The 243,793-nt window shown below is 40.5% G+C and overlaps 2 protein-coding genes across 9 annotated transcripts; one reads left to right on the top strand and one right to left on the bottom strand.

Annotated features, from left to right (window-relative positions):
- Window positions 1–2,455: 2,455 nt before the first annotated feature.
- SEPTIN11 (septin 11) lies at window positions 2,456–143,370 on the top strand. Of its 7 annotated transcripts, none has more exons than XM_043969859.1 (11): window positions 2,456–2,474; window positions 81,737–81,851; window positions 94,895–95,090; window positions 112,229–112,415; window positions 117,436–117,597; window positions 123,495–123,591; window positions 127,834–128,002; window positions 131,984–132,116; window positions 134,286–134,473; window positions 140,673–140,740; window positions 142,505–143,370. In XM_043969859.1, the coding sequence occupies exons 3-10, from the start codon at window positions 94,924–94,926 to the stop codon at window positions 140,695–140,697; spliced, it is 1,128 nt and encodes a 375-aa protein (XP_043825794.1). In that variant the 5' UTR covers window positions 2,456–2,474; window positions 81,737–81,851; window positions 94,895–94,923; the 3' UTR covers window positions 140,698–140,740; window positions 142,505–143,370. The 7 variants fall into 7 exon arrangements, 6 of the variants coding, with proteins under 6 accessions (XP_043825794.1, XP_043825790.1, XP_043825789.1 ...); XR_006353524.1 differs by lacking the exon at window positions 2,456–2,474 and adding an exon at window positions 3,210–3,402 and having other exon boundaries at window positions 138,385–140,740; XM_043969855.1 differs by lacking the exon at window positions 2,456–2,474 and adding an exon at window positions 3,210–3,402 and having other exon boundaries at window positions 140,676–140,740.
- Window positions 143,371–153,366: 9,996 nt separating this feature from the next.
- On the bottom strand, window positions 153,367–209,971 carry CCNI (cyclin I). 2 transcript variants are annotated; one of them, XM_043969860.1, is made up of 8 exons: window positions 209,633–209,971; window positions 182,420–182,576; window positions 164,911–165,039; window positions 163,929–164,042; window positions 161,190–161,264; window positions 160,907–161,047; window positions 160,429–160,659; window positions 153,367–154,916 (listed from the first exon to the last, which is right to left on the bottom strand). In XM_043969860.1, the coding sequence occupies exons 2-8, from the start codon at window positions 182,531–182,533 to the stop codon at window positions 154,494–154,496; spliced, it is 1,227 nt and encodes a 408-aa protein (XP_043825795.1). In that variant the 5' UTR covers window positions 182,534–182,576; window positions 209,633–209,971; the 3' UTR covers window positions 153,367–154,493. The 2 variants fall into 2 exon arrangements, with proteins under 2 accessions (XP_043825795.1, XP_043825796.1); XM_043969861.1 differs by lacking the exon at window positions 163,929–164,042.
- Window positions 209,972–243,793: the final 33,822 nt, after the last annotated feature.

Raw genomic sequence — 243,793 nt, 5'->3', positions numbered from 1 at the left:
TATCAAATTTTCAGAAGACTCAAATCTGGGCAGCATAGCTAATCCACTAGAGAGAATCAAGATTCAAAATAGTCTCAGCAGAGTGGAATTGTGGACAGAAATTAACATCTAGGTTTTTAAAAGTCAATTATATAAGTAGAGGATGAGAGATTTGCTTGACAGCAGTTCAAGTAAAAAAGACCTGAGGGTTTTAAAATGTCCATAAATTCAATATTAACCAGCAGGGAGATGTGGCTTTCAAAAGTTTTTGTCCTTAGTTTGCTTTATTGAAACTATTGTGTCCATGGATAGAGCACTGACCCTGAAGTTGGGAGGACCTGAATTCAAATCCTGCCTCAGACACAAGCTGTGTGACTCTGGGCAAGTCCCTTAACCCCAATTGCCTACAAAAAACATTAAAAATAAAATGTTGGGTTCAGATCAAGGGAGGCAGTACTGATGTACTGCCTACAGTATCAAGTCCCCCCCAGGTACATTCTATGGGAGACATTCACAAACTATAGAGCATTCAGCAGGTGACCAAAATGATGAGAGATATGGACTTTGTCATGTCCTCACTGGTTAAGGAAAATTGATTATGCTTAGGTTGAGACAGAAGAGATTTGGGGTGGATAGGACACAAACCAAATATTTCAAGGGCTGTCATAGGAAAGTTGGAATAGACTAGCTTTGTGTTTCTCCAAAAGGTAGAAAGAAGTAGGGATAAATGTGTAGAGGTTACAGGAAGACAGATTTCAGCTTAACAAAAGAAAGAACTTCTGAATAATTAGAATTGTCCAGAAATGGAAAAGCTGTTTGTGGTAGTAATTAGTAAGCTTCCTGTTACAGGAAGTATTCAATCATCAGCTAGATGCCCATGATAATAGCTGTGGTTTGCAAAGCACTTCATATATATATATATATATATAATGTAAAATATAACATATTGTAAGTATATAAATGTATATTGCCCAGGGCCATGTGGCTGTTCAGGAACTGAGGGAAGGTTTAAACTTTGGTTTTCCAGACTCTAAGTTCTATACTCTATACTGCTCCCCTGTCTCTGAGGGAGGGTGGATTAGAGGTCCTGTAAATTCCTAATATTCTATGGATCAGACATCTAGAACCAAAAGGGACCTTAAAGTCCATTTAATTTAACCCTACTATTTTTCAAATGAAGACATTGACTTACTCAGAGTCACATTGGTAATGAAAGTCAGTGTTAAGACCTGAATCTAGGTCCTATAACTTCAGGGCAGCTAGGTGGTGCAGTGGATAAAGCACAGGACCTTGAGTCAGGAAGATTCATCCTCCTGAGTTCAAATCTGGCCTCTAGACACTTATTAAGCTATGTTGCCCCGGGGAAATCCCTTAACCCTGTTTGCCTCAGTTTCCTCATTTGTAAAATAAACTGGAAAAGGAAGTGTCAAACCACTCCAGTATCTCTGCCAAGAAAATGAACACAAATGGACTAAAAATGACTAAATAACAACCTATGATTTCAGAGCCAGTGAGGGCTCTTTCCACTCTACTCAAGGGGGTCCAAGACCTTGACCATTGGCAGAATACTCTAACCAAATGGGCTATTCCACTTCTGACAATAGATAATGCTTTTACTTTCAAATGTCAGTCATTTTCAAGTGTCTCTTTAAATGTCAATAAGGAATGGACCTGAGTCCAGGGTAGAGACCACTCTTTTGAACTCAACTCCAGTTGTGGAGTTTTGAGAGATGGAGGCCTTTGGTTTGGAAGAGGAGGCCCAAAGGACAGAACGAAAGAAACCAGTCCCATGAGGAAATTCCACTTCTCAGTCACTACCTGGACATCCAGGCCACCCAATTTAGCTGCTAAGGAGGATCAATCTATATGATACCCTAACAGCTATGCATTTCTTATAATCCTTCCCAGGCTACCTCCCCAATCCCTGATCCCCTTCCCCAATGGCACAATTGGAGCTCAACCTCCAGCCAGTCTCTCTTCCCGGGCCTCAGGATGCCCTCTTTCTGCATTCAATCGGTATGGCCATGTGCAGAGTCTAAATCAATAAAGATTTATTTCCCTGGAGGTGTCTCCCAATCCCAAATTCCCAGATAGCCAGACCTCATAATCACTCACTTCTACATGCTCTCCCCCCCACCCAACACACGCACATTTATGCACCCATGCCATAGACACATGCACACACATACAGACACTCACAGACCATCTGCCCTCAGGAGCAACCCCATAGAATATCCCAAGCTCCCACGGTGCTCTAAGCAGGTTCTCTTTTGTTAAAACACCGAGGGTTCTTCTCTACTCCCTTCCCTCCCTCCCCACCTTTTCTTCCTCTCCAGCCACCTTCAAATCAATCCTCCAGTGTCGCGTTCTCCCCCCCCACCCCCCCGCCCTCCCTCCCCGGTCAGGCAGGGAGGTTGAATGGTCCGCAGCGATCTCGTCCTATACTCCTCCGTCCCCACGCTGCGTTCCTGGGAGATGTAGGACAGCTTCCAGCGGTGAGTGGAGAGAGCCTGCTCTGGCACTCTCCATGGCCCTAGCCTAGGGGATGGGGGGAGACGAGAGAGGAGGAGAGAGGAGCGCTGCCTGGGCTCTTCAGCTTCCCCTGCTCCTGCTGGGGGTGAGCCTGCCACCTGTGCCCAAACATCACTCCGTTTCCCCTTCTCCGTGGATCCAGGGGCACCCATGGGACCAGGCATTTCTGCACCGGCCCTAGCTTTGTGAAGCACGCACGCTCCCCCTGGGCATCTTTGCCCCCTCCAGCCCGGCATCTTCTCTCCCCCCTCCCCCTTTTCGTTAATCCCCGGAGAGGCGCGCGCGGCAGCACCCGGGTCTAGGAGCCCCACGCGGGAGGGCTGGCTTCTCCCGGACTCGAGCATCTGACGGAGCCCGGGGGAGGGCGAGCAGCGAGCGCGCGCAAGCTTGCAGGCGTCCTGTTGCACCGGGGCGGGGAGCTGCCGGCCGGTGGCCGGCTCCGGAGGGAGATGGTAGCGGCGAGAGCGGGGGCGGCGGCTGGGATGGCACGAGATGGCCGGGGTGGGCGAGGAGAGCGAGCCCCGGGCCCGCAGCTGGCTGGCCAGATGCTGCGAGCCTCCTCCCCAGCCCCCCGCTCCCCCGCCTTCAGCCTCGCCTCCCAGAGCCTCTGCCCAGACGCACACCGACCCCCCTTCCCAGGTAGCGAAATGGGGTCCCTTCCAGTCGGGTGGCCATGTTGCTCTAATAAAGCGGGCGGGGCGGCGGCGTGGGGGGAGTAGAAGCTTCTGAATGTGAGCGGGAGCTAGAGCCGGAGCTGGAGCCGACCAGTGCCGAGAAAGCCCGGAGCCGGGGCGGCGAGCGTCGCGAGGAGAGCCCGGGAGCCCGTGGTCGAGGGCAGCCGCAGCCCAGAACGCTGCCGCGGCGATGGCCGTGGCCGTGGGGAGACCCAACGTGAGTGCCGCGCCCCTGATCGCGCCCCCCGGCCCCAGCCCCATCCCCCACCCGCCCAGCCCTGAGCCCCCAGCTTTTAGATCTGCTGGAGGAGGAGGAGGGTGCTTGATTCTGGGCTGGGGGCATTGGAGCTTAGGTGTGTGTGTGTGTGTGTGTGTGTGTGTGTGAGAGAGAGAGAGAGAGAGAGAGAGAGAGAGAGAGAGAGAGAGAGAGAGAGAGAGAGAGAGAGAGAGAGAGAGAGAGAGAGATATGAATTTAGGCTGGTATCAAGTGTGGAGGTGCATGTAAGGGATCCTGATGGCTTAACTAGCATGCCGTGCAACAGTGTCTCGGTTCCAAAGCTCACCTTTCACGTGTGTGTGCGCGTGTGCGTGTGCGTGCGCGCGCGTGTGTGTGTGTGTGTGTGTGTGAGATGTGGGGGCAGAGATGGTGTTTCGGTGAGACTATTTTTTTTTAGCAGCAGCAGCAGTGTCTCTGTGCCACCCCCCCTCCCCATGACAGTCTGAAGAAAGCTTGGATGGTATATGTGTGTGTGTGTGTGCGTGTGTGTCTTTTCCCCTACCCTAATCCCCGCCAACACACACGCACACACACACACACAGACAGACACACACCCCTCTTCCCTTCACGCTCAGAGAGATCTCGCTGTGGGGAACGGGCTCGGTGGTAGGAAGAGAAATAGCTGTATTTATTTAAATACATTTCTAACTGAGAAGGATCCGGACGTGGTTTTCGCCTGCGGGTGGCGAGATCGATCGATCCGGCCGACCCGAGCCCACCGCACTCTGCTGTGGCTGGGCCGGACCCGGAAAGCCTCAGCTCCCAGCCACTCCCCGCCCCCGCTCTGCTCCCCTCCCCTCCCCTCCCCAAAGTTTGAAAATGATCCCTTCCCCGCCTGGGTGCTAGCTTCTCAATGTAGGGAGGATTACATTTGGGGGCAGGAGGGGGTGGGTGTGGGACTGGAGAGGAAGAGGAAGGGAGGGGAAGGCAGGAGGAGAGGAGTGGGGAGGAGAGAGGGAAGGGAGGCCTCCCGGTGGTTTGTGCTCGCGAAGAAGCCCGATAGCCTGTTAGCTCGCGGGCGGCCAGGAGGCTCCTGCCAGTGTCCGCCCCGAGGGGTCGGTGGGTTTTCCCAGCCCGGCCTGGGAGGCTTGCATTCCGCGGCTCGTGGGTTGGAGAGAATTCCTTCTGGCAAGGCATCCTCCGTGTAAATGACTCATTAGTGCCCAGGACAATACCGGGCTATTTTTAAGGGTGAGGTTTTCTCTTTCCCTGGGAGCCCAGCTCCTCTTTCTTGGACTCTGTTGAGGCTGCGTTTTCTTTTTATGGGAGGAAATGGGAAGGGGAAGGAGGAGTTCTTGTCTTTTCATTCAATTCAACAGACATCATTAAGTGCCCTGTGTGAGAAAGGCGCTGTGCTCGGCGCCCTGTCTTTGATCAGATTCAGCGGTTGTGGAGCTGGCACAGATGTGGAGGAAAAGATGGGGCCAACTTGGCCTGGTATCCTTGCATCCTCCTCCTCCCTCCTCCCTCCTCTTATTTCTAACCCGAGGGTAGACTCACCAGGCACATTTGATTCAGGAGGCCCAGGCCCTGAGTAGTGAGCAAGTGCTTCAGTAAGGGAGGAAGAGGATAGCTTTTCCTCACCGATTTCTAACGCCACAAAACCGTGTTCCCAGAAGAAAGAAACGCGACTGTCCAGATGGTTGCGATTCGGCTTGAGAGGGGGAGGGAAGGCTTGGCAGCCATGGTGTCTTTAGTGCAGGTCCATGCTGACAAAATTGTGTGCTTACTTACTAGTTAAGTGAAACTCTAGACCTATATATTGGGCTAAGTGCCACCCTTCAAACTGACTAGCCATCCTCATTTAGTTTCCTCAACCGTAAGATGTGGATAATTGCACCTCCGTCCCAGGGCTGCTTTGAAGATCCAATGAAATGATATTTGTAAAGCAGAAAGCACTATATAAATGCTGACTGTCGTTGTTTTTATAATCCTTGGTAATTCAAGTTCATCGTGGTGTTGATTTTTAATGTAAAATTTATAATTAATTTTAATTTTTTGCCTACTGTCCCTTTAATTCTCACCTTTCTCCTTCCCCACCACCCCCCCTTATTTCTTGGACGCAAAATTCCTGATTAAAACTAGATCTGCTTCATATGAAAAAGAAAGTTTATGAGTCTTTTTGTCCTCTTTACAATTATATTTTGATCCTACCCCCACATATGGAAAACAGGGGCAGGGGGACTGGGAAGAATTTCTAGATTGCACATTTTCTAAAAATGTATCAGTTTCATTGGAACTGTGTGCAAAACCCAAGTTCTAGGGATGTGGCCAATTACAATATGCACATCCTGTCTGCCATCCAGATGTGAGTTGCACATTTTTTTTTCTTTTTAATAGTAGCCTTTTTTTCCCCTGTGTCAGTCAATGAATAGTGGGGTATTTAAAGGTTTTGCATTATGGGGTGAAGTTGAAACTAGTGCAAAGTCTGAGTTGTCTTTTTTGAAGTAAAATTATAATTACTCCAACCTAAGGAGATTTAAGAAACAAAATACTTGATTATACTGGAAGAGCTTAGGTGTTCAGTGATTGCTTCACTGTAGTAAAGTGCAACATACTAGGTTCACGTTTGCAGTGTTTCTGGGTTGGTGTTTATAGTGTGAAATGTGTTCTAATGAGGTGTGATAGCATCAGAATGCTAGTCCCCCAATTCCAGGGAATGATAATTGTCCTGAATTTTAAGCACCATCAGTCCTGTTTCTACTTTTCTTGGGTGGGGATCGCATAATGCAATGGAGAAAATTCTTGGGCCAAAAATTAGTTTTCAGTAAAGTTTGCCTGCATGTGATAATAGTTTTCAGAATGTTGCTCTCTAATATTTTGCTCTTGGTTAGGTTAGAACAAAGGAAAAAATCAGAAAAAAACACTATACCCTCCAAAAAAAATCAAATAAAGAAAAATGAATTCTAATTGATTTATCAGAAATGCTCAGATTTAAGAATTTCTCTTCTTGATATTGCACACAAATAAAACATTTTACTTACCGCCCCCAAGTTGTTTATATGTTTATAGACAGATACAATAAGTCAAAATTTCATAATATCAAATTGCAATTTATTCCTTTCTCTTTTGTTTCTGAGAAACAAACACTTCAGGAAGACCATATATTCTTACCGTATTCTCCAGGCCAGATTTTTTTCTTTCCATATGGCAGGGTCTAGACAAAAAGAAAGGAAGAAAGAGGATTGTGGAATAGTTGGTTCATTGATTAGCTTGTTGATTTCAACCATCTTCGTGCTCCAGTTTTGATTCATTGAATTCCTATTTAGCATTAATACCCTGTGCTTGGTAATATGGAAGATACAAAGAAGAATATGGGGGTGGGCAGCAGAGAGGCAGCTAAGTGAAGCAGTGAATAGAGGTCAGGAGCACCTGAGGTCAAATATGACAACAGACACTTAGTACCTGTGTGACCCTGAGGAAGTCACTTAACCCTGACTGCCTCCATATATGTGTGTGTGTGTGTGTGTGTGTGTGTATGTATATATATAGATATGTATGTGTGTGTGTGTATGTATGTATATGGGTCCCAGCTCATATAAAGCTTAGCTAGTCCAGTGATAGCCATGTGTCTGACTTTATACCAAATTACCGAGTTGTGATTATGCCACAATCAATTTGGTTGTATCTGCAGTTTGTGGTGAAAAGAAACCTTGATTTGGAGCCCAAAACCCTGGTTTCAAATCCAGACTCTGCTCCTTAAAACCAACCTTAAGTCTCTGATCCATTACTGAGTGAGATTGAGGTTTCTTCCCTAGAGAAATCTTTCCTTCCTTTGACCTCAAACCTATTTTTACATATTTACTTTGCGTTATTGGTACAGTGCCACTGCGATCCCACCCCACCCCACCCCCATTAGATTGTAAGCTCTAGGAGGGAAGGGAAGATAGTCATCTAAAGCATACTTTAAAACTTTCCCTTTTATTAATAGAACTATTAGGTTGAGGTCAGAAAAATGCTGTGCACTGTGGGTATTTTAGCGAGCTATTTGACAGAGATCTCATGATTTCTTAGTGGCTAAGATAGAATTGCAACAGGACTAGTTGAGTGTCTGGGACCAAAGAGAAGTCATTAATAAACTGATGTCAGCCTGAGAAAAAATGGCGTGCCCCCAGGGATGTGTGCTTGTCCTTATTCTACTCAATTATTATATCATTGTCTTTAATGAAGGCACAGATGACCTGTTTATCAAATTTACAGGTGACATAAAGCTGAGGGGAATAGCTAGCAAATTAGACAATGGAATTGGGATCCAAAAAGATCTTAGCAGACTAGAACTATGGGTTAGATCTAATAAGATAGCATTTGATGTATAAGTAACTAGGTTAATTTTTTTTTTAAATCAACTTTGCAGGATACATACAAGATATGGAAGGTTAAAAGATCTGGGGAATAATAAATAATTGCTGTTAGAAACCAAGGAAAATGATTAAGATTGAAGACTGAAATAAGAAGACCTTGGGATTTGAGTGGCTAGGTGTATGCTTTTAATGCTTGGCTCTTCCCCCAGTACATAGTGCAGTGACTTGCATATAGTCCCCTAAAAACATTTGCTGAATTGACATGAGTTGAATTGATTTGCAGAACTACCCTTGGATCATAGATCAAGAATTGGGAGGGACTTGGTAGGGCTTCTAGGCCAATGCTTTCATTTTCCATCAGAGTGAACTGAGGCCTAGGGAGTGATTTGTCCAAGGTCATTCAAGTAACAAGTAGCAGAGGGCAGATTTGAACTGGAGTCCTCTTTTGGGATTTAGAACTTTAGAGGCAGCTAGTAGTGCAGTGGGTAGAGCACTGAGCTTGAAGTTAGGAAGATCTGAATTCAAATCCAGCCTTAGACACTTACTAACTGTGTGACCCTGGTCAAGTTACTTAACTTCTCTTTGTCTCAGTTTCCTCAAATATAAAATGGAATGATAGGGGCAGCTAGGTGATACAGCGGATAAAGCACCGGCCCTGGATTCAGGAGGACCTGAGTTCAAATTCAGCCTCAGACACTTGACACTAGCTGTGTGACCCTGGGCAAGTCACTTAACCCTCATTGCCCTGCCAAAAAATAAAAACAAAAAACAAACAAAAAAAATGGAATGATAATAGCATCTGTCTCCCAGGGCTATTGTGAGGATTAAATGAGAAAATTTTTGTAAAAGCACTTAGCATAATAGAGCTTGTATAAATGCTTATTCCTTCCCTTGCCACCTATTGCTTCTGGTGTTGCATATGTTTAGTCACGTCAGACTCTGTGATCTCATTTGGAGGGTTTTGGGGGGTTTTTTGGGCAAAGATACTAGTTTGCCATTTCCTTCTCCAGCTTGTTTTACAGATGAGGAAACTGAGGCAAACAGGGTTAAGTGACTTGCTCAGGGTCAACACAGCTAAGCAAGTGTCTGAGGCCGGATTTGAACTCAGGAAGCTGAGCCTTCCTGATTCCAGGGCTGACACTCTATCCAATGAGCAGCCTGTGAGCCCATGCTTGCTCTTTGATATCTAGTTTATTGCACAATCCCTTTTGCTTTGCTTCTGATCAGGAGTTACATTATTCTCTTTCTTGGTTGTTTTGGAAGAGGACATTTTCAGCCTCTGCTCAGAAATCTCTTCCATGGGTGGTCTCTTAACCTAAGCTATTCTCTTTTTTTTTTTGGTTTTGTTTTGTTTTGAGGGGCAATGAGGGTTAAGTGACTTGCCCAGGGTCACACAGCTAGTAAGTGTCAGGCGTCTGAGGTCAGATTTGAACTCAGGTCCTCCTGAATCCAGGGCTGGAACTTTATCTACTGCACCACCTAGCTGCTCCAGCTATTCTCTTACAAATACCCTACAGACCCCCAATTTCTAGCTTTTCCAAAAGTACTATATGATTACTATCTCTTTGTTTCTTTATTCAAAATCAACAGAAAATTCCCTTCCTGCCAAACAATACCCCCAAGCAGCCTACTTATTCCTGTGTGACATCCTATCGGTGCTGATTGGGGCAAATTCCTGAAACAATATTTGAGTTGAGATGAAGTGTGAAAAAGCAAAGGTAGCCACCCTTCCAAAAGGAGGATCACTAGAGAGGTAAAAGGTCATGTAATCCAATCCATAGCATCTGAAGCTTGATCAGGATAGGAAGGCAAGTTCTTCCAACCAGAACTAACATTTGGTGCTGATATTAGCGAGCTTTCATTATCTATGTTAATGAAAGAGACTTGCCATTTAAGACTCAAATCCAAAGGCAAGAGAGAGCGTTTTATGCCAGCATGAATAGCTTATTGTCATGCTAGAAGTGCCTGTAGCTGAGTTTATTAAACTAGCACAGGTTGAGGGCCACTGAATTGCCTTGGTGTGGTGTGTTCTAGTGTCTTTCCTGTGAGATTACTTTCCATTTTCTTGGAATATATCTTGTATGTACATAATTATTCATGTGTTAGTTCTCCCATTAGAATGTAGGCTTTTTGAAGGCAGGGATTGTGTGTTTTTTGTCTGTCTTTGTATCCCCATTGCTTAGCACAATGTCTGGCACATAGTAGATACTTAGGAAATGCTTATTGACTGACTGACAGAAAGAGAAGGCTATTTTCACCTGATTGAATACTTGAAATTCCCCATAACTTTGCAACTTTGAGGGAGTCATCAACATCACTAATTATCATTAGGCTGGTGGCTTTATGTTTTACATAATTAACAGTGTCTGCTGTTTTTCTCACTTTGTAATATGGTTATTTATTATTTTCCTTTTGTATACAGCTTTCCCACATTTCCATCTATATCAAACAATCATAAAAAAGAATTCAGATATAGTCCTTAACTTGGAAGATTCTTCTGCCCCTGTGGGCTCATCTTCCAATGGGTGATTTCCTCCCAGAAATTCTATTTTGAGAGAGTCCAGACCAGTCTTGCTCACTTCTTTTAGTCTCTTCTGGGTTTTTCTCCTGAGTGACTAGATTTCTTCATGCTTCCCTCCTCCCTCTAGATCCATTTTCTGTGCTGTTTTCCCCGTTGTTGTTCAGTTGTATCTGACTCTTTGTGATCCCCCTTTGGGGTTTTCTTGGCAAAGCTCCTGGAGTGGTTTGCCATTTCCTCCTCCAACTCACTTTACAGATGAGGCAAAAAGGGTTAAATGACTTGCCCAGGGGCACACAGCTACTAAATGTCTGAGACCAGATTTGAATTCAGGAAGATGAGTCTTCCTGACTCCATGCCTGGCATTCTATCCACTGCAACATTTAAGTGTCCATGTTTTCCCCCATAAAAATGTAGACTCCTTGAGGGCAGGAACTGCCTTTTTTTATTGTATTCCCAACTTGTCACAGTGCACAGTAAGTGCTTAATAAATGCTTGTTGGCCTTTTTCTTGCCCTAAAAATAAGCACCATCTTTCAAAACCTATAGTCTTGCCACAGCTGAACTTAGACTCATCAGCCTCCCTTCCACATGGATCTCCCAAGAAGAAATAATCAATGCAGGATTTAGAAAAAACAAAAAACCAAACCCTTATACTGTATACGAAATAGCTTGTTTAATGAAGGCAATTTTTTTCCTTTATTTTTTATGATTTTTTTCTTGGTCAGGTGTTGAATGTAGCCATTTCCTCAATTCACATTTGAACCGGTAGCTTGGGAGTCCAGAAGGCAGCTGACTACTACTAATTCTTTTTGTTTGTTTGTTTGTTTGTTTTTGGGGCAGTGGGGGTTAAGTGACTTGCCCAGGGTCACACAGCTAGTAAATGTCAAGTGTCTGAGGCCAGATTTGAACTCGGGTCCTCCTGAATCCAAGGCCAGTGCTGTATCCACTGCGCCACCTAGCTGCCCCACTACTAGTTCTTAATAGGGAAACCCCTATGCATTGAGAGTCATATTATGGTATCTCTTAAGCCCTCATTGGCACGCTCCCCATCATTGACCAATGGATTAAACTTTCTTAGCTTTCACAAAAGAAATGTGCTGAGAAGTTAAAGCAAGAAGAGTTTGGTATGAGACATTCTCCCTAAACTAGGGTATATACCACCTTTCTACATGCAAGGTCCTTGGGCTCAACCTTCAAAGTACAAAGGTTATAAGGCACATGTATAGAGAACACATGTGGTAAAGGGGTTGCTCTTGACTAAGAGGTCCATTTTCCTTTTGTGGAGTCTTTCCCATAATCCATGTCATTCCTTGTTGGGATCCAAGTGTCTGTGACTTTCTAGAGGCTATAGCTCACACTTCTTTCTCATAAAGGATCACAATTCCTGAAGCTGTCTCTATCCTTGGGCTCCTTTCCCCCCCGAGAGCTGTCTGTAGGCACTTATTCTGTTCTGGAAGCCACTGCTCCCGAGTGACTTTTGAATCTATTGACCTCATAAGGTTACCTCTAGGCCCTTCCATCTTGTAATATTCATTCACCTAAAATCAGGAAAGAATACACTTAAAAGAAATGAAGGTATTTTGTGCCTAAGGAGACATGGCAGCCAGGTGAGATGTAAGGTGGCTACCCTTCCCCCACCTAGCAACTTCAAACAGTCTTCCTCATGTGAAGTTGGTTAGAAAAAGAGAATGAGAGATGGGCAGGTTGTTACTTTTTGGTATGTACGCTCAGTACTAGTTTGGCACCTCCTGAGTCACTGAATCTTCCAGTTCTGCAGCCAATTGGGAGACTTTCTTTGTCACACAGTACCAACCCCTGACTTGATCGTGGCTGTAAACTGGCTCCCTAATATTTCCATGTGGTTGTTGGATTCAAACCAACCAAATACTTTGAGGATGGGACCCCTCTTTAGTCAGTCCCTCCTCCCATTAAATGAGTGTTTGAGGGAGTAGCCAATATAACTGATAGAAAGTATCTTGAGCAGAATAGGAATCTCTTCACTACATCAAAAACTTACCCTGGTTATCACTGTTAGACAGGAATTTCCCACGGGCAGATTTCAGCAGAGGAAAGATACATATGGGAAAAGAAAGGAGGCAGACCCAGGAATGAAACTTAACTCATTTTGGTTTTAAGGGAGCTTAATAACATACTTATTATTCACAGTTGGAAGTTTAAAACCCGAGGAGGAAATTCTGGTTTTGCATCTTAGGGGTCTATTGAACATGTATAACATTTTAACAATTGAGGGTGTATAGTTCACCTTTTCAAAGAACTTTTAGACATCTTAACTCTGTTATAACATTCTCTGTTCAGTGGGCAGGAGGTGAGAAGTTTGTTATGATTTCATTTTATAGATTGTAATTTAAATTTGGCAAATATTTTATTAAGAAGCATGTGCAGGGCTAGGGGATAGGGACGCAAAAATGAAATTAAAAAAAAAAAAGATGTCCCTGCCTTCAAGGAGCTTGAAGTCTAGTGGAGGCATGAGCCATATAAAAAAAAATTAACTAATAAGACACATGCATAGGAAAGTTAAAAGAGGGATAAAAGATTTAGAAAGAGAGGGATCACTTTTAGCTTGATGCAAATAACAGAAGGGTTCTTGGAGGACAGAGGACCTCATTTGGGACATGAACAACTAGAGATGTGATTGGAGTTAACCAGTGATTGAAGTTAACCAATCCACAAAAGAAGTTGTCACTTGGACTCATGTCCAAGGGTGGGGGTGGGGTCGAGGGAGGGGTTGTCCTGCAGAATCATGGCAAATGTCCACCTAGAATCCCCAAGTCTCCCTGCTGTTCTACCCTGGCCTCTCTGCTGTAACCATCCTAGCTGAGCTAGACAGTCATATGAGATAGAAGGTGCCTTCATCTCTGTTTATCGACCTCCTAGAACTAGCATTTTAAAATAGACTTCCTTTCAAGGACCTACCTGATGACATCCTTCCTCGAGCAAGTCATCTGAACAAAAATTCATTTGGTATATCCTTTGCGTTTGAAATTTCAGTCCTCTTCCTAGTAGAACTTCAGTGGGAAATTTACTAAAAAGTCCTATTTAACAATGACCTTCATTGCTGAGTGCGTCCAAGGCACCAGGTCATGGATATTGGAAGGTGAATCTAGAAGGGGAAGCGACTTCTGCTACTGGTTACTTAGGGAGGAAAGCTCTGGGCCTAGGAATGGGGCCATGGGAAAGCGCTTGGAAAGAAACTCTTTGGGAAACGGTTCCCTGTGTGTGTGTCTCTGTGGACGTGGCAGTGTATTAGGGCTCTCCAGCTGCTGGAAAGAATTATTTCCCTTGGGAAGCCTCCAAGGCTGATCTTTCCCAGCATGTGTTATTTGCCTAAGCTAGATGGACCCACTCATTTTTTTCCCCTTTTTGCTGCTCTGCTCTTTGTTCCCAGGATGGGTTTAAGACTAACTCTGGCCAGCATCAAACTAGGTTGATCTTTCTAGCCCTTACCCCAGGAAGAAACTGAGGGGTCTGTTATGAAGAGGCTGTCTTTGAATTTTTGTTTATGCTACTTCCTCCTGTAACTCCCACATACCCCTTCTTCTCTACCAATTCAAAACCCAGCCAAATCAACTCTCATTGTCAGTGAAGTCCTTCACTGACAATCCAGCCCACAGTGAGAGATCTCCTTCCTTGTAACTTAAATAGCATTTATTTAATTTAACTGTTAATCACAGCTGGTCCATCCAGATCCATTTGTGTACCTTAAGCAAGGTCTAAAGATGCATCTGCTCTGCATTTAAAATTTTGTTCTCATGTTGAAGTATGAGTTCAGTGGAAATTTTGTTAAAAAGTCATACCTAGGGAGCAGCTAGGTGGTGCAGTGGATAAAGCACCGGCCCTGAATTTAGGAGGACCTGAGTTCAAATTTGGCCTCAGACACTTGACACTTACTAGCTGTGGGACCCTGAGCAAGTCCCTTTTTTTTTTTTCAAAAACAAGATTATTATGTTTATTAGCTGCTGAAAATTGTTTTTTTTAATAAAGTATTTTATTTTTTTCCTGTTACCTGTAAAGATAGTTCTCAACTTTTGTTTATACAAGCTTTCCAATTTCAGATTTTTCTCCCTCCCTCCCCTCCCTCCCCCCTCCCCTAGACAGCAGGTAATCTGATATAGGTTTTATATATATATACATACATATATATATACACATACATATATATGTATATATATACATAATAACATTAAACATATTTCTGAATTAGTCATGTTATAAGAGAAAAATCAGAGCAATGATGAAAAACCTCAAAATAGAAAAAACAACAGCACCAAAAACAAAAGGAATAGTATGGTTCATTCAGCATCTATACTCCACAGTTCTTTTTTTTTTCCCCCTGGATTTGGAGATCCTCTTCTATCATGAGTTCCCTAGAACTCTTCTGTACCATTGCATTGGTGAGAAGAATATAGTCCATCACAGTAGATCAACACACAATGTTGATGATACTGTGTACAATGTTCTTCTGGTTCTCCTGGGAAAGTCTCTTAACCCTCATTGTCCCACCAACAAAAAAAAATCATACCTAAAAGTGACCCTCCTTGTAGTTCCTGCCCTGCCCTAGGGCAACTTGCATGGCTTCTGCCAGTCTTGACTCTGCTGTCCAGTAGAATTTTTTATTTATCTTATTTCCTTGCTAAGTTGTAAACTTCTGAAGGACCATGTGTTACAATGTGGGACCACATGTTATACTGTGGATCCTGAGTGGATTATTTGCACAGTAAGTAGATGAATGACTTTGTTGGTAGATTATACCTTGCTCATTGGTCCCTTTTTGTGGGTACTTTACTCACTGGCTGATGAAGACGGTGCATCATTTGTCATGACGCAGAAGTTATTTTTGATGGTAACTTTCTAAATAAATTTTTTTAAAAACCAAGAATTTTTTTCCCAAATTACATGTGAAAACAAATTTTGACATCAATTTTTTAAGACTTTGTGTTCCAATTTCTCTTCCTCCCTCCCCATCCCCCCCCCAACTCAAGCAATTCAATATAAATTACACATGAGTAGTCATGCAAAACATCTCCACATTAGCCAGGTTGTGAAAGAAAACAGACAAAACCAAAACTTCAGATGAAGGAACTATCAAAAACAATTATGCTTCAATCTGTTTTCAGATATGATGGTAACTTTCAAAGAGCCTCTCTGTACCAAGTCATTTTGTACCCTCTCCTACCTCAATCATGTCAATGGGGTAGGGAGGTGGTGATATCTTTTTGTTCAGTTTGCAAATATCATCTTCTGGCATTCAGAGTTGTCATACTCATTGAATTTATTATTATTATGAACTTAGTATACAAAGAACAACAAAAGAGAATGTCAAAAAAAACCATAATTCTCATTACAAACAGCTTAGTTTTTCATGATTTTTTAAAGTATATATTAAATTCACCACATTCATTGAAAACCTGTTCTGTTCATTTGTTTCCCACTAAACTTCCTTCTTTTATCTTCTGTTAAAGTTTCTTGACTTTTTTCTTTCACATCATTATTATTCTCCATAAATTCTCCCCTTCCTCAAAAATCCCTCCCTTGTGAAAGATAATAAAATCATGTAAAATACATCTTAATTGGCCACAATAGCACCTCTAGCCCCTTACTTCCTTGTGAGAGGTGAGTAGAATATTTCTTTTTTTTTTTTAAGTGAGGCAATTGGGGTTAAGTGACTTGCCCAGGGTCACACAGCTAGTAAGTGTTAAGTGTCTGAGGCCGGATTTGAACTCAGGTCCTCCTGACTCCAGGGCCAGTGCTCTATCCACTGCGCCATCTAGCTGCCCCAGAATATTTCATTATTGGAGGTTATTTTCTTGATCAGAGTTCTTAAGTACATCAATCTTGATTTTCTTTACAATGTTGTAGTGATTGTATAAGCTATTCTCCTGACTCTGTTCCTTTCACCCTACATCAGTTCATACAAGTCTCCTCAGGTTTCTCTAACTCTGTCTCTTTCTTCGTTACTTACAGTTCAATAATAAATATATTTCAATACCTTAATATGCTGTAATTTGTTAAGCCATCCCCTAATGAATGGATAACCACTCCTACCGCCCTTAGTTTCCTCTTCATTACTATAACAACAAAACGTTGCTATGAGTATTTTGGTGTATATTGGCCCTTTCTGTCTTTTCTTTCTTTAATAGTGTTATTACTAGGAAAACTGGGTTGTGTACATTAGTGACTTTGGGGTTGTAGTTCCAAATTGTTTTCCAAAAAATCTGGGTCAATCCTCAGTTCTAACAAGTTTGCTACTGTGCTTGTACTTCCATATGCCCTCCAACATTTATCATTTTCCCTTTTTTTTTTCGGGGGGTGTCATCTCTGCCAGTTGGGGGGGGGGTTGGGATTTTTGGTTTGTTTTTTTTTTGCAGGGTAGTGAGGGTTAAGTGACTTGCCCAGGGTCACACAGCTAGTAAGTGTCAAGTATCTGAGTCCGGATTTCAACCCAGTTCCTTCTAAATCCAGGGCTGGTGCTTTAGCCACTGCACCACCTAGCTGCCCCTCAGAGTTCATTTTTTTTTTTTTTGGTGAGGCAATTGGGGTTAAGTGACTTGCCCAGAGTCACACAGCTAGGAATTTCTCTTATTTGAAGAATTTTTCATACTACTGATAATTTGCTTTTTTCCTATGACCAGAGAGTTTCCTGTTCATATCTTTTTGGAAACTGATCCACTGAGAAATTGCTCCTATATATTTACATCCATTCTCTAGGTATTATTTTGGATATCAGGCTTTTGCCAGAGCACCTTGCTGCAAAATATTTTCCTAGTTAACAGTTTCCTTTCTAATTTTGGCTATATTGTTTTTGTTTGTGGAAAAACTTTTCAATTTTTATGTAATCAAAGTGCCCCATTTTGTCTTTCTCTGTTTCCTCTTTATCCGTTGTTTGGCCAAGAACTCTTCTCCTTTCCAAGGTTGTGAAAGTTAACTTCTTCTCTGCTCCTACAATTTATTTATGTCACCTGTATCTAATTCTTGTATAGGTCTGGAGCTTATTGTGGTATGTAGTATGCGATCTTAGTCTAAACTTCATTTCTGCCAGCTTGCTTTCCACATTATTCAGCAGTTTTTGCCAACCAAACAGTGAATCCTTCACCCAGTAGTTGTATCTTTGTGTTTATAAAACATTCTGCTGTTGTCCTCTGCCTCTTGCATCCCTTATCTGTCCCACTGATCTACTTCTCTATTTTTTAACCAGTTTCACATAGTTTTAATGATTACTGCTAGAGTTTAGGATGTAGCACTGCTAGGCTCCTTTCCTTCCTACTTCTTTTTATTATTTCCCTTGAAATTCTTCCTCTTTTGTTCCTCAAGGTGAATGTTATTGTTTATTCTAGCTCTTTAAAATAACCCTTTGGTAGTTGGGTATGGCACTAAATAGTAAATTTAGGTGGTGGCGTCATTATTATTTTGTTGGCAAGGCCTAACTAAAAGGAATTCATATTGCTCAAATTCTTTAGGTATGTCTTTTTCTACAAAAAGTGTTTTGTAGTTGTATTCATACAGTTATACAGTGACTGTCTGGGTACGTTGACTCCCAATTACTTTATACATTCTTTGGTATTTTAAATGGAATAGCTCTGTCTCTATCTTCCTATTGGCTTCTCTTAGTAATCTATAAAAAGGCTGATGATTTGCATGGACTCAGTTTATATCCTACTACTTTGCTTAAGTTATTGTTTTGGTTAATTTTTTATTTGACTCTCAAGACCATTCCACATGCAAATATTGATCATTTTGTTTTTTCTTTGCCTGCATTTAACTTCAGTTTATTTTTCTTGACTTTTACTGCTCTAGTTAGCAATTCTAGTACTATATAAAATAATAGTTATGATAAAGATAATCTTTCTTTTACCCATGATCTTATTGGGAAAGCCTTAATTTAGGGTTTCTCCAATTACAAATAATTCTGGCTCTTGATTTTAGATAAACAGGTAATAATTATGATATTAAGGAGAGGTCTCTTTATTCTACTGCTTTTTTATATTTTTAAGCAGAAATTAGCATTGGATTTTGTTAAAAGATTTTTCTTCATCTATTGATATAATCGTATGATTTAATTTTGCTATTAATATAGCCTATTATGTTCATATTTTTCCTAATATCAAACTGACTCTGCATACTATCATGTCCATTTTTTTTTTAGTGAGGCAATTGGGGTTAAGTGACTTGCCCAGGGTCACACAGCTAGTAAGTGTTAAGTTTCTGAGACCGGATTTAAACTCAGGTACTCCTGACTCCAGGGCCGGAGTTCTATCCACTGTGCCACCTAGCTGCCCCTATCATGTCCATTTTTAAAAAATCTAGCTTTATTGGGGCAGCTAGGTAGCTAAAGCACCAGCCCTGGATTCAGGGGGACCTGAGTTCAAACCCCACCTCAGACACTTGACACTTACTAGTTGTGTGACCCTTGGCAAGTCACTTAACCCTCATTGCCCTGCAAAAAAAAAATGTAGCTTTATTGTTTACACTACTGTACCTTTTCCTTTTGATCACTGCTTTCTAGAATGAAGATATTTTGTTTCCGAATTTGGTTCCTGATCTCTAGTATATTGTAGATTTCTATTGAAAATATATGAGGGGGAGCCATTAAATACAGGGACCTTTTATCATAGTCATGAATACCTTTAATATTGATATTTCTACATGCTTTCTTTAGGTTTGAATGTCTGGTAGGGTAGCAATCTTTTTTGGGGGAGTGGGGCAATGAGGGTTAAGTGACTTGTCCAGGGTCACACAGCTAGTGTCAAGTGTCTGAGGCCAGATTTGAACTCAGGTCTTTCTGAGTTCAGGGCCAGTGCTTTATCCACTGCATCACCTAGCTGCCCCCAATCTTTCTCTATATAGTTTTGAAAATATTTTGAAGATAGGCTTCAAGTCATCTTAAATCTCGACTCACTCATAACAAAATAATTCATATATGAAGTAGAGAGAGCATAAGAAAAATGATTTTGTGCATGAAAAATGACTTTGGGGACATAATCACAGAATTCCAAAATTTGAGAATTTGGATGTAGTCATTCAGTCCAACTGATAAATAAAATGAATCTTTAAGATATCCAACAGGTGTATGGAAGGCTTCCAAAGACAGGAAGCCTGCCCCCTGTGGGGCATTTTTCTTTTTTGCTGGGGCAATGAGGGTTAAGTGACTTGCCCAGGGTCACAAAGCTAGTAAGTGTCAGTGTCTGAGGCCAGATTTGCACTCAGGTCCTCCTGAATTCAGGGCTGGTGCTTTATCCACTGCGCCACCTAGCTGCTCCCCTTCCCCCCACACCTATCCATTCATTTTTGGCAATGCCATTCACTAGGAATTTCTTTCTGAATGCTAACCCTAAACTAGTCTCCACAACTTGCCCCCATTATTCCAGCTTTCTCCATCCTCTTTGGCCAGAATAAGCCCTCCTCCATGTGACAGCCCTTTAGGAACTTGAAAACATCTTTCTTGTTTCTGCACCCTTGCTCCAGTTTCCAGTCTTTCTTCTCCAGGCTAAACATGCCCCATTCCTTTACTCCTCATGTGTCATAGAATACGTCTACCATCCTACTTAGTTGTCTTCCTCTGGACAGTCCACTTAATCTTTTTTTGAACTATAGTTCTCAGCGCTGAGCGTAATATTCTATATGAGGTCTGAAGAGGGAGAATGCATTGGGATTAGCACCTCCAAGTTCCAGAAAGCTGTGTCCTTCTTAATGAAGCCCCAAATCACATTAATTTTTTTTAATCTACCATACCACATTGCTAATTCATTGAGCCTGAAGTTCATTAAAATTCCCAGATACTTTTTTAGAACAATTGTTGTCTACCCATTCCTCTCTTGTCTTATTCTTATGAACTTGTTTTTTTTAAAATACCTGACTGCAAATCTTTACATTTATGCTTATTGTATTTATTAGCCAGTCAAGGTCCATTTGGATTCTGTCCTTCACTGTATTATCTGTCCCCACCTTTGTGTCATCTCTAAATTTGATGAGCATACCATCTATACTGCTAAGTCATTGATGAAAATGTTAAATAGCCCAGAGGCAAGCTCTGATCTCAGAGGGACTCCATTAGAGACCTCCTCCTATGTTGATATTGAACCATTAGCAGCTACTCTGTGAGTACAGCTCATGTGAATCAACCAATTCTTCATCAGTCTGATTGTATTGTATTGTCTAATTTTTACCTCTTCATCTTCTCCATAAGAATAGCATAGGGGCAGCTAGGTGGCTCAGTGGATAGAGCACCAGCCCTGGAGTCAGGAGTACCTGAGTTCAAATCCAGCCTCAGACACTTAACACTTACTAGCTGTGTGACCCTGGGCAAGTCACTTAACCCCAATTGCCTCACTAAAAAAAAAAAAAAGAATAGCATAGGGGCAGCTAGGTGGCACAGTGGATAGAACACCAGCCCTGGATTCAAGAGGAACTAAGTTCAAGTCCGGCCTCAGACACTTGACACTTACTAGCTGTGTGACCCTAGGCAAGTCACTTAACCCTAATTGGTCCACACAAAAAAGAGAATAGCATGAGAGACTTTCTTAGAAGCTTTGCTAAAATCTAGGCTGTCTTCAGCCATCCCTCATCTACTAGCTTAATAATTCTGTCAAAAAAAGGAATTGAAGCTAATCTGGCATGACCTATTTTTGATAGCAATTAGGATTCTTTGTAATCATCATTTCCCTTTCTAGACATTTGTTAACCATTGCTTTATTGACCCCCTTCTAGAATTTCCCAGTATTCAACATCAAGCTCCCTGACCTCAGGTAACAGAACAACAAGACATTTGCTCCTTTCCAATCTTGTGTTACCTTTCTTGTTTTCCCTGATTTTTCAAACATTATGGACAGTGTCACAGCAGTCATACCTGTCAGTATTTTCAGGAGCTGAGAATGTAATAATTCATCCAGGCCAGGTGACTTGAATTCATCAAGAACAGGTAGATTCTCTCTTACTGTCTCCTTGCTTATCTCAGGTAATAGCTAGTCTTTTTTTGTTGTATCATTTCCAGTGGAAAGGTCATTCTTTGCAGAGAAAGCAGAAGCCAAATAGAAAATAAACTCTGCCTTCTTCTTGTTGGCAGTTCTCATCATCTTATCTCCTTCCTTCCTCAAACAAAAGTTTTATCACATTTTCCTCATTGGAATCATTGCCCTTTGTGTGTTCAGTAATTCCTTCTTCTTCTTCTTCTTTATTTGGTGGGGCAATGAGGGTTAAGTGACTTGCCCAGGGTCACACAGCTAGTAAGTGTTAAGCGTCTGAGGCCAGATTTGAACTCAGGTCCTCCTGAATCCAGGGCCGGTGCTCTATCCACTTAGCTGCCCCTCCCCCATTCTTCTTTCACAACATGACTAACTCAGAAGTATGTTTAATGTGATTGTCCATATATAACCTATATCAGATTGCTTTCTGTCTGGGGGAGGGAAGGGAGGGAGAAAAAACTAGGAACTAAAAATCTTATGGAAACAAATGTTGAAAACTATCTTTACATGTAACTGGAAAATAATAAAATACTTTTATGATGAAAAAAAAAGTAGTTGAACAAGGTAAGAAGAGAGACAGAATGTTATCAGAGCTTCAGAGTTGGGAGGGGAAGATCAAATATCACAGATCCATTTGGGAGACAAATCAGCTTCATACAGGAAATAGAATGTGAACTGGATCTTGAAAGACTGCTAAGTTTTCCACAACAGAGGGGGAGGTCAGGAATAGGACATTGGCCCTCTGGGCAGGTGAAAGGAAGAAGGAAGAGGAGGAAGGAGACAGCAGGAAAGGACAGGGAAAGGGGGGAATAGGGGTTTCTAATACTACCTGGGAGTAAGACGATTTAATAAGTTTGTCTAAGGCGTCTCCTGGGTGGAAGAATAGGAGACCAAGTTTTGTAAGTGAGCTGGTATCAGCCTAGAAATCTTTACCCTATCTCAGTAGTTTAAATGTATTCCTGATCTTCTCAGTAGCTTAAAAAACTGGGAAACAGAAACTGGCCCTAAATGCATGCAGAGGTTTGGTATCAATCCAAGCTTCTTCTTGTTGTTTGTTACCAATCTCTTTCCGAGTTTCTGCATCCCCAGTGTACTTTTTTTTTTGGGGGGGGGGGCAGGGATGTTAGGCCCATGGGGCCTCTCTTCAGTCATTTTTTGGAGAACATTTTTTTTACCACTACTGACATTTCATTTTTAATCTCGACTTTGTCAAAAGGAAGTGACAAAAATGCAAATAAAAAAGTTGTTTCCCATCCTGAAAGAAAGGGAGTGGGTGGGAGCCATTAATAAATTAGAAGCAGAGAAGTGCAGTTTCTCCATTCCTCACTCTACAACTGGAGCCATTTTAGTTTTTCTTGGTCCTCAAATATATTTTTTGGACAGGTTATTGCTGACTTGCCCATTGGATTCGTGTGACCCTTTCACTTGCCCCATGGGTGTTCTCATGGAAATTTTGAACTGCTGCATTTTTTTTTAACAAGGGTCATATTTCAGGAGGTAAAAAGTTGGTTTATGGGATAAGGTTTCTAAAAATGTGACCACTGGTGTTATACCCATCTGAGTGAATGGCTCTTTAAGAAGTGAGCTGTAGCCCCAAGATGGAATGGGAATTGTGTCAGGCTTCTTTTGGGCATTGAACTCCATTTATGCATAATTTAAAGTTAATAAATATTAATACAATACATAGTTTAGTCTTTATTGAATGCCAACAGTACTGTAGATATTGAACAGACTTAGTCATATAATTTTAGATCTGGAAAAGATGTTGGAAATCATTTATTCCAACTCCATCATTTTACAGATAATGAACTGGAGGCCCAGAGAGATGCCTCAGAGCCACAAGGCTAATTAATGAAAGAGCCAGGCAGGACTGGAAGCCTTTCCTTACTGCTCCTATACAGGGTGGGATCACCACTGGGATATTAAGACTGGTACTGGTGTTAAAGCTTTCAGCTCCAAGTTGTTCCCAAGAGTGTCTATTTGTGGGGGGTGGGGAGGGGGGAGAAAAAGAAGGATTGGGGGGGGGGCGGCTAGGTGGCGCAGTGGATAAAGCACCGGCCCTGGATTCAGGAGTACCTGAGTTCAAATCAGGCCTCAGACACTTGACACTTACCAGCTGTGTGACCCTGGGCAAGTCACTTAACCCCCATTGACCTGCAAAAAAAAAAACAAAACAACAAAAAACGAAAAAGAAGGATTGTTTATTTGACCAAAGAGTGTAAAAGATCTCTTCGTGAATCTCCTCCAAAATTCCAGTTGTTTTTTGGAACTGGCTCAGTGGACTCCTTGGCTCCAAAGTTTTTGAGGTAGTGTGGAACACTGGAAAGGATGCCACTCTTTTGAGATCCCAAGGAAACCTTATATCCCTAGAAAAAGGGAGAGATTCATGAAGTTGGATAGAATGGTTTTAGAAAGTCTAGGTACCATACAGAGATTGGATAGTTTTCTTTTTCTTTTTTTGGAGGGGCAATGGGGGTTAAGTGACTTTCCCAAGGTCACACAGCTAGTAAGGGTCAAGTGTCTGTAAGAGAAGAAAGTTCCAGGCATATAGGTTTTTTGTGGTTTTTTGCTTGTTTTTTTTTTGAAGTCTTTTTTTTTTCAGGGCAATGAGGGTTAAGTGACTTGCCCAGGGTCACACAGCTAGTGTCAAGTGTTTGAGGCTAGATTTGAACTCAGGTGCTCCTGAATCCAGGGCTGATGCTTATCTACTGCGCCACCTAGCTGCCCCTCTTCTTCCATAAACTTTCACACCTGACCATGTTCAATATCTCTCAACATTGGCAAATTGAGCTTCTCAGAATTCCTCCCTCCCCCACCACATATGTTCCCTCCAAATAAACTGTTTTAACCATTTTAGTTCCCCCATCCACTCAGTGTTTCCTGTTTAAAACTTTGCTGTTATCTTTGATTCTATTCTTTCAGCTGTTATATGCAATATCTCTTGGCATGCATTTTCTCCTCTCCCCATTGACACCACCCAAATAGGCCCAAACTCTAATGTGAGCCCACACCCTTTTATGAGGGGTCTTAGTTCAATGGAAAAAACAATAGATTTGAAGTCAGAGCACTGGCTCTGCTATGGCTCAATTAATTGGATGACCTTTGGAAGTCACTGGAATGGGCCGACCTTTCCCCGTCTGTATCACAAAGAGGTTAGAGATCACATCAGCCCTGAATCTCATGCCTCATCCGTACCCTTTGAATGGAGGGCAGAGTAGAGAGCTTCTCCCAGAGCCTCTATGGAAGAACAGCACCAGACCAGTCCCACCCAGCTTTAGAATTATCCATCATGCTTGTGCTAGATACCTTCTCCTTCAGTCTTAGCTTCCTTTAATGTTTTGTCTTCCCCCATTAGTTTGGAAGCTCCTTGAGAACAGAGACTGTTTTTCTCTTTCATATTTTTATCCCCTGTACTTAGCACACTGCCTGACACACAGTAGGTACTTGATAAATGTTTATTTCTTTTTTTTGGTGAGGCAATTGGGGTTAAGTGACTTGTCCAGGGTCACACAGCTAGTATGTGTCAAGGGTCTGAAGCCAGATTTGAACTCAGGTCCTCCTGAATCCAGGGCCAGTGCTCTATCCACTGCGTCAGCTAGCTGCCCCTTGATAAATGTTTATTGACTGCCTAACTTGACTAGAGATGACCCCATGACTTCCATGGTCTCTGAACCTCTACTTGGTTTTCTCAGCTCAGAGATCTGCTGTCCCCAGTGTCTGCTAATCTTCCCCACCAGCAGCTGCCACTGTAACTGCATACTCTTCCTGCCACCTGTTATCTCTTTCCTTTTTTAGCCCCTGCTACCACATATCTCCAGACCACAAGGGTACATGTTCTTGAGACTATGTATAAGGGAAAAAAATAATAGACAAATTCAGAAAACTGTTTCCCCAAGGGCAGCTAATTTGAAGTGTATATAAAAGAAGCAGTGTGGCAACTAAACTTTTTTTTAAATTTATTTTGTCTCCACTTTCATGTAAAAAATAATTTTTAACATTCCTTTCTTAAAACTGTGAATTCCAAAGTCCCTCCCTTCTCCCCTCCCTGAAAAGGCAAGCAATTTGACATAGTAGCTAAGCTTTCCATAGGAATCCTGTTACACTTGGCCTATGGCTTTGGACAGTATGAAGCAGGTGGCAGAGGATGCAGTTGCTGTTTGGAGGAGAGGTCCCTGACCCAGCCCAAGATCAAGTTCTTAAACATCATCCCGGTATCTGCTCCTGAACCGTTCACCCCACCATGGTGGCTCTGGCCCCAGTGTGGTAGCCAAGTTGATTGCCTGGGAAATGGCCCAGGAAGCAGAACTGTTGGATGGATGAGGCTTCCTCACTCATCCTCTTCCTGTGTGAGTTTTCTGCAAAGGTCCCTTGTTTCTGTCCCCTTTGCTTTTTAAAACTCTCTCTGTTTATGGAGGTCCATGTAGCACCCTCTAAACTGGGGATTCTTAAACTTTTTGAGTGTCATGGACCTCTTGGGAAGTCTGGCGGAAGTCATGGACCCCTCAGAATGATATTTTTAAATGAATGAAATAAAATACATAGAATTATTAAGGGAACCAGTCACGCTGAAATAGTTTTCAAATTTTCTTTTAAAAATTCACAGACCTCTCTCTACCCAAAACCTATCCACAAGCCATTTGGGGTTCCATGAACCCCAGTCTTATGACTTCTAGTCTTATGAATAAATTAGATAAAGTAGTGCTAAGATCATTGATTGTACTCCTCACAATTTGAGGTTACCCTTAACACAGGGTTATTGTTGCACATTTCAAATTAATTTGGTGACAAGTTTTTTACCCTCTTCCAGCACACTATAGGGCATATTAATGCAGATCAGTCAATAAAGATTAATTAAGCTCCTCCTGTGTGCACGGTAGTAGGCTAAGCTCTGGGTATACAAGTACAAAGAAACAATCTCTACTCCAAAAAGCTTATATTCTGGAGGGGGAGACAACAAACCATTACCCAGCATCTTGAGCATTTAGGGACAATGTATTTATGAGTGCAACATTGTAATAGCATCCGAAATGTGGACACTCTCCTAGCTCAGCTGTTCTGTGCCTGAAAAAGACCTCGTGCTTTAGAACAGCAGCTGAAATAGGTCCTATTAGTCTTGACAAATGGAATCTTAGAGTTATTAACATACTTATTTCTTTTAACATATATGAGGAGAAATTTCCATTGTGGCTTAGTCTCATTTATTATTTTTGTTGCTTTCTTTGGTAAACAGATTGATAGGGATGTGCATGGTTATATTATTTATGAAAAGCCATTTTCATTGGGGGGGGTGGCTATAAAGGACACATGGAAACAGTGTCATCTTTATATTTGAACCTAGTCTGTTTCCTCAGGGGCAGCTAGGTGGTGCAGTGAATAGAGTGCTGGGCCTCTGGAGTCCGGGGGATCACTCCAGTATGTTTGCCAAGAAAACCCCAAATAGGCCAATAGAGTCATGAAGAGTCAGACATGACTGAAAACAAGATGACTCTCATTTCAAAGCTTAATGCCATCTATCCTTTTGCTGTCTTCAATGGCAATGGAAAGTGGATGGCAGTATCTGCTCACATCTTCATAAAGTAAGATTTTCAGAATTTCAGCAAATCCTCCCTCTCCCTTCATATAATGACTGAGTTTACATAGTTTATCAGAGTTGGCAGAGTACTTTGTGAATTATCTCAGTTGAGTCATATCTCATTACCATCTCATTGGTCAACTAAGAAGTCTTATATGAAGTTAATGTTCCCCCAGATTACTGGGTTGTCTCTTCCCAAGAGGTAGTAGTGAGAAAATGGAAGATTTCAGTGGGCAAACATGGAGCAGAGTAAGCAACAAGAACACCCTAGGACTCTATCACTCATTTCATTTCCTGTTCTTTCATAACCTTGTAGAGATATAGTCTCAGCCATAAAACCCCTCATAGAAAGCATAAGAAATGTCTTCCCTCTTTTTTTTTTTTGGTGGGGCAATGAGGGTTAAGTGATTTGCCCAGGGTCACACAGCTAGTAAGTGTCAAGTGTCTGACGCCATATTTGAACTCAGGTCCTCCTGAATCCAGGGCCGGTGCTTTATCCACTGTGCCATCTAGCTGCCCCCTGTCTTCCCTCTTTGAAGAGCTTTGATATTTGACTATATTGAAATGTAGCAAAGCTTTTCATATACTTTGATCCTCAAGCAGGTGAACTATCAGCATAATCTCCTATTTGAATGAGTGCTTGCAACTGATGGTTAAGAAAAGCATTACAAATCAACCAAAGCTGCTCACTATAGAAAGGGCTATCACTAGGGCAGCTAGGTGGTGCAGTGGATAGAGCACCGGTCTTGGATTCAGGAGGACCTAAGTTCAAATCCAGCCTCAGACACTTGAAACTTACTAGCTGTGTGACCCTGGGCAAGTCACTTAACCCCAATTGCCTCACCAAAAAAAAGGGGGGGGCTATCACTTACTTACCCAGGTTTCTTTCATATGTAACAAATGATTGGGGGAAAGGCATTTTAAAATTTGTTATTTGCTTTGTAGAAATATTTAAAGACATGGAAGATGGCATTTTCCAGTATATTATATCCAGTCCTCTAGGGAGGATTTGAGAGGACAGTGAGAAGAATCACGTGGTGTAAAAAGGAGTGGCTAAATTGTGATCTGTATTAGTGGAGAGTAACTGACAATAATGACATCACTGATGGTTTGTTGGTTGGAACTGTAGCTTTTTCTTTTAGACCAATGAGTCATAAAATCATAGACCATTAGAGCAAAAAGAATCTTAAGAGTTCAACTAATCCAACCTCCACATTTTACAGATGAGTAAACTGAGGCCCAGAGAGATGAAGTCTCCTTTGAGGTTTCTTGGTTGAAGAGACTTAACTGAGGAGGATTTCTAAGACTCTTGGACTAGAAAAGGAGTTCATGATTTGACTTGTAACAGGTTACAAAATAGGATAGACTGATTTCAGGCACTATAGCATTTAGATGGGACCTTTTATGTTGTTTGAACTAATGCACTCAGTTTTTCTTTATTTGAATAAAGAAAGCATTAAAATGGAGTTTTTACATGTATTGAAAAATATTTTTCATACTTTTACATTCCATAAATTTAAGGCAGATTGAGTGGAAAATGTACATGGAAGGACAGGAAATGTTGCTGCAGTGTTAGGAATGCAGTATAAAGGTTGATAATTCCATTCCTCTTTCTCTAAGGCTTCGCTGGATATCCTTCTTTAATGCTTATTGAAGCTTCATATATTTTGTGTGGCCCAGACTCTAGTTGCCAAGGCTGTGCATGGGATTGAAAGAACTTACTAGCCTTGACTTAATAAGTAGAAAGGAAGGTTAAGGAAATACCTGTTGGGGGTAGGTGAGGGAGATTTGTTTTGAATGGTTTGGCAGCCACCTGGAGGATCCTTTTGTGTGCCAGGCAGGCACTGTAGGACTGATTTATGAAATAGCTCAAAATGTGTTGGTTAGCCCAGGCATGTTGGCCTGGGATCAAACTCAGAAAAGTTGTTGGGGTCTGACTGAAGACACTTAATATCTCTTCCCTCAGATGGTGCAGTTATTTATAATTTTTGGAAGAATAGAAGTTAATGTGATATAGGGTAATATTCTTTTCAAATTCTTAGTTGTTTTTTGTCCTTTATTCATTTTTTGGGGGGGAGGGTGAGGCAATTGGGGTTAAGTGACTTGCCCAGGGTCACACAGCTAGTAAGTGTCTGAGGCCAGATTTGAACTCAGATCCTCCTGACTCCAAGGCCATTGCTCTATCCACTGCACCACCTAGCTGCCCCCCTTTATTTATTTTTCCCCTTTATTCATTTTTGAAGAGGACCATGACATAGGGGTGATGTCATGACTTGTAGTGAATTGGATTTAAGTGAGGGAGAGCTGTGTAAGGTCACTAATCTCACTCTTTCCTCCAGAGCCATCTGGGTCCAGTGGCATGATATACACCAGGATGACTGGAGATGGCCTTGGATGTTTAAGGCAATTGGGGTTAAGTGACTTGCCTAGGGTCACACAGCTAATAAGTGTCTGAAGTGAGATTTTAACTCAGATCCTCCAAATTTAGTGTCAGTGCTCTATTCACTGCACCACTTAGCTGCCCCTAATTCTTAGTAAATTATACTGAAAGAAAATGGCAGTGATTTGAATCAAGAAAACTTTAAACCAATTAATAACCCTTCAATGGTCTTTAAATGTTCAAGTGAAATGAAGAGTCAATAGATTCAGCAAATTTTATTGTCTTATTTTAAGAAATTGCCGCAGCCACCCCAACCTTTAGCAACCACCACCTTGGTCAATCAGCAGCCATGGATATTAACAGGAGACCATCCAGCAGCAACAAAGATCACAACTTGCTGAAGGTTCAGATGAGGGCTAGCGTTTTTTAGCAATAAAATATTTTAAAATTAAAGAATGTACATTGTTGTTGGGTTTTTTTTTAGACATGATACTGTTGCTCAATTGACTACAGTACAATGTAAACATTAATTTTATTTGGGAATTATGTGGAACCAATCAATTAGTTAATTTTGTTTATTATTCCTTATTTATCAGGAATTTATTTATCTATCCACCTATCTGTTCATTGATTTGTTCATTCATTCATTTGTTTATTTGTTTGGCAAAGCAAAAAATTAATGTGACTCACTTTATTGCAATATTTGCTTTATTGTGATGGTCTGGAAGTGAACCTGCAACATCTCCAGGGTAAACTTGTAATGGCCAATTTTGCTTACATTATCCCATTTGCTCAAGGGTCATTTAAGGTAAAAGACATACAAATTATTGTTCCCATTTTATAGATGTGGAAACTGAGAAATTAAGTGATTTATTCAGAGTCCTATGAGTTGACACAGTTTGGGATCTTCTTACTACAACGCCCAGACCTTTTTCATTGTGTTTAACTTGCTTCTACTGGAGTGTATTTTGTGAGGAACTGATGCAGTCAGGTGTCCATCTAAAGCCCAAATTGATTTTATGAAGCAAGTGATAGAAAAAGAAACCCAGGGTGGGAAAAAAAGTATATTTTGATCTTTGTTCTGCTCTGAACAAGGTCAACGTTTTCTTTCTTTTCTTCTTCATGTCAGCAGCAGCAGGAAACATTCATTCAGCTCCTGTTTGCCCTGGGGCACAAAATGGGAACATCTCTACAAATCCTTTCAATCAATTGACCAATCAGGTTTGCCCAGTCACAAATAAAACACTAAATAATGGTGTGTGGTGGCCAACATTAGTAATAAAGTTTCTGGTGCTTCTGGAGGGAATTCTGGGAATTTGCGGAAAGCCCATCTGAGCCTGGGAGTAAAATCAGAAGGTGACCAGGTAGAGCAGACAAGCTTGGTGGGTGCTGAACATTCTGCTCGTTTGTTAATATAATGTAGTTGTCGTGATAATAAATAAGGAGCCTTCATATGGCATGCTGATCTACATGTTGCCCTGTTTGATCTTCGTGTCAACCTTGTGATATAGGTGTGGTTCTTATCCCTACTTTACAGATAAGGAAACAGAGGCAGAAAGGTTGACTTGCCAAACAAAGGTCACACAAGTCATAAGTGTCTGAGGTTTCTTTTGCCCCAACACCACAAGAATATGCAACAAGGATACAGTGGCACTTGGCTTCTCTAGATGTGTCCCTTGTCTCTGTCTGAAAATGTGTCTGCCTGGTCAGTGAGTCATCAGCTCATGGCACCCAGTAAGTCTGAGAGGCCTAGATTTCTCATGCCTGGGACTTTTTATGCCTCTCACCTGGGGAAACTGGGGCTGACAAAAGCTGCCTCAGGAAAACTCTGGTCCTGTCATAGAGGGAAAAGATAAGACAACCTGAGACAGAGCCTCAGGAGACACCCAGAGTCAGTGGGCATGACGTGGATGAAGATGAACAAGATGGAAAGGTTAGATTGAGGCAGGAGGAGAACAAGGAGAGAGCCATGTCATGAAAACTGATGGTCAAAGGAAAGTTCAAGAAGGGTGAGGACTGAGAAGAAGCCATTAGATTTGGCAATTAAGAGGTCCCTAATGGCTCTGGAGAGTGCATGTTGATTTCAGAAGCCAGATGACAGAGGATGCAGTGGAAAGGAGGAGAAGAGGAAGTGGAGGCGTCTAGAGTAAGTGACTTTTTCTAGGAGTTTAGCTAAGGAAATGACAGCTGTAGATAGGATATGATGGCCTGCAGGATGGCAGGATCAAGTGAGAGGTTTTCCAAGCTTCCTCAAATAAGAATTTTGTTATGAGCCCACAACGTTCCCTTTTTCTGTTTTCCTTTGCTTTGTTGGGTAAGATGAAGGTATGACCTCATTGTTTCTAGTGGAAAGGAAGGCGGGGCATCTTGGGGTGGGGGGGTGGGGAGGCGGCAGAACTAGACTCCCATCAATTTCCCAAGTCATTTCTTGGTAACCTTACCTCACCTATTGGTAACGTTTTGTTTATATTTTATTCTTATGGTTACCATTTCTTTCTCCAGGAAAAAAAAAAGACCTTTCAATGATGCCTTTTGTTTTTATATCATCATTTATGACTGTAGCTCTCCCCACTCTTACAACCCATCCAAAAATCCTTTGTAACAAAAATTTTAATAAGAAAGCAATTCAAAAGCATATCGACCATACCTGCTATGCTATTTCATGCCCTTAGTTACCTACCTCTGCAAAGAGGGTCATTTTATTTTTAATTGTTTTTAATAAATCTTTTTTTCCCTTGCCAACATTTCCTATATTCTTCCCTCTCCCCCAACTGCCATTCCATATGAAAAATAATTTTAAAAGAAAAAAAAAGGAAGAGGGGGAAAAAATGAGCCATATTCTACCATCATGTACTTTTCACCTCCAATCTCACCTCAGACACTTACTAGCTGTGTTACCCTGGGCAAGTCACTTAACCCCCATTGCCTTAAACATCTGGGGCCATCACCAGTCCTACTGATCTACATCTTGCCACTGGACCCAGATGGCTGTGGAGGAGAGAGTGAGGTTGGTGACCTTGCATAGCCCTGCCTCACTTAAATCCAATTCGGTGCAAGTCATGACATCACCCCAACGTCATGATCCTCTTCGAGAATGAAGGACAAACAACAACTTCCCACCTCCACAAATGGGTGGAAGTGTCTTCTCATCCATACTCTGGGGCCAAACTTGTTCCTTATGATTTTGCAGCATGTACTTTCCATTGCTTTGGGGCGGTTCTTTCCACAGCTTTGCATATATTGTTTCCTTGGCTCTGCTTACTTCCCTTTGCCTCAGTTCATGTCTACCCTTCCCGTGCTTCTTGGTATTCTCTATATTCATCATCGTTTCTCACAGAACAGTAATATTCTGTTATTTTCAGATACCATAATTTGTTTAACTGTGCCCCAATCGATGGACATCTATTTACTTTGTTTCCAGTTTTTTGCTACTATAAAAAGTGGCACCAAAAATATTTAGATCTATGTGGGAACTTTCTTTTTTATCAATGAAAGAGGGTCATTATAATAATTACAATGTTCAGATTTTTCTTTCCATTTTATATTTTTTCTTCACCCTATCAATTTATGTCATCCCACATGCATCATATTCCTCATTTCATATAGTGTGATAACATTCAATTGCATTCATGTAGCGCATTTTAGTCATTACCAGATGAATGAGTTGTGTAGCGAATTTTAACATATTAACAAATTCCACATTTCATGTGTCTACAGTGTGCAAAGGCTGGGGAGAGATATAACACAGATTCTGCTCTCAGAATCTTGGGGGCGCGTGGGAAAGGGAATGCTGAGGGCCTTCTTAATACTGAGAGGGTTAGTTTTTCATAGGAGTTTGTGAACTTGAGGGTTACCATGCCCTTCATTTATATTTACTGCATGGGGTGTGTGTATGTGTGTGTGTGTGTGTGTTGATTTGAGCTTTGTTAGGAGAATTCACACAAGGCAGAGGGGCTCACACAGAGATCAGAAGTGACACAAGGGGGCAGCTAGGTGGTGCAGTGGATAAAGCACCAGCCCTGGATTCAGGAGGACCTGAGTTCAAATGTGATCTCTGTCACTTGATACTTACTAGCTGTGTGACCTGGGGCAAGTCACTTAACCCTCATTGCCCCTCAAAAAAAAAAGAAGTTGACACAAGGACATTCTCAAAGTCTCTCCCAAGAATTTTGGTATCGATTGTGAGACATGGGAGATACTGGCATAGGATTTGTCCAGCATGGTGTGCCCACACCCAAGAAGGCAGAAGGTGCTGTGCTCTATGAACAAAGCAGAATTGCAGTAGCTCAAAAGAAACATGAGATGTGCAAATGGAGACACATCTCCCTCCCAAATGGTCACAGAGACTGTTTGTGCCTGACCTGTGGTAGAGCCTTCTGGTCTCATATCAGTATGATCAGCCACTGCTGGATAGACTATACATTGACCCTAACATCATCTTCAAGCACAAAGGGCAAACAACAGTACAACTCTAGCATGGGGGACTCCAAACTGGAGCTGCACATTTACCTTATCACATTGATCTGAAAGCTCTCCATACATAAGCTGCAGAGAAATACAAGAACTTCCCTCCAAAATACTGTTTGTGATATTTTTCACCTAGCCCTGAATTTAAAAAAAAATATTCTGTTCTTTTAAGGAAGCAAATTGGTTTGTTTGTTTTTTTAAATTCTCATCAGTGGAACTTGACAATTTAAAGAGATAGACTGGATTGTGACCTTTTTGCATGTAATTCTCCCAAATCTGCTGTCTCTGTAAATAATAAAGAATATTAATAAGCCATAGAAGAAAATTCCAGTTATATCCTCTCTGATCCCTCTGCCCCTCCCATGCCAATCCTTTCCAGCTGTGCCCAACTGAGAGATGTGGTGCTGACAGTTAGGAAGTTGAGAGTGACAGAGAGAGCAAGAGCACGAGAGAGAGCACTATTTCCCTAGTATTGTTTGGCTAGCAAAACCTTCCTGGCCAATGAAACATCATTGCATCTAGCTCCTCAGTTGGAGTTAAAAACCAGTTTCCATTTGAAGCCAGATGTTCAATTAACAAAGGTTATTAAAGACTGCTATGTACCTGGCACTGTTCTAGGCAAATACAGTAGTACCTACCATTACAAGGTTTGGGGGAGGATTAAGTGAAATAACATGTATAAAGCACTTCAGAGGCCTTAAAGCACTATATAAATTCTTGTGCTATTATTATTGTAATAAATGAAACAATCCTTTCTCCCAAGAAGTTTATATTCTAATGGAGATGCAATGAGGACATGTAAGTATGTGATACATAATATCTATATGCACACACAGGCACAATTCAATACAAGTTTTCTTGAGGGAGGGCACAAGTGGTTAAGGAGATCCAAAGATACTTTGTGTAAAGGGCAATGATTGAGCATGCTCTAAGAAGAGAAGATTCTGTGTAGTAAAGGTGAGGAGGCAGTGCCTTTGGGAAATGGACTTGGAGATTGGAGACTGAGTTTTGTGTCTGCCAAGCAAAGATATGGTCAATTTGGCTGGACGGCAGAGTTCTGGTGGAGCAAGGTTGTGAATTCCCAAGATGAAAGAAAGGTGCGAGAATCTATTGAATAGGGGAATGATATGGTCAGATCTGCTCTTGAGGAAATTCTCTTTGGCTTGAGTGTGGAGGATGAAATGAAGTAAAGAGAGACTTGAGGCAGGGAGGCCCTTGATGAGTGTCTGACTGAACTAAGGTCCTTGGCTGTGTGAGTAGAGAGAATCGGTTGGATGCCAGAGATGTTGTGAAGTTAAAAAAGACAAGATTTGGCAACCAATTGCATATGTTGGCTGATGATGAGTGAGTGAGGAGTCAAGAATAAATCTTTCCTAATTTTCAGGTTGAAATTAGCAAGTTTGAAGGGAGAGGCTTCTTATGCTTACCCTCAATCAAGAGTATGGGTTGGATTTTGTGTTGTTTTTTAAATAGCCACTATGTTCTTTTAAATAAATCATTCCATTAAATTCAACAAAATTTTATTGATGGGATATGTTCTCAAGAACACATTAAGGGGCAGCTAGGTGGCGCAGTGGATAGAGCACCAGCCCTGGAGTCAGGAGGACCTGAGTTCAAATCCGGCCTCAGACACTTAACACTTACTAGCTGTGTGACCCTGGGCAAGTCACTTAACCCCAATTGCCTGCCCCCCCCCCAAAAAAAAAAGAACACATTAAGTCTAGACCTTCCCTCTGACAAACCTTAAAATACTTGAAGACAACTAAGTTAGATGGCACAGTGGATAGAGTTATGGGTCAGGAGGACTCATCTTCTAGCCTCAGACACTTACTAGCTGTGTGACGGTTGAGCCAGTCACTTAACCCTGTTTGCTTCAGTTTCCTCATTCAGATCTCTTCTTATTGTAGGATAGTTTTACCTTTGTCTGTCTTGTGACACTGTTGACTCATTGATGTTCATTTGTGATCCACTAAAACTCCCTGATGGTAGCAGGTAGGTAGCACAGTGGATTGATCCCTAGGCTTGCAATCAGGAAGACTTATCTCTCCGGAGTTCAAATCTGCCCTGAGACACTTACTAGCTGTGTGATCCTAGGCAAGTTACTTAAGACCATTTGCCTCAGTTTCCTCCTCTGTAAAGTGAGCTGGAGAAGGAAATGGCAAAGCACTCCAGCATCTCTGCCAAGAAAATCCCAAAGTGGGGTCACACAGTCAGACATGACTGAAACAATCCAATAATAATCCAACAGACCTCCTCGATCTTTGTCTTTGAACCAATGAAAACTTTGAAAAATCCCGCACTTCTGGAATTTTTCCCCATCAGAAATGACCATGAAGCACTAAGCTTTTGGCATATCTGCAATTACTTCCTATATTATGGGGCTCTAGGAAGAAAATGACTAATCTTATAGAAAGCCTAAAAGAAGAGTTAATTGCTAAGTTTTCCCCAGCCATTCCCATAATTGGCAGTACCATCATGGTGGAGCATTAAGTAATAGGGAGCCTCCTTTGTCTAAAATGGGGCTCAAGATTTCGCTTTCATTTTTATTAAGCTAATTTCTTGTTCTTAAGGCTTCTTTCTTTCCCAACTTTGGTTTTCTATCCTGTTCTAATCTGGGTTGACATAGTTCAATGAAATCTATGTCTGTCAATCAAAAAATATTGCAGTGGCTTCTGATAAAAGACAACCCCAGGGAAATCTGTAGGAATTTCTCCCTGGAACAATTTGCTACAATAAGGGCCTACCCAATGTGCTGATCACCCCCCCCCCCTCCGGTAATTGAACTTATTAATTATATCGTGCCCCCTAAAGCTGCCTTTAGGAGAAAGCTGTGGGCCAGAAGCCTTGATTTTCTCTGACTTGTGACTTTCCAGGTAGTAGGTCTTTAGAGTTTAGAAAAGCTTTCATTATACAACCTTGGGAAAAGTGGTTTTTTAAAAAATGTGTTTACTTCTTGGAGGTGGGAATGAAGGACTCCCAGGGGTAACTAGCATTAAATATGCTGCTTGGTTTTACTATTGGAAGGCTGGCCAAGAGAGCGCTGGATTGAGAGTCTAGAGACCTGAGCTTTTTTCTACATTCTGTGGCTAACCCCTGACATTCCCACCTGAAAGCTGTCCTTGCTGTTGCCATAGCCCTCAGCTCTTCTCCAGGGCCAAATTTCTTAGTCATTATTACCACTGAGAGGCACCATGGCATAATGAATAGTGAGCAGACTTCTGGGCCAGAAAGACCTGGATTCAAATCACTCCTCTGACGTGAAATGAATTATTATACAGTGTGAAACTTATTTTCTTAAATAGATCCTTTTCCCTTCTGAATATTTTCTGCTTTTATTTTATTATTTCTTTATAAATTTAAATTTAATTTTTGTTACATTTTCATTCTAAAATGTTTCCCTCTCCACCCTGCACTAAAGAAGGCCACCATTTCCTTCTATCTCTCTCTGTCTCTTTGAGTCTCAATCCCTCTGTGTGTGTGTGTGTCCCTTTATCTCTTTCTCTCTGTGTGTCTCTATCTCTTACTCTGTCTCTGTGTGTGTGTCTCTATCTGTGTGTGTGACACACACACACACACACACACACATACCTCCATATTATGCGTACTTCTCTATCAATTCTTTATCTGGAGGTAGATAGCACCTTCCATCATAGGTCCTTTGTAGTTGATTGGAGTTTTCATAATACTCAAAATAACTTAGTCATTCACAGTTGAATATTTTTACATTACCCATCAAAACAAAATATTTTATTCCTTTAAATGGTATTTAATTTTTTTCCAGTTACATGTAAAGTCAATTTCTAACATTTCTTTCTAAGATTTGGAATTCCAAATTTTTCTCCCTCTCTCCCTTCCCTTCCCCAAGATAGCAAGCAACTTGATATAGGTTACATATGTGCAATCATACAAAACCCATCTCCACATTAGTCATAAAACAAGATATTTTCAATAAAATTAATGAAGAGTTCATCAGGATTCTACCAGCAGATGAGAGGGGTGGGGGAAAGCTCCGGGGTGTGTATGGTGTTATATTTGATTTTTTTCTACCATACTTCCTGGGCTTTGTCAATCAGTCAGTAAGCATTTACTAAGTGCCTGTTATGTTCCAGGTACTTTGTTAGATTAAGGGAATCCAAAGACAAAAAAGAAACTGTTCCTGTACTCGAGGGATTTACTTTTTCTTGGGGGAGAAAACTTGTACATATGTGAGTGTTGGCCAAGTAAACCCAGGGTAGTTTGGCAGTCAGGCAGGGCACTAGCAGCTGGGGTGCTGAAGACAGGCAGGTTTCACGGAGAAGGGAGGAATGTGTTGCCGGAGTGCTTTCTGGGCATTATTTTATCACAAAAGTGGGGCTTGAAAGGAGGAGAATGTCCAACACCAAAACCACACCAAGTTTTCTTGTCCTATGAGGCCGTTTCTCACCCTCAGAATGAGTCCAGATGGGCTGCTTTTATTTCCTGAGTGTTCAAGTATGACAGACCGAGGCACCACGATAGTCACTTGGCATTCCACCCTCCCAGACCCCAGCCTGCCTTGACTGGAGTGATTCATTATTCCTCTTCCTGAATAGGATATCATTGAATAGCCCCCAAGTCATGAATGCTTTTGTGGAGAGTGATTCTTTTCTTCTTTTCCTTTTCCCAAGTGAACCCTGCCCTTCCAATCAGTTCATTGTTCCATGTATGATTCTTGGCACATTCTTAAAAGTTGGTGCTAACCCAGACTCTAACAATGGAGCCAGATTTAGCCAAGCAGACCTCATGAATAAGGCTCTAGAACCAGTATATTTTAAACATTAGTTACGTATACATATGTTTGATTTCAGTACTTTTATGTATACTAAATTGGGGGGGGGGAATGTCTGTCAGATTTTGTCAGATGAACCAGTCTTTGTCAGCTAAATCAGTCACCTGATCTGAGGACCCTCTCAATGAAGCTTTTATTAAGGACATCAAAGGCTTGAATCTATGCTGTGAAAGTTGGTATTTTTAATGATTTCTATAAACTAGTATCTGACGGCTTTTTTGGCTAATTCTTAGCTATGCTCGGTTGACCTGGGGGATGCCATACATAGTAATAACTAACATTTATATAAAGCTTTAAAGTTTGCAAAGCACCATACATGTATTATCTCATTTGACCCTCATAACCATCCTGTGAGGTAGGGGCTTTTATTTTCCCTTTTTATGGATGGGGAAACTGAGGCTTCCTGACCCCAATTTCACTGTTACTCTTCTTCTTTACATGGGTTGTGAACATGCAAATTCTTTTTTTTTTTTAGTGTGTGTGTGTGTGTGTGTGGGGGCAATTGGGGTTAAATGACTTGCCCAGGGTCACACAGCTAGTAAATGTCAAGTGTCTAAGGTCGAATTTGAACTCAGGTCCTCTTGACTCCAGGACCATTGCTCATTCCACTTCACCACCTAGCTGCCCCTGCATGCAAATTCTTTAGAAAGGCCTCCTTTAAATTTTGAACCATTCAACAAATGTTAATTAAGGAAAACTTGAGTCTGAATCCAACCTCAGACACTTAATTGGCTGTGTAACCCTGCGCAAATCATTCAATCTCCCTCATCCTTTTTTTCCTCTGTAAAATAAAGAGGTTGGACTCATTGACTTCTGAGGTCTCTTTCAGCATTAAGTTTATGATGCTAAGCATCTAGTAGGGGCTAAGGGCACAAAAATGAAAAACAGCAGAGTCCCTCCTTCTAGTTACTCTATTATGGTTTTTTTGCAGGGCAATGAGGGTTAAGTGACTTGCCTAGGGTCACACAGCTAGTAAGTGTCAAGTATCTGAGGCTGGATTTGAACTCAGGCCCTCCTGAATCCAGGGCTGGTGCTTTTATTCACTGCTGCCCCCTGTACTTTAGCTTCTGACCTCATCATTTAACTAAAATTGCCAATAATCTCTTAATGGCCAAGTCTAGTGGGATTTCCTTACTTCCCTGCAGCAGTTGACCCTGCCTTTCCTCCTCCCCCCACCTTAGACTAATTTCCATCTTCTTTGTATGTATCTTGTTTGTATCCATTTATGTGTAAGTTGTCTTCTCTATTAGAGAGCTGAAATTTTCTTGCTTTTGTTTGTTTTGTATCCCCAGTTAAGCACAATGCATAGTATATAGTAAGTGTTTAATAAATGCTTGTAGATCGATCAATTGATTGAAGTTGCTAATGCTCATAAGTTTGTGTTATATAGAGATGAACGGAGCCTTGGAGGTATGAGACCCTGAGAAGTTTAGTAACTTTCCCACGGAATAAAGTCCAAATTCCTCTCTCTGACTTTTCTTTTCTAGGACATTGGTCCATGTGGAATCTACTGGTGGAAAATTTAGCAGGCTGTTAGAGGTTTTGAACTGGTCCATAAGATATGAGTAAGGTTTAATTTGGGGCCTTGACACATTTAGTTACTGTGGTGAGCCACAGGAATTCTTCATAAAAATTCAGATTGGAAAGGCTTGGATAATATAGCTCCAGTTCCTGTTCCTAGGGCTTTTAATTTTTTAATCTGCAAGTGGACATATGGCACATAGGGAATAAAATGGCAGGACATGACAGGATTGTATATCATAGAACATTTAATCTATTCCCCACCCTGGTCAGATGCCTGTTGTCACTTATTTGCCGCAATCTTGTGACTACTTGGGATAGATTTTCTCTCTCTCTCTCTCTCTCTCTCTCTCTCTCTCTCTCTCTCTCTCTCTCTTTCTTTCTTTCCCTCCCTTCCTCCCTCTCTTTCCCTCTCTCCCACCCACCCACACACACATATGCAGTTGCTTAACATTTTTTATAGGGAAGGTGAGCCCCTCCTAGGTGAGCCTCGCGGAGTTAGAAATTACCTTTACGTTGTCAGTATTTTGGGGTGGTTATGATTTTGTTTTGATTTTTTTGATTTGTAATTTTACATTTGTATTGACATTTTATTTTAATGTCATCTTAATATACACATGTGCATGTATGTATGTTGTTGTTTGTCCTTCATTTTTGGAGAAGACCAATGACGTTATGGATTATGGATGTCTTGACTTGAATGTGAATTAGATTTAAGCGAGGCAGAGTTGCACAAAGTCATCAGGCTGACTCTCCCAGAGTCATTGAAGTCAACTGGCAAGACAAGAGGTAGTTAGGGTGATGACTGATCATGGCCTGGGATGCAGTGGACGACCTTGGCATCTTTGAGGTCTGACCAAACTCTAAGCACTCCATAGCACTGGCTTCAGCCACTTTCATGGCTATTGGAACAAATTTCTCATCTACCCATTCCACCTGGGGAGAAGTCTTCACATGCTTGAGGTAGACATCCCCCTAACTCACCAATGGGTTTGACACCCCTCAGTTACCTTCAGCCTGGTTTAGCTCTTCTGCTGAGGAGGTTTACCAGGGTGTGACCACTGCACATGCTACAGCTTCTTGGAGCCACAGGGGAGAGTTGGGTGATTGGTTGGACACCAAAGGGATGAGCACCCCTGAAAAGGGCTCAGCAAACCCTCACACCAGGGGTGTGAGTTCTCTCTTAAAACACCATATGCTCCACATATGTATATGTTTATAATATACACAGTATATAAGGCTTCAATAGATTAAAGCAGCACTAAAGCTTTTGGAACACATAATTTGGGAGGGGTGTGTGTGTGTGTGTGTGTGTGTGTGTGTGTAATGCTTCTCTCACCTTCCCCTTACTCACACTGAGCCATATCTTTTTTTTTTTTTGGCAGTTGAATGAGGGTTAAGTGACTTGTCCAGGGTCACACAGTAAGTGTCAAATGTCTGAGGTCTGATTTGAACTCTGGTCTTCCTGAATCCAGGGCCAGTGCTCTATCCACTGTGTCACCTAGCTGCCCCCTGAGCCATATCTTTTAACAAAGAAGAAAAAGAGAGAAAAGGGAAAGTTCAGCCAAACTAACCCATTAATTGAAGCTGCCAGCACATTCAGTGTCCCACACCTCTAGTCCCCTGTCCCTCCAATTAGAAGGGTATTCTTATAATAACTCTTCAACTGCAGGCATTATAATTACAAAGCTTCACTTTGGTCATCCTTCCCATTTACAGGGTCTGTTTTTCAAGACAACCTCTACAGCTTCTGCCTATACATTGATCAAAAAGGAATATGTGAGATTCCTTCCCTTCATAGTGTAAAAACTTAACTTTTTATGCATTTATTGCCCTTGAAAGACACTATTGTGAAAGTCAGTTGCTGGAACCACTCCAACAACTTAAAGGAAATGTATGAATATTTACAAAACCATAAAATGAAATAATAAAAGGAGCTTTGAAGAAGAATTAGGTGAGCTGCCATGCTTTGAAGGGAAAGCCCTTCCTATTAGCTAGACACATTCAAGCCTGGGAGCACAGCCTGGAAGCATGGGCAATGAGGGAAGGCTAACAGGATATCAACCATTTCCACTCCTCTACCCCAAACTGAGATAGCAGCTGACATCTCCACAGCGGGACAAGGACTGGCAGGGAAGGAATACAACAAGGATGCTGCCAGAAATATTTAGGCACCATGGTCTTCAGGCCAAAGCAGGAGCAAGGGAGTCTATGAGGGTCCTACCAAGGACTATGTATTCTTGGCACTTGGAGCATCCCAACAACAAGCTGGAGAGGGACTGGGGGGAGTGTTAAGATCTTTATCCCCTTCAAAGTATAGCTCCCTGAAGCCAAAAAAGGAATTTTTTTGTTTTGTTTTTTTGGGTTTTTTTTGGTGAGGCAGTTGGGGTTAAGTGACTTTCCCAGGGTCACATAGCTAGTAAGTCTGAGGCCAGATTTGAACTCAGGTCCTCCTGACTCCAGGACTGGTGCTTTATCCACCGCGCCACCTAGCTGCCCCAGGACAATTATTTTTTATTGAGGGGTAGGGTCTTGGACAGAATCGTCAAATTGATTTTCCTTCTCTGATGTGATAAGTAGAGGGAAACTTATTTGTGAAGCAATGAAGAGGTAATGGAAATTCTGAACATGGAAGGTTCCCAGCAGATTCCAGAGAGGTGGAATGGGACAGACCAGAGAAGGAGATGTGCCTAGGGCAGAGACAGTCAGAAAGAGTCCAGGCCCCAAGGAACCAGAGGGTTTTCTGGCTTCAGTGCATAGGATTATGGATTTTAGGGCTGGAAGGGACTTTAGAGTATACTGGTTTTTCTAGTCATATAAATAATAAATTTGAATTTGAACCCAGATCTTCCTGACTCTACATCATCTTTTTCACTGCCAGCATTTAAATTCTCAATATGACTCACACTCAGCCAATTGGCCAAAAACAACTGAATGGGAATAGTCGATACTTCAAGTGTTCTGGGGGGAGGGGAGGAACCATTACTGTGTAGTTGATGGAGCCATGAATTGGTACAATTATTCAAGAAAATAAGCTGGAATTCTGCAAAGAAAGAGATGAAAGTGCTCTTTGACCCAGAACACATCCTGCTGGGCCTACAATAAAAAGAAATACGTGTGCCTCTATTGATACAATCTAAATTTGCCTTAACTTTTTTTGGCCACCACATCATGTTACTCACTCCGAGTTTTTCAGTCCACTAACCCTCCCAGATCCCTTTTAGAACTTCTGTTTCAACCACCTAGCATGCAATGTTGACATGGCAAGAAACTGCAGCATAGTGCTCCCATCTGATGCTTGTGAAATTGGACACCCATCAAGTGTGACTATGTAACCAGGAATCCCCATCAATGTCCTGAGCCTCAATCCCCTGAAGAGACCTGCTAGATATTTCCCATATCACACCTCTCAAAACTTTCCCCCTCTTTCCTTTCCCCCTTAAATAAATACTCTCCCTTGTAACAAAAAGGTAGAATCAGATAAGACAAAGCCACACACACACACACACACACACACACACACACACACACACACACACACACACACACACACACACGTTGTCCTGTCTGAAGGGGTCTCTCTCTTTCTACACCTCTAGTCCATCATCTCTCTCCCAAAAAGAGGGAACCATGATCTACCATTGATCTTGGTGGAGTTATGATTGGTCATTACATTGATTGACATTGTCTTTCACAGTTGCTGTTTTTCCCTGTATAATATTGTAGTCATTATATAGGTTTTTCTCCTGGTTTCCAACACTGTCCCCTGGAATTTTCTCTGGTTTCACACTCCCCTGAAGCCTCTTTTGTATAATATCTATAGGCTTCAGGTCTTTTTTTTTTTTAGGGCATTGAGTGTTGTGACTTGCCCAGGGTCACACAGCTAGTAAGTGTCAAGTGTCTGAGGCTGGATTTGAACTCAGGTCCTCCTGAATACAGGGCCGGTGCACCCAGTGAATCCACTGCACCACCTAGCTGCCTCCTAGGCTTCAGGTCTTTAAAAAAAAAAAACAAAACAGAATTCAAGCTAGCTTCCCTGGTGCAACTTGTTTCCCAGTGCCCACTTAATATAGTTCTAGAGTAGGCAGAAGGGCTTATTTCTGTTTTTCTTTTCTTTTTTGGGGGAGGGGGATCATTGCTCTATTTGATATCCTTTTTATTTTTTTAATTTATTATTTTTTTTTGTGAGGCAATTGGGGTTAAGTGACTTGCCCAGAGTCACACAGCTAGTAAGTGTCAAGTGTCTGAGGCTGTATTTGAACTCAGGTCCTCCTGAATCCAGGGCTGGTGCTCTACCCCCTGCACCACCTAGCTACCCCTGATATCCTTTTAAAATATTTTCTGGGGTATATGTGTTCTAACTCAACTCTTCCACAAATTTTCATATCATCATCTTAACCAGAAATGCCTTTCTATCCTATTATTTAGTCATTCTCCAATCAATGGCCACCCACTTTGTTTCCAGTTCATTGCTGCTCCAAGTACTATTTTGAATATTTTGGTCCATATATGAGGCTGATTTTAAATGATGCACTTTAAAAATAATTATGATTATAAGCTTAACCATGAATAAAAGCATTTAGATAAAAATACATTAACCACAAATTATAAATTATTTAGTTTCATGCTATAAACATTCTTACTTGTTTTAGATAAGTTCTCTACAGCTGCAGCTACTTTGTTTTTTTTAGAAATTACATAACTTTAACTAAACAATAGCAACATCCTTATTTGCTTCTAAATCTTATCTGACTTCTTTTGCTTCTATGTCCATTTTAAGATTTTGTTTAAAAAATAAAATAAAATAAAAGGGGGGGCAGCTAGGTGGCACAGTGGATAAAGTACCAGTCCTGGATTCAGGAGAACCTGAGTTCAAATTTGGCCTCAGACACTTGACACTTACTAACTGTGTGACCCTGGGCAAGTCACTTAACCCTCATTACCCTGCAACAAACAAACGAATGAATGAATCAATCAATAAATAAATTTGTTTAAAGTCAATCTTGTTCAAACCCAAAACTCAATTTTCAGCATTCAGGCCAGTTTGTCAGTGCCATTATATGCAGAACTTATTTCCCCTTCTCCCTATAAAGAATCACAACTTGAATTTTCAGGGAAGTGTGGGGGTGGGCTTGGGATGAGCCACTGAACACAGGATCTTGGATGGGACTAGTTCATTCTTCTTCTGCTCAGTTAACCTCCTGGGCTACCACTTAGCAATTATTCCCTCTAACCTGGGGATTCTTATAGTTTGTTTAAAAAAAATTAATATTTTATTTTTTCCTAATTACATGTAAAAACAATTTATGACATTTATTTTTCAAATATATTGAATTCCAAATTCTCTTGCCCTTCCCCCCTCATTGAGAAAACAAGCAATTTGACATAGGTTATATACATGTGCAGTCATGCAAAACAGATTTCCATATTAATCATGTTTTTGTAACCCTTTAGCAATCCAGTGAAGCCTGTAGACTCCCCAGGAAAATGTTGTCTTAAAAGAAATTCTTTTTTTTAATCATAAAAGTATTTTATTATTTTCTAGTTACATGTAAGGATAGTTTTCAACATTTCTTTTCATAAGATTTTTAGTTCCAAATTTTTCTCCCTCTTTCCTTGCCTTCCCCCCTCCCCAAGACAGAAAGCAATCTGATATGGGTTAGGTTATATATGTACAATCACATTAAACATTTCTGCATTAGCCATGTTGTGAAAGAAGAATCAGAGCAAAAGGGAAAAAACCAAAACAAAACAAAAAGTAGAAACAGTATGGTTCAATCTGCATTCAGAATCCACAGTTCTTTTTTCTGGCTGTGGAGAATACCTTCCATCATGAGTACTTTGGAGTTGTAAAAAAAATTCTTGACAGAAGGAAATTCTACATTTCAGTAAGAGATTTGTGAAAATAAGGATATAATTTTTTTTTCCTCATTCAAGTTCCTTCAACACCCCCCCCCCCCGCCCCTTAAATTTCCCCATGGACCTTCCAGGTAAAGAGCCCTTGTTTTAGATTCTTCGTTTGTTTGTTTTTTGGGGGCAATGGGGGTAAGTGACTTGCCCAGGGTCACACAGCTAGTGAGTGTCACGTGTCTGAGGCCAGATTTGAACTCAGGTACTCCTGAATCCAGGGCCAGTGCTTTATCTGCTGTGCCACCTAGCTGCCCTGAAGAGCCCTTGTTTTGGTAAAATCTAGTCTTTATTAGCTTCAGTAAGATTTAGATTTGGGTTGGAAAAGAATTATTGGACCAATAGTCTAAGGAAATGTCTGTGAATAGTTATACAAATTAAACTTACGGGCCGCAGCATAACTAGCCACATAAATGTGTTCTCTTTTGCTCCAAAGGAAGGAAGTAAGAGCCTAGAGATAGCTGTGTTGGAGGATGTGATCAAAGGGTGACCTTTTCTATCACTGGCATCTCACAATAAGGACGCCTTATCTGAAAAACCTTTTGTGGAACTGGAGGTGCAAGTTCTGGCCACGTTTTGGCATTTGCTCCTTCTTGGAGCCATGTTGCAAAAGCAGGGGTAGGGAGCTCACACACAGCTTCACTTGTGGCCCTTGGGAGTTGCGTGTTCTCACAACATACCATTGTTGGTAACAGGCCTGCACGTGGGCTTACTGTTTAGTAAAGGAGACTGATTTTTTATCTACCAGCCACTGTCATGCATGGTGGCAGTGGTGGTGTACATGTTGCCACACCAGCACAAAACAAGACCCTAAAACTCAACCCAGCAACTTCATTGTTGGGAGTGGGTCCCATGAAATATAAGGGCCTTTCTGTGAAGAGACATTTTCATATAGCTATGCCTCCTATCAAAAAGCAGAGTAAGAAGCCAAAAGGCAGCTTGATTATTTCCTTTTTTAAATGTTTAAAACTCGTGGCGACACAGATGTGTTCCTTTTCTCAGATTGGCATAGGGGGAATAAGGAATTGCTTTTCCACTCCCTGTGAACTTCCTACAGTCTATGGCCTCGTGGGGATGCCTGGAAGTTAGTTTTGGTTTTTTCATCAAAAATTGGTCTCTTGCCTCTATGATGAATTGCATGGTACGAGCAGAGAGGGAGGTTCTTTAAAGGTTGGGGCAGTCAGAGAAGATAGGATTGAACAGGTATGATTTGATTTGGGTGTCAGGGTAGTCGCTGAAGGCATGAACTTGAAAATACACATGGTGGATTTTAGGGACGTTACTAGAGCAGGGATACTGAAGCATACATAGAAGGGGAATGAAGTAGTGTGACTGTGTCTTGAAAGTCAAACACAAAAGGTTAGTCTTTTTCTTTTTGCAGGGCAATGAGGGTCAAGTGACTTGCCCAGGGTTACATAGCTAGTAAGTGTCAAGTGACTGAGGCCAGATTTGAACTCAGGTCCTCCTGAATCTAGGGCTAGTGCTTTATCCACTGTGCCACTTAGCTGCCCCTAAAAGGTTAGTCTTGATGCCAGAAAGTCATTTGATTATTTTCTTCTTTTAAACTTTAAATGTTGTGGCATCACAGATTTGTTCCTTTTTTTTTTTTTAAGTGGCAGGAGGGAGCTTCTGGAGCTTTGTGATTTAGGTGGTGACATAACACAATTAGTATTTAGGAATAAGAGTCTGACAACCTCAGGATGCATGAGAGAGAGAGAAAGAGCTGGGGTTTTTTTGGAACTTTTTTTTTTTGGTGGGGCAATGAGGGTTAAGTGACTTGCCCAGGGTCACACAGCTAGTGTCAAGTGTCTGAGGTCAGATTTGAACTCAGGTCCTCCTGAATTCAGGGCTGGTTTTGTGCTGGTGTGGCAACATGTACACCACCACTGCGCCACCTAGCTGCCCCGCTGGTTTTTAATATATGAAAGAACGCATATGTATATATATGGACAACAGCATGGTATCATCCCTAGAGCCAGCTAGTCAGCAGTGCCTTTGGCTCTCAGTACTCAGCAAGGAATGGCTTTGAACTCGAGCTAAGCAAAGAATTATTCGAATGATGGAAATGCAGAAAGAGCCAATGGAATCTCTGAAATTCAAAATTATTTTTTTAAATTGGAATTTAAAATAAAATTAAAGTAGAATTTTAAATTTTGAATAATCTCCAAGTGTATTGTATTTGTCTAAAGGGAGTGCAGTCCCTGGAACAAGACAGAAATATCTAATAATCCTCTGTGTATTCAAGTAGGTTAATGGGACAGGTAATTTTGAGCTAGCTGGCAAAGTAACTCATGGATTGCATTTTTATTCTGACTTATGAATAAGTGAAGCAGCATGGTATTCAAAGCAGATGATCTGGGTTTAAGTCCTAGCTCTGACACACACTTCCTATGTGATCCTGGGCAAGTCACTTTAACATCTCTAACGCTGTAAATTTTAGAATAGTAGACCAGTTGTTGGTCTAAATTGGTAGTCTGCATTGGGACACAAATTGGAGGTCTGCAATTGGTAGAAGGAATCTCCTCATTAGAGAGCTTGAGGAACTAATGAAAAGTACAAGGTCTAGATCAAAAAATTAATAGAATCACAGAATTGTTAAGTTATAAAACAAACAAACTTGGTGTCCATCCAGTCCAACCTACACTAGAATGAGTCTCCATGGGGTGGAGCCAAGATGGCAGCATAAAGGCAGGGGCTCACCGAAAGTCCCCTCCAATCAACTTTAAAATATCACCTGAAAACAAATTCTGGGGCAAACCAACAAAAGGAAGGGATGAAACAGTCTTCTAACCAAAGGCAACTTAAAAGGTCAGCAGGAAAGGTCTTTCACTAGAATAAGGAGGGAGCATAGTCCAATGCATGCTGTGCCTAGCAGCCCAGCAGCATAGGCCCTGATTACTGGTGCCAGTCAGCAAGTGAGGTTCATGCCTTAGTGAGGCCAGAGCTTGGTGCAAGCCAGTAGCAGCTTTAGGGGCAACTGAATCTGTGGCTACAATTTTCAGAGCTCTCAGCCCACAGATGATAAAGAGGGTTGGATAACTGGCCAGAAGGAGATTACAATGCACCCTTTGTCAGCATTGGGTACAGGACTCTGTTGCATTGCCCATATTTGGTTCCAGGTTGCAGTCCCAGGGTGAAAAGAAGTATTAGCACCCTAGAGCTCTTGGCTGCAGAGGAGTGGGGACTCTGATCACAGTTCCAGGGCAGAAAATTATACTTGTGGTCATTCACAAACCAGAGTATAGGCCAGGAGAGCAGTGACCACACCTTTCCTTAGATGATACCACTTTGGAAGGAGTGAAAACCTACAAGCCCAGAAGTAGCCCTGAATGGTAGATATCACCCCTTCCTCCCTGGGAACAGAGCCCAATTTTAACATTAAGATAAATTAATAATATTAAAAGTTAAGAAATAGGCTGGAAAAATGAGCAAACAATGAAAAAGAACTTGACTGTAGAAAGTTACTATGGTGACAAGGAAGATCAAAAAACAAAGTCAACAACTATATACAGAGCCTCAAAGAAAAATGTGCATTGCTCACAAACCCAAAAAGAACTTATGGAAGAGCTCAAATAAGAGTGGGTAGCTAGGTGGCGCAGTGGATAAAGCACCAGCCCTGGATTCAGGAGGACCTGAGTTCAAAGCTGCCCTCAGACACTTGATACTAGCTGTGTGACCCTGGTCAAGTCACGTAACCCTCATTGCCCTGCAAAAAAAAAAAAAATCAAATAAGAGAGGTAGAGGAAAACTGGGAAATGAAATGAAAGTGATGCAAGAAGAAACTAGCACCTTAAAAAAAAGAATAGGCCAAATGGTAAAAAACACAAAAATCCACTAAAGAGAAGAATTCTTTAAAAAGCAGAATTGACTGTGTTTTTAAAAATTAATAGAGCTAAAATTGTGTTTTCTTAAAAATTAATTGCTATTGTACCAGTTTTGGCAGTAAGTATTTGTTATTAATTAATTATACACACACACACACACACACACACACACACCAATAAAGGATTGACTGCATGTCTCCTTAAATTTTCTTGGTCTCAGGTCATCAGACCTATGTTGTCTTAAGAGGAAGGGCCAAGCCAAGGAAGTGCACCTAACACCAAGTCAAGAGAGAGCAAGCCAAGAGAATGACCCTCTAGTGGCCAAGGGTTTCTCCATTTTTGATAGAGGCGGGTCATAAGGTGAATCTGGGGACAAGCTTGGCCTTTTCTGTGCATGTCACCTTTTCATTTCCATGCCTAGTTTCAAAATATTTTCATTTATCAAGTAGAATTTCTGTCTGTGTATTATTGTTATAGTTAAGGTCTCTAAGACCTGCCTCTTTATGTTCTTGTTATGAGTGCTGATTAATGTGGGTAATGAGAACCTAGGCCCTGACTTGTATTAATGAAGGCTTAAGTCTGAAGTTATCCATTAACTGGGGTCTGTATCCCTTTTAGAGCTCAGATCTAAATTAGAGCTTGGGTCTTAGTTTTTCTGTTAACCCCTTTTTTGCCTTCTACATCAATATCCAAGAATGAGAGGGTAAAATAGAAGTCAAAAGAATCTACCACTCATGTTCTAAGAGAGATCCCCCAAATTCCTCAGAATATTATAGCCAAATCCTAATATTCTCAGGTCAAGGAGAAAACATTGCAAGCACCCAGAAAGAAACAAATCAAATATTGTGGAGCCACAGTCAGGCTAACACAAGATTTAGCAGCTTCTACATTAGTCATATATTTTTAAAAATGTGCTAAATCACTATTGATTTGAGAAATGCAAATTAAAATAATTCTGAGCATCACCTTGCACCTGTCAGATTGGTTGACATTATAGAAAAGGGAAATGAAAAATGTTGGAAGGGATGTGGGACAATTGGAACAACTAATATACTGTTTAAAAAATTGTGAACTTATCTAACCATTTTAGAGAGCAATTTAGAACTATGTCCAAAGAACTGAAAACTGTGCATACCCTTTGACCCAGAAATACCATTACTAGGTCTATATTCCAAAGAGATTTTAAAAAAGAAAAGAAAAAGGCATTTATGTACAAAAATATAGCAGCTCTTTTTGTGGTGGCAAAGCATTGAACATAGAGGGGATGCCCATCAATTAGGGAATAACTAAACAAGTTGTGGTATATAATTGTAGACTTAATCTTTTTTTTTTTTTGGTGAGGCAATTGGGGTTAAGTGACTTGCCCAGGGTCACACAGCCAGTAAGTGTTAAGTGTCTTAAGGCCGGATTTGAACTCAGGTCCTCCTGACTCCAGGGCGGGTGCTCTATCCACTGTGCCACCCAGCTGCCCCGTGTGGTATATAATTGTAATGAAATGTTGTTGTGCTACAAGAAATGATGATTAGGATGCCTTCAGAAAAACCTGGAAAGACTTACATGAACTGATGGAAAGCAAAGTTAACAGAACGAGGAGATCATACAAAGTAACAGCAATATTATACACAGATCAGCTGTGAATGACTTAGCTATTCCCAGAAATATAAAGGTCATAGACAATTCTGAAGGACTTGTGAGGAAAAATACTCAGAATTGAGTAACTTTGCTCTCTCTGTCATTAGTTATAATTGTCTCATCAACCCTATGTAACAGTCCTTTCTTTTGCTTTTCCCTACATAACTTTAAAAAATGCTTTTTTGTTTTCCTTCACCAGCTTTACCTCAATCGAAGCATTTGCACCCCGGTCCATTTTTTTATAGCACCTTAGATATTCTTTTTTTGGGGGGTGGGGGTGGGCAATGAGGGTTAAGTGACTTGCCCAGGGTCACACAGCTAATAAGTGTCAAGTGTCTAAAGCTGGATTTGAACTCAGGTCCTCCTAAATCCAGGGCTGGTGCTTTATCCACTGCACCACCTAGTTGCCCCCTACACCTTAGATATGCTTATATTCATCCCGTTACGTGGCCTAACTTTTATCTTGTACACATTTTTTAAAAATTTAAATTGCTTGGAGAGTTTCCTATGTGTTCACATTGATGTTTTAAGACAAATTCCATTTTTTCTCCTTGTTAAAATTATTTTCCTTTACATCTTTAGAATTTTGTTCTTTAAGAGTTTCTCATGCTTTCTGGGATGGTTTTCCTTATATATCCTTCTTCTAAATCTTTTGAAATTGACTTTCCCTCACTTTGCATTAGTTCATAGCCTTCCCTATGCTTCTCTGCATTTTTCCTATTCATCATTTCCTACAGTAGAGCAAGACATATTCAATTACATCTATGTACAACAGTTTGTTTAGTCATTCCCCAATCCATGAACATCTACTTTGTTTCCAGTTCTTTGCTAACACAGAATGTGCTGCTATTAATGTTTTGGTGTGAATGAGGCCTTTTTGTCATCGACCTCCTAGGAGTATGTGCCTAGCAGGGGAATCTAAAGGTCATAGGATATGGACAGTTAAGTCACTTTGTAAGCAAAACTCCAAGTTATTTTGCAGAATAGTTGGACCAGTTCATGGTTCCACAATTATAGAGCTTCTCTTTTCACAAACTCTCCACCTTTGAGTGTTCTCATAATCTTTTGTCATCTTTGCCAATTTGCTAGTTTGTGAAGCCAAACCTTGGAGATACTTTGGTTTGAACTTTTCTCATAACAGTACAGCTAGCTCTTGTATAATACTTTGTATTATTTGGAACAATATTTCTTTTGATTATTTGCAAGTCCTTTGAGGACTCTTTGCTCATATCCTTTGACCACCTATTATTAGGGAATGGCTTTTGGTTTTATCTGTGTGTTAATTGACTACATTTCTTGAATGTAAGATTTGATGCCACGTTCCCTCTTCTCCTAAATGTGTTGATTTTATTTTGTGCAAAAGATTTAAATTTCATGCAACCAAAATTTAAATTTTTTTTAATAACCTGTCTTTTTGATTAAGAAATCAAACCCCTAGAATAGCTAAACAAGTTTTGATACATGATGTCAGACTTTTTTCCCCATGTGTTGGCTAGTGTTTCAGAAGAACTGATATTTTTCTTTTTCTTAGCTTTGTGATAGGGGGTGACTCCCTGAAAGGTAAGGGAAGGTACAGATATAGTAAAGATGATATAAAAGCAAAAGATTAACAATAAAAAATAGATTAAATTTTACAGACATAGTTGTGAAAGCTAACTGATTTGGTTCTCTTCCAATTTTTCAAAATGGTATGACGTTTAATATTCAGATTACATATCTATTCTTGGAGATGCTGCCATTTTACTAATTTCTGCCATTTTGCTTTCTAGTTTTCTCAGCAACTAAATAGGGATTTCTTCCCCAGTTAATTTTTGTTTTTAGGTTTCTCAAACATGGGCTTATTGAGTCCAGTTGTTTCAGATTCTTCCTTGTCTAGTTGTTCCACTGATTTACTTTCCTACTTTTTAACTCATATCAGTTCTGAGAATTTCTGCTCTATAACATAATTTGAAGTCTAAAGATGCTATTCTCCATTTATTCTTTTTTTCATTGTTGCCCTTGAATTTTAGATCTGTTAATTTTCCAAATGAATTGTTATATTATTTTGCTATTTTTATTATATGACATGACCTATTCCTAAGCAGTGAATATCCTTCCAGTTGTTTTAGTCATTCTTCAATTGTATACTGGTCTTGAGTGTGCTAGGTTGACTCAGATATTTTTTCATTTTGTAGTTATTTTGAATGGGACTTCTTTTCCTGTTATTCACTCCTGGATTTTGTTAGTATTATTTATTTTTGTTATATAGAACAGATGTTGATTTCTTTGGATTTATTTTTAATCTACTTTAATGAAGTTATCCATTTTTGTTCATTTTCTAAATAGCTTATCATATTATTAGTGAATACAGATAGTTTTGTCTCCTCTTTGAATGAAGAAACATTCTTTGTCTATCTTTATGGTTTTGATATCTTTCTTTCTTTCTTTTTTTTTTTTGTTTTTTTTTGTGGGGCAATGAGGGTTAAGTGACTTGCCCAGGGTCACACAGCTAGTAGGTGTCAAGTGTCTGAGGTCGGATTTGAACTCAGGTACTCCTGAATCCAGGGCCTGTGCTTTATCCACTGTGCCACCTAGCTGCCCCAATATCTTTCTTTTGTTTCACAAAAACTAGAACACCAATAGTTTTGAAATTATATCAAATAATAGTGCTTTACCTCTGTACTTATTGGGAAAGCTTTTAGTGTTTATCCATTGCATTTGAGCCTAGATTTTGGTTTTTTATTTTTTTTAAAGAAAAGGTCTTCCTATGACTGCTTCATAGAGGTATGTTTTGTTTTTAGTGTCAGTGACTTGTATTTTCATCAAGGGTTTTTTCTGTACTGATCTCATCATATATATATATATATTTTAAAACCTATGATTATGCTATTTAGTTTTCTGATGTTGAACCATCCATGCATCGATGGTATACATCCAATTTAACTAATTTTTAGATAAATTCCTGTAATATTTTTATTCAGGACTTTACTTAAAATAATTATGAATAATTAATATTCATTAATGACATTCATATATCGTTCTCTTTCCTTTTTTCTTCTTTGGCTTAAGTTATCAGTTTTATCTCTTTCTTTAAAAATTTTTTTTTTTTTTTTTAGTGAGGCAATTGGGGTTAAGTGACTTGCCCAGGGTCACACAGCTAGTAAGTGTTAAGTGTCTGAGGCCGGATTTGAACTCAGGGAGTCCTGAATCCAGGGCCGGTGCTCTATCCACTGCGCCACCTAGCTGCCCCTATTATCTCTTTCTTGTAAAAAAAAAAGTTTGGGGGGCAGCTAGGTGGTGCAGTGGATAAAGCACCAGCCCTGGATTCAGGAGGACCTGAGTTCAAATCTAAAGATCTAAGAATGATTTAGTTGTAAAAACAAAAGAGCTCAATTAAACTTTTTTGAAAAAATTTTTTTTTTTTTAGTGAGGCAGTTGGGGTTAAGTGACTTGCCCAGGGTCACACAGCTAGTGAGTGTCAAGTGTCTGCGGCTGGATTTGAACTCAGGTCCTCCTGAATCCAGGGCCGGTGCTCTATCCACTGTGCCACCTAGCTGCCCCGAAAATATTTTTGATAGAATTTTCCAGTAAATCCATCTGGATCAGAAGGTGTTGTTTCCCCCTTTGGATAGTCAGACATGTTTTAGATTGGCATTTAGTTTTTATATCTTGTCATCCTTCTCCTAGTTTCTGTTAAGGCATCCTCTTTCTTCCTACTGTGAAAGTTTGCATTCCGCTCCCTTCTCTCCCTTGTATTATATAGAATGAATCAGGGATTGAAGCTGGATAACCGACCCAGGCATATTCAACTCTAATCCCTAAGTGCTAGGATGATCAGGTGGTTATGTTGTTGTTTTTCCTCCATAGGGGGAATAAAGATACTCAGTAGCATGTAAAAATGTTATCTCCTTGTTTTTCTCCTCTCCCTCTTAGCCTCCCTCTGCCTCCTACTCATTTTACCTTCCTAGTATGCTTTTTGAGCTTCATAATTGCAAGAGTAAAAACAGTTAACCTTTAGCTAGATGGAGCTTTTTTCACAACAACCCAGTATTCGAGATACCACATGCTTTCATTTTAAAGTGAGAACAGTCTCAAAGAAAGGAAGTCCCCAAATGATTTCAAGGTCTCAGGGTTTAATGTTTTCTGTTGCTCCCAGGCTGATAGATATTACTGTGAGCTTAGAGATAAGGGCCTGGAGAGCTTAGAAAAGAAAGTGGATGAGGGTGTCTGATGCCAGTCACTACTTCAATGCTGAAAGCAAAACTAATAAAATGTTCTCAGCAATACTTCCTTATGCTAATCGCAACCCTACTAATGACAACACCTTAATGTACTCATTAAGGCTGGAAACATATGTGCATTTCTTAGAAGAGTAATCACCTACCAGCTCATGAAGCTGAGTTGGTTTTTGATACTACAGACTGGTGAAGAGTGGATAAGGTCAAAGTAGCTGCTATCTCACCCATCTTTCAAGATGGAAGCAACACAGTATCCTCCATAGAACTTTCTCTGACCCCTCCATCCCACAATAATCTCTTCTCTTAACTACCCTAGAGCTTACCACATCACTCACTTGACATTGCTTAGATGCTGCTTTGTATTGTTAGTTTCCATTTTTTACATACATACATACTACATATATACACACATATATACTACACATATACATATATATGTATATTAAAGTCTCTGAGAGCAGAAACTCCATTTTAATATTAGTTTGTATTTTCCATTGAATCCACCAGTTTCCTGTATGTAGAAGTACTTTTAATTGCTTTTATTTATCTCTCTCTCTCTCTCTCTCTCTCTCTTTTTTGGTGAGGCAATGGGGGTTAAGTGACTTGCCCTGGGTCACACAGCTAGTAAGTGTCTAGTGTCTGAGGCTGGATTGGAACTCAGGTCCTCCTGACTCCAGGGCTGGTGCTCTATCCACTGTGCCATCTAGCTGCCCCGCTTTTATTTATCTTTTTTTTTTTTAGTGAGGCAATTGGGGTTAAGTGACTTGCCCAAGGTCACACAGCTAGTAATTGTTAAGTGTCTGAGGCTGGATTTGAACTCAGGTACTCCTGACTCCAGGGCCAGTGCTCTATCCACTGCACCCCCTAGCTGCCCCTTATTTATCTTTTACAAATGTTTTTGACAGTTTGATATCTCACTTGTAACAAAGAAAAGCAACAATGAAAATCCCCAAATATAGTGATCACATTGGACACATAAGCATTCTACCCCAGGTCATCCCTTAGTCTGCTGTGAGGAGGGACATATCTTTTATTATGTGTTTATAAGGACTGACATTGGCTGTTGACATCTATTTGGAAGTCAGCTTTCTTTTAGCAATCTTTTCATTTATATTGTTGTAATTGTATGTTGCTCTTTGGTTCTGCTCACTGTAATCAGCATCAGTTCATATAAATCTTCCCTTGTTACTCTATATTGTTCACAGTCATAATTTCTTATTTCACAATAATATTCTATAACATTAATATACCAATGTTTTTTCAGCTCTTCCCCAGTTAATGAAAACCCTATTGTTTCTAGTGCTTTGCTACCATGAAGAATTGTCATTATAATGCTTTGGTGTTTATTGTTTCTGTCTTTGACTTCCCTGGGGATAAATGCCCAAGGGAGGGATCACTGGGTCAAAAAATTCACTCCTTCTAAAGACATTTATGGCAATTCTTAAGCTTTTTTAAAAAAAATTATTGGGGGCAGCTAGGTGGCTCAGTGGATAAAGCACCAGCCTTGGATTCAGAAGTACCCCCGAGTTCAAATCCAGCCTCAGACACTTGACACTAGCTGTATGACCCTGGGCAAGTCACTTAACCTTCATTGCCCTGCCAAAAAAAATTCTTTAAGAACTTATGTTTTATCAGTGTAGAGATTCTCACCACTGATTCTACTTGGCAACCTCTCCATGTCTTAGTAGACAGTTTAATGAGTTGTTATAGTTTAGATTTTTAAAAAATACTTCATGACCAATTCTCTGGTTGTGAGGGGTTTTTTTGAGAATTCATTAGGCTTGTCCTTGGAGGATAAAGATGCTAACATAAAATTCTTATTTGAAGCTTGGCAGAGGACTGGCCTGGCCCTTGAGCTCCCAGGCTCACTGCCAAACTAGGATGAGGCATTTGGATTGGACTTCAGTAGGGGTGAGATTGTGAACCCACATCTTGAAACAGTGTCCCACTTCTTCCCCATCTGAGAAGATGAATGGCATAAAGAAAATTGTGTTGAAATTAGACTTAGAGAACCCCATGGTAACTCAGGTTTAATAGGCTTATCTGCTTGCTCAAATATACTTGGTTTTGGGCATTACTGTATGTGTATGTACTCAAAGGTAACATGCCTACAAACTCTACCTCTGAGACTTCAAAAAGATTAATATCTAACCTAGGAAATGGGTAGTTAGTGGTCTAACCTAGGTAATGCATAGTTAGGGGTCTAGGGGAACAGCTGCCAAACTAACATTGTCATTGGAAAAAAGAAAAACCCATTGCTGAGAATTACCAACCTGGTTATTTGTTACAAATTGTGTCTAACAACACTGAATGAACCCCATGATTACTGAAAGCTATGTAGTCTGATCTCTCTGTCTTAGGGCAGGGGGCCTTGGATTTTCCTCAAATAGAAATCACAAAATAGGCTTTTTTCCTTTTCCTAGCAGAATTACTTCTTGCCTCTCATTTCCACCTCATGAATCATTGTTATGCTAATGAACCATTAGATGCTGGAACAGTTTGAGTAGGTACTCCATGGGTGCCTGAATAGCTTTTGCTAATATTTTTTATTTCTCCCTGTGTTTCATTTGAAGACTCTCTTAGCTTTCTTATTTCTGTTGAATAGTTGAGCTTCAGGGAAGGTTTTTAAGCCAAGTTTATACACACCCATATGTATACACACATATATAAGCTTGAGTTTAATTTGTTTCTTACCTTATAATTTGAAATTCTTTTGTTATCATATTACCCAAGACAATTAAAAACATATGAAAGTCACATTCCAAGCATCCCATGACTCTTTAATGGGGAACCTAGGAATTTAAAGGAAATATTTTTGTGGTAAACCAAAACCATTGACCTAAACCCTTTTGAATTTCTCAATCACATTCATGGCAAAGGCCAAGAAAGAGACGTCATCAGCATCTTATTCTAAGAGCTTACCCACTAGTCTGGGATATGACTTAGAAAATATCCATGGGATAAGGATGAAGTGACTGCAAATGAGACTTGACGAACAATGAAAAAATAATGGGTATGGGGGGAATGGGGGAGGGACTGTGGGAATATTCCTGTGTCTGTCATCCATGTGAAAAGGTTGTGTCAAGAATCTCCAGCCATCTAAAGTCATCTATCAGCAAGGTGGAACGTGAGAGAGAGGTGAAAACTGAAACGTCTGCGGAAAGGTCTGTGATGATGTGTCTTTGGGGGAATGCATGAGTATGGATGAGAAATTGCTTCAAATCTGCTGTCTCCCATAACTGGATAAATGCCTTCCCTCCATGAAACATGGATGGATTGGTGGTGTGCTTTCCTGGTTGGGGGAGGGGGAAGTGTCTTTAGGTGGGAAGAAGAGTGAAGGCTTTACTAGAAAAGTAGAGATTGCAAATAGGACCAATGTGTACTCAGTGTCTTACTGCAACATTTATATGCATTTACACACATAAAATATGTCAGTTTATACATACACCGACACACCAGCATAAAGACCTACAAGCAGGTCTGTTATCCATGTGAACACACACGCATACATACTTGCATGCATGCATACATACATAGTCATGTTCTGCCTGAACATGATTGCCCAGGCTGGTAATTTAGGGTTAAACTATGGACAGAAATAATACATGTGATTTCTTTTTTTCTCTGGACCTACAGGTCTAAGAGGAAGAGTTGTTCACAGATGTCCTGAAAATAGAACGCAGTACACTCTGATGACTGCAACAAACAAATTAACTTGCATCCCTAAATCCCTCTTCATCAAATCTCAGCACCCAGGCTAGTGCACACACATTGATCAGATCAGTGTAAGCATACGTTTATTTATGTCCCGCTTGTTTTGGGAAGAGGGGTCTTGCTACCATTATAATGTCCTATTGTAGAATCTGAACCTGCTTTAAAAAAAAAACAACTTGCAAAATCAGCTTTCAGTTGGTAGATTGTCCTTGTTCCTTTGCCCTTCTGTTATTCCAATATTTGGGGGAGAGGGAGCCAATCCTGTCTGCAGAGGACCTGTGTGGAAACATGTTCCTCACCTGCTGACAGAGGTAGAGAAGGAGGAAGACATTTTTGGATGTGATCACTGTAGATGTTTTGTATGACTGTGCTTATATGTTGTAGGATTTTGCATTTCTGTTAGTTGGGAAGGGATGAGAGGTGGTGATGGTGATAGAAAAAAAAAATTCGCAAAGAAAAAAGAGGAAGGCCACTGAATATACTGGACATTCCTGAGAACTTGTGATGAAACATGGTGCCTACCTCCTAATAGAGAGGCGATGGGCTCAGAGTGGAGAGTGAGACTTTTTTTCTAACCTGACCGCTTTGAGGGATTTGTTTTACTTGAGTATATGTTTTTGGAAAATGAGTTGGTTTTTTGTTTTGTTTTTTTAAATATCCTTTTCACTGTGGGGTAGGTGAAGATGGGAGAGAGAATCCAGATAATTGATAGAAGAAAATAAGAGGACAACAGAAGAAAATCCCAAAAGAAGCATAATCAAGACAGTCTTGAAAGTAATGGGTTGGGGGCAGCTAGGTGGCACAGTGGGTAAAGCACCAGCCCTGGATTTAGGAGGACCTGAGTTCAAATCCAGCCTTAGACACTTGACACTTACTAGTTGTGTGACCTTGGGCAAGTCACTTAACCCTCAGTGCCCCTCAAAAAAAAAAAGAAAGTAATGGGTTGGGTTTATTATATACCTTTTTTAAGAGTGGTATTGGGGGCAGCTAGGTGGCACAGTGGATAAAGCACTGGCCCTGGATTCAGGAGGACCTGAGTTCAAATCCAGACTCAGACACTTACTAGCTGTGTGACCCTGGGCAAGTCACTTAACCTTCTTTGCCCCCCCCCCCAAAAAAAAGAGTGGTATTAACTTGACACTAGTTGTGTGACTCTGGGCAAGTCACTTATACCTCATTGCCCCTCAAAAAATAAAAAATAAAATAAAGAGTGATATTAAGTAGAGATACACAGCTTCTTATACAATCCTTATTTATGTTCCATATTTTGTATATGGAAATGCTTGTTGGTTTATGGGGTTATTATTGAGTCTTATTGATAGGCTTGAGTATGTAATTTTTTTGTTTAGTTATTCTAGTTGTGTCCAACTCTTTGTGACCCCATTTGGGGTTTTCTCAGCAGAGATACTGGGGTGGTTTACCATTTCCTTCTCCAGCTTATTTTACATGTAAGGAAAATGAGGCAAATAGGGTTAAGTGACTTGTCCAGGGTCACAGTCTCTGAGGCCAAATTTGAACTCAGGTCTTCCTGATTCCAGACCCTGCCAGCTGTCTGTTGCCCCACCTAGCTGCTCCTTGTAAAGTTGTAAATGTAAAGTTCAGAATAAGAAAAAAAGAAAATCATGAAAATCAAGGAGCTGGAAGGAAATCTCAATGGAAACTAAAGATTTTACAGTTGCAGGGGACCTTTGACTGATGAGGAAACAGCCATGAGAGAGTGAGTGACTTCTCCAAGCTCACACACTGGGTGAGGGGCAGAGTTAGGATTCCATCCGAATTCCAACACCAAGTCCGTCACTTTTCATCCATATGACCACATCTCCAGTTAGGGGTGATTAGCTCAAAGTGGCAATGTTTTGTTATTCTTGTCATTTCCCCCATATTATGTCTCTTCTCCTTGGAGATTTAGCTATATTTTATTCACAAGGAAGGAATTGTTAGGTGTTAATTATGTTGTTAATGCTTACCTTAAATAAACTACAAGACAGGATCTATGGGCATAATGATCTGTCTTAAATATCATCAGGCAGCCATGATTTCATCCTGATTGTGTTTTATCTATGGCCCACATAAAAGTTAATGGCAGGGGGCAGCTAGGTGGCGCAGTGGATAAAGCACCGGCCCTGGATTCAGGAGTTTCTGAGTTCAAATCTGGCCTCAGACACTTGACACTTACTGGCTGTGTGACCCTGGGCAAGTCACTTAACCCCCATTGCCCCACAAAAAAAAAAAAGTTAATGGCAATCAGGGTCAGCTAGGAGGTACAGTGGATAAAGCAGCGGCGCTGGATTCATGAAGACCTGAGTTCAAATCTGATCTCAGACACTTGACACTAGCTGCGTGACCCTGAGCAAGTCACTTAACCCCCATTGCCCAGAGGAAAAAAAAAAGTTAATGGCAATCTAATGAAGGTTTTAAGAACTTTGGTCAAGATTACCTGGCAATATTTGAAGAGCTGCATCACATAGAAATGGCTGTGTTTTGTTTCTTAAAGGAGGTTTATAAAGGTGATGTTTGCCACTTTCTATGCTTCAGAAAAATGTGAAACCTATCTGACAATTCAGATTTTTCAGGTGCATGAAACATATGAGCCAGAGTCACAGATGTTCTGAGTCCGCCTAGTTTAGAGATGAAAAGCTCCTTAGGGGCATTGGGCTGAGGTTGGAACAAAGGAGAAGAACTTGTTTGTTTCATTTTTTTTTTGTTTTAATGCTTGGGCTGTGGGCTTACCTTGATTTGACTTGCAGAGACTGATCATGTGTCCCTTAGAGCATAGACGTGCCGCTGTGTTCTCAGAAAGGGGTGGAAGGACACGGTGATCAATAGCAGCAAAGAAGTGGATTGTCATTTCCAGTGACTGATAAAAAGTGCTGGTTTAGGAAGGAATGATCCTGACCATATATCAGAATCTGCTGATTGATGAATTTTGTGAAAGGGATTGTATTGACTTGATGACATTTCTCAAAATGGAAACACTGGAGGGATGATGTGTGAATAATAATTATAAGTGCATGTGTATATATATATACACATATATATATTTATGGTGAGGCAATTGGGGTTAAGTGACTTGCCCACGGTCACACAGCTAGTAAGTATCAAGTGTCTGAGGCCGGATTTGAACTCAGGTCCTCCTGAATCCAGGGCCAGTGCTCTATCCACTGCACCACCTAGCTGCCCCAATTATAAGTATTTATTTAGAATTTCCCCCATGTTACATGTATAAAGAAATCTTCCCATTGGGGTTTTTTTTTGGGGGGGGCAGAGCAATGAGGGTTAAGTGACTTGCCCAGGGTCACACAGCTAGTAAGTATCAAGTGTCTGAGGCTGGATTTGAACTCAGGTCCTCCTGAATCCAGGGCCAGTGCTCTATCCACTGCGCCACCTAGCTGCCCCAATTATAAGTATTTATTTAGAATTTCCCCCATGTTACATGTATAAAGAAATCTTCACATTGGGGTTTTTTTTTGGGGGGGGCAGAGCAATGAGGGTTAAGTGACTTGCCCAGGGTCACACAGCTAGTAAGTGTCAAGTGTCTGAGGCCAGATTTGAATTCAGGTCCTTCTGAATCCATGGCCGGTGCTTTATCCACTGCGCCACCTAGCTGCCCCTCACATTGATTTTTCAAACCTTGTGTTCCCGAATTCTCTTCCTCCCTCCTTCCTCTTTTTTAAGAACTCAAAGAATTCAGTATAAGTGATCCATGTTCAGTCATGCAAAACATTTCCACATATGAATAATAATGATAATAGTAATAATAATAACTTGCTTTTATATGGTGCTTTAAGATTTGCGAAGCACTTGACAATTATTATCTCATTTTATTCTCACAACAACCCTGGGAAGTAGGTCCTATTATTATCCCAATTCTACAGGTGAATCATAAATAAGAGGAAATGAGAAAACCTGCACCGATATACTTGAAAAATTCTTTTCTTTCTGCTTTGCTCCTGATTTGAGATGCAGCTTGCATGAAAGATAGATTTGCATTTTGAAGTTAGTGAAGGGAGGCATAGAATTGTCACCAAACCCTACAATGGTGTGACAGCCGGCTTGCTTTGTCCTCTGGAAGAGAAGAGGTGAATTTCCAAATATGCCTGCTTCAGCTGATTGTGAAACTTAGCATTTGGTGTTTCCTATCTTCCCCCAGAAACCTGGAGAATTTGGCCTCCTGCTCTCTCTCCTTAATGTGCCTGGTGCCGGAGTGGGCTTTCTTTATGGCAGGCAGCTGTTGAGACAGAGCAGCATCTGTTTCTGATTGGACTGTGCCTTTGTAAATTCTTCCTGCTCCTGTGTCATACTGTGGCCTCCCTCTTTCCTTCCCTTTTAACTACAGTGAAGCCCAGAAGATGCCCTGGAATGCACATATGGTCCTTATCATCCCCAAACGACAGGCTTTTTGGTGGTTAGCAGTTTGTGACATCAGGCTACAGTTGGGATTAGTCACTTTGACTCATGGAGGCTGTGGTTTGGGGAAAACTGAGGGAGAAAATGCCTTTTATGTTCATTCTTGGCATCCAGTGAAGTCCAAATTCTCAGGGTTTGCCTGGACTTTAGCAAAGGGAAATAAAAAAAAAAACTGCCTCAAAGACAAATGTTTGTTCCCACTCTTTATAATAAATAGTGAATTGACACATTTTCCTGGTCTTTTGTGGAAAATGGTGGCCTTTGCATTGTTCTTTTTGTTCCTCCTATGGCAAAAGCTAGTAGCCACAACTCTGGCTCTATTGAATTTTAGATGATGGTTTAGGCTGCTGATTTTTTTGTGGGCGGGGGGTGGCAATGAGGGTTAAGTGACTTGCCCAGGGTCACACAGCTAGTAAGTGTCAAGTGTCTGAGGTCAGATTTGAACTCAGGTACTTCTGAATCCAGGGCTGGTGCTTTATCCACTGCGCCACCTAGCTGCCACCTAGGCTGCTGATTTTTTTTTTTTGGGTTGGGCAATGAGGGTTAAGTGACTTGCCCAGGGTCACACAGCTAGTAAGTGTCAAGTGTCTGAGGCTGGATTTGAACTCAGGTCCTCCTGACTCCAGGGCCAGTGCTCTATCTACTGCACCACTTAGCTGTCCCCCAACCTAGATTTAACTTTTGAGGGAACCAAGTGGAAGAAGTGTTTGGATCAAGGAAAAAGATCGAGTTGTGAATTGTGTTCTAATAATGGAACCAATGAGTGTCACCACTGGCTGATGGCTGTCACTGCTGCCCCAAAATAGGCATCTTCTAAACTGACAACTCAATCATCGCATTATCAGAGTTCTGAAGTCTTTCATTCACTATTGTTCTCCTTTACCTCATTGTGCTCATCCTGTAAATTATATTTCTGGTTCTGCTTGTTTTGTTCTTCATCAGTTTAAACAAATCTTTTAAGTTTTCTCTAAATTTTTATTTTTTCATCTCTTATAGTACAATAATATTATATTCAAACACAGTGCTTGCCATATATAGCAAGGGTAATATATTCCATTCCATATGTTCAGTCATTCCCCATGTGGAGTGTCAGGGCTTCAGAGCTCTACATTTAAGGAGTTGAGGATAACTGGAGAAAACTTAGGACAGGAAGTAAGTGTCAGGTCAGGAGGCTCAGGAACTACAATTAGATGTGTATTTCTCCCACACCAGGGTTACTCCTATATTCTGCAATGGGCTTAACCTAGGCCAGTCACCTAGTAGCTTGTATTTGATATATTGGAATGAAATGAGATATTAATGGATCCCTTGACAGTTAACAAAGAAAGTTATTTAGCCATAGAAGGGCAATAATATTCAATAAGGCTTTGACTGAGGAAAGGAAACCATGATTTGATTCAGCCAAGTGAAGCTCCCCTGCCCATGATGGTGCTCTAGCCAAGTACAACACCACATCTGGAGCTCCTTGCAGCTGTTTCCACTCAGAAACCATGAAGTGATATAAGTTGCTTGAGTCTCTTGAGCCAATCAAGTCTCAAGGAAAGGAAAGTCTTGAGGGAAAAACTAACTTAAGTTGCACGAGGATAAATGATGAAGAGATTGTTCCCACCCTACCCTAGGACCCTAAGAATGAGTAGGAGAAGCAAAGACTACCTGTGGTTGCTCCTCCTTTAGCTTGGGAAAATTCCACAGACCTGACATGATGAGTGAAGACTGGGGTTGAGTGGGCCAGCCCAGAGAAAGAGACAAGGGGGTTTGGACACCATTACACATGGCTGTGCCCTTTAATACACCCACCTGTGGTTTTTAAATATGTATTATATCTCTGTACAGCTTTGCATTTATTGTTGCTTTCATTCTGTTACATTTTAATTAATAAAATATTTTCTTAAAACATAAAGAATAATTTTCAAATACAGTATATTAGTGGGGACTCAGGAGCCACAATGTTAAAAGTGCAGTCACCAGAGATAGAATGAGGTGGTAGCCACCCCTCTAGGGTCCACAGCCTGAGTCTAGTAGCAGGTGGGGGTAGGAGAGACTTCATGTAAAAGGGGGCACTGAAGATGAATCTTTAAGGAAACCAATAATGGAAGGACCCTTAAGGACCTCTCCCACACACACACACTCCCTCTCTCCCCTCCCCTATAACTATTAAGAAAACATCTTTCTCAGCATCTTAGTCTGAAGTCTTTGGACCAATCTGAATGATGGAGTAGCCATCCATTTTTATTTAACTACCAATTCTGAAGCAGGGCCCTGCACAAAATCCCTTTTCCCTTTATCAAAAGCCCGACCACTTTCTGTGAAGAAACTGAATAAAAGGTCACGGTGGGGAAATTGGAGGTATGGGGGGAGGCAGAGACAGGTAGTGAAGAAATTTAAGTGCCAAACATCAGAATTTATGTTTACTCTGAGAGCACAAATTCTTAATTTGGGGCCTGTGAACAGACCTGTATGCATGCATTAATAATGCATGTGCATTGGGGCAGCTAGATGGTGCAGTGAATAAAGCACCAGCCCTCGATTCAGGAGTACCTGAGTTCAAATCTGGCCTCAGACACTTGACATTAGCTGTGTGACCCTGGGCAAGTCACTTAACCCCAATTGCCTCACCAAAAAAAAAATAATAATAATAATAATGCACGTGCATAAACACACGTGCATATGTATGTGGACATGGGTAATGTGCATGTGTATGCCTATAATTTTTTTTTTGTGGGGTTAAGTGACTTTCCTAGGATCACACAGCTAATAAGTGTTAAGTGTCTGAGGCTGGATTTGAACTCAGATCCTCCTGAATCCAGGGCCAGTGCTTTATCCACTGCGCCACCTAGCTGCCCCCACCTATAATTTTCAATATGATTGTTTTGCTTTGAAATCCTTTGTTAAAATTTTAATTTAACAACAATTTAATATCAATTAAAATTTTATTTGGAGAAAGGGCCCATAAGCATCCTCAAACTACCAAAGAAACCTATGGCACAAAGAAAGATAGATCCATCGTAGAGGTAAATAGGGAGCCACTAGAATTTCTTAGGTGGGGAATGATGGGATCAGACTTGTACTTTAGGAATATCACTCTGGCGTGGGGAAGAACCTTGAGGAAGAGAGATGAACCTGGAGACACTAGCTCATGAGGAGTGACAAAAGGGCATTGGATGGGGGGAGGGTCATAAGCTAGAGATGTTGTGGCAATAAAAATTAAAAGCTAAAAACTGATTGGTTATTTGGGGGGAGAGTGAGTAGTCGAGGATGACACTAAGGTTCAGAACTAGGGCAACTAAGAAGGATGATGGTAGAACTGTAAAAATCTGAAAGAGTAGTAAATTTTCAGGGTAAGATACTGAGTTCAGTTTTGGATCTGTTGAGTTTGAGGAGCCTCTGGGACACGCAGTTCAAAATGTCTAAGGAGCAGTTGATGTAAGAGAGAAACTGGAGTGAAATGAATGCTGGTTAAAGAGCTCATCAACATGAGGGTAGCATGAATCCATGGGGTTGATGAAGTATAGAGAATATAGGAATGAGGTGAGAGAGTCTAGAGAAGAAAAGGAAGAGGTCCCAGGACAGAGCCTCAGGATGTACCCTGAATTAGTGGGCCTGACAAGGATAAAGACTCAGTAAAAGAGAATTAGGTGTGGTGGGATATTTAGGAAGAGAACCAGGAGAGAGCAGTGTCATGAAAAACTGTAAAAGAGAAGGAATATCTAGTAGGAAAGGGTGATCAATAGTATCAAATGCTGCAGGAAGGTCAAGAAGAATGATGAGTAAGAAGAGCTATAAGATTTGGCAATTAAGAGATCACTGGTAACTTTCGAGAGAGTAGATTCAGCTGAATGAAAATTTTTGAAGTTAGGAGTCAAATTATAAAATGTTAAGAAATTAATAAGAGCAGAGGAGGTAAATAACTTTTTCACAAGTAATTGGCTGCAAAAGGGAGGAGAGATATAAGATGATAGTAGAGATGTGAGGGGCAGCTAGATGGCGCAGTGGATAAAGCACCAGTCCTGGATTCAGGAGGACCTGAGTTCAAATCCGGCCTTAGACATTTGACCCTTACAAGCTGTGTGACCCTGGGCAAGTCACTTAACCCTCATTGCCCCACCAAATTAAGTAAATAAATAGATAGATAGATGGATAGTAGAGATGTGGGAATCTAGTGAGAGTTTGTAATTGTTTGGGGGATTTTGTAGATAGCAGGAGAGGATTTATGAGACAGGAAGATATGGGAGGAAAGAAGGGAGAGTAGCAATGCAGGTAATCTGCTGGAAAAGGTGGAGAGACTGAGTCCTGAAAGCCACAGTGGAAAGGGTGGTAGGTACATCTGGAATTGGATATTGCAGGTGGAGGGAGGTATGATCAAGGTAGATAGGAATAAGAGAACAGACAGCAGAGATTGGAGAGGGGAGTGTGTTCTTCACACAGTCATATGAGATGAAATTTCACAGAAATGGGAAAAGTGAAAGGGGGCAGGAGATCACTAACTACTAAGAAGGGAGTCCCGACATAGTATCAGTGGATTGTCATTGTTTGTCTTTCATTCTCAAATAGGACCATGACAGATGTCATGACTTGTACTGAATGGGATCTAAGTGAAGAAGGGCTGTGCAAAGTCACCTGCCTCACTTTTTCCTCCCGAGCTATCTGGGCCCAGTGGCAAGATAAGTTATCAGGATGATTGGAGATGACCCCAGATGCTTAAGGTAATTGGGGTTAAGTGACTTAAGTAAGTGTCTGAGGTGAAATTTGAACTCAGGTCCTCTGAACTTCAGGGCCATTGCTCTATCCACTGCACCATCTAGCTGCCCTTATCACTGGATAGGAGGAAGCTTTGTTTCCTGAATGTATAATATTGTGTTAATTGTATAATGGCAACAAAGTGGGCTTCTTTTAAAAAAAAAATTTCTGGGAAGTTAGCATAAAACAGTGGAAAGAATGCTGAACTTGAGATCCAATCATCTAGTCTTTTTTGGGGGGGAGGGCAGGGCAATGAGGGTTAAGTGACTTGCCCAGGGTCACACAGCTAGTAAGTGTCATGTGTCTGAGACCGGATTTGAACTCAGGTCCTCCTGAATCCAAGGCTGGTTCTCTATCCACTGTGCCACCTAGCTGCCCCCAATCACCTAGTCTTAAATCCCGGCTTTTTTGCTGCCTGAATGACCTTCAGGACCTCAGAGGGGAGTTGACTTGAAGACTTTTCAGCTCTAAATCCATAATACCATTTTTGTTGTTGGTTGGTTGACTTGGCTTTCCAAGGCCAAGTCTTGTGTAATTTTTTTTTTTTACTGTTAAAACAATTCTTTGTGGCCTTGCAGTTGGTTGGTCCCTTCAACTCCCCACTAGTCACCATGAATTCTGTACTGAGCTACATGACTTTCTACTTCTCTCCTCTTGCCTTTCCTTCTGTTCCCTGAATTTTTTCTCTCTGATTTACTTCCTGTGCGAAGGTGTGTCCTTGGGGACTTCCTAGCTTTAGTAGCATGAGAATGTGTTACTTAGATGACAGCAGAACAGCAAATGTGGTCCTTGGTGATAATGAAGTGACTCAGAAGTTGTATTTTTATTACGGTTCCCCTTGAAATGTGTAGCTTTGAAAACCTCCCAGCATTTGCATCATCTTTGTGGTCTTGTTCAATATTTTAATATGTAAACCTTTCTCCTCATCCTTGGACTGAAATAAATACAGGGCCCTCTATCCCACCCCCAGCCTCCAACTAATTAAAATACTCTCCCCAAAGTGCAGCTTGATGTGAATAGGTACTTGCAGAAATCATCATTTAAAAGTCTTTGGGCCACCTTTACTCTGAGGGCATGTTTGTCCTAGGCCTTAAATCAAAATTGTGATGGGAGAATGAGAATATGGTGCTAGATTTTGCTCGCACTTTCTCATTCCCCCCTCTTTTCCCAAATGTGAATATGTGTTGCATCTTTACAATCGAAACAGGTCTTTAAGTAATCAACTAATGGATCTGAGACAAAGCATTTGGAGGGAAAAGATAATTCAAGAAACATTTATTAAGTTTCTAGGGGGGGGGGCAGCTAGGTGGTGCAGTGGATAAAGCACTGGCCCTGGATTCAGGAGGACCTGAGTTCAAATCTAACCTCAGACTTACTAGCTGTGTGACCCTGGGCAAGTCACTTAACCCTGATTACCCCACCCCCCACTTTAAAAAAATAAATAAATAGGTTTCTATGGAGAGAGATGCTCTAAGAGATATCAACATGAAGTCATACCCAATCCTGGACTTTAAGGAGCTGGTAATCTAGTATTATTATCATTACCATCATCAACAACAATTAATAATAACAATAAAGACATATAGTGCTTTAAGGTTTGTTAAGTGATTTAGAAATATTATTTCATTTTGTTCTCACAACAACCCTGGGAGGTCAGTGTTATTATCATCATCCTTTTGCAAATGAGAAAATAGGCATAGAGAGGTTTAGGTGACTTGTCCAGGGTCAAACAGCTAGCGTCAGAGACCAGATTTGAACTCAGGTCTTCCTGACTCCAGGTTCAATACTATCACATGATAAAATATCAACATTTAAGCAACTATAATAATTTTTTTTTTGGTGGGGCAATGAGGGTTAAGTGACTTGCCCAGGGTCACACAGCTAGTAAGTGTCAAATGTCTGAGCTGGATTTGAATTCAGGTCCTCCTGAATCCAGGGTCAGTGCTTTATCCATTGCACCACCTAGCTGCCCCCAAAGTATTACTACTGAAAGGACTGTACTTTTTTTTTCTTTTTCTTTTTCTTTTTCTTTTTCTTTTTTTTTGGTGAGGCAATTGGGGTTAAGTGACTTGCCCAGGGTCACACAGCTAGCAAGTGTCAAGTGTCTGAGGCCGGATTTGAACTCAGATCCTCTTGAAACCAGGGCCAGTGCTTTATCCACTGTGGCACCTAGCTGCCCCTTATAATAATTTCAAATTAGCAAATAAGTATTAAGGAGAATCCATATGAGGAACTATGAGAAATTCAAAGAGAGAAAGCTCACTTGAAGCTATGGAGAGTGGGGCATCAGAGAAGGCTTCAGAGAGATGAAGTGTGAATCAAACCTTGAAAGAAAGGAATCTTGGTAGCTTGAAATGGGGTACATTGTAGGGATGGGTTGTGGCATGAACAAATGCCTACATGGAGACAAGGAAAGTTGGGAAGAAATAAATAGACTTTGTAAAGAGGGGAAATGAGATGATGCTGCTGGGAAGGGAGGTTGGAATCAGATAATAGAAGTCCCAGAATACTGGGCTAACATGTGAACCCTGCCTTCCTTCTGTGCCTCAGGCAGTGGAAATCTTTAGAAATGTTCGAGAAGAGAGCAGGCATTAAGACTTTGTCTATGCAGATACATACAATGAGACACACGCCCCATCTTTCCGTTACTGATACTGTCTCTTCCAGTCCACTCTCCATGGCCAAGAGTAACTAGGAAAATGAATGGCCTAAAAAAAATAGAAATAGAAAAGTTAGGAACAAATTGTTTTGGAGAGGAGTGGAGGTGATTAATTCAATATTAGATACATTAAATTTCTGCCAGTTGGACATTCAGTTGTAATATCCTACAGATAAAATTGGCAATATATAATTAGTTATCAGATCTGAAGTTGGAGCTGGAAATAGATTTGAGACATCTGCATAGAAGTGAATTGGGATAGTTGAGATCATTAAGAAGGGAGAATGTTAAGAAAAGAACAGGGGTGGGGGTGGGGGAGGGAATTAAGCTTTGGAGGGCACCCAAATTTAAGGAATGGGAGGAGAAAGAGAAGTTAATGGAGGAAACAGACAAGGGAGATAGAAAGAAAGAGCCATATGAAGTGGAAAGATGGAAAGACTATGAATAAAATGGGGGAAGGGGAACTTTGTCCTATTTAAACAAAGCTTCATTTAAAAGAGATATAATTTTAACGCGTTGGAGTATTTCTTAATCATCACTTTCCTTCAAAGGGGAAGTTCTGCCCTGGAAAAAAATATGCTGAATCTGAGGTCACCAACCATATGTTTCTACTGTACACTGAAATTTGCGACCCATTCTTGGGATTAGTAGAAAAAAGACTATAAATTCCCACTCATTTGGGGAAATTCATTTTCACACACATACACACACACAAAACCACATCAGAAATAGTAAAAAGTGAGTTAAAAATGCAGGACCATCACCAGATTGGCAAGATGAACAAAAAATTTAAAAAAGGAAAATTACAATTATTAAAGGGGTAGCAGGACAGAAATTCCATTATATTGATAGTGGACTTGTGAATTGGCCTAACTATTCAAAAAAGCAATGGAGACATTTTCCTCTAAAGTTATTAAACTGTCTATACAGTGAAAGAAAAAAATTCTGTGCTCTGTATTAGCCAAAATGTCTCAGAGAAAGTTTTTAAATATACAAGCATTCCTGTTTGGAGAGTGTGTCAGTCAATAAGCATTTATTAAGTGCCTACTGTGTATCAAATGCTGCCAAACATTTAGAGATACAAAGAAAGGTAAAAGTCTGCTTTCAAGGAGCTCACAGCGTAATGGGGGAGACAAAATGCAAATAATTATGCACAAAGAATATATATGGGATAAATTGGAAATCATGAACAGAGGGAAACACTGGAATCAAGGTGGACCAGGAAAGGTGGGATTTTAGCTGGTTCTCAAAGACATATTCTGCATTTTCCCTTGCTGTCCCCCATGCCTAAAACACTCTGCCTACTGACTTCTCTGATTGGGGGGCGGGGGTGGAGTGGGGCAATGGGGCAATGAAGGTTAAGTGATTTTCACACAGCTAGTAAGTGTCCAGTGTCTGAGGCTGGATTTGAACTCAGGTCCTCCTGAATCCAGGGCTGGTGCTTTATCCACTGTACCACCCAGCTGCCCCTCTGACTTCTTTTAAGTCCCAACCAAAATCCTATCATTTATAGGAAGCTTTTCACAACTCCTCTTCATTCTAGTACCTTCCTTCTGTTAATTATTTCCCATTTATCCTGTATATATTACTCTCTTTGTGTATATTTGTTCCATTGAAGATGTGATCCTGATTTTGTTTGCTCATTACTAGAATCTTTTTTTTTCTTTTCTGAATACTTGCAGTCTTTTTTCTTTGACTCGGGAGCTCTGAGTTTTGGCAGATTGGGGATACTTTTTTAACTTGGAATTTCATTCAGGATATAACTGGTGGGTTTTGCCTGTGTTTTTGTGATTTCTTGAACTATATAGTATCTGGAATTTTGTTTAGCCATGGTTTTCAAGGAGTCCAATGATTCTAAACTAGGCTTGTCTGACCTGTTTTCAAGGGCAGTAGTTTTTGACAGGTACCTTACATTTCTTCTATTTAAAAAAAAAAACAAACCCTTTTTGTTTTGTTCTAATATTTTTTGTTGTCCCAAGGAGTCATTGAGTTCTATTTGCTTCATTCTCATTTTCAGGGACTTAATTATTTCTGACTTCTGTTCTAAGCTATTTTCCTTCCAACTCTTTTCTTTTAGAGCTCTTGTGTCACTTATGTAACGGAAAATTGGTTATGCTAGGGGTCCTTAGGTATTCTTATTTAAAGAATTACACCCTCTGGCCCACAAATCAAATTAGAATTAAATAATCCTTTATTTAGGTGCTAGAAAAAGTTGACCAAGAGAGAAGTCAAACTTCTCTTGAGGGGAGATAGTTTCAGAAAATTGGTTCTCTGAAATACCTATCTCCTCAAACAGGAGAAAGGTAAAAGTTTTTATAGATGGCAGATGGGGGTGATCATCTGAGGGTAGAGCTATCTCTATCCCCTTGGTGCCACTCAGGCAGCAGCCAATCCTAATGGGCTTATCTCTCTTGCTTTTCAAGGTGTATTCATCCTTCAGTTTAGCTTCTCAAGGAGAGTTACCCCAGACCCATGTCCTTTGGTTTAGCTGGTCAGTTTAAACTTTAATAGTCCCAAACCCCATAACAACTTATCATTTCTTTTTGTTTTTAATGTCTTGCTTCATTTCTTCTAATATACTTTTCTAATTCATGTAGCCATTTCTTTTCTTTTTTTTCTTTTTTTTTTTTTGCTGGGCAATGGGGGTTAAGTGACTTGCCCAGGGTCACACAGCTAGTAAGTGTTAAGTGTCTGAGGCCGGATTTGAACTCAGGTACTCCTGAATCCAGGGCCGGTGCTTTAACCACTGCGCCATCATTTATTTTCAATCTCCTGTGGATAGACATTGTTGTAGTTGTTCTCTTCCTCCAGACACACTGCTTGGTTGTCACTTGAATTCACACTCTTCATATATTTGTTCTCTTCCATTCAGCATTGTTATTTTTTGGATCATAAAAACATAGATACAGAAAAAAAATTTTCATTATCAAAAAAAGGGGACTTAAGATATGAAGAAATATGGGGCAGCTAGGTGGCATAGTGGATAGAGCACTGGCCCTGGATTCAGGAGGACCTGAGTTCAAATCTGGCCTCAGACACTTAACACTTACTAGCTGTGTGACCCTGGGCAAGTCACTTAACCCCAATTGCCTCACACCAAAAAAAAAAAAAAAAAGATATGAAGAAATAAGGGGAATTGTTAGAAACCATTTTGCTGAATTATGTGCCAATAAAACTGGTAAGTTGAATGCAACAGATGTGAATGGGATAAACTCATTTTACATATGAGGAAACTGAGGCCCAGAGAGATTGCTACTTGGCTGGGGTTATACAAGTAGTGCCAAAAATCAGATTTGAACCAGATTCTCTGACTGCAGAGTCCACTGGAACTATAAGAGTACGTCATAATTCATTCAAGATTTTAATATTACCATTGAATTTTCTTCCCCTACCAAGTAAAGGCAAAACTTGAGACTTTTGTACATAATATCCTCTACATTTTTTTAAAGCAGGATTGCTGAATATAATGTGAATGCATGCATCCTTAAGTAAACTTAAAGTATTTTCCACTGTCATTTCTGCATGTGGTTGTCTTTTTGAAAGACAGGCATGTTAAAGACCTCAAAAGATTCTCAAGAATAAAAGAAATCCTTGTGTTTCAGTAATGGTTTCCCATAAGTTACTGAAAACACCAGACAGAGGTTGCCTGGTGGTATATAGGGAGGAAAAAACACTGACTGAATAAAGAGCACCTAGGTTTGAATCCCAGCTCCATCTCTTACCTTAGACAAATCATTTACTCCCTCTAGGCCTCAGCTTTCTCATCCATAAGAGACAAGATTGGATGAGCTGCCTTCTGAGGTCCCCGCCAACCATAGGGTTGTGATCTTATGAACTTGCCAGAGAGACTTTAGATGTGTAGGTGATAGGTGAAAAATGGGAACAATAAAGAATTAAGTAACCCTCTGAGTCATAGAGTTGAAGCTAAGAGTAAAACAGTTAAGGTATTTTTCTCCTTAACCTTTTCTATTAGGCCATATAGTTTTTTACTACATATTGGAGCATTCCTACAAATAGACTCTCCTTCCTTACTGATGTGAACCTAGCATTTATGTTGAATTCTCTCCCCTCATTCAAGATGGTGCCAACTCAGGTACTGTCTCCCCCATGAGGGTTTTCCCTCAGTGAAGTGATTTTCCTAGCCCTAAATTTCTCATATCACTTTATCTGTACCCCCTATTTTGCATTCTTGGGGGCCACTTTCAGTTTTAATGATTTTTTGTTGTTGTTGTTTTAACATTACTCACATAGAATGCTCATCCTTCATTAGAGGTCTCTTGTAACAAAGTAAAACTAATATATTTACAGATTACTCCCCCTTTGTTTCTTTAACAAAGTAAAACAAATACATGTAGCTTACTTGTCCATTTGTTGGTGATCATGTAAGATGGTTAGTTAAAAAGCAATGTAACAATGTAAAAGAGTTAAGTAAAACTAACACCACAGTGACCTTATCTGAAATTATATGCAACATTTTACCTCTGTAGTACTCCACCTTTTTTTTTTCTTTTCTTTTCTTTTTTTTTGGTATTATAGTTAATTGTGTGCCTGTCTAATCTCTTTCCCAATGCCTTTCATGTACTAGGGGTTTTAATAAATTACTAGATGAATTACCTCTTCAAGCATCATACCAATTGGATAGAGGTGAATCAAACTAAACCTTAAAGTTGCACTACTAGTCTCTCTTGAATAGAGCAGTTTGCCACCTAATGGAATTTAAATTCCTTTTAGGGAAAGGTCTTCCATGTATTGTCTCCCATGCACAGGTAGCAGTTAGGTGATTTTTTACTGTGTTAAACTGAGTTGAATTCTCCATTTTCTGAAATTGAGTTTATTGAGTTAAACTGATTTGTATCACTCCAAGTACCATCTCTTCTTTATTTCACTGAAGCATGGTCCTGAATAAAGGATAAACTCTTCTCCAAAAAGGAAAGAGCACAGTTCCCTTCCTTTTTTCTTTTTCTTTTTTTTTTTGCAGGACAATGAAGGTTAAGTGACTTGTCCAGGGTCACACAGCTAGTAAGTGTCAAGTGGCTGAGGCCAGATTTGAACTCAGGTCCTCCTGAATCCATGGCTGGTGCTTTATCCACTGTGCCACCTAGCTGCCCCTTACCTTCCTTTTCTATGTCTACCTAGTATCCCTTGATACCAAATAGTAGAATCAGGCTACATACCCTGGAAGTTCACTGTAATGCTATTCTTGTGCTTTGATTCAGGCTTAGGCCTTTGTTTCCTCCTGCCTGCAGTAGTGTAATAATTTCCTAATTGGTGCTTCTGCTTCCAATCTCTCCTTTCTAACCAAGCATCACAAACTTCCAAAATAATCTTCCTAAGGCAAAGGTCTCTTGCCTTGTCACCCCCCTCCTTAAAAAGCTTCTGTGCCTTCCTTTTGCAAGGAGGATGAAGAACAGACAGACTCCTTGGCCAGACAGGGGAAATTCAAGACCCTCCATAACATGGCTCCAGCCTGTCTTTCCAGCCTAATTTCACACCATTCACCTCCCATACTCTTTGTTCCAGTGTGTACAAAGCACTCTGTGGAGGTTTGGCAGGAGATGTGATTTAATCAGATATTTTTTCTGTCCTGAGGGGATACAGACTCAGAGGGTTGCAGAGCTGAAAGTGGCCTCCAACTCCTATCCAAGATGAATCCCTACTCCCATATGCCCCTGTGGTGGCTCCTCTGGCCTCTTTCTGAATCTCTAGCATGAGGATCCCAAGGCATAGTTCTGATTGTTAGGGAATGTCTCCGATTATCAAATGAAGTTGTCCCCTTTGCCACTTCTACCCATTGCTTCTAGTCCTGTCCTCTGGTGCCAACCAGAGCAAGCCATCCCTTCTCCACATGAGAGTTACTCTTTGTCTCCACACAGACAGGTAGTGTGTCCTCCCCCGGTCTTCTCTTCTCCAGATTAGACACCCCCAGCTTTTTAGCCAATCCTAATGTGTGATTTAGAAAGGAGAGATGATATCACCATAAGTATAAATAATATAACACATGGTTTTCCATAAATTCAGTAGAGAGGTTTAAAACTAAGTGCTATCTGAGGTCTGAAGGGAAAAGTTATTCCTGGAGGAAAACATGGCATTTACTTGGATTTCAAAAGCTGGGGAATAATTTTAAAAGCAAAAAAGAAGAAAGGGGGTAGACAGAGAAACATAGAATTACAAAGTTAGACCAAGAAGGAACCTTAAAAATTATTTCATCCAACTCTCTAATTTTACAAATGAGGAAACAGCTAAGAGTTGTTAACTAATTTGTTCAAGGTAACAATGTATTTGTGAAAGATCTGTCTCTGTCTCTCTCTCTTGCTCTGTGTGTGTGTGTCTCCCTGTCTGTCTTCATCTTTCTCTGTCTCTCCCTGTCTTTGTCTGTCTCTCTGTGTTTTGCCTCTCTGTTTCTGCGTCTCTCTCGCTTTCTTTCTCTCTCTTTGCAAAGTCTTCTTCCTTCCAAATCCCATGCTTTGTCTATTATTACAGGGTTAGTATTTTTGTGTCTTTGGTGAATCAGCTGTGATTATGCCAGAATCACCCCATCTCCATCTTGCTCATGTTTCTCCAAGGGAATACTGGGAGTTGTATGGCCTCACTGTTGCCTTCCCTTCTCTGCCTTTGAATGATAGCATTCTTGCCTGGGTCTGTGCCATCTTTGCTAGAGGAGTCTATACACATAGATATGTAAAATAACAGCCTATTTCTTTGCTGAAGTCTATACATAAAGAATGTAAACAAAATGGTCATATAATGGGCTATTTGTTGATGAATAAATGAGAGCTCCAGAAAAAGTTCTATTGAATAGAGTAAGATTGGAGGTAGAAAGAGATGGCTGACCAAGAGATGCTGGAATAGGATCAGGCTGGCTTCAGGTAGGTAAACAGAAGCCTCTCAATAAAAGAGCAAGAGTAAGACTGGGCAGCTTGAGGGCCTGTAATTATCTCTATATACAGTTTGTCATATATCCCCATCACCTATAATAGCCTAACTTCTGTTGCATTCAAGAAGACTTGCCAAGAGAATGTGGTGTGCCCGTGATGGCTCTTTAGGAGAAACAGGTTGATGCCACCACCGGAAGGATCCTTGTACCCCAGGGGCAAAGGCAGCCAATTGTAGCAGCTGGCTTTGCTGGAAGCCTGAAGGAGGAAGTAACCTCCCTTCTTCTTTCTCCCAAGTGAAATAAATGAAGGGATACTGGAGACACCCTCATACCAGCTCTAGTGGAGGCACCACCCCATCCCTTCCCCACCCCCCAGGCTGGACTTTTCTTTTAATTAGATTATTTTTTAAAGAAAGGAAAGGGCTCATAGCAATTCCTTTGTCGAAATTCAAGCCCAAGCCTTTCTGTAGCCCTTCATTTTGTCTGTGGTTTTCAATGGATTTAAAAATACTTAGTGGGTGTGTGGGCGGGTTCTCTTATTTTGGAAACAGCCTGGATATGAAATACTGAGCATCAGGTTCTGAGATGGGAATTTGCGCAACATTGTAATGACTAACTCTTCTTGTCTCCCCTCCCTTCCTCCCTGCCCCCCCACTCCCCCCAATAGGTGGATTGGGGCTATCTAAAAATATCATGGCTCAGAATCTAGGGTAATGAACCCCATTTCCTTTTGGAAATGGCAAAGGGGGCTGCTGAAAGTAGAAGAGAGGCACAACTTCCTTGCCTTGTTTGATTTTATCTGGGAATACGTTTTCAAGCCCATGATGTGGCAGAAATAATGATTCGCATGATTGCTTATTCAGGACTGATGTAAAACAGCTACTGTGCAGCTCTGATGGAAAGTTTTAAATGCAGGACCGGAGCTGGCTCAAACCCTTGGCTCTTAGTCTTGGACAGCAGGCTAAATAGTCTAAAATTCCCTGCTCTTTGTGCACTTGCGGTACCTACGGAGGTGGGAGGGGGAGGCGGCATCAGAAACAGGTGGAGAGGAAGTCAACTATTTGGGGACTTTGCCAGCCAGGGGTGAAGAACAAGAATAGCATTCTCACAGGGTATGCCCATGAGGCCGGGGACTATGCCAATTTAATCCAGTGATAATTGCCCTACTTTTACATCTCATATTGATTTTTGGCAGGCTTTGATGTTGTCTCTCCCATTGACCCTAAGTGTGCAAAGATGAAGGGCGTCAGGAGGACTCTAGCTGCCCGTGTGTGTTTTCATATGATGTGTTCCTTTTAATTATGTTCATAGAATCAAAGAATTTTAGAGATCATCGTTCAAAAAAAGGGCCTATTGCAATCCCTGCCTGGTAGAACGTCTGTGTGTGTGTGTGTGTGTGTGTGTCTGTGTGTGTGTGTGACTTATTTGTGGTCCATGTACAAACACATAAATAAAATCAGCCTTCTTTGTAGAAGAAGGTAACAACAAGAAATTAACCAATAGGGTTTTCCCCCAGATTTTTTGGGGGGTTTGTTTGTTTTGGGGGATTGTTTTGTAGGACAATGAGGGTTAAGTGACTTGCCCAGGGTCACACAGCTAGTAAGTGTCAAGTGTCTGAGGCTGGATTTGAACTCAGGTCCTCCTGAATCCAGGGCCGGTGCTTTACCACTGTGCCATCTAGCTCCCCCCCCCCCCCCGATTGCTTTGTTAAAGCAACCAAAGATATACAGTTCTCAGATTCACTCTTCCACCCAAACTTTAGTCTTCCAAAGCCAAATACAGTGTGTCACATTGCTAGGGGGAAATTGTCAGAATTAGCTCTTAGGACTGGGGCAACCTGGTAAAAAAAAATGACAAGAAAGCCAAACCTATTGCAAATGGTCAGTCAGTCAATAAATTTTCATTAAGCTTCTGCTATGTATCAGGCACTGTGCTAAATGCCGGTAGCAAGACTGATAACTATCATGGGCATCAGGCCTTGTAACTGAAAATCTTATACCTCGGGAGACCTCCAGAAGTGGCAGGCCATGCCTGTGTAGTGGTACCAATCTCTGGACAGATCTTAAAGTTGTATAATTAATGTTACACTCACTAAACAATATTTCTTTGTGCCCAGTATGTACTGAATATTGTGCTATGGGGAAAAGGGAAAAAACATGAGAAGATTATTACATTTATCAACATATACATCTTCTCCTTGGAGGATGTAAGCACCTTGAGGTCAGGTATTTTCATGTCTTTGTGTTCCATTCTCATCACAGTGTCTTGCTTTCTTCCCCCTCTCCCAGACCTGTGATTTCCTCGGTATAAGGAACTCTGTAAAGAACTCCTTCTCCCTATCCAGATAAGCAACTGTTGTAACACTTCTAGCCTTGGTGAGTTGTTTGGGGGCATTGAAAGGTTAGGTGATTTGCTCAGTCATAGCACCAAGACTTGAACCCATTTCTTCCCTGTTTATCTGCTCTCTTACACACTCTACCTCTCACTCTGCAAGTAGTAGGTGCACAATAAACATTAATTGACACTTTCCAGCCCTAGAGTGGAAAAAATTGAGCCAGGATAGGTTTTGAGTTCTAAGTAAAGAAGTATTCATTCATAGAGCTACATAGGTAACCTACAGTAATTTTGCCTTTGATCTTTAGGCCTCATAAGGGAAAAAGACACCTTGCAGTACTGTGTTAAGACTTGAAAGAGCTGAGCATCTACAACAGCAGCTACATTGGTCAAATGGCTGGGTGGTACAGTGGATGGAGCAATGGACCTGAAGTCAAGCAGACCTGAGTTCAAATTTGACCTCAGACACTTGCTAGCTTTGTAACTTTGGGGCAAATCAGTCAGCCTCAGTTTCCTCATCTGTAAAATAGGGGTGATAATAATAATAATAATAATAATAATAATACCAACCTCCCAAGGCAGTTCTGAGGATAAAATGAGATTATCAAGCAATTTACAAACCTTTAAGTGCTATAGAAATGCTAGCTATTATTATTATTATTATTGATAATAATGGTAGTATTATTCTACGCCCCCCCCCCCCATACCAGCATACCAATGGAATTTTTTTAAAAACAGATTGCTAGATTTAAAAAGTTTGGAGGCCACTGCTTTTGGGAACAGGGCTGTGGCCAATCTAGTGCAAGTAAATGGTCATGGTCAGGGCTGTGAGGAGTAGACATCAATCAAATTGTCTATGCAGCTGTTCATGCTGCTTCTGTGGGTATTGGGAATCACCACAATTAGAAGGGCCAGTAGCTATCAATCAATTCTGACAAGGAGGGAGGGAGTTTTTTCTTGAGAAGAACACATAAGAGTTTTTTGAACTTGAGGGTATAAACTGGTTCCTTTGGTGAGGATGACCGCCATCCCTGGCCCAAAGAGGAAGGTGCTGGTTTGGATGGCTGTGGCTACCATTCAGGGAGGAATATTGCCATTGATATTGATCATTGTAATGTTTTCTAAGATCCCATAAAATTCAGAGAACACCACCTTGGTGATGATTCTAGGCTCTCTGGGCCTTGTTTTTGGAACACTACCACATTGTATTTCCCAGTTTATAAGATAGTGCTTAGCTTCCTGCTTTCCTGGGAGACTATTGGCTCTTTGTCTACAACATAGCACCACAGTTTTCTTTCTTTTTGCTTTTCTGTTTTTGTTTTTTTTTTCCCATGAACTGAAAGAGAAGGATATGGAAAGAATTGCCTTTTTGTCTTTATGAATGTATGTGGGCATTTATTGTATATTTCTTTTTTGGTATTTCAGAATGAAGACCTTCGAAACTTATCTCTCTCTGGTCATGTTGGATTTGACAGTCTTCCTGACCAGTTGGTCAACAAGTCCACATCCCAAGGGTTCTGTTTTAACATCCTTTGTGTTGGTAAGTGAGACCATCTATTGGGCAATGAACAGACAGGGCCAGTTGGGTCTTCACTAAAGTCCTTTTCCAGTGTTTCATCAGCTTTTTGTAGGGGTGTGATACAAGCCATGTATGGCAAGCCCTAACAGGATGGAAAAGCATAGAGCATGCCCCCATATATCCTCTCTTGTCTAAGAACCAGCCTTGTTGGGTTTGCAGACCTTCATCACCAGAAGGTTGGTTGCCAGGTATTGTTGGGTTTTTTCCAATGATAGCAATTCAGAGAAACAGTCCACCAAAGCACTTAGTATGTTCTGCACCTAATGAGTTGGGCAAGCCCAGTTGTTCAAAGTTTTAACCATCTAGGAAGTTGAAGAAGTAGTTATATTATAAATAAATCCAAGCCTATAAGATGGAAAAAAATCATCATAAAATAAAGACTGCTTATCTTAGGGAGCACTATACTAGCCAAAGAGTCCACCTGTTTTCCCTGCCCTGTGGCTTCAGGCCTTTCACCAGGACAATGGTTCATTTGAAGGCCTAACTCTATTGGCCTGAGCTTTAAAGTGTGTGTGTGGGGGGGGGGATGGGAAGAGGAATCTGAAGAGCCCTTGACTGTGACCTACTCTCATTACATTAGCACAGATATGCTAATGAAGAACTATGTCTTCTTCTGTACTGAATAGTTATAGCAAGAGAAAAATGGATAGATGAGTATCATTAGGGCCACTGCCCTCGCTACTCATCAAGCTGAATCATAAAAAGGCTCTGTATAGTAAGGAGAAAGTGCGGCTGTTGGTTACTCTGGTCATATTTCTCATCACACATTCTCCCATCCGATTCTTCGTACATAAACTAAAGGTAAAAAAAAAATCTCATCTAATTTGCAAAGTAGATATAGGTTTCTACTAATGAAGAAAGACTGAAGTTTAGATTTATTTATAATACAACTACTTCTTCAACTTCCCCATTTATCAGCAAGGCAAAATGCATTTATTAAGTTCTTATTGTGTAGTAAGTCAGGCACTGTGCCAAGCATTGTGTCTATAAAGACAATCAATAAGACAGTCACTGCCCTAGGGGAGCTTACATTCATAATGGGGAGACAACTCATAAGGGGGAACTGGGAAGGTGAGAGTTGGGTTGGGCATAGTGGTAAAGTGCAGCAAGAAAGATGCACAGTCAGAAGCATGGCTGGTCCGGCCTAAAAATAGAGGCCCCTTGCCCTCCCCCAAGGAACTGGACAGTGGGTGAAGGGTGCCAGCAGAGTGGAAGGATGTTCTATGTAAGAAGGCAGCTAACTCATGATGGTGAAGTCAGAAGAGTCAGAAGCAAAGTCAAGAAATTTTACATTGATTTGTTTTTAAATCTGAGGTTTTAAATGGATATCTACAGGTAGACTTATGGGAGTTACATTATAGCTATTGGGTTTAAGCATTTGAAATAGTTCTAGAGGATTATAGAGCATTTTTTATAACAAAATTTCTGTATAACAAAAGACTTAAGTTTAAAACAAAGTGTCTTAAAACTTTGATATAGACAGGCCTGTTGGATAAGAGAGGCAGAACAAATAATCCTCAGGGCTGTACCCTTGACATAAACTAACCTGATTTCAGAATGCCAAAAGCCGTTGGCCCTAATTGTAAGGAGAGTGGGTTTTATGACCAGTGTTAATACAAATATTTAAATTGGGTTATGGAAGAGGCCAGGCCTGCCTCAGGCCAATCGGAGATACTCAAGGTCCATCTAACACAATGAAAAGAAATTTACTTAGTCATAGTATGAAAATTATATTCAGCAAAGATCCCAGCATTGATTTAGCTGGGCAGACCTTCCTTGCCTCTGAATCTGCTTTAGTGGGGCACTGGTCTCAAAAATGATTTCCTGATTCCTTGTGCACTAACTTGTCCCAAAGCCATAACAAGGTAGGTTTGGTCCAATTAAGTCTTTTAATTTTTTAAAAAATTCTGAACTTTAACACCCCCAAAAGTGCCTTTCCATGCTGTTCCAACAGAACACAAAAGAGGATTCTGTATGAAACCATGAATCTCTATTTCATACTGCTTTTTAAATTTTTGTTTGTTTGTTTATGGTGAGGCAATTGGTGGGGTTAAGTGACTTGCCCAGGGTCATACAGCTAGTTAAGTGTCCAGGCCGGATTTGAACTCAGGTCCTCCTGACTCCAGGGCCGGTGCTCTATCCACTGCTCCACCTAGCTGCCCCTCATATTGCTTTTTTTTTTTAAAGTATGTAGTAAATTACCCACTTTACTTTCAAATTCAGGATTATTTTATTTTATAAAGATATTTGTAACATATAATATGTGCCTATCAAAGTATATTACATATGGTAACTAGTTTGACAGAAACAATAATTAGACTTAAAAGTTCTTTTTTTAATAAAGCATAAAAGCATTTTATTATTTTCCAGTTACATGTAGAAATAGTTTTCAACTTTTTTTTTTTTTTTGGTGAGGCAATTGGGGTTAAGTGGCTTGCCCAGGGTCACACAGCTAGTAAGTGTTAAGTGTCTGAGGCCGGATTTGAACTCAGGTCCTCCTGAATCCAGTGCTGGTGCTCTATCCACTGAGTCACCTAGCTACACCCAACATTTGTTTTTATAAGATTTCTATCCACTTTACTTTCAAAACTATCCACTTGTCTGAACTCCCTTCTGTGCCTTTATAAAGTGTCACTTGCTGTTGCCATCCTCCAAGTTAACCCAAGAGAAAGAAAGGAGTTTTTAGAAATAGAAATATCTGCCCTTATCAGAATTATCTTAATTAATTAATTTTGTTGTTGTTCTTTTGGGGGGGGGCAGGGCAATGAGGGTTAAGTGACTTGCCCAGGGTCACACAGCTAGCAAGTGTCAAGTGTCTGAGGCCAGATTTGAACTCGGGTCCTCCAGAATCCAAGGCCGATGCTTTATCCACTGCGCCACCTAGCTTCCCATTAATTTATTTTTAACATCAATTTTTTTAAAAACTTCGTGTTCCAACTTCTCTTCCTCCCTCCCCCAAGAACTCAAGCAATTCAATATAATCAATACATGAGCAGTCATGCAAAACACCTTATCAGAATTTCTAAAATGGTTTTCATATTTTAACCATAAAACATTTTGGTTGTCTGTGTGGTAAGTTAGAAGAAGTTGTAGAGAAGTGAGACATTGAAAAAGTGAAGGGGTGGGGGGTTCATTTAGTTGAAGTCTACTTAGAAAACCATCTGGGTTTGTGTAATTGGGGAATTTCAGACTTTCTCAGCAGCCAGTTTTATTAGCTTCAATTCCCCCAACACCATCTGTGTTTGGCAGAATTGCAGGTGAATTATTTGGACACCAGATAATTAGTAATATGATAGATGGGCTTACATTCTATCTTCAAGCCCAAGTAGAAAAAGGCCCCTGGCAAAGAACCAGATTTAGGAACCTTCTTTCCAGTGTGACTTTTCTAACATAGTTCCTCTTCCTGACAGGAAGTGGGAAATGCGGGTCCTGTTCTCCTGCACCTCCATTTACTAACATCCCAATGTTTAATCAGCAGTGTTTGAATTGGATAAATAAACACTTGACAAACTAGCAACGATTTAGGAATTCTTTGCATAAATTGTTACTCTAAGGGGGAATGGAAGGGAAAATAAACATTTATGTAGTTTTCTATGTACCAGGCCCTGTGCTAGGCATGTTTATAAATGTTATCTCCTTTGACCCTCACATCATCTCTGTGGGTAGGTGCTATTATTATCTGTGGTTTGAAACAGTTGAGTAAATTGGGGCAAAATAGAGGTTAAGTGACTTGCCCAGGGTCATAAAAAGCACTATCCACTCACACCACCACCAGTTGCCCCCCATATATATATATATATAAATATACACATACACACATAATATATGTATATATGTATATTATATATCTGCTACATAGTACATATACATTACATATACCATACACATATATACACATATATAGTATTAACTGATTACTTTCTGAGTTTTTTGAAATGCTGTTTTTATTATTTGTGTTTATTTGAAATAGAACTTAAACTTTGGAAGAGTTCTTGAATAGGTAGAAAATTTTTTGTTTGTTTTCTGCTTCTTGAGGTCCAAAAATGTGCCAGGCTTTGTTAGTGTATGGAGAGAGCCTTCATTGAAGAAAAAAAAAAGTCTGAAAAGTTAGATTGTCTTCCTAAAAACTGCTATTCTATACTGCATTTCCTTTTAACAAATCACAATTGTGCTAGTATGTCTAATTTAAGGATGCAGATGATGGAAATGGAGTGCAAATAGCTTAGAGATTTAGAGGAAAACTGAACCCAAGTGGTTTTTCCCATCTACTGATTTACTTTTGTATAGCTATCAATTCCCAGATTGTTAATTGTTCTCCATTCACATTTCAATGCAAATGGCTATGCTTCTGTTTTCCACATTTTTTTAATGTTATCTTGCCTTTTAAAAATTTTCTATTTTTTGACTAAGATATTTTCCGCATATTTTCCTTGAAAAGTGATTACCCTCATGAAAAGAGAGGATGAATTCAGTCCTTAGCCTTCTGAAACAAAGATGAAGGCCATTGGGTTGACTAAGTCAGTTAGTTATGTTAGGCAGATTTTTTGACATAATGGAATTGTGATCACGGGCAGTTTGTTACTGCCTGTCTCCAGTTATGTGTTTGAGGTGACATGGGTCAGGGGGAAGAGAAGAGAGTAAGATTATAGAATTGTGGCAGCAACAGGTGCTTTGAAAAAAAAGTATGATGGATGAGATGATGGGTTGATCAGGTGGCAAAAATTGAGGGGCAACCAACATATAGCCCAGGTGCACTCTGGGTAGCCTAGTGATTTCAGTAGAACTGGAGGTCCACAGCACGTTCTTTCTCCTTTGTATCTCCTCTGAAGAGCATATGGGCACACAGGGACAAAAGTCATGTGGATGTAGCTAGGCTGTGTTCACTGGAAGGAATATCCAGATACATTCGCATAATAGCCTAGGATTGAATCTACTTGACTAGGTTCTCCTTATGAGTTGATGTGTTCTAATCAAATTTTATTGGCAAATGATGTCAACCATCTAATTAGAAATAGATCTGCTAGCTTCCATTTCACTTTAGGTTATTTAAATTGGAAAATAATGAGTAGTGTGGGCATTCTAATCATTTGGGGGACTTTTCATTGAGTGTAATATTCTTTGTTAAATAAACCAATCTGATACCATTTTACCATAAATCTTGTCTTCCCCTTAAAATAATTATACCACTTATTCATTGCCACTAGGATTTCCTGAAGAGCTACATTGGCAAGTGTTTGCATCAAAATAACAGTCTGTTTAGGCAGTTTTCAGGGTTCGTTTTAGGATTTTTGTTTTCTATTTGGACAGCCTGACATTTTTTCTTATCTATTAGTGCCCTTGTCCTCATAGAAGCATAAGAGTCTCCAGAAATCTCTGGGATACATTTTGAAGATTTCTTCCTTGTCTTCATTTATTGCCTTGAATCCCCAGCCATTGACCATTCACTGGACTTTGCATATAGGCAGCATAGGGATAGGGACCAGGTCTATGATGCCATTGGTATGGAGAACTTGCACATGAGGAAACTCTCTGTTTTAAGTTGGCACCTTCTTTGCACTTTATAGTCCTGGAAATATGCTGAGAGCCTTAAGAAGTTAACTAAAAACAGCCAGCATGTGGCAGAGAGAGGATTTTCAGTTCTTGCTGGCACCAAGGATCGCTCTTTCCCTACTATGCCATCCGTATCACCTTTCTTGCATAGGTGATTGTTAATAAATTCCTTTGAAATTAGATTGTGTCTAGTTGTTCAGTTAATGAGGCAAAGGTTGTAGGCTCAAGCTCCTCCCACACAGGCCAGATGATTCAACAATGAAGTTGCACAAGGCAAGGCAACAATCATTTATTGAGCACTCACTGTGTGCCTTAGATTGTGCTAAGCACTGGGAAATAGACATCTGTTCTCCATTGCTGTAGATAGCACCTAAGTATCAGAGTACTGGGTCTGGAGTCTGGAAGACCTGAGTTCATACTCTCTGACTCTGGATAAGTCACTTAATCTGTCTGCCTCAGTTTCCTCATATATAAAATTGGCATGAGAACATCTCCTAAGGTTGTTGTGAGGAAGAAAGATAACATTTATAAACACTTCACAAGATTTAAAGTGCTACATAAATTCTAGCTATTATTGTTATTGTTATTCTTACTACTACCACCACCACCAATAGCAAATTTGTACAAATACTCACTACTGGTTGTCAGGAGATTGGACAAAAGTGTTGGGGGAGGGAGGAGGGAGAACAGCTCAAAGTATATACTCTGTTGATGGTAAACTACTAGGCTCTAGCACAATCTAAGCTTTCTGCAGGCAGGGTCCAATTTCCATTTCTCATTTGTCATTGTATTCCCATTGTGTAACAAAGGTAGGCAAACTATGTCCTACAGGGGAAAGCAGCTGCAGCCAGCCCTTGAGCCAAGAATGATGCTTACTTGCTCCAAAAAACATATGTATTTATTTATTTTTAACAGTCTTTCTTTTTAAATTGAGTTTCAAATTCTTTCCCTCCCACATTTCCTCCACCCACTGAGAAGCAAAATGATATCAATTATGCATGTGAAATCATGCAAGACTTTTCCATATTAGCCATGTCACAAGAAAATGAGAAAATGAGAAAATGACACTTTGATTTGCACTAGAGTTCATCAGTTCTATTTCTGGTGGTGGATAGTGTTGTTTTTTGTTGTTTTTCTTTTCCATCATTAGTCCTTTGGAACTGTCTTGGATCATTGTCTTGATCAGAACAGCCAAGTCTTTCACTATTGATCATCATTACAATATTGCTAATATTGTGCACAATGGTCTCCCTTCCAGTTCTCCTCACTTCACTTTGCATCAGTTCATACAGGTTTTGCCACTTTTTTTATTTTTCCTGAAACCATCCCCCTCATCATTTCTTTTCTTCTTTTTTTTTTTTTTGCAGGGTAATGGGGGTTAAGTGACTTGCCCAGGGTCACACAGCTAGTAAGTGTCAAGTGTCTGAGGCCAGATTTGAATTCAGGTACTCCTGAATCCAAGGCCAGTGCTTTATCCACTGTGCCACCTAGCTGCCCCCCCCCCCATATAATTTCTTATAGCACAATAGTACTCATCATAATCATATGCAACAGCTTCTTCAGCCATTCTCCAACTGATTTGCATCCTCTCAATTTCCAATTCTTTGCCAAAAAGAGCTACTATAAATATTTTTCTACTTCTAGGCCCTTTTTCTTTGATCTCTTTGGGATATAGACCTAGTGGTGGTATTTCTGGGTCAAAGGATATAGTCCTTTGGGCATAGTTGCAAACTATTCTCCAAAATGGTTAGACCAATTTACAATTCCACCAACAATTTATTAGTGTCCCTACCTCTTTTCCCTCATCCCCTCCAGCATTTGTCATTTCTGATAGGTATAAAGTGATGCCTCAAAGCAGTAGTGAATTAGAACATTGTTTTTGTATGACTATAGATAAATTTGATATCTCCTTTTGAAACTGACCTGTTCATATCCCTTGGCTATTTATCAGTTGGGGAAGGCATCTTATTTTTATAAATTTGACTCCATTTCCTATATATTTGAGAAATGAGACCTTTATCAGAGAAACTTGCTGTAAGAATTTTTTATTTTACTTCATTGATATCTATAATACCTTTTTAGCAAAATGCAGTTTCCTTGATTATATCTTTTTAAGGTTATATATATATATATATATATATATAATAGCATTAAACATATTTCTGCATTAGTCATGTTATAAGAGAAGAATCAGAGCAAAAAGAAAAAACCTCAAAAAAGAAAAACAACAGCACCAAAAGCAAAAGAAATAGTATGGTCCAATCAGCATCCATATTCTACAGTTCCCCCCTTTTTTTTTTCTGGATTTGGAGAGCCTTTTACATCATGGGTCCTTTGGAACTTTCTTGTACTGTTGTATTGGTGAGAAGAATCTAGTCTATCACAGTTGATCAACACATAATGTTGATGATACTGTGTATAATGTTCTTCTGGTTCTGCTCGTCTCACTCACTTGATTATATCTTTTAATTAGATCTACTTTGCTTTTGCTTTGTCTGAGATCTTGATAGCTACCTCTGCCTTTTTTTTTTATTTCAGCTAAAGCATAACAGATTCTGTTCCAGTCCTTTAACTCTCTGTGTATCTTTTTGTTTTAAATGTGTCTCTTGTAAACAACATATTGTTGGATTCTGATTCCTAATTCATTCTGCTCTCTATTTCCATTTTATGGGCAAGCTCATCCCATTCACATTCAGTTCCCTCCATCCTATTTTCTTCTGTTTATTCTTCTTTCATTTTATCTGACCCTCTTCAAAAATCTGTTTTGCTTCTGATCTTTGCTGCCCTCCCTTTTATTATCCCCACTCCCCATATCTTTTATCCCTTTCTCCTGCTATTTCCCTATTGGATAAGATAGATAGGTTTCTGTACCCAACTATTACTAAGATCAGATTATTATTATTATTATTATTATTTGGTAAGACAATTGGGGTTAAGTGACTTGCCCAGGGTCACACAGCTAGTAAGTGTCAAATGCCTGAGGCCGGATTTGAACTCAGGTACTCCTGACTCCAGGGCCGGTGCTCTATCCACTGCGCCACCTAGCTGCCCCAATATCAGCATATTATTAATAAAAGGAAGGTCCTTTGATCATCTCTCTTAAACCAAAGACCACCAGGAAGCAGGCTCACAGCTAATATAACTTTCAAAGCAATGAGAGGCTGCTAGTGACATTATGTCACCCTTGGACAGAGAAATTCTCTCTACTCAGACTACTTGCAGCCTTCAGCTATCTAAACAAAAGGATTTGTCTTTACCCAAGTTTAAGAGAACACAATGGGTTTCCACACCCTAGATTAAATTCCTTACAAGGTTGAGTGGGGTCTGACCAAGATCAGGAGAGTCAATGCAATCTTATTATCAATAATGTCCTTCAAGAAAAATGAACTTTTCATTCATTCATTTAGAATTTTCCCCACCTTACATGTAAAAATGAATTGTAACATCGATCTTTTTTTTTTTTTGGCGGGCATTGAGGGTTAAGTGACTTGCCCAAGGTCACACAGCTAGTAAGTGTCAAGTGTCTGAGGCTGGATTTGAACTCAGGTCCTCCTGAATCCAGGACTGGTACTTTATCCACTGCTCCACCTAGCTGCCCCCATAACATTGAGTTTTAAACTTTGTGTTCCAAATTCTCATCCTTCCTCCCTATTCCACTCTTAAGAACTCAAGCAATTCAATATAAGTTATACCTGTGGAGTCATGCAAAACATAGCAGACAAAAAAACTTTAGAAAAAGGAACTAACAACAAGAATAACAAAATATACTTCCATCTGTATTCAGGTACCATCAGTTCTTTCTCTGTAGATGGATTGCATTTTTCATAAGTCCTTCAGAGTTCTCTTGGATCATTGCATTGCTGAAAATAACCGAGTCATTTGCAGCAGATCACCTTACAATATTGCTGTTATTTTGTATACAGTACATTTCACTTTGCATCAGCTCATGTAAGTCTTTCTAGGTTTTTCTGATAGCATCCTCCTCATCTTTTTTTTATAGTAAACTACATTTATATAGTAAAAGTGAACTTTCTAAAATGAGGAATTTAGAAAAAGGGGAGACCTGAATCTCCCCCAAGATATTGGTTATTAATAATAATTTCTCAGTGCTTTAATAATGATAAAGGTATTAGGAGTTACATGTATCATCTACCTATAAAGGAGTGCAAACAGTTTAATGTTTGGCTTTTTTATGCTTCTCTTCAGTCTTTTATTTCAATGTCAAATTTTCTATTCAGCTCAGTTTTTTTCATCAGGAATGATTGAAAGTCCTCTTTTATTAAATATCCATTTTTTTTCTCCTGAAAGATTATGTTCATTTTTGCTGGGTAGGTGATTCTTGATTATAATTCTAGCTCTTTTCCCTTCTGGAATATCATATTCCAAGTCTTCCACACCCTTAATGTAGAAGCTTCTAAATGTTTGGTGATCCTGACTGTCATTCCATATTTGAATTGTTTCTTTCTGGCTGCTTGCAGTATTTTCTCCTTGACCTGGGAGCTCTGGAATTTGGCTCTAACATTCCTGGGAGTTTGCATTTTGGGATCTATTTTAGGAGGTGATTGGTGGATTCTTTCAATGTCTATTTTACCCTCTAATCCTAATATACCAGGCAGTTTTCCTTTATAATTTTTGAAATATGATGCCTATGCTCTTTTTTGTTATTGTGGCTTTCAGGTAGTCCAATAATTCTTAAAATAAAATTATCTGTCCTTGATCTATTGTCCATGTCAGTTTTTTCTTATAAGATATTCTGATAAGATAGTTTTATTTCTCATTCTTTTGCCTTTGTTTTATTGTTTTTTGATGTCTCAACTTCTGTTTACCAGATTATAATTTTTAAGGAATTATTTTCTTCAGTGAGCTTTTGTACCTTCTTTTCCATTTGGTCAATAGTTTTTTTGTTTTTTTGTTTGTTTTTGTTTGTTGGGCAATGGGGGTTAGTGACTTGCCCAGAGCCACACAGCTAGTGTCAAGTGTCTGAGGTCGGATTTGAACTCAGGTCCTCCTGAATCCAGGGCCAGTGCTTTATCCACTATGCCACCTAGCTGCCTTCCTTTTCCATTTGGCCAATTCTGCTTGTTAAAGAGTTCTTTTCTAAGGTGGATTTTTGAGTTTCTTTTATCATTAGCTCAATTCTATTTCTTTAAGCTATTATTTTCTTCAGGTTTTTTGTCCCTTATTTACCACGCTGTTAATTCTCTTTTCATCATTTTGTTGCATCATTCTCATTTGTTTTCCTCTTTCACTCTTTGTTGTTGTTAGTTATTTTCTTCCTTCTGATTTTCTTTGTGACCCCTCCTGAGTTTTCTTGGTAGAGATACTAGAATGTTTGCCATTCCTTCTCCAGCTCATTTTATAGATGGGGAAACTGGGGTAGATGTGGTTAAGTGACTTGCCCAGGGTTCCACAGCTGACATGTGTCTGAGGCTGGATTTGAACTTAGGTCTTCCTGACTCCAGGCCCAGTGCTAGCTCCACTGTATTACATACCTGCTTTTATCTGTTTCTTTAACTCTTCTGGGAATTCTTTTTGGGCTTGGGTCCAATTCGCACTTTTCTTTGAGGTTTGCTTATAGCCGTTTTCACATTATTGCCTTCTTTCTGAGTTATGTCTTAATTTTACCTGTTACTGTAGTAGTTTTTTATGGCCAGGTTCTTTGTTGTTCTTGTTCTTTGCTCTCTTGGTCTGCATTCTGGTTTTTACTAAGGAAGACCCCTATTTCCCTGCAGCTGCAAGCACTAGTTCTCCTCTTGTCACTAGAACTGTAACCAGGGTCCCTGTTCTCTTGCAATTGCCTTGTGAGTTTTCCTCTCAGCCCTGGAACTGCAACCCAGAATTATGTGTGGGCAGTAGAGTTGCCAATCAGTGCCAGCTTCACCCAGTGCCAGCAAAGGATCCCTTCTAATCTCTGTTACCAGTTGTCTGATACCCTCCACCCCACCCCCGAACACACATACACACACAGACCCTTACTATCTCTGAACTGAGAGCTTCCTAAGTTGCTGCTGCTGTCACTGCTGTCATAGCCACCTCTGAGGCCCCACTGATGGTGCTGCTACTATGCTCTGGGCAGGCCCCCACCCCAGTGTCACAAATCCCTTCTGTCAACCTCCTTAGTTATATCTTTCTGGCCTTTTGTTAGCTTTGCTGCTCCAAAATTTTATTTGAGGAGTTAAATAACTAAATAACTGAAATAATTTGATTTGAGGAGTTAAATAAAGTTTTTTGAGAGGAATGTTGGAGAGTTTATCTGGGTTGCTGCCTGTATTCCACCATCTTGACACCACCCCCAATTTTTACATTTTAAAATAAAGTTTTATTATATTTTAAACTGTGAAAGCCATTCTCAGTTCATTGGCCTGTACAAATGGTATAGAGTACCCCTGGTTTAGGACAGTTATTTCATTAGTAGGTGCTTTTAAATACCTGCTTTTTAAATTGAATTGATCTTAACCTTTAAAGGATTGTACACATTTTGTAGTTTTGTAAAAATGTCCATCCACTTTACACCACTAGGTGGTGTCAGAAAATATTTCTTCAAATTCAATCTGATGATCCCCATACTTTTTTTAAAGTGAGGCAGTGCATGGAGGAGGGAGGTGAAATTTGGAGTCAGAGGACATTTCATCTGTCTGAGCTTGAGTTTCCTCATCTATAAAATGAAGCGCTTACCCTTATCCTCTAAGCCCCACCTTCCAGCTCTAAATACTGGGATCCTTTGAGCCTGAAGGTGGTAAAGAATTGTCAAGTACACATACTGTCCAAAGTCCTTGGTGTTCTCCCAGAGCTAAAGAGTCTTCTTTCTTAAGACCCGAGAGTCAGTCACCCTTCTGAAAGTAACATATGAAATGTAATGGAATGCTATTGTGCTGTAAGAAATGATGAGCAGGCAGATTTCAGGAAAACCTGGAAAGACTTGAGTGGACTGATGCTGAGTGAAGTGAGCAGAACCAGGAGAACATTGTACACAGTCATAGCATCATTGTGCGATAATCAACTATGATAGACTTAGCTCCTCTCAGCAGTGCAATGATCTAAGACAGTTCCAAAGGACTCATGATGGAAAATGTTCTCCACATCCAGAAAAATGAACTGTGAAATCTGGATGCAGATGGAACCATACTGTTTCTACTTTTTGTTGTTTTTTGAGGTTTTTCCCTTTTGTTCTGATTCTTCTTTCACAACATGACTAAAGCAGAAATATGTTTAACGTGATTGTACAAATATAACCTATATCAAATTGCTTGCAGTCTTGGGGAAGGAGGAGGGAAGGGAGGGAGGGAGAAAAATTTGGAACTCAAAATCTTACAAAAATAAATGTTGAAAAATAATTTTTTTTAATTTAAAAGATTTTTAAAAGAATGTAACATATGAGTGTCTAAGAAAGAACCTAATAGACAAAGTTAATGAGGTATTTGAGGGATCTGATTCCATTTTGTTTGTGTGTGCAGGTGAGACGGGCATTGGTAAGTCAACATTAATGGATACTTTATTCAACACCAAGTTCGAAAGTGACCCAGCTACTCACAATGAGCCAGGAGTCCGGTTAAAAGCCAGGAGTTATGAGCTTCAGGAGAGCAATGTACGTCTGAAACTGACCATCGTTGATACTGTAGGATTTGGAGACCAGATAAACAAAGATGACAGGTACATTTCTGAATCTTTTCCGATTGCTCTAGGGTTTCTGGAGGGCTGTGGGCATGATGGTCAGGTTCCAGAGACTTTAGCTATGATACTTGGGCCCCTGAAAGGGATTTGTAAGACATGGTGTGCAATTATCTGTTAAGGGTTAAAATTCTAGCTTGTCTGTCTAAAATATCTAATGAGTGGTCGCCAATAAATTATAAACTTTAGCAAGAGTTAGACTTTTAAGCATTTATTAAGGAGAATAAGAATTTGGTAAAGAGAGAGAAAAAGGCCTAGATTCCTATCTATTAAAGGGAGAGCACATTTCTAGCTCCGCTCTCCACCAGAGTCCAGAGGAAAGAGAGCGAGACTGAGCGCCAGTCTCTTCCTTCCTCCTCCCACTAGTCCGCGTCACTTCCTGACTCCTGGTCTTGCCCTCAAAGACCTTCCCTTCATGGGCAGAACTCTTCTACAGTAAGTATCCAGCAGGTGGCGTTATTCCAATCGTTACAGTCCCCCCTGTTGTTCCTCAAGAAACAAAATGTTTCCTTGACGGAACAGTAAAAAGAATATAATAACTATTGCTAACTAATAATATGTGAACAACAATATAGAAAAGGAAGAGAGGAAAGTTTTGTCCAGAGGGGCGATTTTTTTTTTTGTCCTCATGAACCGACGCTTTGACATTAGTCTTGCAAAGGGAGGGCCTCTGCAGAGAATACATGTTACAGATGGTGTATATTATAACAGAAAGAGAAAAAAAAACAACAAAAACAACAAATCAAAACTGTTCATTTAAAGTCTCTGAAAGTCTTTTCTCAGATGTCCTCTAGGTGTAGTCGTGGAATGGAAGTCTTTTCAGGGGTTGATGTGTGGATGCTGGTAATCAGCCAGGAAAATTTCCTACAAAATTGAGCTTAACACAACTTTAAAATAGCTTTGTCAATAATCAAATCAAACAATGAAAGTTCTCAAAAACATGTCTAAGGGAATTCAGAATCTTAGTTGTTACACATGAAACATATAATAAAACAAAAATTGAAACATTCTTTAAAATTATAATATTACTGTAGTCCCCCCTTATGGAGGGTAATTGAGAAGATAATTGCTGCAATATTAATTATTAAAAATAATTTTATCTGTTTCATCACTTTTTGCATCATCTGCCTAATTATCCTCATGCCATTATGAGAAATTTTAAAATCTAATATAATTAGTAACAGATGTCAAGGCCAAATTCAACACTGTTATTTATCATGACACCTGAGATAATTATGGGGGTTACCATAAAAGAACAGAGAAATGATGGGATATGAGCATTCCCACACTTGAGCAATATGTACTGCCCATACAGTATGCCAGGCTTAAAATAGGTGGATGGAATATATGTCCAAGCCACCGAACATATTGGAAGAAACTGAGTCAGACTTAATCAGATGCATGGGATTGAGATGTCCATGGCATCAGGCATATAGGAGGGAGCATAGAAGCCAGGTGTAGAAGTGAGATGGGTGGGATGAATACTTCCAGCCATCTGTACAATATTGTGGGGAAAAATAAAATAAAATATTAAACCAAGAGAATCCAACCTCAACATTTGTCAAAAGCCGTTCTCTCAGCCATACCTTGACTTCATGCATGTCTCCCCTCATGTGACAATTCAGTGTCTGCTCTTGCATGTATTCCTCTTGTGATTGGATGGCACCTTGGCCAACTGGCATCTGATAACTCAGAATAAAGGCAATTAATGTCTTAAATGATAAGTTCCCATAATCCAAGTCTCATATGGATTTAAAAATTGAGGATAATAAATGATTGCAAAAAATGTGAATACATCTTGACTCAGAACACAATATATAATTATGCAACAATTTCAAATAATACCCCTTTTTTGCACTAGTATACAATTACTTTTGTGAAAAATCAGAACATATTTAAATACAAGTTAAAGCACAACAGAATATCAAAGAAAACTTTTTTCTGAAAAAAGAAAACTTTTACAAATGTTCCCCTCTTTTTTTTTTTTTTTTTTTTGGAATATGCTTATCAAAAATAATACTTCTAGAATCAATTTACGCTTGCCATGGCAAACAATTTGCCAGGGAAATGCTTTAAAGAGTTTGATCAAATAATCAGTTGAGAAAAAATAACAAAAACAAACAACTCAGAATATGGGAGCACAATACTCCTAGAATTAACACTGTATTATGAAATCAAAACCATCTTGCAATTTTTTCAAAATTAGATAAATGAATAGAAGAAAATACACATGGAACAATAAAAGACAGTGAAATTCAAACTAAGGAAATCTAAATGAACATGAACTTAAAGAGTATTATAAAATATAAACTTGATCACATGACTAAAAAGCTTTTACAAATATTCTCCTTGTTTTAAAAACTAAGTATAAGACACAATCTCAAAAGCATGAAAATCTCTATGAAAATAAACCCATACCATTAATTTCAAAATGTATATATAATAGCATAGAAATCCTATGTAACCTCTGAACTGATATTAATACTCTGAGTGAATTCAGAACACCTTTGATTCCAATATCTAAAATCCCCAATACTCATATCAATACCTTGCTGCTTACTTCTACATTTCTGTAAAATATATACCCTTCCATGGCAAAAGAGGCAGAGTCTTGAACTATGTTGATTGTCATTCTTATTCAGCTTAAGTTTTTCTTCTTTAACCCCTCTATATTGTCTGTCAGTCTTTTCACCATACAAATGCTTTATAAGATTACTAATTAAAGACAAAAGCAGGTTAGCAAAATTATGAACAAAACGAGCATATCTGGAATTTAAAGAGTTTTCTAAGATTGTCTCAAAAGCACAGCCAGGCCGGGGAAGGGCTGAGCCTGAAGCTGCAAATGCAGGTAGAAAAAGTTGAGCATGCGCATCAGATCTCTGGACTTCCCAGGCAGGGGAAGCAATGGGCTTGGCCATAGGAGGAGTAGAGGGTGGGGTCTGGAGAGGAGGGGAGGGACCAGAGCAATTTGAATCAGACTTGATTTTGAACTCAGGCCTGGATTCCTCTTCCCCCACTTTGCCTCCAGGTGCTAGGGAATTAAAAGCTTCTAGAGGGTGGGTCATTGCCTCCAGGCATGCAAAATTAGAGCAACAATTAGTGTTAGAACTGGGAAAAGCTGCGGGAATCTCTTCAGGTTTCTCTGAAAAAGCATGGTTGGGAGAGGGAGAGATATTTCCTTGTGTGAGTAAGTTGCTGGCTCTTTTAACAAAAATAAAAAGAAAAATAGAAAATCCACAAAAACAAAGCATTAACATGATCTTATCTCCCATTTGTCTGGTTAAACAGACCAAAATCAAAAATAGGATAATTAGGGAGTTTAAAAGGTCCATTCGAAAAAATTCAAAGGAAAAACACAGCCAGTACACCAGTACTTAGCAGTTAAAGGGAGAGGGAGGGGAAATTTCTTACCCAACCAGCAGATCAGAAGAAGACTGAGGGTTAGCTTTCCTCTTCGTGGTCAGCCATCTGTTAACGGCTAAAATTCTAGCTTGTCTGTCTAAAATATCTAATGAGTGGTCGCCAATAAATTATAAACTTTAGCAAGAGTTAGACTTTTAAGCATTTATTAAGGAGAATAAGAATTTGGTAAAGAGAGAGAAAAAGGCCTAGATTCCTATCTATTAAAGGGAGAGCACATTTCTAGCTCCGCTCTCCACCAGAGTCCAGAGGAAAGAGAGCGAGACTGAGCGCCAGTCTCTTCCTTCCTCCTCCCACTAGTCCGCGTCACTTCCTGACTCCTGGTCTTGCCCTCAAAGACCTTCCCTTCATGGGCAGAACTCTTCTACAGTAAGTATCCAGCAGGTGGCGTTATTCCAATCGTTACATATCTTAACTTGAGAGTAGTGCCTGAAATTCTGAGATTACTCACCTCCTTTGTTGTGGGGGCACCTAAGCAGAATGGCAGCATTGGTTTTATTCCACAGAACTCTTATAGATTAGAAAAACACCTGGAAGAAATCTCAGTGTAACAGGCAGGGCCATGGACTGGGATTCAAGTCCTGGATTCTAGTTTTTCTGCCACTCGGTAGAGAGTGCCCAATGATTTGTTCAAGTCACATCATCTTTTCTTAGCCATAAAACTGGGTTTTGAACTACATTATCTCTAAGCTGTTTCACAAGCTTTCATAGTTTGGAAGAGAGGACCATAGGAGAGTTGTAACTGAACAAACTGGCTTCCAAATGCCAGTGTTGTTGGCATACAACTCCTGGTATTTCCCACTGTGAAGGCAGTTTTATAACAGACCTCTTGCATGAATTGTCTGTTGCTCTGGATCCAAGGTATGTGGCACAAGCCACTTGTCAGTCCTCATGGTTTATTGCATCGCTTCCTGGTCTCTTCTTATTCTTTTTAGAGGGGATTGCAGTCTGGGTCCATGGCAATTCTATAAAGAATGAGTGAATAGTGAAACCTAAACTCAGGACTAGGATATGTTAGATTGGGGTTTACCTTTTTGATATTTGTAAAGAAAGTTTGTAGAGCAAATTATTTCATGAGTTGAACTCCTTGAGTATTGCCCAGGACTTGACAGAGTCAAGCTGTAAGTGCTTAATAAATGCTTCTTGACTGACTCCCTGTAGAATCACCATTGCTTCCCTCTTGTCTCTAGGATAAAATGTAGGCTCCAATGCTTGAATTTCTGCCAAATTGGTGATGAATCTCTCCATCCTGAGCTGTGATGGAGAGCAGCTGTTACCTGGATCCTACCTGAAGCTTTTCTCTTGTAGTACAGAGCTTGGCTCTTCAGGGTCACTTGCACACAGGGAGGTGACAGCTGCTGCAGGATTGTCTCTGTAATAGTTAACAGTCTGAATGCTAAGCAAATGAAGAGTCTTTAGAAATATATGTTGAGCAAGTCATGATTAACCTACTTTCCGAAAAGTAAACTATTTTAAGGACTGAAGCAGTTATTTATATGTAAATGGGAGCTATGAATCTCACCTTAATCTTCCCTACTCCCTAAAGCAGTTTCTTGGAGGAATTTCTTTTTAGAATCTCATTCTTCTCAGTTATCTCATTATAGAAGATCAGACAATGAAATCTGACTTAAAAAAACTTTAAAGTTCCAATCTGTATTTTTGTATACCCAACTGAGTCAATGGATTACTTTGCCCTGTTATTAAGAAATCATGTTAAGAACCAAAACAAGGGGCAGCTACTTGGCACAGTGGATAAAGCACCAGCCCTGGATTCAGGACGACCTGAGCTCAAATTCAGCCTCAGTCACTTGATACTTACCAGCTGTGTGACCCTGGGGAAGTCACGTAACCCTCATTTGCCCGCCAAAAAAAAAAAAAAAAGATCCAAGACAAAACTGAGGTATTTGGTATTATAGGACAGGGCTTCTTAAAAATTTTCTGCTTGCAACCCCTTTTCACCCGAGAAATTTTTACATCACCTCAGGTATATAAAATAGGTATACATAGCCTTTTATTGTTGCCAAATTTTTCTTGACCCCCTTCCTTCTGCCCCTCGCCCCGTTCAGTTATGTGACCCCATATGGGATCGTGACCCATGGTTTAAGAAGATAGATTATAGGAAATGAAGGATTTAGTCTAAAGTTAATTGGCATAACTACTTTGGGTATAAAATAAAATTTAAAAGCTAATGCTGTGTAACCTTGGACAATTGCTTCAGTCCTCAGCCTTCACCTTTTTCATATGTAAAATCTTGGAGTTAAATTATTAGATCTGGAAGAAACCTTGGAAATGATCAAGCCTGGCCTTTTTATCTGAAAGATGAAGAAATAGAATCCCCATAAGGTCAGGTTCTCTTCATCCAACATCACACAGCTAGTAGACTTCAGGGTCAGGAACAAAACTCCATGACTCCTGACTTTTTGTTGCATATTTTCTTGGAATTAGGCCTCTTCTGGCTTTAAAACTGCATGTGTCTATGATTGTAATGGGTTATACTTTTAAAACACTCCTTTTATCCAGGAACATTCATTGAGTATCTTAAATGATGCTGAGTTTCTCCTAAGGCAATTTTTCTTACATAGCTGGTCTAAGAGCTGTCCTTTTAAGTATGAAAAAGCCAAACGGAAGTAGGGCGGTTTCCAGTTCTCCTGGAAAGAAACCTCTTCGTTCACTTCAAATGCCATTAAAAAAAAAAAAAGTCCTTGGCCAGTTGGATTCATTTATCATTCACAGTACTAACCAGAAGAGAAGATAACTTTGAAGGTATGTGGCTAGCCAGTCGTGGAGTGTAGGAGATAGGACAGGAAGCAGCACCCACGCAGGATGCTCTCCTCTTGTCAGCCATGAGCATCTAACAAAGTTCTTTGAGAACAAAATATGTCACTCTATGAAAAATGCTTTACAAACTTGAAAGCTATTACTTTAATGTCTATTGTGGTTGGTTGTTTTTACTTCTCAGTTCAGAAAGGAAGTGAAAACTTCACTTCCATATGTATTAGTTTAGGATAGGAGGGTTCTTATTCCAACTCCAGTACTGGTGTTCTTCCTCCTAAAACAGGCTGCTTTGAGAGCTGCAGAATTCTCAGTTTCAAGTATGGATCATGCTGGCATTCATGCTGTTTGTGGCATCCAGTGTTGTTGATTCTGGCCTCTTTCCTAAGTCATTCCAGGAATGTCACTTCCTGGACTTAGGGAGCTAGATTAAGTCTTTCAAGATCCCTAGGATATATCATCCCATATATTTCAGCTCTAGCTGTGGCCATGAATTCATGCACATGTTTTTATGAGTTTTTATCAATAGAGTCTCGAATAGCAAGTGAAAAATTGGTGCTGGGATTTTCTTCATTTTCACAAGACTGCCTAGAGATCAAGCCATTTTATTGTTGTTGTTGTTACGTACAGGTCTTCTGAACTACCTCCCCCTTCTCTTCCCAAATAGACCACAACTTTCACAATTGGAATAATAAGGAATTGTTCAGATAAATGTAATTTCTTTATCCGCAGAGCCAAAGGCACATCAAGAGCTTTTCAATAAGCATTATACAGTTTTGTGTTAACAGGAGCACTTGCTGGTTAATAAGAACAACTGTTTTATATGAAGCCAAAATTGACCAAATGTGCATATTTTTATTATAGTGAGGCTGAGCTCTGCTGTTCAATAATAAGAATTTAATACTAGACCCAATGGAAAGAAGACTCACGTGTAATTGTTAGCGGGCCACAGATGATGTTACAATGATTAAATGCCAGTATAATCACTGCTAGATGCTAGGGGTTGGGGTGCATGCCCCTCCTCCTTCTCTACTCAGGGGCCCCTCTGCTCTGGAACCACACACATGATCCTGACTGAGCTCAGTTCTGAGGGAACTCAGCTTCCTGTAAGAACATCAGACTTTTCAGACACCCCTCACCTCCTCAACCCCCCACCTTAGCACCTGGGGGAAAACTGCTTAAGGCTTAAGTTGTGGTTCATGTCTATGGTCCCTTGCAAAGGCGGGGCATAGAAAGGTACTTACTATATAATGTAAACCAGGATGGGGCAGGTATTTGTTCTCTACATACAGAAGAGATATTAAACACCTTGTTTTTCCTTTTACATCCTGTTGGTAATTGTCTCAAGATTGTTGTTTGTTCTCCTGGGGTCATACACAAAACCACAGAAGCAGCAGCCCCAAACCCACTCAGCCTTCCCTAGAACAGAACACATACTTTAGCTTCTATACACTTGGCAGTTCACCATTTTTTGTTGGGGCAGAAGAGTGGTCCATCCCTGGGGAGAGGAATTTACCAGACTAAGGGTACAAGGAAGCAGAAAGCTTCCAGAGTAGAGTAACCCTCTTTTAAGAGTCTACTGAGTAGACCCTTAAGGATGAGCTCTTCTTGTTTTGTTTTGTTTTGTTTTTAATCAAATTCGATTTATTCATTCATTCATTCATTTATTTTTGCAGGGCAATGAGGGTTAAGTGCCCAGGGTCACACAGCTAGGAAGTGTCAAGTGTCTGAGGCTGGATTTGAACTCAGGTCCTCCTGAATACAGAGCTGGTGCTTTATCCACTGCACCACCTAGTTGCCCCCCTTGTTTTGTTTTTGTTTGGTTTTTTGGGGGTGAGGCAATTGGGGTTAAGTGACTTGCCCAGGGTCACACAGCTAGTCAAGTGTCTGAGGTTGGATTTCAACTCAGGAAGGATGAGATCTTCTTAATGACCAGTATAGGGGGGGCTGTGTCACCATCTCAAAACACCAGGTACCCTAAGTTCCTGAGTCATGCCAGACCAAGAATTTCAACATCACCAAAAGTAGCTCATGTGGTTGGCTAGAATCAATAATGGTAGTTTTGCACATGCCCTGTTCTACATCCAGTTGCAAAATGAAAGGGAAAACAACATTTAGTAAACTGGAATAGGGTAAGGAAGCAGATTTTTGCCTATTCCTGCAAAGTCACTTTGCCATCTCCCAAGTAAATGCAGATCTGCCTCTCTCAGGACCATAATTTGCCACTGATCCATAACATTCAATGTGCTGTTTTCTTTCCCCAGCTATATTGCTAAAAACTTTCATAGGAGCATGGACCATTATCTGGAAGGAAACTTAGAAGTCATTTAGAGCAACCTCATAATTTTGCAGCTGAGAAATTGAGGTACAGAGTTTAAGGCACCTGCCAAGATAACACAGGTAGTAGATAACAGCCAGGAGTTGAGCCCAAGCCTTATGCCTCCAAACACAGAATTCTTTCCACATTCCCTTCTTATAAAAGGAAGAAACTCTTTTTGGGGGGGGGGGAATGAGGCAATTGGGGTTAAGTGACTTGCCCAGGGTCACACAGCTAGTGAGTGTCAAGTGTCCAAGTGTCTGAGGCCAGATTTGAACTCAGGTCCTACTGAATCCAGGGCCAGTGCTCTATCCACTGCGCCACCTAGCTGCCCCCAGAAGAAACTCTTAACAGAATTTGTCCCTGGGGTAGAATGGAGTCTGGAATTTGTTCAGTACCATAGCCCTAGTCATGAATTGCTACCCAAGGGAAATTCAGTTCCTAGTCTGAAAGCTTTCTCCCATGGCTGATGAGCTGGTTAGAGCAGATGACCACATTTATGGAGCAAGAATTCTTTAAGAAAGTATCTGACTCACTGGAATCAAATAATGCATCGTTTCCAAGGAGATTCAAAACAGGAAGTGTGATCGTAACCTAGATACCAAATGTTTCTCAATTTAATTTTTTTTTTACACTTAAATTTCTTTTTTCTTTTTTTTTGGGGGGGGGCAGGGGACCTCTCCATAGCCTTGGGGGGGGGCAATGAGGGTTAAGCCCAAGGTCACACAGCTAGTAAGTGTCAAGTATCTGAGACCTGATTTGAACTCAGGTCCTCCTGAATCCACTGCACCACCTAGCTGCCCTACACTTAAATTTCTGGATAGATTGCATAATCTCCTTTTTGTATGTGCATCAAATGGCCTTTTCTCATTGTTCACTCCAATCCAAATTCTTGGGACATCTTAACAATTAAATAATATTTTGGAGATTTGTTGTTCAATCATTCAGCCATGTCCGACTAGTCATAACCCCGTGGTCATGGGGTTTTCTTGACAAAGATACTGGAGTGGTTTGCCATTTCCTTTTCTGGCAGATTAAGGCAAACAGGTTAAGTGACTTGCCCAGGGTCATACAGCTAGTAAGTGTCTGAGGGCAGATTTGAACTCTGGTCTTCCTTACATCATGCCCAGTGCTCTGTTCACTGAGTCATTTAGTTGCCTCTGTTTTATTATCCATTTTATTTATCTATTATCTATTTTAGAGATATCCTTTATCAGACTCTACATCAGAAGCTATGTATGCACTTTTATGTTGGATCATATATGGAGAGGGATGTGTTTCTTTGTTTTATAGAGTCCATTCCTGTCTGGGTTGAGGCATAGGAGGCCATGATTAATATTCAAGATGTTAGTGTATAAAGATTGTTGTGATGGAGGGGTTTGCCCAACTCAATGAAACTATGAGTTATGCCATGAAAGGTTATAGTGGAGAGTTCTGACAAAGGGAAATCCACTGGAGAAGGAAATGGCTAACCACTCCAGTATCTTTGCTAAGAAAACCCCATGGACAGTACTAAGATGATAAAAGAGAAAACACTGGAAGATGAGCCCCTCAGGTCAGAAGGTGTCCAATAGGCTACTGGGTAAGAATGAAGGACAACTGCAATAGCTCCAGTAATAATGAAGCAAATGCGCAAAAACTCAAAGGAAGCTCAGCTGCAGATGCACCTGGTGGCAAAAGGAAAGTCTGATGCAATAACAATCTATATTGCATAGAAATCTGAAATGTAAGATTTATGAATCAAGGAAAAGCTGCATGTGGTCAAACAGGAGATGGAAAGATTAAGCATTGACATCATGGGTGTCAGTGAACTTAAATGGACAGGAATGGCTGAGTTTAATGCAGATGGTCACTACATATACTATTGTGTAAGAATCCCTTAGGAGAAATGGAGCAGCCCTCATCATCAATAAAAGGGTGAGAAAAGCAGTCTCAAAAATGACTGCATGATATCGGTTCAACTTGAAGGCAAACCATTCAGCATCACAGTAAGACAAGTCTGTGCCCTAATCACCAATGCTGAAGAGGTCAAAGTTGAAGACCTACCTACAATAAATAAATGAAATAAAACAAAACAAAACCAAAAAAGTCCCATTCATCACAGGAGGTTGGAATGTTAAAGTAGGCAACCAAAAGATAATTGGAATCACAAGCAAGTTTGGGCTTGGATTACAAAATGAAACAGGGCAGGGACTAATGGAGTTTTGTCCAGAAAACTCATTGATCATCAAAACTTTTCTTTTCCAACAACACAAAAGGTGATATCATGAGATGGTCAATACAGTGGTCAGATTGATTATATACTTTGCAGGTGGAAAAGCTCTATACGGTCAGTTAAAACAAGACCTGGAGCTGACTGTGACTCAGATCACAAGTTGCTTCTTGCAAAATTCAGACTTAAATAAAGAAAATAGAGAAACCCATCAGACCGTATAGGTATGATCTATCATCATTTATGAATGTGAGGTGGAGGTGATGAATAGATTTAAGGGATTGAATCTGGTACACAGAATGCCTGAAGAACTATGGACAGAGGTTTGAAAGATTGTACAGGAGGCAGCAACAAAAAACCAAAACAAAACAAAACAAAAACATCCCAAAGAAAAAGAAGAGCAAGAAAGCAAAATAGCTGTCTGATGAGACTTTACAAATAGCTGAGGCAAGAAGGAAAGCAATGGTAAAGGAGAAAGAGAAAGATACACTCAACTGAATTTAGAATTCAAGAATATATAAGAATAGCAAGAAGGTTTTCTTAAGCAATGCAAAGAAATAAAAGAAAACAATAAAATGGGAGAGACAAGAGATCTCTTCAAGAAAATTCGAGATATCAAGGGAAAGTTCCTTGCCACAGTGGACATGATAAAAGACAAAAATGGTAGGGATTTAACAGAAGCAGAAGAGAGGAAGAGGCAGCAAGAACACACAAAAGAACTATAGAAGGAAGATGTTAGCATCACTGATAATTATGATGGTGTGCTTACTGATCTAGAGCCAGACATCCTGGAGAATGAAATCAAGGGCTTTAGGAAGCATTGCTAACAATAAGGCTACTGGAAGTGATAGAATTTCAGCCAAGCTATTTAAAACCCTAAAAGATGATGCTATTAAAGTACTGCGCTCAATATGCCAACAAATTTGGAAACCCCAGTAGTGGCCACTGGATGTTGCAATCCTAAAGAAGGGCAATGCCAAGGAATGTTTAAATTACCAAAACAATTACATTCATTTCACATGCCAGCAAGGTTACACTTAACTATTCTGCAAGCTAGGCTCCAGCAATATGTCAACTGACAATTCCCAGAAGAGTAGACTGGTTTTCGAAGAGTTAGAGGAACTAGAGACCAAATTGCCAACATTTGCTGGATTTTAGAAAAAGCAAGAGAGTTCCAGAAAAATGTCTATTTCTGTTTCATTGACTACACTAAAGCTTTTAATTGTGTGGATCACAGCAAAATGTGGCAAGGCTCAAAGAAATGGGATTACCAGATCCTTTTATCTGTCTCCTGAGGAACCTGTGTGCAAGCCAAAAAGCAAGAGTTAGAATTAAGCAGGGAACAACTTATTTGTTTAAGATTGGAAATGGAGAATGACAAGGTAGTATATTGTCACCTTATTTATTTTTTTTGTGGGGCAATGAAGGTTAAGTGACTTGTCCAGGGTCACACAGCTAGCAAGTATCAAGTGTCTGAGACCAGATTTGAACTCAGGTCCTCCTGAATCTAGGGCCAGTGCTTTATCCACTGTGCCACCTAGCTGCCCCCCACCTTATTTATTTAATTTACATGCAAAATTCCAGGCTGGATGAGTCGAAAGTTGGAATTAAGGTTGCTGGGAGAAATATCAGCAATCTCAGATATGCTTATGATATCACTCTGATGACAGAAAATGAAGAGGGATTAAGAAGCCTCTTGATGAGGGTGAAAAAGGAGAATGTAAAAGCTGACTTGAAACTTAACATCAAAAAAATTGAGGTCTTGGCAAATGGTCCCATCACTTCCTGGCAAATTGAGGGAAAAGAAATGAAAGCAGTGTCAGATTTTATATTCTTGGGCTCAAAGATCACTGTAGATGGATACTGCACCCATGAAATTAAAAGATGATTGCTCCTTGGAAGGAAAGCTATAACAAATCTAGATAGCATACTAAAAAGCAGAGACATCACCTTGCCAACTGAGGTATGTATAGTTAAAGCTATGGTTTTCCCAGTAGAAATGTATGGCTATGAGAGTTGCATTGTAAGGAAAGCTGAGCACCACAGAATCAACACTTTCATGTTGTGATGCTGGAGAAGACATTTGAAAGTCCCTTGGACAGCAAGGAGAGCAGATCAGTCAATACTTAAAAAATATTAATTCAAACTATTTACTTGAAGGTCAAGTACTGAAGGTGAAACTTAAATACTTTGGCCACATAATGAGAAGACAGGACTTTTTGGAAAAGACCTTAATATTGGGAAAGATTGAAGGCAAAAGGAAAAGGGGGTGGTAGAGGGTGGGATAGATAGATAGTTTCAAGGAATCAATGATCAGGAACTTGGACAAACTTCAAGAGATAGTGGAGGATAGAAGTGGTCCATGGGGTCATGAAGACTCAGACACAACTGAACAACAATAGTATATAAAGATACTCTGCAACTCTTGAGTAGCATGTCAGAGTTGTGGGGAAATGAACTAACTAGGCTTTTTATTATAATGTTTTTCAGTGAATAAAAATTTCAGCAATAATAGTAGTTAAAATTTATATAATTCTTTAAGGTTTTCAAGGTGCTTTGCAAATATTTCATTTGATCTTCACAACAACTCTAGGATGTAGGGGCTATCCCCATTTTACAAAAGAGGAAACTGAGTTTGAGAGAAGTTAAATGACTTGTCTAGGCTCACACAGCTATCCTGTCTTTAGACAGGATTTGAACTCAGCCCCTTCTCACTCTCTAGTGCTACACTTTACACACTATGCTATTTAGCAGCTCCCTATTGGAGGAATAAGCCCTCTGTTGACATGTGTATAGCCAAGTCTTTCAGAGTGGTTTGTCTTTACTGGTGGTTTGTATACATTCTTCTAGTTCTCGTACCTCATTCTGCATCCGTTCATAGAAGTCTTCCCAAGTAATTCTGAAACAATCCCTTTTGGCATTTTTATAGCACAATAATATTCTACTAATTAACATATCATAATTTCTTCTGCCATTTCCCAGTTGGTGGACACTCCCTTATTTTATGTTTTTGGGGGGTTTTTTTGTCACCATAAAAGAGCTTCTGTAAGTACTGATAAAGGTTTAAGTGTTCAGGATCCTGCCTAGTTTCTGGTAGAAGTGACCAAAGGAGTAGTGAAATGGCCTCTTTCTAAGAGGAGTTTTGGAAAGTTGAAAACAGAGATATCAAAGGCCTGATGACATATAAAGTGAACAATCAGCACCTGGATAATAGAATATTTTGCAAACAACTTTTACATACTGCTTTACCTTATCTGGTTTAAATGTCAGTATTCCTTGGAAAGGGAGGAGGAGGAGGAGAAAAGTCATCCATCCCTTGTTTATTACTTCCAGGGCTGGGGCATATGTGAGAAATGTAAATTCAGGAGACAGAGACATGCTTACACTTTAAAATGGAGGAGATTAATAGGGGGAGAGGATGTGGTAATAGCTTTAGTTTAGATGATCTGATTGAGGTTCCCTATCTACTTCTATGATTGTAATACAAAAAATTTTGAACGTTCCACATTTAACATAAGGAAAGAATTTCTTTTTTCTTTCTTGCTTGCTTGCTTTCTTGCTTTTTTTTTTTTTTTGGAGGAATGGCCAGCAGAGGTCAAAGTCTTTATTAAGTTGCTTTCCTTATGACTGAGGATGCAGGAATTGGACTGAAATTCTAGTAAGGGCTACAGAAAAATAATGAAAAGCTCTAGGGGACTGAGCCCTGCCAGGGGATGATTTTTTAATAAAAGGAAACCATTTCAGTAAGTTCCTTGAAGTTTCCTATACATGCAAAAATGTATTTGAAAGCAATTGCCTCAAACCATATTTTTGTTGTTGTTGTTATGAATTCTGGGACTTAGTGATCACAGTACTGTTTGGGCCAGAGTCTTTGGGCAGGTGTCAAGCATTTCCAAAGCCAGTTCCTGAAGGTGTAGCAGTCTTTGAAAGAGGATGTTTAAGGACTGTGTAATTAATTAGACTTCACTTCCCTGTGGAAGAAGTTGTTGTACCAGTAGTGGTTTACACCATTTCCCCAAACTAAAGTATGGACCCATTTGTGGGTTAGAGTTACTACCTATGGAGGAATTATAACATGTTAGAGCTAGAAAGTATCATCTTGGTCCTTTGCTTCAAGTCATGTAGTAACAAAATGGCAGAGCCCAGACCCAAGCCAAGGTCTCTTTTCCTCAGGAAGATGCTCTTATCCTAGGATGAGGCCCCACCTTTGGCTGCAATGGATCCCTTTAAAAGATTCTGATATGTTCACTCCAGCTTTGGGACTGGCAGGTTATGGGAATTTTGTCCTTTGTCATGGAATATTTTGCAGCATATATAGAAAAAAGAATAGACTTGTTCTGGTTGGCACCAAAGGGCAGAATTGGGACATTGGTGCGTGGACATTGCAAAGAAGTAGATTTAAACATAATTAACAAAGAACTTCTTAAGAATTAGAGTTAGTCATTTGTGTACTGGACTGCCTTCAGGGGCAGCAAGGTAGAACAGTGGGTAGAGTCCAGAAGACCTATGTTTAAATCCATCTTCAGACACTTACTAGTTATAAGTTTTATTGAGTTTTACTCTACTCTCACTTCCCCTTGACTCCCCTTAGGACCTTGGGTCCTACAATAGACCCATCTTTTGTAACAAACTATTAGAATTAAGCCAAACAAATTGACACCATTAGCCATATCTGTAGTCCACTGTGTGATGTTTAAAATCTAAATTGTGGTCACCTTAAATCAGAAGCTTCAGCACCAGTCTTTAGGCATTAAACATTTATTAAAGCATAGAAGTATTCACAAGGAGTTCAGAAAGTTAAGAAAAAGAAGTCCTACCTAGCCTAGAGTTCCAGCCTGGTTGGGTTCTTCCTCAAGTCCTCCTCCACGAGCCTGCTTTAATCAGGAACTGAATAGCAAGCTGACTGTGGAAGCTTTTTATAGGTCTGGAACAGAGGCGGGCCTTACATACTGCTTCAAGCTGATTGGTTGGCATCATCCAAATCCATTGGTTCTGAAGGTGTTTTCAAGGTGTGATTACAATCCAGTTAACTTGAAGTAGGCTAATCAGCAGTTAATCACTCTCACTTGATTCAATCAGTCTAGATTAATCTCCAGGTGGGTCTTTGAGTATCTGCTAAATCTCATTATCTCATCACAACCCCCTTTTGAAAAGAGATAGAAGAGGGCAGCTACTTGGCGCAGTGGTTAAAGCACCGGAGACATGGAGAATTCCTGTTCACTCGGGGCTTGCAACAATTGTGCTCTGAGGTCCCTTCCAACAATGACATTTTTTGATTTGGTGCAATTATTGAGACATCATTTTGTTTAAGTGTGTAGGTAGTATGTGTATTGATTGAACCCATGAATTGTAATAAATATTAAGAGCAAAAATGACATCAAGCAGCATTTGGACTTTAGTTTGGTTTGGGTTTTTTCCTCTTGGCTTATAACCAGCTTTCTCCTATAGTGCTCTGTCCACTTTCCTCCTTTTCATTTTAAAATGACTTTGCTTAAAAACAAACAAATAAGTGAAATGAAATGACTTTCCTTCCAAGGATCCCATTGAATCAATAGTGGTCCCCTCCCAGGACCTAGATTGTTGATGCTCAGTGCATTGTGGTTTCATAATACTTAGAACATTCACTAGTGGGATGCTAAGTTTAATGTTTAAGGAAAACAAAAGATCTGTCATTTGGCACACAGGCACAAATAACCACTGCTGCATTTGTCATAGTATTTTCATGAACAGTACCTTTAAAAGACTTTATGTACGTCCCTAAGACCTTAACAGTAAGGAACAACTCTGTGCCTCAAGGGGATGTGGGCCATTAAATATTTGCCCTATTCTTCCTGGTGGTAGTGTTGTCATCCTAATTGTGGTTTAGTCAGCTTTTTATAGTTCGTATTATATGGCACTGATGCTTCCAAATAGATAGTAACAGCATCCAAAAATGACAGCAGAGGATTTGGAATGCATTACTTGGTGCTTGGGGAGGAGGGGGAGCACAAATCTTACTTCTTCTTGGACCTATATTAAAACCCATTATTATTCTCTGAATCTAACTCAGATAAAGGAGGTGGAGAGAGAGTGTGAAAGTATAGTGAGCAGCCTTCCAGAAGTACCAGTGTGGTGTGGTAGGGTTAGTTCAATTATCATCATCTCTCCAGATTTATTCAGGATTGGGTAAGAAAGGGTAAGGGCCTAGGTATCATTTGCCTTTCAGCTTTTCTGATGTAGTTGTGAGGGGAAAAAATCATAACAGGGATGCTAGAAAAGATAGACATTCTTATCAGGTGAATAGCAGGAAGATAAATTCTAGTTAATGTAAATAAGCTGGTTTAAAGTAAAAATATAGTTTTCAAGCTCTGTAGAAACATGGATTGTTGTTATCATGATCATTTTATTTTTTTATTGTAGCTATAAACCAATAGTAGAATATATTGATGCACAATTTGAAGCTTACCTGCAAGAGGAATTGAAGATCAAACGTTCTCTGTTCAATTATCATGACACCCGGATCCATGCTTGCCTTTACTTCATTGCCCCCACCGGCCACTCTCTCAAGTCCCTTGACCTCGTCACCATGAAGAAACTGGACAGCAAGGTACTCACCCACCACAAAACTGCATTCTTTCTAGGTCATCTCTGTCCTAAAATAGTTGTTCCCAGCTGTGCCCTTGGGGCAGTATGGACACTTGATTGTTATTTTGTCTCTGAGAAAAATCCTCAAAACTCCTTCAAGATTTTATCATTCAATTTAGATTGCTGGGTTAAGGTGGGAGTTTTTTTGGGTTTTTTTGGTGAGGCAATTGGGGTTAAGTGACTTGCCCAGGGTCACACAGCTAGTAAGTGTCAAGTGTCTGAGGCCGGATTTGAACTCAGGTCCTCCTGATTCCAAGGCTGGTGCTCTATCCACTGTGCTACCTAGCTGCCCCTCTGGGTTGTTTTTTTTTTTTTTAGTGAGGCAATTGGGGTTAAGTGACTTGCCCAGGGTCACACAGCTAGTAAGTGTTAAGTGTCTGAGGCCGGATTTGAACCCAGGTACTCCTGACTCCAGGGCTGGTGCTCTATCCACTGCGCCACCTAGCTGCCCCTGGGTTAAGTTTTAACACAAACTGATTCCATAGCAGATAAAGTTGAGGAGAAAGATATAAGAAATTCAGGCAATTAGAAGATTAAAATTCGGTATTTGAAATGACAGGGTTTTTTTTCCCCCCAAACCTTTTAAGAGAATGTATATGTACGTATGTATGTGTATTATACACATTTGGGTGTGTATAGTCATTTCTATGTACACACATGTATACACATGTACCTACATACATGTGTTTATATTATACATTTGTTTGTGTGGCTTTGCATTAATTTAAGGTTTAGGCAAAACTAGAATTTTAAAAATGGTTTCTTATCTGCTAAGATCATACACTATATCTCCTCATTTGGAAGGGAGGCTGCCTGGTATGGGACTCCCTCCCTTCCCCCCTGAAGAAAGCCACCCTTTTATGCCATGTACGTGTACACACACACACACACACACACACACACACACACACACACACACACACACACAGTCAGTGGTTTTCATGGGTCGTTGTGGCCAAAACAATTAACTACTTGCTTCATGAGGAGAGGACCATGACCAGGCCCATACTTGAACTTGAAGCCTCTTCCTTTGGATAAGACCTGCTAGAACTTGTGATTTGTTGGGATAATCTTAAAACAAAATGCAGGGACATTCCCCGATTCAAGATGAATTAGAATGCAGTGGAAAGAGTACTAGACTTGGAGTCAGACAGCTGGGTCCACATCCTGGGTCTGCCACACAATTTCCTCTGTGTGAAGAAGGGTGAGCCCTTCTGGGCATCTAGTTACTCATCTTTAGAAATGAGGGGGATGTTTACATGTAACGGGAGAAAATAAAATACTTTATTAATTAAAAAAAAAAAAAAGAAATGAGGGGCATGCAGTAGATGGGCTCTCGGGTTCCCTTCAGGGCCAGATCCAGTGATTTACTTTAGTGATCACAATAGGATGGTGATAATCCCCTGGACAGCAATATGCTCTTCTCTGTGAGCTGACCCAGAAGAGGCTCCTCAGATTTCTCCAGTGCATTGAATCAAAGGCTCTTGTGTTGGCCTCGAAGAACTGACCCAGCTTCCATAGTTCTGAACTCTCGGTAGACTTTGGCTCACTTTTAGTACAATGGGGAACCGAAGCAGTAACACACGGTCTCCCAAGCTGCTTATTTCTTACAACTTTATATTGTGTGGGGGCAGCTAGGTGGCACAGTGGATAAAGCACTGGCCCTGGAATCAAGAGGACCTGAGTTCAAAGCCAGCCTCAGACATTTGACACTTACTAGCTGTGTGACCCTGGGCAAGTCACTTAACCCTCACTGCACCACAAAAAAAAGAGAGAGAGAGAGAACAACTTTATATTGTGTGAGTGCTTGACATCAGCAAAAATCTCTGTAGGGCTGAAGAGCATCTTACTCAAAGCATGGCCTACTTCTGTCTCATCCCCGTGACACAGGAAAGGCTGCACACAGCTGCGCACCTTTGACCACTTCCCCACAGAAGTGTTGTTAAACCAGAAAAATGAAGCTGATTGCCAAACATGGCAAAAGAAAGAACCAAAAACCTAAGGGCTTTTTCTGCCTCAGCTTTACCCTCCATTCCACAATCCTCCCATCCCCTCAAAACAGTAACGACCCCAACACAAATGATTCTGCACCACAAAGTTGAGGGACAAGCATCCTGACTTTCAGGGACTTGTTGGTTAGTGTAGCATACTTCAGAGAACCCTGGAGTTGGATCCATAGGACCATGGCTCAGATTCACAGGAGCAGCTCAGCTTTGTGATCTTGGGGGAGCCATTGAACTTCTTGGGGCCTCAGTTTCCTTATGTATAAAGTGAAAGGAATGAACTAGATAACCACTTTGTTTTGGTCAAACTTCTGCTTTGAGGAAAAAGAGAGGGCTTTGATCTGAATTATTTAGATTAACTCTCTATTCTAGTTCACTCAACTCTCTTTACTTTGTTTCTTCCAGAGGGATCCTCTTGGAGTATTCTTTCTTTTTCTCTCTCTCTCTCTCTCTCTCTCTCTCTTTCCTTCCTTCTCTCTTTCCTTCTCTCTCTCTCTCTCTCTCTCTCTCTCTCTCTCTCTCTCTCTCTCTCTCTCTCTCTCTCTCTTTCTCTCTCTGCTCCCCCCCTTTCTTTTTCTTTCTCCCTTCCTCTCTCTCTTTCAGTCAGCAGTTGGGGTTAAATGACTTGCCCAGAGTCACATAGCTACTAAATATCTGAGGTCATATTTGAACTCAGGTCCTCCTGATTCCAGGCCTGGTCCTCTGTCTACAGTGGCACCTAGCAGCCCCATTGGAGTATTGCTAACATTCTGACTAGAAAGCTGTGGCTGCCTTTTTTTTTTCTCATCCTGCAACATGCCCAAGGAAGAGGGTGAATGGTTAGTTTTTGTTATTGTTATTATTAGTGTAGTAACATATGATTAATAACATGCTATAAATAACACAATGTTACGTTATAATGTAATACAATATAACACGTTATGCTATTGTGTAACATACTTATATATGTTGATACATATTAATGTTAACATAATGTTAATATAGGTTAATATTAATATTTATTAGCGTGCCTGCCACCTCATTGCAATTGACCGGCAGCTTACAAATAGTTTTCTGTTAGGAGATCATAGATTTTGAGCTGGAAAAGTCCTTAGAAAAAGGGCCTTGCTTTACAGATGAAGGAACTGAGACTATCAAAAGATTAAGTAACTCACCCAAGGTGATACATGTAATATAGGCAGATTTGGGATTCAAATCCAGGTCTGCTCACTTCCAACTTGGAATCCTTTACATTGTGTCACACTGCCTCCCTCAGGATAAAGAGAGAGTCAAATGAATGGAGTCAGCCAACTCTTAAAAAAAAAAAAACCTTTCTGGTCCTCTGATTGACTTTCCACTAGAACTGTAATAAAGATAAATTGCTAAATGTCAGTAACAGATCTCAGGTTGAGACTCTTTCCCCCTACCAGTCAGTGGAAAAATATACCATTAATTTTGGAAAGTGAATATTAGAAATGTATAGGTTTGTTGTCACTGGTCAGTGGGACAAATATACTGTCTGTTTTTCAGGGCTTTATACAGCAATAATACAGACAAAGGTCTCTCTTCTTTTTTTTTTTTTTTTAAGCGAGGCAATTGGGGTTAAGTGACTTGCCCAGGGTCACACAGCTAGTGTTAATTGTCTGAGGCCGGATTTGAACTCAGGTACTCCTGACTCCAGGGCTGGTGCTCTATCCACTGCGCCACCCAGCTGCTCTAAAGGTCTCTCTTCTATATGTCTTGTCATGTATGTCAAATTTTGAATGAGATTCTGTGAAATTCAAGATAATTTTCTTTGTTTTGTTTTGGACAGCATAAAGTGGCTTTTTAAATTTGATATGCAAATATATCCCTGTCTCTTCCACTCCACAGACCTTTTAAGAAAAACTAAAAAAGAAAAGGGGTGGGAAGGAGGCAGTTAAACAGAACTAACCAACATATAAGGTTGGATCTGATAGAATGTGCAGTGGTCTCTACCCATAGTCCTTCACTCTTTAAAAAAAAAAAGAGGGAGTTGCATTTTTGCATTTTCTCCTCTCATCTTCGATGCCTAGCTTAATTTTTTTTTTAGTGAGGTAATTGGGGTTAAGTGACTTGCCCAGGGTCACACAGCTAGTAAGTGTTAAGTGTCTGAGGCCAGATTTGAACTCAGGTACTCCTGACTCCAGGGCTGGTGCTCTATCCACTGCGCCACCTAGCTGTCCCTAGCTTAATTATTGTGATTGGACTCTTCAATTTCTGAGGCATCTTCTCATTTTTTCCATTTACATCACTGGAGTCGTTCTGTATGTTGTTTTGCCGTTTCTGCTTCCCTCACTTCACACCAATGCATATAACTCTTCCTGTGTCAAGAAAATGTTCAAGTCACTGAAACTATTTTCATTCTGATGTTTTTGTCCTTTGGAGCATTTTTAGGCAATCAGGAGAGAACTGATTGCTCAATCTCTAATGTGTTTGTTTTTAGTCCCCTTAAAAATACTGACTACACTTGTGCAGTGCTGCTATAATTCTCACTTCATGCTGCACAGATTCCCAAGAACAGATGGTCATCGTTACCTTTAGAAGGTGGGGCAGAGAGCTCATTTGCTAGCACAGGTCTAAAGAGTGGGTGGTTTCTTTCCTGTGTTACAGTTGTTTGTCACTGACTGAAAGACAGCATTTCCTTTCTAACCTTTGGAGGGGAAAAAAAAAAAGACTTGCGCCAGGGTGGAAATAGCAAGTCATTCCAATGTATCAAACTATAGTTCTCTGCAGCCAGAATGGTTTAACTGTTTTCTTGGAGGAAGGAGTGAAAGAGTTAGGAAATAAAATATCAGATATCTTTTGAATTTGTATTTCAGGAGATGATCTGATATTTACACTGATATTTATTTGGCATTTATTTTCAGGGATGGGTTGTGGGGTTTTTTTTGCCATTTTTCATTCATTTGTCTGATCTATTGCTTCCATATTTTTCTAAGACTGTTGTGGCCTAAAATGAACTTTTCTTTTAAATTATAGGTGAACATCATCCCCATCATAGCAAAAGCAGACACCATTGCCAAAAATGAGCTGCACAAATTCAAGAGTAAAATCATGAGTGAACTCGTCAGTAATGGTGTTCAGATATACCAGTTCCCTACGGATGAAGAGACAGTGGCAGAGATTAATGCGACAATGAGTGTAAGTTGACCTAGGACAATGAATGCTTATACCAGTGAGTATCCTGAGAAGTAAACAGCATGGTGTGGGTGGCAGGCAGAGCACCAAACATCCAGTCAGAACTGATTTCTATATCCTGTGATGAAACAAACTTGCTCTATGATGACAGGCAAGCCACTTGGCCCCTGAGCCTCAGTTTCCTTATATGTAAAATGGGGGAATTGGATAAACTGAGGTCTCTTCCATCTTGAATGTTTTATGTCTATGACCCATCTGGAAAAAAATTAAAGGAAACTACCAAGCCCAACATTCTATAACTGGCTTTCTACCTGTATGCTCCTTCTCAGTCTCCTTTGCTGGATCTTCCTCCAGGTCATGTCTACTGACTATGGGTAGACTCCAAGGCTCTGTCCTGTCCTCCCTCCATGCCATCAGCTTTCATGGGGTAACTTATCTCTATAGATCATTCTTGGATCTACTTATCCAACCCTACCCTTTCTCCTGAACTCCAGTCTTGTGCCTTCAACAATCTCTTGTACTTCTCAAACTGGATGTCCTACAGACTTCTCAAACACAACTTCTCCAAAACATAACTCATCTTTCCCCCAAGGCCTCCTCTTTTCCTAACTTCCTTATTACTGTTGAAGGTACCACTAGCCTCATCATCCAGGCTGACTGGGACTCAGCAGCTCAGGGTCATCCTTGAGTCTTCACTGTCAGTCAACCCCCATATCTGGTGCGTTGTCAAGTTTTATAGCTTCTCCCTTTCTGGCATCTCTCATATCCATCCATATCCATCCCTTTCTTTTTCCCACACAGATATCGCCTCATTGTGGGACCTCATGCCCTTGTGCCCAGGCTACTGCCAGTCTGCTGGTTGGTATCCTTGGCACAAATCTCTCCCCATTCCAATCCATCCTCCATTCAGTTGCCAGTGTGATCTTCCTAAGGCATAGGTTTAACTATGACACACCCTTCTGCATTCAATACACTCTTCATGGTTCCCTTTTTGTTTTTGTTTTTGTGGGGCAAGCGGGGTTAAGTGACTTGCCCAGGGTCACACAGCTAGTAATTGTTAAGTGTCTGAGGCCGGATTTGAACTCAGGTCCTCCTGAATCCAGGGCCGGTGCTCCATCCACTGAGTCACCTAGCTGCCCCCATGGTTCCCTTTTAATTCCAGGATCAATGATAAAATATTCTGTTTGGCTTTTAAAACCATTCACAGTTTGGTTCCTTCCTATTTTTCAAGTCTTCTTACACCTTACTTCTCTCCACATACTCTCCCATGCAGGGACAGTGGCTTCCCGACTGTTTCTTGCACATGACACTCCCGTCTTCTAACTCTTCCTTTTCGTTGGCTGTCCCCCATGCTGAGAATGCTTCTGCTCCTTATCTCTGCCTCTTGGATTCACTGGGTTTCCTTCATGACTCAGCTCAAATCCTGCCTGTTGCAAGAAGCTTTCCTGTTTCCCCTATTCCTCAAACACACACACACACACACACACACACACACACACACACACACACACACACACACACACACACACACACACACACACACCACTGGTGCCTTCCTTCTGAGTTACCTTCCAACCACTTTGTCTTCATCTTCAAAGTTGTTTGTAGGTTGTTTCCCCCATTAGACTATGAGCCTCTTGAGGGAGCTTTTTGTTTTTGCCTTTCTTTGTATCCCTAGAGCTTAGCAAATAGTAAATGCTTAATAAATGTTTGTAGATTGATGGACTGAAAGGAATAGGCATCTACCTGCTTTCTCTCCTGCCTGGTGGTAAACAACGGTCTTATCTGCCTCTCTTGGAATGTCTCGCCTTGTTTCTTCCCTTTCCCTTTTCCTCCTTTCTTCCACCCTTTCCCGTGTTGTTAGACTCTGAGGATATGGTTTCCACCTGACAGTAATAAAACCATCCAGACCCTTGAAAGCATGCTGGGCACCACATGTCCCTGTAGAAGGGCCCACATGGCACCTTAGTCATGTCACATCTAGTCAGCTCTTGTTCCTGTATAATCTACTGAACAGGAAAGGTCTATTTCATTTTCGTATGGACACTGCCTTGTCTTTAGATTTACTTTTCTTAGTTCTTAGTTTGAGCTGGAATGTAGGAACGGTGCTCATTTGGGACTAGGGCTGGATGTCTAGATCTGGGAATCACCTGTATAGATGTGATCATTAAACCCTGTTTTCCCCCTATAACATCTACTAAACTGAGGGTTTTAAACTGAGCCCTCTAGACTATGTGGGATTTGATGTCACCAAGTGAGAATAGGTAAAGAGAAAAAAGATGACCAGTCCATTGCCTTGGGACACACACAGAGTTAGGGGGTGGATCAGGATGATGAAATAACAGAAGGGATGGAGAAAGAGCAGTGAAACGTAGGAAAAGAGCCATCAGGGAGAAGTGTCATGAAAACACTGAAATGAAGGCACTCAAAGAGGGACAAGGGAGAAAGTGGAGTCATTGAATGTAGACAGCTTTTCCTAGGCATTTAACTGTGAAGGGAAGAAGAGATCTGGAACTTGAGAGGATAGCTGAGCTTTATTTCAAGGATGGAGGTGGTATAGGCAGAAGGAGTCATAGTGAGAGTATGAGATAGTGAGAGATTAATGATTGGGGGAAAAGGGGTTGATAGTGGAGACTAACTGCAGGAGAGGAGATCCAAGGGTTGTAGAGAGATTGGCCTTGGCAGGGGAGAAAGGAGGCTAGAATGGAGATAATGTCCAGAGGCTTTAAGATGTGGAGAAGGAGAAAAGAAAGAATTCAGTAAGAATGGTCTGTTTTCACAGTAGAGTTCCTTAGCTGGGGTTGGAAAGGGGAGTAAAGAGGGTGAAGAATGGAAGTGTGAAAGACTGGAGGAGAAAAGAGTTCTTGAATAGCCTCTGTGGGGAGTGAGATAGGAAATCAATTAAGGAAGGATAAAGAGATATAAGGAGGGTCCTGTTGAGATTAGATAACAAATTGTAGTGGATCTGGTCATCTCAGTTGTGGGATTTCCTACACACCATTCAGCAGCATGGGAATAGGAGCCTGAGTGGAGGTCTGTGATGCTATCCAGGACTGTGGTTGGGGCAAGGCATGAGCCGAGAGAAGATAGTGGTTATTTGAAGTGGAAATTACCATATGGCCGCACTGATCCACTGTGACTTGTTTACACATATCTTTTCCTTTAAAAATTCATTTCAAATGCATGGTCTACATTCAAAACAATCCTAATGCCAACTCCAGAAGTTTCTTGTAGGATTGTGGAATCTTGTAGGGTCAGGGGGATTCATCAGGTCATCCTGTCTCACCCCCTATGGAATGAAAGCTCCTTCAAGAGACCCTTTGGTTTTCATTGTCCCATTGCCAGCACTTAGCCCAGGGCCTGGCTCATGTAGGTGTTAAATACTTGTTTATTGATCCATTGATTAGGTAGACCTTGAGATTCATGTTTTGTTTCATTTCTCCATCAGCTGACATAATTTCCAATGACTAGGGCTCAGTGGCATTACAATTAATTTTTCTTTTGAAGATGTGAAAAACCAAACATCAGTAAGGTTTTGACCTCTTCACTTACAGGGCCTCCATTTGTAAAACAAATGAAGGGCATTTACATGCCTGAGTTCACTTTGGTCCTTAGCAAAAACATTTCCTCCTGGCAGGATCTTGTGATAAGAGCCCACATAATGTGAAAAAATCATCTTGGAATGTTGAGTTCTTTAGTTCTAGTAAAAGAATGTGGAGGATCGGGAGGGGGATAAAATGTCCCCTCAGGCAGCCCAGCTAAACTATTTAACAGAAACAGCTCTGTGGTCTGAAAGGCTGAATTGTTCTTTCGAGAAAAGTTGATAAAGATTCGGTTTGGAATATGCAGTAAAGTTTGCTTTATTTTGTTCCTGTGATCTATATTAAAAATTCGGAAAAAGTGAAGGCTACTCAGTATTAAGTCATAGGTTATTCTAGGAAGGTTGTGACTTGGGTACACCAGTTCTTTGAGAAGCAATTTCAGATAATGAAAATGCTAAATGAGTGATCTTGAGAAGGGCTTTAGCCAAGGTTCCTATTCAAAGGGAGGTTGTCTTCCGGACATCATTGCTCTTTACTTATTGCTTGAATCTTCTAAATGCTTCAGTAGCTTTAGGACTACTATCTTTTTTCTTAGGTCTAAGCCTTTTCTCCCCAGCTACCCAAATAAAAAAGGAAAAAGGGTGGCACACTGAATATATTTTTAGCGATTTTTAAATTTTTTGTTATTCTGTACTTAACAATACTAGTTAACATAAGCACATTCTCATACAAAGAACACAGGTGATTGCACGTGAACTGGCAAATCTCTACTACCAACAGCTTGCCTTAGTTTCAAAGGGATCTAGTTTATGTGTAAATGCTTCTGAATCTACCTCTATTCTCTTCTGTTTTTTAAAAAATGATTTCTCTCACTCTTTTCTTCCCCATTAAAAAATTCCTCTTTTGAATTAAAAAAAAATACACCTTTTTGTCAAATAAATCCCATCAAGCAAAACCAATCCATACTTTGTCCATGTCCAAAAATGTGTTTCTCATTCCGCTTCTTACTTGTATCACCTCTGAGAGGTGAGTATCAAGGTGGGTTATTGAGTTTTGTTGTTGGGCCTCTGGTCTCATGATTGGCCATCGCATTGATCAGAGTTCTGTGATCTTTCAGTTCTTTTTCTTTACCATTTTGTACTCACTAGTTCTCCTAGTTCTGTTCATGGTCCTCTGCCTTGGTTCGTACATGTCTGTTTCTCTGAAACCATCCCTTTCAAAATTTATTGTAACATCTATGTTCTGTTACAATTAACTACAAATATTTTTGAACAAAGGAACCTTTTTCTTTTGTTTTTGATTTCTTTGGGAGTATAAGCCCAGCGGCAGTGTCACTGAGTCAAGAGGTATGCACAGTTGAATATGTTTATTTCCTAAATTAAAATTGAAATTAATTATATTTTGAGTTATTTTTGTGGGGTGGGGCAATAAGGGTTAAGTGACTTGCCCAGGGTCACACAGCTAGTAAGTGTCATATGTCTGAGGCCAGATTTGAACTCAGGTCCTCCTGAATCCAGAGCTGGTGCTTTATCTACTGCTCCCCGTAGCTGCCCCCTATTTTGAGTTCTTTTTTAAAACCTTCAAGAAACCCAAAGAGCATAGAGAGAGGGGAAGAATCAGAGTTAGATTCATTACCTCAAAAACTAAAAAAAATGGCTTTTAAAACCATTTTGGGTAATTTATAGTTAAAAGTGAAAAAGGTCAAAGGATGCAAATAAATATTCAGTAAATATTACCCTGGGTAGATGCTCCCTAGAAAAATTCAGGAAAAAAAATCAACTTGATCAAATGATTTGGAATGGAAACTAGATTATAATGAATTTACTATTCTGAAAAAGCTTCCTTCCATTTCAGCTTTCCTTATTATCATGAAGAAAGAATACCACAAAATTATTACTCTGGGCAATTGACTCTGATGTAAGCGCTCTGTATGTATCTGATACATAATATCTGATATTCAATTACAAAATCATTCTAAAAACCAAGCTCAATTGCAATATATTATAGTGCCTTTTCCCCCTCCTTCACTCTTCCAGATGCCCCTCTGGGGATATAATGAGGCAGCATGTGAGAGTGGCCAGACACGTGAGCTGGAATCTCAGCTTTACTCAGCTCTCACTGGTTATCTTCTTCCAGCCTTGGTTTCTTCATCTGTAAAATGGGGATACTACCTATAAGGTCTACCTCACAATGTACTCTAGATTGCAAATCAATTTGCTGATCCTTAAAAGTTCCCTGCAAACTGGAGACATTGCTCTAGGAATAAAAGATATCTTTTGTAGAGGAACTGCAGAAGGATCTCTTATGAAAATGAAGATGAGGATGTTGAAGGCCTCTCTCTTGTTTTTTTTTTTTCAGGTCCATCTTCCATTTGCTGTGGTTGGAAGTACTGAAGAAGTGAAGATTGGAAATAAGATGGCAAAGGCCAGGCAGTACCCTTGGGGTGTGGTGCAAGGTATGCCTTAGGAAGAAGGAGGGAGGGGCTTCCTGAGCATAGGAACACCATTGGGGGCTCCTCCATGGCAGTTGGCGGGACCCTTCTTTCCAACAAATAACCTGTACAGTGCATTTCCAGGTTTCTGTGAGGGGGGAAGAAGTGGCCATAATGTGAATGGAAAATACTCAGCTTTCTCATTGCAAAATCAGAGGCTGGAAAGCTTGAAAATTCTGCCTGACAGAGGATGTTTCCCACGAAATGAATGAGCTTTACCAGCACGTGTTGAGAAGATAATAGGCAGTTTTTGAATGAACAACCCCCAGGAGCTCTGGCAAAGTACTCACTGGCTTTCCTGATGCTATTTTCTAGGCATCCTAAAATGTAATATTAATGAATATTTAAGTACCCTCAGGGGATCTAGCAAGCATAGGGGTGAAAAAAAAAATCCTTGACCATCAGTGAGTTTATAATTGTAATCCAAACAGGGATTGTAGAACAAACGCTGACAGTGTTTTGTTTTGTTTTGTTTTTTTCATTCCTATCTCTGACTTTTTCGAGTACAAATTCCCAAGACATTATGTGAAAAAGAGTGGCCAATTTTTTTTGGGGGGGGGGGCAGGGCAATGAAGGTTAAGTGACTTGCCCAGGGTCACACAGCTAGTAAGTGTCAAGTGTCTGAGGTAACATTTGAACTCAGGTCCTCCTGAATCCAGGGCCGGTGCTTTATCCACTGTGCCACTTAGCTGCCCTGAAGGGCACATTCTTAATTTTGGCCACTCTTGGGGGCAGCTAGGTGGTGCAGTGGATAAAGCACCAGCCCTGGATTCAGGAGGACCTGAGTTCAAATGTTACCTCAGACACTTGACACTTACTAGCTGTGTGACCCTGGGCAAGTCACTTAACCTCCATTGCCCTGCCCCCCCCCCAAAAAAAGAATGTGCCCTCCAGGGAAAGGCAAGATACTCGATGATTTGGTCAACCAGATTGCTTTTATTTAAATCAACATAGGTGTTCAGTTATTTCACTTAATTTCCTTCATCATTCAGAGAAAGTCCAGTCAGCAAGTATTTATTAAACGCCTACTATGTGTCAGACACTGTGCTAAGTATTGGGATACAAAGGCAAAAAACAAGTCCTTGCTGTGAAGGAGCTCATAGCCTAATGGGGAAGACAACATACAAGCAACTCTGTATAAATAAGCTACCTACATGATAAATTAGAGAAAATCTCAGAAGAAAAGCACTAAGATTAAGAAAAAGTCCTTCTACTACACATTGGAAATTACCTAAGTTCCCTGAGAGGAGTACTATAGGGAATTCCCAGCCTAATATAACGATCTAACTATCTAAAACAATCTCACCATCCCAAGATGGTGAAGCAGTAATGGTAGATCAGAGGTCTGATGGTAATAGGTTCAGGAAGCTGGTCTCTGGCAGAAAGACCACTGGGTCTGTGGGCAGTAATGACTGGTAGTCCTACTTCTTTGGGCTTCAGGAAACTGGAAGCTCACAAGTGTTCTCTTTTCAAGTCCTTTTCAGTGTGGGCTTTCCTGGTAACACTTTGCTTCAGCTTACAATAAGTCCCCAGGACAGAACTGGGCAATTTTGTTAGGACTGGTTCATTATGGCTCACTTTTAAGGGGGAACTCAACCAATCAACTTTTTGCTGATGTAATTAGTGGCCAAGTTTGTGTATGCCAATATACAAGTATATTCACACTGCCCTTCAAAGTAGTTATCATGTTTTCAGTAAATAGCTCATGATTGTACATTGACATCACAGTTCGAGGTGAAGGCATTTGGTCACAAGCATCAAGTTATCAGATCCATACAATCTAGTTTTTTATATGCTTAGTGGTTTGGAGTGTGCATATGCATTACAAATTCAGAATGGAGTCACTCTGATGAAGAGCTGTTCTTGGATTCAGCTGCTTGTACACATTATCAATGTGAGTTCTGGATCTGTGAGCCTGGACTTAGAGCCCAGAACCCCAAACATAGAGTCACCTGGAGTAGATTATGAATGCAGTCTTCCATCCAGAACAGCAGCTTGGGGGGAAGGAGGGGGAAGGAAGTCTCCCTGAGGGCTGGGATTTTGCAGACTTGACTCTCAGAATTCCCAGCTAGGACAGCAACCAGACCAGATCACTAGAAAAATAACTAAACAAACAAAGTGAAAACAAAGGGCTATTTTGAAGCCATGGATGCACAAGACAAACCTCCAGAACACCTACAAGCAAAACCTCAGAGAAAAACACCACTTGTCCAAAATCACTAAGAATTCCTAAAAAGACATGATGAGTATTTTAATGAGTTAAAATTTGAAGAAGAAAGGAAAGAAGACTTTTGGAGGGAAAGCTTGGAAAGAGAATTAATAAAACCTTTAGAACAGGAAACACAAAATTTTACTCAAGTAACAGACTCCCTGAAAATTAGAATGAATCAAACAGAAGTGAATGACTCCCAGAGATGCCAAGAAATAGTAAATGAAAGTTTAAAAGTTTTTTTTTAAATAGAAAGAAATGTTAAATATCTCATATCAAAAACAACTGACCTAAAAAACAGATCATGGGGAGATAATTTAAAAATCATTATACTACCTGAAATCAATGACCTAATAAGAGGACCTATACATTATGTTTGAAGAAATCATGAAAGAAAACTGCCTGGATCACTTACACCCAGAGGACAGCATGAAAATAGAAAGACCACGAGAAATATCAAATCAGTGACCAATAACATCATGACCAAAATCAAGACCTTCCAGGTTCAAAGAAAAAAAAATGCCACAAGCAGCCTGAAAGAAAGAGTTCAAGTACCAAGAAACCACAATTAGGATTATACAAGATATAGCTGCTACAGCTATAATAGAGTGAAGAGCATGAAATATAATATTCCAGAAGGCAAAATATATAGGTTTGCAATGAGGAATAACCTAGCAAAAATGAGTGTAGTTCTACAGGCCAAAAATGGACCTTTAATGAATACAGTATTCCAAGCATTCCTGATGAAAAGATGGGAATCAAGTAGAAATGTTGAAGTACAAACACAAGAGTAAAGAGAAGTATAAAAAGTGAAAATCAAACAAGTGATTGGGAAAGCTTTACTAGGATAAATGATAGGCATTCTGTGTGTGTGTGTGTGTGTGTGTGTGTGTGTGTGTGTGAGGCAATTGGGGTTAAGTGACTTGCCTAGGGTCATACAGCTAGTAATTGTTAAGTGTCTGAGGCCGGATTTGAACTCAGGCACTCCTGACTCCAGGGCCAGTGCTCTATCCACTGCGCCACCTAGCTGCCCCAATGATAGGCATTCTAATGTGGTGGAGGAAGGATGACATAATCATCTTCTGGGAACCATGATGTCAGCAAGAAGTCAGAGAGGGAGTCAATTACGATAAAGGACATGAGAGTGATTTCTGTTAAAGAACCAGGTAAGGGTGAAGGGTGGTGATGACACTGCAGAAGAAAAGGGAAGGAACTAGGAGAAGTTATTATCACATATAATTGGAGAACACAAGTAGAAGTCCATATAAACAAGGAAGGAGGGTGAGCAGGTGTCGCTTGAACATCACTTTGAACAAATAAAAAGTGGAAAAGACAATGATTTAGAAAGTCTTAAGAAATCTGATCAATGCAGTGACCAACCATGATTCTAGAGGACCAATGATTTAGAATGCTGCTCTCCTCCTGACATAGAACCGATGGATATATATCCGGAGCACTTTTTGGACACAGCTATTATGAGGATTTGTTTTGTTTAATGATGCATATTTGTTGCAAGGATTTCTTTTACTGTGGGACAAAGGAAAGGTAAATGTGAGTGAATGACAGAAGATGGTCATTAATTGAAATAATAAAACTTAATTTTTAAAAAAGAATGCTCTTATGACAATTCCTCTTTTCATATAGCACAACTTGGTCATATGATGTTTCACTTTCTTCTTCCTGTAAATGACTGTTTTGATAGAGGGAATATGGAAAGGCTACGTGCTTTCAGAGTGTCTCCCATAATTCTTTGAATGTCTCACATGATATCCTTTGATTCAGATCTCTCCTTTGATCCACTAAAAAACAGCTTCTGGGTAAGAGAAAATCAAATATTTTGAAACACTGAAGACATTGAAATATTAAGAGTCTTCAGATGTCCTTGATTATCAGTGGGGTTTTTGGCAATAAAGTAACATTCCCCAATTCTAGCTATATGATTTTTGGATTTTAAGTGAAAACCCTGCCAACTGTTCCTTTGTTTTCATATCTTACAGTTGAGAATGAAAACCACTGTGACTTTGTAAAGCTCCGGGAGATGCTGATCCGAGTAAACATGGAGGACTTGAGAGAACAAACTCATACCCGCCACTATGAACTTTACCGACGTTGTAAGCTAGAAGAAATGGGATTCAAAGACACAGACCCTGATAGCAAACCCTTCAGGTATCATGGCTAATTATCAGACTCTTGGGAAACTTTCTCGAATGGTGGTTGGGAACACCACCTTGGTGCATTTCAAAAATCTTGCTATGTTGAAATGGTCTCGTGTTGGGGATATGGGGATGGATGGCTATCTGGGTAGGGAAAAGTCTCCAAAAGCAGTTCAAAAGTTTGTCACATACTGAGAAAGGTTGGGGAAACACTCATAGTACTTAGCATGAACTCTGTACCATAAGCTTTGTCATTCTCAAATACATCCTGTATTTGCTCATGGAAGCTCTAAGCTCTATGTCCACATGCAAAAAAGGTTGTAGCTCTTTCTAGCTCTTTGTCAAAGAGGGACACTTTGACACCCCCAATTATGGTTTTATTGTCTTATTTCTCCCTATCAATTGATTACCTTTTCCTTTAAGCATTTAGGTGCTATACCATTTGGCACATATGGATCATGATAATGATTCACTATCTATGGTGCCTTTAAGCATGACATAGTTTCTCTATTTATCTGTTTATTTTTACTGTTGCGTTGTCTGGGAGAACAATCTCTACCCCTGATTTTTTGAGTTCCCTTGAGGTATGATAGATTTTGATCCAGCATCTTATTTGAACTCTGTTCATCTTTCTGTTTCAAGTGTGTTTCTTGAAAACAACATATTGTTGGATGCTGCTTTCTGTTCTTATGTTTTATGTGTGCGTTTATCCCATTCGGTTTCACAGCTCTGACTGCTAAACTGCATATTTATCCTCTCCTGTTATATGTTTTCATTTCATCTTCCCCTCCCTCTCTCTTTACAAAGAAGAGGGTGATGAAATTGGAGTGTACTCAATAATGTTGATTTGTATTTGATAAATCTGCTTCCAATTCCCTGCTTTTTTTCTCTTACTTTGCCCATTCCCATACCACACGTTATCCTTCCTTTTTACTTTATCATTATTTCTCCCTTCATGATCTACCCAATCAAGTTGTAATTTGTTATGCTTATGACTAATAGCTCCCCAAATCTACCACCCCTATAAATCCCCACTTTCCTCTCACAGAGACAGACGAACAGAGAGAGAGAGAGATGAAATCTCCTTTTTCTTGTTTAGAAAAAAGTGAGGCTTAGGTAGGTGACTCCCACTCCTCCCATCTTTCCCTGCTTATTAGTCTACTTTTCTCATGTGCCCCATTTATATGAAATAAGTTCTACCCCCTTCACTTCTATTTTATAAATATAATTTCCTTCCTTAAGAGAGCATCAAAACATAATACAGGCCACTTGTCTTAGTTATCTTTATGACCTCTCTAACCCTTAAAAATCTTTTATAATTCTGAGACACTTGTTTCTTCTTCCTTATTAAAATTTAAACATTTAATCATTGAAAAGACCTTTCATTCGCTTTGTTTCTATTGACTACTGTGTTTGCATAGCAAAGCTTCTACTCAGCTTTAGTGTTTTCATCTGGAATACTTGGAAGTCCTCTTTAATTCAAGGCCTACTTTTCCCCCTTTGGGGAAAACTGACCACAGTTTTTCCAGGTAAGTTATTCTTGGTTATTAGCTTTTATCTTTTGCTTTTTGGAATATTTTATTCCAGGCTCTCGTCTCCTTTGAAATGGTAGCTGACAGGTGATTCTAACACTGTCTTTGTACTTGAACCCTTTCTTTTTAACTCTTTACATCATTTCTCCTTTGACCTGGAAGCTACAACATTACTCAGAGTTTTCATTTCTCTCAGGTTATAACTGGTAGATCTTTCTATTTTGTTTTATTTTCCCTAGGGAACTAATCAGGTTGGGGAATGACCTGTGGGTTATTTTGTTGTGTTTCATGCATATGGTTAGAGCAGCTGAAATTTACCCAAAAGACCGTTTTGGTTGGGTTTTTTCGGAGCCTCTGTAGGCAGGAGGGACATTACAACTTCCAGGAAGTCTAATTCAGGAGTCAGGGTAATATGTAGCTTCTCTCATGCTTCTGCCCTTCAGCCATATCTACACAGGTCTTGTAGTGCGTCCCCACTCAGGTTCATTATCACGGCTGATAGGCATAAAAAATTTTAATTTTTAGCAAGCACTTGACACATATTTCTTCTATCTTCGCAACAACCCTTGGAAACGTACACTTATTTATTTTGGGAATTTAGAAAAAATATTTCTATTTCTCTATCTCCTTAGAGTTGTCATGTGGATCAGATGTAAGAAATCATGGGGATAGGTAAAAAATAATGGCTATAGTAGAAAATGTTAAATATATATATATATATATATACACACACACATACACACACACATATATAGCAGGTTTTATACAGGGCACTGAGAGACTTTATCAACTACTACTAAAATTACATTTTTATTGACCTAAATTCAAACTGAAGACGGCTCCAGGTGGCCTTGTGAAGTGGACTTGACTGTTTCTCGTTCGGTCTTTAAAGAAGAGGCTACTTCATCTCACCTACTTTTGTTCTTTTATTGTAGAGTTAATACAGGAAATTTATCCAAGGTGAAGAGAGTTCATACCATTTTTAGCTTCCCTGACTTGTTCTGCCTCCTGAAGTCTTCCACTCTCCCTTGTTTGACATTGTTCTTGGATAATCAAAAATCTATTTTACGTCTATTTTCCTGGGTCTTAGATTTAGAGCTGGGAGGGTCTCCATAAGCCCTCAAATCCAATCCCTTCATTTTACAGATGAAGAAACTGAAGCATGTGAAGGGGCTTGTCCAGCCTATACGACACTCCTGGGGCCAAGGTTCCAGAGTTCTTCAAGAGGGTGTTGTACCACTTAAATGGTCTTTGGGCTATTGAGAGCCCAATTTTAGGGATGTTAGAAGCCTGATTTAGGCAACACTGGAAGAAGAGCTTAGTGCAAGTAAAAGGGAAAAAAAACCTACCAATATAGAAGAGAGAAAAAAGCAAGCAATGTGATGATTCCCAGAAGGAGTATCGAATTAGCATGATGTGCATCATTGGGGTAGGGTTGAAGTGGATATTAATGAGAGAGCAGACAGGAGGGGTTGGGGTGCAGGGGATTGCTCTTGTGTGGGATTCAGAATCTTAAGGATGAAGAGTTAGAAAGGGTGGGAGCCCAGACAGTGAATGCCTTTTATAAAGACAGATGAGTAGAATATTCTCCATTTGGTTTTGCTTCCTGGTTTCCATCTTGAATACTCTCTTAGAGTAGGCATGCTACTCTGAGCTCCGGGAGGAATGCGGATGCCCTCAAGACTAGCTCCTCCCCTCACCATCATGCTCCCTCCCCACCACCACGTCTTCCTCTGCTCATTCTGGTATCTTATGAAGAGAAGGTCCTTCTGTCCAAGGCTCCCCCCTTCTACGTGCACCCTTGATGCCATCTCTTGCCACTTTCTCCAGCAAATAGCTCCCACCCTCACTCCCTCTCTAATCTTCAATCTCTCTCTATTGGTTTTCCCAGATTGCCTTTCTTTTTTCTGTATTTCACATAGACGACTGCCCTTCTGTTCTTGCGATTAATTGAATCTCAAGGATACAGTTAAGGACTGAACCTGTGATGACACTGGTATACAGAACATCCAGATGAGAAAGCTCCCCTGACCCATGCATTTTCATACCTTCCCAGCAACTTATAGTCTTAGAGAGTTTCCTAAAACAATGAGGGGTTAAGTGACTTTTCCAGGGCCACACAGCTAGCATTTGTCAGAGGCAGCACCTGCATGACTCCAACAACAGCTTTCTCTATGCTTCACGGCTGCTTCTAAGGATGCCTGCCTTATCTGTTAGATTTTATTCTCTTTGATGAGATTTGGGAAACACTATTCTTGATGGGGAGACCAGAAACATCCTAATATTCTTAGCAACTCATTTACAGATCGCCTCCTTGAATGGTTTGTTCCTGCATCTGGCTCATCTCATTTAACTTGAGCTGGTCTAACCTTCACATTCTGACCTCACCCCCTCAAGGTTCTGCCCTGTTATGCACTGTATACCAACCATCATGTCATCCTTGTTTTCTGGCCTTTTAACAGCCTTCAGGAGACGTATGAAGCAAAGAGAAATGAGTTCTTGGGAGAACTTCAGAAGAAAGAAGAAGAAATGAGACAAATGTTTGTCATGAGGGTGAAAGAAAAAGAAGCTGAACTTAAAGAGGCAGAAAAAGATGTGAGCATCACTCCTAATTTTTTTAATGATATCATCATGGTACCATGTATTTGCACAGTTCTTCACATGTTTCCAAGGACTTTCTTAGGCCCTTGAGCCTTGTAACAACTGTAAGAAGCATGTAGGACAGGAATTATTGTTCCCATTTGACAGATAAATTTATCAAAGCCCTGGGTAGTTAATCACCCAAGGCCACACCTAGCATTTAGTGCCACAGTTGGGCAAAAGAACCCAGGTCTTTTCCTAATCTACTGTCTTTTCTGGTGACTTGGGCAAATTAATTCCTATTTTCATTAATAGCTTATGTCCTTCAAGTATCAGGGTTTCACTTATTAGCACTGGGAAACTCCAAGCTCTTGGGGTCATGTGACTGTGACTTTGGCATATCTGCTGCCACATGGCAAAAGCCATGGAAGGATACTTGCTTATTCCCCAAGAGCTAACAAATGGGAATTGCACATGTTGGAATCTTGCTTCCCAGTTCCCAAGACAGCTTCCAACCTGTTGGGAGCTAGAAGCCTTTGAATTCTTGGCAAAGATGTGAAAAGTCTAACCTGTTTATTTTAAAGATGATGAAGAGATCTCAAGTTAGTTGCCCAACATGATACAGGTAAGTGCCAGGGCTGAATTTCAAAACAAGGTCCTCACATCCAAATCCAGCATTCTCACTCATGAATTAAAAGTACATAATGGGACTCCTAAAAAAAAAATCCTAGTTTTAAAAGAGAGAAATATTCCTTTTCTGTAATCTAAAACACAATGTGCAGTATTAGGGTGATGCGCCAGACTATCGTCAGGTTCATTCAGCCACGAATGGGCCTTCCAGCAACCTTATGTTCTGACGTCCAGATCCCAGTATCACAGACCTCTAGTCCAACCCACAAATGAAATAATTCCCACTATATAAAGTGGTCATCTAGCCTCTGTTTGAAGATGCCCAAGAAGGGCAAACCCACCAACAAAACCATTCCCCATTGGACACGTCCAGTTTTCCTGACTTCGAGCTTCAATTGTCCTCTTTGTAACCTCCACACATTACTGTTGGTTAAATCCTCTAGGGCTGAAGACAATAAGTCTGAGCCTTCCTCCTTATGAGAAGCCTTTACATACATAGCGATCACTTTATCCAAGCTAAAAACTTACAGTTCCTTCACCTGATCCTCCAATATCAAGAACTCAGGGCCCTTCATCCTCCAATGGGTCCTCTTCTAGACATTCTCCATCTTACCTATACCCTAGAACAGAATACAGTACCCCAGATGAGACCCAACAAGGATAGAGTGAGATCATCACCTGTTTATTCCTCTCCTAATACAACCCTAAATTCCATTAGGTTTTTTGGCTCTCATGTTTTACTGCTGACTCTAACAGGTGAAACTTGTGGTCCATTACAATTCCCAGATCCTTTTCAGAAGAAACACTGTCTACCTGTGCCTCCCTCAATTTTTTTTGCAAAGTTGATTTTTTTTGTGTGCCCAAGTACCAGACTTTATCCCTATTGAAATTCATCTTATTAGATTTAGCCCAATACTCTAGCCTGTCAAGATCCTTTTGAATCCTGTGTTATCCAGTGGGTCACCTATCTTCTATGCCTTTGTGTCATCTGCAGATTCGATGAGCATGCCAACTATGCCCTCATCCAAAAGTTTTAAATAGTACAAGACCATTACTAGCTGTATGACCCTGGGCAAGTCACTTAACCCTCATTGCCCTGCAAAAAAAAAAAAAAATAGTACAAAACCAAATATGGTTTAAGAAAGAAAAATGGTTTTTGGGGGGTTTTTTTAGTGAGGCAATTGGGGTTAAGTGACTTGCCCAGGGTCACACAGCTAATAACATATAATAATAAGTGTCTGAGGCCGGATTTGAACTCAGGTACTCCTGACTCCAGGGCCAGTGCTCTATCCACTGCGCCACCTAGCTGCCCCAAGAAAAATGTTAATTCCCAAAGAGACCCAGATAAACAAGGATGCTCTTTAACCTCTCACAAAAATAAATTTAATAAATTTGTGAGGACCAAACCTTTAACAAGAACCAAACTTGTCTCAGAGTCAGAGAAAAACACCGCACCACCAATGGGTCTCTTTATCTTTGAAAACAAAGCATGGTTTGCACCAGCTAGCACTCATTCCCCGAAACCCGTTGCTGTCTCCTCCCTTTCTTGTCCAGCTTCATGAAAAGTTTGACCTTCTAAAGCGGACGCACCAAGAAGAGAAAAAGAAAGTGGAAGATAAAAAGAAGGAGCTTGAGGAGGAGGTCAACAACTTTCAGAAGAAGAAGGCGGCAGCTCAGCTCTTACAGTCACAGGCGCAGCAGGCTGGTGCCCAACAAACCAAGAAAGACAAAGACAAGAAAAAGTAAGCAGGGTCACCCCTACAGCCTCACGGGGCTACTCCAGTTTCCTTAACTTTGCATGTCTGTACTTGCCTTTAGTCTTATTTTCAGACTGGAAACTGGTGTTTGGACCAGTCTGCCTAAAGAAAGTACTTTCTCTCTGGAGCAGGGAAGACAAAGGCTTTTACATTTTTTTAGGGTACATAAAATTAATTTATGAAATCTGTGCTCTGCAACAGAAACGTCTGCATCAACTTTATGATTCCCTGGAATGACATTCAGTGTTCTGTCTTTAATAACAGCAGCAACAAAAATTCGATGACTCTCTTTCTAATGAACGTTTTAAAAAATGATGATTGCTACTATTATTTTCTTATTCTTATTCATACAGTTCTCAATAAGCTAATCACTGCAGGTATCACAGCCAGTTAGAGATGTTGAGAAGAGGTCTCTCAATTCAGATAGATTGCTCTATTTTGAAAACTGGGTAAAAATGTAATGCGGCTTTAATTTGTTAAAGGAGCCTAATTCTGCTCTTGGGTTGTTGGATACCTTTTGAGGACTATAATTAGTATATATGAATTGGCCCCCATCCAAGTGCCCATTTTTCACTGCCCTGAAAACTTGTTAGGATTGGAAACAACTAACCGAATAACCTTGGATGAAGACCTAAGTTAAGAAATCCAGTATTTTGACTGAAAGTGAACGTTGCAGTGGCCATGGCAAATGCCAGGAGACTTGATAAGCCATAGCTAATGAAAACAATTGTGACTTTACTTACTTTATCAGTAAGTGTGTCATGCCCGGTGGGTACCTTTTTGTGAAATGAGAACTGGTAACAGAGCTTCTGCTCTGCTGGTCCCCATCCCCAGAACAGAACTGTGCTTTGAGAAGAACCTCTGTGCATCTTTTTAGCCCATAACCAATGATTTTTTTTTTAAGGCCAAAACTCAATGTGGGAAAGCATTGCTCTCTCACCCACAATTTAAAGGGGGCAGAGTCTTTCAGTTATAACAGCTACAGGGAGATAGGTAACAACAGCAATGCTGAGCTTAGTTTAACATTGAGCAGCTTCAGACTTTGCTGGTCCGCCCTCCCTGGTTTATCTGTGGCTAAAAATGCAAGTGCACAGCTATAGCACCACAATGAACGAACCCAATGCAATGGAATGAATATTCATTTTCAAGACCATACATACAAACTGACTGTATTTCCATGTTCGGAGCCAACAGAAATGGTACAGCGAGAACAGGGGATAAATGGAAAGATAGTCAGGCTGAGACATTGTGGAAGGGCGGGGTAAGAGTGGTGGTAGCGCATGCATGTGTATGTGTGTGGGGTGGGGTGTGGGTGGGCATGACAACATGCCAGATCTCTGCTGAACAGAATAGTCCAAAGGATCTAACATTTTTAGTGCCAGAGTCATCTCAGGAGTGAAAACAGCACATTTTAACCCACTCTAAGGAAACACATTTCTTTTGAGCATTGGAGCTGAGCATCTGGTTCCCACTGGTGTAGCTAATGGAGAGGGCTTCCAGTTGAAAATACTAGAGCTCTTTCAATGAGATAAATACCTTGGGTGTTCCAGCTTAACCGATGAGAAGGGACATGTATGTTACTGATGTGTGCGTGTATGTTGGAGAGCAGATGGAGAGAGGCAGCTGGTGATGCTGAGAAAATCCAGATTTGAGGTTGGGGTTTTTGTTTGTTTTGCCCCTGAAGGAAGCACATAAGTTCGCAAAGAGATGTGTTCTAAATATGAATTTAAAACAAAGACTATGGATCGAATATGTTTTAAATATGAATTAAAGTACAAAGACCAGCAGTGTGACAAGAGCTTTTCCATTTTCATATGTACTTGGGTGTGCCTTTAAGCAATAAAAATTCCAAAAGCTGAACAGTATTGTGCCTCCATTAAACAAATACCATGCAGGAGAAAACTTTACAGTATATGGAAAACTCTTCTTAACCCATTTGCACAATGCATCATTAGGGGAGTTTCTTCCCCACCCATTGGCCTTAACCTTTTAGAATGCTTTTTCTTTCAGGATTATTTAACATGTATAATATAGCATTCTTTTCCCCTTCCCCACTTATAGATTCTCATTTAGAATTAGTATAATTGGAGGGCAGCTAGGTGGTGCAGTGGATTAGAGCACTGGCCCTGGATTCAGGAAGACCTGAGTTCAAATCCAGCTTTAGACACTTGACACTTACTAGTTGTGTGACCCTGGGCAAGTCACTTAACCCCCATTGCCCCACCAAAAAGAAAAAAAAAAGAATAAACAGAATTAGTATAATCGAATTAACTCGTTTAGCTTGCAGCATATGTTTTTGTGCCTGTCAGTGGGCAAATGTTTTACAGTGTAATGGTTTCCAGGTTCACACTGGCCTCCACATGCTTAACATCTTTTCCATTTCAATAAAGTGACCACCAGCAGAGGCCTGAACCATGAGAAAAACAGACTAGAAACCAGGCCTAGAGCATTACCAGGGGCCACAGCCATTTGGAGACTTTGAAAGACTATTACTGGGGTTAAACATGCACTTTGTAAATGCTTCACAAACTCAGCTTATTCCAGAGTGCCCACTCCTGCCAAGGCACTAGCTAGCTTTGCTTTCAATAACACACCAAAAAAGAAAATAATGATTTTTCTCTAGACTGTGCTCCGTGTTATAGCCTGTCTTGGTTTTTCTAAAAGTTTTTAATTTTGTTTTTCTACTCTAATGAAATGCTCCCTTTTTGTGTAGGTAAGGCTTTTTTTTTTTTTACTTTTTATCTGTAACTGTAGTGGCATGACAACTTAACATTTGGTTAGATTACTGAAAAAGTACAACATTATAATCTGAGCATTGCCATTAGCTGGACCCCACACCATCCCCAGGCATAGCCTCTCATTTCTGTTTGCGGCTGAGCTGCAAGTAACAAGCCTGATCTACATGTGGGGCTCATGGGACTGAGATCTCTCTGTTCCTCTATGGGTCAGCAAGAATCTAGCCATCAGCAGGCGTTAGCTGATTAGCATGGATCCCAGAATCAGGTTTTTAAATCCCTTTTCTTGAAACCTAGTCCCATGGGGATGATATCTGAGAACCACACTCTGCAAAAGCCTGCAATTCACATTTGTAAAAATAATTGTTAAATTCCTTGCCAAGGAAAAAGGATGCATGCTTTGACCTGTCTTTAAAAAAAAAATGGAAACTTTCCCAGTGTACATTTTAAGTTTTGCATTGCTTCATACTTCAACGTGGATGAAAGCTCTTGGCATTGCTGTGGCTCTGACACAAACAGTGATCATCTTTTTTTCCCTTTCCCTGGGGGAAAAAAGAATATGTATATATGTGTGTGTGTGTGCGTGCGTGCGTGCGTGTGCGCGAGCGCGCGTGTTCAGTAGATTAATAGCATGCTTTCCCCTCGTCTGTTCCCGTCTGTTTTCCTCATCCCTAAGTCTACAGTGTTAGGCTTTTCCCACAAGTAATGCTACCATCTTAAAAGTTACTATGCCTTTGTCCTTTGACTTTTTGGTGGGCCTTGAAAGTGTTGCTTATGTGGGGTGCACAGTTGTTACTATCAAAGATTCCTTTTAGAATTAGATCGGGGTCCTCCTGCAGTCATTTGAGAAAAGGTTGAGCAGTGGAATCCTTCCACGGGGAATTTGTAGCCAATTCAGCAAATCATTTGTGAAGTCTAAGCTTCATGCAAATGAAAACTAACCATGTGTTTAATTTTTTTTTTGAATTTTGCTTTTGCCTGTCACATAGAATAGACTACTCAGATTTTGACCATTTTAATTTCTGTTAAGTCCATCATTGTTGCATGAGCAGCCACCATCGCTCCGACGCTGGTGTTTGCGCTCCTAACTCTCTCTTTTTTTTTTCCCCTTTCGGTTTTATTATTATTTCTAACTTTTTTGTTTTGTTTTTTAACTTGCAGTGCAAGCTTCACATAAAGCCTGGCAAGCCAAGGATGTTCCCGCATTCACCTGCTTTTGCAGTAACGTGTCTGCCATCCGTGTTGTTGTTTTTCTTTTATCCGCCCGTCCCCTCCCCTCCCCCCTCCCCCAAGCACCAATAACTCTTTTAACTCATTTCACTGGAGGTGGGTGGTGGAAGAAGGTAGAAGAGGGAAATGATGGTAACTGCTCTGTCCACCTGGATTCGTCTTTGGAAAGTAAATGGTTTTGCCTTCTATGTCAATCTGGAACCGTGATGGTTGAGCACGCCTGTTACTTCTATGTTGCTTTGGAATGAATGGGAAAGTAGTGTACATTAAGTGCCATTGTGTCTGACATGGAAACTGTTCTCACCGCCTCACCAGCTGAACTAAAACCTGAATGACCACGAAAACTAGTATTTCCTTGACTTGTACCCATGACTGCCCAATGCCCACATCCACTCTGCCTCTTCTCTTTCCACACCCTCCTCTCAAGTCCAGTAGCTTTTTGCTTAAACAACATGATGGGTAAACAAAGCATGGCTTGGATTGAATTTTTCATTTCAGTACAGGTTTCTCGCCAGCTTCCCCAGAGCATTAGACCGCCTCATTTCACTGTTTTTAAAATGAAGCTGAATTCATGATTCACAAACATAGGGTTCAGGGAGGACTATTCCAAGGGCTTTGAGCATAAAACCCTCCATCACCAGCATTCTCTAGTTTTTGAGAGAAATCACAAATAGCTGATCATATGCCATCTCTCAGTGAAAGAACATACAAGATCAAAAGACTTTCCCCATCCTTTAGCTTAAGATGATGAAACTCTTTTCTAGCATTTGAATTCATTTTCCATGGGAAGACCAACATCTCCTAGTGGCACAAAAACCATAACTTCTTGTGCTACTGGATCTATCTACAAGCTTCCAAAAAAAAAAAAATAATTCCCAGCAGCCACTTCAGAAAACACTCTAGAATTAACTCCTTCCATATTTCAGTGGACCTTGTGACCTACGCATTAGAGCTGTAGGGCCAAGGAAAAAGCCAACTGGAGTCAAGAAACGAAAACTCAACTTTCCTCCCAACTAACTTCACTTCCCTGTTCTCCATTTGTACCCCATCGTTGTCAAAAGACAAAGAGAACCGATGCTTCTTGGAACCCATTTGGCTTTGGGGAATTCCCCCTGCCCTATCACTGCAGTCACTCACACAGAGCAAGAGGTGCCAAAGCAGGGGAATCAGAGGGAACATAAAATAAGTCCCCAGTAGTCTGAGTCTTCGAATAAATTCATACTCTTTTGTCCTAATTGATGTCAAAAAACAAATTGAAGTACTTAAGATCTTTACTGCACATCCCTGCCGCCCCCTGCCACCTCTGGGAATGCTGAGCCTCCTAACTTCCTGGTGGTGAAGGGATATGCCAGCTTTCCCTTTGCTTCTGGCTGACATTGAACACATTTCTCTTTGGAACCCAGATCTTCCACTTCTTCTTGCCTTTCCTCCTAGTACCCTGCCAGGCTAGAATGGCTAGTGCCTTTTGTTTAAACTGCCTCTCCAGGCTGCTGAAGCAAAGGACTTTTGTTTAGCCTCCCCTCTCTTTCCCATCCCCCTCCCCCCCCCCCCAACCAATGTTCATAGAACTTCTTAGGGCAGGGAGAATTTCCAGGAACTGATTTGGGGCCACAGAGGTGCTCTCCTGGGAAACCATTTTGAAGCTCAAAAATACACTATAATACAAGCTTCAAATCTAGGAGCAGCAGCACCATTGGAACTAAGACAGGTTTAAGCCAATCTCCAAAGGGTGTTTCTGCAGTTCTGAGATGAACTAAGCTATGGAGCAGCTGAATTCTAGGAATTTTTCTTGGCATGATGAAACCAGTTTCCTAACCATGGGCTGCATTTTCTCATGCATTCTACTAAAAGTCAAAAACTCAACCGCTTGTGTGACGTGCTTGCACCAGCTGCTTTGTGTGTCTGCGTCTTCTAAAGAAAGTAGCCCTTTTCGTGCCTCAGTGTAGGAATTCAAATTTTTTCGTTGGTTCCTTGTATGACTAAAGCCTTTTCAAGGTAGTTTATCAGTGAAAAGGCACCCAATCTTAGTCGTTTTGACTTTTTGGCCCAAAGCTATTACAAGATTGTATTAATAGCCTCATGAGGTTTTTGGGTTGTTTTTTTTTTTAAGGATATTTTCATGCTGCCACTAACTTAATTTTTACTGCCATCCCTCCCCTGGCCCTCTTGAGCTTGTTACTGCTGCTCTTTTCTTTCTGTATTTATGCCTTTTTTCACAGTAGTCCTTGGCTCTGCACGGAATAAATGATACCCTCAAATCTAATTGGATGTACTTTCACCTCTGCATGTAAGTATGGGAACAAGAAGCCTCTTTGACCTCTCAGCCTTTAAAAAAATTAATGAGTGGGACAGATGGGATGGGGGTTGGGGAATCTGTTTCATCCTGTTAACTTGAGCAGCACCAGAAAGATAGCCATCATCATTAATGCCTCACAGCAGTCCCATGAATTTCAATTCCCCTTGAAATCAATGTAGAAGTCTTCAATGGCTTGTCATGTGGTGAGACCATACAGGGAGCATGATCTGACATCACAAAGGGCTTTAGGTCGTACAATCATTCCTCACTGCCAAAGAAAGTGACCTTTCTAGATACAACCTCCATTACATCTTGAGCGTGAAGTACTACAGTGCCCTTCCATCAGATCTGTAGGGTTTGGGCAGCTAGCAATGACCACCATTTCCCCTCTGGACCAAGATTTTGCTCCCTCTAGGGCTTTGATACCAAGAACTCGGTAACAAGTACTATATAAGGTATAACAACAAGCCAGTTGAAGGGAAGTCACTTGATGTGTTTTTGCAATCCGGATTCTTTATATCCATTTGTAAAAACAAGAGAATGTGATGCCTGAACCAAGGGAGACCTAGAACTAGCTTGTTTTTCTTCTCTCCCTCTGCTTTGTAACCTCACAAGCTGATGACATTTGCTTAAGCTCATCCCCTTTAACCCCCATCCATAATAGGTTTGGTTCCTGCACATGCTCTCCTCCCCACCCCCACCAAATGGTTTATAGACTGTTGAATCAGGTTCTTCTGCTATTACTTACTCAAACCCACGTGTCTCTCTGGGTGGTCCCACCAATCCTGTCCATTCCAGTCCCTTTGCCCTGCCATTCTTCATCATCACAGAGTTAAGTTTCCTAATCTGAGGATTATGGTTCCGTTGGCAGGCCACCTGGGAGATGCTTTGTCCGACTAGTGGGACTGGGATCTCCAAAGCCTAGCATATAAGATAATATGAAGGGAATCTTTTTAAACGAACTGAAAATAAAGCTGTGAAGAGCAGGAGAACTGTTTCCTAATTTTTAAAAAGATGCTGATATGCCTTAAACTGTAGCAGTAGACTCTTGCCACGTTGCTGTTTTTAAAAAGTCAATGTTTTCCCAAACCTTGTGTAACCTCCATTCAATGTTGATACAGTATTGTCAGACATGTATACAGCATGTTAAACACTTGTAAATTTTTTTTAAATAACTAAAGTTACTGTATTGATGTCAAACATTTCATTTTTGAAGTACTGCTCACTTTGCCATTTTGTTAGGTAGGGGGATAGTGGAAAGGTAACCTATGCATATATCTATAGTGCCAAGACATGAAGGGGGGAAATATATTTTTACCCAAACATTGTTTTGTGTGCCCTCTGTGATTTCTTTGTGTATCAAAGCTGGAAAACGAGGTGTGGGGATAGAGTCTTCTCATCTTCTCTTACCTTGTCTGGCTCATCCATTGTGACTATCGTGGCTTCGTCAACTTCTCCAGACGTTGGCTTTCGTGGTGTCCTGTACCTTGCACACCATCTCTGCTGCCCTCCCTCCTGGTTCCCGTCCCCTGCTCCCTGTGCTGACCACAATTCCTATCACACTCCACAACCACTTTTCATGGCTACAGCATCCTCTTCCTCCCTAGTCCCTAACACTGCTAACTGAACCACACTCCAGCCATGCTTGGTGAAAATCCCTTTAATTGACAGTTTCATTCCTTCACAGCTTAAAAAGTAGAAAAGCTACTTTTTAAAAGCATTTGACTCTGAACCTCTCTTTTTTCTCTTCTGTAGCTTCTTCTTTATGTAATCATCATGTTGACAAGCCCTACTCTCTCCTAATGGACAGTAGCGCATTAGAAGAGCAGGAGTTGTATGTACACACCTGTTGGGGAAGAGTTACCTCATTTCCACCATCGCCTTTCCTTTTATACTGTGGGTCAAATATCGCACTGCTGTGTCTATTTGTCAGTGTCTGCTTGCACACCACTGGTTACAGTGTGTATTCAATTAAATTATCACCTCCAAAACAAAAATTAAAGAAAAAAAGTCAAGTGGAACACAACTTGGGCCAAGAACCTCGGTATCACACTTTAATACTCTTGTTAAACTGTAAAATAGAGTGTTGTTAATCTGATAACAAGAGGCTTATAGACTGGGGACAGTGTGTGCCCAAATGAGAAGCGGCTACAGACTGGTATTAACACCCCTACAAACTTAAAGCTAATTCTCGCTCTAGACCTGAGAGCAATCAAAGCCAACGACTCTCAGTGATCAGGTGCTTAAATCTGGGAAGCTTTCTTTTTTCTTTTGTTAGTTCTGGGGGTGGCTTTGTGTTTGGTTTGGGGTTTTTAAAACAGATAAAATAATGCATGAACAGAGATGCCTATCATTTTCTATATGAAGTATTATACTGACAAAATGTTTTTATTTTTCCTCTAACATTCTAAGAGAGTGAAATGGGCATCTTTCTTGTACAATGAAGACCCACTGATTGCTGTGCTTGATTTAGAGTATTTTTATCATACCCGGAACAATGTAACAGGTCATTTGGGTGGTTTTTTTCTCTCCTTTAAGTTCAAGTAAGCCACATGTGATTTCAGAAACATTCTGTTCAAAGTGTAGGTCTGATTATCAAATTATATCCATCTTTACATTCATCTAGGAGGTGGTTTACTAATGAAGAGTGAGTGCCAAAAGTTTTTAAGATGGGTATGATCTGTTGATACCCTTTCCTTATTCTGCCATATATCACAGAGCCTTTATGTGTTATTGGATCACTGACCTATCGTATGTTTTTAATTATGAGTCTCAAGATATAAATGAGGTCCAAACACAGCAAATGCCTAGGATTACCACAGTTAGTAAATTGCAGCCTATTGTCACCTTGCCAGTACAGTCTTCCTTCTGGTTCCAGAAGAGTAAACACCCAAGATCCCACATCAGGCTACCCTCATGAAAAACTCTCTTCCCCATCCCCGAACCCCGCCCCCCCCCCCAGCTCCTGTCTTGAATGCAATGGATAGAACTCTCTTACCTCCATTTTCTTATGAGGTGGATTACATTTCTGCCTCTGTGTAATTCAGTTCACCTTTCGGTGAAGAAACCACGCCATAGTTTTCTAGCATGTTGTTTCCTTTCTTTGGGACTCTTACTTCATTCTGACTTCTTTGAGGGTACTTAAGTAACCTGGATTCTATCAGAACATTCCAAAGTTTCTTCCTGCTAAGTCTATAAGGGTGGACAAACCTATTGCAGGATACCAAAGTGTAGAGTGTATAGTTTTAGTTTATATATATATATATATATATATATATATATCAACTTTAACAAACTACTCCCTCAAACCCACTGACTTCTAATACTGCTGAGTTTGGGACAGACCAGATTTGTGCCTTGGTTGTGGTATGAAAATTCCCGTTTTTAAGTGTTGGTAGTTCTTTCAGCCCCAAATCAAGTTAAAGTTCTTCATGAATCTATCCATCCATCTCATGATTTTTAAAAATATATACCTATACGTACATACATATACATATCACCTTCTTGTCAGCATCTCCATGCTCTTCATTAGCTTGAGAATTGAAGTTAGAGTCCTTTCTCTTAAGCACTCTGGACAGCCTCGAGATAAACTCTACTACTGAATAAGGAAGTACACCTTCCTTTGCCTCAGGCAAAGGAACGTTTCATTTTCAAGTCACTTCTCTAACTCCATTTAAGTCCCGGAAAGGTTGCCCAGAGCAATTAAATGAATATGGGGGGGGGGGGGGAGGTCTTATTCTAGCCTTGAATTTTTTATAAATAGGTTCATCTAAGGTAGAAAATTCCTTGTCATAAGGGCACGAGCTCCACTTGTCCACACCAATCTGTTCAGGTCAGTCTCTTACATGGAACATGACAACAGTTGGCTGGAAGAGGAATTTGTTGGTTGAGGCCAGAGCCTAATAGAGCTCCAGTTCACCAAGTGACAAATCCACGTATTTGAAATGCCAAACTCCTCGAGATACTTTGGCTAGCCTGGCTTCACTTTAAGGTTTATTGGACTGTCTAAGAAAATGTATTTTCAGAGAATTTACTTAACTCCCTTCTATTATTCAAGTACACATGTAATTCACTCCTATTACTGACTATACATATCCATAAATTAATCCATCTTTCATGACGAAGAGAGGCTCCACATGGAACTACACTCTCACTCAGCTGAAACTGGTAAACACAAAACAATAGGTTTTACTAGCAAGTACACTACTACAATGTACAGTTAGGGAAAAAACTTTGCAGGTACCTAAATATGAGATTCCCAAGTTATGGAAAGTTATAATTAAAAGAATTTTTGCTAATAATTATTAAGCAAAATGTCTAGATGGTTGGCACCTGGACTGACATAGCACACAGAAATAAAGAGCATCTCTTCCATCATATCGATAGCTAAAGCAGCTAAGAACAGGTCACAATTATTCCTCATCCATGTTTGACCAAAAGGGTTGGTTTTTCTTTTTAAATTTTTGATCAGTCATGAAAAAATTATATTGGGTTCTCTCAATTACTTCTCTATGTATCCCATGTTGTTGGCTCGCTATTGGCAAAACTGTTAAGTATTTTAAAAATTAAGTGTGAAGTCAGTTTTAAATAGTGTTCTATCTGAAATTTTTATTTCCGTCTAATGCTCATCTGGTCTAATTAATATCAACTCTTTCCAATTGGATTGGCAGTGATGCTTGTTCATTTCTAACATCCTATCTCTGAATTCTTCACCATGGTGTTTACACCTCTTTCCTAGACTTTTAGACTTAAATGAACTCTTAGTCAAGCAACTAGTGGTGGGAATTATCATCTTTACTGGGGAACCCAATCCATGTTAAATTATTAGCATGATGTTCAAAAACTGGCATAGTGGAGGAAGGAAGAGGTCTCATCTCTAAACAATAGTTGCTCTCTCTTTTCTACCCTTCATTTACATGACAGCCTACTGAGAACTGAGGGGCAGCTAGATAGCACAAGTCCATAGAGAGCATCAGGCCTGGAGTCAGGAAGACCTGAGTTCAAATACAGCTTCAGACATATGCCATGAGTCTAGGCAAGTCACTTAGAACCCTGTTTGCCTCAGTTCTTCATCTGTAAAATGAGCTGGAGAAGGAAATAGTAAATCACTCCAGTATCTTTGCCAAGAAAACTCCAAATGAGGTCATACAGAGTAGGGCACGATTGAAACAAATGAAAAAATTAATGAAAAGTGGTCAACTCTTGATTCTCTCATGGAGTATGCTTTGAGATAAAAGTAAAGCTAACTAACTCAACTTGGAACAAATTCTGTTTCCATAGTTGGTGGTAGCATTCAGTAACATTGAGGCTTTTGAGCCCCACTATGTTATTTTCCTTTCCCAAATTAGGCATTTATTTAGAATCATCCTCACCTGGAAAGCAAGAGGGGAAGTCACTGAAGACTCAAATATCCTATCCTCTGCCCAAATATTGACATCCACAGCAAGTGGTAAAATGAAACAGTAAGAGAACAAGAACATGTGGCTATGTTAATTCAACTGTGAGATTTAAAATTGGATATTAGATCATAAATCTCCCCTACTTAACCTTTCCCTTAATTTATCTCCCAGACTAGTAAATGGAAGAAGCTTTTGGTTTTCTAGATAGACCTTAGTGGGTTGATATATATTAAATATAGTCCTTAACTGTGAAACTCAACTATACAGAAAACTGGCTTGCACGGTTCCCTTCCTCCACCCTCCCCTCCCCACCATTTTGCTCTTTAGATATCCATGGCTCCCAATGGAATCTGCTGATGGAAGAACCTAGAAGAATCTTACATTGAGTCCTAGTTCTCATCCTCTTAAACACAAAGGATGCTACTTTATCCTTAGTGTGCCATAGAATTCATTAGAAACTAAGAGATAATAGCTTCCATTCTCAAGCACTACGTGGATCATATTTTGAAATAAACATTAAAAACAACAACAGCAACCACCAAACCCAACCTTTAGACACAATAGGCTGGCTAATAACAGGCTTTGATAAGCAAGCTTCCGGAGAGATGTAAGCAAACAAAAGCAATAACTGGACAGCAGCACAAGAATGTTTTGCTCTTCCCTCTCAACAACCCCTTCTACCCACTTTTAGCCATCTAAGTACGTCCCCACTAATTAAACACTATTCGGGCAGGAATTTATCCTACGCTGATAGGGAAGTTCAATTTTAAGGGCCAAGAGTTAGGGAAAGCCTAGACACATTTTTTTTTTATTGCCATCTCTGGGAGGGTATGGGGAGGAAGGAAGTTTTTTGTTTTCCACTGTCATTACAAATAAGGAGAATAGCAACATTAAAGATGATCATTTTTCAGGAAGTAGTGTTCTTATCCTCCCTTTCTTGTAAGATGTTAGGAAACAAAACAAAAACTTGTGTATCACACCCTTCCACATCTTCCAGCAAGTTGTTCCAAGAACATTTACTAGCTTATTTGGGAAAAGAGGAAAGGGGAAGGAGAAATGGGGTGCTTCAGAAATAACCCCTACATACCAGGATTTCTCTAGCATGCACACAAGCAACCAAATCATAAACATTCTGCTCAGAGGTATGTATCACAATAAAAGAGACTAAACCTGTTTAGAGGCCCAGATAAAGACTTCAGCTGAGGGGAAGTACTTTAGTTAAGTGTTACACACCTCCCCATATCCATGGGTATTGCTTTATTCTTCTTTGAGGTCACTTCAAAATAAAACGAGGGTTACTTTGTTAGACTACACTATGGTACATTTCTACATACAAGTATACAAATTCTCAATTGTTCAGCTCTGGTTTGGAAAGTAGCAATTACTTGCCCCTCTTTGAATCTGTTAATAATAATAAGGCACCTGGCTGTCATGCATGCTATAGGCTTCCATAACACTGTTATCCTGACGCCTTTGCATTGAAAAGAAACGAGAGGGGGCAGCTAGGTGGTACAGTGGATAAAGCACCAACCCTGGATTCAGGAGGACCTGAGTTCAAATCTGGCCTCAGACACTTGACACTAGCTGTGTGATCCTGGGCAAGTCACTTAACCCTCACTGCCCCCAAAAAAGGAAAAAGAAAAGCGAGATAGCACTGCCTGAGGCAGATAGAAGCACTGGACCTGAGCTAAGAAAATAAGCAAATAGGCATGCACTTTTAATAAGGCTGATCCTGTAACCTTCCTAACATCAAAAAAAAAACACAAAAAATCCAAGAAAGCCGCCTCTGGTGCCTGACCAATGTATCTACAACCAGAGATTGGTTCAGAACTGCTCCATCTTATTTTCCCCAGCTTATTTTCTTTAAAAACTGACCTAGGGGCAGCTAGGTGGCGCAGTGGATAGAGCACCGGCCCTGGAGTCAGGAGTACCTGAGTTCAAGTCCAGCCTCAGACACTTAACACTTACTAGCTGTGTGACCCTGGGCAAGTCACTAAACCCCAATTGCCTCACTAAAAAAAAAAAAACAAAAACAAAAACAAACCCTGACCTAGACAAAATTATATTTGACAAGTATCTGCAAAATTCACAGGCCAGAAACATACAGCAGTATACAATAGCCACAGGGGAAACACAAAAAGTGTGGAAAAATTTACAAGTTCCCAAAAGACTGGGTTAAAAATGGGTTCGTGACTTAAGCTGTGTTGAGTCCGGGAAGTACTGAAGGAGTGGTTTGACAATGAAGGTGGGCTGAGGCAGGATAAGACATACAGAAGAGAAGGGAAAGTGTCAAGCCTAATGCCCGGAAGGGATGACTACGAGCAGGGTCCTCTTTTTCACATACGATGGAATGATCTAGCAATTCCACCAAATGGGCATCTAAGCAAAAGGGGAGATGACAGCCTACAATTTAGTGCCCTTTATGTCAGTAGGGGAGGATTCTAAGTTCTGGGGTTACTCGTGAGCTATGTATCACGTGAATGGTGAGACTGGTACTCACACGATTCCTCAGAACTTTGCCCAGACGCAAGAACAGTTCCTCCCCTCTGGTCCCTGTCTCGATTCCGTATCGTCCTGTTAATGTTTTAGCCCTCTTTCTTTGAGGCAGCCAAATCATCTTGTATAGTCCACTAACAAGAAAAAATAAGGAAGCCACAGCACCCACGGTTTGGGATCTCTAGGTGTACAAGAGCTTAACTAGCTTCCTTCCGGAGCGGGACAGGTTGCTGTCAGGTAGAATGAGACTTGTCAGCTCAGTACAGCTGCTTAAACAGAAAGTTTCTTGTTAGTCAGCAAACTCAACTACAATGGCAAATTTTAGGAATCAATAAATAAACAGTGTTAATTTCTATGCCTTCAATCTAAAAAATTGAGGCTGTCGGTCTAATGTAATCCTGAAGCAGATGGCTGTTGTTCATTCACCGAAGGAAATTCTAAGTGGACAAGGAAAAAGCATACGGCTTCTGGACTTCTAACTTCCTTAACCGCAAAAGGCAACAGGTTCAAGGGTCGCATTTGTAAGCTGCATTAGTCAGCATTAAGAGCAATTTTCCATGTGCATTGACTTCGGAGGTGTTACAGCTGTTATTAGATCTATTCATTTCTTGACTTTTTCAAAGAAACCTGCAAACTTATTCTTCTCCCTCTTACTTTGGGTATTACTGAAAAACAAAGAATTTGGACTTTCCACTTTCATTGGCATATTCCAAAATATGAAGAATTTTCGTAAAACGGTCTTTAGATGATGTTTTAATAAATGTCCAGAATTCTTTCACACCACCTCACTAGACAAATGTTGGTTTTTTTGATGAGAAGAGACTGGATCTCTCAGTACATGGTGTTAATTATTTCTTCCACAAGGAGGAGCTAGAATTTTATTTCCAATTCAGTTCTTCAAGTTTCTCTCTGGCTTACACTAAACTTTAAAAATGAAATAAGTGGTTTGGGTTGTGTTGCCAAGACACCACATGGATATGGAGCAGATTACTGATCATTTCAGTTTTAAACTTCATGGTTCATGTCAAGAAAATTGTTAATGAAAGAATATATATATACACATGATGTTTGGAGAATATTTCTGAACCTGTGGACAAGCAATTATTTTTGAAAATTTGGGTAAGCCTAGGAATAATAAAGGGAGGTGACTGCCTTGCCTGGATACTGAAGTTTGCTAATTATGACTTTTATTTAGGTGTGACCAATTGTCCGTATTTGTGAATGAAACTTAGATAATATTTCCAGTTACCAGGGTTAAGCTGAAAGGTGAGCCAGTATGCTTTGGCCATATAGCTTTAAAATCTGTGTAGTACCTGATCCAACAAAGAATGGCCAAAAACAGAAGTAAAATACTCAAGGGTGCCACACAAACCCATGACAAAACTAGCATTTGGAAAATCCAAGATCACAAACACAAAGGAAGGAATTCATTATCCAATAAAACCCTTGTGAAAATTGAAAAGTGGTTGGTCAAAAGAAAAAGAAAAAAGTGATTTAGAGCCACATTTTACACAATATGCCACAATAAATTTCAAATGAGTTCTTTAAAAATTGATTTTAGAATAGAATGCTCCATACACAGAAAGGAATATTTCATATGTGGAAATATGTGGAAAGGAGTATTTAAATTATTCAACAAACAGAAGAAATGATAGGAGACAGTTCCATTGTTTTACACAACCAATGCATTCAGAACTGAGACTGGAAAAAGAAATGTGCTATTTCTGATAGAAACCAAAGATCCCAAATTTTTAAGGAAGTGCTGCATATTTCTAACACTAAGATCCATCCCGAGAGTCCAAGGATATGAATGAAAACAGAAGGCAGCAATCTTAAGTATATAAAAACTAACCACAAATGTAGGTCTTTTAAAAAAAATCTTATTTTCCCCAAATTATTAAAAACTATGCACAATTTTACCTAATGATAATTTAAGTTTCAAATTTTCAAAATAAAAAATGGCTTAACCTAATAGAAGGTGGAAGGCAGGAACCTTCTCTCAATGAAAGAAATTCCCAAAGTCACTTTTCAAACTGAGTTGTCCTGTTCCTTTCTACACACACTGACCACCTATTATGCCTAATACTATATAATTAGTTGAGAGGGAGAAGAGGACCAGAAGAACTGAAACGAGGTAAACAAAACTTAATTTTAATGTTGCTATAAACAGCTTCAATGAGAACTTTTAAAACCATAATGTTATCTAGTGGTAAAAAAAAATGGCAATGGATAATTAAAAATTAAGTATATTCGATAATAAATTAATAAAAAGTATCCTTTAAAAATAAGGATAATTTTAAATTAGTCATTGCCTTATTTCTGATGCTTTTTGAAAATAGTGATTATTTGCAAGAAACAAAACAAAACATGGTGTTTCCTATTTAGTTACCTAGCTAGTAGTTTTAAAAAAAATTTGGAAAAAAAAAAGCAATTCATAAAAACAGCATTAGAAACAGCACTTACACAACACCATTTGAGAAACCTCTACTAGCAGTTTAATTTTAGATTATGAACAGGATGTATCCCTGTACCAATGTGACCAGAATTAAGAGCCACTCTCCCACCAAAGGCAGTTGAAGGCATCCCACAATGCCTCCCTCAAGACTAGGAAGGAAAGAGATGTCTGCCCAAGAGCTGATGCCTCCAGCCTCTGTGTTCACCCTCCCCACCTCTTTGCATATTTAGAAAAGGGACACTCTTCACTCTATTCAGGACAGGAAAGAAAGAATGAAGTCCCAACTGGAACTCAACAAATTTTCTCACAGAAACAATAGGATGGGTACAGGGAGGCAGTATGGTATAGAGCAATGAACAATGGCCTTAGGGATCCGGAGAGATGTGGGTTCAGATCTTACTTCCAACATGTCCTAGTTGTGTGACCACTGGGTCAGTTCACCTCTGAGCCTTGATTTCCTCATTTGCGATACCTGTAGAACTTACCTCATCACAGGATTACTGAGCAGACCAGATGAGATACCCTGCAAATATCAAAGTGCTGTGGCCATTGTTATACAATCAATACTAGAGTGAAATCCTAGAAAACTAGCCACCTTTACAGCCTTTGTGTCTACGTGAAAATGCACCCTGTGTTACACCACCACTGGGCGTGGAATCCAAGGAGGGCTGACAGATCAGGAGGGAGCTTCCTCACCAACCATCCCCAAAAAGCCCTCCCCCCACCACCCCCACCCCTACACCTCACACAGACTGAGGACAGAGACACGGCTGCATCTCTGCAGACATGCCCACATGGGTGACATGAGACCCATCAAAGACTCAGAGTTGGAATCTCCTGAGGCAAGCCTGCTTTCTGGCCATCCTCAGCCTGCAACGGCCATCCTCATCTCCATCCCTCTGGTTCTGCGACTGCCTTCAAGCCTCAGCTCATGTGCCATCGTCTGTGGGGAGCCTCCTACTAGTAGCGTCTTTGCTTCTTCCAACATTCCTAGAATACCTCTCCCCTTTGCCTCATTCACTCCTTTGAGGGCAACGTGGGTGGTGCCAAAAGTAATCAAGAGGGATTCAGGCAGGAGAGACTGAGTCTGACACGTGCCTCAGTTTCCTCATGTGTAAGATGGAGATAATCAAAGATGAAGTGGAAAGCCATCTGTAAGCCTTAGAGTAGCACGTTAATTATCACCTATTTATGTACACACTGTGCTTCCCCCGGGAGAACATATGCTCCTGGAGAGCTGTGACAGCCTGGCATACAGTAGGTACTTTCATAATTAGAAGTAACATTAGAAATCTAGCTCCCTCTTCTCAAGTCGGGACCTTCAGCCTCTCCACATAGCTAGGAAAGACACTGCATCCTAAGGCCACCATCAGCTCCTCCACGTGTGGCTTAGGAGAACCCACCTACCACAGAGGAGAGAGTACAAAGCCCATCTCTGTGGCTGCAGGTTAGAAGCATGGATTGTGTCACACGTGATGGGAAGAGCTGAGGCTGAGCAACAGCTGAGCTGAATCTCAAGGTAAAGCAAGTCACAATTTTGTGTATCTTGTGAAATTCTCGAGCAAAAGTAGTTTCTTCTAAAAATTGTTTTAAAAGCAATAAGTGGGGGCAGCTAGGTGGCTCAGTGGATAAAGCATTGGCCCTGGATCCAGGAGGACCTGAGTTCAAATGTGGCCTCAGACACTTGACATTTACTAGCTGTGTGACCCTGGGCAAGTCACTTAACTCTCATTGCCCCACAAAAAAAAAAAAAAGCAATAATAATAACTTCTTCCTTTGCGTAGGATCTCTTCTCAAGCTGCCTCATCATTAGCATTGCAGAGAATGTGAGTCTTTTCCCTCTTATTTCAGACTTAAATATAATGGACTAGTTCGAAGATGAAATGACAAAAGTTGATCTAGTGTTTCTCTGACCACCTGACCACCACAAATACTCAAAAGAAGGTGAAAACGGACTATATTTACACACCAAAGGACTATCTTTCAATTGTATGCTATTGAAAACTAAATTCTTCCTAACATGTACTTACATTCCTCATCTCACAAAGTTAGCCCACCCCTCTTATTCCATCCCTAGCAAATATAGAAATAAGCATACTATGATGTATCATGCTGGCTTTTACTCCTTGCCAAGCTAGTCCACAAAAACAGTCTCCTAATTTTCATTAATTTTTCATTAAACTCAATTGACACAGCATTGCTTAAGTGGAAATAATTCGGCCACCCACAATTTTTTCATAAATGAGAAAGAAGTTAAAGACACGGAGGCAAGGACAACTTTTTTATTGCTACCAGAAGGCTTTCATCAGCACAATGGTTCTGAGTGCAATACCTTCTTCAGACTGTGGAGAGAGCTCAAGATTCAGGAGGGGTCATTAAGAGATAATACATAGGAAGGGAAAAAGCTATCAGGATTTTCTTAGTTCAAACAACATAAAACTTTAGGTACTGAAGTTGATAATAAACACATTCAAGATTCAAAATCGTACAACTGCTCCAACATCTAGACAAGCAGTATCCCTTACTGATTATAATCAAGTGAAAAGTATGATTGGTTATAAGACAGCAGTTTATCTGATGCACCCCCAAAATATTAATAACTTTATCACACTTTTTTTTTTTACAAATCCTAAAAGTGACTTTTAGAAATCTAAATTAAGACTGCCCTAATCACATTTTACTCTTAAGTTTCACTTTAAGATTTTAAAAACAATTTTTACACAATAATTTAGTTTCCAATGTCAAGAGATCCAAGCGATCCAACATTTTTATGTCCGTATTAAACCCTAATCACTGTGGTCACTTCTGTGTACCTTGTCTAGCACTTCTAGCACACGTGCAGGTTTGGAAGCCCTTTTTTCAGATTAGTTAAAGCCTGAGTCCAGGTCATCCATCACACTTCAACAACTCTGAACGCCAAAGTGCTAATGAAACAATTTTCTGGTGTGGTCTCTTGACTGGAGGCCGAAGGACAAAACAACACGCACAAGGCTAAGTTAAAGGAAAGAGCAGGCTGAAGCGAGAAAGAATGGAAATCAGATTGTTAGACGGGGTTCCATCTGGCTAAGAAACTTCGAATTCTCAATACCAGATATGAACTCTGACATGGACGACAGGTTACATTAAATTTGAGCAGAGAACTGGAACTAGAAAGAAACTTTTTGCTACTTTTTTTTTGTTTGATTTTTTGGGTCTTTTATAATTTTTTATACTTTTTAAATGTTTTAAGTGCTTAAATAATAGGTGAATTAGCCGCATAGGAAAACAAGGTTTTTCTGGCTCACTTCAGTTCAGCCTGATAAGGTATGCCCCTTATACATCTTTGCTTGGTTTTGCATGTTTCTATTCCCAGAGTAGCTTTCCTCAGTTTACTTAGAGGTAATACTTACTGTTACTATATGACAGAAACAGGCTGCAAAGGTGGACAAGGGGAAGCATGTCCCTCTTGCCTTGATAAATCAGTGCTGCACACAGAGCCCACATTTTCTGAAGCATTATCTTCATTGTAGAGACGCTTGATTCCATCATAGAAATCGTCTACTTCCATTTCTTCCACCTTGCGTTTAGCAGAGGCGTGCTTGCATCCAGTGGGAGCGAGCAGGTGTTGGGAGAAGACGGCTGTACCTCTGACTGGCACTTCTGGTTTGCTGTTGTCCTTGGAGAAGTCTGGGCCTGGGGCAGAGGAGGGGTCCCAGGCGGCCAGGTTGTGCTTGAGAGGATGGTAGACGTATACGGAATTGAGAGGCAGGGAAGACTGGAGAAGAGACAGCTGCTGTGCCACAAGCTCCCGACAGTGGATCAGCTGGGCACTGTCCATCTAGACCAGAAAACAGCACCGTGAAATCCACGTTAGCCTGAGACTCACCTGAGCAACAGCGCTTCTGACAGTGAATCCCTGTAGAGTTTCCAAGGGTTAGGGTTTGTTTTGGCTTTTTAAAACACAGGGAAAGGTAGCTTGGTACAGGATGAAGAGGACTGGGGCGGGGGGGGGGGGGGGGGCAGCGGGGGAGATGACCCCAGGAGGGCTTGGGTTCAAATCCTACAGCTAGTGTAGAATCCTAGAATTTAGAGTCTGAAATGACCTTGGTGGCCACCTGTTCTAACCTATTACCCCCAAAGGAATCCTGATGATAACATAGAGTCTGGGAAACTCGTGGCTGCTTCCAGACAGGCCATCCCACTTCAGTACAGCCTGAAATGGAAGGACATTTTTCCAGACATTAAGCCTGAATTTGCCCCTTTAAACTTCCACCCACTGGTCCTGATTCTCCCATCTGGGGCAAAAGAGAACCAAGCTAGTGTCTTTTCAGAGAGAACACCAGAAGATAGTTATTACAGGTCCCCCCACTTTCCCAGTCTTCTCTTCTCCAGGCTAAATCCTCCAATTCCCTGGGTATTATGTGCCACATCCCAGGCCTCTCACCCTCTAGATGACCTCCTCCACAGGTGAGACAGCTTATCAATAGCCTTTGTAAACTCTGGCACCCAGAGCACATTATTTATTAGCTAATGTGACCGAGGAATTTGTCAGCTGGAGAAAAGACTCAAGAGAAACGGGAGGCACTGAATAACAGAATAACTGAAAGGCTGGACGTGGACGTGCAGCCCGAGACCACAACCAGGAGCAGTGATACAAGTGACAATGAGACAAATTTAGCTCTGATACCACCAGGGAAAACTTCCTGGCCCCAAGTGGCAGGAGGAAGTGGGTTCCTCCTGCCCTGACAGCCTTTAAGCAGAGGCTAGAGGAGCACTGGTCTGAGGTGCTGTGGCGGGGTTCCTTTTGGGGAAAGGATGTACTCGATCCTCCCTAAGGTCTCTTCCAAGTCTTCAGTTCTGTGAGAGGAGCAGTAAAGGCAGGGGGGCCTGCATTTCTGGCCACAGCCTTTGTGGCCTCTTCTTCCTGACCCAGCCTCCCCACCCTGACATCTTCAGTTACTCATGACTTCTCTCTGGATGGCTCCCAATCTAGCTCTGAACCTAACTTCTGTCCTTCCCGCTGGACTCCTCCACCCAAATGTTCAAATTCCTGCTCCATTCGAGCCTCCCCTGACTTCCTTCCTTCTATTGATCGGTTAGCATCCATTCAGCACATACATTGTGACCCACCCTGGGAACACAAACATAAGGAACAGCAGCACCCTCAAGTCGCCTCGGACTTCCCCTCTCTTCTTCCTGTTCCTCCCACCCCATGCCTCTGACCACCTTCCTCTAAAGTAACCCACGAAAGCCTTCAGAGGGTCGAAGACTCAGGGCTGGCAGGGACTATTCATTCCTACAACCTTCCCCCTGGGTTAGGCCCTTCCTGCCAGACCTACTGAAGAAGCATCTTACCTGGTCTCCCTCCATGCAGTGCCCCTCCCTGCCACCCAAATCTATCCTATGCGTTAGGAGGTTAGTATTCCTATATACCACTCTGACCAAGCTGCTTTGCTGCTCAAGAGCCTTCAACGTCTTCCCAGATAAAGTACAAACTTCTCAGCCTGGCATTCAAGCCCCGCCACAAGCCAGCCCCCACCTAGCCTGACTATAACCAAAGAAGCCCACTTGGAGATAAAGCCTCCGCTCATGCCTTTCTAACCTCTTGGAAAGACTGTCCTTCTCCATTTCCATTTGTTAAAGCTCCCCCCATTCTGCACAAGCAATGACGAAAGTGTCAGAGAATCCTGGGAAGACTTCTATGGACTCACACTGAGTGAAGTTAACAGAATCCTAAGAACAATTGAGCCAATAACAACACTACAAAGAAAAACAACTTTGGAAGACTTAAAAACTGTGCTCAATACAATAACCAACCACAAATCCAGAGATCAGAAGCAGCGTGCTGCCCACCTCTGGAATCAAGGCAGAGAAAGGACATACAACTGTGAACACAGCTTATGTGTGGATCTGTTTTGCCTGAATATGCTGCTGTTACAATGGCTTTTCTTTACATTTTTTCCCAACAGGAGGGTGAGGTGAGTAGAAGGCTAGTAATAGGGCTGCCACCCCACCCCCAAACAGAAGAGGGTAGTGAAGCTCTTTTTAAAATACACACCAGAGAAAGGTCAACAGGAAACCAACATGCAGAACATCTGTGAAAGTTACATACTTAGTTTATTATACAGTGAAAAGGAAAAGCAAGTTGTTAGCTATTATAACATGTACAACACCCCTTTGGGGTTCTACTTTGGATATAAAAACTTCATTTGGTGTTTGTTAAATCCAGAATAAACAAATACAACCCATTCTCCAAGGCCCAATTCCAATGAAACCATCTCTGATTACCCTGCTATCCACGAACTCTGGCTCCTCTCAGTCTGTGTATATGTCACTCATTGTCTAGACGCCTAAGATCGCCCAGACCAGACTGTATTCTCTGAAGGCTCACCCCTCTTTGATCCTCCAATAGCTGGTACAGCACTCCGCACAAAGTACTCGAATACTTGGCGAATGGACACTACAGTGCGGCAGAGGAAATGACTCTTCAAGCAAAAGCATCTCTGGCTAATAAATAAATGTTCTTTACCTCTTACAACAGGAAGAAATAGTAGACTATGGCAGCATCAATCCATAAAAGGCCATGCTTCACCTTTCATCAGCTACAGAAAAGCAGCTTCTACTTGGGCATCCTGCTGTTGTAGCTGGACTCCACTGCTCCCAGAGAGGGGGTGGGCGGCAGTCTGCCCCAGAGCTCCACTCTCCTCCCTGTGGGTCCTAGACCCAAACTTCCAGGCCTGGCCACTACTTTTCTGTGGGTACTGTCTCCCTCAATTAGAATATAAGCCCTTTAAGGGCAGTACTGTCTCCCATTAGCATCTGTATTCCTAGTGCCCAACACAATGCCTATCACAGTTAACAAATGCTATTTCACTCCTTTCAGCACAGAAAAATACAGGAAAGGACTAGAATCCAGGCTTGTAGCTATCACTGACATGGGGTATTCCCAGATGAGGAAATTCCCTTCAAAAGGCAGAACTGGCACCTTCTCTGCAACTTAAAAGAGTTTTCAAAGGTCACCCAAAGCACTGAGAAGTTACATGACTTTCCCAGGTCAGAGGTAGAACTTGAACCCAAGGTCAACTGGCTCTGAAGCCAACATTCTGTCCACCATCTTGGTACAATTAGCACAACAGCTCAAAAACAACCAGTAATCACATATGAAAATGGGAAGTCCTCACATATGCCAACATATTAAGAATATTCAGGCTGCAGATTTTTTTTTTTTTTTTGGTGAGGCAACTGGAGTTAAGGGACTTGCCCAGGGTCACACAGCTAGAAAGTGTTAAGTGTCTGAGGCTGGATTTGAACTCAGGTCCTCCTGACTCCAGGGCCGGTGCTCTATCCACTGCACCACCTAGCTGCCCCCAGGCTACAGATTTTTTTAATAGTTCAAAAGATAGTAAGCAAGAGCCTAACAACCTGGAAGAAGCCATGTACTTGATGCCCTATGAATTCTAGGAAACCCAAGCCTATATTCAATCCTGACAATTCTGCCTTCCAATTACAAAGTCTCTCGGTCTCCAAAGTGCTTCCCCATACATTACCTGCTCTACCTCTCCTAGGTGCTTGGTGAAGTTCAGGGATAGTCTATGAATGGGCCCAGCTACCACCATATGTTAACCCTTCCATAGCACCAGTCCTGCTCAAATGCCTAGAAAGATGTCTAATCATTCTAATCACTCTTTAGGCTCAGAGTGGTTAAAAGCATCTGCCCCAAGTCTCAGAGCAAGGCCATTCTACACTTGTTGGCTCTAGAGCCTCCAGAATCAAACACAAACCACCCTGGCATTTAAAGCCCTTCACAACCTGGCTCTGATCCCCCTCCAAGCGCTCTGTGCAGGCTGCAGCCCTGGCCTGCCATCCTGATGGTCCGTATAGAGCAGCGCTCCTTTGCACAAACAACATCTCATCATCTCACTGCTCAAACACTTTACCCTTTTTTCCTTCAAAACCAGAGCATGAATAGAGCTGCCGTGTACTCAGAAAGCCTTCCCTGATCACCCCGCCAGCCCTCCCATCCCACACCCAGGCCCAAGCTGTCACAAACATCTTGTACTTCCCACTGCACTGTCAGTTCCTAAAGGACAGAGACGATTTCATATTTGTCTCCCTGTCTCCAACAGCACCTCACACACAGCAGGCGATCAATAAATGCTCCTTTATTGACTGATCTGACCAGGGCAGAAATGATGAGACATGTTTGTAACAGAAAACATAAGGTGGAGTCCCAGTAGGGAGAACCCATCCACATAAAAGTCAACACCCACACAGACAGAACTCGGTGTGACATTCTTCACGTTAGCCTTCTCTCTGGCGTGGACATTTCACACACAACTCCTACCTCCTCCCCACTGCTCCCAGCACTGCTGGGGCCACTCCAGGCCATCACAACCCTTTCAGATTCTCTTCCACTCACAGAAACTCCAAGTTTAAAGGAACAACAAAAGACAACTAAACAAGTTAGGGAAAGACGTCTAAGCTGCAATCGTTTCTACTTTGGTGTGAAATACAGTATTTAGGAACCAAGAACCTTGAGCTGGGGGTGGAGAGGAGGAGAAGACAAGGCCACCCGAGGGTTGGAATATCTCCGTACTATCTCTGTCCAAGTGTCTGCTTCTCCATTAATGGCTCATTAATGGCCCTTGTGCTTCAGTCAGGATTCTCAACTTATACATGACCATAATGATTTCACGAGTGGTTTAGTTGAAACAAAAACTAGTTTAGAAAACAAAGATTTTCAAAAGCATTTTACATGTTGGCCTGAAATTTCAATGCCAGGTTTGTAAAGGATGCCTCACCGCAAGTCACTACGGGACATTTTCAACATGCTGAATAAAGTAAAACGGTTAACTTTCTCATTTACAACAAAGATGAATTCTTGACTTCTCTGACAAGTATTTTCTTGCCACTTGGGTGTTATTAAACACTTACTCAATCCATGGAGCACATAACTACCACCTTGAAACCAACTGAAGAGCAGGCATTTTTCTCTCTAACAAGCCAAAAGAGCATGTATCAACAAGAATCACATGAACTGCTCAAAATTCTTAGAAAAATTATTTGGGGAGGTGTATGTTATGGGCAAGGGAAAGAACTGTCCAGCTCACTGGACTGATGTGCACTCAGTTTCTCCTGTCAAATCAAGAGTATATGGGGTGGCGCAGCAGATAGAGCACTGGCCCTGGATTCAGGAGGACCTGAGTTCAAATCTGGCCTCAAACACTTGACACGTACTAGCTGTGTGACCCTGGGCAAGTCACTCAACCCTCATTGCCCTGAAAAGAAAAGAAAAAAAAAAAGGAACTGAAATGAAAAACAATGCTTTCCCTTACTGCCCTTCCACCTACCTGTGCCTTCTGGAGCAGCTCAATGGTAAGAGCCAGCCAGTCAGGAATGAGCTTCTCCATCTCCAAACTGACCATGGCTAGGGCTAGCATGGACCCCTTGAATGGGAGAAGCTGGCTGCAGGCCATACACTGGAGGAGCTGCTTCGTGAGGAGCGCCAAGTGCTGAGACGGGCTCGGTTTCGGCAAGCCAAACAGTAACTGGGGCCTGGTTGACACTGCAATTGCGTGGAACTGGGAAACAAGAATATCATCATGTTACGCCAAGGAAACTTTCAGCAGAAGTGACCGTGGCCGGCTTGCTGAGTCACGGGTATGGTGTGACAAGGCTCCACCTTCTCCAGCTGCCATTAGCTAGTGATCTAAGTCATACCTCAGACAGCCATTCCCTCAATTTCCTTCTGATTTTTTAAAAGGAGAAGGGGCAACAGATTCACAAGAGAAAAAGATACCACCGATTCAAATAATAAAGCATATTTACAATATGAAGGAAATCCAATGGAGTAGCTGTGTGAAGATCCCAATTCAGCTTATCCAGAATGATTCTCTCCATTCTCAGGATTTCAGATGAAGAACATCCACAGAAACTATCTCTGGCCAACACCTTCAGCACTGGGATTCTCTGGTCAACAAAACAAAAGAAGCAGGGAAAGAAAAAGTTCACACGTTCAGTCCTGTCTTGTCAAGCAAGTGCATGGGAGGCAAGTTGAAGAATTACATTTCTTTTTATAGAAGAAATAGAAGCTTTGAAAGAAAAAAATTACCTCATCCTCCTCAATGGTCTTGGCAGCTAGGAAGAAACAGCTGATTGCAATACAATTTAAGTATTTTGGACGGGCCTAAGGCATGGGCAGAAAAAAAAATGAGTTAGAATTTATAGCTACAAAATCAGATGCTGGTTATGAAGACAATTAATCCACACTCTATGTAACTCAACCCCAATCTTTACCTCATCCACGGACGCCTAAACAGATCCATCCTAGACTGATGATTAACATCTAACCATTCCATTATGACCCATGGAAAGAACAAGTCAATATTCCATTACATGGAAAAGAACTAAAAACAAAAAAGAAAAAGAAAATAACTGAAGCTGTGTAGCCAAAAAGCTTAACGAGTATCCAATGGGGGCAAAGAGATCTTGGTTTTAGGACAAGCTGATCAAATAAGGTGGAAGCCAGACATGAAAGAAGAAAATAACATGACTACCAGGGAAAAATAAATTAAATTTAAATTTAAAAACAAAGTTCTAGGAGATTAAAAATATTCTGTCATTGACAATATTTAATGAGTTGGAGAAAGAAGAAGAAAAAGGAACTTGATATTTTTTTTAATTTTTATATGCTACAGATGATAATCATTCGAAGAAGGGGAATAGACCAGTGAGGATCTTATGAATTTTACAATGAAAGCAAAAGAGATTACAACAATGTTTAAAAAACCATAACAAAATAAACAAGACAATGAGCTGGAAAAGGGAGGGGGAGGAGGGAAATTTGAGTAGGGAGGAAGTTGCTTTGAGCTAAACAAAGTATAATAAGTATTGATTAGAAAAGAAAAACAAAAGCCAAACTCAGAACTACGATTCTAGGCTGGAGAAGGGGCCAAAGTGAAACTGTCCAGTTCAAAGCAGTATCAGCTACCGGTGCTTAGGGCAGACTCTCTACCCCTTCCCTCACACCCCATACCGCCAATCAGGTGCCAAATCTTCCCATTTCTGCTTCCACATCTCTGGAGTCAGACCCTTCTCTCTCCTCACACAGTCACCCACCACCTCAGTTTAGGATCTTGTCACCTTTGTCCAGGATTATTTCAACAGCTTTCTACCTGGCCTCCCTGACTTAAGTCTCTCTTCTTTTGGTAGTCAGTCCATCCACACTACTGAAAAATGATTTCTCTTGAATGCAAATCTGATCATGCCACACTTCCATACTCCATGATTCCTAGGACTCCCTCTTGCTCTTCTGTTTCACTCTCAAAGCCTATTCTGGTTTGGTCCCAACCTTTCTTAGCAGCCTCCCCATCCATCCCCACCACCAGCAGCCCCTACAATGTGCTCCAGCCCCATCTGCCCCCTCTCTGCTCCTCAAACACCACACCCTTCTGGGGGCTGCTGCACTAGTTGTGCCCAGGCCTCTTCAGCTTCTCCTTATAGAACTCCAGATTTCACTCATTCAAGCCCCACCTTCCCTCAAAAGGTTGGTGCACTCCCTCCCAAATGACCCTGTCCTTAACTTTCTGTTTCTTTGTGTTCTTTCTCCTACTTATGTCCTATATGCTCACACATGCCATGGGGTCTCTCCTCTATGACTGCTTCACTGTTTATATTTGGATCCCCAGTGACTGTACCTAGCACATAACAGGTACTTAATAAATGCTCGTTGACTAAATGAGGGATATCATCAGGGAAATGATTAATAAGAAGATGGCCTGCTCACAAGGTAAGAGCAGTGGTAGGTACCCTTGCGAATTCAGAAGACAATGACCTTAGGGCCTCCAGTACTTCCACTGGGGCTGCTTTAGTAAATAAATGGGAGGACACAGACAAGAGGAACAAAGGATGACCAGTTATGGAAAGAATAAGACCTGCGTGGTTGGAGGGAACACCCAACTCAAAGAGATTACAGGTCTATGTAAAGAGCTCAGTATATTAAAAAGCAATCTATGTTAAATCATTCACTTAACAATTCCTAGAAACTAGCCAATTTATTTTGAAAGTAATGACAAAGTGATGTTAGCTTTCATCATAGAGGAAGAATGTGACAGTCTAACAAAAGATAGCAAGCTGAAATGTCCCTTGAAGTTGATACATTGATATTATCATTGTAAAATGAAGATAAAATTTCAGTTGCCTGAAGAAAAGACAAGCTAAACTGAACGCATTTTCTTTGGGGGCATTCTGAGCTCCTAGGGTGCTCTCAGTCTTAGAAAAAAGGTTGGGGAGAGGGGCAGAAATCACAGAGAATGCCTTCCAAAAGGTGGCCCAGCCAGACCTCCTCAAAGCAGGCAACTGGCATCTTCACCTAGCCTAATCCTTGACACTGCTCACAGATGCCTCAGAAATTTGGAATATAAACAGTGCCCAAGGAATTGCCCAAATCCCTCCATTTCTTGATGACTTCCTAATCAAAGAGTTCTTCAAATAAAATCATCTCAGGATACAAATGACAACTCAGAAATTCCTGAGTTTTGTTTCAACTCTTGCTAATATAAACATACGCAGATATATTCAGGCAAACCACCCGTGCCTTCATCTGTAAAATCCTGTATTGTTAGCTCATCTTCCAGGTCACCAAAGTGATGGGACTTGTCCAAAGTTCTACAGATGTGAACCTGAATCTTCCCAGACAGCCAGCCCAGCACTCTTCCCTCACCCCCTGGGGGCTGCCTCGTGATTCATGAAGACCCCCACAGCTGAGAAGTCAGGGGGCCTCACAGCCCGTCAGCAAACATGCGTGAGGGAGGGGGACACAAGTACACAGAATGAAACAATCTCAACTCACAAAGAGCTTACAATCCATGAGGGCAAAAGTCAGAATGTAGAGATCACATATAAGGAGGAGCGCCCAGTCCACATTCCACAATACTGTGTGACAGGATGCACTCGTGTTTTTTTCCTAAGAATTATACAAAATGCATACTCGGTAAACATTCATTAGCAACTGATGATTTGTTGTTGTTCTTGTTCAGTCATTTCAGTCGTGTCTGACTCTTTGTGACTCCATCTGTGGTTTTCTTGGCAGAGATACCGGAGCAGTTTGCCATTTCCTTCTCCAACTCATTTTATAGATGAGGAAACTGAGGCAAGCAAGGTTAAGTGACTTGCCCAGGGTCACACTGCTAGGAAGTATCTGAGGCCAGATTTGAATGCAGAGAGAGAAGTCTTCCTGACTCCAGCCCCTGCACTCTATCTACTGCCCCATTGAGCTGCCTAACTAATGATAAAACAAGACAATATGCAACAGACAAGTTTTTTATAGAATTACTTATCATTCAACAAATGCAAAAATAAAAACTGCTGTCAAGTACTTCTCTCAAACAAAATTTGATTTAAAATCAGAACAACTAAAACACCATTCCACTTAGGAAGGTTCTGCTACTGTTGAAAGAGAACACTTCTGGGGCAGTTAGGTGGCGCAGTGGATAGAGCACGGGCCCTGGATTTGGGAAGACCTGAGTTCAAATCTGGCCTCAGACACTTGACACTTACTAGCTGTGTGACCCTGGGCAAGTCACTTAACCCCAATTGCCTCACTAAAAAGAGAGAGAGAGAGAGAGAGAGAGAGAGAGAGAGAGAGAGAGAGAGAGAGAGAGAACAAACACTTCATCAGATAATAAACTTCAAAGACCTCATATCAATGGCTAAGAAAGTTCCTGTGCATCTCACTGGTCTAGGTCTACCTTTTAAACCTGAAGCAAAGTCGGAGTCCTAGTCTTGATGTGTAATGCCTCCTGCAAACCAAATGCTCATTTTACCATGCTTACCTTGACAGTAGCTAAGAATCTGTCCAAAAGACTACTCGCCAAGGCCAGCGTCTCTGGGTAAAGGTTGAACTGGTGCTTAAGCTTGGCCAGCCACCGGACAACCGCATCCCTCTGGGCCGGAGAAACGCTCTGTGGAAGGAGACCAGAGAGGGGCAAAATTAGCACTCAGTGCACACTCCCAGGTTTTTTGTCATAAAGGTTAGAAAATATTATGCAATTCCTCTAGCACCTGTTTCCAGCTCCAGCCACTGCCAAATGCAAAGGACAAGAGGTGTCACATCTCTTAGGCACGAGTTACCAAGAAGAGTTTCGCTGCAGAAAAAAAGGTGCCTATCTGCACCAGTAGAAGGAAACAAGGCTCAAGAAGTTCATAATCAAACTGGGGAAAAGGCACATAAAAATAACTGAGCTTTACTTTTTCAGTGTCATATAGCTGAAGGTGCAACTTCAAGGGATGAAACTTATCAAAATAATAGGAATAACATTTTTGTAACTTTGGTGGTCATGCAAACATTATCTGCATGTTACAGAAAAGGAAACTGAGGCTCTGAGAGCATCACCCAACTAATAGGTTTGCTAACTTCAATTCAGTAACCACTTATTAAATACCTACTGTAAGTAGAGCACTAGAGACATAAAAGAAAAAAAGTCCTTTCCTTAAAGGAGTTTACGCACTATTGAAGAGACACAACGTGTCTGTAATCCAAACAGAATTAGGTTATGTGAGGGAGAGAAGACGGAGAGGTGGAAAGATCAGGGAAGGCTTCATGGGAAGATGGCAGGGAGGCTAGTCTGCAAATGCACAGAACTGGGAGACGGCAAGTCAAGCTGGGGAAAACTAGAGAGCCAGGGGATGAACAAGGACCCAAGCTCCCACCTGAGAGACACATGTTCAGACTGGCTGCCATCTGGTCTGCCTGATGCAAAGGGGCTCATTTTAGCACAAGGGAGTGTTTTCTGTTTTGTTTTGTCTTGATTTGGGGGAGGGAGTGAAGATGAGTGACAGTGATGAAGCATTGGGGGGGGGGCAATGGGGGTTAAGTGACTTGCCCAGGGTCACACAGCTGGTAAGGGTCAAGTGTCTGAGGCCACATTTGAACTCAGGTCCTCCTGAATCCAGGGCCGGCGCTTTGTCCACTGCTCCACCTAGCTGCCCCTGATGAAGCATTTTAAAACCACAGAAGAGAAGGGAGTTTGTAGGCAGACACAAACAAGAGGGACAACTTCGAAACTAACATAATGAATTTATTGGCTGCTTAAAAGCTGAAAACCTGTGCAGTCTGGTATCTCCTAATCTGACAGTTAAAACAACTTTCTTAAGAACTCTGTTGTAACTTCTTCCCTCTCCTTCATCACAGTTACTGGAAGCACCTTGAGAAGCAGACCTTAGCTCCATCTTTTTTAAAAATCGAATTGCACATGGGATGAGACCTCTCTATAAGAAAATAAGTGGTCTGAAGGGGTTTAAGAAAGAATCCCGGGGCAACATTGCCCCACCACAAAAGGAAAAGAATCTCTTCTGGTTTGGGGGAGTGTAGGGAATCAGGGAAGGAAATAGAACTTAAGCTGGGCAGTGAAGGAAAAGAAGTAGGAGAGCAGGTGGCAGTAGGAGGCAAGAGAGGAAGGACTCTGTGCAGAGACACTGTGGGACAGGAGAGGGATCAAATGAAAAAGACAACAGTGAATGAAGAGTGCAGTTTTTTGCAGATTTGTACCATTCAGGAAAGGTGAATGAAAGCCACAAAATAAGAATGGAAAAATACACTGTCAAGACTGGAGTCAAGCTGAGAAAGGTTAGACTAAAGAGTTTATTTTATTTAGTAAGCAAAAAAAATAAATATTATGGAATTATTTTAATATCACAACCAGTCTACATTTACATAACCAAGTAAAGGTTATTCTTAGCCATAGAAACAAATGATTTAAAATTTAAAGGCGGGGGTTACTATCTTACTCCTATTTTGTAGCGTCCTATGTATCAGGAAAAAGTAATCTGTCCTTTTTCAACATGATTAAAATTAAACTGAAACCCAAGAAAAGTTAGTCACTGAGTACCCATCTTCTTTAAATGAGTCTAAGTCACCAGTTCGAGATAATTATCTAAGAATGATGGTTAGAAATCTTTGAGGAATTGTGGAAGACCAAAGAGAGCTGCCAGAAAACTTCCATGCTATGATCAATCAATAAACAAACATTTTTAAAGCACCAACTAAGTAGTTAAGCAAGGAAGATAGGGAGGGAGGGAGAGGGAGAGGGAAAAAGATTATAAACTTCTGGAGGGAAGGGACTAGTGTTTGCCTAACAGGGGAGACAAGATATAAATACAAAGGAAGCTATATACTGGATAAATAGGAAATAATTAAAGGAACCAGGCCTGGGGGACAGCCAGAGAAAATAGCCAGAGACAGGAGATGGAGTGCCTTGTTTGTGGGCAGTGTTACTGGGCTGAAGGAGTATGTATCAGAGAGTAGGTGTTAGAAGACTGAAAAGGCAGGGGGCAGCTAGGTGGCTCAGTGGATAAAGCACCAGCCCTGGATTCAGGAGGACCTGAGTTTAAATTTGGCCTCAGACACTTGACACTTACTAGCTGTGGGACCCTGGGCACTTAACCCTCATTGCCCCAGGGCAGGGAGGGGGGGAGGCAAAAGGGAGTTGTGTTACGAAGGGCTCCGAATGCATTTTATATTTGACCCTGGAGGCAATAGGGAGCCACTGGAGTTTGAGTAGGAAGATGACATGGTTGGACCGGTGCTTGAGGAAACTCAATTTGCTTGCCTAACAAAATGTGAAAGACTACAGAGATGGAGAAATGTCTGATTTTTCAAAAGGATTTGGGAAAAGTGGTTTCCAAAACTTAGAAATAGTCAACTCAATACCGATATTTACCAGAACTCATTAAAAAGATAAGAGTTTTCTTAGAAAAATTGGCAGTGAAAAATTTAAAATACCCTATCAACAGAACAGGAAGAGATTTTAAATAACCCAGTATAAGAAAAAGATACTGAAGAAGACATAAATAAATTTCCAAAGAAAAATTTACAAGTCCTACCAAAAACTCAAAGGAAAAAGTGACTCCAATATTACATAAATTGTGTGTTAAGTCTACTACTTCTCTGAAACAAAAATAGTCCCCAAATCAGGAAGACAATAAACTAGAGAAAGTGACAGAGATAGATCTCTAATCAACACCAACGTGAAAATATTCATTAAAATATTAGTAATGGGGATATAGCAACATGTTTTTTAAATTATACAATATGACCAGGGTGGATTTGCACTAGGAAAACAAAGCTGGTGCAACATTAGGAAAATATAAACATCATAGACCATAATAATAGAAGAAAAATAAAATCACATGATCACATAATATCAACAGATGCAGAAGAAGCTTGATAAAATACAACCTCCATTTGTGTTAAGAACATTAAAAAGCAAAAGAATAATTGGACTTTTATTTAATATCACAAACAGTATCTAAAACCAAGGATTTTTATTACCCATAATGAATAAATGCAGAGGCTCTTCTGATAAAATCAGGAGGGGAAAACTATAATGCCCACTGTCCCCACTATTATTTGATATAGTTCTGGAAATGTCAGCTAAGGCAATAAAACAAGAAAAATAAGTTTATGCAATATGAGGAAAAGAAAAAACAAAAGTAATGGGTTTTTTTCAGAAAATGAAGGTTTATTTCAAGAACTTTATAGATTCAACCAAAATTAACTAAAACAATTAGTAACTTCAGTAAAGTAGGATATAACAATGAACCCACAAAAAACATCAGCCTTTATATATATAAAACCAACAAAAACCCAGCAGGAAGAGACAGAAAAAGAAATTCAATTCAAAATAGCTACAAAATGTATAAAGTATCTGGGAGTTCACCTATCAAGACATACAGAGGAATTATACAAATACAACTACAAAACAATCTTTTAGAAATAAAGGAAGACAAATAACAGTAGAGATAATAGTTGCTTATGGTTTGGTTATACTAATAAAAATGGCAATACTACATAAATTTATAGATTGAATAATATGCAAAATTACTAAGGATAGAGATAAGAGGAAATGGACAAATTTTATTGCATAAAATTGAAGAGGCTTTGAACAAACAAAAGCAATTCACTAAGCAGGAGAAAATTAACCAGGGGAAACTTTTTTTGGAGGACATTTATGTGACAAAGGCTTTATATCCAAGATAATGAAGAAACTGATATAAATATGTAAGAACAAAAGCAATCCCCCCAACAGATAAATTGTCAAAGGATGCAGACAAGTTTCTGAAAGAAGAAATGAAAGTTATTTAGAGTCACATGAAAATATGTTCCAAATCACTAACAAGAGAAACACAAACCACAGCAGCACACCTAAGAAAAGCTGGGAGGAACAGAACACCAAATCCCATTGATGGAACTGTCAATTAGTCCATCTATTCTGGAAAGCAATTTGGAACTCCAGCCAAAAGCCAGTAAACTGTGCATACCTTTTGGACTACACATATCCTCTCCTTTTAAAGAAAGGGGCACAGAAATCACTTGTAGAAACATACTCATAGCAGCACTTTAGTTGTACCAAAGTATAAGAAATGAGTGCCAATCAAATCAAGAATGGCTGAATTTGGCAGGTGAGAGAGACGCAGGTTAAGAATAAGTTGAAGAGGGGGTAGCTAGGTGGCCCAGTGGATAAAGCACCGGCCCTGGATTCAGAAGGACCTGAGTTCAAATGTGACCTCAGACATTTGACACTAGCTGTGTGACCCTGGGCAAGTTACTTAACTCCAATTGCCTCACTAAAAAAAAAAAAAAAGAATAAGTTGAAGAGGGCCAGCGAGGTGGCGCAGTGGATAAAGCACCGGCCCTGGATTCAGGAGTACCTGAGTTCAAATCCGACCTCAGACACTTGACACTTACTAGCTGTGTGACCCTGGGCAAGTCACTTAACCCCCATTGCCCCGCGCAAAAAAAAAAAAAAAAGAAAAAAGAAAAAAAGAGAATAAGTTGAAGAGGGGCAGCTATGTGGCGCAGTGGCTAGAGCACTGGCTCTGGAGTCAGGAGGAACTGAGTTCAAATCCGGCCTCAGACACTTAACACTTTCTAGCTGTGTGACCCTAGGCAAGTCACTTAACCCCAACTGCCTCACCAAAAAAAAAAAAAAAAAAAAAGCCGAAGATTATAATAATGGCTAACATTCATAGACTGCTTTAAAGTTTGCAAAACAATTTATGCACATTAACCCATTTGGTCTTTACAACACTATGAGCTTGATGCTATTGTTATCTCCATTTTACAGATGAGGAAAACTGAGGCTGGGAGCAGTTAAGTAATTTGTCTGATCACTTACCTGTTAAGTGTCTAAAGTAGAATTTGAACTTAGGTCCTCCTGAATCCAAGTCTAGCAGTCTATCCATTAACATTTTCTCACATGGCCAAGGTAGGATTCTTTTTTCTCCCTGAATATTCAAATGTGTTATTAAAGTTTTGGTTTTTTTCCTTTTTCATTTGGGGCAGAAGTGGGAGAAGGAATATATGTAGAGTTGACCTCCCCCAAATCCTACAAAAAAACAAAAACCCCACAAACTATGACATGATTGTAATGTTGTGCCCTAAAATTGATGAATCTGATAGAGTCAGAGAAACCTGAGAAGATGAGAATGAAGTGATGAAGAGTTAAATGAACAGAACCAAGACAACAATTTATAGGATGTTTACAATAACATAATGGAAAACAACCTGGAAAAGCCAAAGAATTCTGATATGAGCAATAAAGAATCCAGAAGACTAGAGATGAAATAAGCTCCCTCCCCCTGCCCCTACTGCCTTCCCCCAGGAGACGCACAACAGTACAGGAGATGTACGTTTTTGGCACTAATCTGTCTTATTCAACTGTACTTGTTTATTACAAGGGGAGGCTTTAACTTTTGGAAGGGAGGAGGGAGAGGTTTGTGTGAACAGGGCGATGATAGATGATAGATAGAATGGAAAAAGTGTCAAGGAAACATTCTTAACAACACCGAGCTCAGAAGGAAACAGAGGAAGGCCATGTTAGTCCTACTGTGTTCTACATCCAGTCTCTATGGGAGGAGACAGGGGAAATGGAAAACAAACTGAGCTAAAGAAGAAAGATTTTTAAAATTAAGTAAGAAACTTAGAGGGATTTAGACTAATGAATTAGGTAAAAGGTTGAATTTGGGAGAAACTGAGTAAAATTTGAAGGAGAAAAACACCTCTAGGCCAAGATACTGGTCCAGACTGTAATTCCAAATTGAAAGAGAAGGATCAAGGACAATTAAGGAAGACATAAAAGGATTAAGAAAGATCAAGGAAGATTAGGGAGTAGAATGAGAAGAGAGACTCAAAATGGGCCAGGAGAAGACAATTGGCAAGACTGAGGTAAGAAAAGGTAATGGGAATAATTAGAGGGTAAAATAAATTGAGATTGGTGGGTGGGGGGGAAATGGTGAACCAGATAATGTCTGTGCGAGACTGAAAGGGAAGGCAGTGTGGCTGTGGAGTTGATGAAACTAAGGAAAGGAAGTTAACTAGAAGTGTCAAGTTACTAAGAGGTGACATCAATTGTAACCGTTTTCACCAGGTGCTTAGCTAGGGTTGAGGCAGAAATACATGTAATCTTAAAAAAACAAGATGGCAAAATCTGTCATCATGGAAATTTTGTGGTGATCTGGACCAAGCGTCTGTTCTGTGTGTTTCTTCCAGAGAAAAGTGATTTATCTAGATTTATATAGATTGAATAATATGCAAAATTACTAAGGATAGAGATAAGAGGAAATGGACAAATTTTATTGCATAAAATTGAAGAGGCTTTGAACAAACAAAAGCAATTTACTAATTATCATAGGCTCTCCTTCTACTGAAAACAAAAGGGAAGGCTCTTTAAAAAACAAACAATAAACTCCTGTTGTCAGAGTGAATTTCAACGGGACAAAAATGAATCTGAGGTAGAAGAGATGGGACTTCAGCAGTTTTAGGACAGAGTGCCAACAGAGAAGGGAGGCAGGTACAAAAAAGGGACCACTGTGCCAGCAGAGGCTGAAGCAGTTTCAGTCCCTACCTGAAGAAGCAGGAACTGGATGCTCTGAAGAAGCTGCTAGCTCACATCCAATGGCCTCAAGGCCCACACCTGAGAGGTGGGGGAAGAGGCATGAGAGACCTGAATAAAAAGTCTGAGATAGGAAGTTCATTAGGAACAAAAACAAAAGGTGTGCCAGGCTATCAGAGAACAGAGATGTGTAACTTACCCAACTGACATGGCTGTGAGACTTCCTGCACTCAGGAGCTCATGATCAGGAGCACAAGAGGCAGATGGGGGGAGAAATGAAAGTCTGAGGCCTGGGAAAGAAGAATTACAAGAGGACGACAAGCAGGAAAGGAATCTGAGAGCACAGCAGTGTGGAGGTGAAACACCTGACTAGGAAGCTGAGATCAGAGAGGGACAAAAGGAAATCAGAGCAAGCTTAAGAGCCTGAGAAAGTACTGAGGGGAGGGACTGAAGGTCTGAAACAAATGTGACAAATAGGAGGGATGAGGCGTAGAGAAAAAAGGAAAGACAGGCCGTGGCCAGTTGGGGAACACCAGATTTTGTAGTAAGTGAACGTGGGTTTAATGGTACCACCTAGTATGGCTGAGGTGGAGTGAGGGAGTCAGGGCAGGCTGAGAAATGTGCAGATTAAGGAGCTGGAGGGGGGGGGGGACATCTAAGTGAAAGGAGAAGAACGTAGAGGGGGCTGCTGTGGGCATGAGGCAGCTGTCTGTCAATGTGCTCACAACATCATGGCCTGTTTTCTTCTCGTGGCATGCATACCAAGACTCCTTAAGACGAGATAACCATCCACTTTAGGGACAACCATGAGCAATGATTCCTAAGAATGAGGAAAGAAAGTGACCACAACAGCAGGGCCTATGTCGTTATCTCTACTGAGATCATATCCCAAAAACTAGACAGATACCAGAGGAAGTGGCTGTAAAGAAGGAAAAATAGCACCGAATGCATAACCAGAATCTCACAGGAGACAAAGAGGACAGAAACAAAATGCACAGCCTCAGATGTTCATACAGAAATGTGAAGAGTTCAAGCAACAAACAAGAAGAACTAAAGTCCCTAAAGCAAGGCAGATTGACCATGAGACTTGATGGGAGAAAGCCCATCACTTGTCCATGGCTCTAGATGGGTTTATTAAGAAGAAAATAAGCCACACACACTGTGGAACGTAGATGTAATGAAATACTGTTTGGAAAGAATGAGTAGTGTGATTTTTTTTGTTAACCTACAAGTGCTTCATTTCATCCCGCTCCTAACATTTGGAAAGACTTTTGAACTGATGCATAGTAGAATGACTACAACTGAGAGAACAATTTATACATAACTACATTGGAAAAGGAAATGGCAAACCACTCCAGTAACTCTGCCAAGAAAACCCCAAATGGGGTCAAGAAGAGTCAGATACAACTAAAATGACTGAACAATGACAATAACAATACTATAACATGAAACACTGAAAACTGAAGACTTCTGATTGAAGCAATGACCAGTCATGACCCCGGAAGACTGCAAATGAAACGTCTCACCACCAGCACCCTCCCCAGTCAAACCAGTAAAGATGAGACATGTACAAGAATGAAAATTTGGAGACAACAGGAAAAAACTTTTAAAAACTGGATTTGTTTGAAGAGACCTATGTGGATGCAGAGTGAACTCACCAATGAACTCAGATTTTAAAATTTAATGTCCAGAAGACAGAAGCAAGGCCAGCTAATAAAAGATGAATATAAGAGTACAGTACGGTCCTGTAAAAACAGTGTCAGGGAAAAAAAAAAACACCAGTATCAGGAACACAAAAGCACAGGATGAGCTATGGCCAGTTTGGGAAACTAAAGACAACAAAAAAGAGTTTTGGGTTTTTTTTTCTTTTTTTAAAGGTATACTGGGAGAAAAACAATCAAAGAGAAGAAAGGATTCCCCTCCATGGGATGAATGAGATAACTTCCAAAGCTAAGGCACAGCTACTCAATATTTATTTTATTTTTGTAAAATGACAACCAGTTTATGATCAAGATAAATAAGAAGATAATGGGAGAGTGCCTAGCTTCCTTCGTTGAATTCTAATAATTGAACCAGATGAATTACATGCTCTGGTGTTGAAAACTGGCAGATGTTGGGGGATTTTCTGCCCTAAGATAACAGAAAGACCATGAAAACAGGAAAAGGTAATGCAAGACTGGAGAAGGGCAGATGTTGTCATGATTTCCAGAAAGGGGAAGCAAGCCGAATCTTCAAACTAGAGGCCTGTGAGCCCGACTTCCCTTCTTGGGAACATTCTAGACTGAGGTGATTTCAGAGTTGGTTAGTGCCCATCTAGAAAGTGAGGCAGTGATTACAACACAGAACCAGCCTGGGGCCTCTTCAAGAACAGGTCCCGCCAGACTAGCTCTGTCTCCTTTTTGACATTTTACTGAGTGATGAGAACGCTGGGTATACAGTTGGCCTAGGTTTTAGAAAAGCTTTAGACAAGGTATTTGTGTATACTCTTCTTGGGGAGAAGAACAGAAGGCTATGGAACAGACAATGAGATAACCAGACTGATTCACAAATGCACTGGATGGCCACACTCAAGAAGCAGGAATACTGACCAGATCTGTGCTATTTAACATCCATAGCAATGACTTGGATAAAATGCTCATTCAGTCTGTAGATGACAGATCTGGGACTGCTAATACAATGACAACAGGACTCAAAAGTGCAGACATACTTCAAAAGTTCATCTTCTGCAGGGGCCTTCCCATCTCATCCCCAGCTGCTAATAATAGCTCTCCGCTCAGATTATCTTCCACTATCTTTGTAATACAGGCTGCTAGGTGGTGGCACAGTAGATAGGGGCAGTCTGACAGACTCAAATCTGGCCTCAGGCACAGTAGCCTGTGAGACCCTGGTTAAGTCACCTAACCTCTTAGCCTCCATTTCCTCATCTGTAAAATGAGACTAACACCACAAGGAGTACTGTGAGGATCAAATGAGGTAACATGTAAAAGTTCTTTGTAAACCTCAAAGCACTATAAAAATGCTCGCCAGTTATGATTAATCTAGCCTCAGACAGTGTGTGACCCCAGGCAAGTCACTTGACCCCAACTACCTCAAACATCCAGGGCCATCTCCAGTCGTCCTGATGTATATTTTGCCACTGGACCCAGATGGTTCTGGAGGAGAGAGTGAGGTTGGTGACCCTGCACAGCCCTCCCTCCCTTAAATCCAAGTCACTACAAGTCATGACATCACCTGCCGATGTCATGGTCCTCTCTGAACCAAGGACCAAACAAAAGCAAAAAGTTATGATTGTCTTGTATACAGCTAGTTATTTGCATGTCACCGCCATTAGAATGTAAGCTCCCTGAAGACAGGGACGGGTTTGGTTCAGCCATTTTTTGTATCCCCAAGAGCTTGGCACAGGGCCTAGAACAGAGTAAACCCTTGCCAGATGTTTCCTGCCTAAGTCAGGCCCCCACCCGTTCCTACTAGAAGATCCCATGTATGGTGCCCATTCACTGTGGGGAACATATTCCAGCTTCGGTAAATGCTGCCTGCTGAAATGCTGGAGCAAAACCCACAGGGTTCATAAAGACAAATTGGAATCAAAAAGTCTGCAACGAATGAAAAACGAAGATAATTTTCTACTCGCTTCTTGTTTTTTAGACAAAACAGGAGAGCGACTGTTTGAATTGTGCAAATGAAAATAATCTGCTTCTAATCACACCTCTCAAGGCACGAGGTGATTCCTGGGCTACTCCTTTCACCCGCTTTCAGTGAGCAAAACAACTGAAGTGGAACAACCACATTCCAGTCGGGCAGACAGTATTTGTGGGTTTAAGACGAGGCACATGACCATTGTTTTGTCTTCTGATTTCACTCAAAACAATCTGTCTCAAAAAGGAGGACTTTATAATTCTTTAAAATCTATTTTAATAGGTCTAACACACTGTTTTCATCCCCCCCCCAATAAGAACGGCCCAAAACTTATCCATTTAAAAAAGAATATTTCCTCTCATTGATAAATGTAACTCCAGGGAGGGCCCTATGCTCCGGTGTGCCACAGGGAGGGGCTGGCAAGACTTAGAAGCAGCCCCCACCTGAAAGAATCAGGGACCTCTGCTTCTTGCGCTGTCCAGTATCCCCAACTACCATGCTCTGGCTGATTCAAGAAGCCAAATGACCTCGATCGTCCAGTCTACTCGATAACCTCTAAGATAAATAGCTGCTTTACTTCCCATGGCCCCTGAGGACAGTCTGGTTCAGTCTCTGCCATCTGAGGAAACAAATAGGGCTCCTAATACAGTCTTTAGGAGTGCTAGAGTAAATCTTTCAACAACTGATCACAGAAGGCAGGCTAGCTAGGAGGAAATCTTCATCCATTTATTTACATAATATAATAATGCTTTGCCTACAGTTACTAAACTTACTTTATACACATCTTTTTAAGCTGAACAACACAACCCGCCCACTTGAGGTCACTGAACAGAGGCCTAACCAGACTGTGAGCTCTTTGAAGGAAGCTGAAACCCGGCTCTAAGGAGACTGCCCTCCAAAAATGGCATGGTAGGGACCCTTTCTCAAAGCCAGACACGAAATAGTTTCCTTAAAGGAGGTAACCAGCGCTCGCTCTGGATCAGAGGTCTTGGGTTCAAATCCTACCTATGGAGCTTACTACTTGTTGTGACCTCGTGCAAGTCATTGAAAGTCCCTGAGCCTCAATTTCCTCCTCTGTACAATGGGAGGTTGGACTAGAAGAGGCTCTTTGTACTCTTCCATAGCACCCTGCTTCCTGTGCAGGGTGCCTAGGAATCTTCTCAGTCACTTGGTGTCTCAGCACAGAACTAAAGCTTCAGTTTCTTCATCTGTAAAGTGGGCATAAGATGGTATATGTACGAGGGGCAGCTAGATGGCACAGTGGTTAAAGCACCAGGACTTGGATTCAGGAGTACCTGAGTTCAAATCCAGCCTCAGACACTTGACACTAGCTGTGTGACACTGGGCAAGTCACTTAACCCTCATTGTCCTGCAAAAAAAAAAAAAAAAAAGATGGTATATGTACAAGCACTAGGTAACTATTTAATACCACTGATAAAAGGGGGGGGGGGGGCTCACATACAATCATAGGTCCAGAAATGAAGGTGAGAGAAAAACAAATGATATCAACGAGATTTTAAAAGCTAATCAAAGGGGCAGCTAGGTGGCGCAGTGGATAGAGCACTGACCCTGGATTCAGGAGGACCTGAGTTCAAATCCAGCCTCAGACACTTAACACTTACTAGCTGTGTGACCCTGGGCAAGTCACTTAACCCCAACTGCCCCACCAAAAAAAAAAAAAGCTAATCAAAGATGGTACCCTTTAGAGAACACAGGCTAGCTAGGGAGCACTCAAGGGGGCATGAGTCAAACAAGAAGACACCACAAGTCCCAACAGCTTAGAGCTTCTGTGATGAAGCTGTACTGAAGACACGGTTAACCCAGCTGATAGTAAAGAATGAATCCAGAAGCATCCATTAAGCCACCAAGTGCCAAGTCCTAGGCTCACTGCAGGAGATACAAGTAAAAAAAAGCTAACCAAGACAGTCAGGGTCCTCAAGGAGCTGACGTTTTAAGTGGGGAGACAAGGACGGTAGGTGAGCCGTGCACCCACAAAGCAGCAGATCCCACAGAGGAAGCAGGGTTCCAGAAACAGGATGAGACGGAAGTGGGCAGAAAGTGGCCAAAAAGGAAGTGAAGTGAGGGAAGCCAGGCCAGGAATTCCCTCTAATTCTATCCAGGGAAAGGCAGTCACGATTGAGGGGCCCAAGGCCCGGGGCAGAAATTCCTCTAGGCACTAGTTAGTGTCTGGTGTGAGTGAAAGTCTGCAAAGGCAGGAAGACCAGAATGTCTGGAATGTCTTGATAAGAAAGCAAGAAAGAGCCACAGTGTAGAGGGCGTGAAAAGGAACAATGGTACTACTCAACTACTTATCTTGAAACTCACTCTGCCGACTTAGGGCTAGAATACTATACCCCACAGCTCCAAGGTCTTCGGACTAGTCAGGTATGTTATGAGCCATTACAATCACAGTGGATAGAGCACCAGCCCTGGAGTCAAGAGGACCCGAGTTCAAATGTGACCTCAGACACTTTCTCAGTCATTCAATGTTTGTATCACCCCCCCCTCCAAAATCTCATTTACAATTCTGACAAATTCAACCAAAAAGGTTGAAAATGCAGACTAAATGAGAGAAAAAGGTGTTTGTACTAATAGACTGGCATTTTTTCCTAAATTTCCTAATTTTCTTCCTAAAGAAGTCTTCCAAGTGATCAGTTGTTTGGCCTTAAAATTTACACTGGGCCTATATTTTTATTTATGAAATTAAATAATAATAATAATTCACTTTTGATAGACTTGATGGTATCTCACCAAAGGGACTTTTATTCTAATAATTCTCTGATGTGGACTTTTTGTTCTCTATTTTAAAGTGTAAAGAATTAATTGTTATTTGAGGTTTTCATGCCTCAGTGCGCACTGGCCTGGGGCTCTGCAAACCGCAGGGTGCTCCACCCACTGGTTGTAGCCGTTGCCATGGCGCTGGCACCTCACGTCATCACCACTTGCCCTACACCTACATGGGCCTGGCAAAATTATAATGATTGGAAGCCTAGTGAGGGCAGTCATGTGACTGTCAGAGTGGCCATCCCATTGGCTGGGGCTGTGTGGGGTTTTTCTGGGATTGGGGGAGGAGAATTGGGCATTCTAGCTGGAGGCTGGAAGGCAACAGGAGTTCTGCTGCGTATTCTCATCTGATTCCTGGGCAGTGGTATCTTTTCAGGTTGTATAATTTCCCTTCCCCCATTTTATTTCCTTTCCCTTGATCCTACTTATCCTGTTGTGTTTTGTTGGGTTTTTTTACGTTCATTCTTGTTAAAATAAGTCCTGTTCTGTTTTGAGGGAGGCTGCCAGTCTCCTTCCTTGCCCCAATATTGGGGCAAGCCACTTAGCTAACACTCCCTAATTAAAAATCGGGCCCCACAAAAGTATAAAATCTGTGGGCCCTTCTGAAGTGGACTGTGAAAACATTTTAAAACTCTCAGCATAGAATTAGCTCCAAAGACCTAGTTATTTAGTAAATGGATGAAATCTCTATACACAAATCTTCAGGGATAACTGTGCAGTTGTAAATGAATCACAACTGTAATTAAGCATCCACCCTAACAAAAGCTAGAAGTGTAATGTGGAGCAGCTTTTTAAAGAAACAGATGAATTAACTATTTTTTGAGACCCTCTTGGGAAAGTAATCACTAGAGCGAAGATCCATCCATCCATCTCCTTGTTACAGTTAGATTTTAGTCCAAGACATGACTTAGAAAGATAATGCTAACTGGCCAGACCCGAGAATCTGCTCTTCTTTACAAAAGGGAAGCCCTTCATGTGGACAGAGAAGAGCTGGTGAGCCTGGAAGCCTCTGTCTTGCACTTCCCTAAGAGCCAACAGCTTCCAAGTCTTGTTGCTTCTGCCTCTGGCATCTCTCCCATCTAGGTGGTCTCTCTAACTGCCCATCACACAACCACTCCCAGCTCAAGCCTTACTCTTCCGGCCCGACTGCCAAAACAGCCTTCCATCATCTGCCTCTCCAATGGAACCTCCACACAGCTCTGAAGGCCTTTGATCATTTGCTCTCCAATTCAATACACTCCATTAGCTCCCTCTTTCCTCAAACATCAGATCCAATCACACCGTCTGTCAACAAGTCTTTATTAAGCACTCAGATATAAAGAAGGCAAACACACAGTCCCTGCCCTCTAAGTGTTCCCATTCTGGTGAGGGAGACAACATGTAAATCACTATATACCTATGAGACATATGCAATGTAAATGGAAGGTAATCTCAAAAGAAAGCCACTAGCAGTTAGGGTGAGCAAGGACAATGGGGACATGGAAAAGGAGCAGGAGAGGCCTCTCCTAGAAGGCAGACTTTGAGCTGGGCTTTGAAGGAGTCCTGAAAAGCCAGAAGGAAAAGCATTCCACACATGGGCACATCTAATGAAAAGGCAAAGAATTAAATCATGAGACACGGCAATTAAGAGATGCCTGGGAACTTCCGAGAGCAATTCTAGCTGAATCATGAGGTTGGAAGTCAAAATGCAAAGGGTCTAGAAGTGAAAGGAGAGAAAGTGAAGGTACCTAGCGTACATACATGCCTTCCTTTAGCTGAGAAGGTAAGGAGAGATAAAGAGGAAGAGTTGGCAGGAATGGTCTGACCAAGGGAGCTCTTGACACATGGGAGAAACATGAATGCATTTGTAGGCAACAGGAAAGGAGCCAGATAGCTAGGTGGAGACTGAAGATCATGTCACCTCCCTCCTGGGTGGCACCCAAAACCCTTTATAACCCAGCCCACCTCCCCGACTTCTCCAGTATTCTTATGCCTTTCCCTCTACCACAGACTCTGATCTACTGACTCTGGCCTCTTGGCTGTTCCAAACACCAACAAACCCCCTATTTCTTGGCTCTGGCACTTTCTCTGGCTGTCCTCAAGCCTGGAATGCCCCCCCTCATTTCCACCTCCCAAATTCCCTGAATCCCTTTAGGTCCTAATTAAATCCTATCTTTTAGAAGAAGCTAAAACTCCTCTTAATTCTAGGGCAGTCTCTCTCTTTTAAGTGCTTAGTAACACATAAATACTATTATTGTAAATCTCATGTGGAGTTTGCATGTACTTATCTGTTTGCTGTCTCCTATGAGCCCCTTGAGGGCTGGGACTGTCTTTTGCCTTTTTTTGTATCCCAAGCTCTTAGCAGAGCTTAACACATTAGGTGCTTAATGTCGAATGACCGACTGATTAGTGATGAGGATAACAGAGGAGGCAGTGTGGGGGAGAAAGCAGCAGCGGATGAGATCCAAGGGGATGAAGGGCTTGCCTCAGTAAGGAGAAGGGCCACATACAAACTCCTCTTTGTGCTTCAACACACCTTTAGTGGGTGCCTGGAGTTATCTCCCTCCTCACCTCCACCTTCTAGGAGGAGACCTTTGCTCCTAATGCACATGTCTAGTCTCTTCCATTCATACTGCACTTGCATGGACACGGTTATTTGTATACTGTCTCTCCCGTCAGCCAATATCATGCTCCAGCAGCAATAACCTTGCTATTCCCCACGATGACATTCCACCTCCTGTCTCTACACAGGGTCTATCATTTATGATTGAGTGAGTTCTCTCCTCACATCTACATTTTAGAATCCACAGCCTCAGCCATGTGACCCTGGGCAAGTCACTTAACCTATTTCCGCATGTTTCCTCATCTGCAAAATGAGACTAATAAATGTGCCTACCTCACAGGGTTCTTTGTGAAGATCAAATGAAATAATCTGTGTAAAGTGCTTTGCTAATATCTAAAGCACTATAGAAGAGCCAGTCATTACCGCTGGGAGGATCTCTTATGTGCTTAGATGTATAATTAACACAAAGACATAGGCACTTTCATTCTCCTCTTCTTTTTTTGGACACTTTCATTCCCAACATGTACTACACTTTATACCTGGCTTTTGGACGTGCTACAAAAAACTCTGACTTTCAGAGTATTACAAGTCTGAAAGCTATTTTTATTTTTGATGACCCTGCTGCTCATAAATGAGTTCTTTTGAAATCAAAGCCATGGTCAGAACATAGTCCCCAAGAGCACTGTTCCCAATGGAAAAATAAGATTCACCAGATGATTCCTAGGAAACTGTGTCAAAAGCAGGTATTGTTTATAGTCCAAAAAATATGCCAAATCAGTAGCCAGGAAACCTGGCTTCTGGTTCCAGTTCTGTTAGTCAGTTGCTATGAGTGATCTTAAGTAAGTCACTTAACCTTTTAAGTCAGTTTTCTCATTCTTAAAATAAAGATGCCACTCACTCCACTGACCACAGAAAGAGAAAGATGTTGTTTTTCCAGGAGGGAATAGAAATAAAAACAAACAATGGCTCTTTCAATGAGACATCTTCCCTCCGCTGAACAAAGTGGAGATTGTAAGCATCCTTAACTGCTGACTTGGATAACATGCATAGTCACACCTATAAAATCTATGTTGAATAATGAACATCTGCAGTAAACTAATTTTTGTTGTACGTAATGACTGGTCTCAGAATGAGTCTTCTGTAAGACTTAGAATTATCATCAGAGGAGCAACACAGGAGATAAGGCCTATGTTCCAAAGGTTATATAGCCACAGGAAGGAAGTTCAAGCTTCAGTGGCAGAAAACCAATTTTGTTTTAGTTATAGGAACAAATTCTTAATCTTATCTCAAAGTATGTCTCTTAAGAACGGGAAAATATTTTTGAAATAAGCAATTTAACTACAAAGCTATGAGAACAAAGATTCTAGCCTCTGTGGTTCCTCCCCCACCGCCATGGAATCCTTGTATGAGGTTATAGAATATGGGGCAGTGGTGTCTTCTCTTCTCTTTCTTCCAAGTATCTCTAGTAAGGAAAATCAAAATGTTTACCTGATTGGTAGCTATTTTGAGCACATTAACTTTCCACATCTGGGCTTCCCTAGAGATCGCCATCTCCAGAAGGAAAGATAATCTCTGGTTTTCCAAGGGGCCTGGAAACTTCATGATATCCTCTGGATCTGCCTGCCACCCAACTTTACACAGCTACCTGTAAAATAAAAAAATAAAACAATGTGGAATATATGCAGTCATATGTATGCAACTTCTGGCACCTGAAAGGCAACACGTAAAACAGAGAAGTCAAGAAGAAAAGGAGAAGAATGGAGAAAGTAATCATAGTTTTTCAAATTTAATGGACTTAATACCTGAAATACCTTTCAAAAATATATCAAATTTTTAAGTAGATTAGCTTGGCATTTAACCATACACCCCCTGCCTCCTCCCCACATACAACAAGACTAGAAGTTATCGTTCTAACCTTATTTCACATACTCGACATTCTGCCAACAAAAAGACAATTTTTCAAAACATATAGCACACACAAGCCATGATGGGTCAAAGGCAAAACTTAAAAGCCGTCTGATCTCACATCAGTAGTCAAGGCCACACTAGTGCCCAGACAGCCCACACCAGACCCAGCATTCAGGCAGCCACCACCCAAACACATCAGGAGAAAAGTTTAGGGACCTGGGAAGCAAAGTACCTGGGGGTTTTGCAGAAAAGCATAACATTAGCACCATCAACATCTTCCTATGCTGTGTCAGTGTCTCAGCAAGGGACAGAACCAATTTCTAGTTCAAAGTTGTGCAAGAAGGAAACAGGAAGTGACAAGACATTTAAAAATCTAAGTCAAGCCATAAGGAAACAAAGCCAAAACTCATGAATTCCTGTACAAGGTGCACCTAGTCTTTTTTTGTTTGTTTGTTTGTTTTTTGTGGGGCAATGGGGGTTAAGTGACTTGCCCAGAGTCACACAGCTAGTAAGTGTCAAGTGTCTGAGGCCGGATTTGAACTCAGGTACTCCTGAATTCAGAGCCGGTGCTTTATCCACTGCGCCACCTAGCTGCCCCTGCACCTAGTCTTAAGGTACCACATACAGGACAAGCAAGGGCCTCCTCATACCTTTCCAAAGAACAGAGTCTGACCCAAACAAAAAGTCTCAGTACAGGAACTGGGGTTGGAGATGAGTTAACAAAGGAAAACTTCCAAAACAATGAAGAAATGCTGTGAGAGAAGCCCAGAAAAAGAGTGATTTCAAAACAATTACTGAATTAGATGCCAACAAAACTGACGACTTAACTGAAGAGAATATTTGTAAAGTAATACACAGAATACACAGAGAACAAGAAATAGATTACTAAAATCACTAAACATCAGACCAAAAAGATGATCGAGCCATTAAAAAAGACACCCAGGACCAGACCTTGGGTCATTATCAAGGACATGAATTCCAATATTATATAAACTATTTATAGAATCAAGGGAGAAAAAGGGCCCTTCAAAACTCTTTCTATACTATGATTATGGTGCTGATACCTAACCAAAGGAGAGAGAATTATAGATCAATGCAAAATCCAAGCAAAAAACCACAATAACTTTTTTTTAAATTATGTACTACGACCAGATTGGATTTAAACCTGAATGCAAGTCTGCCCAGTTCCCCCTGTATGAAAGAAATCAAGGAATGCAGAAGCCTACTTAGCCTGAGATAGCAGCACTAGACCTCAGAGTGGACTGGCATCAAGATGAGACCAGTTCTGGCACCCCCTAATCCCTCCCACACCAATTCACATCAGGCGGAGTAAGGCTGGTAAAAAGCCATTTACCCCATGTGAAAGGAGACCAAGACAATTGGTGCCCAGCTCTGAGGAATCCACTATTAAAAAGAAAAGAGTGAGAAAGTGAGCAATAGAGGAACAGAAGAGAAAAAAGACTGCAACCAACCAAAGAACTCAGGAGGAAGAAAGCTCAGTTAAAAACCTAAAGCTCAAGGTGATAAATCAAGAGAAGATATTAAAGCAGAAGGGAAGCTGGTCTCCAGGATATCTAAGCAATTGAAAAAAATCTCTAATAAATATTTCAAGATGAAGGAAAATGCAAGACTTCATGAGAGAGGGAGAAATCTCAGGATTCCCAGGAGCACAACTACAGAAGGATAGTCTTAAATAGTACAAGAGAAAAATTAGAATCTTGAAAGCAAAATGTATATCTTGCATAGTAGAAATAATTAGTAGAGAAAAAATAGTAACAAAATTCATCTGAAAGAACAAAAGATCAAGATTATCAAGAAAATCAATGACCAGATTTCAAACTATATTGGGGGGGGGGGGTGGAGCTAGGTGGTGCAGTGGATAGAGCACCAGCCCTGGATTCAGGAGGACCTGAGTTCAAATCTGACCTCAGATACTTGACCCTTACTAGCTGTGTGACCCTGGGCACTTAACACTCATTGCCTCTCCAAAAACAAAACAAAACAAACAAACAAAAAACAAAAACCAGTAATCATCAAAAGAATCTGGTACTGGCTAAGCAATAGAGTAGTGGATCAGTGGAATAGATTAAATACAAAATAAACAGTAGGCAATGCCCATTTAGTGATTAAAGCTAAGTAAGAACTGAGGCAGAAAATAGCCTCTTTTACCTAGTCAAAAAAAAAAAAAATCAATCCGGGAGAGGAAGACCCTTAGGGTTTCTGGCCAAAGCAAAAACAATTGTTATTTGCTGTTATTGGTCCTTGTACAGGCAGGGCAGCACAAAATCATTCGGTGTTGCCTCAGATAAACTGAGACCTGGGAAAGACCTTAGCTTAAAAAGACTAAGGTCTCCTACTGCATCCTGGGCCATCTCCAGTTGTCCTGATCTACATCCTGTCACTGGACCTCAGATAGCTCTGGAAGCAAAGGTGAGGCTGGTGACTCTGCACAGCCTCACTTCAATCCAATTCACTTGCAAGTCAAGACATCCTCCTCCTGATGTCACTGGTCCTCTTCAGAGAATGAAGGAAAAACAACAGCAATACTGTAACAATGGTCAAATGTGGAAAACTTGGATACCCTCATTAATATAATGACCCACAACAATGCTAAAAAAACCCATGATGAAAAATACTATCCACCTCCTGAGAGAGAACTGATGAACAGTGCAAATTGAAGCATACCCTTTTTACTTTCTTTATGTTTCTTGCTTTTGCTTTTTCTTGCTGTTGAGTTTTTGGTGGGTTTTCTTTTTTTTCTTTTTTGGCAACATAGCTAATATGGAAATATACTTTGCATGATTTAACATATATAACGGATATCATGTTGCTTGTCTTCTCGATGAGTGGGGAAGGGAGAAAATCTAGAATTCATTTTTTAAAAATGAATGCCAAAAATAAATAAGTATTTTTTAAAGAAATGATGAGCATGACAGAAAAACTTGAGTCCACGGTGGTTGGTATCTGCCAAGAGAGAACAACTGAATGGAGTGAGGTAAAGGACAATCTGGAAGATGAGAACTAAAATGCAATGATGCTAAATGAATATGAGATCGCTACAAGGAAATCTCAAAGACAGGATGCATAGAGATAACTTAAGGATCAATATTCCTTCAAGAACACTAAAAGTCAAAAAACCTGAACGCAATAATGCAACAAATAATACAAGAACACCTCCCAGAATTTCTGAATACAAAAAACAAAGCATCAATGGAAAGAATCCATAGGTCACCTCCAAAACAGAAAACCAAAAACCTATTCTGCAAACTCCAAGACACAAGAGTGGGTAAATGTAATAATTCCAATGACAAACAAATTCTGTAAGAGACCAGGAGAAAGACCTTCAAATATAAAGGAAATGAAATTTAAATAACAGAAGACTATTCTGCACCCAGCAGAAACAGAAGAAGGGAATGGAATAATACATTGCAAAACGAAAAGAAGTTCAAGATGCAACCCCAATGACAAACCATACAAAGTAGAGTCAAATCAGCAATGAAAAAAGATGGATCTTTTTTTGAAACATTCCTACACACACACCCCCTCACCAAAAAAAAGGGCAAATTATTTTCTCTGAAAGCACTCCAGACAACAAAAGCATGAAGAAAAGTAAATAATTATCCAGGAAAATATAAGTAATAAGATAAATTAAGCCATCTCTAGGAAAAAAAACAATTCTTGAAAGAGAAGACACAAAAATAAAGAACAGGAATCATTAGGAACTTTCTTTCTACAAGTACATAAGGGAACAAAGATGAAAGAGAAACCTGAAGAAACAGAAGTGAAAATAGAGAACAGGCCTAAAACACCATGGACTGAAATACTTCATAACTACCTATCCTTATAGTTTTTTGTTGTTGTTGTTGGATTACACTGAAGAATGGGAGGATGCATAAAAGGATAAAGACATGGAAGGCAGAAGGGAATGTGATACCTCATTCAAATCAACAGTAAACAATGAGGTGAAAATAGCTAATATGTGAAGGATAAAACTGAAGGAAAAGAAAGGGGAAGATCTTCACTCAGGATGAGAGGAAATCCCAATGAAGAACACCCTCATGGTGGCGGCTTATATCTATAACGTGTGTGATATGTGTGTGTGTGTGTGTTTTTAACATATAATACACACACGTGTGTGTGTGTGTGTGTGTGTGTGTGTAAACATATCACACACACCCTGTAATGGGAGACAGAGGCAGGTAGGAAGCTCAGTGGCTAGAATGCAGGTCCTAGCTGGGTGACCCTGGGCAAGTCACTTAATCCTGTTTGCCTCAGTTTCCTCATCTCTAAAATGAGCTAGAGAAGGAAATGGCAAACCACTCCAAGATCTTCGCCAAGAGAACCCCAAATAAGAAAACCCCAAACGGGGTAATGGAGAGTTGGACATAACCAAAACAAGTGAACATCAACAACAACAATGGCAGATAGTAATCTCACAATATTGTACGCAAAATTCTCAAAGGTTTGGCGCACAGAGACCACTTCCTCCAAATCTTATGTTGTACTTCTATGGATAACAACCTGCCTCAGGAAAGGGGAAACAGAGCTCCTTGGGGCAAGTAACACTTGGAAAGGTGGGAGGGCATGGAACTAGCCAGGAGATTCCATAGCAAATGGAGGGAAAATGATCATGGGAGAGCAGATGGCATAGCTGAATCAGATGGAAAAGGGACAAAGGGAAATTACTACCATGGGGAAATACTTCTATCTTCTCTACCTCCTGGAGGAAGTGAGGCACAACAGGAGGGGAAAAGAGGAGGGGAGGGGACAAGACAAACAAGGTAATAATAACATAAATTATTTGGAATGGGGAACTCAAAATAGGTATTTTAGAAGCTTTGATTTTATGAGGAACACAGAGACATAAAAAGGAATAAATATAAATATGTATAAGGACCATTAATCAATGAATAAAAGTTTAAAAGGAAGAAAATGAAGAGGACAGAACAAGGAAAATAAATCCTTTGTAGAAAAAGGTGCTTAACCTTAAAAAAAAATGAAGGAAAATTTTACTAAAGGTATTTTAATTTCCTTAACAAAGGGAGAAAAAAGAGAAGAAATAGAAAAAGAGATGAGGGGCAGCTAGGTGGCTCAGTGGATAGAGCACTGGCCCTGGAGTCAGGAGGACCTGAATTCAAATCCAGCCTCAGACACTTGACAGTTACTGGCTATGTGATCCTAGGCAAGTCACTTAACCCCAATTGCCTCACCAAAAAAAAAAAAGAGAGAGAGAGATGAAAGGAATAAAGAAAAAAAGGAATGAAGTTAAAACAGTAAGGAAGTTAAAGTTAAAATTATGGGAAAGGAGTGACAAAGGAGGTGGGAGTGGGCAAGCTTGAGAACAGCAGGAGAATGCTTCCATATACAGTACACCAAAATATTTTTGGTTGTGTTTTTCATGGGATCAAAGAATTGGAAACAAAATAGACAATCCACAATTGGGGAAACAAATTGTGGAATATACATGAAATGTAATTACTGTGCTATAAGAAATGATGAATATGGGGCAGCTAGGTGGCACAGTGGATAAAGCACCAGCCCTGGATTCAGGAGGACCTGAGGTCAAATGTGACCTCAGATACTTGACACTTACTAGCTGTGTGACCCTGGGCATGTCACTTAATCCTCACTGCCCTGCCAAAAAAAAAGAAAAAGAAAAAAGAAAGAAATGATGAATATAAAAAATATAGAAGTATAGCAAGATTTACATGAACATTCAAAGTAAAGTAAGCAAGGCAAGAAAAATATACAATTGACTACAAAATAAAAAGAAATAACAATCAAAAGCAAATGCTGTAAAAGTACAAAGAACAAAAACTTGGCTCCAAAAAAGAACTATGAGAAGAAAAATCCCAACCCCACCCCTCTACAGAGAAGGGAGGCCCAAGGGTGTGGCACACTCCACTTATTTTCAGATATTTTTTATCTAATGGCCAGATTTGCTCAATTGTTTTCCTTCTTTTTCTTTTTGTTTTTTTGGTTTTTGTTGTGTTTTTTTAAAGTGAGGCAATTGGGGTTAAGTGATTTGCCCAGGGTCACACAGCTAGCAAGTGTCAAGTGTCTGAGGCCAGATTTGAACTCAGGTACTCCTGACTCCAGGGCCGGTGCTCTACCCACTGCACCACCTAGCTGCCCCCCTTCTTTTTCTTAAAAATGTTATTTCTTATATGGGATGGCTTTCTGTGTGATGAGGGAGAAGGAAGGATACTAGGAAAACATTTTGGAGATGTAAAATACAAGAATCAGTAAAAAATGATTAAAAATAAAATAAATGTATAATGCAAAAAATGCAGAAGAAAAACCTTTGACAAAGTACAGCATTAATTTAAGTTAAAAACCTTTCAAGGTATAGGCCTTTTTAATATCATAAAAAGTATATCTCTAAAATCAAAAGCAAGCATCATATACAATGGGGATATACTAGAAGCTTTCCCCATAAAGAAAGGAGTAAAGCAAGGAGGCCAAACTCTCCCTGATATTATTTTATGTAGTTTTAAATACTTTTATGTAGTATTTAAACAACAGCAATAAGACAAAAAGAAAGACATTAAAAGTGTAAAGATAAAAAAGATTTTTTTAAATCCCTATTATTGATGACATGACAGTTTACTTATAAAATTCTAGAAAATCTGCTTGGCACATAGCAAATTTGCAAAGATGACAAAAGATGAGAACAAGCACTAGGAAGATAGGCAGCAGTATACTGAAGGTGGAGCTTAGTTAACTAGTACCTTAATTTGGGGAAGCAATTTGGAATTGGGGAGGGAAGGAGAGAAAAAAGGAATACAAGGCTGTGGGGAAAATTCTTTCACATAATTTGAGAGCAGAAAACTATACAAATCAGAAGGGAAAGGATATGGTTCCAATCTCACCTTCATCTGAACTGGTCAAAGGAAGGAAGAATACACACACACAGCTAGATGCAGAAATATAGCTGAGTCATGATCAGTAAGAACTTTAACAATGCAAAATTCCATTCAGTAAGAACTGTAAAATTATATGAGGTGGCATTTGATATGAGCCAAAATTCAATTATGAGCTGTATGAGAAGTTGGAAGTTGTAATGCACAGCTCATGATCAATCTGCATTTGCTTATTGTTGCATCTGGGTGTGATGTGCCACTATATATCATTTTACCAAGAGTGGTGGTCATTTTTTTTTTGTGGCGGTCATTTTTTTTAAGTGTCCTTAACAAAAAGGACAAAATAATACTTCAGATTCACTTGCTGACACAAAAAAAGAGGCTTACCACTGCACAACAAAAATTTGATGCATCTGAAGGGCACAAACACAGTCAGCAAAACAGGAAAATAGGACAAGATGTCAGAATGCCAAATCTACAGTACAGAATATTATGAAAAACACAGGTAAAATAAAAGAAAAAAAAGGCAAAGCTGAATCAGCTTTTTGTGGTTTGCAAACAACTACAAAGAATAAACGTGTTACAGTGAGAGAAATGGAGCAACTCTTAGCTGCATGAACTGAAGATCAGCACCCCCGCCAAAAAATGCATTCCTCTTTTTAAAAAAATCAACGTTTAAAATTGTCTTTACACGTAATCAGAAAAAATAAAACTTTTTTTTTTAATGGAAAAAAACCTTTGACAAAGTACAGCATGTAAATCTGTTTTTTAAAAATGCATTCCTCTTAGTAGAGCAGCCAAACCAAAGCTTCAAGTTTCTTTAAGGCAGTGAGAGAAAAAGTGAAATGATGTGAATAGCAAAAAACCTTTTACTTCCAGCACTGGTTGTTGATTTGGTTACTTTTAAAACTGAGTTCGATTGAATAATGTGGTGGCCAGAGAAGTTAAGGATGCAGTAGCTAGATATGATGATGTTTTGTGGAAAATAATCGAAGGTGGATACATTCACTAACAATTTTTTAATTTAGATAAAACATTTATTCTGGGAAAGGATGTATTCCAGACCTTATATTTTTTAAAAAAATCAAGCTGAGTTAAAGTGCCTAACACTTTTAATAAAGGGGAATTTAAATGAAAGCTTATGCTTGTTTAACAGTTTTCTGTCAGAGACTACAACCATTGATCATTTCCAGTTTTTTGGCAGTCAAATAAGAAGGAACGGGTGACTAATGCTGTTTTCAAAGACTAGTTTTCAACTTATTTTAGCCAGATGTTTCAAAATATTGCAAGGACCAACAATATCACAGTTAAGCATTACTGATTTCAGATAATGCCCCAGGTCACCCAACTACAATCGATTCTGTGAGAAGAGTACCTTGCAAATTTGCAGAGATGCAGATAAAACTCTTTGCACCTAACAGTACATTTACAAAGGTTAAAGAAAGAAAGAACAATTCGGTCTATGCTAAAATATGAAGACAGCAACAAAAACTTTGTTAGGAATATTTAGCAAGTTTTAAATTTTTGCTTACTATACTCTTATTTGTAATGAAATGGAATCAGACACATTTTAGTTATCTTTTGCTATTATGTTAATAAATTAAACACCTTATTTTTTTCAAATTCCCATTGGGCTGATACCAATTATCTTGTTTTAGCATATAATTATTATAATTCTGAATAGTGTTCATTTGAATAACATGATCCCTTCACCAGATTCCTTATTCACATTAATTGGGAACTACCTACATCCCACCCAATATGGTAACAAAGGGGAGAAGGCAGATAGATTAAACAAATTCTAACCACTGAGGGTAGCTCTTGAAGAGGGGTTTAAAATGAAAGAAAGGATCCAAATCTGTCACTGAGCTCTGGACAAAGGAAAAAGAAAAGGGGCAGAAAAGAAGCTGCAAATTGCACCAACCCAAGGGTGCTGAGTGCCTTCCTCCCACACACCCTCTTTTTCCTTTTTCATAAGGAGGAGGTGCGGGAAGCCCTGAACACCACCATGGCCTGCTTCAATTCCAGAAGACAGATGATGAAGAATGATACCCACCTCCTGATATGGAGGTGCAAGGCCCAGAAGCAGACAGATATTTTTGGACATTGCCACTATATGGATGTTTTGCTTTATTCTACCTATTTATGATAAAGTTTTCCCCTTTCCTCTTTTTTTTTAAGTGGGTGTGGGATGAAAAAAACGGTGACAACTAAATTTTTAAAAAATTATCTAGATCACTAATAATTTGAGAAATGCAAATTAAAAGAATTCTAGGTGTATACCTCACACCCATCTGATTGGCCAAGATAACCAAATGAAAGGAAATTGACAATTGGTGGAACTGTGAATTGCTTCGGTCATTCTGGAAAGCAATTTGGAAACACGCCCTAAAGTTATCTAACTGTGTCCATACCCTCTGACTCAGCAATACCATTACTAGAGATGAAAGAGAGGGCAGAAAGATCCAAAAGTATACAAAAAAGAAGTAATCTTTTTGTAATAACCAAGAATTAGAAACTAAAGGGTTGTCCCTCAATGAAGGGAAAAGCTAAACAAAAATAATGCGATATTACTGTGCAATAAGACATGACAAAAAGAATAGTTTCAGAAAAACCTGAGAAGACCTAAATAAATTTTGAAAGACTTAAGAACTGTAATCAATGCAATGAACAACCATAACTGAGTACCAATAACCAAGCATTGCACCCATATTTCCTTAGAGAGAGCGAATATATTCAAGAACTAGAAATACATTTTGAGCCATGGTTTTGCTTCACTGTGTATATCTGTTATAATTGTTTGCTGCTGCTGTTTTTTAAATAACCTTTGGGAAGTGGGAGAGGGGAGCTAGATTCATCACAACTGCTGTGACTTCCTCGCCTTCTCTGGACTTCACTTGGTTGGATAAAATACATTTTGATTTGCAAATCTGTAAAAGGATACATGGGCAGCTAAGGTGACACAGGGGGTAGGTAGCATGTCAGCCCTGGAGACAGGACGATCTGAGTTCAAATCTGGCCTCATATACTAGTTTTGTGACCCTGGGCAAGTCTTACTTAACCCTAATTGCCTCCATTTCCTCATCTGTAAAAGAAGCTGAAGAAGAAAATGGCCAACCACAGTCAGACATGACTAATCAATAAAACAGTAACAAAAAAGATACATATCATAGGATACATGTAGCACAAAAGGATATTTTCCAGAGGTATCAACTTGGAATTTTGTTTCTTGATGCCACATAAAATCTTCTTTATAGATTTAAATGAAAAATCTGGCTAGTACAGCTGAAGAGGTTCAAGATTTTCATATCATATGGAAACTAAGAGACTCAGAATCAGAAAGACCTAGGTACAAGCCTGGCAATTAATTTAATCTCTCAATGATCCAGGAAACTCTCTAAAACCACAAATTATAGAAATGTTGTTACTGTGCATTGAGATAGTAAGCTTCTTAACCAGGAATTCCCCATACTGATTAAATAATAGATTTAGACCCCCCAAAAAATAAATTTACATGCCTTAAATTGAGCTGTGTTTGGCTCAATTAAATCCAAATATTAACAATTAAACCAAGCCTCCCCATTTCTGGTAATAATGTCAGGATCGTTCTATAATACAAGAAGTCCTAAAAGTTTTAGTGCCATTGCTAAAGCTGAAAACTGCACTAAGACTTTTCTAACACCCTGTATGATACAGATATCAAGGTTCTGGGAGCATATGGTAGCATATCATCACTACGATCAGTTTCTCATCAGTTTTCAATTATAAGAATTTAGGGGTGTAGTAAAGAATATGTATGAGCATAGTATTTTGTGCATATACAGGCTTAAGATGCTAAGTGAAAAATTTTAACAAGCTCCTTCCAAATGTTTTAACTTCTTTGCAAGTTCCATCCCTTTCTCTCTAAGGACCAATTTCTTTAAGGCCTGATTATCTTTTGCGTGGACTATTATAAAGCAGAAACAACCACAAGCTTTAAACACAAGGAATTTACACATATGTAAAAGAATCATTCCCAAATGGAAAAATGGCCACAGGATATGAAGAGGCCTCAAAAGAAGAACTGTGAACTATTAATAACCATATTTTTAAATTGCTCCAAACCACTAATTAAATAAGATTAATGCAGAAATAAACACTCGGGTTTTACCTCACACCTAGAAAACTGGCAAAGATGTCAAAAGATGGGGATAGTAAATGTTGGAAGCTAAAGAAAGACAGAAATACTAATATACTACTGGTGGAGTTACAAATCAATCCGACAATCCTGAAAAGCTATTTGGAACTTGTCCAGGCTCTTTAACACAGATGCCTAGAGAGGTCAAAGACAGAAAAAGTCCCATATTCACCAAAATATTCATAGCAGAACTTTTTGTAGTAAAGAACTGGAAACAAAATAGAATCCATCAAATGGGGAACGGCTAAATAAATTGTGGTTCAGAAGTGTAATGAAATAACATGGTGCTATAAAAAAAACAAACAAGATTGGGGCAGCTAGATGGCGCAGTGGATAGAGCACCGGCCCTGGAGTCAGGAGTACCTGAGTTCAAATCTGACCTCAGACACTTAACACTTACTAGCTGTGTGACCCTGGACAAGTCACTTAACCCCAATTGCCTCACTAAAAAAAAAAGAAAGAAAGAAAGAAAGAAAAAACGAACAAGATCAATACAGATGTAAAGATTTATATGAACTGAGGCAAATGAAGTAAAAGCAATCAGAAAAACAATAGACACAATGACAACAACTATGTAAATGGAAAGAATAGCCACAAAATCAAAACCAAAAGTTTTGAATTAAAAAGAATAAGAGTATCCCCAAAGATAGAGCAGAAAAAGATACCTCTCCCCATTCCCTCACAAAGATCAGGGTCCACAGGCGTGCATATTAAATCAGATTTTTTTTTCCTCAATGTCTTGATGAATTTTTTCCTCTTTCTTCTTAAAATTATTTGTTATAAAGGACAGCTCTCGGGCAGCTAGGTGGCAGAGTGGATATAGCACCAGCCCTGGAGTCAGGAGTACCTGAGTTCAAATCCGGCCTCAGACACTTAATACTTACTAGCTGTGTGACCCTGGGCAAGTCACTTAACCCCAATTGCCTCACTATAAATGAATGAATGAATGAATGAATGAATGAATGGATAGATAGATAGATAGATAGATAGATAGATAGATAGATAGATAAAAGACAACTCTCCAGGAGGCAGAAGGGGAGGGATACTGGGACAAATCTATGTGTTAAAAACAAAAATATCAATAAAAATAAAATATATTTTTAAAGTAAATTTAAAAACATAAAAGTTTTTGTCTGGTTATATATTTCATGACCCTCCTGCATCACTCTCATTTCTTTTTCCATTTTTTCCTGTCTCTCTTACTTTATCTTCAAAGACCTTTTTGAGCACCTTTATGCCCTGAGACCAATTCATATTTTTCATGGAAGCTTTAGATGTAGGAGACCTGGCGTTGCTACCCTCTTCTACGGGTGCACCTCAGTCTTCCTTGTCACTAAAGAAACTTTCTAGGGTCCTCACCTTTCTCTGTCTGCTCATCTTGTCTGTCTTTTACTTGACTTTTTGCTCCTTAAAGTGGGGCACTGTTTTCAGGCTGCACTGTCCCAAGCTTCAGGGGGTCCCAGGTGGTATAATTTAAGGAGGGGCCTGTTCCCTGGTTCATAAATAACCCCAGGCCAACTTGCTAATTAACCAGATAGCAAAACTTTGTGTGCTGTGGTTGTTAATGACAACGAGCCTGTGGCCCTCCCCCACCTGGGCCACTGCTACTCAAGCCTACTTCCTGGTTCCCAGCAGGGGTGAAAAACCCAAGTTCCACCTCAGCACGAGCAGAGACCCTTTTAATCTCCCCCCTGCCAACTGCTCAACCCTCTCACCAGACCATGAGCTTAGTTCCAGATGACACTGGCACTGCAGCTGATTCAGAGGCTCTGGGGCTCTCTTTCCCTGGCTCGGCCTGCCTGGGCCTGGATCTGCATCAGCGTGTCTGTGGGGTTGGGCTCCACTTCTGTCTCAACACAGCAGCCCCCTCCTGCCAACCTTCTAAGCCATCTTTGGCTGGAAAATGATCTCAGCCCATTCTTTTGTGGGTTTTGCTGCTCCAGGAATTGTCCTATGGCATTATTTGGAGGTTCTTTGGAGCATTCATGTTTTGAGTTCCTGTCTGGTTATATATTACTTTGTACTCTGTAAAGCAATAGGTAAAATTGGAACATTTTCTAAAAATCTAGAGTGATGAAATTTTCTAGTTAACAAAAAGTTTTACTTTATGGTGCCATAACATTATTATATAGTCCATAGTGACTTCTTTCACTGGCATTAAAGCCAGAGTATATAACCAGAGAAAGAATTACAAAAGAAGCTAGCAACTGGGGGCAGGGATGAGAGATCTTTGCATCAAGCAACTCTGATAAAAGTCTGACATCCAAATCTAAAGGGATATGACACAAATATATAAGCCTGAAGACAATCCCTAATAGCCAAGTGGTCAGTGTTCTTTTAAAAAAAAAAACTTTTAACATCTACCTTTTCCCTCCACTCTCTCATAACTGAGAACATGATAAAAATAAAACCCACTACAAACATGTAAAGTCCATCAAAACAAATTTCCACACTGCACATGCCCAAAAATATTCGTCTCATTCTGCAATCCAAGTCCTTCCTTCTCTGTGAGGAGACAGGTAACATGTTTCATCAGTAGTCTTCTGGAATCCTAGATGGTCATTATTATAATAGTGAAAGTCTAGCACAATAATAGTTTATTTTGGTGGGTTTTTTTTTTTTTTACCACAACTCGTTCATTCATTCAAGATATGAAGTTTTCCTGGAGGGTCTTGCGTGGGCTGATGATGAGTGAGATGAGCAGAACCAGAAGAACATTGTACACAGTATCATCAACATTGAGTGTTCATCTACTGTGATGGACTATATTCTTCTCACCAATGCAATGGTACAGAAGAGTTCCAGGGAACTCATGATAGAAGAGGATCTCCAAATCCAAGGGAAAAAAAAAAAAAGAACTGTGGAGTATAGATGCTGAATGAACCATACATACTATTTCTTTTGTTTTTGGTGCTGTTGTTCTTTTTTCTATTTTGAGGTTTTTCGTCATTGCTCTGATTTTTTCTCTTATAACAGGACTAATGCAGAAATAGGATTAATGTTGTTATGTGTGTATATATATAGATAGATAGATAGATAGATATATCTATATATATATGTGTGTGTGTGTGTGTGTATATCTATATCTATATCTATATAGATATATAGATATAATCTATATCGGATTGCCTGCTGTCTGGGGGAGGGGGGAGGGAGGGAGAGAGATCTGGAATTGTAAAGTTTGTGTAGACAGAGGTTGAGAACTATATATGTGGCAGAAAAAATAAAATACCTTATATGTAAAATTAAAAAATATATACTAAAAAAAAAGATATGAAGTTTTCAAAACAAAAACTGCAAACTATCAAAAAATATATAAAAACTATAATAGTTAAGAGAAATGCCAGGAGAGAGATATTGGGAGAAATTTTTGGTGATATGAAAAGATATCAATAAGAATTTATTTTAAAATAAAATTTTTGAGAAATGAAATGTTAAAAAAAAAACGCTGGGGTATCACTTCACACCCATCTAATATTCAAAGATGAAAGACAAGAATAGTCAATGTTGAAGGAGTTATGAGAAAACAGATGTACTATTACATTTCTGGGACAACTATGAATTGATCCAAATTGTCCTAGAAAATGATTTGTTGGGGCATCTAGGTGGTGCAGTGGATAGAGCATCAGCCTTGGATTCAAGAGGACCTGAGTTCAAATCCGACCTCAGCTACTTAACAATTACTAGCTGTGTGACCCAGGGCAAGTCATTTAACCCCAAATTGCCTCACCAAAAAAAAAAAAAAAAAAAAAGATTTGTAAATGATTTGATAAAAGTTATTAAGCTGCCTCTGCTCTTTGACCCAGCAATCAGTTCCATAGGTTCCAATAGGTTTCCATCAGTTGGGGAATGGCTAAACAAACTTGCAGTATATAAATATTACTGAATACTACTTCTAGACAAATACAAAGAATTAACAGAAACACGGGAAGACTTTTGTGAACTGATGTTGAGCAAAGATGCCAAAGCAGAGCATTATAATATACTGTAGATAAATAGAAAACAAAAAAGCCAAAGTCAGATCAAATGCAGTGATCAGTGTTGGTTCCAGAGGACTAATACAGAGACAAGCTTTGTTCTTCTATGTAGAAAGGTTGGACTCTGGCTGCAGAAATCCCTACTCCGGGAGCTGAAGTTGCTGAATTGGTTGTCTTCCCCTAACACAGCATCCCCAAACTGCCTACTCTTCCTGTTTCCAATCTGCTTCTGCAGCCACCGTGTAGGGAAGAAACACTTGCAAGTCTTAGAAAATGCCTCTTTGGAATTGGAAGTTGAGGGGGTGCCCATCAATTGGGGAATGGCTGGACAAGTTGTGGTATAGGAATACAATGGAATACTATTGTGCTGTAAGAAATGATGAGCAGGAGGAGTTCAGAGAAACCTGGAGGGTCTTGCGTGGGCTGATGATGAGTGAGATGAGCAGAACCAGAAGAACATTGTACACAGTAACATCAACATTGAGTGTTGACCTACTGTGATGGACTATATTCTTCTCACCAATGCAATGGCACAGAAGAGTTCCAGGGAACTCGTGATGGAAGAGGATCTCCAAATCCAGGGGGAAAAAAAAAAAGAACTGCGGAGTATAGATGCTGAATGAACCATACTATTTCTTTTGTTTTTGATGCTGTTGTTTTTTTTCTATTTTGAGGTTTTCCATCATTGCTCTGATTTTTTTTCTCTTATAACATGACTAATGCAGAAATAGGATTAATGTTATTATGTGTGTATATATATATGTGTGTGTGTATATATGTATGTGTGTATATATATATATATATATATATATATATCTATATATATATATATCTATCACCTATATCAGATTACCTGCTGTCTGGGGGAGGAGGGAGGGAAGGGAGGGAGGGAGAAAAATCTGAAATTGGAAAGACTGTATAAACAAAGGTTGAGAACTATCTTTACATGTAACAGAAAAAAATAAAATACTTTATTAATTTAAAAATTAAAAAAAAAAAAAAAGAAAATGCCTCTTTGGGGCGGCTAGGTGGCACAGTGGATAAAGTACTGGCCCTGGATTCAGGAGTACCCGAGTTCAAATCCGGCCTCAGACACTTGACACTTACTAGCTGTGTGACTCTGGGCAAGTCACTTAACCCCCATTGCCCCGCACAAAAAAAAACAAAAAAAGAAAGAAAATGCCTTTTCAATAGCTGCAACCACTAACAATCCAGAAAACAAAGTTCTCACCCCAGTCCCCCATCAGAAACATCAGGAACAGATGTGGCTTTATTAAATCAACAAGATGAATTCCTGCCTGCCTTACCATTCTGCCCTTAGGACCACCAGGCCTTTCTGCCCACTCTGCAGCTGAAACATCTTCTGGAGCTGCTAAGAGCAAAAGTTCTTACTTTCTTCTTTGCATTCCCAGCTCTTAACATTTAGTAATTGCTTTTTCATTCATTAAAAAATCAAATATCAAGACACTCCAACTGTCCTAAGTGGTATTAGAGTGACTATATTAACTCAGAGGTTTTATCAGTGACCATAAAAAACAGAACTCATAGAACAGTAAAGCTAAGAGGGAGATAGACATACCAAGTATAATCTCATTTTACAACTAAGAAAGATTCAAAAGCTAAGCAAATTTGTCTAAGCCTGACCTGCAAGATATTGGTAAGAACTCCACTATTTGTGGAAAAAAATCTTTCAGAGACTAACTGAAAGGTTTACTTCTGGATGCTCCCATTAAGCTAGAGGTCTCTAAACTTTGAGGCTCACCCCCCTTGAGGGGAAATAAGACCGGTCATATTTATCACTGTTGTTGAGTATAATGAGCTGGTTTCCTCCAAAATAACTAGAAATAGGGAAGGGGAAAGGGACTGAATCTGTCATTTCACTGGCACTGAAAACTCCCAGACAAAAGGTGGCTTAAGGGAAAGAAAGGCAGGATGTTAGTTTAAATCCTGCCTCCAACACTTAACTAGCTGTGTGACCCTGGGCAAGTTCCATAACCTCTGCTTGCCTCAGTTTCCTATAAAGTGGAGATAATCATCACACCCACCTCACAAGGTTGTTGTGACATCCAAAGGATTGCTTATATCATATGTTTACTTACAGAATTGCTAAGTGTAAAAAGCCTCATTCAATAAGGGAAATGTTGATGTGACCAATTAATCTGACCAAAAGTGTGCTTGGTAAATCATATGGAAAGCAGCTAAGGTGGCTAAGGTGGGAAAAAGAAATGTATTAACGGAGAAACTAAAATATCTTATATTGTGAAGCATAAGAGCAGCTTCAAATGGTTCTATTTACAGATAATGTGGTGGGAAGAACTGACAAGTGAAGACAGAAGCAGGGAAAAGAGGAGTTTTTAGCCCAGCAGAATCTCATCTTCCTATTTTAAAATGTTATGATATATATTCTGACCCTCAATCAAGCAGCAAGCATTTATTAATTACCTACTGTGCCAGCTAAGCTAGGTAATCGGAATGAGAACACAAAGAAGGAAAACATTTCTACCCACATAGAGCTTTGGAACCTATCTCCTATTTATAGCGCTGTGGATCAGTCAACATGCATTTTTCTTACACGAGCCATGATGGTCTTATGAAACTGCCCTCGATAGTGCTTCTAGAACCAGGCCTATAAGGATACATTTAAAACATTTTTAGACCTCAGGGACACTTCCTTTTATAGGGAAAGAAATGCAACCCAGCACGGCTTGTCCAAAAACATACAGCTAGTTAGTGGGATAGCCAGGACACAGATCTCCCGACTCCTAGGCCAGTGCATATTCATTTAATGTGGGATCCCTTTAAAAGATCACCTCCAATCTTCTAGCCACTAAGCGGCTCTAGGTCATTTCACACGGTTCCTGTGCCACCTGATTTCTAAACAACTGGCCTACAAATTCAAGGCAAGGAATATAACTAAATAGGGTCAAATTGGAGAGATGAGCAACAAGATGGAGGACGAGATATATTTTCTCAAGTCTCCACTAACTCTTAAAAACTCCCTAACAGGAATGTCTCTAAGGGCCAAGAAACAAGAAGCCTAACAAGGAAACAGCTTTAAGAATTAACATCAGGGGAAACCAGGTGGTGCAGTGGATAGAGCACTGGCCCTGGAGTCAGGAGGACCTGAGTTCAAATTTGACCCCAGACACTTAACACTTACTAGCTGTGTGACCCTGGGCAAGTCACTTAACCCCAATTGCCTCACTTTAAAAAAAAAAGAATTAACATCAGCACCCACCCTCACTAACTCCCCAGCCTGGCAGGGCATAAAACCTGACCCATAATCTTATGCTCTAGGGTCTGTTGGGCAATTTCCTACTATGGCTACTACAGTCTCTGCAGCACAGCCAGCCCCTACCCTCACCCCAAGTACCAGGCTTCAACCATACTAGGTATAGGGAGACTGGATGCACCCTACCTGAGGCAGCAGCAATCAGTCAAAGAATTAAAGAGAGAACTGGGACAGGATGCCAGCTAACCAGCATATGGAGCTGCACTAGGTCTAAAAGAAAGAGCTCAGTATCCAGTGTGGGCCAGATCTGCCTCTGGACATCAGTTGGGGCAGAGATTAAGAACAGTGAAAAGTGAATTCTCCAAAGTGGAAGAAAGCAGTCAACTCTGATATCCAGCAACTGGGAGGTCTGCTCTTAAAGGAGAAGGAGTCAGAAAATGAGCAATACAGGAATATAAGGGAAAAAAGGCTAAAGACACTAAAGATCTCTGGAGGAAGAAAATTCAAGCTAAAAACCTAGGTCACAAGCAGGTAACAATATCAACAGGGAAGATATTAAAACAGAAGAGAAGATTACTACCAAAACATCTAACAACTGCAAATGTCTCCAAATAAATACCATAAGACAATGGAAAATGAAACACCACCTAATGAAGGAGAAAACCCTATAGATTACCACTAAAGCATCTAACCACAGCAGGAAGGTACCAAATGGCTCTGATGGAGAAATAATGGAATGAAGTTAAAAGGAACAAATGGCAGAATTTAAGGACTACAGAGCAGAAATAATTAACAGAATAGAAAAATGTGAGTCTTCTTTGGCAAATAGATATATGGAGAAAAACCGAATGGGAATACAATTATAACAAAGTGAAGGACAATCTGGAAGAAGAGAAGCAAAATGCAATAAAGTTTAAAAAAAACAAAATCACAAGATCTCTACAAGGAAAACACTGATTTCATTTTTTTAAAATTTATTTAATTTATTTTTTTTAAACAGGGCAATGAGGGTTAAGTGACTTGCCCAGGGTCACACAGCTAGTGTCAAGTGTCTGAGCCTGGATTTGAACTCAGGTACTCCTGAATCCAAGGCCAGTGCTTTATCCACTACGCCATCTAGCTGCCCCCCAAAACACTAATTTCAAAGACAAGATGCTTAGGAGACAACTTGATGATTGTATCTTCTGGAAGAACATGACAAATCAACAAACCTGATCATAATGCAACAGACAATACAAGAAAACTGCCCAGAACTTGTGAATATATAAAACAAAGCACCAACTGAAAAAATCCACAAATCTTCTCCAAAAACAAACAAAAACCTATTCTGCAAACTCTGAGACACAGTAAATGTATTAATTCCAATGATAAACAATAAATTCTGCAAGAGACTAAGAGAAAGAGCTTCAAATATAAAGGAAATTCAAGACAATTCTGAACCCACCAGAAACCAATGAAGGGAATGGAATAACATAAAATACAAAAGAGCTCAAGAAAGAACCCAAAATGACATTCCCTGCAAATCTTAGCCTAATTGACAATGAAAATACATAGATATTTCATAAAAGAGAGGCATTTAAAACACTCAAACTTAAAAAAAAAAAAAGAATTAGGAAGATTATTTGTACTTCAAGCATCCCAGAAAACAAAAATACAAGAAAGTAAATAAATACAAATAATAAAGAAAGCACAAGTAATAAAACTAATTACCCAGTCTCTAGAGAATATTAAAAGGAGAAAAACAAACCCAGAAAGATAAAACTCTTATGGGTTTTTTTAAAAGGATCATTAAAAGATTTCTTTCTAAAAGTATACAAGGGGACAAAAAATGGGAAAAAAAAGAACTTAAATAGAAACGATATAAGGAACAGGCCCAAAACACCAGACTTTGTCTCACAAACATCCATCCCTATGGGTGAATAAACATATTTTGTGGGACTAAACTGAAGAATGGGAGGATGCATAAATGTATAAAGACATGACAGGTAGAAGATAGAAGGGAATGTGTGAGGGAAACAGCTCCTGTGGTCTCTCAGCAAGAAGGGCTATAGGTAAATGAGGGTAGTCACAAAGGGAAGGATTAAAACTGAAAAAAAAACTTGCCAAGACAAACCCAGGAACTCTATGAACACAACTACCAAATACTCTTCACACAAATCAAATCAGATCTAAATAATTGGAAAGATATCAATTGCTCATGGATAGGCAGAGCTAATATAGTAAAAATGACAATACTGCCTAAATTAATTTACTTATTCAGTGCCATACCAATCAGACTACCTAAAAATTATTTTATAGAGCTAGAAAAAATAATAACAAAATTCATCTGGAAAAACAAAAAATCAAGAATATCCAGGGAAATAATGAAAAAAAATTCACAGGAAGGTGGGTTAGCGGTACCAAACCCGGAGCTTTACTATAAAGCGGCAGTCATCAAAACTATCTGGTACTGGCTAAAAAATAGAGTGGCAGATCAATGGAATAGGCTAGGCTCAGGAAATGCAGTAGTAAATGACACTACTAATGTAGTGTTTGATAAACCCAAAGACTCCAGCTTCTGGGATAGGAACTCAGTATATGACAAAAACTGCTGGGAAAACTGGAAGATAGTATGGCAGAAATTAGGCATAGACCAACATCTGACACCTTATACTAAAATAAGGTCAAAATGGATACACGATTTAGACATAAGAGGTGATACCACAGGTAAATTAGGAGAGAAAGGAATAGTCTACCTATCAGATCTTTGGAAAGGAAAACAGTTTATGACCAAACAAGAGATAGAGTATATTATAAAATGCAAAATGGATGATTTTGATTACATTAAATTAAAAAATTTTTGTACAAACAGAAGCAATGCATCCAAAATTAGAAGGGAGGCAGAAAGCTGGGAAACAATTTTTGAGGCCAGTACTTCTGATAAAGGCCTCATCTCTAAAATATATAGGGAACTAAATCAAATTTATAAGAACCTAAGTCATTCCCCAATTGAGAAATGGTCAAAGGATACGAACAGGCAGTTTTCTGATGAAGAAACCAAAGCTATCTATTCCCATATGAAAAAATGCTCTAAATCTCTAATGATTAGAGAGATGCAAATAAAAACAACTCTGAGGTACCACCTGACACCTATCAGACTGGCTAAAATGACAAAAAAGGAAAATAATAAATGTTGGAGAAGCTGTGGGAAAATTGGAACACTAATTCATTGTTGGTGGAGCTGTGAACTGATCCAACCATTCTGGAGAGCAATTTGGAATTATGCCCAAAGGGCGATAAAGCTGTGCATACCCTTTGACCCAGCAATACCACTTTTGGGTCTTTTTCCCAAAGAAATCATGGAAAGGGGAAAGGGACCCACATGTACAAAAATATTTATAGCTGCTCTTTACGAGGTGGCAAGGAATTGGAAGTTGAGGGGGTGCCCCTCAATTGGGGAATGGCTGGACAAGTTGTGGTATATGAATACAATGGAATACTATTGTGCTGTAAGAAATGATGAGCAGGAGTTCAGAGAAACCTGGAGGGTCTTGCGTGGGCTGATGATGAGTGAGATGAGCAGAACTAGAAGAACATTGTACATAGTATCATCAACATTGAGTGTTGATCTACTGTGATGGACTATATTCTTCTCACCAATGCAATGGCACAGAAGAGTTCCAGGGAACTCATGATAGAAGAGGATCTCCAAATCCAAGGGAAAAAAAAAAAAAAGAACTGTAGAGTATAGATGCTGAATGAACCATACTATTTCTTTTGTTTTTGATGCTGTTGATTTTTTTTCTATTTTGAGGTTTTTCATCATTGCTCTGCTTTTTTCTCTTATGACTAATGCAGAAATAGGATTAATGTTATTATATATGTATATATATATATATATATATATATATATATATATACACATATAACCTATATCAGATTGCCTGCTGTCTGGGGGAGGGGGGAGGGAGGGGAGGGAGGGAGAAAAATCTGAAATTGTAAAGCTTGTATAAACAAAAGTTGAGAACTATCTTTACATGTAACGGAAAAAAATAAAATACTTTATTAATTTAAAAAAAAACTGAAGAAAAAGAGGGGAAAGACCTTGACTCAGGATGGGCGGGGGTCCCAATGAAGAACATTCTCATAGGAAGGAGAGATCTATATTCTGCAATGGGAGAAGGCTATCTTACTGTATTATGCCATAATCTGCAAGGATTTGGTGCAGAGAGAGACCACTTCCTTTAATCGTATGATATGCCTCTAATGACAACCTGCCTCAGGAAAAGGAAAATCAGAGCTCCTAGGGGGAAGTGACACCTGGAAAGGTGAGAGGGCATGGACTTAGCAAAGAAATTCCATGGCAGATGGGAAAGAAAATGATCATGGGAGGGCAAGTGGTATAAGTGGACTAGATGAACAGGGACAAAGGGAAATTTCTACCATGGGGCAATACTTCTATCCTCTGCCTCCTGCAGGAATTGATACTTCAAGAATAAGGCTCAACAGAAAAAAAAAAAGTGGGGAAGGGATAAGACTTACAAGGCAATAACACAAACTGTTTAGAATGGGAAACTCAAAATAGGTACTTTTAAAAACTTTAATTTCATGAATCAAATAAAACTTCAGAATAGACAGAATGGGAAGATAATTGAAGAGAACAAGGTAAAGAAAATCTCTTCTTTAGAAAAAGACTCAGACAATGAAAAAAAACCCATAAACACAAGATGAAGGAGAGGAGATAAAGAAGTTTTAATTAACTACTTGGGGGGAAAGGGAGGAATAAGATAATCAAACAAAAGGAATCAATAAGCAAAACTCCAAAACTTAGGAAAGGAGTGACAAATGGGGGGAAGGGGTGAAGGTCTGAGAGTGAGGAAAAGGGAGCCTGTGGGAATAGGGAACAGGATTGCCTTAAGGTATATTAATCAAAATAATTGCAAGAACATATAGTTTTAAAAGGGGAAGAGAAAGCAAAAAGTACTCTCCCTCTCTCTCTCTCTCTTTTTTTTTTTTTTTGCAGAGCAATGGGGGTTAAGTGACTTGCTCAGGGCCACACAGCCAGTAAGTGTCAAGTGTCTGAGGCCAGATTTGAACTCAGGTACTCCTGAATACAGGGCTGGCACTCCATCCACTGCGCCACCTGGCTGTCCCAAAAAGTACATTTTTTTAAAAGAACCGAAACCTACTTAAAACAATGCCATGAGGGATAGCTAGGTGGTGCAGTGGATAAAGCACTGCCCCTTGGATTCAGGAGGACCTGTGTTCAAATCCAGCCTCAGACACTTGACACTTACTAGCTGTGTGACCCTGGGCAAGTCATTTAACCCTCATTGCTCTGCAAAAACAAACAAACAACAACAACAAAAAAAGCCATGAGTATTTTATGACATGAAGCACCAATGTAAGCAAAAGGTTCCAGACTTTTAAACTACTTATTAAATGATTTGCAAAAGTTAGTTAAAACAAGAACACTTTCTACAAACTGCTCTTTAAACATAGTCTACAAAGATGCTACTTAACAGAATCCAATAGGTTTGAAAAAACTCAACTCTTAGTTAGGTCTAAACAGCCACGGGGAAAAGCCACAAATCAGGGGAAAAATAGAAAACAGTTTCTAATGCTAACAAACTGTCCATTACGTCACCAATTTGAACAATTAGAGAGACTCGTGTCCTTTCTATCTGAAGAGTCATCCTTTCCACTAACTCCCTTGAAGTTAACCTGCTTAAAGGGTTTCATGTCTAGCTCAGTACCTGCTGGCTACACAATTCTAACACCCAAAGTCAATTGTGAAAGACCTTGCAAAAACTAAGTTCAAAGATCTTTGCTATTATAAAACCTCCCAACAAGTAGTCAAACAGGGTCCATAAAGGGAGCTAGAGAGGACTTCAAGATACCTTTGTATATTCTCCTTCTTGCACTTAAAGTAACCCAGCCATGGCATGCCACCCTCCACCACACACCATGCCCCTGCACAGGCTGTGCTGTCGTTTCTCCCCAACCCCCCCAGCTCTGGAATGTATGACATCCTCTATCTCCTTCAAGGTTCAGCTTAGGTACCATCTCCTCCTGAAAGTCTCTCCTGACCCCCTCTCCTAGGTGTTAGGACCTTTTCCATCCTCAACTTACCATGTAATTTATCTGTTTACTTGTCGTACCCAAGAGGATAATGGGGACTATTTAAAATTTTTGTCTGTGTGTAAAAGAAAAACAAAGTAAATCCACACAGCCAAGATTCAGCGTTGGAGAATGTGAATGGCGGTGTTCCCTCTTCCTAGTCAACAAACGGTTTACTCTCAAGAACTTTTGTTTCCAAAGTGCCAACACAGCCAAACCTCAAACACCAAAACTGAGGTACTAAAACCCCTACATTGTTGATCACATTTCCATTAAGTAAGGGGCAGCCCACTCTTTTCCTTTTCTTCCTGCCCCCTAATTTTTTTCTCCTTAATATTAGCAAGTTAGAAAAGCACAAATTCACACTAGGCACAACTATCTTTAAAATCTTACCACCATTTTGTGCCCTTTAATCAACATTGATGTTCCCTTAACTATCTTTTTTTTTTCCTTAAATAGTAAGGTCCTAAAAGGAGGTGTGGAGGATATATGTGCCAGGAGATTTAAAAAAAAAAAAAAAGTCCTCTGGCTGTCCACATACATGGCAAACAGGAAGACACAGCTGCCCCTCCCCTTTCTACATAACCCCTCCACTGCCTTTTGGCCACTGACATTTGTTTCTAATCTTGAAATCCTCTGTTCTAAGCAGAGGTTGTACTTGGGGGTTCCAGGTCACCTTCTACTGCCTGTCCACATGCCTTTTCCAAGGCCGGATCTCCTGTCCCCAGAGCCCTTTTCCTCTCTGAACACCTAAAGAGGCCTTTCTTAAGTAGTTAGTACCACTCAAGCATCACTGAACGTTGTGTGTGTACATTTATGTATCTGTAGACATTTCCCCAGCACAACAAAATCTCCAAGAGGGCAAGGGCTTGTCAGTTTGGTATCTGTCTCCTCAGGCGTACCTTGGGCAGTCTTAACAGATAACAGGAAGAGGAATAAGGAGTGCATCCTGGTTTCACTGGTATGGGGAACTCCCAGGTGAAAAAACTCCCTCCACCAAGGCAGATCTCCTTTCTCTGCAGCTTGTAGCCTTAGAGTTGTCTAGAGCATTAAGAGGGTAAATGACCAGTAAGGGACCACACAGTCACCAGCTAACTATCCAGTCCCTATACCAAGCTGCCTCTCAAGCAAATAACAGTCCTAGATATTATCATTTCTTTTACATTTAAGATTTCTCCTATGGGAAACCAGGATCTGCTTCCATAATAGGAACTAAATTTGGCTTTTGTATGCCAACTGTTCCTTTCCCCCTTCCTTGTCACCTGGCACATAGTAGGCACTTAATTATTTGCTTCTTTCCTTCTCAATTCTCCAAAGCTTTGGTGTTAATGAAATCTTCAGTTGTGAGGAAGGCAGTCTGACCCTGTGAATAGAGAGCTCACCTGTTACTCAGGAAAACCTGCCTTTAAGTCCCATCTCTGTGTGACCCTGGCTAAGTCACTCAACTTTGCAAGGCTCTAGACAACTATCAAGACGGGGTCCTTAACCCTTTTTCTCATGGACTCCTTTGGCGATCAGGTGAAGCCTATGATGTCCCCAGAGCAATGTTTTAAAATGCATACTATAAAATAATGGAGGACTGCGAAGGAAAACAATTCTACTGAAACCATGATCACATTTTTTTAAGTTCACAGACCCCGGGTTCAGAGCCTCTCCTTTAAGACTCTAAGTTGCAGAGAAGGTGCCCCTCTGCAGGGGGAGCGGGAGTTTCCTCGCCAAAGAAATCCCGGGTCCCGGTCGTCCAAGCAAAGTTCCGCCGGCCAGGTTTTCTCTCCCCCCCCCGCCCCCCAAGGTGTTGCACAGCTCGGGGTACACAGGGAGCGTTCATTCCTCTGGCACACAAAGAAATGGACCCGGTGGAGCAGCATGGGCTCCCCAGCGCGCTGGCTTTGATGGTTTTCCGACAGCAAGCACAGTGGATGCGGGGAGATCTCTCAGTCAGTCAGTGAGCACTGACGGCAGAGCCGGTGCCAGGGCTGAGCGTACCAAGAGAAGGGCCTCCCCATCCCCCCCCCGAGGCCGTGCGCCCGCACCCGCGGACATCCGACAGCCCAAGTGGGGCTCCCCTCGGAGGGAAGGTTCCCATCAGAGCGCCGAGCACCCCTCAGGGGCCTGCTTTGTCCCGGACGCTCGGATACAAAGAAAGGCCAGGGACAACAATGGGGCAGGAAAAGTTGGAGCCCGTCCCGGGGCGAAGGCGCTCGAAGGCACCAGGACCCCCGCCCCGGCCTGGCGGGGCTGGACATGGCCCCCGAGGGGCGCCCCGCAAACAAAGGCGAGCAGGCGCGCCTGCCCCCCGGGGAGCTCCCGGTCCAACCGGAGCCCGGGCGCGGACAACTCCGCGGGGGGCCCGGGCGCCTCCCTTCCACTGGGCCCCGCCGGTAGCTGGGGGGGGGGCGTGACCCGTGGGTCCGTTACACCGGGGGGGGGGGGTCGGGGGCTCACCTTCCTCTCCTCCGTCTCCTCCTCCTCCACCTCCTCCTCCTCCTCCCCGGCAGAGCAGTAGGCTTCACGCTGGCGACGGGGGGCATCCGGGGCTCCGCTACCGCCTCATCCTGCCCGGCGCGCGGGGGCCAACGGTCCGTGCCCGTCACCGGCTCAGGCCCATGGCGCCCCCCGGCCCAAGGCCGCCGGTGCCGCTCCTCCTGCCGGGCTGGGCAGGGGGCTCCCTCTCGCCATAGGGCGCCGGGGGAGGGGAAGCGCCTGGGCTGGGGGAGGAGAGAGGGGGAGGGGAGAGGGACGAGCGGCCGAGGCGAGAGCGAAGCGGCGGCGTCCGTCCGCCCGCCGGGGACAGAGGGAGGGGGAGGGGGAGAGGGAGGGAGGGAGGCAGGCAGGGGAAGGAGGGGGAGGAAGAGCACAGCGCCCCGAGCGCTCGCCCCGCCCCCGCGCAAGGATCCGCCGGCCTCAGCCGCCCGCCCGAGGCCTTCCTCGTCTCTCCCGCTCCGGCTCCCGGCCCCCGCGTCCTCGACTGTGTGATGGTGTCTAGAAGAAGGAGCAAGGATGTCGGGAACCCGCGCGAGCAAGGAGGTGAAGCCTCGGGATTCTTTTTCTTTTGTCCTTGAGGCGGAAGGATTTTTCTGGGCGTAGAGAGTCATGACGCAATGACGCAAGCCCTTCCTCCCCCACCCCATCTTCCCCGAGGGCGGAGAGAAGGGCGCATGCGCTACTGGGGAAAGAAAGATGTCATTGGTCATCCGGTTCAGATCCAGATGCGAGAGAGACTGGATCTCTGCCCGGAGCTTGTGGTCAGCAGTGCTGCCCGCAGGGCATTATGTGATTTTGCAAAAAGACGCAGCGTTTTCCGTCTCTCCTGGGGTGGTGGGATCTAGTAATAATAGCTAGCATCTGTTTATTGTTTGAAAGTTGACGTAGCGCTTTGCTAATCATCTCTCATTCTATCCTAATAGCCCTGGGAAGAGAGATTCTCCCCACTTTTTAGATGAGGCAACTGAGGCCGACCCAAGTTAAATGACTCGCCCAGGGTAATAAAGCTTGTATATGCGTTTACTAATAACCTACTGTGCGGATGCAAGACCCTTGGCCACAAGAAGCTATAGGAAGAGACACCTAAAAGTCTATGCGTGTAACAATGAAGAACTAGACCGCTCCTCTAAAGGGGGGGGGGGACTTAGCTCTGGACCCACCAACCTGGTTTAGCTCCTGGGGCAGCCAAGGGGCATGGGGAAATCAGCCTCTGTTGTTTTTTTCTAAAAACTCTGGCTCTTTACCCTCCTGACTTCCAGGAAGTCAATCAATCAGCATGGTGGAAGCCTACGAGAGAGAGAGAGAGAGAGAGAGAGAGAGAGAGAGAGAGAGAGAGAGAGAGAGAGAGAGAGAGAGAGAGAGAGAGAGCGCCAAAAACTGTGGTAAGCGCTTGATTTACAAACACAAGCAAAGGACAGTCCCTGCCCTCAAGGAGCTGACAGTCTCATGGGAGAAAAACATGAAAACAACTGCGTTTGTACACAAATGTGATAAACTGGGAGTAATCTCGGAGAAAAGGAACCAAGGTTATGGAGGACCCAGAAAGTGATAATCACTTCTAATTTATGTTTAGCTCCAGTGTAGGGTAGTCCCTAAGGAAGGAATTGAAGGGTGCTCGGTGCTGGATGGAGCTGTGCTTAAGAACTCAGGACCTAGAATTAGGAAGACCTGAATTCCTGCCCGTACACATGATCCCAGCGACTCGCTTACCCCCTCCTAGCCTCAGTTTTCTTATCTGTAAATTTAGTGGGGATAATAATAGCCGACTGCCCAGAGTTGTTATGAGGATCAAATGAGATTTTTTGTAAATCGGTTCAAATACACCACATAAATGCTGGCTAGTAGTATTGAACAACGATACTTAAAATATTCTAGCCAAGCAAAATAACAACAATAAAACTGCTTGTTCACAAGCAAGGAAAAGATGGTTGAGGTGAAAAGCCAGAGATCCCCAAGCCTCAACTGCGTATCTGTCCCAACGCTGGATTTCTATGACTAGATCCCCTGGACCAAATGCATGATGACACCTGAATTTTTCTTTAAAAAGATGTGGGGGCAGCTAGGTGGTGCAGTGGATAAAGCACTAGCCCTGGATTCAGGAGGACCTGAGTTCAAATTCAGCCTCAGTCTTTTGACACTAGCTGTGAGACCCTGGGCAAGTCACTTAACCCTCATTGCCCCACCAAAAAATATTAATTTTTTAAAAGTGGCAATTTTTTATCTTTTTGAAGCTGAGACTTATTGAAATCCTTTTGGTATCCTTGGGACAGTTAAGGACAGTTAATCCTTGTTCGGATTGTTTCAATATAAAACAGTAGGATTTTTTTTTCCCGATGCTCCATTTTTTTGACTTGAAGCCAATCGAACTTCTTTCTGCCTTGAGAATGGGACACTCCATGATTTTGTGGGTTTTAACCTCACAATAGACAAAAGTGTTGAGGAAATGAAAGAAAAAAGTTTACGGTTTTGTGCCAACAAAGAATGTATGGTGTTAATACTTTTTCTCTAGCTTTATTGTAAGTACCCACATGGATTGTCTAAATATATGGATGCTGTTTGTAGGTGGTATGGATGGATAGGATTTGAACTTTGGCTTCACTCTGTTGAAAGGAGGAGAACATTCTTTCCTCTGGTCTCCAAAAGGGATATTGGGCTAAAATGATATCTATTTGCCTCCCTCAAATATTAGTAGTCTAAAGATTCAGAACAAAAGTCACCTCCCTGGTTACCCTTAAAAGGGAGGGTAGCCCTTAGTTTATGCTCAATAGCTTAACTTCTTCCCACTGGTTACACAAAAGACCATCACAAAGAGGGAATATCAAGCAACCCCATTTATCCAAGCAATACTGCAAATAGAAATAGAAAATTATACAGATTAGAATATTCTGAAGAATGCACAGGAATGAATGCACTCTTTAGCTTGGAAGCAAGAAAAGATCTTAGCTCAAAACAGAAAAGTTAACAAGCTCACCCAGAGGAGATCCTATCTCATCAGTCTCTAGAATTTCAAGCCCATGAACATGATTGGGGTGGCTTCCTTTGCATGTCCATCATTCTAAGGTTTCTCTCTTCCACCACCTCCCTAGGGTGTCCTCTGTTCAAGTATCCCACCCCAAAATCTCTGGAACCAATTTGGATGCAATCATGCTCGCAATCCTCTCTACCAACCACAAGCCCATCCCTCCACCACCAAACAATAAGTAAGAAATGGTTCCCCTACATGTCTGATTGTTCCATTGGAGTCTTTTCTGGTATAGATCAGGCCCCTTAATTGTGGGTATCCCACAAAGCTCTGTCCTGGGTCCCCTACCCTTCTTATTTTTATTCTATACTCTCCCTCTTGGTGACCTCAACGATTCCCATAATATCAATGATCACTTCTATGCTGACAATTCCCAGATCAATATATACAGCTCATCTCTACTCAGAGCTTTAATTCCACATCACTGATTGCCTGTTGAGTATTTCAAACTAGATGTCATTGAGACAGCTGAAATTCAACATGTCTTAAAACGGAATTATTTCTCTTTTCTCCCAAACCCTCCCTTGTTTGAAGCTTCCCTGTTTCTGTCGAAGGTACCTCCCAGGTTCAAAACCATAGCATTATCCTGTATTCCTCACTCTCCTTCACCCCAGATATCCAGTTGTCAAATCCTGCCATTTCTATCTTAATAGCATCTCTCCCATCTGACCTCTTTTCTCTACTTACACAGCAACCACCTTAGTCCAAGCCTCATAACCTCTCGCCTAGATTATTGTAACAACCTCCCTATTGGTCTCCCTGCCTCAAGTCCTTCACTGCATTCCAAGAACTCCTGCCAAAATGATTTTTCCTCATGCACAAAGCTCATCAAGTCACTCCCCTACTCAGTATAAACTCTGAAATCAAATTTAAATTCTTCTATTTAGCTTTTAAAGCCCTTCAGAACCCAGGTCCAAAGTATCTTTCCAGTAAAAGTCAGGAAAAGAACTTGAGTCTGAGGGGCACCAGGGATACAAAGAAACACAAAAAACATAGTATTTGACACATAGTAGGTGCTTAGTAAATGTTTATTGAGGGGGTGGTTGGACTGATAGTTGCTGCCTTTAAGGGACTCACATTCTAATGGGGAAGAGAGCACACATATAACTATGCATACATTTTATATTTATATATGTATATGTAAATATACATATGTACATATATGTACACAGGGTAAATGGACGTTAAAACTTGTAGGGAAAGAATTTAACAGTGGGGAGAACAGGAAAGGTCTCCTGCAAAATGTTGTTTTTTATTAAGATTTATTTTTTAATTAAAAAATATATTTTCTGTCTTTCCAAGCCCGCCCCCTCAAACCCCACCACTAAAAAAATAATAATAATTGAATTTTAAAGGAAGCTAGAGAAACCACAAGACCGTAGTGGGGAGGAATGGCATGCCATGCTTTAGGGGCAGGAAGTATAAATAAAGACCGCCCAGAGAGGGTGGTTTGTGAAGAATGGTAAACTGGCCAGAATAGGTAGATTTTAGAGTACATGGAGGGGACATGACACTTAAGTGGAGTAGTGGACAGAGAAAGAACTGGGCTTGGAATCAGGAAGACTCATCTTCGGGAGTTCAAATCCAGCCTCAGACACTAGCTATGCAACCCTGGGCTAGTCACTTCCTTCTGCCTGCCTCAGTTTCCTCATCTGTAAAATGAGCTAGAGAAGGAAACGGCAAACCACTCCAGTATTTTTGCTAAGAAAACCCCAAATGGGGCAGCTAGGTGGCACAGTGGATAGAGAACCGGCCCTGGAGTCAGGAGTACCTGAGTTCAAATCCGGCCTCAGACACTTAACACTTACTAGCTGTGTGACTGTGGGCAAGTCACTTAACCCCAATTGCCTCACTAAAAAAAAAAAAAGAAATAAAAATTTAAAAAAAAAGAAAACCCCAAATGGGGTCATGAAGAGTCAGATACGACTGAGCAACAACAAAAACAAAAACAAAAAAGGAAGGGAGTAAGTACAGAAAGGCTGAAAAGGTAGCAAAGGATTAGGTCATGAGGCAGTACTTGGAATCAGAAAGGCCTGAGTTCAAATCCTCAGAAATTTACTTTGGCAAGTCACTTAACCACTGTTTGCCTCTGTTTCCTCATTAGCAAAATAAGGATTAATAGCATTTACCTTTGTCATGAGGATAAAAGATGATATTTATAAAGCACTTAGCACAGTGCTTGGCACATAGTAGGCACCCTCTAAATGCTAGCTATTATTATTATTATTATGATTATTGAAGTATCAAACAGATAACTTTATATGTGATCCTGGAGTTTATTGAGTAAGGGGGTAACATGGTCAGATCATGTCACTTTGTCATTTTAGTAGGAAGGATGGATTGGAGTAGGGAGAGAGCCAAAGCAGAAAGATCAATGAGAAGAAAACTTCTGTAGTAGTGATTCAGGGACATATCCTAGGCTGGTGTGATGATGTGAAGGTAGAAATAGTATGATCTGACAAAATATTGTCTATGCAGAATGAGTGTGAGTGATGAGTCCAGCCTGCCATCATGGTCTAGAGCCTGGGTGACTCAGAGGATGGTTGAGGGGGAAAGATAATGCTTTCTATTTTGAACATGTTGAATGTGAGATGGTCATGGGACATCCAGACCCAGACATCCAAAAAGCAGTTGGTGACACTAGACCAGAGCTCAGGAGAGAGGTTAGGGCTGGGTATATAAATCTGGGAAGGATCTGCATAGAGATGATCATTGAATCCACAGGAGTTAATGAGATCAGTAAGAGAAGAAGACACAAGGACATAGCTGAGGTTAGTGGTTTCAAGCTGGAGAAAGAATTAGCCTAGAAGACAGAGAAGAGATCAGACAGGAGAAGAGCCAAAAGAAACACGGTCACAGAAAATCTAGAAAGGAGTTCCAGCCTCCATCTCCTGTCTTTCTGTCTTGGCATTGGCTTGTCCTCCACGCCTGGAATTCACTCCACCTCACAGAGTCCCTCTGTTCCTTCTTTGTCTCCAAATTCAATGGCTTTTTATCGATCCCCATTCTCCCTGACCTCTCTGCAGCCTTTGTCACTCACTGTCAGTCACCCTCTCCTCCTTTTTACTCCCTTCTCTGAGCTTTCAGGATCCCTGGTTCCCCACCCCCACCCCACCCCTTCATATCTGACAGATCTTTCTCTCCTCTGCATGATCCTCCTCCAGATCACTCCCTCTAACCATGGATATCCTTCAGGGCTCTGTCTTGGGACCCCTTCTCTTTTCCCCCCTCTAGACTGCTTCCCTTGGTAATCTCATCAGCTCCCATGGATTTAATGACTATCTCTATGCTGATGACTCTCCCATCTACCGATCCTGCCATAGTAGTCTCTCTACTGACTTCCAATCTTGTGTCTCCAGCTGCCTTTCAGACATCTCCAACTGGATGTCTGAAAGATATTTTAAACTCACTATGTCCAAAATAGAACTCATTATCCTTCCCTCTAAACCCTCTCCCCCCTCCTCCTACCTTCTTATCACCATAGATACCATCACCATCCCCCCAGTTCCCCAGGCTCTCCACTCAAGGGTCATTCTAGACTCCTCACTCTCTCTCTCCCCCTCCCCTCTCAAGCCGTGACCAAAGTCTGTCAGTTTCACCTTTGCAATATCTCTCGAATAAGCCCCATTATCTCTTCTGATCTTTCAACCGCTCTAGTGCAAGCCCCCATCACCTCCTGCCTGGACTATTACAATAAATGCTGGTGCCTCTGCCTGCCTCAAGTCTTTCCAATCTATCCTCCATTCAGGTCTGATCATGCCAGCCACCTACTCAATAAACTCCATTGGCTCTCTATTGCCTGAAGAAGCAAATACAAAATGCTCTGGCTTTCAAAGCCTTTCCTGGCCTATCCCACTCCTCCCTTTCCAGTCTTCTTACACCTCACTCCCCAACACATACTTGATGCAATGACACTGACCTCCTGGCTATTCCATGAACAAGACAATTCTTCTCTCGGCATTGTCCCCCATACCGGTCCTCCACTCTCAGTACTGACCTTCCTAGCTTCCTTTAAGTCCCAACTAAACTCCCACAGGAAGCCTTCCCCAACCCCTCTTCATTCTAGTGCCTTCCTTCTGTTAATTATTTCCTATTTATCCTGCCTCTACCTTGCTTGGTATATGTTGGTTTGCATGTTGTCTCTCCCATTCGATTGTCAACTCCTTGTGAGGGCAGAGGCTATCTTTTGCCTCTTTTTATATCCCCGGTAGCACAGTGCCCAGCACATAATAGATGCTTTTTTCTTTTTTTTTTTTTTTAAATAATAGATGCTGAATAAACGTTTCTTGAATTGAATTAAGATGAAACTCAAGCACTAGCTTGAGTTTCCTGATTCCCCCAACCATGAGTGCCCTCCGTCTGAAAAAAAACTTGAACTTACCTACGTTATAGCCATTTCTACTTATCCTGCTAATATTATTTCTGTTTGTACTTTATAACTGGGCTTCCAACCAAGCCTGAGATGTTTGGGATGCTTATGGTATTCAGGAAATGGGACTTGAATTTGGTCGAGAGAATGCTGAGGGGATGAAGCTCACGTGCATAATAAGGGGCAGAGGTGGCGTCAGAACTTTTCGGGAGAGACATGCGGAGAAAAAAGACTTAGGAAGCTGCTAACATGAAGTGAATCTGGCTCTTCAATGGGTCCTTGATTTCCAGTCTGTGTCTCCTGAGATTTGGAAGATTTTTCCCTTAGATAATTTTGGGACCTTTCTCTCTGTTCGAGTGGAGACTGTTGTAAAATTTTGATGTAATTAATTAATTTAATTCATCTGTGTAACTTCTCTGATTTCTGTTTGCTTGAATAAATGGATTTACCTGCTACTCATTATTGTGATGGTCTTTGTTGTATTCAAGGCTTGGTGAAAAGTTGATCCAGTGAGTGTAAGGGAAAGAGTTTTCCTTAAGGGTGAGCAGAGAAGGGGCTTTTGTTCCGAATCTGTTGTACTCCCAGGCTGAGACAGGCAAATATATACACTTCCAACCCAATTCACCTCTTGGAAATAGATGAGGGACAGAGTAAACTCCTCTCCAAGGTGGAAATTGCAGTCTTCCTTGGAGAGAGATGGACCAGATACCAAAGATATCAATTCGTGCCACCATGACACACATTTAGATAGTCTATGTGGGCACACAGATATATCACACATGTCCTATTTCCACCTCCCCCTTCCTCCCCTCCCCAGAATGGAAGCTGCTTGCAGGAGGAAGGAACTGTTTTGCAATGGTATTTGTTTGCATAGTACCTAGCATCGCGCTTGTTGTTGCTAAGTCTTTCAGTTGTGTTCCATTCTTTATGATCCCACTGTGGGGTTTTCTTGGCACAGATACTGGAGTAGTTTGCCATTTCCTTCTCCAGCTCATTTTACAGATGAGGAAACTGAGACAAACAAGGTGAAGTGACTTATCGGAGACCACACAGCTTTCACACAGTGTTTGAGGCCGGCTTTGAACTCATGAAGATGAATCTTCCCGATTCCAAGCCCAGTGCTCCATAAATGCTTGCTCAATTGATTTGTTTGTTGAGAGTGGTTCGGCTTATAGATATTTTGTGTGTGTGTGTGTGTGTGTGTGTGTGTGTATACCATCTTTTTTTTTTTTCTTTCTTTTTTTTGGCAAGGTTGAACTGTCTACCTCTGAGGAGGTCAAAGTTGCTTAAGATCTTGGGAGTTTTATATCTTCCAAGCATAAGAGGAGAGAACTCATCACAGTATTGACTGGAGGTCTGAGTTTCTGGGACAGTGGGATTCACAAATCTCTGAGGATAAAATGAGATTTGCAGTGATGGCAGGGGCAACAGCAGCCGGATGATTATTCCCAGAAGATTTAGAAGCTTCTTAGTGGTTTAGAGACTTTTCCTTTCCCTAACTCAGCTTTATGAGGGAATTTACCAGAAAGTGACTGGATTTTTACTTCTAGAGGAAAAGAATTTGCAGGAATAGTGCTGAATCCACTTCTCTGGGCTATTTTCCCTTTTGTTCCATTGCTTGGGGCAACCAGTGTACGGGTTAATTGCTAAGGATCACTTTGATATTTTAACACAATCCCTAACGATTATTTACCTTTTAAATAAAGACTCTCAAGATAAAATAATTTTAAGGGCTGGATTTTTGTTGTCAAAAGTGTGAGAGAAGTCAGGATTGCACTCAATTCTTTGGGTTGAAGGATCATTGCCCAGGCTTTGCAATCGAGACTGAAGCCTGGGGGCCCAAACTTCTTATGAATCCTATTTGCATTTGCATCTTAAAGTTATTTAGCTTTGTAGAGAAAGGAAGCCAAGTGGAACTAGGGCTTCGCCCTAGTCTAAAACTGGAGCTAATGTACAAGTAGACTGACTGGTGGTTTTGTGAAGTTCTTGAGAGGAGGCTAAGGCAACAGAACCCTCAGGAGAAGGTCATAAATATTATACTTCAATTATGTACAGATTAAAACAAAATTCTTCATGTTTTAAAGGAGTGGATTTTTCTTTAAATTAAATTTTTCTTAGTCTCAGAATATCTTCTCCCAATAACAGCTCCCCCCACCTTCCCTCCCCATGTTAACTGAAGCCCTGTTACATTTAAGTAACAGTAAATCCAATGCATACAGAAAAACATGGAGTTTGTTTGTGGAGGAAGGATGGGAGAGGATCAGAAATTATGAAATGTAGGGAAAGGACCACTCCCTCCTATACCCCTTCTAGTTTGTAAGAGGAGAGGAAAGCCAGGCATAACCTGACACACATCATATATTTGGGGAAAACAGATTTCAAAGGGTCCAGAAAGGATTTCGTGACTAAAATTCTAAAGGGGAAGTCATCCCAGTAGGAAACTGTCAAAAATGAAATTTTGAAGGCATTAGGGGGTAAAATTATGATAAAGAGGACAAACATGGTACCTGTCTGAAAACCACAGAGGATTTACCAAGAAATATATATTTTTTTCAAAATATTGCTTGTGATTGGGGCAGCTAGGAGGCACAGTGGGTAGAGCTCCAGCCCCTGAGTTAAAATCCAGTCACAGACTTGATGTGTACTAGCTGTATGACCCTGGACAAGTCACTTAACCCTGATTACCTTGCCAAAAAATATATATATTCCTTCTGATGGTCAGTATAACCTACACTTGGAGTAATTAACAAGTTGCTCAATGTTCAGATACCTTCATCGTGTGTGAATGGCTCTATTGAGTAAATTAATAAATTAAAAATCAATTCGGCAATCAATAATTTAATTTAACAATTTAATAAATCAAAAGCATTAAACTAGGAGCAGAAAAGGTTTTTAATCGATTTGGAAGGAGTAAAAGCCATTGGGTGAAATGAGATGATACTACATAAGGAGTGCATTAATATTACTGGAAGAGTCAGTCATTCACTAAGAGGTCTGCATAAAAAGAGCAACTGGTTCAGAATTGGACATGATCAAAGCAAGCCAGCCCACAGATAACAGCTTCTACCAAGCCCCAGAGATGGAATCACTTGCTGGGGGATGGAGGTGGGCAAGGGTGTAGGTTATTGGGTTAGTAAAGATCTCTGATCCCTCTTCCCCTTAACCAGAGGATGGCCTTATGAATTTATAAAGATCTGAAGATTTTAGACTTTTCCTGGGCATCCTAGAAGTGTCCCTGCTGGTATTTTACTGGTATTTTTTTTTCCAGAGCAATGAGGGTTAAGTGACTTGCCCAGGGTCACACAGCTAGTAAGTGTCAAGTGTCTGAGGCCAGATTTGAACTCAGGTCCTCCTGACTCCAGGGCCAGTGCTTTATCCACTGCGCCACCTAGCTGCCCCCGAAGTGTCCCTGCAATAGCGATAGCTAATGGCAGCATCTGCTTTGGGAGCTAAAGACAAACTAGAAACAATGAGTAAAGGTAACCTTTGGGCTCTCTGCCGACTGTTCTTACTATACCAACTTATTATATATCCTTTACTAAAAGTGAATTATCTGTCTGACTCATTGATATTGACTGATAAATAGTGGGGGGGGGGGCAAGGAGCTGCATACCTGTGGAAGCTCAAGAGGTAATCCTCATTAGAAAGTACTGCTCCAGGGCAGCTAGGTGGCGCAGTGGATAGACCACCAGCCCTGGAGTCAGGAAGACCTGAGTTCAAATCCGGACTCAGACACTTGACACTTACTAGCTGTGTGACCCTGAGCAAGTCACTTAACCCCAATTGCCTCACAAAAAAAAAAAAAAAAGAAAGTACTGCTCCAGGGCAGCTAGGTGGCACAGTGGATAGACCACCAGCCCTGGAGTCAGGAAGACCTAAGTTCAAATCCGGACTCAGACACTTGACACTTACTAGCTATGTGACCCTGAGCAAGTCACTTAACCCCAATTGCCTCACCAAAAAAAAAAAGAGAGAGAGAAAAGGGGCCAAAGGAAGTATTGCTCCCTTCTCCCCCCACCCCCTCAGGCTTACTCTTAGAACTCTGCAGGGAGAGAAGTTGCCAACTACACTCTAAGGACCCAACCTGCCAGTCTGGGGTGGGGGTGGAGGGGCAGAAGTACGGGGCACCAGAGCTTCCATGACATTATTATGTACTTAATACAGCAACATACATGAACATTCCAACAAAGAACAAAAAAACAGACTATATATTAAGCTGTGGACTTCTATTATATATATGTATATATACACTAAATTAAACACGATATTAACAATAGCTAGTATTTAAATACTGCATAAAGATTTTCAAGGTTCAGTTGTAAATATTATCCATTTTATCTTCACAAGAACTCTCTGAGGTCAGTGCTATTATCATTCCCATTTTACCAATGAGGAATCTGAGGCAGCCAAAGGTTAAGTGACTTGCCCAGGGTCACACAGCTAGTAAGTGTCAAGGGTCTGAGGCCGGATTTGAACTCAGGTCCTCCTGAATCCAGGGATGGTGCTTTATCCACTGGGCCACCTAGCTGCCCCACTATATTTTTAATTATATGTGCAATTCATTATTTGTTCTTTCTCTGTCTCTGTTTCTTTCTCATTGCTGTTGTTGATGAAGAAAATGTTTAGCAATATACATTTTTCCTTAGGATTGTGTTGATTGGCTCCCAAAAAGTTTGGTAAGTGGTCTTTGTTTATATCGATAGATGAAATTCTCTCTTTTTTTAAATGATGTAGTCTTTGATTCACCAATTCCTTACGATTAAGTTATTCTCTATTTAATTTTGTTTATTTTGTATTTTAAATCTAAACACAAAAAACATTTTCACATCCTGAGCAGAACACAAAAAGGATTCCATATGAAATTATACGTCTCCATTTCATACTCCTTGCTTAAAATATATACATATATGTACATATATACATACATATTCCACACAAAACTTTTAAAACTAAACTGTGATTTCTTTGGAATTTCCTTCTGTTCACTTTTGTGCATTTAAAAAATGAACCAATGGCCTTCTCTTTTTTGTTATTATTATTCTTTGTTGGTATTACTATTACTTTTGACTCCAAACCTCACCACCAATTAAGTTTTTTTTGTTTTTTTGTTTTGCGGGGCAATTGGGGTTAAGTGACTTGCCCAGGGTGACACTGCTAGTAAGTGTCAAGTGTCTGAGGTTGCATTTGAACTCAGGTCCTCCTGCTCCAGGGCTGGTACTCTATCCACTATGCCACCTAGCTGCCATACCACCAATTAAGATTTTTTTTTTGGTGAGGTAATTGGGGTTAAGTGACTTGCCCAAGGTCACACAGCTAGTAAGTGTCAAGTGTTTGAGGCTAGATTTGAACTCAGGTCCTCCTGACTCCAGTGCCGGTACTCTATCCACTGCACCACCTAGCCACCCGTCACCAATTAAGATTTTAAATACCTCCTGTTAGAAATGAGCATACTCAAGCAAAATGAATGCATATTGTAGCAGTGTCCAAAAATTTATGAGATTTCTGTACTTTGAATCTATTGCCTTTCTGTCAGGAAAGGGGTAATATGCTACTAGTCAGTTCTTCTTGATGTCAGGGATCTTACATTTTATTTTCTTTATTTTTCAGTCTTTTGATTCTGTTCTATGATGTCTTACTACATCATGGAGTTATTTTGGGGCCCCCTCCCTGGATAATTTCTTATGTGAGCTCTTCAATCTGCTGCCTTCAGCATAGATCCCTAGAGGTTATATGCCTCTCTGGTCATACTGAGAAACTACTGGCTTGTTTGCCTATGCTGGCTTTCTGGGTGGTTCCCTTTCCTATTGCTCATAGGTTTCTGGTTGACTTTTTGTTGTTGTTATGAATTCCTGAGTTCAGTATGTCATTGTAATTTCTCATTGAATTTCTTGATCATTATTTGGTCTGCTGCAAATTTCAGGTTTTTCTTGGAGTAGGCATGTAGAAGGCAGCTGGGTGGAGTGGTGACAGGCTTGAAGTTAGAAAGACTCATCTTCCTGAGTTCAAACCTAGCCTCAGACACTTAATAGCTGCATGACCCTGGGCAAGTCACTTAACCCTGTTTGTCCCAGTTCCTCATCTGTAAAATGAGAACTGGAGAAGCAAATGGCAAACCACTCCAATATCTTTGCCAAGTAAACCCCCAAAGGGTCATGGAGAATCAGACACAACTGAAAATGACTAAAACAACAACAACAACAACAAGGTATGTGGGAGCTGGACATTTTGCCTCCATTCAGTCAGTTTTGTTTAGGTCTGAGAGGGAGTATTTTGAAATTCACAACTGATATAATTTTTCTATATATTTCTTCCTATAAATCATTAAGTTTTCTTTTAGGTATTTAGATATTATGGCATTTAGTGCATATGTAGTAAATATTCATTTTTTTTTTTTTTTAGTGAGGCAATGGGGGTTAAGTGACTTGCCCAGGGTCACACAGCTAGTAAGTGTGTGTTAAGTGTCTGAGGCCGGATTTGAACTCAGGTACTCCTGACTCCAGGGCCGGTGCTCTATCCACTGTGCCACCTAGCTGCCCGGTAAATATTCATATTAATCCATTGTCTATGGTGATTTATTTTTGTTGCTTCCCTGTTGCATTTTCTGAGATCATGATGGCTACCTCTGCTCTTTTGATTTCAGCTGAAGTTTCATATAATTTACCTCAGCCCTTTAATGTTTTAAGTATGTTTCTTATAAATAATATATTGTTGCCTTCTGCTTTCTTCTTTATAAAAAATGTAACTTAATTAGTATCTCTTATTTTTATATCACCTAAATTTCTACCAGTATTCTCTCCCCTAATCCCAGAAAGCCATCTCATATAACAAAGGTTATTTAAAAAGAATAAAGGAAAAAATAAGGAGAGGAAAATATCAGCAAATTCCACTGAAAAGTCTGAAAACATATTCAAGGTTTCACACCCAAGGGCCACCTCCTATATAAGGGGGAGGTATCTTTTTTGGTAATCTTTGCCAATTTGGTGGGTGTGAGGTAAAACTTCAAGGTTGCTTTCATTTGCATTTCTCTTATTATTAGTAATTTGGGTCATTCTTTCATATAGTTACTAATAGTTTACAGTTCTTCTTTGGAAAACTTTTCATATCTTTTGACCACTTATCTATTAGAAAACATTACTTCTGCTTTCTAATCAGTTCTTATACCATACTTTATTTTATGGGCAAGTAAATCTCAATTATGTTCACAGTGAATACACAATTGTTAATTGTGTGTTTCCCTACACCCTATCCTTTCATACATTTCCCTCTCATCCTCTCTTTTTTCAATCCTCTTTTCTTTTCTTTTTCTTTTTTTTGTTTCCCTCTCTTTGGCCCTTCTCTCTCTCCCTTTGCAAAGAAGTTGATGAGAGACAAGTGTGCTTGACACTAATGATTTCTATTTGGTACAATATGCTTTCTTCCTGCTACTTCCCTTCTTATCCACAAGTTCAGTTCTCGATCACAAATTCTTCCCCATTCATTCTTTCCTTTTATTCTTCCTTTACAATCTTTCAAAGTTGGAGTTGTTTTCCTTATGATTAATCTTTTCCCTGTCTCAGACCCCTTCTTTAGTGTCTTCAGGATTCTTGCTTCTTCTTCTTCTTCTCCTTCCCCTTCTCTGCCTCCACCTCCTCCCATCCTCCTCTTCTTCCTCCTCCTCATTTTCCTTTCCCTCACCTCCCTCATTATAGAAATGACAACCATCTTACGTAAAAAAAGATATACTTTTGTACATACAGTGACTAAATGTGAAATAGTAGGCACTGTTATTTTTCTCAAATTAATTTCCTATCATGTTTTATGTGTTATTACATTAATCTACCCTCAGCCATTTTAACACTTGTCTTGTAATCCTTGTCCTAAGATTTTTAGATTTTGTTACTTTTGTAAAGCTACTTGATGTGAGAAATGTAATTTGAGTTTCTTTCAAATTTTTGTAACCTTGAAATAAACACTTAATTAGCTTTTTTTTTTTTTTTTTTTTTTTTAGTGAGGCAATTGGGGTTAAGTGACTTGCCCAGGGTCACACAGCTAGTAGGTGTTAAGTGTCTGAGGCCGGATTTGAACTCAGGTACTCCTGACTCCAGGGCCAGTGCTCTATCCATTAATTAGCTTTTATTATGGGGCTAATAGAATGCTTCTGAGGATCAGTTTAAGGGCTCGTTAGGAGGCCTGTGGTTTGTAAAGTCTGACATCACCTGGAGCATTTGTTTGCAAGAATTTAAGAAGCATAATGGGAGTGGGGAGTGAAACACCAGGCCAGGCAGATGCTGCATTCAAAGACTTCTCCCTTTGTAATTTCTGTGAAGTCCAGATGACCAAGACTAATAGAGATGAGGGCATAAGGTCTGAAGAAGAGAACTCTATCAGTCTGGAACAAATGTGAACCAGAATAAATAAGAAAACACTTTGGAAATTGAGTTCCTTCAGAACCAGCCAGGAAGAGTGGGTATAATTAGTGCCTGTAGTGCAGAGGTTCTCAAACTTTCTAGTCTCAGGGCTCCTTTACACTCTTTAAAATTGTTGAGGAATCTTCACCCTTTGACCACCCATTTTGCATGGGAGCTTACAGGGTGGGAAAGTGCATGTATTTAACATGAGAGCACTAGCTTTTCAAACTCAGAATTTCATCTTTTTTTTTTTTTTTTGCGGGGCAGGCAATTGGGGTTAAGTGACTTGCCCAGGGTCACACAGCTAGTAAGTGTCAAGGGTCTGAGGTCGGATTTGAACTCAGGTCCTCCTGAATCCAGGGCTGGTGCTCTATCCACTGCGCCACCTAGCTGCCCCTCAGAATTACATCTTAACACATTTAACTTTGGTAACTTTCTAATACCAAAAGGATGGAAAAACTCATTAAGAAAATTCATAAAGAGAACAGATATATTCTCACTGAATGTGTGGGATGTGGAATGTCCCTGAGAAGCAATTCACATAAGACATATTCCTGTCTCCCAACCATTTCAAAAATGATCTAGTGGGATTCATTTCTTTGAATTGGAGAATCTTAAAAACCCCCTTCAGAATTAAATGACTAATGGTATCATCGTGGATTCCAACAGCCTGCATGTATCATTTATAAAGGTGGTATAGAAGAAAAAGGGAAAGATGTGTATTCTGTGGACAATCAGACTCTAAACAAAAGAACTACATTAGACCAGTACACAATGGTGTGAATTCAAGGTCCTCTGGTTGTTTTTAGTGTTGAGTATATGCAGTGGGTACTAGCCTATTCCTATGGAAGAGAAAGGCAAGGAAAAGAGAAGCTTTCATTTTCCCAGTTGGGTTTAAGCAGTTTGATTGATAAGAGAAGACTGGCCTCAATCTATCCATTGACATGTTTCAATTTTGCAGTCTTTATTAAGTATATGGATCATAAAGTTATCTTTGGAAGGAGTAAGCACTAAGCTGGAGAAAGTAGAAATGGTCCAAGAAACCTAGAAGATGTAAGGATTTTTCTAGGCTTTAGACTTGATCATCACAACTTTGTAGCATGATGCCACCTCTTTGAACTTTGAACACTTGGCATTTCCATTGTTGTAGAAAAGATATAATAATTTTTGAAAATCAAAGGTTATGTGACACCAAAGCCAAGTGTTGAAAGAGGTAGTATCCAAGAAAAAAGAAAGTGAAGCCAAAAGATTCAAGTTCCATCCATTAAAGAGCACTCAATGTTGAAACAACAGCAGAAATCCAAGTGATGCAATGGAGACTTATCCTAAGCTATGACCAGTCCTATACATGGCACTGGGACAGATGTGACAATACCCAATGCATACTGGTTTAAGGCTGTGAAAGTCCTTAGTCATGAGAGAACTCCAGAACTAGGAAGGTTCTATTAGCCAGAGATGGCCACAGATGTCATTGAGAAGTGTGACAAAGCACCAGCCCTGGAGTCAGGAGGACCCGACACTTACTAGACACAGCCTCAGACATTTCCTAGCTTTGTGACCCTGGGCAAATAATCCTGTTTGCCTCCAAAAGAAGAAGGAGAAGGAGAAAAAGAGGAGGGAGGAGGAGGAAGATTATAATCAATGTGTTCCAAGAAAAGTGTATCAATTTGGGTTGCACCCTCATGATAATCCAGTTGTTCTCAGGGCTGGGAGGGAAGGCTGTCCATCTGAATTACAAATTGTAAGATTCCTGTTAGGTTTTAGACTTGACTTGACTGTACTTTACCATGCCAGTGAAGAAATCTGCCTGAGACTCAGCTGAATCAAAACCAGTCCAAGCATGTCTGAATCATGTTACACATATTCCACATTCCTGCCCACAGTAGAATTTAAGGTCCTTGAGGGAAGGGCCAGCTTATTTTTATTTTGGGATCCTCAGTGCTCAGCACAAGGACTTATAGATAGTAGATACTGATAAATAGATGTTTAATTTTTACAAGTTGTTTACTCTGAGATATATTCCCTAGCAAAATAAATAACAATATATGCCTCTTTAAGGTTTGCAAAGAACATTATAAACATTATCTCATTAGATCCTCATAACAACTCTGGGATGTAGTAGCTATTACTATCTTCATTTTACAGATAAGAAAACTGAGGCAGACAGGAACTGGGAGCCTAGAGTCATATAGCTAATAAGTGTTTGAGGCTAGCTTTGAACTCAGTTCCTCCTGCCTCCAGATCTAGAATTCTTTCCACTATCTTACCTTTGTAGGTCACCTTTATAAGTGACTATATAGGGACTCATAGCTGTCTCTTACAGAAACAAACATATAGTTTCTGATTATCTTTTTGGTTAGAGGTATCTTCTAAGTGGCTCATTTTAGTATATGAATAAGCCATTAGGGATATATTTTCTTGTCTTTTATAGACTGACTGTTTTATAGATTTATAGATTTTTATAGATTCATTAACATATTAAAAGAAGTTTACCGTTCCCTTTTGCATTTAAGGTAGAACAAGCATTGGCCATTCAGTTAGATTTTTTTTATTTAGCTTTTTGGTATTATTAAAATAATAAGCTTAGAAAAGGGAAGTATAATCAAAGCCCAAAGGAAGTATAATTATAGAAATGAAATAAACTCTATATGTTCAGGTGTTTCTATTGCAGAGTGTAATTCTATATTCATTTACTGAAACATGTAACAGTTTATTTATAAAGTGTAATACAGAAAATGATTTTGTACTATCATGATAAAAGATCATTTCCTTTTTGGAAAAGATTACTGAACTAGGAGAGGAGGAAAATGGTTTGGCAGTAGATTATTTTGATTTTAGCAAAGCTTCTGAGAAAGTATCTCATGCTATTCTTGTGAAAGATGGAAAGAGATGGATTGAATTTTATGAGATCAGCCAAACAAACTTGTAAATATCCAGTCAGTATGATTTTAAGACTCTGGCTTGAGCCCACAAAGGTAAAGTTGTATAATTCCCAATAGTTAATCTTATAACAGAATTTAGGTCCTCTCTAAGTCTTAAATTCTATTTGAAATCAGTGAAAAATATGATAAAAGTAGGACAGTTGGGGGTAGCTAGGTGGTGCAGTAGATAAAGCATCAGCCCTGGATTCGGGAGGACCTGAGTTTAAATCCAGCCTCACATACTGTACATTTTGTAGCTGTGTGACCCTTGGCAAGTCACTTAACCCTCATTGCCCTGCACACAAAAAAGAAAAAAAGCAGGAAAGTTATATCTAGTATTTATATATTAGATATATAAATATATATATAAATATAAATATATATATATATACTTTAAGGATTGTAAAGTGCTTCTATAAATATCAGCTGATTTGATTCTCAAAACAAGCATGTAAGGTAGGTACTATTATCTCCATTTTACAGAAGAGAAAACTGAAGCAGACAGAGTGACTTGTCCAGGGTCACACAGCTACGAAGTGTAAAGTATGTGAGGCCGGATTTAAACTCAGGTCCTCCTGATTCCAGGACTGATGCTTTATCCACTGCACCATTAAGGGTCTGAGGGCATATTCAAGTTCAGGTCTTCCTGACTCCAGGTCCAGAGCTTTAACCATTGTAATCATGTAGGCTGCCTCTATAATTGTTGTAGGCCATAAAAATAAGGGGTTAGATGTAAAAACTTTTTGAGAGAAATGAGAGATTTTTAAAATATTAAACACTACAGTTAGATGTGACTACAAAAAATGAATATGACGGCATTTAATTCAAAAGAGGTTTTTTGAGGTTCTGATTAAAATAAGACTATATATGTACATATATACACATATATGCATATATACATATGTGAATTTTGCATCCAAGATTAATAAACTTGTCAAACATATTAAAGCTTGGCATTCAAAATCTATTCAAGAGACTTTCCAGGAAGTGAAGAGCTTAAGGATTGTCTACCCAGCAAATTCTGAAGCAGTAATAAAGCAGGATTGCATTCATTATGTAGAGCATATGCATTATATAAAGCAGTCTCTTGGCATATATGGATTTAACTAGAGTCAAGAGTTGAACAAGCTTATTAGAGAATTCAACTCTCACCTCATATTTCAGTCTTTTGGCACAACGGCAGAATTAAGAAGCTAGCCTGGGCACCATGCCAAGATGATATTTTACAGTGCATGAAGATAGGATTCTTTGAGAATGATCCAGAATGCCCAAAGGCCTGGAGCATGCAGTTGTTAACTAACATTCTGGAAGAGACTTAAATTCGTTTATGAAGGAGAGAGAACCTTTCTAGGTTGGTGGGTATGCATTCTGGAGAGCAACTTGGTGCTATACCCAAAGGGCTATCAAACTGTATATACCCTTTGACCCAGCAATACCACTGCTAGGTCTGTATCTCAAAGAGATCAAAGAAAAAGGAAAAGGACCCACATGTACAAAAAACATTTATGACAGCTTTTTTGTGGCAACAAAGAATTAGAAATTAAGGGGATGCTTGTCAATTGGGGAATGGCTGAATAAGGTGTGGTATATGATTGTGCTTTAAGAAATGACAAGCACTGTGTTTTCAAGCAAAAAAAAAATTGGAAAGACTTACAAGAAATGATACAAAGTGAAGTGAGCAAAACCAGGAGACCATTGTGCAGAGTAACGGCAATATTGTCTGATGATCAACTGTGAATGATTTATCTACTCTGATCAATACAACAATCCAAGACATTTCTGAAGGACTTAAGATGAAAAATGCTATCCACATCCAGAGAAAGAACTGATGTTGTCTGAATGCATATTGAAGCATACTACTTTTCACTTTCTTTATTTTTTTAATGGTTTGGGGTTTTTTTCTGTATTTTCTTTCACAGCATGACTAATAAGGAAATATATTTTGAATGATTACACATATATAACCTATATCAGATTGCTTACTGTCTCAGCAAAGGGGAAGGAGAGGAAGGGAGGGAAAGAATCTGAACCTCAAAATGTTAAAAAAAAAAAAAGAATGCTAAAATTTGTTTTTGCATGCAATTGGGAAAAAATAAAATAGTATTTAAAAAAGAGAAAGAAATGAGATAAATATGTACCATACATTGAAATTCTTGGAGAACCTAAGGACTCCCTCACATGTGGGCCCCCAGGTAAATACCCCAGGTTTCAGGACTTTGTTGGTCATCAGCCACACAAAATTATATGTTTAACAAGTCAATCAATGAACATATTAGTTCAAAATATGTATTTCATCTAACAAAATAACAAAAGAAGTGACAATAAAGATCCTCTGTATACATGGGGCATGCCTTAAATACCTTGTGTCATTATCTAACTCTTGTATGCATCTGTTTAGGACAGCTAGGTGGCACAGTAAATAGAGCACCAGATTTGGAGTCAGGAAGACATATTTCTTGGTTCAAAGCAGCCTCAGACCCTGGGCAAGTCACTTAACCCTGTTTGCCTCAGTTTCCTCTGTAAAATGGGCTGGAAAAGGAAATGGCAAACCACTACAGTATCTTTGCCAAGAAAACCCCAAATGGGGTCATGAAGAGTCAAACATGAAGTCAAATATGACTCAACAACAAAATGTGTCTGTCTTGTGTTATCTATTAATGACTAGAATTTGGGGCAGTTAGGTGGTGTAGTGGATAAAGCACTGGCCCTGGAGTCAGGAGGACCCAAGTTCAAATCTCATCTCAGACACCTACTAGCTGTGTGACCCTGAGCAACTCACTTATGCCTTAAACATCTGGGACTATCTCTGGTCATTCTGATGTATATCTTGCCACTGGACCCAGATGGCTCTGGAAGAGAAAGTGAGGTTGGTAACCTTGCACAGCCCTCCGTCACTTAAATCCAATTCAGTACAAGTCATGACATCTGTCATGGTCTTTTTCAAGAACAAAGGACAAACAACAATAATGACTAGATTATAAACTCTGAGAACAGTGATTTTATATATACATATATATTAAATACACACTTGAATATATGTTATATGTACATATATTCATTCATTCATTAACCCATTCATTTAATTATCTAATTATTTGTTCTCTGCACCTAGCACAGTGTCTTGAACCTGGGCAGTTAATTGTTTTCTGTTGTTTTTGTCAACTAGATGGGCATCTTTAAGGACAGGGACCAATCATATTACTCTTCTTTTGTATTTACCACAACATCTAAGCAAATGCTAAATGTTCAACACATCCTTGTAGAATTGGATTATTCGAATTTTTCCACTAATTTTAAGACATTTAATTCCTTGGAGACTCTGATGTTTTGTAACTTGTAGAAGTAAAATAATACCAGTAGATAATTATCATTAAAAAGAATGGATGAATGCAATGGGGAGTTGACTCACAGTTCCCCTTGCAGGTGGGATGAAGTAGCTACTGAGTTATCGGTGCCAGAAAATATTGCTGCCTGATTTAATTGTTATGACACTGCTAGTCTTGTTTCACTAAATGCTTTCTGTATTCAACTCATGTGTTTGATCTAAGGGGAAGCTCAGATAGAAGATCATGAGCTGTAGATTTCAGTAGCTATCCACCTTGAGAGTACCTTCAACTCTTTTGGGATTCTATGTTGAGTTCACCAGAGGCGAGAAGAGGAAACCAAGAAATCTATTTTGAACTATCTATGTGCAAATATACATATCATACACAAACCATTAGACCATTTTCAGCAATTGGGGATAACATTCTCAGGTACGACAATGTGAAATCTGCACTGAACCTTTGTGTTTGGGCCACTGCTAGCCCAAGGCAATTGCTTGTTGGCCCACATCATCTATGCAAGACACACCAACCAATGAAGTCCTGAACAAAGAACCCTCAAGGTTAGCTTGCTTACTTCCCCCTTAGCATGCTTTAAAGTCCGAAGAACAGCTCAGGATGGTTGAGTTCATTGAGATATTTGGGCTGTGAACAAATCTTGGCATCTTTGTTCCTCCTTTGTCCTCATGACCGCCTATGGAGGTGAGTTTCTTAGAGTCCAGCCAAACATGAAGAACAGGACTAATGTGATGAGTGAGCCTCTTTCTCCACTTCCCTTTCTCATTTCTTTACCCCATCAGCTAATTATAATGCTTAACTAGTCAAAATTACTTAACTTAGGCAGCCACATACTCAATCTATTCCGCTTACTTTCAAGACTAGCTTTGTCAGGCATAGTACTTTATATCTTTTGCATATTTGATAAATATGCCTTTATCCAAGTCATTGACCCATGGGTTGTAAAGGAGTAGGAGGCCTAAAATCTGGGCACTGGGACAGAGAGAAGGTCAAACTCAGCCTCGAGTCACCATGAGTCAACATGGTAATAGGTAGACATGCCCACTTGTAAAGTATAGGAAGAAATTATTTTTCTAGCCCTGGTAAGCTCAGGTTTGAAGTCTGAGAGTGGGAGCTACAGCACAAGAGGAGAGTCTTTGGAAATAAAAGACTTGGAGCTAAATGTTTTTGGGGTACGACATAAGACATCTAGAAAGGGAGAGTTGGTTCTCCAGAAAAGTAAATGGCTTTTGTAGGCGAGATAAAGAGAAGAGCTACAGGTAGTGTTGGCTGAAGACAGAAGATTGGAAAGATTTCCACAAAGAGTAGCAATTGACACCATATTCTGAGAACTGAGGAGAACAGGAGTCAGGGGACATGGACAGAATGACACAGAGTGATGAATGGGACTAGCACACTCAATGGCAACAAGTAAAATCTGCAAGAGCTTCCAGTGTCATGAGCTGCAGGAGAAACAATGCTATTAGGACTGCAACAAGAGCTGTGGCGAGGACCCTCCTACCTTACCACACCATGACTGAGACTATAGAGGTCCCCACGGGGATGGGGGCTCCCTGATGCAAATTGTTCTTTTTTGAGACACTGTGATATGACTTATATGTATTTACCTTAACTTGTAAATACATTTCTTTGTGTTTTGATACTTGTGGACTGCATTTGGTGACTACAGACCTGGGAATCTGGGTTTGAACATCAAATATTGATGTTCAAAGATTATCTGGGCAGAGGTAATAATCTGGAAAACGGAGATGTCCCTCAAAGTGCACCTGGGTCTTTTATACTGGGAAGGAGTGTCTTTTACAAGAATTATATGTAGGTATCCAATAAACTAGAAGTAAATACTAGAATGGACTTCTAACACCTAACTTCTAGAGTTGCTTTTGTTATTGCTGTTGAGTCATTTTAGTCATGTCTGACTCTTTGTGACTCCATTTAGGATCTTCTTGGAAAGATGATGGAGTGGTTTGCTATTTCCTTCTCCAACTCATTTTACAGATGAGGAAATGGAGACAAACTGGGTTAAGTGACTTGCCCAGGGTCACACAGCCAATGAGTGTCTGAGACTGGATTTGAACTCATAAAGATGAGTGTTCCTAATGCCAAGCCCAGCGCTCTATCCACTGTGCCACCTAGCTGCCCAGCTCTAGAGTTGCTACTTTAATCATCATCATCATAATTGCTAGCATTTTAAAGTTTGTGAAGCAATATACATACATACATATGTGTGTATATATACCTATAAATAAATATATATGTGTATACACACACACATATATATATACATATATTTATACACACATACACCTCATTTTGTACTCATAGCAACCTTGTGAGGTAGGTGCTATTAGAATCCTCATTTTACATCTAAGGAAACTGAGGCACAGAGAGGTTAAGTGACTTGTCTGGGGGGTCACACAGCTAGTAAGTATCTAAGATCAGATTTGAACTCAGGACTTCCTGACTCCGAATCCAACACTTTATTCATTGTGCCACTGAGCTGCCTAAATGGAAGATGGAAGACTATTTTAATGGCTTTATCAGATAATTGTGGATATTTTGCTTTGAGTACACCAAAACTTGACAAATGGTAGTTTCTTAGATGGCATAGTAGATAAAAAGCTGGGCCTGGCATCAGGAAGACCTGGGTTCAAACCTGACCTCAGGCATTTACTGGGTGTGTGACCCTGGGCAAGTCACTTAACCCTGTTTGCCTCACTTTCCTCATTTGTAAAATGAGCTGGAGAAGAAAATGGCAAATCACTCCAGTATCTTTGGCAAAGAAACCCCAAAAGGGATCATGAAGTGTTGGACACAAGTAAAATGACTGAACAACAACAATGTTTCTTAAAGGTTAATTGCAAAGTAGAACTTTGCAGTTAATGAACTTTTTCATAATCTGTAACATTAAAATCCAACCGAATTGGTTGGTCTTGTATTTTGTGCACCATCAAACGTTGGTTATTTAGAAAATATTGGTTCACTGCGTCACGCAGCTCTTCCAGATGTTGACTCTGGAAATACATTTCTTTAATTTCAACAAGAAAAGTCTTAAAGTATTGGGGAGCTGCCAAGCACACGGCAGCAGATATGAGTTTCCAAAAATTCTAATTTTCTCTTCAAAGCTTGAATTTTATCAATGGCAACAAGTACTGTAAGTTATTTGTTCCTTGAAATGACAGGCCTACTTTGTTCATTTTCAAGAAAATGGCACTCCATGAAAACAAGACTAGTTCAGCTCATAACTCGATCATACAAGAGCTTTTCTTCATGACAGCCATCATATCTTGGTATGCAGCAGAAGCTCTTTATGCCATTTCCTCACAGAGAATATTAAAATATGTGTTCGAGGGTCTAGGTTTAATAAATTAACACAAATAAATAAATAGATCTAATTTAAATTTAATACATTAAATTAGAAAATTAATAAATTAATAAAAATGATTATTTGTATGCTTAATCAAGGACATTCTTATATGAAACTGGCATTTTTGGTTTTCTTTTTTTTTCTTCCTTTTTTTTTGTGAGGCAATTGGGGTTAAGTGACTTGCCCAGGGTCACACAGCCAGTAATTTTTTTTTTCTTTTTCAAACTAAGAGTGCACAGTGGTCAAGAATACAACATGCCACCACCTGGATTTGTGCTGAGGTGCTAGTTGCCTTACACACCGTTTCTTCTGTGTCATCAGCACAAATATCAACATACTCATTCCAGGGTAAACCATGAGATTCAAAAAGGTTATTCAACATTTCGAATATTTCGGTACCACTCGTGTTTACTGGTATGCTTTCCCATGAAAAAGAACTTTGATGTTTAGTTGGCGCTGATACTAGCCAGTGCAAACAAAACAGCAAGTCCAGCCACATGCGGAGATTCGTCCATCTGTAAGGCAAAAGTACAATTCTGCAGACAAAGCATTAACTTGGTCTTCATGCTTGCAGCTAAATCTTTAATTCACAGGTCCTGTAGTCTCTGAAAAACTCAACTCTACACTCATAAGAAGATGAGCGTGTGAAAAGGCATCACACCTGAACCGGGCTATTTTCTCCTTCTCTAACTCCAACTTCCCTGGGGTAGCATGGCAGTATGATGAATAGGGTGCTGGACCTGGAGTCAGAAAAATTGGAGTTCAGCTTCAGCCCCAGACTTCAGACCTAAATATGCCACTCTGTGGCTTCTCCCCTGTGGTCCTCAGGGGCCAAACGGATTATGCTAAATACCTTATCTCTCTATCTGTTTCTCCTAGGTAACAGCCCTTCAAATATTTGGACAGCTATTGTGTTCATCCCCTTGCTCTGCTTGGCTCTTAAAATCTTTTATAACCTGGCTCCCTCCCACCTTTCCTAAATAAAGCAAAAGTCATCCTATCCGTTCCTACGACGTGTGTATAATCTACAATCTAGCAACACAGGTCTCTTTGCAGACTTGAAAATGACACTGTCTCCTGCCCGCCTTTTCACTGGCTGGCCACCATGCCCACAGTGCATTCCCTCCTCCCTTCCTCTTGCCTTCCTTCTAGATTCAGTTCAAGTCTCATTTTCTACAAGAGGACTTTCCAGCTCTCCCACAACACCTTTCCACCCCACGGCCCCAGTGCCTTCCCTCTGGGACTACTTCCAATTTACCAGTATATATTTCTTTTTGTTTGTTTGTTTTTTGGGTTTTTTTGGTGAGGCAATTGGGGTTAAGTGACTTGCCCAGGGTCACACAGCTAGTAAATGTCAAATGTCTGAGGCTGGATTTGAACTCAGGTCCTCCTGAATCCAGGGCCAGTGCTCTATCCACTGAGCCACCTAGCTGCCCCAGTATATATCATTTTGTTTGTTTGTTTGGGTTCTTTTGTTTGTTTGTTTGTTTGTTTGTGGGGGGTTTTTTGTAGGGCAATGAGGGTTAAGTGACTTGCCCAGGGTCACACAGCTAGTAAATGTGAAGTGTCTGAGCTTGGATTTGAACTCAGATCCTCTTGAATCCAAGACCAGTGCTTAATCCACTGTACCACCTAGCTGCCCCCACCAGTATATATCTTTCTTGTGTGTACATAGTTGCTTGAGTGTTTTCTCCCCCATCTAAAGGTGATTTCCTTGAGGTCAGGGATAATTTTTGCCTTTCTTTGTAAGCTCAGTGCTTAGCAGAGTGCTTGGCATTTGGTAAATACTTATTAAATGTTGATTGATTAAAAAGTCTAATGTCCTCTCTTTCTAAACCTTGGCGTGCTCTTCTTCCTATAAAATAAATGCATCCACATGCATTGCTTAAATACATTTCATAGGGAAGCATTGATAGATATATCTGGAAGCTTGCCCACTTCTCAAAAAGGAAAATTTGATTCCTGCCTGGAGGGGAGCAGGAGAGGGCCACAAGGCTGTTTTCATTTCAGAGAGAGGGATGTTGTTCTTATTGTAATTCAGTCATTTTTTCAGCTGTGTCCAACTCTTTTTAAAAAATTTAATTAAAAAAATTTTTTAAGTAATAAACATTTTTATTTATAGTTGTGGGTTCCAATTTTTATCCCTCCTTTCCTCCCTCTCCTCCCTGCTCCCTGAGGAAGTAAGCAATCAGATATAGGTTATATATATATGACTATATAAAATATTACCATATTAGTAATTTTATATAAGAAAACTTGAATAAAAGAAAAAATGAAAGAAAGTGACAAATAGCCTGTTTCAGTCTGTGTTCAATCAACATCAGTTCTTTCTTTGGAGGTGGACAGTATGCTTCATCATTAATCCTTTGGGATTGTCTTGGATCATTGTATTGTTGAGAACAGGTAAGAATTTCATAGTTCTTCATCGAACAACATTGCTGTCTCTGTGCACAATGTTCTCCTGGTTCTGCTCTCTTCACTATACATCAGATCATACAAGTCTTTCCAGGGCTTTCTGAAATCATCTTGCTTGTCATTTCTTATAGCACAACAATATTCCATCACCATCACATACCACAGTTTGTTTAGCCATTCCCCAAATGATGGCATTCCTCTGATTTCTGATTCTTATCTGCTACAAAAAGAGCTGCTATAAATATTTTTGTACAAATAGGTTTTTTCTCTTTTTGGGGGGATGTCTTTGAGACATAACCCTAGCAGTGACATTACTGGATCAAAGGGTATGCACAGTTCTATAGCCCTTTAGGCATAGTTCCAAATTGCTCTCCAGAATGGTTGGATCTTTTCACAGCTCCACCAACAGTGGATTTGTGTCCAACTCTTCACGACCCCATTTGGGGTTTTCTTGGCAAAGACACTGGAGTGGTTTGCCATTTCCTTCTCCAGTTCATTTTACACATGAGGAAACAGGCAAACAGGGTGAAGTGACTTGCCCAAGGTCACACAGCTAATAAGTGTCTGAAGCCAGATTTGAACTTAGGAAGATGAGTCTTCCTGACTCCAGGTCTAGCATTCTATCTACTCTACCACCTAATTGCCCCCCCACCCCCAAGAGAGGAATACAAGACTAGAATTATAACTATTTGTCCCCACTAAATATTGCTGTTCTAGGTGAATGCTTTTTTTTTTAGATATTCTGATTGATATCCCTTAAAGGTGAAAAGATGTCATAAGCTTGACTCCTTTCCACCAAATGCTAGTTGTATAAAAGACTATCATGAATAATAAATAGCAAGTAACCCCATTTACCCAAGAATATAGAAAATAAAAATCTGAGAAGTTATACAGATGAGAATACACTGGAAAATATAGAGTGAATGAGCTCTCACTGGGAGTGAGCTATCTCAGCTCAATCAAGAGAGTCCCCAGTCTCAGACAAAGGGAAATTCTTAGAAATCTCAGGGAAGGCAAGGTAGAAATCAGGGACATGTTCTGAAACTAACTCTCCCCCTCCTGCCTGCTGCTTTCCAAAGTCTTTCTCTCTCCCTGGAGTTGGTCCCCAAACCTCTGGAATTGGATGTACCCTCTCTCAAGGCAGTTAAAATTAAAAGGGAAAATGCAAATTTCTTTAATAAAGGTCTGATATCCAAGATATATAGGGAACTAACTAAAAATATAAGAGCCTTTCCCAATAGATAAGTGGCCAAAGGATAAAAATAGACAATTTTCAACAATAGGAAAGCAAGCTATCAATAATTATATTAAAAATTCTCCAAATCACTAATAAGAGAATGCATATTAAAATAACAAAGAGAGCTAAGAAGGGGAAAAGGATGGAGATGTATGAATATATTCATACCAGATCTTTTAGTTTTAGCAAAGAACTGAATTAGGGGTTCTCCTCAATTGGGCAGTGGCTAAAAATGTCATTATATTATATTGTCATTATATTAATAAGTAATAGAATATTATTGTGTCCTAAGAAATGATCAAAGATTGATTTCAGAGAATCATTGGTTCACACAAGTGTTGAATAATATGCCTAATAAAGTGCCTAATAATGGATCAAAAGATGGACAGGTTATTAACTCACACATTGCTTTCCAGAAGGGTTGGGCCAATTCACAGCTCCACTAATGTGTGAACTGATGCATAATGAGGTGGGCAGAAGTAGGAGAACAATTCATACAATTATACCATTTGTAAAGCAAAACTTTGAAAGACATAAGGACTCTGATCAATGCAGTGACTAATTATGATGCCTTAGGACTGATGAGGAAACATTCTTCCCACCTCTTGACAGTCAGGTGATATACTAGAAATACAAAAGGAGACATACCTTTTTGGACCTGGATAATGTGTGGATTTGTTGAGTTTGATTCAGTTAACTTGTATAAAGGGATGATTTAAAAAATTTGATAGGGGGTGGCATAGTATTGGGGGAAAGGAGGTAGCAACAACAATGCTTAAAAAAATGGAAAGAAGTGCCTATTCTTATTCAATGAAGGGTTTAAAGAAAATACTTAGAAGAGATAAAAATGGAGTTCAGAGGGCAATAAATACAAATGAGATAGCTTTGAAAGTAATGGGATGAATTGCGTGTATCCTTTTTTTGTTTGTTTTTTTGTGCTGGGCAATGAAGGTTAAGTGACTTGCCCAGGATCACACAGCTAGTAAGTATCAAGTGTCTGAGGCTGGATTTGAACTCAGGTCCTCCTGAATCCAGGGCCAGTGTTCTATCCATTGTGCCACCTAGCTACCGCTGTGTGTATCCTTTTTTAAAAAAACTATAATGACATTTGTGGTTTCATACAATCTTTTCTATGCTTCTTTGTATGTGGGAATGTTTGTGTTTGTCACCTTCAGAATAAAAATTCTAAAAATATAATAATGTAAAAGAATATTATTTTCCTACAATTATAGAATTCATTGGAAATTGCTACAGTTGAAAATAACTCCTAAAATCTTAATAGAATTAATATGATTGGAATTATGGATCTAGAAGTGACATTGAGCTAAAGAAAGTGAAATTATATAAGCTATTTTGTTGAACCTAGAACCAGGAGAAATCCCAGCTCTGAAATTGACTGTTATGTAGCCATAGACATGTCACATAATCTCTCTGACACTTAGTTTCCTTATGTGTAAAAGAGAGATAAGAATATTTATACTTGGGGGCAGCTAGGTGGTGCAGTGGATAAAGCACCGGCCCTGGAGTCAGGAGGACCTGAGTTCAAATCCGGCCTCAGACACTTGACCCTTACTAGTTGTATGACCCTGGGCAAGTCACTTAACCCTCACTGCCCTGCCCCCCCACCAGAAAGAATATTTATACTTCCTACCTCTTAGGGTTGTTATGAGGAGAGGACTTTATAAATGTCAACATGCTACATAAGTACATTGCTCATTCCACTAGAACACGGTCCGGATGACTTGGTCAAATGGAGAAATGTATGAGAAAGTGACTCTACTGTTCGTGTCTTGTGAATCAAACACGACCATTTCACATGTAACCCAAACGAATCCAGGTATGCCAAATACTCATGGTAGCACTCTTCATACTAGCAAAGAAATGGAAAGAAAGCAGGTGACCATTAATTAATGAATACTTGAACAAAGTATGGTGCATGGATGCAATGGAATATTACTGCGCCTTAAGAAATGACAGCTAGGAAGTATTCAGAGAAATATGGAGAGATATAGATGACTCAAGAGCAATACACACAAATAAAATGGAAGCTGCCCTTGAGTAAAGGAAAACCCAATACTGATCCCAAAGAACAAATAATAACATAGATCTTCTTCCTCGTGGCCAAACGATAGGAGATTATTAGGGCAAAATGCTATTGTTGCTTAACTGTGTCTCATTAAATAATTATTGATGTCTTATTTTTACATCTCCTTCATTTATGAATTTGTCTCCCCTTGAACTATTTTTGGTTTTTGTTACAAAGGAGGATTCATTCTGGGACTATAGAGTAGAGAGAATTGTTCCCAGAAATGACTACCATGTAAAAACAAGACATCTATAAAATATTTATTTATTTATTAACACTTCATTGTGGGGGCAGCTAGGTGGTGTAGTGGATAGAGCACTGGCCTTGGAGTCAGGAGGACCTGAGTTCAAATCCAGCATTAGACACTTGACATGGACTAGCTGTGTGACCCTGGGCAAGTCACTTAACCCCAATTGCCTCACCCAAAACAAACAAACAAACAAAATCAAAAACAAAAACTTCATTGTGCTATATACATTTAAGGGTTGTTGTTTTTTTTTTAAAGAAAGGGGTTCTTTTGGAAAAGGACATTCTGGAAAGCCTTAGGGTATCAGTTAAATTCAGCCTAAATACATGGCACCATGTTGTAGAAGGTAGGAATCAAAAGAAACTTTAATTCTGCCTGGCTTTCAGGCTATAATTTTCTCCTTTGTATCTAAGAAGATACAAGTAAGTCAACTTTCCAGATGAACTGCTGCTCTGCCTAATAGTCTGCCTACATTTCAACTTATCTTTTGCATCTATAGCAATCCTTTCAACTTACTTCAGATCACATAAACCCTTATTTTTTGAAGTATAATTAGCATGCACACTACAACTTAATAATAGAAAAGTGCCTTATCCTACTTCTTTGTATTCCTCAAAGACCAGGCACAATGTCGGATACATAATATGGCTTTTAGAAGTTTTTTTCCCCCTCCTATTTTTGGTGTATCAGAAATTTAGAGCTGGAAGGAAATCGAATCCCTCTAGACCAACTCTCATTTTATAGATGAGAAAAATGAGACCTAAAGAAGTTAAATGATTTGTACACAGGTAAAAGGAAAGGGATATGAGCCCAGGCACTCTACCACTCTTTCTCCTGAACCATGGTGAGATTAGGATTTCCCCAGAAGGAAAAGAATGTTTATACCATCAGACTCAATTGGTTCGACCCTGAGTTTTTGTGTGCAAGAGGGTGTAATTCTTTAAAGAGGAATTCCTAAGAACCCCAACTCCTAACCCAACCCTGTACCCCATTATCCCCATGACAGTTTCAGCCCAATCCAAAAGGCCACACGTGTCTAGGTCTTCTCTGAGTTGTCCTGTAGCCACTTCTATTTCTGTCCTCTCTTCCAATCAATCAATAAACATTTATTAAGTGCCTACTATGTGCCAGGCACTGGGGAATACAAAAAAAAGGGGGCAAAAGACAGTTCCTGACCTCCAGGAGCTTACAGTCTAATGGGAGAGAAAACATGCAAACAAATACATACAAAGCAAGCTCTATATAGGATAAATAGGAAATAATTAAGAGAGGTTGCATTATTCTCTTGGTAGAAGATGCGATGTCCATTGGTATTTAAACCAGTAGCCAGAGCAGAAGAGGGAGAGTATTTCAGGTACGGGGATAGCCCAAGAGAATGCTTAGAGCCAAGTGACTGAAGTATCTTGCTGGTGGGACATCCAGGAGGCCAGTGTCCTTGGATTGAAGAGAGTTGGTGTTAGGGAATAAGGTGTAAGAGGACTAGAAAGGTAGCAGAGCGTGAGGTTCTGAAGGACTTTGAATGTCAAACAAAGTATTTTGTATTTGACCCTGGAGGCAATAGGAAACCTTTATGGAGTTTATTTTTTGTTTTGTTTTGTTTTGTTTTTGCTGGGCAATGGTGGTTAAGTGACAGCTAGTCAGTGTCAAAGTGTCTGAGGCCGCATTTGAACTCAGGTCCTCCTGAATCCAGGGCTGGTGCTTTATCCACTGCCCCACCTAGATGCCCCCTTTATGGAGTTTATTGAGTGTGTGTGTGTGTGTGTGTGTGTGTGTGTGTGTGTGTGTGTGTGTGTGAGAGAGAGAGAGAGAGAGAGAGAGAGAGAGAGAGAGAGAGAAAGAGAGAGAGAGAGAGAGAGAGAGAGAGAAATAGAGACACACACAGACAGAGAGACAGAGACAGAGAGAAAGACAGAGAAAGAGACAGAGAGTGAGAGAGAGGATCAGACTTGTATTTTTTTTTTTTTTGCGGGGCAATGGGGGTTAAGTGACTTGCCCAGGGTCACACAGCTAGTAAGTGTCAAGTGTCTGAGGCCGGATTTGAACTCAGGTACTCCTGAATCCAGGGCCGGTGCTTTATCCACTGCGCCACCGAGCCGCCCCCCAGACTTGTATTTTAGGAAAATCACTTTAGTCACTGAATAGAGGATGGATTGGAGAGCGGAGAGATTTGAGGCAGGCTATTAAAACAGTACAGGCATGAGGTGAAGAGGGCCACATTGTCCAAGAGAGGTTGCAAAGGCAAATTCAATAGGTCTTGGCAACAACTTGGATATGGGGGAGTGGGAGATAGTGAGGAATCCAACATGACTCATGGGTTGTGAGCCCAAGGAAGGAACTAGGAGGATGGTATTATCGGCAACAGAAATAGGTGTGAGAAACAGGTGCAGACCACCTTCTCAAAATAAGTTCTTGCATGCTGGGAAAACTGGAAGATAGTATGGCAGAAATTAGGCATAGACCAACATCTGACACCTTATACTAAAATAAGGTCAAAATGGATACATGATTTAGATATAAAAGGTGATACCATAGGTAAATTAGGAGAGAAAGGAATAGTCTACCTATCAGATCTTTGGAAAGGAAAACAGTTTATGACCAAACAAGAGACAGAGTATATTATAAAATGCAAAATGGATTATTTTGATTACATTAAATTAAAAAATTTTTGTACAAACAGAAGCAATGCATCCAAAATTAGAAGGGAGGCAGAAAGCTGGGAAACAATTTTTATGG

Source organism: Dromiciops gliroides, chromosome 6, assembly GCF_019393635.1.
Source record: "Dromiciops gliroides isolate mDroGli1 chromosome 6, mDroGli1.pri, whole genome shotgun sequence".
Lineage (NCBI taxonomy): Eukaryota > Metazoa > Chordata > Mammalia > Microbiotheria > Microbiotheriidae > Dromiciops > Dromiciops gliroides.
Note: the sequence above shows the minus strand (reverse complement) of the source record. Positions and strands in the feature narration are given on the sequence as shown.

Bases quoted from the DNA above. Each gene is read 5' to 3' on its own strand.
- SEPTIN11 (XM_043969854.1), top strand. From the start codon at position 3,376: ATGGCCGTGGCCGTGGGGAGACCCAAC. The intron at 81,852-94,894 runs GTAAGTGAGACC...TTGTGTGTGCAG, and splicing joins TTTTAACATCCTTTGTGTTG to GTGAGACGGGCATTGGTAAG. The intron at 134,474-140,672 runs GTAAGCAGGGTC...CTTTTTTCACAG, and splicing joins AAAGACAAAGACAAGAAAAA to TAGTCCTTGGCTCTGCACGG.
- CCNI (XM_043969860.1), bottom strand. From the start codon at position 182,533: ATGAAGTTTCCAGGCCCCTTGGAAAACCAGAGATTATCTTTCCTTCTG. The intron at 165,040-182,419 runs GTAAACATTTTG...CTCCTTCCACAG, and splicing joins TCAAAATAGCTACCAATCAG to AGCGTTTCTCCGGCCCAGAG. The intron at 161,265-163,928 runs GTGAGTTGAGAT...CCCATGCCTTAG, and splicing joins TCATGGATTGTAAGCTCTTT to GCCCGTCCAAAATACTTAAA.